General features: G+C 33.0%; 6 protein-coding genes and 1 long non-coding RNA gene across 8 annotated transcripts; 3 read left to right on the forward strand and 4 right to left on the reverse strand.

Annotated features, from left to right (window-relative positions):
* Positions 1-28,255: 28,255 nt before the first annotated feature.
* On the reverse strand, positions 28,256-108,274 carry LOC114341356 (uncharacterized). Its single transcript, XM_050652779.1, has 10 exons — positions 108,085-108,274; positions 107,858-108,028; positions 92,760-92,889; positions 83,591-83,795; positions 73,014-73,197; positions 62,373-62,433; positions 62,154-62,313; positions 61,163-61,439; positions 56,638-60,448; positions 28,256-28,560 (listed from the first exon to the last, which is right to left on the reverse strand). The coding sequence occupies exons 1-10, from the start codon at positions 108,125-108,127 to the stop codon at positions 28,425-28,427; spliced, it is 5,178 nt and encodes a 1,725-aa protein (XP_050508736.1). The 5' UTR covers positions 108,128-108,274; the 3' UTR covers positions 28,256-28,424.
* A 7,521-nt stretch (positions 108,275-115,795) lies between these two features.
* LOC126885956 (uncharacterized) lies at positions 115,796-118,040 on the forward strand. The gene is made up of 3 exons (XR_007698511.1): positions 115,796-115,993; positions 116,552-116,709; positions 117,820-118,040. It is a non-coding gene; the product is annotated as an uncharacterized LOC126885956 (long non-coding RNA).
* A 10,707-nt stretch (positions 118,041-128,747) lies between these two features.
* On the forward strand, positions 128,748-165,760 carry LOC114341355 (eukaryotic translation initiation factor 4B). 2 transcript variants are annotated; one of them, XM_050652780.1, is made up of 10 exons: positions 128,749-128,844; positions 129,041-129,172; positions 147,930-148,102; positions 150,517-150,636; positions 153,714-154,164; positions 159,033-159,203; positions 159,316-159,557; positions 161,403-161,496; positions 162,326-162,431; positions 165,510-165,760. In XM_050652780.1, exons 1-10 carry the CDS (start codon positions 128,835-128,837, stop codon positions 165,607-165,609), a joined length of 1,599 nt encoding a protein of 532 aa, XP_050508737.1. In that variant the 5' UTR covers positions 128,749-128,834; the 3' UTR covers positions 165,610-165,760. The 2 variants fall into 2 exon arrangements, with proteins under 2 accessions (XP_050508738.1, XP_050508737.1); XM_050652781.1 differs by lacking the exon at positions 162,326-162,431 and having other exon boundaries at positions 128,748-128,844.
* Positions 129,200-135,546, forward strand: LOC126885957 (uncharacterized). Its single transcript, XM_050652782.1, has 2 exons — positions 129,200-134,535; positions 134,588-135,546. The coding sequence occupies exons 1-2, from the start codon at positions 134,382-134,384 to the stop codon at positions 134,932-134,934; spliced, it is 501 nt and encodes a 166-aa protein (XP_050508739.1). The 5' UTR covers positions 129,200-134,381; the 3' UTR covers positions 134,935-135,546.
* Positions 165,761-173,829: 8,069 nt separating the features above from the next.
* LOC114341357 (zinc finger protein 501-like) lies at positions 173,830-196,346 on the reverse strand. Its single transcript, XM_050652783.1, has 2 exons — positions 195,927-196,346; positions 173,830-177,557 (listed from the first exon to the last, which is right to left on the reverse strand). The coding sequence occupies exons 1-2, from the start codon at positions 196,165-196,167 to the stop codon at positions 176,317-176,319; spliced, it is 1,482 nt and encodes a 493-aa protein (XP_050508740.1). The 5' UTR covers positions 196,168-196,346; the 3' UTR covers positions 173,830-176,316.
* Positions 196,347-201,440: 5,094 nt separating this feature from the next.
* LOC126885958 (piggyBac transposable element-derived protein 3-like) lies at positions 201,441-209,302 on the reverse strand. Its single transcript, XM_050652784.1, has 2 exons — positions 209,124-209,302; positions 201,441-203,273 (listed from the first exon to the last, which is right to left on the reverse strand). Exons 1-2 carry the CDS (start codon positions 209,155-209,157, stop codon positions 201,541-201,543), a joined length of 1,767 nt encoding a protein of 588 aa, XP_050508741.1. The 5' UTR covers positions 209,158-209,302; the 3' UTR covers positions 201,441-201,540.
* Positions 209,303-209,388: 86 nt separating this feature from the next.
* On the reverse strand, positions 209,389-236,989 carry LOC126885959 (transmembrane protein 138). The gene is made up of 4 exons (XM_050652785.1): positions 236,766-236,989; positions 236,636-236,708; positions 220,480-220,651; positions 209,389-209,669 (listed from the first exon to the last, which is right to left on the reverse strand). Exons 1-4 carry the CDS (start codon positions 236,894-236,896, stop codon positions 209,557-209,559), a joined length of 489 nt encoding a protein of 162 aa, XP_050508742.1. The 5' UTR covers positions 236,897-236,989; the 3' UTR covers positions 209,389-209,556.
* Positions 236,990-248,242: the final 11,253 nt, after the last annotated feature.

Raw genomic sequence — 248,242 nt, forward strand, 5'->3', positions numbered from 1 at the left:
TATATTAGTTACTTTTTCAGTCCACGATATTCTGTGGATTCTCCTGTAGCACCACATCTCAAAGGAGTTTATTTTTTTGATTTCAGACTGTTTTATTGTCCACGCTTCCATGCCGTATAGTAAAGTAGAAAAAACGTAACAACGTAGCATTCTTGTGCGGATCTCTAGATTAAGGTTACGGTTGCAAAGTTGCGAAGTAAGTTCTTCAATTTTATGAACTTGTTACTTGCCATTTCTATTCTAGATCGGATTTCTTTTGTTTGATCTCCATCTTCGGTTAGCCACGTTCCTAAATATTTATATGTTGTTGCTCTTTCGATCGTTGTATTATTGATGATCAGGTTATCTACATTTTGTGGTTTTTTTGAGAATATCATTGATTTCGTTTTCTCGAGATTCATTTGCAGTGCTCCTTTCTTGTATATGGGTACTATAGAGCATTTCAAGTTAAGAATAGAACATTGCGGAGATAGGGCCATGTATTTCTAATGAACGATAAAAGCGCGGTGATGCCACGAAGAAGACAAGCAAGATTCAGGGTTGTATTTGTATTTTCCCTATAGGTAGGGTTACCATAATTTATTAAGGCCAAATCCGGACAGGGGTATTCCAAGGGGTTGTAGAAAATGTAAAATGTGAATTTGACTGGTTTGCTACCTCTACATTGTACATGCAGTGAGCACGTAAAGGTTGGAATAAATTCATTTTCTCGAAAACGGACGATTTTGGAAAAAAATCCCGAAACAGGTCAATTTTTATTTTTAAATTACGACTTTGCCATATATATCATACTAGTGACGTCACCCATTTGGGCGTGATGACGTCATCGATGATTTTTTTAAATAAGAATAGGGGTCGTGTGATAGCTCATTTGAAAGGTAATTCAATTATCTATTTAGTAATATAAACATTAACATAACTGTTTATACAGGGTGTCAAAAAAAAATTTTTTGAATTACATTTATTGACATAAAAAGAAGAATATGTGTAATTTATTTATTTAAAAATACATTTTACTGCTCTCAGAAAATAGAAAAAAATGTTTGTTTGAAAAAAGAAATCATTGCTTTTCGCTTAAATTAAATGCTCAAATTGTCAAGTGGCAGGTGGGTGGCTGCTTTAATATTGAATTTGCAAAAAACAATATTTATTTGTCAAATAAACATTTTTCCCTGTTTTATGATAGCAGTAAAATGTATTTTGAATTAAATAAATTACGCAGATTCTTCTTTTTATGCCAATAAATTTAATTAAAAAAAATGTTTTGGACATCCTGTATAAATAATTATGTTAATGTTTATATTACTGAATAGAGAATTGAATTACCTTTCAAATGAGCTATAAGAAGACCCCTATTCTTATTTTAAAAAAAATCATCGATGGCGTCATCACGCCCAAATGGGTGACGTCACTAGTATGATACATATGCCAAAAAGTCGTAATTTAAAAATAGAAATCAACCTGTTTCGGGATTTTTTTCCAAATATGTCCATTCTCGAGAAAATGAATTTATTCCAACCTTTACGTGCTCTCTGTATATGCGAAATGCATATGGCACAATTAAAACTATGTACAGCTGTCTCGCTACAATCTGCAACTAACATTGAAAATCTCTGCCAGTTTAAAATACATATAAACATGTTTTAATATGACAAGCAGTGCGATCAACTTAACTAGGTGCGGCGCAGAATGAAATTTACCATCGTTGGGCCAAGTGTTTTCCATTTTTTTTAGTAAAGAAAAAATCCGGACATTTCTCATATCCGGACATGTCTTTCAAATCCGGACTGTCCGGACGAAATCCGGACGTATGGTAACCCTACCTATAGGCTTCCCTATAGCGCTTCGCACATAAATACGACTAGAAGTAAACTAAATGCGATTACTTTTTTTTTACTAGAGTGCGCGGGGTATGATAATGAATAAATAAAAATCACAAATCGGTAAAATTATCGGCCGATGGCGCAAATAATAAAGTGGCAACCTTCCATAGAGGTATCAATCCGCGAATGAACAAGCCTGGATTGCTTATAAAGTGAAAGAAGAAGAAGACTAAGAAGAAAAATATAAATTTGATACGTCGCAATTTATTGGGACACCTTATTTATTTCAAAATAATTTTAAAATGTAGCTTTTATCAACTTACAAACTAATAATTTAAAAAAAATTTCAAATTTTTTACTCTTTCGCTGTAATCTTCCGTCCCTTTAGTGGTGATTCAGCCTGTATACAGTATACAAGGAAAAATTTTTATGTAAGTAATTGTTATTATTTACATGAAAATAAAATTAAAGCTTTTTAATCTTTTAGGGCCGGTTGTTCGAACGCTAATCAAAAATGGAATCAACTGATCATTATCAAATATTTAATTACTGTTACCAACTGTCAATGTCTGTTTGTGTTGCTGAAAACATAATTCATTACAATTATGAGATTTATTAATCGATTATGTTAATAATTGTTATTTTAATTAATTAATCAATCAATTATGTTGAATTATCATAATGATAATTAACATAATTGATTGCAATCAACTGATTGACGTACGAATGAGGGGTGTTGTTATTTGATGATTGTTAAGGGGACTTAATTATAATCAACTTCTTGATTAGCGTTCGAACAACCGGTCCTTAGTTACATATTATCTAAAGCTTTCATACACCTGTAATGTTAAACAATAGTAAAATTTAACATTTTTATCAGACCATAATAATTCTTCTTCTCTTCTTCAGGTGCCGTGTCCGTATTCAGACGTTGGCCGTTATCATGTTTATAAGTTCCTGAAACCTCTCTCTATCGGCTGCTGCGCGAAATAATTCGTCTACCGTGGAACCACACCATTGTCTAATATTACGCAACTATGAAGGTTTCTTTCGACCAATCCATCTCTTTCCCTCCACTTTTCCTTGTATTATAAGGCGAAGTAGATGGTATTTAGGCCCTCTAATTATATGGCCGAAGTATTCTGTTTTTCTCCTTTATGAGCAGGCGTTCTGAATTCATCATTTGGAGAACATTTTCATTGGAAGTGTGCGAAACCCACTATTTAGGATTCGTCGATAGCACCACAATTCGAATGCTTCTAATTTATTTAGCATTGTGGTTTTTAACGTCCATGTCTCACAACCATACAATAATATAGACCACACGTAACATTGTAGGACCTTCTTGCGAATCTTCATCGACAGCCTTCGGTTACATAAAACTGGTTTCCAGGTCATAAAAGCCTTACGTGATACTTCAATCCTGGTTATTATCTCTTCATCACAATCGCAATTTACATTTAATCAACTGAAAAGGTATTTAAAATGGTTTACCCGTTCTATCTCCTCTCCATCAAGAGAAAGCACGCCTTGATCTATATTTATCTTTCCAACTGCCATCCACTTTGTCTTTGAAATATTGATTTTTAGGCCTCTCCGATAACTTGCTTCACTAACTAGATTAACTAATGTCTGGAGATCAAATTTTCTGCAAGAATGGCTGTGTCGTCAGCATATCTGATATTGTTGATTACTTCTCCGCCCAGTCTTACTCCCTCTTGTCTGTCGTCCAAAGCATCCTTAAAGATGTCTTCAGAGTACATATTAAAGAGACTGGGTGACAAAACACAACCCTGTCGCACTCCACGTTTGATGGGTAGTTTTTCAGTGCGACTATCTCCAACATGGATGGATGCTACTTGATTGTAATATAAGTATTTTAGCAGTCTTACATATATCGTAGTGGTCAAGTCCTGCTGCCTGTAGGCAATTGAAAAGTATATCATGTACTCGGTCGAATGCCTTCTCGAAGTCGATGAAACAAACATAAACGTTCTTTCGGAATTCACAGCTTTTTTGTAAAAGAACGCGCATACAAAATAGTGCCTCTCTAGTTCCTAGACCATCTCTAAATTCAAATTGCTTATTACCCGTTTTACTTTCACACAGAAGGAATACTCAGTTTTGTATAATTCGTAAAAATATCTTAAGTGCGTGACTCATCAAACTGATAAGTCTAAAATCGCTACATTTGGTGGGCCTGCTTTTCTTTGGTAATGTTATAAACAATGACTCCAACTATGGTGGTACTCCACCCTCAGGAACATCCTAGGTTAGTTGGGGGTAGTTACCCCCTATGATAGGGGTTGATGAAGTAAACACTACTCGCTGTATACGTATCTATTTACCAACTCTAAGTATAACAGTAAAGAGTTGGTGTGCTTACGATATAACCATCTGAACGAATGATAATTGATCGAATTAGAATGAATCACGCTTCTTTAGCTGGATGTATAAGTAAAGTGTAAGGTGTTGTTGTTTTGAATGCGTGACCGTGAATTACAATAATATTGACTAGCTGACCAAGCGTTATTGCCGATTAGTGTACTTGTGTTGAGAAATCTGTGTCACCTACTTAATTGAAAACAAAACGTGTTGTTTGTTTTTCTAGGACATTTAAAAATTAAATGACTATGTGTTGCTCTTATCTTTGGATGCTGATAATCCTGATACACAACCAATCATCTGGTATTTTTCCTTCGTTGTAAAATTTGTTAAAGAAAGTGGTTAAATAGGTAATGTTTTCCTCATTAAAAAGTTTAAGTAGCTCATTAAAAGGGTGCTTTATTGTTTTTGGCTTGTTGTATTGCTTTTCTGACTTCAGAGTTCAGTATACTGGGACCTTTGTCTAACTGGTTGCCACAGGTAGTATGTGGATAATAATTACATATCTATATCTGTCTATTAAAGAAACAAGTATTTATAATGCATTATTTTGTATTTAACTGTACGTATCTGTTTATTAGTGAAATAAAATTAACTACATCTACAGAGTGCTGAATACGGCTCTGATTTGAATGAATCATATATCGACAGTCTAGTAGCAACACACACACACACATATATATATATATATATATATATATATATATATATATATATATATATATATATATATATATATATATATATATATATATATATATGACGAAGCCCGGGCTTCTTATGCCTGGAATTATTGTCAAAACATACACTCGTAGTTCATGGTATCTACCACCAGTTTGCGCTGCGAAAAAAAGTATATACTCTGTAGAAGTTCAGCAGCGTTAGGAAGCCCACATTGAGCTACCGATTATAAGAAGCCCTGAAGTTTGGCAACGTTTTTGCCTATTCCTCAAAGTACTATGTATTAGGTTGTAAACATTTTTATTATTACCTGGCAATGCACATTTTTCGTATTTTTGGGTCGTTCATCGTCATTAATCTTGTGTACTAAGACTCCCGAGAACAGCTTATGGTAATTCTTAGCATTACCTGTACACAGTAAGATACCGACAGAAAAAAGATTTAAAAATTGAATCGCAAAAGAATTATTTATTTTAATTGATACAAATTAATACTTTGTATTACTAATTTACTATTTTAGTTTGTAGTAAGCCACAAAGTTTGCTACCAAATAGGAAATTAATATGACAAATTAAATTATTGTTTTTTTTTTATTTAAAAAAGGTTAATGCCTCGACAACTAATGGCCATTGGCATGGTAGGTACGGTAATTTTTAACAGTTAGGTACCTAGTGTAATGTGTAGTGTGTGTGTGTGTTGAGTAAGTGTCTTGTTACTTTGCAAAGTTGACGTCATTGTCTTTGCAAAGAGACGCTAACTGTATCCGAACGTCTGCGGTCCCTCCGGTGAGTACCGATCCCACAAGGACAGAAACTATTTTCATTTATTAATTTATAATAAATGAAACATTTCTGACCCTGGTGAGATTCGAACTCACAACCATTCGGATTTTTCGATCCAAAGGTAGGCGCTCTTACCACTCAGTCAAGGACGGGGTTAAAGTTATTATTAATAAATATTACTTTATAAAATTAAAAATAGTCATTCTTATGAATTATGCGTATTATTCTGATTCTGATAAGATGAACACTTGTTTGTTGGGTCTGAGCCACACAATTGAGGGTTAGGCCACTGTTTCATTCGTATTTTTAGTATTTGTCAAGGCAACAATACATTATGTAGTGCCATCTTGCCAAATATAGAGCTAGATTGTGTAGACCACTGTTGAACCATATATCCAATTTTTCTGCTTTTATTGATGTATTAATCTAAAAATGCTCAATTTGTGGACTGTGCCACTGTTGCTCTGAGCGCCTCATTTAATACAAATACAAAATATTTAATACAAATGCATATAAATTTTCCCTTCGGAAAAAATCAAACAATATAGATGTAGGGTACGTAGTTTCTGCTGAAATGTTACTCAAATGGAATTCATTTTTTTTTCGTATTCTGAGAAAACTAATAAGTATTTTTGAAAATTTTAAACTCAGAATAAGAGATTACGTTATTAACGAGGGCCGAAAGTCCCTGAGAACTTCTATAATGTTTATTTTAATAAGTTACAGGGCTAAAAAACTAAAAGAAAATTTAGTGTGACTTTTAATTTCAAAATATCTCATTCAAAATAAACTTTTTATTTATTGTAAGAGACTTTCGGCCCTCTAATAATTTAGTCTTTCATTTTGCGTTTAAATTTTTCAAAAATATTTATTGTTTTTTTTTCAGGATTTGAAAAATATGAACACAATGTCCGTGGTAATATTTTCCAAATCTTTGTCAGTAGTAAATAGAATATTGCCAGCATATTGTCAGTCAGACAATGACAATTTTAAATATTTGACCTGGCATCGGGAATATTTTCAGTTGTTGATTAAATAATATTGATAATGTGTTTGATAAATAATTGATTTAAGTCGTGAACTTAATAAAAAGTTATTTATTGTTTATTATTTATGGAAGATTCAAAGCAGAGAATACACCAGGATATATTCAGTGATCCAAGTATTGTGTTGTTACAGATGTTCAAAATTGTAAGCGTTTCATAGTAACAATATATTATTAAAAAATCACTTTATCACTTTTCCTCTTTTCTCGATTGATTATTAGCTTTTGTTGTACAGTAGATAAATTATTACTGAATACATAGGTAGTGAAAAAATTATCAGTAGTAATTGCACAAGAGCTCTGAAATTATCGAATTTTTCCCGAGTGACACTTTGACAGTATTAATTTCACGACCCGAAAGGGAGTGAAATTACGTCAAGTGGCACGAGGGAAACAATTCGATAATAATTTCAGAGATCGAGCTGCAATTTGCTGCGATTATTTCATGAATAAAACTGTTTAAAACCAAAATTTTATTGTAATTTATTTATGTAAGTACAAATTAGTCCAATTAAACACACAGTTGTTATAAATATTTGACGATTGAAAGTCATCACTTTTATAAGTTTTAAAACAGTAATTGTCATTAATGTCACTGAATGTATTTTTTCACAGCAACGAAGGGCATCTGACGTAATATACTTGACGATGGGATATTATCAAAAATGATCAATTTAATTTGTATTTCTGTAGCTTTCTATTGGTCGGAAATATGAAATAATCATATTAATTAACTGAATTAACAATTAAGGCAATTAATTATACTAGTAAAAGTTATCCAAGAACATTCAAAAGCCATCTTTACAGTTAATGATGAAATTGTCAAGTAAAGTTTACATATCCATACCAGTGACAATTTTACTACACGTAATTTGCCGTGTAAAGACAGAAAAAGTAGGGATAGCCTTAAAATATTTGCGAATTATGTACCGATGGCCCTAAGAAATGTTTAATAAACAACATATTAAAAAGTTCTACTCTAGAAGTGGGCACATAATTTTTTATTAAACAAATGAACTGCGAAATTAGATGTTTCTTTAAATAACCCAATATAAAAAGAAATAAAATGTATGGGCATAAGTACGGTGTGGGCTGAATTTTGTTTAAACATTATTTAAAAATGTGTAACTAATAAAATTTTTCTTATAAAGCTCTCAAATTTGCACAACTTACCTTTCAAACATCTTACTAAACAATGTTTCATTCAAAAAAATGCCAAAAATTTAATTCAAATGATATGACGCACAAAATGCAATTTTTGAAAACTTTTATGTAAGTTTTAAGTAAAAAACGTAGTTTACAGAATTACCAGCACTTTAAAACGGTATTACTCAAGTTTGAAAAGATTTTTTACAATTTTATAGGTGATTTTTTAAAGCATTTGATGTATTTTTTAAAATTTACTCAATAATTTTATTTTAGAAATGAAATAAACTATTCCTTTTTGACAAAAATTAAGAAAGATAACAAAAATGTAATACAAAAACCTTAGACCATAAAAACTGATAGACACGCCGTAATGATATTCTCTCGTCTCGAAGAGTGAAGCCAACATAATACGATTCACACAGCTGTGCGTGACGTCAGTTTACGGCAGAAAACGTTAGAGATTAGAAGTGTTTATAGGCGTTGTAAACTTTTTAAAGTGTTCCAATTTAAAAATTTTCCAATACACTAATTTTTTAATTATGGTGTTATCTTGCAGAGCATTTAATTGTACGCAGCGACAAAAAAAGGGGAAAACACCTAAAATCCAGTTTACAGCAGTATAATAAACAAGCGATTTTTCAAAAAATTGAAGAATTTATAAAGTATCTTAATTCACTCAAATATTCCAACAATGGTGAACCACTGCATCTAAGTCAAAAATAAACGGGTTTTATTCGTATGATGCGAATGCGAATTTGGAAAAATTACGTGAAGGATCATATGGATGGAGGTCTGAAGTATCTTTCGGCCTATAAACTTTCTCAGTATCACTTATGTAGAAGTTTTCTTTAGTTCTATTATAGGAGTCATGGAGGTTACAACAACAACCCAACGGCAAAAAAAATTTGAAGATGCATATAAAAGACTCTTAATGCACACAAGTGTTACAGGATCTACCCAGGCTAATTGTATAGAACAGGCACCTTCCACAATTTTAGCAATGAGCACAACAAATACTGTGAAAATGAAAGCTGTTGATCATCAACTCATTGACAACTCTAGAACTGATGAAAATAATAGGGAAATAATAACTAGTAACCATGATTATACTGTAAATAATTTAAGTTTTTCAAAAAGAGTCATCTTATGTTTGTGATGTTGTTGACTATATCGCTGGGTTTGTAGTTAAGAGAGTTAAGAAAACATTACATTATTGTGACATATGTTTGTGTGCAATTGAATGTGATAATTTACAATGTCCATTCATAGGACACAAAAATTATAGCATATCAAAAAAATTTTTAATTCAACCTTCTAAAGACGTCATTCATATTTGCAAAATTGCTGAAAGCGAAATTAGAATTATGTAGGTACAATTGAAAAAATTTAACGATTCTAAATTATTGACAAAATTGATCTTAAACGTGCATGGTTCTGTGTTTAGCGAATACAAAAAACATGTTTGATCATGATTTTGAAACAAACCATTTGTTTAATCGAATAAAGATAATTTGTTCGCATTATTGATACATCAGATTGTACCAGGAAGGTGAAAAACTAAATAATGTAATAAGAGTTAGAAGTAAGTTAACAAAAGCTATTTTGTTTTGTGGTCATTATTTAATAGATTTCCTACATATTTTTTCACCTAACGTGAAACTAACACCCAAAAGAAAATTACTCTCCTTTAAATTTATTTTTACAAAATTATTTTAAGTCAAAAATATTTATTAATTACTTTGCTAAATGATGTTTCTTCCATATTTTTTACAAAATATTAAGTTATACTACAAAACTACTTATATTACAAAAGTTATACTATAATTAATCTAAAATTGGGTAATTTTATTAGTGCTTTGCTAAGAATCCAAGCGAGTTCTTGCCGTATTGTGACGTCACTTTCGCGGAAGGTCTTTGCTTCAACGGTTCGGTACAAGGCGTGTCTATCAGTTTTTATGGTCTAAGACAAAAACCGAAAATTACCAACTAAAAAATTGTTTATAAAAAGTGATCAAAAATGTTTTCTCTAAAACTTACCTAAAATAAATTTAATAATAAGCTTGAACAATAATACATTTTCAACAAAAAAATATTTTTAGCTCTTAAACATTATGTCTGCGTAACTTCGATCCTATTAATAACTTTTTTATTACCAGTTTTACGAAAAAAGTTATTCTTTATAAAATACTCTGCATCGTATATGATCTCAGATGCAACCATCAAATATCAAATTTTATTAATTTTACATACGAGGTTTTACATACGATTTTACATTTTGACATACGAGGTATATAAAAAAATATGAATTTCACTCAAGAGTAAAGTACCTTTAGATTTCACAATATCGAAAATTGTTATTAGAAAAAGTTGTTTGGAATTACAAAATATGTTTGACTGTTCAATTACATTCTTCTAAATGAGATATTGTGAACTATAAAGGTATGGTATGTTTAACAGTAAATGGTCGAGTTCAATTAGTTACCACTATAAACATCCTGGAATAACCGATAATAGTATAAAAGGTCCGGTTTCAGGTAAAATTTAAATATGTTTTCTGGTACAATTTCTTTGCTTTATTATGGGATTACCGTCTAGTCAGTGTTAATTGTCAAAAGACCAACTCTGTCTACCTCGGATGCTTATCGCTTCGGGTGGGTCTTAACAATGGGCCAGGTCAGATAAATTTAATAATATTTACTACCGCACTAATTGAACTCAACCATTTACTGTTGAACAAACCATACTAAACTGTTAAGCAAAAGTCATATTTTTTACATACCTCGTATAAAATTGAAAAAGTTTGATATCTGATGGTTGTTTTTTGGACTTTAGACCAGAATAGAGTATTTTATGAAGAATAACTTTTTTTCGTAAAATTAATAATAAAATAGTTGAAATAATTGAAATAAAATAATGATGATGGGTATCCGTAATTTGAGAAAACATTGATTTTTTTTTTCAATTAGAATGATGTAATTATAATAAAACATAGTTTTTAATTCCAAACAACTTTTTATAATGCCCATATTTTGATATTCTGGAATATAAAGGTACTTTACTCTTTAACAAAATTCGTATTTTTGACATACCTCGTATAAAATTGATAAAACTTGATATCTGATGATTGGGTTTTAGATTTTAGACTATGCAGAGCAATTTATGAAGAATAAACTTTTTTTCGTAAAATTTGTAATAAAAATGTTTCAAATATGGTTCCTTGCTACGCAGACATAGTGTAGAAGAGCTTCTTTATAAGCATTTTCAAATTGTAATGCCATATTCGGATTCAGCATAATCAAAAACAAAATAGAAACAAAATTCAACGATATTTTTAAAATTATTTTAAATTATATAATTTAACATGATTGTTTGGAATTAAGAACTATATTCTGATATGCAATTTCATCCTTCTAATGGAAAAAAAAATTGAAAATTTTTCTAATCAACATTATTTTTAGTTGTTTATTTAAATTATGATACATATAGCTATTTGTATAACAAGGGAGGAAAGTGCTACTTTTCCTCCCGAGAATGAAGTTTACTGCCCGACGCGTAGCGGAGGGCAGTAATCATTCAAGGGAGGAAAAGGCACTTTACTTGGAACTTTCCTAATTCGCTTAGAAAATTTTTGTAATGTGCTAAAACCGTACACCAAATTTCATTAAAATTGACTTACTAGATTTTGAATAATAATTTTGCAATCTAAACTTTTTTAAAAATTTAAAATTTTTTAAAATCTTGCACAACAAAAACTAGTACATACAAAGATTTGTCAATTTTTTTACATATAAAGAAGCACTCCACCTATCTAACGCACTTTACAGAATTGAAATCGGATTGTTTAAGCAGCCTCAGCAATGTTTTAAAGTTATAAACAATTTTTTGGCTTATAAACAAATTAGTCCTGTGGCCAGGAGGGGGTGCTGCGGGCTCCTTTATTTAGATGGACTTACCCAAGATCGTGGAACACGATTTTCTTGGGTAACAGTTGATCCGGATGTCGATAAAATTGTTATAAACAAAGAACTTGAGGAATTACATAACATCGATTTTTCGCAAAATAAAACATTGTTTTATATTTCTTGGGTAAGTCTAAGCAAAAAATGTTCTTACAAGTTTTTTCGTAGGATGCATAGTTTTCGAGATAAACGCAGTGGAACTTTCAATAAATCGAAAAAGTGCAATTTTTGAATGCGAATAACTTTTGATTAAAAAATAAAATGCAATTCTGCTGACAGCACTTGAAAGTTTAAATCAAATTATACCGGTTTTAATTATTTGCATTGCTAAAAATTAATTTTTTATTATTAAACAAAGCTATTTGTTTATAAGCCAAAAAATTGTTTAAAAGTTTAAAACATTGCTGAGGCCTCTTAAATAATCCGATTTTAATTCTGTAAAGTGTATTGGATAGGTAAAGCACCTATTTATATGTAAAAAAATTAGACAACTTCTAAATGGTCTACTTTTTGTTCAGAAAGATTTTAAAAAATTTGAACTGTTTCAAAAACATTTAAATTGCAAATTTATTATGCAAAATCTATTAGGTCGATTTTAATGAAATTTGGTACACGGTTTAAGTATGTTACAAAGAATTTCCTAAGCGAATTACTAAGGTTCTAAGTACCACCAAAGTGGTTAAAAGCATTGAATAACAACAGGCATATTTTGCCCCCTTATTTTGTATTCATTGCTATATTGCAGAAAAGGTAATAAGTTAAGACATTTTTGACCAGTCGGATATCATACAAAATTCAATTATCTTTATTTTATTTCTATACGACTTTGTTCCAAAACGAATCGTTTTAAAGTTATAAGCAAAGAAAGCAGAAAAAAATCGACGTTTTTCGAAATTTTTAAATATTTTATTTTTTTTATTAATGTTCCGGGCATATTTGAGAAGGAGCATAAGTCAATTATTATTAACGAAGTTATCACCTAACTTTATCTGCAAAAATCCGAATGCCACCTTTCACATCCAAAAATAGACGTTTTTTCACAGATCCTTACTGGTCTATAATAAAAGAGATATCATAATTGAAATAACTGAAAATAATGTTGTATATCCATAATTAAAAAAAATTCAACTTTTTTTTAATTAGAAAGATGAAATGGCATATTAGAATATAGTTCTTAATTCCAAACAACTTTTCATTATAACAATTTTCAATATTTTGAATAATAAAGCTACTTTACTCTTGAGTAATTTTCATATTTTTTGACATAATATCTCGTATACGGCTTAAAAAAAAATGAATTGATGGTTCTATTTTTAATTTAGACCATGCACAACTTTTCACGTTGACGAACAGAACGGCTATAATCGTCTAATTTCCATTTATGTAATGTGACACAACGTCTATATACGTTGAATTTTTCCCTATTCTACTTTGCAAAATACATATAGTGTCACAACACTTGCTTATACATTTGACGCAGTGTCCGTCAACGTGTTAATTGGACACACTGTACAAAACAAGTATTGTTATTGTTTAAACAAATAATAAACAATTAGCGGCAAAATCTGTGAGTAGAACTTTTTACTTTAACATGTATATAAACTAACAAAAAAAGTTTTAGAAAAAGATAATCTTGTTTGAATTGCTCCGAAACAATGCATCTTTTCGTTCTATCTTGACTCTTCTAAAATGCTTCGTATAGATTGCTGAATAGAATTGGGCTTCTTATAACAGGCAATATGACGACTTATATACACATATAAGGATCTCGTAGAACAGTCGTATTATTTAAACGTAAATTAAAACATGGCAACATCGTCGGGCTTCGTATAATGCGTAATCCATATACACTGTGAACGCGTTTATACGAGTGGGCTTCGTAAGACTGTAGGAATAAGACAGTGCTACAATCCCCTTACCCCGTAAACCGCGGGTTTCCATTCATCTGCAGGTTGTAGCGGGCTTCTTATCATTTGTGAGCCATATATATATATATATATATATATATATATATATATATATATATATATATATATATATATATATATATATATATATATATTGATGCACGTTAAGTTGTGACTTCCGGTATACAGAAGAGGCTGTCCGACTTCCACCTTTTCTACTAGGAATTATTTTTTAAAAATTGTGTATTTGGTAAAAGGGGGGCTTATAAAATGGGTCTACCTATTGAGGGGAAAGGATTTACCAAAATAAATTTTGTATATATATACGTATATACCGAAGCGTACAGCATACGTTATGGCTTCCATATATAGGGTAGTTCAAGGTGCGTTGTCACTTCCAGCGGTGTTGTCATATTTTGGAAGTCACAACGACTCGTCTGCTGATTTACCTCTTACTTTAAGCGTAATGTGTGATCTTTTGAAACTTTTACTGTGAATACAGTTGTGAATGCAGTTCTATGTTTTAAAGTTGTCTATTTAAATTAAAAGATTGATATTCTTTTGATTAAACAGGTTTACAAAAAAAATACATTTCGGAATATTTGACGAAACCATATGACTAGGGGGTTTTTGGGGTCGCTGGTCACGAATCCGGGGTCCGCTGACCTCTATCACGTCAGGTAATGGTAATCTCAAGGTCAAATCAAGATAAACCGACAGTCGCTCTGAAAAAGTATATTAGGGGGTTTTTGTGGTCGCTGATGACGAATTTGTGTCCGCTGACCTCTATCACGTCTAGCTCAAGGTCATTTCGAGGTCAAATCAAGATAAATGGACACGATCGCTCTGAAAAAGTATATTAGGGGGTTTTTGGGGTCGCTGATCACAAAACTGGGGTCCGTTGAGCTTAACCGCGACAGGTAAAGGTCATTTCAAGGTCAAATCAGTTTTGGGGACTTGTCCTGATTTGGCCTTGAAATGACCATTACCTTACGTGGTAGAGCTCAACGGACCGCAGTTTTTATGATCAGTGACTCCAAAACCCCTATATTTTCAGAGCGATTGTGTCGATTTATGTTGATTTGACCTTGAACTAGACGTGATAGAGGTCAGCGGACTAATGATTCGTCATCAGCGACACCAAAAACGCCCTAATATACTTTCTCAGAGCGACTGTCGATTTATCTTGATTTGACCTTGAAATGACCTTTACCTGGCGTGAAAGAGGTGAGCGGACCCCGGATTCGTGATCAGCCACCCCAAAAACCCCCTTGTAACATGGTTTCGTCAAATAGTCCGAAATTTAGTTTTTTTTTGTAAACCTGTATTATTTATGATATGATTGATATTTATTTTACAAATACTAATATTTTATTATTGCTGCAAAATGGATTTTTTGGAATTAATTAAAAAAGTGTTATTAGTAAGTAATTTATTTATGAAAATTATATCAAAAATTTTAATAAATAAATTTGAACTTATAGGAAATTTTAATATTTATTATTTTTCTTGATTAAATTTTGAATTTTAGATTTTATTACAGGCACCGTCCTTTTAATTTTTGATGTACCAATAATAATGTGTAATAAGAAAATTAAATGGCTAAATACACCAGGTGGGGTTGAGCTGCTAAAAGGCTATCTAGATCCATCTTTTTAGAGCAGATTAGTACCAGTCTGCTATTCGATACTATTGACTGTGCTTCTCCAGTTCTTTCTATCCTCTGTCTTTTTCTGCTAGTCTCTAATTCCTGCCCTATATAAATTTTCCTTTACTTCCTGTAACCATTTATTCTAGTTCCTCCGCGTCTCCTTCTAACTCCGGGTTTCCATTGTAAAATTGAGTTTATAGTTGTTACGCTACCTGCTCTCCATATATGCCCCAACCATCTAACACTGTGCTGAAATCTGAAAATCTGGAATAATATCTACCCGGGTCGAAACATTTTTTTTAATATATGAAAATAGTTATTTATGAAACAGTTCGTGAAGTATGCTTTTTACGAATGCACGTGATGTTTAGAGCACAAGCGACAACGGAGCGAGTGCTATACATCGCTTAAGTTCGCAAAAAGTACTTCACGCACAGTTTCATACAATATTTTATCTACGATAAACAAATAAAAAAACTGTAACTCTTCATCACTGGAATTCATTCCTATTCTACAATTTTTAGAAATTATTTAAACATTCTAATTTCTTTCAAACCACAAAACTGTCAAATTTTTTTTTGTAATTTATTGCTCATTATGTCATCACCATGACAACGCGAAAGTTAAGGATATTTGATTATATGAAAGTGTGTCAAAAACAGTGCGAAAAAGTAAATCCCGTTTAAAATACATTGTTACTTCACGCACACGTTATCCATTAAATAGATCGATGCAGATCGGCCTTATATCGGATCCTCTACTATTAGTCCGTTCGCTGACGGTAAAATATTGCAAAACCCATAAATTTTAAAAAACCGCTTAGATCAGGGGTGGGCAATTACTTTTAAGCGCGGGCCAAAATGAAAGTTTCAAAATGTCTCTAGGGCCGGAGGACTATACCGGATATGTACGCTGTGCCCACGCGAATTTTTTTGGTGTAGTTTATTCCCTGCCCAAGAAATAAATACTATAAGTATTATTTTAAAGCATTTGGACAAAGAAATTTGACTGTTAATAATTAGAAAATGGTAATAATAAATTGTCCTACTTGGGAATACATGCGAAAAACTTGTGCCCAGTAAAATATGTCACGTAATTGAAAAAAAAATGGTCATTATATTAAATCATAAGAAGATCCAGAAAAAGAACCAGATAAAAAATGAAGATATTGAGCAAGTGGACAAAATGAAATACTTACTTAGGAGTCTGGATTACGGAAGATTTAAATTCGAAATCATAAATTCGATCAAGAATAGAGCAATTGAGAGTAGACTTTTTGAAGATGAGGACATTTCTGAGTCACCAAAGACTCAATCTGCAAATCTGATATTAGTTGATAAAATGTTGTATATCCACTCTATTCTTTTTTATGGTGCCGAAGCTTGGATTGTTAATGCTGACTTAATGAGAAAGCCGGAAGCTTTTGAGATGTGGCTTTTTGGGAGAATTTAGAAAATACCATGGACCGATCATATACGAACAAAATGATGTTGCACGAAATGGAAAGAGACAGAGAACTTTTGACCTCCATTAAAAGGGGACAGACAGCATATTTACGGCACATGCTCAGAAATGATATGTACGAGTTGTTCGAAGGAAAAAGGGGTCCTGGTAGACGACAAATATTCTGACTGAAAACATTTGAGACTGGACCGGGTTAAACACACAGACGCTTTTAAGAAAAGCAGAAAATAGAGACGAATTTGCAATGGTGTTTTAGCCAACCTTCATTAGTGGAGTCGGCGTTAGAAGAATAATAATAAATTAATGGTAATTAAATAAATCAGTTATTGAAAGATTTTATTTTCTTATTTATTTATATTTTAACGATACAAATTAATTTATATTGATACATATTTTGTAAATATACCTAATATTAAATAAAATTATAAAAAAAAAGACAAACATTAAACGTTAACATTAATAGAATACTCATTATAAGTATAACTTCTATAATAGTTAATGCGAAACGTGAAATCGCGAATGTTCATGTGATATTATTTCTTCAAAATTGGGATCCAAATCACTTGTAGCAATCCTTAATACCGAGTGTAGATTTTCGTCAGTAATTTGTGATCGATATTTATTTTTCGTGGAAACCATCAACGAAAAAGTTCTTTCACAAATATATGTCGAACCAAATAAAACTAGGTATTTTTGAACAAAGCACCGTAGAAAGCACTCAATTCGTTTGATTGAACATTTTCTTTTAATAAATTATTTGCCTGTAAGTCAATTAATTCTAGCTGAATTTCAACAGGAGCTTCTTGCACATCGAAATTGAAAGGTTGACTAATTAATGACAAAGGTTTTTCAATAGCTTTGAAATCTTGAAATCTTCTTTGGAATTCAGTATGCAGGTCTTGTGTTACTGAACTATATTTAAGAAAATCAGAATTTTTCAATAATTCTCGTCGTGTTTGTAATGATGGGAAGTGGTTTAATATTTTTTTATTAAAGTTCTCAGCAAATAAGTTTAGTTTTATCATAAATGCTTTGACATTTGAGTGCATATTGAAAGCGAACTGGTTTTTCCCTTGTAAATTTACATTAAGTTCATTTAAATATTTTACAATATCTACAGAAAACGACAAATCGTTTAGCCATGCCTTATTTTGCAATTCAGGAAAATCATGTAGTTTTTCTTTTATCGACAAGAAGGATACTATTTCATCAAGCAAATATTGAAATCTGTCCAAAACTTTACCGATGCTAAGCCATCTCACCTCAGTGTAGTAAGGAATTTCGTAAAAGTCACTTTCAATTTCTTTCAAAAATTCAACAAACTGTCGATGATTTAAGGCACGTTCCCGGATAAAATTTACAACTTTTGTCACAACAGTAACGACGTGATTCAATTTTAAAACTTTTCTACATAACACTTCTTGATGAATAATGCAGTGTAAAAATAATATGTCTTGTTCTGGCTGCAACTGTTTTACTTTGTCGCTGATTCGTTTTAGTAAGCCCACATTTTCCCCTGTTAAACTAGGACAGCCATCCGTAGTGATGCTTACTATTTTGTTCCAAGGTAAATTTACTTTAACTAAACACTCTTCAACAGCGTTAAAGAAGTCTTCACCGGTAGTTGTATCTTTCATTGGATGCACACTAAGAAGTTCCTCGCGAATTTCACATTTTTTGTTAATGCCCCGAATAAATATTAATAATTGACTTGTGTCAGTAATATCGCAGGACTCATCCAACGCCAGAGAACAATATGTAAAATCAGCAATTATTGTTTTTAGCTGGTCGAGTAAATTTCCTGAAATATTTTCGATCCGTCGTACTATTGTTCTCCTTGACAGGCTTAAATTTTCAAAAATATGTTTTTTTTTCAGGACAACATATCTCCGACACTTCTACCATGCACTGTTTAACAAATTCTGCTTCAGAAAAAGGTTTACATAACTTAGCAATTTTGTGTGCAATAACATAACTTGCTTGTGTGGTAGATTTCTCGATGTTACTTTGTTTGCTAAAAATATTTTGTTGTTTATTTAAGTTTTTTGCTAAGTTGTCTGCAGCATTTTTAAGTTCTTCTAAAGAAAACGATGCATATTTTGGATGTTTTGATGTAAAATGCCTCTTTAAATTATATTCCTTGAAAACAGCAATGGTTTAATGGCAAACTAAACAAATTGCTTTCTTACCAATGTTCGTAAAATAGTACATTATATACCGCGGGACTGAAGTAGTACATTTAATCCTGAAGGTAAAGTTTATGGCCCGACCGCAGGGAGGGCCATAATTTACCTGAAGGATTAAATGTACTTCAGTCGCAAGGTATATACGATACTTTTCGTACTTCCGGTATGATTTTATTAATTATTTCAATAATTTCAATCAGTTTTTTCTCTCTTCAACTCATTTAATAAACTGTCTTTAAAATAAGTTACCATAGTAACATTGCGTTGTGACAGTTATAATTTAGAAACATTGTCATTACTAGTGTCATTGTAAAGAAACATTGTTATTGATAATTATTGGTATCATGAGTGAAGAAGGTGTATCTGATATTGATAAAAGAGCAGCCGAAGTAGGTGAAGAATTGTTACCACCGAAATCTAGAAAACTATACGAGCAGCAGTACGATGCTTTTAAAAAGTGGTGCCGCTTAAAAAATGTGAGACAACCTACTGAAAATGCGCTGTTAGTCTACTTCGATGATAAATCAAAAGCGGTTTGTGCCTCAACTCTCTGGGCACATTACTCAATGCTGAAATCGGTTATTAACATTAGAGAAGATATTGATATAAGTAAATTTCCAAAATTATTAGCTTTTTTGAAGAGAAGAAATGAGGGATTTAAGCCAAAGAAGTCAAGAATTCTCACGTCTGAGCAGGTAGATCAGTTCTTACGGGAGGCTCCGGATGATAAATATTTAATGCTTAAGGTAAACTCGTCAGTTACCTGCTGCATTAACCCAGGAAAGACTGGTCAATATGACGAACTGTCACAATATTAATTTGAATATTAACGTTAATTACCATTCTAATTAATTATATTTTTCAATAAAATATCCCTTAAATTCGTTTGTTTGTGATTTAATCGTTCCGGGAGTTTCGTCAATATTTAATCCCGGAGGGATTAAATGTGACACTTTAGTACCTGTCACAAGGGAGTGAAGTTGTCACTTTAGGCCCGGAAGTACGAAAAGGTATTTTTCTGTCCATGCTTCATTAAAATTTCTGCACTCCAAATCAACTTTTCTTTTTTTAGATTGTATCATTTTGCAAATGCTTACAAATAAATATTTTAATACAATAAAATAAAAACAATGTTTTCAAATTTTACTTACAAAATGTCCTCCACTTTTTCAATTTATTATATATTTGCAAAATAACACACACTGTATCAAAAGAAATATGAGGAGTAATAGGAAATACGACCAGTGCTAAATCAAAATAAACTTATACGCGTCTTTCGAAGTAGTTGTAAAACTTCGGCAAAAATCGGTAACAATGGATTTTATGCTGAAGTAGGTATTCCAAACAACCATACTTAATTCAGATTTAATAAATAAAGAATCATATTATTGGGACCAAAGTGCTGAGGTATTTAGATCATAAACTGTCAGTGATATGGTTGAAATAGATACCCAAACACCGAGTGCTTGTCTTGAGACCTTGAGAGTTAAATACGATTATTAATACCGAATAAACAATTATGAATCTCCGGGGATTTCCCTATATTTTAAAAGAAATTTAAAGTAAATACATAGTTACAATTAAACAGTTTTTAAAAATATAGTTAGCTAAGGCTGTTCGTAATTATAATACTCTCTATTATTTATATATTTAATAATTTATGTGAACACTATGCAAACTATTACTGTTGATTTCAACAAAATCACATAAAAGGGATTAAAAAGATTAGGTACTTGCGGGGTTTTTCAACGGGCCGGACAAAGTAAGCGAAAGGGCCGGACCCGGCCCGCGGGCCGGCTTTTGCCCACCCCTGTGCTATAGCCTTATTCTTTAACTATATCGCTGTAATAACATTGTTTCTAGACAGGTAAATTATCATTGTATACTGGGCGTACCAATCAAACTGGTTTTTTTTTTCAATTTTCACAACACCCTGTGGAATATTCTAGCCTTTATACAATATTGAAATTAAAACCCAACTATAGCCCCAGGTTTTCTTAACGTTCTGTTTGTTATTCATTCGCTTATGTTGGATAATAAAAAAGTTAGGGACTTTAACAACTAAACATGTTCTTTATCTATACATGGTGTTTCTAAATAAGTGCGACAAACTTTAAGGGGTAATTCTGCATGAAAAAATAATGATCGTTTACTTGATAAAGCTATGTCCGCAAATGCTTGCAAATATAAAATTCTTTTGCCAAACGATCATTATTTTTTCATGCAGAAATTACCCCTTAAAGTTTGTCGCACTTATATTTAGAAACACCTGTATCGATAAAGAACATGGCTAGTTGTTAAAGTCCTTAACTTTTTATTATCCAACGTAAGCGAATGAATAAAAAAACAGAATGTTAATAAAACCTGGAGCTATAGTTAGGCTTTGATTTAAATATTTTATAAAGGCTAGAATATTCCACAGGGTGTTGTGAAAATTGAGAAAAAAAACCCAGTTTGATTGGTACACCCGGTATACAATGAAAATTTACCTGTCTATCAACAATATTATCATAGCTATTTTGTTAAAGAATAAGGCTATAACATATTAAAAAAAATTACTTAAATCGGACAACAGGTTTGGGAGATACGAGACATCAAAAATTACCCATTTTTTTGGGGTGCCCGTTTTTCGTGCCGGTGAGTGTAGATTAAATTAGAAGTTCATTGTAAAAAAGGAAGTAAACAAAAACACGAGAAAAATGAATTTATATAAGTAAATAGGTAAGTAAATATTATAGATTAAAATAAGTACAGAAAATATATAATTATAGAGATATATAATCACTTATTGTACCTTCATTTAAGGCTAACTTTAAAAGTAAAGCAGATCTGCTATTATTCATGTTTAAAAACAAAAGGCACACAAAACACTAAGTACGATTAGGACCGCGAATCTACAACAGATAAATGTCTGGAAACCGTTACACAGGGTTGCCAAAAAACGGAAGTCACACCGAGCGGTGTGGTATACGGAAGACGCTACGCGTTGTGTACATAGCCTGTATAGTAGCACGGGAGCGACACTAGCGCTGGTGATATACCGTCGAACTAAAATCTGATCTTATGAGTATGTTAGATACGATATGACTTCCAGCGAAATTTTTAATATAAGCCTTCCGATACCATCTAGTAGCCAAATTCGTAAAAATATAGGCAAAACGTTGTGACTTCCGAAATCGGAAGTCATAACGGTATATATGAAGTAACAACGTATTACGAGAATCTACTTTGGAAGTCACATGGATACATGTATCAATATATATATATATATATATATATATATATATATATATATATATATATATATATAAGATGGTGGTATTCTTGACTGTAGATTTATATATCAAGTAGTGACTCTTGATATATATCAGCGCTATATATATATATATATATATATATATATATATATATATATATATATATATATATATATAGCGCTGCAGGCCTCAGGGGCCCATGGCTTGAAATTTTTCAACTGTCTTTCTCCACTTTACTCTGTCCAGGGCAGCTGTCTTCCAGTTTACAACGCCTGCTCTTTGTAGATCCTCTTTGGCTGCTTCCAGCCACTTTTTCCGCGGTCGACCCCTCCTTCTTCCCTCACCTCTTAACAATATACTCTTCGCCCATCGGTCCCCTGACATCCTTTCCACATGTCCTAGCCAGCGAAGTCTTCTAGTTTTTACCATATGGCTGATTACTGGCTTCCCAAACAGTTCTTGAACTTCCGCATTCGTCCGTATTCTCCATTCGTTCTCCTCCCACTTTCACACCACCGAAAATCTTTCTCAGCACACTCCGTTCCCATCTTTCCAATGCATTTTCTTCTCTCCTATTCAGAACCCAACATTCAGTACTATACAGTACCGTAGGTTGTATCACCGTACTATATAACCGCAATTTTGCTGCTCTTGAGATAAGACTACTTTTTAAAAGTATGCTCAATGCTCCAACTGCTCGTCTTCCCTTCGCAATTCTTTTTTCAATTTCTGGAACTTCATCTCCTTTCTCTGTTACAGTGACCCCTAGGTATTCAAATTCTTTTACTTTCTCGAAACAATATTCTTTTCCATCGTTATCTATTCTAATTTTCAAAACCTGTTCTTCATTTAGTGTATCTCCCATTTCCATAAATTTTGTTTTGTGTTCGTTAATTTTCAGACCGTACTGCTTAGCTTTTCTTTCAAAAAGGTTAAATACTCTTAGCAGTTCTCTTTTTGTTCTTGTTATCAATACTATGTAGTCTGCATATGCAAGTACCTGAGTTCTTCTATCATGGATCGTACCTTGCGTTCTGATCCCGCTCTCCTTGAATATTGCCTCTAATACACAATTGAAAAGGACAGTTGATAGAGGGTCTCCCTGCTTCAAACCCCTTCGTACTTTAAACTTTTCTGAGAGGCTACCCTCCAGTGCTACTCGATTTTCTGTTCTCTCGAGTGTCATTTTCACCAGTTTGACCAACTTCTCCGGTATCCCAATTAACCGAAGTGCATGATAAAGGCGTTTCCTTACGCCTGTATCATATGCCTGCTTGAAGTCTATAAACAGGAGCTTCATATTTAGCTGTTGTTCGTAGGTACCGCACTGTAACATCTTTAGTACGAAAATCTGATCGATGGTAGATCTTCCTTTCTTAAAACCACCTTGATATTCTCCTACCTGCACACTAATATATCTGTCTAATTTTTCTCTTATAACCTTGGCAAGGACTTTATAAATTACATCAAGCAAAGCGATACCTCTGTAACTTTCACATTGAGATTTATCTCCCTTTTTGAATATCGGGCATATTACAGCCTGACTCCATTGTCTCGGCATTTCTTCCTCATCCCATATCATCTTTAGTAGGCTGCATATTCTCTTTTCTAATATTTTACCTCCATGTTTAATCATTTCTCCTGGAACGTCGTTGATACCCGCACTCTTGTTGTTCTTTATGCTTCTTAAAACTTCCATTATTTCCTCGTCTGTTGGCGGCCCCACTACATCCTCTTGGTTGTAGTTTTCTTGTATCACTTCCATCTGAACCTCGTCATTACCTTCCTGCCTCTCATTTAGCAGTTCCTCAAAATGCTCTCTCCATCTATCCAGTTTTCCTTCCCTGTCGCCTATTAGGTGCCCCTCTTTGCTCCTGTAAAAGTTTTGTCCTCTTGAATACTGTTCTTTACTTCTTTTTGCTTCTTGATAGAAATTTCTAATGTTCTTATTGATATAGTGTTGTTCAATATCTTCAAGCTTTTTACTCATGTGTTCCCGCTTTTTATATCTACACATTCTTTTTGTGTTTCTCCTCTCTTCTTCATATTTCTTTCTATTTTTTCACTAGGCTCATCTATCATTCTTTGTCGTGCCTGATTCCTTTTCTCTAACCTTTTCCTACAGTCATCATCGAACCATTCTTTTTCCTGTTTTCTACTTACTTGTCCCAGGTGCTTACTTGCTGATTCCTTCAAAGATTCCTCAATTTCTGTCCACTCCGTTTCTATATTGTCATGGTACTGCCTACCTCTAAGCTTGTCCGTAATTTCCGCTTCAAAGCTCTTTGCAATGTCCTCGTTGTTCAATTTGGCAACATCGTATTTTTTTCGACTTTCCAATTGACCTCTCGGTTTCGGCATTCTTTCTCTTATTTTTGCTATCAACAATATATGATCGGAATCCATATCAGCTCCTCGATAACTTCGTACATCTGTTATTTGTTTAGCATGTTTAGCTTCAATCAAAATATGGTCAATTTGATTCCTTGTTTGGCCATCTGGCGAAATCCATGTCTATGTATTGCCTTATGATCAAAGTATGTACTCATTATTCTCATATTATTCTCCTGTGCAAAGCCTATCAACATCTTGCCGTTGTCGTTACTTTCCTGGTGCTTACTCCTTCCACCTGTGGTCTTCCTGTACCTGTTCTCATTACCCACTTTAGCATTAAGGTCCCCTATAATTATTTTAACATCATACTTTGGAATTTTATTGTAAACCCGTTCTATAATATCATAGAATTCATCTTTTGTTTCTGAAGGGGCATGCAAATTAAAGCTTTCTAGTCTTACCTCTGATTCTTAGCATACAGCTCCTTTCTGATAAAGCTTCAAAGGCTACCACTGCCTTCTGCAGCCTCTCACTCACCACAAAACCTGTACCCAGCATTCTATCGGCGCCTCCACTATTGAAAAAACTGTAACCGTCCACTGTTATCACCCTTCTGCTTCGTTTCTTGCATTGCTAACACATCCAACTTATACTGCTTCATTACTGTCACTATCTGCTTCAAAGCACCAGCTTCGTATGTACTCCTCATGTTACAAGTTCCTATTCTAAGAATGAGCTCGTTGTTTCTCTGTTTTTTCCCTCTTTCTTTGTCATTCGTGTGTTCTCTCAGATCCTTGTTCATAGCGATTTTTTTGTCATCTTGTCCCCTCCACGCGGCCTCGTCTAGTTTCTTGGTTGGTCCAGCTTTCCGTCTTTTCTGTTCCATCTCCAAGTTTTTCCTTCTATTATGAGCTTCCTGAACCCCAGCTTCACTGCCTTGCCCTCGCTCCTAGCTTCTTGAGCTTTTTTCCATAATTCGCTCTTCATTTCCATCTCTGCTACTGTTAGATCATCATTTATATAAATCCGTTCTTCCTTAAAATCTCTTAGTTTTTTCTTATTTTGCATTACCTTCCTCTTGTCCGCGGTTTCCAAGTGCAGTAAACATTTTTCCTCTCCTAATTTTACAGCTGTTTTAATATTCACTTTTATATTCATGGTCTTCTCAATCAGGTTTTCCATCACCTCTTTTAAGTGTATCTATCTTAACACCGGTTATAACCACGTTGTCTTTTTTGCTTTCTTTCTCTAAATATTCAACTCTACTGGTTAAATTTCGTACATCTCTTTTTGCTTGCCCATTCTCTTTTTTAATTTCGTTTTCTTTCATAATTTTTTTATTTTCTTCCCTCAATGCTCTAATTTCTTCTGCATAAATCCCTTGTTCCCTTTTAATATCCTTCACATCGGATGCTAAATCTTCCAACAATTTCATCACCCTGTCTATTTTTCTGTCAGCTCCCGTCTTTTCTGGTGACCGCTCTACTCTGCGGCTTCTTTTAAATGGGTTACTTTCATCGTCCTTTCCTTCCTCTCTCCTTCTTTTGCCTTCATCCGTTAGTTCATCCGACGACATTTCAGTAACTTTTCACACGCCCCCGGTACACAAAACTTTTAACACGATAGCGTAAAAAGAGCTCGTCGCTTCCTCCGCGTGGAACTCGTTCTCCTATCCACCGTATTAAAAGCAGTTCCTACCGTATTAGTTTTTGCACGTTCTTATCACCTTTTAATGGGTTTTCGAATATTGTTAATGATTGTAAACACTAAAACTAAACAATATGAACTTCGCAATTTCTTTTTGTTTTAAAACAATTAGGCGATTGCCACAATTCCGTAATCACTTTACGCCAACTATTCCGCTCTTCGGTAAAAAGTTCCCGTATTAAATACTCGAAACAGCCCGTATATCCTGGGTAAATATCTCGGAGTAGCAAATACGTCCGTTCTTTAAGAATTCTGCCACTGAACTGCACTGAATGATCGTTTTTAGGCGTGCATAAATGTGTTAGGAGATAATTTTCAACACCTTATGTAATTAAATATTAAAAATATTTTATTAAAAGTAGCTTCTAATTTTTTCAAACATGTTTTTTTGCAAAATGTATTACTGATAAATTATGTTTCGTTCTTTATTTGTTACATTGTTACATTTACATACAAAAGTAGTGTTTAATTGCCTTCACAAAATATTGTATTTTGTGTTTGTGTGTTTTTTTGTAAAATTTATTACTAATTTTCTTTGTCTATTTGTTGCATTTACATAAAAATATTAAGGTGAAACAGTAGCGATCAACAGGTAGCGAAAACGCGTTCCAAGATTGCGGCTGTAATTTTGAATATTTTTTCGAGATATTTGGTACACGTATTCGTAATATAATAAAGAATGGCGGTACAGAGCCCAATTTGAAAAATATATTAATATGTGGAAATTACTCTGCAATTAAATACAATATTAAAAAAACGAGCCTGTACCGCCATTAAGAAGAACAAAAAAATACACTTTCTTCAAATAAACTTTTTTATCCGATGCCTAGATTTTGTGTCATTTTGGAACTACTAATGAAATAAAAAATTTATTTGAAGAAAGTGTATTTTTTTTGTTCTTCTTAATGGCGGTACAGGCTCGTTTTTTTAATATTGTATTTAATTACAAAGTAATTTCCACATATTAATATATTTTTCAAATTGGGCTCTGTACCGCCATTCTTTATTATATTACGAATACGTGTGCCAAATATCTCGAAAAAATATTCAAAATTACAGCCGTAATCTTGGAACGCGTTTTTGCTACCTGTTGATCGCTACTGTTTCCTCTTAATTGTTTCAAAAATGTTGCAAGTAGTGGTTGTGTTTTTGTTTGTAAAATGTATTACTAATAAATTATTTTTATTTCTTTATTTGCTACAGTGTTACATTGATAATCGGTAATCGTCAATTTTCAATTCAGTCATGGCTTACTTAAAATTTAGATAAATTTAAACACCTAAAAAAAGTTGCTCTGAAAAATGAAAATATCTCGAAAACTAATAAATTTGGGCATAGGGAATGTTATATAAAAATTAAAGTACGTTAATGTTACTTTTCAATAATGATATAAAATACAGGGTGTTCCATTTAACATTACTGAGAAAATAATGTACTTGCGTTTTGACTCACCCTGTATTTGATATAAAGAAAATTAGCAATATCAATAATTTTTAAAAATTTTGACAATAAATAAAAAATATGGCATTAATAAACCATTGCTGTTGTGCTTATTTTTATTTATACAGGGAGTTGAACTTATTACGATTTTCATACAAAATTGGTTATAACTTTGTAAATACCCTGTATAACACTACAAACCTTTATATTTTTGTGATGGAGAAGTTAACAGGATTTCGAATATAAAATAAAATATAGGGTGTTCTATTTAAAAAAAACATAAGTTAGGTCTGCCACTGTGTTATCGAACACCCTGTAACATTCTAACTAATTTTGTAATGTGAAGCTCAAAGGTGGCTAAAATTTTTGGTATTAACTTTTATTGCTATCTATTACTATAGCGGAGCTATTGAGCTTTACCCTACTAATCAATCACCCTGTATTAGTAAATAAACCATAAATATTAAAAGGGAAATCACTCTAAATAAAGTATAAATACCTACATGGTATGTTTATTACAAAAACAAACTTAAATTTACACGTAAAAACGAGTATATATAACATAAAACAATTTGTACATTGTAAGATTTATAAAAATAAAAATCACTTGTTTAAATACTGTACAATATAAATATGACCTCCATCCGTTTTTTCTTATGTGTTATGTGTTTTCTTATGTGTTGGGTTGTGAATACTATTTAAAAAAGTGTCTATGTCAACTCTTTTAATTAACGTCTCATGTGGATTTTGTGTCAAGTCTTCATGAAATAACTTCCTCGTCTTTGTATTCCTAAAAAGTCAAAATAGAAGATTAATTAATATACAAACATTTTTTGGATAATACATTTTGCATTTTCTCTGTAAAGCTTTCTGTAGATCACAGTTTTAGATATTCTTTTAGTAATAAATATCACTAATACTCCAGGGAAATGGGGAACAAAAATACCATATTCGGGACTCTGACCCAGCTTGGTTGGGTCAAAATACAAAAATGCCCGTCATAATTCGGAGGCATATTAGTCTGGGCAGATTATCGGAGAATATGCCATTTTTGGGAAAAGTTATTTACCAGCAATGTTATTGCTGAAATCGAATCTGATGATTGTATATATTAATAATATAGGTATGCAAAGTCCGCAGATAGTGTGCTACTTATTTATTATTGCTCTATAACTCCAAAGATTTTAACTTTACACCAAAAACACCCAAATCAAAAACCAACGTAATTAAATTCTGTATAGACATGTTTTCCCGATTTACCTGGATGAAAAGTTTCCTCAGAAAATGCGGGTTTTCCAACAAAATCTTTAATTTTTAACTAAAATTTTAAGTAATTATTTATCAATAATTAAATAACTTGTTGACATAAAAGCCCTTTAGGTATAGATTATATTTCCAAAAGACTATGGAAATTGAACGAACAGTTTAGCAACAATTAAATTGTTAATTAACAATTTACGGTCGCTATAATAACCATAATAATTACGATATAGTCCGTCCGCTATAACTTTTCCCATGCGGTACGATTCATTTTCAATCAAATTCAGTCAAAACAGAAAGTGAAACGTACGCCGATGTGTGTAGTATATAGTATACAGTATACGGTATACAAAATGTATATACACATCGACGTTCGTTTCAATTTATGTTTTGACTTAATTTGATTGAAAATGAATCATACTGCATGTGAAAAGTTATAGCGGACGGACTATACATAAGAATGAGCGTAGGGAATTTCGACACCAGCCCCAAAGGTCGGTTTTTATCTTACAGGAATATTCAACATCAAATAAATATAGTTGCGGCCTAAATAAAGTACCATAATTAATAATTAATTAATGTATTTGTTTATTTTATTAACATAATATACATTTTATTTCTCTAAAGCGGTAATAATATCTGAATATAACACAACTAAATAGTAATTTTTATACATTTTACAGTCAATATACATGTATACAATAATTTATTACCTAGATATTATAAGAATGATACGATACAGGCCCGTGCGCGGGGGGTGGGTTTTGGGGGTTCTAACCCCCCCCATCGAGAATTTTTCCACATAATTTTCCACTAGCAATAGTCCTTATTCTACGAAAGTCAAACCGACTTGATAATAAATATTTTGTTGTCAATTTTTGTTTCGACATTCTCAACTTTCTCGATCTTGTGCACGTTTTTTTTTTAATTTTCCCGCCTTTTTTACCTCCTATTATCAGTGTCATTGTGAATGCAACCATCGATAGTATCGATTATGGAGACCTGTAAGAAGGAGTGGAAACGCAAAGCATCGTTTGTGGGCTAACTGATGTTTAAATTTAGTTAATAAAAATATAATATGTAAATTAACTACAGACCGACAGTCTGACTTTTATAAAATTAATGTTAATTTTTGTGAAATATTTTGTCTCAAAAAATGCTAAGATTTTATTCAAAAGATTTTATTAAAGCTATATCGTATTACGATATAGCTTTAATAAAATCTAACCTACGTATGTATTTTTTGGAATCGTAGTTTATCTATCATTTTCTCCAAAATTGAAAATTTCGCCTTAACGGTAGTATCTACTATTTATTATTTTGACATAAGTGTCCGCTTAAAACTTTTCAATAAGCATAAAAACAAAAGGATGCGTTGAGTAAAAATAAGAATTAAACCTCGAATGGAAGGATTCACAGACCTTCGTGGTCCTTGAAGAAGGGGATGAATACACTTCAGTAAAATATGCATTTGTAGGATGAAAACACTGATTTTAAACACATTTATTGACATACACATACATATATGTTGAGCGTTCAACAGATCTTTTTACACTCTCCTTTTTTACTACGGCACAAATCCACAGGTCGGATTAACGCTGCGCCTTACATAACATACATAAATCAGTAGTGGGAAGTGGCGCGCTTATTTGAATTGCTTACAATTTATACATGCTCCCCACCTTGAAAGGGCAAGCTTTCAAAGAAACAAAAGTATTTTTCTACTAAACATTGAATACAGAATTGATAGAACACCTGAAATTAAATAAAATTTAAAAACACTTAAAAATATAGAACACTTAAATAAATAAAGAAAATATTGTCAATGTTCATTCACTTGTACATCACTTGGAAGGGGACATAAATTAACGACAGTTCTTTTCAATAGTCCCTTGACAGTTCGAACGGTAACCACTCGGACCACACCATCTGGGCCAGGATGCAAAACTTCAACACGTCCCATGGACCAATTCAATGGAGGTAAGCACCGATCTTTGATTAGGACCAGTGTGCCAAGTTTTATGTTAGACTGACTCTGCTTCCACTTTTGTCTTTGTTGCAACTCAGAAACGTACTCTAGACACCAACGTTGCCAGAAGTGCTGCCGAAGTTGCTGAAGTCGTTGAAATGATGATAGTCTATTTTGCGGAAGATGAGTGACATCAATTTCAGGTACGGATTCCATAGATCGTCCAATTAAAAAGTGAGCAGGTGTGATAGGAGCAAGGTCAGAGGGATCAGAAGACATAGGGCTAAGAGGCCGGGAATTAAGTATTCCTTCAACCTGAGCAAGCATTGTAGAGAAGTCCTCATAAGTTAATTTAGATTCTGACATTACTCGTACTAGATGTGACTTCATGGATTTTACTCCAGCCTCCCATAGGCCTCCGAAGTGAGGCGAATGGGCAGGTATAAACTGCCAATTTATATCATTATTTGCACAAATATCAGATATACTGGTTTGATTGGTTTTGAGAAATTTACCTAACTCTTGTAACTTGTTATTAGAACCGACAAAATTTGTACCGTTATCTGACATAATTTGTGAGGGTTTCCCTCGCCTAGCAATAAATCGTTTTAACGTATCTAAGAATGATTGAGCCGTTAAGTCCGTAACAAGCTCCAAATGAATTGCTTTTACAGCTAGACATACAAATAGACAAACATATGCCTTGTAAGAGGATGAGTTTCGTCCTCGCTTAGTTTTAAGGGAAAAAGGGCCCGCATAGTCAACTCCTGTCACAGAAAATGGAAGAGTTGGAGTAACACGTGCCGCCGGAAGGTCTCCCATTATTGGAGATAGTTGAGTAGGCTTCATACGAAAACACCGTACACACTGACGAACTGTTTGCTTTGCAGTATTTTTGCCGTTAATAGGCCAAAAGGTTTCTCTAACCACAGAAAGCAAATGCTGAGGGCCAGCATGAAAAAGTCGAAAATGAATTGACCGAAACACCAAAGTCGTCAGCGGATGACGCGCAGGTAGTAGCATGGGGTGTTTCTTATCGAAATCAAAATGAGAATGACGTAATCTGCCTCCTACTCTTATTACACCCTTTTCATCTAAGAACGGATTAAGGCTGATAAGTTTGCTTTTCGAAGAAATCAATTTTCCTTCCTTCAAAAGAGAAATTTCATCAGAGAAGCTTTCTAATTGAACTAATTTGACCAAACACAGAATGGAGGAGCGTAATCCTCCGAAGTAAGGGAACCAGTCCATCTGAGAGAGTTATCACCAACTCGAGCATTGTGTCTAAATCTCAACCAATAGGCCACCAATCTCGAAAGCTTGGTTAGACTCGAGAATTCCTCAAATGGAAATTTAAAGGGGTTGACTAAAACTAGAGCCTTAGTCAAATTTTTAGTTTCAGGAAGAACTTCAGGAGACTCAAACTGACGAGCAGGCCAACCATCTTCAGAGGCCACCAAGAATGTTGGGCCATGCCACCAGAGATCACAAGAACTAAGTAGAGCAGGATTGATACCCCGAGACACAAGATCAGCTGGGTTGTCAGTTGTACCGATGTGTCTCCAATTTGAAACTTTGGTTTTAGACTGTATTTCAGAAACACGATTAGCCACAAAGGTTTTGAGCAAGTGAGAGGGAGTTTTAATCCAACCCAAGACAATGGTTGAATCTGTCCAGAAAAATCTTTCATGAAACTCAATGTTGAGGGATTGGTTTACCTTATCCACAAGCTGTGATAAAATAAGTGCACCACAGAGTTCCAGACGCGGAACAGAGATTTTCTTTAGAGGTGCTACTCTGGATTTAGCACATAAGAGATTGACTGATGTGTGCCCGTGATTATCGACACTTCTAATATAGATTGAAGCACCATAAGCTGATTCGCTGGCATCAGAGAATCCGTGAATCTCTCGACGAATAGAATTCTTTAGAATCGCATGTCTGGGAATACTCAATTTATTTAAACGACCTAAGTTGTTTCGAAAATGTAACCACTTAGTTTGAATATCGAGAGGAACAGATTGGTCCCAATCCAATTTTTCAAGCCATAATTGCTGCATTAAGATCTTGACAGTAATAACAACTGGACTGAAAAGTCCAAGAGGGTCAAAGATTTGAGCAATTCCAGAGAGGATGGATCGTTTAGACACAGTATTCAGCAAAGATGAACAATCGACTCGGTAAGATAAAAGTTCAGATTTGGGGCACCACTGAAGACCTAACGTCTTTGTATCTTCATTGGAACCTAATGAAAATAACATGTCTGGAGAATTTAAGTTCTGCAGATTTTGAAGAACCTTCGGTTCATTAGAGACCCATTTACGTAATGGAAAGCATCCAGATTCTAGAATGGAGGAAACTTCAAGGCAAATTCGGGATAGACTATCTGCAGATTCCGAACCTGTTAACAGGTCATCGACGTAAAAGTCATGACCAATAACTTTGGAAGCTTCTGGATATTTATCCACGGAATCAAGGGATAGTTGATGAAGACAACGAGTTGATAAGAACGAGGCAGCAGCTGTGCCATATGTAACTGTGTTGAGTTCGTAAGCATAAAGTGGTTGAGAAGGCTCAGCTCGCCATAGAATTTTCTGCAAGGAACGTTGCGATGGGTCTACTAAAACCTGTCGGTACATTTTGGCAATGTCTGCAGTGACAACATAAGAGTGTTGACGAAATCTCAGTAAAATAGATATAAGATCATCTTGAAGTGAAGGTCCTACCATTTGTAGGTCATTGATGGAGACACCTGATGAAGAGGGAAAAGAACCATTGAAAACAACCCTGAGTTTAGTAGTCAGGCTTTCCTCTTTGATGACTCCATGGTGAGGAAGATAAAAATTTGGTTCAGCAGTATCAACTGAAGTACATTGAGACATATGTCCTAAAGACAAATACTCGTCCATGAAGTTAACATATCTTTCTTTGAGGAGAACATTGGCTTGAAGTTTGCGCTCCAGACTATAGAAGCGTCTTGTAGTGGCTTGAATGGAATTTCCAAGTTTAGAAGGAGAATCCTTTAAAGGTAGTGATACAACGAATCTACCTTGCGTTTCTTTGGAAATTGTTTTTGAAATGTGTTTCACAATTTATTTCTTCTTCCGAAAGAAGTTTGGAAGTATGACGCTCTTCAATTTCCCAAAACCGAGTTAAGTCAGGGCTTTCGTTGTGGTATGAAAAGTTACACATAGTTTTCGAAGTACCATAGCGAGATATGGGGCCGGAAATTATCCATCCCAGTTTTGTCTTCTGGAGTATGGGATTGTTCGGGCCTAATTTTATCTGACCAACACATAGCAGATTCCAAAAGTGACTTGCACCGATAAGAATATCAATATCAGATGGGATGCCATAGTTTGGATCCGACAGCTGAATATTGGAAGGAATATGAAAGGATGACGTATCAAGATGGCAACTTGGAATCGTATCACATATGTTGTCAACGACTAAACATGACATAGAAGATTCATAAGAAGAGTGAAGCGACTTGATTTGGATATTGGACTTAAATCGAACATTAGAAGAGACTTGGCCAATACCGACAACAGAGATTTTCGCTTCATTTCTGGGCAGACCTAGTTTGTTTAGAAGCCTGCTTGTCACAAAATTTGATTGACTACCACTGTCGAGCAGAGCTCTGAAAATATGTGTGTTTTCTAGTTCGTCAAGCACTTGGACTCGGACAGTTGACAGCAAAACACCTTCCCGCTGGACGGTGCTTGAAAGAGAATGAGAAGTTGAACTAGTACTTGGTTCAGAACTAGGATTTTCACTTGATTCAAAGTGGAGCAAGGTATGATGCTTTTTGCCACACCTTTTGCACTTACCATACTTACACGAACTATTTTGATGACCACTGTGTAAGCAGTTGAAACAAAGGGAGTGTTTCTTTGCTTCCTCCATGCGAGCTTGTACATTTTTTTGTAAGAAAATACTACACTGTATGATCTTGTGTTCACCTTTACACAAGATGCAAGAAGATGAAGAAGAATTATTGCTAACAAAAGAGCGGCTACTGGATGGTTTAAATTTAGCACCTGATCCCGAATTGGAAGAGCGCCTGTAGGAATCCACAGACTGCTCAACCTTTTCCAACACATCAGCTTTATTTTTGAGAAACTCTAAGAAGTCATCGAAAGATGGATCAGTAGGCTTGGTTTTTTCCCAATCACGCGCTGTTTCCGAATCTATTCTTTCCATTACGATGTAGATCAATAATGCATCCCATGTCTCCACCGGTTGATTGAGTGACTGTAGGATCGAAGATTGCTTGTAATGGTATCAATTAGATGACGGAGTGAAGAAGATGAATTTTCCTTAATGTTTTTTAAACCAAAGATAGATTTTATGTGGTTATGAATAAGTAGCTGCTTATTTGCGAATCGGTCACAGAGAAGTTTCCAAGCGACTGTGAAATTGGAAGAGGAAACTGTAAGTGACGTAATGACCTTTTCAGCATTACCCGAAAGACACGATTTGAGATAATGAAACTTTTGAATGTCTGATATGCTTTCATTTTGAACAATGATTGCTTGAAAAGAATCGTGGAAGGCAAGCCAATTCTCAAATGACCCTGAGAATTTTGGAAGCTGAATGGACGGTAAAGTAACTCCTGATGTTCCTGAAGAACGAGCATTATTCGAGCTATGAGAGGCAGAAGTACTTGGGTTAGTAACCCCAAGGATTTGCTTTCCGGTAGTCATCGCTTTGAAGTATGCGTCTTCGACTTCCTCGCGGTAGTTTAATTCAGCGTCCGGTATTTCGTCTAAACAAGACTCTATCTGACACTGTATATCCTCAAATTCTGAAAGAATACTTTCAGCTCTATCGAGTCTAGCTTGCAATACCATCGGAGCTACCTTAGACTTAGGATCAAGACATGTTTCAATGAATTTGGTGAACACTGTCAGACGCGACTTAATCGAGCCTCTGCTTTTACGTAATTCAGCTAATCTCTCTGTATTAGACATGATAAAGAGCGCACACTAATTGAATAAAATAAATGAAATAATAATAACCAATAATTAAGAACTAATAACCAATTATCAACAATTAATTAATAATAATAATTAATCATCAATAAACAAATAATAATTAATAAATCAAAAATTTATAAATGTAATAGAAAGTTATGAAATAATTCATAGATAAATCACCCTGTATTTTTTATTTTAAAAAGGTCTCCTATGAAACAGAATTGTTATTATGTAAAACTTGGTTCTGACTGAAAAAAGCAGCCGCGAAAGGTTAAAACCACTTACCCAAAACCAATGAAACTTGATATCTACGCTATGAAGGGTCGAGTGTGTTTATTTAGGTAATAAATTTATTATACTTGCATAAGTTGTTAGAATAGGTATTTGAAAGAATACTCACAGGACCGTAAAAATAATAGTTGACCAGTTGAGGTAGCAGACGCTCTGTTTGATGGTGTCTGGCAGTACTTCTGTTGGTTGACTTGGACTGGAATTTGACGATGGCGTTGTTCAATCTAGCTGACCAATTCAGTGGCAGAGTGCTTGATGAAGAATGTCTAGCAACACTTACTTGGTCGACTGGAACCTCGTTGATTGCAGTTGTTTGCCGGTAATTTTGATTAATATTAATTACTAACGCTGGAATTTAGCAACTAATACATACAACTCTGAAGGACCATGAAGAAGGGGGTGAATACACTTCAGTAAAATATGCATTTTTAGGATGAAAACACTGATTTTAAACACATTTATTGACATACACATACATATATGTTGAGCGTTCAACAGATCTTTTTACACTCTCGCACTCTTCTTTTTTACTACGGCATAAATCCACAGGTCGGATTAACGCTGCGCCTTACATAACATACATAAATCCGTAGTGGGAAGTGACGCGCTTATTTGAATTGCTTACAATTTATACAGTCCTCGTAATAGACCTGGATTCTGATTAGACCATATCTGTGGTGGAAATAGGCTATCGGTTATGTAATTTTTCGGTAAATAATCTGCACATATAACAAGTGTTTAAGTTTATATGACATGAAATTATAAACAAAGAATTCTTATATTCTTGTACCAAACCCAAAGATTGAATTTTTTTAAACAACATTTTTTTACATTAGTTTTGATGTAAGTGAAAAGGGCATCGCGAATTTTTACATTGGGTCACATACCCAATACAGCACAATTAATGGCTTTTTACAGTCCACAAATATTTCAGTTGACTCGAATGATGCAAAAATTTTAGACTTAATAAACAAAATAAATGTTTGCATGTCATCGACAATTTGTCCTTTAACAAGGAACGTAACATTTTCCAAGCCATGTATAGTAAATAATTGGAGAAAAAATTCGGTATTGTATGAAAATGTACTATCCATATACAAACAAGACGTCAAACAAGAAATAAAATACAACGGAATAATATTCGTGTAAATTTAGATGCAAGTGATTAATATTGAGAAAACCCAAGTAATTACCCAGCTACCTGATTTACCGCGCGGTGTCGAAATTACCTGTAATAAAATTTGACCCTTCGATTACCCCAGGTATAAACCCAAGTTGGTGTCGAAAGTTCGCCCGCCGATAAGAATAACTATGATTTTTCTATAAAAAGGCACTATACCTATCTAATGTACTATACAGAATTGAAATTGGACTATTTAAACGGCCTCAGGAATATTTTAAAATTTTAAACAATTTTTTGGCTTATAAACAAATAGTATAGCTCGGCAACACTATTAAATTAAATTATGAAAACGATACTGGAAAGAACGCGGCAGAACGCTTCTTTTAAAACAAAAAACGTTTAATTGCGATGAGTGGTTCCTGAGATACAACCGGTCAAATTTGACCGGCATTTGTACGGCGAAGATATAAACAATAGGATGGTAATTTTCAAACCATCACCTTTTTATGTCGGTCCTCTTTCTCCACACAAATGTTCATATCTTTAAAAGACTCATAACATATATTATAATAATAAAAACTATTGGTATTACGAGTGAAAAATACCAAAAATACCAAAATTCCAACCAAAAATTAGGTTGGAGAAAATGGAATCTCAAAGTTCAAAATCGGTATAAGTTAAAAAAATGCATTTTCTCGGCTTCACATGGAGCAATGTTCTTCATTTTTTTTTGTTCCCAAGTAACTCGAGTAGAGCCACCTAACTAACGCATTATTAAATGTCAGAGTTGCTTTTGTTTTGTTATAATAAATTAATTTATTGATACGAAATAAAACTACATATCTTTTCCAGTTGTAGACTTTTTTTTAGAGAAGCTTACCACAAGTGTACTTTTTAATCTTTAAAATACAAAATCTGAAAGCTGTACAATTATTTAAACAATCTTTGTTTAAACAAATTGAAAAGTTTTGTTATAATAAACAAGAATAAAAAACCGCTAAACGCCGTAAAAATGAGTGGTGCATACAATATTCCAGCTACAAAAGATCTGATATGAATATTACGTGGTGCGAAAATGTATTTTCATTTTGATGGAAAATAAAATACTAGTTTTATTTTAAAAGATGTTTCCATAATATTTGCTAAATTTGAAGTAAAACGCGCCACAAAAGAGTAACTTTGGTTTTGAGAGTTTGTATTTTGAAGCTTTGATTTTGGGCGAGAAGTATGGCATCCTACGACTCATAATGCAGGGAAAGATAGATGGCAGAAGAAGCATCGGAAGAAGACGAATTTCATGGTTGAAGAACCTGAGAGAATGGTTTGGATGCAGCTCAAAACAACGATTTAGAGCTACTGCCTCAAAAATTAAAATAGCTACGATGATTGCCAACCTCCGCAGCGGAGGTGGCACCTGTAGAAGAATTCTGAAGCTAAAAATTTTTATTTTCTATCATTTTTTCCATCAAAATGAAAATACATTTTCGCGCTACGTAATATTCATATCAGCTCTTTTGTAGCTGGAATATTGTAATTAACTATGGGAATGTTGTATGCGCCACTCATTTTTACGGCGTTTAGAGATTTTTTATTCTTGTATCAGGAGTTTTTCAAAGTTATTTATATATAAATTAAATGTATGACGTTGAAAAAATGTTTCTCGATTCCACGTTAAGCGTTATAAATGGTCGCCTTTCTAGCATTATCTCTCAAATGATATAGTGTCCATCGAATGTACACTAGACTTTTTTTTTCTATTCAAAATAGATTAAAAAAAAAATATTGGGATGGCCGGTAAATGAACTCCGATTACCCTATTAAATTTAGCCTCGTAGTCACTACAACTACATAAACCATTTCGTCGATAATGGTCAAATGGATTATACTTTAGAGCTTGATAACTTCAAAACGGCTTAACCGATTTTGATCATTAAACATGAGTTTTAAAGGTATTGACAATTAGTATCTGATGCATCCAAAATCAGGTATGATGACTGAAGGTATTACAGGAATTATTGAGCTTGAAAAACAGTTTTTCCCATAGGAAATAGATATCATCACACTTGACGCGTATAGAGTTCTCCTACAAACGCTCAGTTATTGGCGCAATTCGTAGGTTGAAATTTTGAGTAATTGTCGAAAAACCAAAATTTTCAAAGTTTAGTTTTTCATTTTTTCGACTGTACTGAGCCGTGTGTGTGTCGTGTGTGTGTGTGTGTGTGTGTGTGTGTGTGTGTGTGTGTGTGTGTGTGTGTGTGTGTGTGTGTGTGTGTGTGTGTGTGTGTGTGTGTGTGTGTGTGTGTGTGTGTGTGTGTGTGTGTGTGTGTGTGTGTGTGTGTGTGTGTGTGTGTGTGTGTGTGTGTGTGTGTGTGTGTGTGTGTGTGTGTGTGTGTGTGTGTGTGTGTGTGTGTGTGTGTGTGTGTGTGTGTGTGTGTGTGTGTGTGTGTGTGTGTGTGTGTGTGTGTGTGTGTGTGTGTGTGTGTGTGTGTGTGTGTGTGTGTGTGTGTGTGTGTGTGTGTGTGTGTGTGTGTGTGTGTGTGTGTGTGTGTGTGTGTGTGTGTGTGTGTGTGTGTGTGTGTGTGTGTGTGTGTGTGTGTGTGTGTGTGTGTGTGTGTGTGTGTGTGTGTGTGTGTGTGTGTGTGTGTGTGTGTGTGTGTGTGTGTGTGTGTGTGTGTGTGTGTGTGTGTGTGTGTGTGTGTGTGTGTGTGTGTGTGTGTGTGTGTGTGTGTGTGTGTGTGTGTGTGTGTGTGTGTGTGTGTGTGTGTGTGTGTGTGTGTGTGTGTGTGTGTGTGTGTGTGTGTGTGTGTGTGTGTGTGTGTGTGTGTGTGTGTGTGTGTGTGTGTGTGTGTGTGTGTGTGTGTGTGTGTGTGTGTGTGTGTGTGTGTGTGTGTGTGTGTGTGTGTGTGTGTGTGTGTGTGTGTGTGTGTGTGTGTGTGTGTGTGTGTGTGTGTGTGTGTGTGTGTGTGTGTGTGTGTGTGTGTGTGTGTGTGTGTGTGTGTGTGTGTGTGTGTGTGTGTGTGTGTGTGTGTGTGTGTGTGTGTGTGTGTGTGTGTGTGTGTGTGTGTGTGTGTGTGTGTGTGTGTGTGTGTGTGTGTGTGTGTGTGTGTGTGTGTGTGTGTGTGTGTGTGTGTGTGTGTGTGTGTGTGTGTGTGTGTGTGTGTGTGTGTGTGTGTGTGTGTGTGTGTGTGTGTGTGTGTGTGTGTGTGTGTGTGTGTGTGTGTGTGTGTGTGTGTGTGTGTGTGTGTGTGTGTGTGTGTGTGTGTGTGTGTGTGTGTGTGTGTGTGTGTGTGTGTGTGTGTGTGTGTGTGTGTGTGTGTGTGTGTGTGTGTGTGTGTGTGTGTGTGTGTGTGTGTGTGTGTGTGTGTGTGTGTGTGTGTGTGTGTGTGTGTGTGTGTGTGTGTGTGTGTGTGTGTGTGTGTGTGTGTGTGTGTGTGTGTGTGTGTGTGTGTGTGTGTGTGTGTGTGTGTGTGTGTGTGTGTGTGTGTGTGTGTGTGTGTGTGTGTGTGTGTGTGTGTGTGTGTGTGTGTGTGTGTGTGTGTGTGTGTGTGTGTGTGTGTGTGTGTGTGTGTGTGTGTGTGTGTGTGTGTGTGTGTGTGTGTGTGTGTGTGTGTGTGTGTGTGTGTGTGTGTGTGTGTGTGTGTGTGTGTGTGTGTGTGTGTGTGTGTGTGTGTGTGTGTGTGTGTGTGTGTGTGTGTGTGTGTGTGTGTGTGTGTGTGTGTGTGTGTGTGTGTGTGTGTGTGTGTGTGTGTGTGTGTGTGTGTGTGTGTGTGTGTGTGTGTGTGTGTGTGTGTGTGTGTGTGTGTGTGTGTGTGTGTGTGTGTGTGTGTGTGTGTGTGTGTGTGTGTGTGTGTGTGTGTGTGTGTGTGTGTGTGTGTGTGTGTGTGTGTGTGTGTGTGTGTGTGTGTGTGTGTGTGTGTGTGTGTGTGTGTGTGTGTGTGTGTGTGTGTGTGTGTGTGTGTGTGTGTGTGTGTGTGTGTGTGTGTGTGTGTGTGTGTGTGTGTGTGTGTGTGTGTGTGTCTGATCCTAACCGCTCATTTGAAAGCTTAACTCGCCGCTATTGATTTGGTGTATCTAATTTTTTGTACTAGAACTAGAACGACTGGAACTTTTTGTAATTTGATTAAGAAATGTTTAATAAGCACCATATCAAAAAGTTCTACTCCAAAAGTGGGTGCTTCATTTTTTATTAAACAAATGAACTGCGAAATTAGTTGTTTTTTTAAATAACCACGGATATATAAATCTTAGAAAAAAACTGACTTGACCATTGAAAAATTCTGAAAATTTTACACAAAAAACTTTATACAGTCGGTTTGCTAAACTCATGACACAACAATTTTACCAAAATTGGCAAAATTACTAACTATTTAGTAATTATTAATTACATATTTAGTAATTTTTTTGCCAATTTTGCCAAATTGGCAAAATTACTTACCAAAATCACTAGCCAGTTGTGTCTGAGTTTAGCGAACCGACTATATAAAGATTTTTCTAAAATTAATTCTATAGCTTCTATAATTTTTTATTTATAACGCTAAAGTCACCCTTCTCACAAACATTGGCGCACTGTAGGGTGGTGAATCGTAAAACGGGCTATAGGAAACTCAATGTAAAATTCTAATCTGTTGAATTCCTGCTTCCCTAATTATTTTACATCAAAAGTCACGAGAGAATATGTGTAGAGGATTGAAATCTGTTTTAAAATCAAAAGTTAAAATTGTTCTACGATTTGTTCCAGTAGGTAGGTATGTGTGTAAAAGTTAGGCCACACGTTACTATTTAACTTACAGTGCTCACACCATTGACTGAATAAAAAATCTTTATTATTAATACTTTCTCCGCAACTGAGGGTATCTTATCAACAGTATTGTTTTTAAACGATAAATGATAAATTATCATTGCACTGTGTGTGGCCTAATTTTGGGCTGAAAATCTGAAAAAAGTATTAAATTTTTACAAAATTTTGGAATTTGTTTAATTCGTAGAACAATTTTAACAGTTGTTTGCAATACATATTTCAATCCTCTACAAATAGTTTCTAATGTCTTTTGATGTAAAATAATTAGGGAAGCAGGAATTCAGCAGTTTAGAATTTTACATTGAGTTTCCTATGGCCCGTTTTCTGATTCACCACCCGGTATACTAGCGTTCGGCGAAGCGCACGGTTGAGTTCTTTTAATATAATTCTTTAACTAATGGATCAAATGAAATTTTACAAATTGGACATGAAAGAAGAACAATAATTAAGCGATCTTATACTTATAATAAAAAGAAATAAAATGTATGGGCATAAGTACCGTGTGGGCGTAAAGTGAGACTTACATGAATTTTGGTTAAAAATTAGTGTTTAACCCTTAACTTGACAATGTGTATTTTAATACACACCTATTTTAGATTTTTTTTACAAAGTTTAAACCTTCAAATCTGCGTAGATACACCCCTGTTCTTTGTACAGATAACTACACTGTTGCAATTTTTATATTTGGCGGGAATAAATTTGTCAACTATTATAGGTTAGCTCTGTAACGAACGTTTGCCGGGTTCAATTTACCAACTTTTCCCAAGATAAAGGTAGTTTTTGTGGTGACTTGTAAAGTTATTTTAATTCTGTGAATAAAATCGAATAAGGTAAGCATTGTCCTTTAGTAATATGTCAATAGTTTCGTAATTTAGATGTTTGATAAAATGTGAGCTTCGTCTAAAAAACATGTGTATCTAAATCCACATCGCCAATAACACGAACAACAATAAATGTGAATGCCCGTTTTACACCATTTAAGGCCGGCCGTTGTATGAAAGAGAGGTCCCCAAGTCGCAGTGCAACAGAGAGAAAAGATTCTTTCCCGAGAGATGCTGCCTCTATCGGAGAAATAACGCAATAGATATCTAAGCGAAGCGCGGACTCCAGACTTTATAGTCAGCTGATAGTTTAGTTTCAGTACAGAGAGGTATGCAGGTGCGGTCTCGCTAAGATGACTCGAAATCGTTTTATATATGAGGTGCGAACTTTTCATTTTCTAGGAGGTTTAAGGACGGGTTCTCGCTGAAAATTTTACTCGGATAAATACTGTGCTCGTATCTCGTGGTAAAATCTAAACCAAAAGTATTGGAAAAATCTATTTCGCATATTGGTTCATCATAGTTTGTTACCTACTTCTCATGTCCCAATATTATAAAATTATACCAGGGAAGAACAATTATATCACTCAAATTTGTCTAATTGTCTAATTTAGAATGAACATGTAATTAATGTTTAGAACATTTAATGAAAGCTTATAACCAAGGATGGTACTAAAGATGAGCAATTTGGTCCGTCGGTCTGCCTGACCGCGAATATAACTCCTCCGTCACTGTACCAGGTAGAATAGCGAATGAGGTGTCGAATGAAAGCCTATAATCCAAGGATGGTACTAAAGCTGATAAATTTGACCAAGGCTGTCTGTCCATCTGTCCGTCCGACCGCGAATGTAACTACTCCGTCATTATGCCAGGTAGAATGACAAATGAGGTGTCGAATGAATGGTTATAATCCAACGATGGTACTAAAGATAAGCAATTTGGTCCGTCGGTCTGCCTGACCGCGAATATAACTCCTCCGTCACTGTACCAGGTAGAATGACAAATAAGGTTTCGAATGAAAGCTTATAACCGAGGATGGTACTAAAGATGAAAAATTTGAGCAAGGCTGTCGGTTCATTTGTCCGTCCGACCGCGAATGTAACTTCTCCGTCATTATGCCAGGGAAAATGACAAATGAGGTTTCAAATGAACGATTATAATCCAACGATGGTACTAAAGTTGAGCAATTTGGTCCGTCGGTCTGCCTGACCGCGAATATAACTCCTCCGTCACTGTACCAGGTAGAATGACCAATAAGGTGTCGAATGAAAGCTTATAACCAAGGATGGTACTAAAGATGAGAAATTTGACCAAGGCTGCCTGTCCATCTGTCCGTCCGACCGCAAATGTAACTTCTCTCCGTCATCATGCCAGGGAAAATGACAAATGAGGTTTCGAATGAACGATTATAATCTAACGATGGTACTAAAGATGAGCAATTTGGTCCGTCGGTCTGCCTGATCGCGAATATAACTCCTCCGTTACTGTACCAGGTAGAATGACAAATGAGGTGTCGAATGAAAGCTTATAATCCAAGGATGGTACTAAAGATGAGCAATTTGACCAAGGCTGTCTGTCCGTCGGTCCGTCCGACCGCGAATATAACTCTTCCGTCACTATACCAGGTTGAATGACAAATAAGGTGTCGAATGAAAGCTTATAATCCAAGGATGGTACTAAAGGTGAGAAATTTGACCAAGGACTTCCGGTTTTACAAATGGGACCGGAAATACTGTTTTAAAGTCACCGGAATAGTAAAAGTGATATATTATTCGACGAGCCTTCGCAAGGCGAGAACAAATATATACTTCCGGTTTCATGAGTGTCTTTCCGTCTGTCCTCCTACATACAACTCCTCCGTATTAATACAGATATAATGACAAATAATGAGGTTTCGAATAAAAGATTATAACACAAGGATGGTATTAAAGATGAGTAATTTAACATCGGACTTCAGTTTTAGAGTTGCAACCGCAAGTATCTGCTTTAAAGTGACTCAAAGTATGGTATGAATGTAAATGAATATGATCCAAAATTAGTAAAATCGTATATGAATCGACGCAAAGTTACACGAAGAGTTAAAATATCGACTTCCACTTCTACTTTCGATTACTTTGGATGAAAACCTAGGACTTACGAAGTCCAATTACTTGTTAACACATGCTCTTGTGAACATGAACGGAAAGAAATAACACGAGTAGCGTTCATCAGCAAATCATCAACGGCTGATAGCAAAACTCTACGAAACTATATATACGTTATAGTCTAAGATCCGAATATAGGTCGACCTGCACCCATCTGCTTTCCGGATGAGACATTTTTTTATTAAATTTCATACATAGACAAAAACGACTTGCATGGCTTGCCTATCAAATTCGTGTCATAGCTATCCTTAAGGTGGGGTGAGCTTAGAGTTTGAAATAAATATTTCAAGCATATTTTTTTGAATTTTTTTTGAACTTATAATAGAATTCTTAAAATCCCATTGACTGATCGGGTCACAAATGAGGAGGTCCTTACAGAATAATGGGGAAAAACCGAGACCATCAAATCTCAAAAGTTGGAATACTTTGGACACATTATGCGAAATGAATCCAGATATGCCCTCCTACAAGCCTTCCTGCAAGGAAAAATATTTGGAAAGCGAGGTCCAGGAAGAAGAAGAACATCCTGGTTAAAGAACCTCAGAACCTGGTTCAACTCAACATATGTGAAGCTTTCCTGCATTGCTGCAGATAAAATAAAGATTGCCATGCCATGGAGATCGCCAACATTCGTCACGGACAGGCACAGCAAGAAGAAGAGGATAGAATTATTTTATTTTTAAATTAAATAAGCATATTCACTATAATCGTTGATTGATATATTGGACGGCCTCTAATATCTCAATCAACGCTATAATTCAATGAATTAAAAAAAAATAAGGAAAAATATTAAAAAATAAGCCAACGCTCAGTGAATCATGTGAAACGAAAAGATCAAAAATATTTTATTAGCTTTATGAGTATTATGAGTTTATCGAGCATAAATCTGTCGAGTTTTTTCAGTTATAACGATTTTTGACTTTTTGGTATTACTCAGAAGTCAAAACAACCAAATTTTTGCTCACGAATGGGTGAAAATCAACATATTTATTGTAATAAAAAATAAGCATAAACAAAAAAAATTGTATGTGCAATTTGTATGCACGTTAAAAATTCGGTTAAAATTCACATTCTTATTCCAGTCAAAACACAATAATTAACAAGTCGCTGATGTGGCATTTCGATCATCGGCCGAGAAACACATTAAATTTTTATTACTGGTGTTGATAACGTGAACGGTATCAAATATCACATCCTGGGCAGCTGTATTGATTTTAAATAATAAAAAATGTGGCAGAGTCTCGAAGAGTTATAACGCCATTGATGATGATGATGACCAAATACTTTTGAAATTACAAAAATGAATAGGTTTTTTTGTATTACAATCAAGATTATCGTTTTCAGGACAAGCAATTATCATCACAAATAGGATGTTTTGAACAGGGTTATTCAAAGCAGAGTGCTGCATGCACGATTTTTGAAAGAACTCACAATTGGAATTCGATATTTGGTAATCGAAATTACAATTCATGCTTAAATTTAATTGCTAATCACTATTTTCGTACCAAAAACCGGTTTAATGGCGATTGCTATAATAGCCCTATCTATACCTATAACCCATCTGCACACTAATGGAACGCAGATTCAGATAGAGCGCGTTAAACAGTCTTGTTACCTGGAAACTATTATAAATAATGAGCAGTAGAGCAAAAAAGTTGAAAATGGTGGAGGTATTTAGCATCAACGGTTCTCCTTTAAAATCAATATGACGGCTAACCCTTCAGCGGAATTCAGTCGCAATTTTAAATTTACACCACTATTGACCTCCCCTAAAGGTTAGAATTATAAAATTTGGGGCAGCTCGGAAACAAGATTTAATTCAATAATTATGCTCCCCCACCCCTTTTTAATATATTCCCGCTAACTCGGAAAATATCAACCGCACGAAAAAAATTGTCAAAAAGAAATAATTGTAGGAAATCATATTTGAAACAATTTTAAATATTCGTAAAAAAAATGAAAGAGATCAAAATTCAAAATTATGTAAAAGTTAATTCTATCTACTAAGTTCTATTTTTGTATTATAGGTACCTACATTTTTGTCGTAAAACTCATAATTAACGAGACAATTCAATAGTTATACTCTAACTCTAACCTCTAACTGTCACTATTTCCCCCCATAACTTGGAAAATATCGACATCATAAAATAGTTATTTTCCTAACTAGTGCGGAAAGTGATAATTTCACGCACGAGACTGCCGTTGACCCGAACGACGCGATAGCGGAGTTCGGGCAGGCATTCGAGTGCGAGGAACACACTATCCGCACGAGTTAGGAATAATATTTATTCTAGGGCCGTACGTTTGGAAAAAGCCACAAAAAATAGAGTTATATCAATTTTTATTTAGAAGTGAAAATACACAAATCAATTATTTGACAAGGTTGTCAAAAACAAACTTTCAATATTAGTTTATTTCATGTATTATAATATATTATAATGCAATATTACAAGGTATTTTACTTTCCCGCACGTCGTGCGTGAAAGTGCAACTTTCGGAAACGAAATGCGTGCGTGAATCTTTAGTACCATGGTTGGATTATAACCGTTCACTGTACACTCGTCACCTCATCTGTCATTCTGCCTGGCATAATGACGGAGTAGTTACATTCGCGGTCGGACGGACCGATGGACAGACAGCCTTGGTCTAATTTATCATCTTTAGTACCATCCTTGGATTATAAGCTTTCATTTGACATCTCATTTGTCATTCTACCTGGTACAGTGACGGAGGAGTTATATTCGCGGTCAGGCACACCGACGGATCAAATTTCTCATCTTTAGTACCATCGTTGGATTATAACCATTCATTCGACACCTCATTTGTCATTCTACCTGGCATATTGACGGAGTAGTTACATTCGCGGTCGGACGGACCGATGGACAGACAGCCTTGGTCAAATTTCTCAACCTTAGTACCATCCTTGGTTATAAGCTTTCATTCGACACCTTATTTGTCATTCGACCTGGTACAGTGACGGAAGACTTATATTCGCGGTCAGGCAGACCAACGGACCAAATTGCTCATCTTTAGTACCATCGTTGGAATATAACCGTTCATTCGACACCCCATTTGTCAATCTACCTGGCATAATGACGGAGTAGTTACATTCGCGGTCGGACGGACCGATGGACAGACAGCCTTGGTCTAATTTCTCATCTTTAGTACCATCTTTGGATTATAAGCTTTCATTCGACACCTCACTTGTCATTCTACCTGGTACAGTGACGGGGGAGTTATATCCGCGGTCAAGCAGACCGACGGACCAATTTGCTCATCTTTAGTACCATTGTTGAATTATAATCGTTCATTCGACACCCCATTTGTCATTAATCCTGGCATAATGACGGAGTCGTTACATTCGCGGTCGGACGTACAGATGAACAGACAGCCTTGGTCAAATTTCTCATCTTTAGTACCATCCTTGGTTATAAGCTTTCACTGGACACCTTATTGGTCATTCTACCTGGTACAGTGACGGAGGAGTTATATTTGCGGTCAGGCAGACAGACGGACCAAATTCGTTGGAATATAACCGTTCATTCGACACCCCATTTGTCAATCTACCTGGCATAATGACGGAGTAGTTACATTCGCGGTCGGACGGACCGATGGACAGACAGCCTTGGTCTAATTTCTCATCTTTAGTACCATCTTTGGATTATAAGCTTGCATTCGACACCTCATTTGTCATTCTACCTGGTACAGTGACGGGGGAGTTATATTCGCGGTCAAGCAGACAGACGGACCAAATTGCTCATCTTTAGTACCATCGTTGGGTTATAACCGTTCATTCGACACCCCATTTGTCAATCTACCTGGCATATTGACGGAGTAGTTACATTCGCGGTCGGACGGACCGATGGACAGACAGCCTTGGTCAAATTTCTCAACCTTAGTACCATCCTTGGTTATAAGCGTTCATTCGACACCTTATTTGTCATTCTACCTGGTACAGTGACGGAAGACTTATATTCGCGGTCAGGCAGACCGACGGACCAAATTGCTCATCTTTAGTACCATCGTTGGAATATAACCGTTCATTCGACACCCCATTTGTCAATCTACCTGGCATAATGACGGAGTAGTTACATTCGCGGTCGGACGGACCGATGGACAGACATCCTTGGTCTAATTTCTCATCTTTAGTACCATCCTTGGATTATAAGCTTTCATTCGACACCTCATTTGTCATTCTACCTGGTACAGTGATGGAGGAGTTATATTCGTGGTCAAGCAGACCGACGGACCAAATGGCTCATCTTTAGTACCATTGTTGGATTATAACCGTTCATTCGACCCCTCATGTGTCATTCTACCTGGCATAATGACGGAGTAGTTATATGCGCGGTCGGACGTACCGACGGACAGACAGTCTAAATTTCTCATCTTTAGTACCATCCTTGGATTATAAGCATTCATTTGACAACTTTATTCGGCAAAAATATTTCTTGGGGATTTTTTGTCCGGGATTTTTTGCGGGGATATTTTGTCAAAAAAAATTGTGGGGATTATCTGTCAGGGATTTTTTGTGGGGATTATTTGTCCGGGGATTATTTGTGGGGATTATTTGTGAGGATTATTTGTGGGGATTTTTTGTCCGGGGATAATTTGTGGGGATTTTTTGTCCGGGATTATTTATCCGGGGATTATTTGTCCGGACCCCTAATAAACTCATATTTGTCAAGTACCGAAATTTCCTAAGGAAAGTTTCAAACGGGCCATTACGCTCCTGAATTTTTGATGTTTATTTAATTTTTTTCGTAGCGCCATCTTATACATAATTGCTACATTAACAGAGCTTAGATTCTTACAGATTCCTATACTTTTTGTGTATTATATGTACAAGATTTACGTTTCACATGCCAATTTCTATTAATTCCAGAAATTTATTTTAAAAGTACACCACGCAAAAAGTACTTTATTAATTCACATTTTTTTAACGTTACATCCTTCCGTTACATATAGGCTAGTGCTAAACGGACTTTTATCATGAAATTCATTTAAATACTTGAGTAATTTAGATATAAACGCTCTTATATTTACTGAGAAAAAAGCAAAACTTTCACATTTTTTTATAAACAATACACAACAGGTAGGGTAGCAAAAATATGGCTGTAATTAGCGAGATATATTGTTAGTAGGTTAAGCATTTTTCGGTATACATATATGCTCTAGATTATGAGTGGTGTACTTTATAAAGGTGATGGGATCGCCTATACTTGTAACATTACCAATGGCCGGCCTTATAAGAACGATGACGAATAGTAACAGGTGTCCAGGGTAGTACTCGCTGAATTGTTAACTGTATAAAATTAATATATTTTGTGATTTTTTTCAAATGTATTCAAATAAGTTTTAGTAATGGGCGCTGGGTATTAGTTTCAAGTTCGTCTTTGTTTCAGACGTCCAACAGAACAAAGAGAATATTACAATTAGCAACTTAACAAATAAATGATGAGGAGGATTGTGAGTATAAGATATTAGTTCCCAATAGAAATATTGACTCCGATATTGAAAGTGATAATGAAGAGTATATGTTACCGTCCGCCCCTTTAACATATCCTGTAATATAGGGTGTTGATGAAGATGAATTAGAAATTGCATCTAAGTTTACTATTTTATCGAATGTATCGAATGTAGAAAATGCAGAAGGTGCTAAAAACAATGAGCTAGATGAGCATATTGGGTATGTTGTAGATGAAACCTTAGCAGATGAGCTTGATGATACACCTCTCAATTTAAAGAAGAAGAAACAACAACAAAAAGTTCAAAAGAAAAATAAATCCAAGAAAGAAAAAATATACAACTGGACAGAGGAACCTTTTGGCTACCCGTTAGATATTGATGAAGATAATTTTCAAGTTCCAGACGAGATTTTATCTCCAATTGATTACTTTAAAATGTTCTTTGATGATGCGTTATTGGAAATATGATAACATATCAAAGTAACCTTTATTCCGAACAACGTTCTGGTACCTCAATCAATATGAACAAAAACGAATTGACGGACTTTTTGGCAATTGAGTTATCAATGGGAATTGTAAAGATGCCAGCTTACACAGACTATTGGAGTGTTCAATTTAGATATGACAAAATAGCTGACATAATGCCACTGAAAAAATATCAAGAAATACGTCGTTATCTACATTTCGTCGATAATAATTCTATTAGTGACTACCGCTATTATAAAATTAGACCTGTGATGGATCATGTACGACGCAATTTTCTGAAAATTCAAGAAAGACGAATGTCCATCGACGAAAGTATTGTAGTTCCCTACAATAATCCGGTCAACTTAGACATCAAAATGCTTGGCAAATAACAAAAATTGCCGGAGAGCCAAATTTTGGTGGAGAGCTAGGGTATACCATAACAAATAAAGTTTTAAAAGTCCCCATCGATCCCATGTGTGCGTCAAAAGTTATTCGGGGTCAAAGGTCAAAATTTGAGATTTTTTGGATTTTTTTCGAAAACGGTAAGTTTTATCAAAAAAAAAACTTCAAACCAAAGTTGTAGCTCTTACCATTCTCTACAAAAATTGTCCTTACAATTTTTTTCCTAAGAGTTACCATTCCTGAGATATCGCGATTTTAAAAGTTACTTTATACATTATATGCACATACATATGTGGCCCTTAAGACAAGTATAAATGTCTATTTGTGTCTCTTTTATATAGTATATTATACTATTCTGAAAATATTTCTTCAAAAGGTAATCAGTCCAAACTGAATTTCCTCTATCCACGTGGCCTTGAAAAACATTTGGCTATACCATTGTTTAAAAAAGAACAGATTGTCTATTATAGGCAATGGCTACAGTATTGTCCGTAGGTCTGGTTCATAATATTATCTGTTTCTTTTAGTGCTAAAGATTCAGTTCAAGTGAATATAAGTACTTATTGCAAGCGTCTACCATTTAATACCGTTACCGTTATTTGTACAATTTTATAGTTTTAAAAATGTCTCAGTTTTGCTTTATTTGCAATAAACTTTTACATATTGAATATTGAAGTGAAACAAGCTAAAAATGACGCAGATGTCCTTATAATTGAGGGGTGTAAAATCAAAGTCGGCAATCTCCCATTTCCATAATTTTGGGAAACCGCGAAAAACTGTAGAAATTAGCAAAATTAAATTAACGCAATAAAACTGATAAGAATCATGTAAAATTTGGTTTGTGATCGGATGTCCAGAAGGAGGAGCTTAAGAAATTATTTATTTTCCTTTTTTTAAATATTTTTGTTTGGAGATTGCCGCTTTTGTTTGCAACGCTAGTAGATTGACTGATATGAAAATGATCTATAAGGATATTACCAGTTTTTAAACTAATTAAACATCATTGTGCCGGTTACTTACTGAAGAAACATATATTTTGATATTCAACAATAATGTAAAAGCAATTTAAATGCATATCACGTAAACCAAAATATCCGGAAGTTCGGGTATATATTCACAGGTTTCGACAGAGTTCACGACATTCACAGTTGATCACGTGCAGGCGCAACGTGGTTCTTATTGGCCCGCAGCGGAGATTGCCGTGTTTGGTACGCACTCAGCTGTGGATATTGTCGCTTTTGATCCTAACATGAATTTTTCACTGCGATTTGTATACAGTTAAGACCGCTTTTGGTTTTTACAAATAGTTTTATCTAGCAGATAATAAAAAAACGCAACAAATGGCGTCCCTAACTCAAAACATGAAAAAGTGGAGATTGCCGCCTTTGATTTTACACCCCTCAATTGAGACAGCAATTGAAAAATTTAAGGCAACAAACACAACAATTGTAGTTGGTGAAGATGTTGATTTGTTGGTACTGATTACTGCAAGGACTCCAGTAGATAAAGTTATTTATTTTCTGAAACCTGGATGGGCTCAACAGCGAACAGAGATATATTCTTCGAATAGTTTATCGGCTTATCCCAAATGCCAAAATACATTTTATTTTTACATGCGATAACCGGCTGCGACACTACGTCCGCAATGTACAGAAGGGGCAAAACGTCAGTACTTAAATTATTCGAAAAAAAAAAAAAAAGAATTGACTGACTGCTGTAAAGTTTTTACAGAACTTGATTCTACACCGCAAACAATAATTACGGAAGAAATTCGCTTTATTCTTGCGGTTTATGGAGCTCCAAAAAAATTATTTGTCTTGATAAATACCGATACTTAACTTTTGTAAAAAATACGCGAAACAAGAAACAAGTACAACTATCATGTCTTCCTCCAACATCAGCATCTGCTTTTCAGCATTTGTATCGAGTATATTATAAAGTTCAAACATGGCTAGGCAATGAACTGAATCCAGAAGACTGGGGTTGGAAATTAATAGATAATACTCTGGAACCGATTAAAACCTTACTCCCACCTGCTCCAGAAAAACTCCTTAACACGATTTTTTGCAATTGCAAAAAAGGTTGTAGTGCCAAATGTGGATGTAAAAAAGTCGGGTTGCTGTGTTCTCTAGTGTGTACCAACTGCCAAGGTCAGTCTTGCTCAAATGTCCAGTTTAGTACAACAGAGGAAGACTCCTGTGATTTTAATGAAGAGACCAATGACTCAGTCACATTTGAACAATTTTTGAACATCCAGCAAGAGGAAGAGGAAGAAGATGAAATCGAAGAAGACTTGACTGTTGAAGTAGACTTTCAAGAATATGAATCTGATTAAAATATCTAAAGAAATCAAAACAATAGTTAACCTAATAATCAATGGCAATATCAATAATCAATATCAATATGTAATAAGGTAATATCTAGAACTTGACCGGTATTGTTTCCTTAAATTATCCTAAAATTGTCAAAACAGTTAGTGGAGTAGGCCTACAGGGGAAACCACGGTAAAAAAAAACGCGCCGAGTACACTACCTCACAGGTGGTGTGGAAACGTGTGCATATCATGTATAATGTGACTCTTTGAATCGCGATATCTCAGGAATGGCAACTCTTAGGAAAACAATAGTGAGAACTATTTTTGTAGAGAATTTTAAGATCTACAACTTTGGTTTAAGGTTTTTTTTTTTTTGATAAAACTTACCGTTTTCGAAAAAAATCCAAAAAATCTCAAATTTTGACCTTTGACCCCGAATAACTTTTGACGCACACAAGGGATCGATGGGGACTTTTTAAACTTTATTTGTTATGGTATACCCTAGCTCTCCACCAAAATTTGGCTCTCCGGCAATTTTTGTTATTTGAAATGTCTATATAGACCGGGTTACAAAGGAAAGAAAGCTGGTTCTAGGCGCCAATATATCAAAAATAAGCCTAAGAAATGGGGCTTCAAATTGTTTCTGCGTTGCGGAATCTCCGGAATGGTCTACGATTTCATACCTTATGGCGGCGATGATACATTTCGGGATAACGCATTTGATGAACAAGAAGATACTTTTGGAATGAGTGAGCAAGTAGTTATAGCTCTTAGTAAAACTATTTCAAAACCGATATGTAGTATTTTGTACTTTGATAACTTTTTTTGTTCTCCTGATCTTGTATCCTATTTACGCGATGTTAAAGGAATACTTTCACTTGGCACTTTACGCATAAATAGAGTGAGGAATTGTCCCACTAAGGATGAAAAGGAACTTCGAACTGAAGGTAGAGGTTCTTATTTTCAAATGGTCGATAATGACCAGAGGGTGGCAATTGTTCAGTGGTTCGACAATAAAGTAGTACGACTCTGCAGTTCATATGTGGATGCATATCCGTTATCTTCCATTAAAAGGTTTGTTAAAACAAAATCAAACACAAAAAAAGACATAACGTGCCCAAAAATAGTTAAAAAGTATAATCGGCCTATGGGTGGAGTGGATCTCGCCGGTATGTTTGTATCCCTATATAGAACGTCACTGAAAACCCACAGATGGTATATATCAATATTTTCACAAATCTTGGATATTTGTGTAAATAACGCTTGGATTCTATATAAAAGACAAATGCTACTGCTAAACCCGGAGAAAAGAACAAAAACTTTAAAACAATTTCGTTATTCCATAATGGACAGCTTGCTCCGTAAAAATAAAAAACGTGGAAGACCTTCAAATGAGGACATCGCTGTTCCAAAAAAAAAAAGAATAAAAACCATGTTTAAACCCCGGCCAGAAGGTGATATAAGATTTGATAATTTCGAACACCTTCCACAATTTTCCACAAAGGGCCGATGCCGCAATTGTGTAAATACCCAAACACATATAAAATGTACGAAATGTGACGTACGTCTTTGTTTTGTGTCAAAACGAAATTGTTTTTACGATTTTCATATGAGCAAGTAATCATTGTAATATTTTTGTTAGTAAAATAAATCAGTACAGCCCTGGGTGTTCTCTCATTTTTCCACCTAATATTGATTTAAAACACAAGTACTCAAATTGGTAATGTGTATTGTAATACATACATATTGTTTTATGGTTTCTTGGTGTTGTGCATTCAGATACACACGTACAAATCAAAGTCAAAATTTGTTAAAAAAAAGTTTATTGCTGAAAATGTATTAATTGACGACCCACTTCAATAAATAATGTCAGAAATAATTTTTATTTTGCGTATTTCTTATTTTGCCAAGTTAAGGGTTAAACAATTAATAAACATCATACAGAACAAGTAAAAACTTCGTTTGTATAATGGTATAAAAAGTTTATTGAAAAACTATTAAAAAGTCATCCAAAAGGTTTCGCAAAACGTTTTCAATCTAGATCAGATCATCTTCAGTGCCTAGAACGAAGTATTTCCACGTTAGAATGAATACAAAAGGTTAAAATTATGACTAGTTAAAGATAAAATGTGGAATATACTTACGTTCTGCTTAGTACATGAAACTAGCAACCTTGTAGAATAGGTGACATCTACAAGGTTGCTAGTTTCATGTACTAAGCAGAACGTAAGTATATTCCACATTTTATCTTTAACTAGTCATAATTTTAACCTTTTGTATTCATTCTAACGTGGAAATACTTCGTTCTAATAATGTTAATAACATCATTTTTTTTTAATGTAAATCATACTTCTCGATGTCACTTATTCTACAAGGTTGCTAGTTTCATGTACTAAGCAGAACGTAAGTATATTCCACATTTTATCTTTAACTAGTCATAATTTTAACCTTTTGTATTCATTCTAACGTGGAAATACTTCGTTCTAGGCACTGAGGATGATCTGATCTAGATTGAAAACGTTTTGCAAATCCTTTTGGATGACTTTTTAATAGTTTTTCAATAAACTTTTTATACCATTATACAAACTAAGTTTTTACTTGTTCTGTATGATTTTTAATTATGGTATACAGCCAGCTACTGGGACTTTCCCATTGATTTTGAATTAATAAACAATTAGCGGCTAAATCTGTGAGTAGAACTTGTTAGCTTAACATGTATATCAACTATCAACTAACAAAAAAAGTTTTTGAAAAATATAAGCTTGTTTGTATTTTTCCGAAACAATGCTTTCGTTCTCTATTGACTCCCCTATTTAAATAATACACCTACCTTTCAGAACTTGTGGTTGCATCATCATCCTTTCCTGTAGCAGCAAAATTCATAAGATCGTCATTAACACTTGTATCACACGTCGAGTCTTTTCTGTTTGAGATATTTCCAGAAGTTCCAGCTTTATCTTCCACTTTAGACTTAATTTTAATATCAATATTGTCAAGGTTTATTTTAACTTTCAAGTCCTCATCACTTTTGCTTTTTGCCACTCTTGGTATATTTAATTTTTGTTGTACTAATCTCTTTGCGTGTTTTGCCTTATTCACTAATTTATCTTCTGCTTTCCTTTTGGTTTTCTTTTCAACGACTTCACTAGTTTCCTCAGACTGGGTTTCTGTTTCTGGGTTTGTTTTAAGTGATTGCTTATCTGGTTGATTTTTCTCTGTTGTTTTTCTACCTTCTGTGGCATTAGCAACGTTGTCAGTTCCCTTTTCTTTGGAATTTTGTTTTACGTGTTTACTATCTAGTTCCGGGGCATCCTTGGATCTCTTTTCGACTCTCATTTTCTTTTCATTGACTACGTCAACTGATTGCTTTTCTTCTGTGGATTTAGTTATTTTTTCGTCTTTAAGGTTTGAGCTCTTCACAACTTTAACAATTTCTTTGGTTTCTACACTACAGCGTCTCTTTGAAATGACTTCTTTCACTATTTCATCGGGATCGTCAAAATATCTTTTTCGTTTTTTTGTATCTTCTTGTATTTTGAGTGAATCCTTATCGGAATTAGATGCATGTATAGATTTTTCTTTAGCTGGTTTGTTTTTACTCATTTTGAGATATTCGTTGATTTCGTTGATTTCATCTACAACATTTTTTTGTGTACTAGATTTTGCGTCAGCTGGATGTGTATGTGGCTTTTCCAGATTCGTAGCTTTCGTTTTACTGCTATCTATTTCATCACTTTTCTTCTGAACAATTTTCTTTGGTGTGTCATCATTCCTTTCAATGGATATCACTTCTCGGTTGGATCCAGATCCTTGTTTTGTGACTTTCTCTGTGATTTTTTTACTATCTACAACTTTAGTTTTACTATCCACATCAGTTTCTTTCGTTTCTGTTGAATTCCTTTTATTCAATTCCTTTTTATTTGTCAGTTCTTTAACCACCTTTTTCTTTGGTTTTGAGGATTTCTCTGTTAGTACGGTTTCACAAACTGTCATAGGATCTATTGTCAGAATTTGTGAATTTTCGTTAATGTTTGTATTTTTATTGACTGTATTTTTTGGCAATACTTTTACGTCAATCATTTGTTCTTTGTTTGCAGGGTTATTCGATTCTGATTTAAGTCCGCTGTCTATGTCACGTTTAGTAGTATTTGTCGATACTGTTTTAGGGTCCATCTCAAATAATGTACACAGCTCAGTTTGTTTTAGATGGACATTAACCTCAGCTCCTATAGATTCCAAATAGAGCCGTCCTATATACTCGACTTTGTGCTCATTCTGTGACATAACTTGATTACTCTTTGGTTTATAGTCTTCGTCATGGACCATGTGTATTACACTAAAACTTTCTGATTTTTTCACATCAAATGAATCTCTATCCACAGTGTCTAAATGAGCTGCACTGGTATTCACAAACTCTTTGTCTTCCCCATCAACATTTTTCTTTATGGGGCTCTTGTTTTTCATTAGATGAATCCCTCGTTCTTTCAACCCTTTGATCAAATTTTGCGCTTCGACATCTGATGCTGTGTTATCAGCCTTATCGATATTTAAATTTTTGTTTTCCTTCGGAATCTCCTTTTCATCATCGCTTGAGGATAGCTGTAAATTAAAGTCCGAGTCATCGCTGGTGATTAAATCACTCAAAACTGTCCGGAGCTCCTTCATTTTTTTTCTTTTTCTAGGAGATTCATTTTTGCGTTGCGTCTTGGACGTATAATCTATTGGTTTTATTTTAAATTTACTCGTTGGTGGTTTTTTGGTTTTTAAAGGTTCAACCTTCGGTTTTAAAGAATCTGCTACTCGCTGACGTTTCCTCGCCAAATCTTCCAAAACTGACGTCTGCGATGTTGTCATTCCTTTCATGGCAGTACCTGGTTTTAACTCATGTAATACAGTTTTGACCTCCTCAACCTTTGTTGCTGTTTCTAAATCTTGACCAGTGTTAGCAATTTTCTTTCCTTTGGAAACAGTCTTCTTCTCCTTCTTCACTGGCGTTTTAGCAGTTTTTTTCCTGACAGGTGTTTTCTTCGGAGATATTGATTTGTCCACTGAAGCTCTACTTCTTAAGGAATATCTCTTTGTAGGACTTACCGTACTAACAGCCTTTTTGAATATAACGGTATCATCACAGTCAGAATCAGACACAGAAGTTTTTTCGGCATCATCTTCGGTACGAGTACTATTTGTAGATGAGTCTGAGTCGAAATTCTTTTTCATTAAACTAAGATTTTTCTTACCTATTACGTTTTTATTAAACATTTGTAAATGGTCGAGAGGTTTAGCAGTTTCTTGCGTAGATGCTTTTTCCATCTCCCTTAAATGAGCTTCTAGATTTTTATTTTGTTCATTATCAGAAGGTTGGTAATACGAACTGCCTGTGGAATAATCGGTAGGTCTGTTTGAATAAGGCGAACATAAATCCATTGACGGAGTGAAAGGAGGCATGCCAGGTGTTATAGGTAAAGGCGTTGGTATTGATCCAATATCAAGTCCCTTCATGTCAAGATTAGCTTCCAGCATTTTAGTAAAAGGAGTACTAGTACTACTCATAACACTGAAATTGATATCTAAAGGAGTTGATATACCTGGAGTTGTTGGCAAAGATACTTTTACAGGTGTCTCTAACATAGGCATTATATTTCTGTTAGCTTTAATCGGCCAAGAAGTAGTCGGTTTGTTATTTTCTGGTGTAACATATTTTGTAACATCCGTTTTATTAGGTTCCAATATATTTTTAGTCGTATTATTAAGTTTGGAAGGCGATAAAATTGTTTTAACTTGAGTATTCAAAATATTTTGATTTTCTATTGTCTCTAATTCATTTTCATTATTTTCTTCGAGTATTTCAGTTTCACCGGTTTTTTTTACCGGTGTTTTAATAGCTTGTTCTAACTGTAAGGCTTCTTCTTCTGTTGTCGAATTAAGTTTTGCCTTTTTTACTACCTTTTTCCCCTTTCTACGTCCACGTCTTACCGGAGTTTTATCTAGTTTTTCGGGTACTGTAGCCCTCAAGGCAGAATCCCAAGTTTGAGTGTCAGTTTTTGATTTTGTTGGTTTAAGATTATCTTTGAGGGTCTGTTTCTTCTGGGCTGTTTCTGTTGTGGGACAAAGATCTTTAGCCGCCTGACCCTTCTCAGACGTTTCTGTTGTTTTGAAAAGATCTTTGGTGGCCTGAGTCTTTTGGCTTGGCACAGATTTCGAGGGAGAACTTGGCCTTTGTTTGTTTGTTACAGGGGGCGAAGAAAAATCTAAATTACGTACATGAGATGCACTTTTTGGTGTTGACTTTTTTAGAGGTTCCCTAGGTACCGGAGTATTTATTTTTTCGGGGGAATTGGTTACTTCGCCTACATCCTGGGCACTGTTCTCAACATTATTGCTACCAGGGTCTACATTAGATTTATGAGTGTGCTCCACATTTTCTTTTGGAATTGTATCTGCCTTTTTGCTGGACTTTCTAGAAGTTATGGGATACATGACTCGTTTTAAACCAGGTCTCTCCGTAGGGTTACTAATCGTAGGCATGTTTGTGGGGGGATCTGTTTGGCATATTCCAGGGTCAGCAGGATTATAATTTTTGAAATAATCTTGAATGCCTGTTGGATCCCGTTGTGGTAATAAAACTTTAACTTTTTTTCTACCTAAAAATTAAAGTAGAAATATATAAATTACAGTTTAGAAATTGAATAGAAATATCAATAACAATGTAATAATTATTATTCCAGTCTCTGATTCCTATACAGCAGAGGTGGGAAAAAAGCCAGCCCTCGGGCCGGATGCGACCCTTTTGCTTACTTCCGGCAAGCAATTTTTTTAAGAGTGTAAGCTCAAAATTTCAGGACAATGCCAAATATTTTAAGAAAAATTAAACTCTGAATGAAAGATTATATTGTTACCGAGGGCCGAAAGTCCCTGAAAACTTCTATAATGTTTATTTTAATAAGTTACAGGGATGAAAAATAAACAGAAAATTTAGTGTGACTTTTAATTTCAAAACAAGTAATTGGACAAGTCCTAAGCTTTCACCCAAAGAAGTCATCGTTGACCGAAGATGGTTGATTGGGTCATCAGGTAGAGTTTCACCATGTTCCCAGAGGTTTAATCCCTGAACATCGGCGTTTAGCCATTTTAAATTTATTTTAACATAATGTAGATCTATTTATAATCACAACCATTGTTTGGTTCTGGGGCTATATTGCAAGTATTCAAATTCACTGATGATGGACCGATAGGTTTGAAAACGTTCTGATGAACTCATTTTATTGAATCCATTGGGATTCTAAAAATTTTTAGTAAATATACCTTTTACATAGAAGTGGTTTTTACTTCATGTTCCAGTTTATATAAATACTTACCTTGTTCTTTTTTAGGTGATTTGTTGTCTATTATAATTGGCATTGACATGATGTCCGGTTCCGTCAAAACTGGTGGTGTTATTACGGGTGGTGTTATTACGGGTGGTATGGTGGTATTACTCAGTATCCTGATCGTTGGTGTAATTGTAGGTAAAATGTAGGCACCCGAGAGAGTATTTATATACATGGGATTGGTCATACAGGATGCTACCGAAGCCGCACTTGTCTGATTTGTTATAAGGTAACCGTCTACGGGATTGTTGAATGTAACGATCGGCTGGAAAAAAAATTAATATTAGATTGTTAAGAAAAATGTAAAATAATCATTTTTAATTAAGCCAGAAAATAAAGCTGAAAAATGGCAAAACCTCGCAATTTTTGAAGTTATACTTCTTTAGGCACGAGGGTGAATTTTTACATTCCCTGGCGCATGCGCACACCGAGAATATGTTGTTAGTTGCTAAATCATCCAGTTTATGCATGTATCAGCGCAACTAGGTTTGAAAATAATATATTAGTGTTTTTAGTAAATATATTTATTATAATTTTTGTGTCTTTGGATTTGTCTTCCTTGGGAATAAGATAATAAGTATTTTAAACATTTTTATATTTAAAAAAAAAATCAATGGGAAAATCCCAATAGTTGGCTGTATACCATAGTTATGAACTGCTAAGACTGATAATACAGGGAAAATAAGAGGCGGAAGGAGTATAGGAAGAAGGAGAGTGTCATGGAAACAGAAGAATTTAAGGGACTGGTTTTAATGCAGTTCTATAGAACTGTTCAGAGCAGCAGTAGATAGAGTAAAGATAGTGATGATGATTTCCAACCTCCGATTACGAGACGGCACAAGAAGAAGTGAAAAGTTAAAGCAACATAAAGTACAACGCCGCTCGAATTATCTCGAGTGTGCACAGTTTGGCCAGTTTAGCGCGCTCGACTGTGTACGTTAAGGGGTCAAAATTAAATAAGTATACAATACATCTTTACCATTTGTGGGTTATCATTCATTTGTGGTATATTCATTTGTGAGTTATCTGGTATTTGAGTGGGAGGATTGTTGGGTTCCGAGATTGGTTGTTCATCTGCAATCCGTTCTTCTACTTCTTTTGCATTTGCGTTAGTGTCAGTTGCGTCTTTCTTTTTGGTGCTGTAATACAAAAAAATATTTGCAATTTTAGCGCTTTATGTATATAAAAAAATAATTACCTGATTCCAGAACTGGTTGGTTCAGAAACTTTACTGTTATGGCCTGCATTATTAGTTGTGTCTGGAAATTTTAAACTATGTGTTAATAAACTACAGTTTCGAAGCAGTGGCGGCTCGTATCACTTTAAGTAGGTAGTACCAGAATTCGGGCAGCTGCCTAAATTTTTAGTGACGGGTTCACGACATTGTCAAAAAAGGTATAAAATAGAAATTTCAAAAAATAGGTACGGATACTTTTACATTATGTAGGTATATACCATTGCTGGGGTGTCAAGAAATTTAAACATTTAAAATGCATTCAGTGATTGATTTGACATCATGTCCGTCCAACAAGTAAAATCTCCAAAATCTCTCAACTTATCGCCCTTTACACAAATATCGGAAAACTATAACTAACTGAAATTCACCAGCGACGCGACGTCTGTCGTTTCATCGGCAACAATTACTGCAACACAAAGATAATTTTCAATTTCTTTCCTTATTTCCTCGTGATAAACATCTAAGATGCACTGAAGGAGTTCATGCTGTAAAAGATTTGGAACTTTGAATATGAACCTAAGTCATTGTCTAATTCGGCTAACATTGAAAAGTTCCATAAAGATGCCTCTATTTTCTGAATCTTCCTTTTCGTCCTGATTTCTCAAAACTAACTCGAAAGCTCCACAAAATCATGTAGATATAATTTTTAATTTGATTCAAAACATATCGATTCTTTATCCACTTCTTGTTCATTGTGTTTAATTAGACTATCACGATAAGCTGAATTTAACTCGGGTTTTATTAAAAATGAAAAAATTTTAAATTACTTAAAAATATAATAGTTTATATTAAAAAGTTTAATCATTAAAAATGTAATAATTATAAATACAAAAACGAGCGAGCGAGCGCGTAAAAAAACTCGACTATGATGAGCATGAGCATAGTAAAAAATATTATATCTTCCTTGTCGAGCCAGGCACGAATAGTCACATTAAACGTGTATTAAAAGTGCAATATAGCTCTATCTCTGTCACTTACATTTAATACCCGTAAAATCTTTCTCTTTTCAGCTGAGTCATCTAAACTTTTGGCACGGGCACAATGCGATCATCTCGTCCGCTGTGAGTGGCGAGGGTTGTACTACACTGCACAGTTGCCAGATTTTATATAATTTATAAAGAGAAAAGAAATATGCACAAAAAATTAACGGGCATTAAAACGGTTTAAAGATAAAAGAAATATGTTTCTGCATAAAAATGAGGTAGTGCCACGGCTCCATGGCACTACCTCACCGGCCGCCACTGTTTCGAAGTTGTTGGTACAAGGGCCGGTATTTCAACAGCTACTTAAGCTTTTGCTTAGCTAAGCCTGTGTCAAAATGTAAGGAGAAGCTTAAGCTGGGTGCCGTATGCCCATCATTTACTTAACTAAACTGGTCCTCAACTGTAAAGTTAATTGATTTGGTACCTCTGAATATGTCAAAATGCTCGAACTGGCTGCTCTGAGGTAAAAACCGTTGACATTTCCTGAAAAAGGGGTAGTTCCCTAGGTTGGCTGTATAATATATAGTTAAAAAACTCTAACATGAAGTAAAAACCACTTTTATGTAATTGGTATATTTATTAAAATTTTTAAAAAATCCTAATGGATTGAATAAAATGTGTCTAATTCAGAACGTTTTCGGACCTATCAGTAAATCATCAGTGAATCTAAAATAGAATAAGTAATCCCACTATTAAAATTGAGAAGATGGTTGAAATTTTGAAAGTTAAAAAATGTGGTTATGATTATTTACTCAAATATTTGCTAAATAGTAAATAGCCCCAGAACCAAACAATGGTTGAAATTATAATTCAATCTACATTATGTTAAGGTAATATTGAACAGGCTAAACGCCGATGTTAAAAGACATAACCTCCGGGAACATGGTGAAACTCTATCAAGAAACTTAATCAACCATCTTAAGCCAACGCTGACTACCAAGTGTCAAAGGTTTGTAAGGAACTGTTTGGAGTGACATTGACATTAGAGGTTAAGGTAGTCGATTTTCAAAGGTTTTAACAAAAGGTCATGATCCAAAACCTACCTCAAGGTAGCCTGTTCAATATTACCTCAACATAATGTAGATTGAATTATAATTTCAACCATTTTTTGGTTCTGGGGCTATTTAAAGTCCTTTTACCCTATGACGGCCGGTATGTAATTAAGATATGATCAGTGGGCCTCAAACAGTGGGGCGTTAATATTTAATTCCTATCGCTTGAAAAGTAAAAATATTTAATTTCCTGTATTTTATGTTCAGTAATAATATTGGATTTTACTGTATCAAGGCAAATAAAATGATTATAATATGTATATACAGGGCGTGCTAAAAGAAGTGGGACGAAATATTTCGATTACTCGAAATTATTTGTCGACATCAAATGTTCATGAAGATCTCTGTAAATCTCTATTTTGCGTAGAGTGAAAATTATACGAATTGCTTTGCATGCAGTAAAGTTGGAAAATACTTGCCAAGTTGCTGGTATGTCCAAATTTGAATAAAATACATCCAAGACTTTAGTTTCTGCAGACACTGTATTAAATATAACCTTGAAACAAATTGGCACTAAATCACTTCCGAGTTTTCAACAAAACAAAAGGTTTAAACACGTGTAGTCCAGTAATTAATACCGAAGCTATTGAGACGGGAGATGGTTCTTGATAACTGGTCCTCATAAGACAACTAACTCTCACTTATGGCTCCACGTGCCACACCCCGGGCAACTGCATTGGTCTGCAGGCTAAACTAAGTGAGGGTAGCCAGATATGGCGATAATTTAACCGAGTGATTGCCGGTATAAGCAATCTCCCACTTACCGACCAACGGCTTCGGGCGGATGAGTTAGTAAGTGGTAGGGCACTCTTTTGTCCTGGGGTTGAGAAATCGGCCTCGAAGGCGGATGAACAAAAAAAACGGTCAACGGCATAAGGATGTAGAAGGCAAGGGGAAACCACTACATTAAAGATCATATACGGATATCCCTAGTACAATTGTCATGGCTGTACAAAAAAGTAACTCTGTTACTGATCATGGATATCGGAGACCAAGATCCGGCAGGGGAGGCAAATCACAGATAGACCACAGGGCCTCTCAGGTCGATATCAAACGAAATCCCTGTGAAATACCCATCAGTAACACATCGTCCAAAAAGAAGACTAAAATCGACAAAAAGTGCATGAAGGTAGGCACGTGGAATGTTAAGTCAATATACCAAGCAGGTAAAGTCCATAATGTCATTCAGGAAATGGAAAGACTTAACATAAAAATATTAGGATTAAGTGAGACCAGATGGCCCAATTCAGGTGACATATTAGTAGGCCAAACAAAGATATACTACTCTGGTAATGACAATGACCCAAATCACTGGAACGGAGTAGCGATATTAGTTGATAAAACCACCCAGAAATTTGTAACTGGCTTCTTACCCATCTCGGATAGAGTTATGATGGTAACACTCAAAACAGCCCAGTCTAGAGTCAATATAATTCAAGTATATGCTCCCACAGCAGATAAATCGGATGAAGAGCTCGAACAGTTTTATAACGAATTACAACAAGCTTTAGAAGTAACCAAGTCTAGAGACGTTACAATAGTAATGGGAGATCTAAATGCAAAAATCGGTAGAGGAAGTCAAGGTGATTTTATTGGAAACTTTGGACTGGGCACTCGTAACGAGAGAGGAGAAAGATTGGCTCAATTCTGCCAAGAGACCGATTTTATTGTCACGAATACTTATTATGATCTGCCGACCAGGAGACTCTATACATGGAAATCACCAGCAGACAACCAACATAACGTCATCAGAAACCAAATTGACTACCTTCTCATCTGCAAACGATACCGAAATTCCATAAAATCAGTAAAATCATACCCTGGAGCTGATGTGAGATCAGATCACAACCCAGTTGTAGGAAGGTTTAGAATTAATCTAAAGAAGCCTGTGGTTAAAACTAAAGTAGAGACGATACAAGTATCTCGTTTGAGAGATCCATCAACAAAAGAGCAAGTCACACTAAAAATTAAGGAAGAGCTCACCAAAATAGAAATTATTCCTACTGAAGATGCGAACAGGAAATGGCACATGTTAAAAGATGCTCTTATCCGCACATGTGAGACAACACTTACACCTAAACTAATTAAGAATAAAAATGAATGGATGACCGAGGAGATTCTAGATCTCATGGAAGCAAGGCGATCTTATAAAACCAAAGACAAAAACATGTATAATATTATACACACAGAAATAAGGAGAAAGATCAGAGAGGCAAAGGAAAGATGGTATAGTGACAGATGCGCAGAGATTGAACAGTTGGTAGAGAAACATGATAACTTAAACCTTCATAAGAAAATTAGTGAAATAACAGGCACTAATATTAAGAAAAAATCAAACATACTGCTGGATAAAAACGGAAAAATAATTATAGACGTCGGTGAAAGGCTTAAAAGATGGCAGGAATATATTCAAGAGCTATTTAAAGACGAACGGACTGAAATAGTACTAGAGCAGGAAAAGTTCGACAACGGCCCAGACATAACAGAAGATGAGGTACTAGAGGCGATAAAGCGAACAAAGAACAACAAGGCAACAGGTCCTGACCAAATACCTGTAGACATAATACGGTTAATAGAGGACCAGCAAATTGGAATATTGGTCGACTTATTTAATACAATATACAGTACAGGAATCATTCCCAGAGATTGGCTGCTGTCAACGTTCATAACACTGCCAAAAAAACCAAATGCAAAAGAATGCCAAGACCACCGGATAATAAGTTTAATGAGTCATACACTCAAAATATTTTTAAAAATTATACACCGGAGAATACATAACAAACTTGAGCAGGACATAAGCGACACGCAATTTGGATTTAGAAATGCAATGGGAACGAGGGAAGCCCTGTTCGCTGTAAATGTACTTGTGCAAAGGTGCATGGATGTTAATCAGCCAGTATATATGTGTTTCTTGGATTACAACAAAGCCTTCGATAAGGTCAGACATAACCGCCTTATCGAATTACTTGAAAAGAAAAACTTAGATATGAGGGACATCAGGATCATTAGTGCTATCTATTATAATCAGATCGCTGTAGTAAAAGAGAACAACGCCTTTTCAAATGAAATACGTATTGAGAGGGGCGTCAGACAGGGCTGTGTCCTGTCTCCTACTTTGTTCAATTTGTATTCAGAGGAAATAATCCAGGAAGCACTAGAAGACCTAACCACGGGAATAAAAGTAAATGGGCGACCAATCAATAATATACGGTTTGCCGACGACACTATTTTATTAGCCGAATGTCTTGAGGATTTACAACAAATGGTTGACAGAGTGGTAGAAGTCAGCCAAGAAAACGGACTGTCCCTAAACACAAAAAAGACACAATTTATGGTAATCACAAAAGTTCAACAGCGCCAAGAAAGCATAACAATACATGGAGAACAAATTAAAAAGGTTGAAAAATATAAATATTTGGGTACAATAATTAATGAAACTAATGAGTACACAGAAGAGATTAAAGCAAGAATAGGACAGGCAAGAAATGCTTTCAACAAACTAAAAAAAGTACTCTGTAGCAGGGACATTACAATTTCTTTAAAGATAAGACTTCTGAGATGCTACGTGTTCTCCGTATTATTCTATGGGTTGGAGGCTTGGACATTAAAGAAGGATGTTTCGGACAGATTAGAAGCCTTCGAGTTATGGGCCTACAGAAGAATATTAAGAATAAGTTGGGTGGATAGAGTCACGAATATCGAGGTGTTGAGAAGAATGGGGAAAGATAAAGAGATTTTAAATACAAATAAAGTCAGAAAACTGCAATATCTGGGACATGTTATGAGGGGCGAGCGTTATAACTTGTTACAATTGATAATGCAAGGAAGAATACAGGGTAGAAGGAGTCGCGGAAGAAGACGCATCTCCTGGTTAAACAATTTGAGAGCTTGGTTTAATTGCACTTCTGCTGATCTCTTTAGAGCAGCGGTATCGAAAGTGCGAATTGCCGTGATGGTTGCCAACCTTCTTAGAGGAGATGGCACATGAAGAAGAAGAAGTCCAGTAATTAGACCGAAGGTACTTTATCGTTTAACTAAAACACACCGCTTTGCAAGTCCGAATTGAATTCCCGAAACACTTCTTTTTAGCAAACGATTTGTCCTATTCACTGTCTGATATTTCACTATCAGAGTCGTCACTAACTGAATTGTCTATCCGAATAATTAGAGGCCGGACCTCGTCTATAACTCGCTCGGTTTGAAAAGACTTAACGATTATGTCTTCCGTATGTCTAATACAATTTTGCCATTGTACTGCTTTTATTTGTTCTAGCGATTCTTTCCATAAACTAAGAACGCTAGCGTCATCTGTTGTTTTGGACGCATGTTTATCATAAAAATTTTTGGCTATACCCCAAACTAACTCAATTGCATTATAGTGGCAATGGTAGGGCGGAAGTCGAAGAACTTCATGGCCATATTTAAGAGCCATTTGGTCAGTAACAAATTTCTTTTGAACTTTGTGCTCTCCACACCTTTGAAGTAAATCAACTTTTAAAAATATGTCACTGTGATAAATTTATTTACTTCATCCTCACTCATGTTATTAATTCTTCGGAATGTCCTATCTGAGATACCGCAAGAATCGCATGTGCGTTTCTGAACTGCCATAACAGATGTCAATGGACCCATATTATTTTTTTCCAAATTGAAATAACTTACGACTTTCAGAACTAAACGCCGTTCTTCTGGAGACAACACTCTACGTTTCTCCAAATTATTCATTTTACTTTGAAGTACCGCTTCACTACACTACTATAAAAAATAGGTATGTACTTATATACAACTACTACACCCTAAAAAGGACGAGGGTTGTACAACAGACGAAACAATCGAATAAAAATTATTTAACAGCCAATGCTATAATAACAGGCATAAACACTGCATTTATTGTGATTGCAAAAACCATTGGCATGTTTTAAATAATATTTTTGCTAATTATGTATTAAACAACACCAATACAACCCACGACCATCCATTAATTTTTAACGATACACAGAAGTGTAATTTGATGACAAGTTTGAATTTGATCTACTTTGTTGATAACAGTGTCGTTAACAGAAAGATATTTTTAAATAGCATGAATCATTTTTCAATGATTGTGTGTCTTTAAGAAATACATACACACTAAACAAATTTTTAAAGTGTGAATAAAGAAGATTGCATTTATTATGACACATGGTATATACTCCTTATTTTTCAAATAATATGTTCTTGTAAAGTCATAACTTTGATTATTGGGTAAACCTACTGCCTCAGAAGAAATTAAAAAAAAATAACATGTAATAAATTCACTGTTTAAATAAATATTCGGTACTCGTACTATTGCAAAAAAATATTAAAACCAATAAACGATAACTTGTTGAGGAGTGCTGATTGAAACAACAGACCAGTAAAATGTTATTCATAAAGGTAGTGTAAAACATATCGCCGCTTATCTGCTCCGCTAGTAACAAACTTATCAGCATTTAATGGCAAAGCGGTCTTGTTAGCTGAAAAAAACTTTAGCAAATATTTGAGTGAACATTTTTTAACTTTCAAAATTTCAACCATCTTTTCAATTTTAATAGTGGGATTACTTATTCTATTTTAGATTCACTGATGATGGACTGATTGGTCCGAAAACGTTCTGAATTGGACACATTTTATTCAATCCATTGGGATTTTTTAAAATTTTTAATAAATATACCTATTACATAGAAGTGGTTTTTACTTCATGTTTTTTATATTGTCTATATTTTCTCTGGTCATTTGTGGTCTCTGGTCAGCCATTGTGTTCTGTGCCAGTTTTAATTTTAGTTTTCGTGCTCGCGTATCAGTGTATGTGCGCATCTCACCGGTAAACAAGGTAATGTGTGTGTGTCGTGATGCTTTGGTCACTGGACCTTACATCTCTCTGCCATTGTAAAGACAAACAATTTTACTTATTGTTTTCATTGTAAAACAGATTGTAAAAAAACTTGGATGTTAATAAAAAAAAAAAAAAAATTCTCTGGTTATGTTTTATTGTTATTTTGCATAAGGAATAGAAGATCCGTCTTGGTAATTTTGTTTATTGGATATATTCCTTAAAATGTCAAATTGGAATGTAAGTTTACTTTTGTAAAATAAATATACCAAGCATTGTACAATAGAAATAAATAATTTTCATGTGCGTACACCTTCCAAATGGAGTAAAATTTTTATTTTAATAATCGTTAATAATCCAATAATAATGTTATTACGCAAAAGTTGGTTTTCAAATTGACTCTCGAATTATTAATCTAAAGAAATTACCTGAAAAACAGAAAACAAATTTTAAGCAAATGCGTAAACCAACTCCCGCGCGAGCTTAAAACTATTTGGTTTAAGCCTATGCTTAAGCCTCAACTTATTGAAGTGTAGCCTATTGAAGATTACGCATCTAAGCTTAACCTCAGGCTTAAAGTAAGCTTTGGCTTAAGTGCGGTTGGAAATACCGGCCCTAAATATACCAAGCATTGTAGAAATAAATAATTTTCAGGTGCCTACACCTTCCAAAAGGAGTAAGAATTTTAATATTATATACTAAGGATATCCACAGTTTTTACTGTATTCCTTCACCTTCACTCAACCGTTCTCTCCAGCTCCTTCTGTCTTGCCAGTTCCCTTCCTGTAGATTTCTTCTCTCCATTGTTTCGTCTTCTTCATCTCTGAAGGATCTTCGGGGTCTGCCTCTCTTCCTTTTTCCTATCGGGCTCCACTCTGTTAATCGGTTTATCCACCGACTTTGGTCTGCTCTTCTGACATGTCCGTACCAGGTTAATCTCTTTTGTTCGATGTAGTCTATTATGTCTGCGTTCCCTCCCATTCTTCTCTTAATCTCTATGTTATTTATTCTATCTCTCCTTGTTACTCTGCAGCTTCTCCTTAGGAATTCCATCTCGGTTGCTCTTATTTTATTTTTGGTTTTCTTATTAATTCATTGTCCAATTTTCACACCCATAAGTGAGGATACGTCTTGTCATGGTATTATATATTCTTCTTTTTGTTTTTATGCTGATGTTCTTATCCCACAGTATCGGGTCCAATTTTCGTATGCAGCCTCTTGTTTATCCTAGTCTATTTTTTATATCTTCCTCAGTTGTTCCTTTGTTTGATATTATAAAACCTAAATACTTGTACTTATCTGTTCCTCTGATTTGTTTACCTTCGTCTATTTCCAGTTGTTTTATTTCTGCATTCTCCGCTGTTAGGTATTCAGTTTTCTTTAGGTTTATTTCCATCCCATTCTTTGTATATTCCTGTTCCAGTTTCCTCATCATAAAACTGAGGTCATCTTCGTCTTGTGCGATCACTATTTGGTCGTCAGCAAAACTTGGGTATATACAAATTCATTCCTTACTGGTATACCCATTCCTTCGCACTTTATTTTCCATGGTTTCAGGGTCTTTTCCAGGAATATTTTGAACAGGGTAGGAGATGTGGAGAAGCCCTGTAGTAGTCCCTTTGTGGACTACTGTGTTATTTTTGTAGAGTGCTTTTACTGCTTTTATTAATCATTGCTTCCCATATAGCTTGGACATAGGTATCGAGTCATACGCCTTCTTAAGATCTACAATTGCCAGATGGACGGATCTATTTTTGGCCATTCGTTTTTCTATTAGTTGTTCGACCGTGTAAATGTGATTTAATAAAAATAAATATTGGATTGTTATAAGTTAAAACTAAAATTATCTTGAAAGGTAGTTTTAGAGTGTGTATTTATCATTTACAATAGGAATTAGGACATTACAATAGCTATTTTTTACCAAACCAAAATCATCAAAATTCGCAAAATTTAACTAAAAATTCCAACCATATTCCAACTTTCAACCCTTTTGCGGCACTTCTAAAAATATTTTGTTTGGAAAAATATTTTATTTGTGGCTTAACAATGGCTATAGGCCGCTTTCTATCACTATTACACATCGAAATTATAAAAACATTTTTTTCATTCCACCCTACTAAATTATGTTAAATAATCCTTTCTAACTACTACCAGAGGCGTACGACAGGGGAAATTGACTGGTTGACCCTTCCCAAATTCTACACCACTGACGGAATAGCTATTTTAGTGTAACTTTTAGATTTTCCAATACTTTTTATGTAAATACTATACTCTTCATCCGTAATGATAAAATCATCAGTTTTCGAGATATTTGAAGTTATAAATGAAGCGACACAATACATTAATCAAAATAACTGTGCCGTTTCATATTTAACTTCAAATATCTCGAAAACCAATGACTTTATCGTTACCAATCGAGAGTATACTATTTACATAGAAAGTATTGGAGAATCGAAAAATTGCCTTAAAATAGTAATTCACCCAGTGGCGTAGAATTTGGGAAGCGTCAATCATTCACTATTCCCTGTCGTACGCCTCTGGTAGCTAGAAACGTTTATTTATCACAATTTAATAGGGTGTTTAGTAGCCACACTTTCTGTCAAGTATGATAAGGATACGTCAAATAGTTTTAAAGTACTGGGTAAAAACAGTTTTAAGTGATTTGGGTAAAATCTTAATATTTTGAGTTCAACCTGTATATCTGATTGAAAATATATACCTAGTATCTCTCGCAAAAGCTCGTCAAAGAGGGGATCTGCTTCAGCAACTTCAACTGCTGATTTGACAGTCTGGTTCAGTTCATCAGCTTCAGTTGTTTTCTTTTGTTTTTCCACTACTTTATTAATTGTCTGTGCTATTTTCTCTTGGAACACAGTATTGTCCATTAGATTTTGTGCCAGCGTCTGTAAAAAATAGACAAAAGACCAATAAATAAAAATAAACCACTACAATAGAAATATGAAATAGTTGTTGAGGACGTCATCCTTAGTTTGCCGAGACGGCGCCTTAGGTGACAGACGATAGGATTCCAATGCTGTGTAATGGCGCCCTTTCAAGGGAAGCGTCCACAGGTCCGCATCGGACGCATCGTACGCATCGGATTAATTTTTCATACTGCGTCCACTGTATCGGTAGCGATCGGATTACCGATGCCACTACCTGCTAGGGTAGAAAAATTACTAAGGTAGACTTTAAAATTGGTTGTTTATTTAATTTAATAATTAATTTAAGCATATTAACTATATTTATTAGTATGGTAAAATATATTTTAATGTATCTCTTTAGTAATAAGAAATCCGCAAAAACGTAAAATATATAGTTCTTTTTTAAATATCTACAAAACGAAACATACTAGGTACATACAACCTGATATCAAAAGAAAGCCTGTAATATTTACTACAAAATGCAATACTAATATACCATTAAAAAAAAATGAAAAAAAAAATTGTATTTGCAAATAGTGATCACATTGTATATTATGAACTATTTTAAATGGGAAATAAGCTACAATTTTATTTCACAATTATTTCCCATTTAAAATAGTTCATTATAAAAATGCCACAAGGAAATAGCTTCAGAACAACATTGTGTATTATATTGATATACCTATGGGAGCTTTTAAGTATTACGTAACGCGATTTTTGAAGATTTTTAACCCCCCCCCCCCTACGTAACGCACTCTTATGGGAGTTTAACTATTGCGTAACGCAATTTTTGAAGATTTTTGACCCCCCCACCAACCTGCGTTACGTAATACTTGAACGGTCCCTATGTTGTCAAAGATTTTCTTTAAAAATCTCACTATATCCCTATGTCAAATTATTTAAAAATGACACTATACTGGTAAAACTCTCATATGTCATTTTAAATATTTCGAAAATTATTAACTTTAGAGCTATAAAACCTTACATAAACTCTACATGTTTTTAAAAAATACATTCAAAAATGATTTGTAAACCTTCCTTATCGGCATAAAAATTACAGCTGATACACAAATTCTCTCGGTAGACCGCATAGTAGCACACAATTTCCAACTAATTATACATTTTGATATAAAGGAATACACAAAGCTGTTACAATTTGATTTAAATGGAAAATGTAACTACATCAGTAAAAGTTTCTTTAAAGATTAATTAAAGTTGCCTTTCTGAAATCGGTAAAATACTTTCTGTGTTTTTAAACTATGATAGGGGAGCAAAGTATGCTAAATGTGCAGTCACTCGAGCGCTTTGGAAACCTATTGGGTTGTGAAGAGTAGGTCCTAAAACCAAAAAAAGTTAAGTAACATTTTCCATTTTAGCGGGCGCTTGTCATTTTTTAATTTAATTTTCCATTTCCAACAATCGTTTTTTCCGATTATAACGCCATCTATGGCATAATTCGAAAAAATGTTTCGAATAAAAGTTACATATTTTTTCGTAAGGAATCCAAATCTGCAATAAAAAATGGGGGCTCCTATTTAGGATTTTAAAGTTACCCCCCACCCCACATCCGTGGGGGGTCGTGTTTGGTGCCATTCGATAGATTTTTAAAAAATATTAAATAAGTGCATTTTACAGTTTTTCGATATGATGTTCATTTCGCGAAATATCGCGTGATTCGTATTTAAAATATTAAATTTACCCCCACCCCTCTCCGTGGGAAGTTGTGTTTGGTATCATTCGGTAGATTTTTAAGAAATATTGAGCACTGACAATTTCGAGTTTTTTTAAGGATAGATTTTCTTTTTCGGGCCCCCCTAACGAACTCCCCTGTGTTAAGATCCAATATATGGTAGAGGTACATATGCTGGGTACCAAGTTTCTCCCCATATGATAATCTGACGCGCTCGAGTAACTGCTAAAATCCCTGCTTGGGCTCCCCTACCACTATGTATGTACTTGTAACACACTTTGCTTGCTTTTTCATCTTTTTTGAGTGACAATGAAATGTCTTGCATCAATTTTACACTTCTCTCAGGAACATCATTAACAAGTCTAATATTTTTTAAAAAGTTCATTGCATTTAAGATAGAAAAATGTGTTGTTTTTTTTTAACGAGAATAATTTTCATAGTTGGATACTCAAGATATCTTAAAAAATACCAATAATGAAAAATGAGTACCTAATATTTATGAAATTTTAATCCCCATAACCATAATCAACTTATCATGGACTGTAATATTTTAACCTGAATATACCTATTGTATAATATATAAAATAAAAGATAAAACTGAGTTTACTTGTTTCATTACGAAGAAGACGATCGTCAAATACAAATTAGCCGTAGATTAGCTCCCACTGGGCCAAGCGAAATTCCGAACAGAGTGCCTGCGGTGCGTCCACTGATCGGCATTTCGAATGATTCATCGGAACGCATCGCAAAAGTTGCCTCTCGAAGCAACCCTTCGGCATTACCGATGATGCGATCCGTACGATGCGGATCAGTGGACGCAGTTACATAAGTTTTTGTACAAGGCAAACTAAAATCCGTTGCGTACGATGCGGGTCTGTGGACGCTTGCCTTAACCAGGGATTGGTCGCGCTGTTAGAAAAAATTTAACATTTTATCCTTTTCCGTGATAAGTTGATGAAAAATTTGGCAACATAGTTTTTTACTCGTAAGTTCCTCGAGTGGTAATGTGCACGTTCAATGGTACCGGACAGCATAACTAAATATGAGTGGAATTGACTCATGTTAGAAAAAAACTAACGACGCGACTGGAATCGTAGGTCAAAATTTTCAAGTATAATTTTCTAGTTAAGAGTCTTTTTGTACTCAGATACTATACATATCTAAACGATCTCTGATATCTATACATATCTAAATGCGCTAATGTCACTGTCATTGAAAATGATAAATGTCAAAATGCATAGTAAACGAGGTATCAAAGACATGCCGTATTAAATTGAAGAGTCTAAGATGCAGAATTCACCATTAAAATGGTAAATAGTTATTTAAGAAAGTTCTTTCTGGTACATCCTTAATCTGCGACTTTTACAATTTATAAGACCACAGACGACGAATATAGAAAAAAAAAGGATTCCTTGCAATCACATTCCGTTTTCATTCGTCTCGGAAAAGGACAGAAGAGGAACTTTCTAGTACTCAAATCTGAGTAAAGATAGAAAAGTAAAAGATGTTTTTACTTGTTTTTGATTCAGAGGGATGCACAATCGCTGGACAGCTGTTTCCACCATTTCAGGCTTTTTCAACAGCGCTAGCGTGCACGAGGAGTGCACTTTTACTTTTCTATCTTTACTCAGATTTGAGTACTAGGAAGTTCCTCTTCTGCCCTTTTCCGAGACGAATGAAAATGGAATATGATTGCAAGGAATCCTTTTCGTTTTCTATATTCGTCGTCTGCGGTCTTATAAATTGTAAAAGTCGCAGATTAAGGATGTACCAGAAAGAACTTTCAACACGAAAAGTCTCAGATTTAAATAACGATTTACCATTTTAATGGTGAATTCTGCATGTGAGACTCTTCAATTTGTTGAGAGATGTCGCTGGATCGCGTCCCAATGGGAATTTGAATGAACTTTCAAATTCCCCTTAAATTGATGGTTGAGCTGTTTTTCGATTCAGAGGAGTGCACGCTAGCGCTGTTGATAAAGCCTGAAATGGTGGAAACAGCTGTCCATCGATTGTGCATCCCTCTGAATCAAAAACAAGCAAAACCATCTTTTACATGCCGTATTGTTTATCCTTGTTCAACTTATTGTGGTTTCTATGGACAAGCGGCATAATTTTGCGATACTAGTTTTTCTGAGTAAAAAGGGACCGAACGAAGTATAAAAAGTGATTCGTATATAATTTCATATATGGGAAAAGATAGAGTGGAAGAACTATACTCCATCTAATTTACTTACCGTTGCACGTCATCCGCGTCATAGCCCGAGACGTCACATGATACCAACACGAAATATTTAGGCGGTAGGTGTGTTCTTTTTTAGAATCACTTTTCCGAGTACACTGGCGTTACAGCCACTAGGCATATTTTATTATATACGCGTAGAAATAATATTTAAATATTTCTATTAATGTTAACTTGACGAAATACACAATAATATGTTTCATTTAATTTGTATAAATGGATTATAAAGCATTTTTATGAAGCACATTTGTTCGGAATACACTGTAACTATAATCGAACGAAGGTGATATTTTGGCATAAATTGGTAACATTTATTTGACAGTTGCGGTGATGACACTTCATATTTGTTTATATTCCTTACTATAAGTATTTGTTTCATTATATTTACTGTTTCTACTATGTACTTTAACGTAAGATTATAACTTAATTCTTGTTTTCTATTTCTAAAGTTTTTATTAATTTATTAAATATTAATTTGTTTTGCTGTATAATCCACTTCCGCAAAAATTGTGTGATGTATTTGATTTAAAATGAATTCAAGAATTTTTTGTAATTGGGCAACAATGTCAACTTAGATCTCTAACGTAAATAATGACGTGCAATGGTAAGTAAATTAGACGGACTGTAGGTATATAATTTAACGCGTGACCGATCATGTGGCAGAAAAAAACGCGACTGTTCCCGTTTTAACACAGAAAATATCGTCGGCAAAAAAAAATTGCAAAGAAGTTCAGAGAAATCAGGAAAAAAATATCCTGTTGGTGACACAACCCACTCCAGGCCGAAACCAAATCTTTTGAGTAGTGTGGACATCTATATTAATCACCTATATGTTTCCTGCAGCCGATTTTAAAGATATACATAGTTATAAACAAATGAAGATCAAAAAACGGTAAATTTTCGCTTTTTTCGTCTACAACCAAAAAGTTAAGTATTTTAAACAAATTTGAGAGTGAGAAACTCATAAATCGTATAAAAAACTTCATTATGCCGTTCGCTGAATATGTCTATTCTTACTTGTTGCTTAGAAAATTGCAAAATAAATCATAAATTTTGAGTTTTTATAAATATTCATAATTTATGTAAAAATTAACTTGAACGTTCTTATTACAAGGAATGCTGAGACTTCTGGTGCTTAAATCATACCTTAAATTTCAAAGAAATTGGTCAGTTTAAAAGGTATTTAATTTGTTTATCCCAAATTAATTTTTTTTGCAACGCTAAAGTCAGAAAATGATGAAACTACATTAATACTTTGGATAGTTTATGAAAGAAGAAGATTTATACTATTAATTTAATTAAAAAAAATGACAAAAAATAATTCTAAATACTGCAAAATTATTTTGCAACACGTGAATTAAAAAAAGGGGGCTAACTTCGTCCCTAATTGTCGTAGAACAATTGTTTTTCTTTATAAATGTTTCAGTCTTTCCAAATATGAAAAAATAATTTTTCTACGGGTAACGGTTAAAAAGTTATTCTAATTGTTTATAAGTAGGCAAAAAATCGACATGTTTTTGCAAAATAATTTTACACTGTTTAAAATTACTTTTTGTCATTTTTTTTTAATTAAGTCAATAGTATAAATAAATGTTCTTCTTCCATAAACTGTCAGAAGTCTTACTGTAACCTCATAATTTTCTGACTTATAGTGTTGCAAAAAACATGAATTTGGGATAAACAAATTAAATGACTTTTAACCTATTTGACCAATTGCTTTGAAATTTAAAATATAATTTAAGCACCAGAAGTCTCAGCAATTCGTGTAATAAGAAGGTTCTAAGTTAATTTTTATCTAAGTTATGAATATTTATAAAAACTCAAAATTTATAATTTATTTTGCAATTTTCTAAGCAACCAATAAGGGCAGACATATTCAGCGAACGCCATATTGAAATATTTTAGACGATTTATGAGTTTCTTACTCGTAAGTTTGTTTAAAATGCTTAACTTTTTGGTTATAGACGAAAAAAGCGAAAATTTACCGTTTTTGATCTTCATTTGTTTATAACTATGTATATCATCAAAATCGGCTACAGGAAACATAAAGGTTATTAATATAGATGTCTATACTACTGAAAAAATTTGGTTTCGGCCTGGAGGGAGATGTGTCACGAGAAAAATCTTATTTCTCTGGACTAATTGCCACATTAAGTCCTTAACGTTTTGCCAAAGAGTTTAAAATTGCTGAGATGTTGAACAAAAACAATTCCTATATGCCCAATTTCCACAAGGTCTTACGCTCACGCCTTTACCGCATATGTACGACCTCAAACGTCGATTTTATCAAAAAAAATGAGAGATTGAACAAAATTGTATGAAGCAATTCGTTCCATTTTTCTTTTATGTATATTCATGTCGTAAAGTTAATAACAAACGAAATAATTAAATAATTATGCTTCCCTCCTCCTTCTATTTCCCTCTTAACTCGGAAAATATAGACCGCACGAAAAAATTTACAAGAAAAAAAAAAGAAAGTGTAGAAGATCGCATTTGCAACAATTTCGGTTCTTATCATTTTTGTTGAAAAGTTTTGAAAAACGGTTCTAGCAAAAGCGTAACTAACGGTGTCGTAGCTGCATTGAAGAAGGTGGTCTGCAGTTAGAACACAAATAGTAGCTTTAAAACCATGATTATTTTGTATATAAATGATCAGTAGTAATTACACGAAAGCTCTAAAATTATCGATTTGTATCCCGAGTGACACTTTGACAGTTTTAATTTATGTCAAAGTGGCACGAGGGCAACAAGTCGATAATAATTTTAGAGATCGAGTGTAATTCGCTGAGATTATTTCATGAATAAAACTGTCTTTTTAAATCAATTTAACCAATATTTTATTGATATCTTCGCCTGACTATTTGCTAAACCTGTTCATGGTGTTCTCTTTGACAAGTTCTATTTATTGCCTTTGCCATTAATGTCACTGAATGTTCATTTTTGCGTAGCAATAAAGGGCATCTAACGTAATACTTGACGACGCACGGGAAATTATCAAAAAAATTATTGCTGTAATTTTTATTTTTGTAGCTTTATATTGGTCGGAATATCTATGAATGAAATAATCAGCAGTATGTAATTACACGATAGCTCTAAATTTATCGATTTGTATCCCGAGTGACACTGAAAGAATTCCACGACCCGAAGGGGAGTGAAAATATGTCGAAGGGGAGTGAAAAAATGAAGTGTCACGAGGGCAAAACAAATCGATAATTCGAGCTCGAGAGTAATTCGGTAAGATTAAAACTCTCTTCTTAAATCATTTTAACTAATATTTTATTGATATCTTCGCCTGAATAATTATTGATATCTAAGCCTGTTTCTTGCTGTTCTCTGTGACAAGTTGTAAAACATTAATTATCATTAATGTCACCGAATGTATTTTTGCGTAGCAACGAAGGGCTTTTGATGTAAAATACTTGAAAATGGGAAATTATCAAAAACTATCAGTAGTAATTGCACAAGAGCTATAAAATTATTGAATTTTTCCCCGAGTGACACTTTGACAGTTTTAATTTCACGAGCCGAAGGCAAGTGAAATTATGTCAAAGTGTAACGAGGGCAAAAAATCTATATTAATTTTAGAGATCGAGTGCAATTTGTTGAGATTATTTCATGAATAAAACTGTTCAAAACCAAAATTTTATTGTAATGTATTTATGTAAGTACAAATTAGTACAATTAAACAAACAGTTGTTATAAATATTAATTTGACGGTTGAAAGTCATCACTTTTATAATTTCTAAAACATAATTGTCATTAATGTCACTGAATGTATTTTTTCGTAGCAACGAAGGGCATCTGACGTAATATACTTGACGACGGGAAATTATCAAAAATTATCCATTTTATTTAGATTGCTGTAGCTTTCTATTGGTCAGAATCTCCTATGAATGAAATAATCAGTAGTAATTGCACAAGAGCTCTAAAATTCTATATTAATTTTAGAGATCGAGTGCAATTTGTTGCGGTTATTTCATGAATAAAACTGTAAACACCAAAATTTTACGGTAATTTATTTATGTAAGTACAAATTAGTACAATTAAACACACAGTTGTTATAAATATTAATTTGACGGTTGAAAGTCATCACTTTTATAATTTTTAAAACATTAATTGTCATTAATGTCACTGAATGTATTTTTTCGTAGCAACGAAGGGCATCTGACGTAATATACTTGACGACGGGAAATTATCAAAAATTATCGATTTAATTTAGATTTATGTAGCTTTCTATTGGTCAGAATCTCCTATGAATGAAATAATCGCTGTAATTTTTATTCTTGCAGGTTTCTATTGGTCAGAATCTCTATGAATGAAATAATAAGCAATAAACTAGTTTTCTGTATAGTTTTGTTTTATTCTTCTTGTTTGGTATGCAAATTGATTAACTGACTTATGCCCACCCATTAACAGGGTGATTGATTAGTGGGGTAAAGCTCCGTAGATCCGTTATAGTAATAGATAGTAATAAAAGTAAATAAAGAAAATTGTAGCCAATTTTGAGCTTCGCATTTCAAAATTAATTAGAATGTTACAGGGTGTTCGATAACATAGTGGCAGACCAAACTTGTTTTTTTAAATGGAACACCCTGTATTTTATTTCATATTCGAAATCTTCTTAACTTCTCCATTACAAAAATATAAAGCTTTGTTATGTTATACATGGTATTTACAAAGTTATAACCAATTTTATATGAAAATCGTAACAAGTTCAACTCATTGTATAAATAAAAATAAACACAAAAGCAATGGATTATTGATGCCATATTTTTTTATTTATTGCCAAAATTTTCATAACTGCTATATTGCTAATTTTCTTTATATTGAATAGAGGGAGAGACAAACGCAAGTACATTATTTTCTCAGTAATTTTAAATGGAACACCCTATATTTTATATCACTATCGAAAAGTACCATTACCGTACTTTAATTTCTATATAACATTCCCTATGTCTAAATTTATTAGTTTTCGAGATATTTTCATTTTTCAGAGCAAATTATTAATTACGGGTCGAAATCTTTCCAAATTTTAAGTAAGCCATGACTTAATTGTCTTAAACTGACAATTTACGATTACTGATTATCAATCTGGTAATAAATGTAACAATGTAGTAAATAAAGAAAGAAATATAATTTATTAGTATTAAATTTAACAAAAAAAAAAAAAAACACAACCGCTACCACAACATACAACATTTTTGAAACAATTAAAAACTACTTTTGTATGTAAGTGTAACAAATAAAGAAAGAAAAATAATTTATTAGTTATAAATTTCACAAAAAAAAACAAACACAAAATACAACATTTTGTGAAAACAATTAAAAACTACTTTTGTATGTAAATGTAACAATGTAACAAATAAATTATCAGTAAAAAATTTTCCAAAAAAAAACATGAACACAAAATACAACATTTTTGAAAAAATTAAAAGCTACTTTTAATAAAATATTTGAAATATTTTATTACATAAGTTGTTCAAAATGACCTCCTAACACATTCAATATCAATAAACCATTGCTGTTGTGCTTATTTTTATTTATACAGGTAGTTGAACCTGTTATGATTTTCATATAAAATTGGTTATAACTTTGTAAATACCCTCTATAACATACCAAACAAACAGATGCGGACTAGGTCTTAACATAAAGACTAAATTTATGACAATTAGTAAAAAACCAATATTAAACGCTCAACTTACAGTCAACCAACAGAATATCGAAAGAATTGAGCAATATACATATCTGGGTACGAATTTAAATAGCCAATGGGACCACTCAACAGAAATTAAACAGCGAATAATAAAAGCGAAAGCAGCATACGTTAGAATGAGACCCATTTTCAACAGTCGAGACATATCATTAAAAACAAAATACTGTCTGTTGAAATGCTACATATTCACAGTTCTGCTCTACGGAATGGAATCGTGGACACTAACTGTTGCATCTATGAATCGGCTCGAAGCTTTCGAAATGTGGTGTTATAGGCGCATCTTAAGTATCTCCTGGGTTGACCGGGAAGAAGACGCATTTCCTGGCTTCAAAATTTACGAAAGTGGTATAACACCACTACCACTGAACTGTTCCGCGCTGCGGTAAACAAAGTCAAGATAGTCATGATGATCGCCAACATCCGGAACGGATAGGCACTTTAAGAAGAAGAAGAACATACCAAACCTTCATATTTTTGTAATGGAGAAGTTAAGATTTCGAATATAAAATAAAATACACGGTGTTCCATTTAAAAAATCATAAGTTTGGTCTGCCACTATATTAACGAACAACCTGTAACATCCTAATTAATTTTGAAATGGGAAGCTTAAAGTTGTCTACAACTTTTGTTATTAACTTTTATTGCTATCTATTACTATAGCGGATGTACGGAGCTTATCACAATAATCAATCGCCCTGCATAAAAGTAGAAAAAACCTTTTACTTACTGCCGTATCAATTATATCAACACCTCTTTTGCCATTTGGTGAATCTTCTGAGGAACTTCTACTTCTTCCATTTAGAACTTTTTTCCTTCTAGGTGATTCTACAAAAGTATGATCATGATCGCTATTTCCAGGGAGAGTATCCACTGGAGTAGTTTCTACATCAATGTGGGCCGGACTCATATAATCTATTTGGGAACCATAGTAGCTAAAAAATAATAGAACTTTGACAAAAAATTAATGAACAAAAAATTAGTAAACTTAAAAAATAGAGAGAATTATTATTTTGCGCCTATTTTTTACACAGTGACAACGCTTAAAAGTGGCATGCTTGTGTTTATTCCCAATACATGAGTTTTATAGATGTTATGAATATATATAAATCAGGGACTAGAGGCCTGTTTCATTGATTTTGAGAAGGCATTGGACAGAGTGCATCATGATTGTCTTAAAGACATTTTGTTAAATAAAAACATAGACAATAAAGACATTAGAATTATATGTATGTAACCTCTATTGACATCTAACAGCGAAAGTGAAAGTTGAAAATAAATTGACTGAGGATATCCAGATTCGCCGTGGTGTGCGCCAAGGATATATTTTATCACCATTATTGTCTAATTTATACAGTAAAGCCATCTTAGAATTAGCGTTAGCCAAAGTCAGTGAGGGCCTAATAATAAAAGGTGGACCACTTAACAATAATAATATATGCTGACGATACCATCCTTCTGGCAGGAACACTAGAACTCTAACACCTTGCTCAACAAATACACTGCAACGATTATGGACTAAGAATAAATTTGAAGAAAACCGAGTTTTTGGTATGTTTTTGGTACAAAAACCGAGTTTTTGGTACAAAAGCACAAATATCTTCATACAAATACCTTGGAGCATAATTATATCACAGAAGATACTGATCAAACAACAGAAATAAAATGCCGCATTGAAATTGCATGGTCAATTTTTAACAGAATGTTGGTTCGATTAGTATTGTTGGTGTTTATTTAAAATCACAATGAATCATATTTCTGAAAATTAAAAGTACATACAGTAGAGTGGTGGGAAAAGTACAAATGGGAGGTAGCAGATCACTAGAATTTAGGATGAATAAGGGGATAAAACAGGGAGATAGCCTAAGCCCACTCCTATTCGTCATAATTATGGATAAATTATTTAAACATGTAAAAATAAGGGCAAATCAGTTAAAAACAATAATAGGCTACACACACATAACACCAGTTATGATAGAAGGATTATATAGCATAGCAGACAACCCGAGAAAGATGCAACGACTAATTTCATGTATGGACTGAGGAAATAGAGAAAATGAAATTAGAAATAAACATCAGCAAATGCAAGACGATGAAAATAGGTCAGCGGGAGCAGGAGATTAAAGGCGAAACACGAGTGTTCTGTAGAGGACAAGAATTGGAGAGGGTGACAGCCTACGAGTTAGGACAAGAATTGGAGAGGGTGACAGCCTACGAGTTGTAACGATTAGTTATTACCATCGTTACTAAAATATTTATTCCAATAGGAACTAGGTATGCAACCAACTTTACAGACAATTGTATTGAAAGTGGCCATTACAAAGAATATAAAATTTTAGTTGAAATGTTTGAATAGAATATAAGTTTACGTGAGAAGGAGTTGTTTTGTTCTTGGTTGTTAAGTGTTTTGGGAAAGAAGAGTCTTTGTTTTCCAATACCTTTTTTTGAAGAGTAATGGGTATGTATTAAAGAAATTATGTTTTTCCTTAAATAAAAAAAATAACCCTGTTATTCATTCTCAATATCTTAATATATTATCTTTAAATGAATTGTTATTCTTCAATCATCAGATTTGCAATATTTCAATACCATCGCACTTATTTTTCTACAGAGAAAAGAATTCTTTCTAACTATATACTTCCAGTTCAAAATCAGTTTGGAATCAATGACCATTCTCATTCTCTCCTTTATATAACTCCTTAAAGTAATCTTGATTACCAGATTCATATTTACTTGTTCAAATACTTCCTTATATTCCTTTAAAAAGGCTCTTTCCAGTCAAGGATAATCAAGGTCAATGACATTTCAAGCAAGTACATCAAACTTCATTTTTTTCTTAGATTTTTTCTCTGTCAAGTTCTGATAAGGTGGTACACCTTTTTGCAGAGGCCCTGTTTCTTTTGTGGTCAAGGCAATCAGCTGATCAAGTTTTTGTTTTTAGCCACTGGTGGAGATCAAGATTAAGTCAATCTTTTTTTTGGATATGGAATAGACGATCATTTTGGGTTCTTTTGCCATTGGATGGATTTTATTTTTTTGTTTTTTTGGAGATAGACAGTTTTCCCGGTGCTAGGAAGTACCTCCTTGTCGCACCACATCGTCGTACCTTCTGGTTGGTGAGAAGTACTCCCCCTAAGGTAGAGGAAACCCGGAAGATACCTTACTTGGCTCTCCCGCACCAACTTAACCGGAGTTTAGAGAAGCCACAGGCCTACTTTTTGTAGAAACGACAGGTTTTATTATTAAAATTTACATTTTCAATTCTTTTACATAACATATTTCAACTTTAACATTTTTAATAACATATATAATCTTTATAATCATATAAATTCATTTTTCTAAAATCAATTAACGTTATCATAATCAATATTTTTCTTTTCAACAACTTTTATATGTCATTTTCATTATTGTATTTGTATTTTATTTTATTTAAAATAGTCCGGAGACCATAACCTGTCTGGTAAGATACTGTGCACACTATCTCGGTTATTATCACAATCTATCAGTATTGTCCGGTGTGTCATTCCGATCAGATGTGGGATTGTCAACCAATATTGTAATCCTCCTTAATAATAAGTTTTTGTACACACATATTTAGATCCATTAACTGTCTTGGTATAATAAATTCAATACATTTCCTTTTTATACTGTAATATCTGTGTAATAGACAGGAGCGTACTAGCCTAGTACGTCCGGTGGTTAGCTAGTTTGTATAAAATTGTATATAGGGGTTATAGGTTTTTTTTCATTAAATTTGTTGGTTGTACATACTTATATGTTTTATTATCCTACCATTTTAATAGTATTGGTTAGGTACAGCAATATAGGTCACGTGGAGAAGAATATATTCAATTCTTCCCTGGCGCCCTTATACATTCTCAGTAATATCTTCTCGGTCAGTAGTTCCTTTTCATTTCTTTCCTTATTTTAATTTAGTTTCTAACACTCCAGTACTTCATTAGGTACCGTCTTATTTCGGGCGTGCAAATACGGCCTGATCCTCCCCTGAGCCCTACTGTTTAGTCTCTTCAATTTCCAGCTAGCCTAGTTTGAGGAAACTTCCATAACTAAGTAACTACCCTTTAAAGCTATATCTATTCCGCCACATCACAGCCTCGTTTTTGTTACAGAGTACCTGGGCACGATAATATAAAATGACGGAAAGCTAGACCTAGAAATTGCAAATAGGACAAAGAAAGCTAAGAAAATATATTATGCGATTAATAATATGATACTGGGAAAAAGGGACATCAGCCAGGAAACAACAATACATGTATATAATACAATCACAGTACCAACTCTTCTATATGCAAGGGAGACATGGGTCACAAATAAAAGACATGAAAGTGCAGACAGTGCCATAAATGCAGCAGAAATGAAGCAGCTGAGAAAAATAGCTGGAAAGACGAAGATGGACAGGGAAAGGAACGAAAACATCAGAAACGTGTTAAGCCAGGAACCAATAGAGAAAAAAAATTGAAAGAAGAAAACTGAATTGGTTTGGACATATAACTAGGATGAACGAGAACAGACTAGTAAAGAAGGTGTCAGATGCCAAAAGACAGGGGAAAAGAAGAAGGGGCAGACCTAGAAAGGGGTGGATGGAACAAATCGAAGAAATCGAGACAAAGAGAGGGAAAACAGTGCAACAGATGAAGGAAATGGCAGGAGACCGGAAGGCGTGGAAGAAATGGGTAAAAGATGGATAGGCGATACCAAAGTCCGACGCTCTTATAGGGCATAAGGACAACAAGAAGAAGAAGAAATTAGGACTTTTTGACATATATATATATAATACTAGTGACGTCATATGTCATCCATCTGGGCGTGATGACGTAATCGATGATTTTTTAAAAGAGAGTAGGGGTTGTGTGATAGCTCATTTGAAAGGTAATTTAATTCTCTATTCAGCAATATAAAATATATTTGAATTAAATCAATTAAGACAAAAAGAAGAATGTATGTAATTTATTTAATGCAAAATACATTTTACTGCTGTCAGAAAACAGAAAAAAATGTTAATTTGGAAAATAAACATTGTTTTTCCCTTAAATTAAATGTTTAAACTGCTAAGAGATAAGTGGGTGCCAGCTTTAATATTGAATTAAAGCGAAAAACAATATTTATTTATCAAATAAACATTTTTTCCTGTTTTCAGACAACAGTAAAATGTATTTCGAATTAAATAAATTACATACATTCTTCTTTTTGTCTCAATAATTAATTTAATTAAAAAAAATTTTTGGCCACCCTGTATAAATAATTATCTTATTGTTTATATTACATCACTGAAGATAATTAAATATCCTTTCAAATGAACTGTCACACAACCCCTACTCTTATTAAAAAAAATCATCGGTTACGTCATCAAGCCCAGATGGCTGACGTCACTAGTATTACATATATGCTAAAAAGTCCTAATTTAAAAATAAAAATCGACCTATCTGAGGATTTCTCTTCAAAGCCCATCCTCGAGATAATGAATTTATGCAAACTCAAACGTCCTCACTGTATAAAAAATGTTTTGTTTTAATATTGTTAATAAATACATTAGTTTTAGGACTACATATCCTATAAATGTAGTCTATTTAGACCTTATAGTAAAAAAATTCTAGTATAATAGTATATTATTCAACGAGCATGTAATGATGGCTATTACTCACGATGATGAAGTTTGCGACACGAGCCGTAGGCGAGTGTCGTAATTCATCCGAGTGAGTAATAGCCATTACATGCAAGTAGAATACTATACTTTTTCTACGACCTTTTTTATTTTAATTAGTAAAACAGCATAATTATCAACTACTCGAGATTAAAATTATAATTTATAAAAATAAATTTTGGTTACCAATAGTACACGGCTGAATAATTGGTTGCTTACTATTAATTAGCAATGCTGTCTTAATTATGTGTTGTAAAAGACACAACAAGAAATAGTCAATTCAAATTATTTTCATTTCCGAAAAATTATAAGTATTTTGCACCTACTGTCATTGTAATAATTAGGAAATGGCTATTACCTTTGCGTGGACGTATTTTTAAAAAGTTATAATGCACATTTATATTTAACTATATATAATATAATAATGTAACTATCTATAATATGTTATAATATATTTAGAATATATTAACACAAGATAACTTTATAAAATAGACACAATAAAGTTTTAAATTCCAATAAACACACCAAATACGCTAATGTCACTGTCACTGTCAGTAAAAATGGTAAACGTCAAAATTCATAATACACACACCGGCAAAATTAGCCGAACACTTTAAAAATGGGACATGTTTGATGTCTAGAATTTCCTAAACCTGTTGTCCGATTTGAGTGATTTTTTTAGTATGTTATAGCCTTATTATTTAAGAATATCCGTGTAATAATATTGTTACTAGACAGGTAAATGCCATTTTATACCGGGTGTAACAATCATACTGTGTTTTCTTCTTACAGTTCCGAACACCCTGTGGAATATTCTAATTTCTAGCATATATAAAATATTGATTTCTTAATATTTTCTTTTTTTATTCATTTGCTTATGTTGGAAAGTGAAAAAGTTATGGGCTTTAACAACTAGCCAAGTTTTTCATCAACAAATCCCCATAGTAGGGGAGGAAAGTATGCTAAATTTTCAGTTACTTGAGCGTTATGGGAACCTATTGGATTGTGAAGAGTGGGTGCTAAAACCAAAAAAAGTTAAGATAAGTTTTCCATAAAGTGTGGGACTCTCCATTTTTAAATTTGATTTTCCATTTCCACCAATCGTTTTTTCTGATTATAGCGCCATTTATCCATAATTGGAAAAAATGTTGCGAATAAAAGTTGCTTATTTTTACGTCAAGAATCCAAATCTACAATAAAAATTGGGGGTACTATTTAAGATTTTAAAGTAACACCCCACCCCACCTCCGTGGGGGGTCGTGTTTGGTGCCATTTGATAGATTTTTGAAAAATGTTGAATACATGTATTTTGCAGTTTTACGATCTGATGTTCATTTTGCGAAATATCGTATTTAAAATTTACCCCCCACCCCTCTCCTTGGGGTGACCTGTTTAGTACTATTCGATAGATTTTTGAAAAATATTGAACACATATTTTTTAGTTTTTCAATCTGACGTTTATTTCGCGAAATATTCGCTTTTTTTGTGAAACTTTGTGACTCACCCATTTTCTTACGCCCCGCTCAAATCATCAGATGTTTTAAATATACACTATTTTGCATGTACTTAACTTACCTTATCTTAATCTGATGATTTAGAGTTTTTTTTTCGGTCTCCCCTTAATGAATTCCCCGGTGTTAAGAACCAATATATGGTATAGATACATTTACAGGGTACAAGGTTTCTCCCCATGTGATAATCTGACGCGCTCGAGTAACTGCAAAAATACCCGCTTGGGCTCCCCTACCATCATTATCTGCTTAGTTTAATAAACAAGCCTAAAGTAATTCAATAGATGTATTAAATAAATAAATTACTAAGCGATGTCACAATGACGACCTCCCGTGGATTTTATCTGAACTAGCTTCGAGGGGGGTTTTAATGTCGAACGCTGAGCGCACATACATTTTAATCAAGTATGTAATATTCAGTATTTATTTTGGCATGTTTTTTTTACAAATTTTATATACAACATCGACGAAAAATGAACATCAGATCGAAAAACGGCAAAATACACGTATTCACACCAAACACGAGACCCCACGGAGGTGGGGGTGGGGGATTTAATTTAAAATCTTAAATAGGAGCCCCAATTTTTATTGCAGATTTAGATTCTTTACGTAAAAATAAACAACTTTTATTCGACACATTTTTTCGAATTATGGATAGATCGCGCTATAATCGAAAAAAAGAACGATTGTTTCAAATAGAAAATTAAATTTAAAAATGAAAAGTCCCCCACTATATGGAAAACTTAACTTAACCTTTTTCTGGTTTTAGCACATACTCTTCACATATTTAGCATACTTTCCTCCCCTACTATGAGAATTTATCGATGAAAAACATGGATAGTTGTTAACGCACATAACTTTTTTACTATCCCACATAATTAAATGAATCGAAAAGCAAAATGTTAAGAAAGCCTAACTCTACAATCGAGTTTTAATTTTAATATTTTACATATGCTAGAATATTCCACAGGGTGTTCCAAACTTAAAAAAAAAAACACAGTATGATTGGTACACCCGGTATAAAATGATATTTCCCTCTCTAGCAACAATATTATCAAAACGATATTCTTAAATATTAAGGCTATAACATACTAAAAGAATCACTAAAATCGGACCACTGGTTTAAAAAATTCGAGACATCAAACATGACCCATTTTTAAGGTGTTCGGGTATGTGTAGTAAACAAGGTATAATATAAAAGGAAAAAACATACTAACGCAATGTTACAGTTAAAAATCCTTTAAAAATTTTTTGAAGTTAATTATTGAAATACATTACAATACCTAATTATTGTGTTAAATAAACAAGTTTAAGTAATTTTATTTGCAGTTTATATAAAGGCGACAGTTTATATAGACTAAAGTCGACTTTACATTAAGGCGGCGCCAGATATGCGGTATTTGGCAAATACTGAACAAGTGCTTGCTAAATATCAAATATTTGAGTGCTCATGAAAGTGTTCGTTAAACGGCAAGCACCTTGCACCACATATTCGAGATTTTTCGTGTATCGAGCCACTGTGGGAACAACAAATATATTCTAAACGAACAAAAAAAGGTACAGAATGGATAGTGATACAGAGCTTCTTATAAATTCAGCTGCTTTTGTCATTATGTCTGATGGAAGTTTATTATTAAATAGCAGAAAAAAGCAATTTGCATTCCATATTATGGGTTCATTTTCATATGCATCCAATAATTGTAAAATACTTTCATTGGTCCACTCCATATTTACTATTTTCAATATTTTCTACACTCTGTGACAATAACTAAACTACTTTAATAAACGTTATTAACTTTAACCTAACCTAAAAAACTTGCTTGTGCTTGCAAGAATATGTGGATGACATTAAAAATATTCAAACGGCGAATATTTGTTTACTTCGAAGTGTTGAAAAGACCGACAACGTACGGGAGCACGACAAATATTCGACACGCACTAAAATTCATCAATGCCAAATAGCAAGCAACTCCTCCACACTAATAGGCAAATAGCAAGCATTTGTTCGGTATTTGCCAAATACCGTATATCTGGCGCCGTCGTTAAGTCGACTTTACATTACATGATTTATCATGTGATTTGTCATATGATTTGGTCATGGAGTGAAATTTACATGTTTACACTGTGTGATTTGTCATATGATTTTGTCATAAGCAATTGTCATGCGACTTGTCACAGCTCATAGCTAGAAATTTACATGTTTACACTGTGTGATTTGCTGAGTTGTCATATGATTTTGTCATAAGCAAATGTCATGCGGCGCGTCATAGCTCTTCATAGGAGAATAGGACGGTACCTTTACATGATTTATCATGTGATTTGTCATATGATTTGGTCATGGAGTGAAATTTACATGTTTACACTGTGTGATTTGTCATATGATTTTGCATTGTTTATACGGCTCGTTTTGTCATAAGCATTGTCATGCGGCTCGTCATGGGAAAAATCATATGACAAATCACATGATAAATCATGTAGTGTAAAGTCGACTTAATATCAAAAGTGACATTCGCCAGTTGAACCTAACTTCAGCCTGTGAGTAATGAATTATTACTCACGGGTAAAGTAATGGGTGTTATTATCTATTCAAAAATAGCGAATAATAAGTATATTATTAAACGGTCGTAGAAAAAAACTTTAACTTCACTTTTCTCAATAACTTGCAAATTAATGTCACATAGACCCTTCATGCATTTGTGTCTTCAATTAATAACAATAAATTTTACCTGATGCTAGGTGTTGAAGCCCTACTCGAAGGAACTTTGGTGGTCAATAGGTACAGGAGTTGTTCCGAAAGTTTGAGCGATTTTGATCTATGTTCATTGTAATAGTTGGTGTTTTCCAATCTTCCTTGAACTAAAAATATGCGATATAAGTATTTTTAAATCTGTACCTCGAAGGTAAACTACATACATTATTTGACATGGTGTTGTTTTGAATAAGTTCGTTTAATCCACTTATTTTATTAGTTAAATTATTACAAATTGGAAATTGGTTATACTCTTATGGTAGGGGAGCCCAAGCGGGGATTTTTGCAGTAACTCGAGCGCGTCAGATTATCATATGGGAGGAACCCTGGTACCCTGTAGATGTACCCAGGCCCGGCCCCACGGGTGGGCGAACTGGGCGGCTGCCCGGGGCGGCAAATTCAGGGGGCGGCAAATTTTAGAGGACAGCCAATTTTTGAAATTGAAGAAATAATAACTTATGTTTTTAATATTATAAAAAATCAATATTATTAACAAGTATTAAGTAAGTGAAACAATACCAATTGCAAGGTTCGGAATTGCAATTCGACGGAAAATCGACAACACCGCCTTCTTCTTCATCGCATAAGAATAGTAGGATCAGAACTAAACTAAAGTCACTGAAATTCACTTAAAATTAACTTTACTGAAAATGGATATAATAATTAGAAACACATGGCTGAAGCTTTGTCCAGCTACGCTAAGTCTCCAGCTCATCTACAGTCACAGCGATAGTGGGTAGAACTAGCAATTGGACTAGAATCGGGCAAAATCGTAGATGAAGAAACACAAAAAGTTCTAAATTCAGAAACTGGTCATTGGAAAAATGTAATACAACGACTTATATCAATAATACAGTTCTTAGCACATCAGTGTCATCCAATGAGGGGCGATTCTGATAAACATTTTCATCAAAACAATGGTAATTTTTTTAAGCTTTTTGAGCTCTTTAAAAATTTTGATTCTGTGTTACAAGAGCACATTAGGAGAATAACAACTAATGGGAGTAACAAGCAGCGTCACTACTTGGGAAAACGTATTCAAAACGAAATTATTCAGCTCCTCCATGACCAAATCAAAAATAAAATTTTAAACTTTTTGAAATCAGCAAAGTATTATAGCATAATTTTAGATTGTATATCTGATATTGCTGGGGTGGAACAGATGACTATTGTTGTACATTTTGTCGATTTAGGTTCTTGTTCACAAAGTGTTAAAATTGAAGAACATTTTCTTGGATTTGTGCCTGTAGTGGAAACCACTTTCTTGGAAGTTACAGAGTCCCAGAATGAACTTGGAATACCTTTGGAAGACATGAGAGGACAACGGTATGATAATGGGGCAAGCATGGAAGAGAAGAACTTGGGAGTTCAAAACAGAATTTTGAAAATTAATCCTAGAGCATTTTTTGTCCCATGTTCTAGCCATTCACTTAACTTAGTCGTGAACGATGCTGCTAAAGCCTCACAGTTTGCAGTTTCTTTCTTTTCCTTAGGCTACGGCTCCACGGGCTGGAAATTGACGCTAGCAGTAGCCGCAAAACGAACTTAAGGTTCCGCAGAACGGAATAGGAATAGCCGAACTGTACCGACTACAGGACTTGTGCGTAGTCGGTTCAGTTCGGCTATTCCTATTCCGTTCTGTGGAACCTTAAGTTCGTTTTGTGGCTACTGCTAGCGTCAATTTCCAGCCCGTGGAGCCGTAGCCTTAGTGACAAAATTTACAACTTTTTCTCAGCATCTATTCATCCTTGGACTATGCTGAAAGATCATATTTCTAGCCTAACATTGAAACTTTTGTCCGAAACTATATATGGGAAAGTAGAATAATTAATGCAATTACTCCCATTATATACCAAATTGAAGAAATTTACGATGCTCTTGTAGAAATCACTGTGAATAAAAACAACGATAAAATGGTTGCTCATGAGGCAAGCTGTTATGATGGTTGCTTTGTTAATATGGCATGACATTTTACTTCACATCAACGTAGTCGCATATGCAGAGTATTGATATGGGGGCGTATCAAGCTATCAGTTTATTAGAAAAATCGGAAATCCATTTTAAGTCTCTCGGAAGTTATTTAAAATTCCAGGGCTATTTGACAGACGCAAAAGGGCTCATCAAAGTTAGAAATTGAGAATCCGAAAAGGAGGCTGAAGATGAAAGTATGGACCTAGATCCAGAGACACGATATAAAGTTGACTTCTATTTAAAAATTATAGACACAACCGTTAATGCATTAAGTGGTAGATTTCAGCAAATTAAGAGCCATGGTGAAATTTTTGAGTTTTTGGGTATACCAAGGGGGAGGGGCGGCGGTCGCCGATCTTGCCCAGGGCGGCAAAATCCCTAGGGCCGGGCCTGTGATGTACCTCTACCATATATTGGCTCTAAACACAGGGGAGTTCGTTAAGAGGGGCCGAAGAAAAAAATCTATCCTTAGAAAAACTCAAAATCGTCAGATTAAGATAAGGTAAGTTAAGTACATTCAAAACAGTGTATATTTCATAAATCTGACGATTTGGGCGGGGCGTAAGGAAATTATTGAGTCACAAAATTTCACAAGAAAAAAGCGAATATTTCGTGCAATGAACGATAGATCTAAAAACTAAAAAATATGTGCTCAATATTTGTCAAAAATCTATCGAATGATACCAAACACGACCCCCCACGGAGGTGGGGTGGGGGGTAAATTTAAAATTTTAAATACGAATCCCGCGATATTTCGCGAAATGAACATCAGAATCGAAAAACTGAAAAATACACTTATTCAATATGTTTGAAAAATCTATCGAATGACACCAAACACGAACCCTCACGGATGTGGGGTGGGGGTTTCCTTTAAAATTTTAAATAGGAGCCCCCATTTTTTATTACAGATTCGGATTCCTTACGTAAAAATAAGTAACTTTTATTTGAAACATTTTTTCGAATTATGGATAGATGGCGCTATAGTCGGAAAAAAGATTGTTGGAAATGGAAAATTAAATTAAACTGGAAAGTCCCCACTAAAATGGAAAATTGTACTTAAGTTTTTTTAGTTTTAGAACCTACCCAATAGGTCCCCAAAGCGCTCGAGTGACTGCACATTTAGCATACTTTCCTCCCCTACTATAATATAGTCCAGGTAATGAAGCTTAAAATAGGACAAAACCTCGCAATTTTTACAGAATGGATCGATTTACATGAAAATTTGGAATTAAGTTCACCTTACCCTCTACTTCAAACTCTATATTGTGGTGACGGGCGCTTGTTATTTTTTAAGGGTAAAATTTTGGCATTAGGATTTTTGACTATATTAGATAATCTTTTTATCGTTTTTTAGTATATTTTGATAGTATCAGTTTTCATTTGGCATACTCAGAATTGCCCTATCTTTATTATTTTCTGTCTTATGTTATTGCAAAATAAAGGTCTCTGGGATAAACAATTAGAATAACTCTTAAACTAATTAATGGATCGGTCTCAAATTTTGAGGGTTTGTTAAGTACCCCAATACCCAACTTTGGGTGAAACACTAAAGTTCTAAGGTAGTTTTAGTAAAAGTTATTAACAAATAACGATTTTCACTTATTTTGCAGTTTGCGTAGCAACAAATTAACTTTCTACTTTCAAAAATCGGCATTTTGAAGGTTTTTTAATGTTCTAAAAAATTAAATTTTGTAATTTTATGTCAACTACATACAGCAGAACCGCGCAAATCCGAACCCCGCTAATCTGAATGTTCAGCAAATCCGAACCAACGGAAGGTGAAAAAAATTAAAAAATTCAAAACAAAAACTTTAAAACATGTTTATTATACAGGGTGATTGATTAGTAGGGTAAAGCTCAATAGCTCCGCTATAGTAATAGATAGCAATAAAAGTTAATAAAAAATTTAGCCACCTTTGAGCTTCACATTACAAAATTAGTTAGAATGTTACAGGGTGTTCGATAACACAGTGGCAGACCAAACTTATGTTTTTTTTAAATGGAACACCCTATATTTTATTTTAAATTCGAAATCCTGTTAACTTCTCCATCACAAAAATATAAAGGTTTGTTATGTTATACAGGGTATTTACAAAGTTATAACCAATTTTATATGAAAATCGTAACAAGTTCAACTCTCTGTATAAATAAAAATAAGCAAAACAACAATGGTTTATTAATGCCATATTTTTTAACGTATTGTCAAAATTTTCAAGAATGGTCGATATTGCTAATTTTCTTTATATCAAATACAGGGTGAGTCAAAACGCAAGTACATTTTCTCAGTAATTTTAAATGGAACACCCTGTATTTTATATCACTATTGAAAAGTACCATTACCGTACTTTAATTTTTAGATAACATTCCCTATGTCTAAATTTATTAGTTTTCGAGATATTTTCATTTTTCAATGGACCAGTAGCGTGGCCACCCAAATCACCAGAATTTAATAAACTGGACTGATTTTTTTCGGGTTGCGTTAATAATGAAGTTTATAAAATACCTCCAACAACAAGGGATGAGATGAAAAATAGAATACAAAGTGTATTTCGATGTGTTAATTTACAAATGCTCCGTAGAGTCAGTAGCTCATTCAATGATCGTTTTTAGGCGTACATAAATGTGTTAGGAGATAATTTTGAACACCTTATGTAATTAAATATTCAAAATATTTTATTAAAAGTAGCTTCTAATTTTTTCAAACATGTTTTTTTGCAAAATGTATTACTGATAAATTATATTTCATTCTTTATTTGTTACATTGTTACATTTACACACAAAAGTACTGTTTAATTGTCTTCACAAAATATTGTATTTTGTGTTTGTGTGTTTTTTTGTAAAATTTATTACTAATTTTCTTTGTTTATTTGTTGCATTTACATAAAAAGATAGTTTTTAATTGTTTCAAAAATGTTGCATGTAGTGGTTGTGTTTTTGTTTGTAAAATGTATTACTAATAAATTATTTTTATTTCTTTATTTGCTACAGTGTTACATTAATTACCGGATTGATAATCGGTAATCTTCAATTGCCAATTCAGTCATGGCTTACTTAAAATTTAGATAAATTTAAACACCTAAAATAATTTGGTCTGAAAAATGAAAATATCTCGAAAACTAATAAATTTGGGCATAGGGAATGTTATATAAAAATTAAAGTATGTTAATGTTACTTTTCAATAATGATATAAAATACAGGGTGTTCCATTTAACATTACTGAGAAAATAATGTACTTGCGTTTTGACTCACCCTGAATTTGATATAAAGAAAATTAGCAATATCAATAAATCTTAAAAATTTTGACAATAAATAAAAAAATATGGCATTAATAAACCATTGCTGTTGTGCTTATTTTTATTTATACAGGGAGTTGAACTTGTTACGATTTTCATACAAAATTGGTTATAACTTTGTAAATACCCTGTATAACATTACAAACCTTTATATTTTTGTGATGGAGAAGTTAACAGGATTTCGAATATAAAATAAAATAGAGGGTGTTCCATTTAAAAAAAAACATAAGTTAGGTCTGCCACTGTGTTATCGAACACCCTGTAACATTCTAACTAATTTTGTAATGTGAAGCCCAAAGGTGGCTAACATTTTTGTTATTAACTTTTATTGCTATCTATTACTATAGCGGAGCTATTGAGCTTTACCCTACTAATCAATCACCCTGTAAAGAGTAAAACCATGAAATGGAAGAATGTAGGATTAATAGGGATTTGACATTTAAAATTTCTTAAAAATGATTACATACTTTATACGTAGTACCTACTTATAGGCAGTGCTGTTTTTGTGACGGTACGCGCCGGTATGCTGTACCGGTACCTCTTCAAACAAAAAATAAAAAGACAACAAAACTATACACAAATTCCTGAATTTTTTCCTTGCTCCCAAATAGCTTTAAAACGCCCTTATTGAGGCTAAATTTAAAAAGTTTTTCCAGTGGTGGAGCCCCCTTATGAACACTCCCCAGACCCCCCGGAATATTGAGTACCGGAACCTATATTGTTACAAGGTGTACTGAGTTGATGCAGGGATGTCGAACCATTTACGCATAAACATTACATCGACCGTTAACGCAGCAGGGTTCTGCTCCACATAATGTAGAGCCACATCGAGAGTTTTAATGACATCTGCGTGTGACACTCGATCTGGCAGAGAAATTGCTTCCTCGCTTTCTTCATCTTCATTAGGGTTGCCTTGAGGTTGAACCAAGTCTACAATATCTTCATCCACAAATTCTTGGTGCCAATTGTTGTTAGCTTCAATTCATTCTGTAATTGCACTTTCTTCTTCAGTTTCACATCCTGGAAGTTATTGTATGACTTCTAGGAAGTCATCTTGTAATGGAGCTTTGAAAAATGGAGCTTCTTTAAACTGTAAATCTGGCCACAACTTCTTCCATGATTTTCTAATTAAAGTCTCAGAGCAGTTGTCCCAGGCCTAAGCCACCCAATAAATCACATCTTTTACAGTGATATTTTTCAGGTTATCAGTAATGGAACTTTCCTCACCTTCTAATACAGTCCGTATTTTTTCCTATAGTAAAATTTTTTAAAATACAGAACCCCATGGTCAATTGGCTGCAATAATGGGTCACATTTGGTGGTAGAAAAACAGTCTTTAATTTCATCATATATAAGTTTCTTTACTTCAGGGTGTGAGGTGGGGATTGTCTAAGAAATGCACTGGAAATGCAGAAATAATGCACTGGTAAGACCTCACTTGGAGTATGCCTCTATTATATGGGCACCACAAGCCGAATTCAATGTTCCAATTAGGCAATCCATCGACCTGTCAAAGATAAACCAGGTGATCTTTGGTTGGCACACAAAACTGTTCTTAACCTAAACTCAATGTAATTATTGATTTTTCTTATTTGTTTTTTGTCGTGATTTTGAGGTAGTATAGTATTTAAAGACATTCATTAGATTAATTATTTTATAAACTTTACGTTTTTGGTGATTTTGAGTGCTGACAACATGCCTGTCACTTGTATAATAGTGAACTGTGCAAGTCCAACTGATCAGAATAATGTTAATTTTAATTTGTTTTTTGTTGTGATTTTGAACTTAATATAGTATTTAAAGACATTCATTAGATTAATTATTTTATAAACTTTACGTTTTTGGTGATTTTGAGTGCTGACAACATGTCTCTGACTTGTATAGTAGTGAACTGTGGAAGTCCAACTGATCAGAATAATGTTAATTTTAATTTGTTTTTTGTCGTGATTTTGAGCTTAATATAGTATTTAAAGACATTCATTAGAGTTATTATTTTATAAACTTTTCGTTTTTGGTGATTTTAAGTGCTGAAAACATGCCTGTAACTTGTATAGTAGTGAACTGTGGAAGTCGAGCTGATCGGATAATGTTAATTTTTTTCGTGTTCCCTCTATAGGGCTTTTCATTCACATTCATTGTTTTGAGCTTCTGTCATATGTCGTACAATCCGTGTATAGTAATATTATACACGGATTATACAACATCTAACAGAAGCTCGAAACAAATGACAATCGATGAAAAGCCCTATTAGAAACTCATTTATGTTTCCTCGCCTAACTAAATTATCAAAAAACAGGACGCACTCATGCTAGGAATTACAGTTTTTATTAATATTATTACAATTATTTATATGTGACACTAACGTAACTAGTGACATTAATTTTTAGGCCAATGTGACAAACTTTATTAATACTAAATTTTAACATTTATCCCCTATTTTGTTAAAACAATATTATTTTGTTTTTCATTCTATTCAAAATAAATGCAGTTTTGACAGGGAATTTGTTTTGTTATTTATTTATTCCATATAGACCTGGATCCCGTGTACCAAAAAAAAGTTGATTAATAGCAAGCTGAAAATTTATTAATAGCTTAACGGTGTCTAGTCGGACAGACATTGATGTACGTGAACACTGGAACAGGGGAAGTTTTAATTGTGGAACAGGTTCAAAATTTGGAACGTCGAACTACGAAAATGTTTATGTAATTTGTCAGATAAAACTTCCAATTGATTTGCTACCAATTCATTAAACTCTCATGCAAAAACCAGACTGGTGAAAAAATCACCAACTGGGCATTTTAATGAGTAGAACACGAAGACCATGTCAAACTACAGGAATCATATTGGTTAGTAATAGCAGTCTGATTTTTGCATGAGAATTTAATGAAAGGATAACAGATCAATTGGATGTTCTGTCTGACAAAATATATGGGATGTTTTTGTAATCTGATGTTCCAAATCTGAGTTTCCAAACTGTTTCACAATTAAAACTACCCCTGTTCCAGTGTCACAATACATCAAAGTTTGTCCAACTGGACACCGTTAAGCATTAACAAATTTTCAGCTTGCTATTAATCAATTTTTTTGGTACACGGGATCCAGACCTAATAGGTTTGTTCGTAGTATGACACAAACGATTAGCAACTGCTGCCAACCATCAGATGCATGAGCAGTTAACAGTTAGCATTGTGCAGTTAATAGTTAGCATTCATAGACTACGAATGCGCATGTGTCTGATGGTTGGCAAGAGTTGCTGATCATTCTACGAACAAACCTATCAGTAAGCACAATTTGTGATATCCATGGGTAGTTACTAACAGAAAGAGGCAGGATTCGATTTTTAAAACATTTATTTTAGAGTCAAAACATAGTCATACCTTAAACGATAAATGTATATTATCATTACAAGTTGATACTAATTACAAAAATAAATACACATTTAAAAGACCAATTTTTATTAGTAGAATTGTTTATTATTTTAGTATTAGTTTTAGGATAAGATACGAAAAAATGACTAATAAAATAAAAAATAGTAAAATTGGCGAATGGATTTAGTGTCCGCAGTCATATAAACCCAAACAAACAACAACAAAAGACCAATACATAATTACTCATGATGAAGAAGTACATTATAATTAAACATGAATAACCATTTTCATATCGCTGCAACACAATGCCAAAGCCATCTTATATTTCAGTTCGTTTAGTGAGCGCAACAAGCACTCTGACCGAACAGTTTCAAAACTCATTAGTTTTTCATCAGAGAATGCATATGTTGCTATCTCCAAACCATGTAGCTGTAACATATGTACATGCATTGGGTTCTTCTTCGTCTGTCTTGCCCTGGGCATACTCCGCTAAAAATAGGATTGCTGCAATATGGCTGCAGACTTCACTATTACCGGCCATACGCATACAATGTGCATTTGCTATGTCATCAGAACTGGCTATCACCCCACCCAAGCATTTAGTTGTTTAGCATTAGATTTTTGGAAATGCTTCACCTAAAAAAAATATTTTATTTTTTTGGAAATTCTTCAACTACAAAAATTTATTTTTATTAGAGTATTTGCGTTCTTTACAATGATTGAGAATATTTTATTTAAAATCAGACATTCATATAATATAATTTTAGAACAATCATGACAGTAATTCAAATAGATGGCAGTAATAAATCATTTTCAGAGAATTATGGAGTTCGCAGTTTACAGATTAGGACGACGATATGTCTGGTTTCATACAGATATATAAATGTAAATAAATCTAATATTTAGAACCAATTTATCCAAAAGACACTAATACTGTTATCCATATATTTCTTAATGGTGAATAAATAAAATAAAGGCATACCTTTCCAACAATAATATGGAAATCAGGAAATCATTAACAATTTTTACTCCATTCAAAACAAATCCAGCTGTAAAATATTTATGTGCCTGAAGGCTTTTGTATGCTTTCATCTGCTGCTTAGAGTAGCAACTGTGAGACCACCAGATATGTATAAATATCTATAATAGTAACTTGATGGACTGCACTTTACTGTAAAATCCAATTCTGACTGAATTGCGTATGGATCTAAATCCCCAATTATTTTCAGCTTCAATAAATATCTAAAACAATAAAAGAAATAATGTTATTGCTTGCAAAATTCATCATTATTGATAAATATCGGGGCAAAATGAACAGTAAATAAAAATTGTTTCGCCTACCTTTCTCGCAACATCTGGAGTTTCCAATAATAATTTCCTTAAATAATCAGTTTGCATTGTGGTAAAGTTTATAAAGTTCACAAAAACAGGAAACGAAATCCAAATGAATCCAAAATAGACAAAATACGATGATAAACAATGAAAAATCATTGAAAAATAGATACAAACATAACCTCTTTGTTAGTTTGTGTGCCAACCAGAGGTCACGTGATTTGGATTGCCTAATCCAGTTAAGTGTATGTGGGATATCATCAATGAACACAGAAACAAGTCTAAAAGCAAGTTAGAAACAAAAATTACACCTAATGAATTTAATGACTTCTTCACTAATGTCGCCTGTAACTTGCAAACCCAGATTCAACCCTCCTTTTTCAATCCCTTGGATTTTGATGTCACCATGTTTGGGGAAGAATTTTTCTTCCAAGATGTTTCTCTCATTGAAATCAGAGACATTTTAACAAATATGGTGAACAAGAAAAGTAGAGACTACTTTGGATTCTCGGTTAACATAATAAAAGGTGTGAAACATCTCATTGCTGGTCCATTAACAACACTTATAAATCACTGCTTTAAGGAAAGCATCTTTCCTGATCTGCTCAAAAAAGCAGTGGTGGTACCGATCTATAAGAAGGGTGACAATGATGACCCATCCAATTATAGGCCAATATCACTCCTTCCTATAATATCAAAGGTATTTGAAAAATGTATGGCAGCAATGATTATTAAGTACTTTGAATCCAAAAATTTATTCACAAATTTGGTTTGGTTTGGTTTTAGGAGGGGTCTAAATACGACAAAAGCCATCATGGACTTAGTGATAAGATTCAAGAGGCTTTTGAGCAGAGCTGCTAGGTGTTGGCTACATTTTGTGACCTGAGCAAAGCTTTTGATTGTGTTTCACATGAACTGCTTCTCAGGAAATTGGAGAGATATGGGTTTGGAGATAGTAGCATTGCAATGATCTCCAGCTATCTCTCCGATAGAAAGCAGAGTGTGCAGGTGGGTAGAGTGAGGTCGGCAGAGAGAGCTATAAATATCGGATTACCTCAAGGCTCAATATTGGGACCACTTTTGTTTCTAATTTATATTAATGATCTTCCACAGATAGACCTTACCAGTTCATTTACTCTTTTTGCTGATGATACTACTATTGAACATTGTGCCCTTTCAGTAATATCGGTTGTTTCATCAACAATGCATGCAAAAAATGTGGAGTTATTTATGGCATTCTCGATAAAAATATGAATTTCGTCTTTCACTAGATCGATTAGTTCGTTTTGTATTGTTTTTGAGATACCTCTGAAATATATTTTTTTCTGCCAGTGATCATTTAGTTCTGGAGTTGATTTTAATATTAATTCCCAAATCGCTTTAAAATTTCCAGGATTTAGGGAATCATCGGATTCGTCGTGGCCACGGAAAGCCAGTTCCTGTTTCGCTAAAGTACAAGTTAAAGAAACTAATTTTTTAATGATTTCTCTGTTCATTTTAACTTCTGCGTTGTATCTAATTTTTGTGTGTGTGTGTGTGTGTGTGTGTGTGTGTGTGTGTGTGTGTGTGTGTGTGTGTGTGTGTGTGTGTGTGTGAAAATGGCTTGGATGCGAGTCCGTTAGCCACAGATTTTTATTTTATTTTTACCTCAATTTATTAGTTTTGTTATATTTTTGTATCTAATTTTTGTGATTTTTGATTTTTCATCTAGCAAATCATGAACAGAAAACGCCCTCTTCTGTACATCCTTAAAGGACAGGAAATTACTTAAATGTTCCTTGCAACTGGAATGTTTTTTTAATGAGGCAGACATATTTTTTAAATCAAAGTATCCTTCACAATTCCATACACACTTCTTATTAGAAAATAACAAACACGGCCAACAATATAGTCTGTTTTTCGTAATACTTCCAGACAACCACTTATAGACATCGTACCAAGAACAATTAAAAGTATGCACCTTTTTCCCATCTTTTTGGTCAATACGCAATTTTGGAGTAGGCCTTTCATTCATAATAATTTTTTTTCTATCAACTTCAGTTCTTCTAGATAATGGTGATTCCAAAAGTGAAACAACAATGTCCAAACACTCACTATCAACACTACTATTACTGCAACTTGGTAAAGCATCAGAAAAACTCATTTTTATGTATCAGTTCGTTATCAGATCTATCTCACTATCCCAAGAAAAATTTTAAAAAATCAACCTCGATCGGCCAAACAACTAGTGCAACTAATACGCTAATAGTAATTAGTAACAAGAGATAACAGTGAAAATTGAACCAATGCTCTGTGACAGTGTTGCCATAGGTAAATAAGTTGCATACAATCAGGCAATATAGAAATCATGCAAATGTGATTTTTTTTTCGAATTTTACGAATTTTTTTTAAATTCATTTGCGCATCCGTGCACTTTTTTGCAATTGTGTTGTTTGTTTAAAAATATATTACAATTATAGATTATGTTACATATTTTTTTATCATAACTTAAAAGAAAATTTATATTACAATTCGATAATTACGTTACAAGTGGCAACGATGGTCAGCGAAGGCCCGATCGTCTGGTGCCTAAACAGCAAGCATACCACGACAATATAAATCGTTGTCCGGCAAGCTGCTTTAACTTAAAACGCTTTTTGTACAGAGATCTTATGTGAGCGGGGTCGGCCAGCTCTGAACGGGCCTATGAATGATATTTAAAATGCCTGGATACGATTCAATGCTTTCTGTGATAATATATAACATAGTTGTTTTAACGGAAGCTAATGTATTGAGTGATTTAGTACATTTAAAAGATATTTACATGCATTAACATAATTTTTGAATATATGTTTTTCAATTTTAAAGCTCTTAAAATTATTAGGTAGGCCCGGTCTATCCTGCCTACCCCCAAAAGCCGCCACTGCTAGCAAACTAATAATACAGGGCGAATCAAACATTTGCACCAAATTACCTACCATTTGATGCACCAAATTACCTACAGGAATACATAAAAAATATTAAAAATGAATATCGGACAGCAATAAAAGCAGCAAAGAAAGCTACCAATGACCAACTAATTTCAAACTCTCATAACCCGATTAAAACAATGTGGAATATCATTAATGAGTATAGAGGCATCACAAAAACTGAAACTAATTCTAATATAACACCTGATCAATTTAATCATTATTTTTTAAACATTGCCTCCGAGCTGCATAGCCGTACTCCTGCACCCCACAATGACCCACTCAACTATGCACCACCTTATGCTGAACAGATGTTTGAATTCCAACCAGTCTCTTTTAATGAGGTAAGAGATATTGTGAACTCTCTCAAAAATAAAAAAAGTAAGGACCCATTTAATTTACTGTCAGCTTAATCAAAGGGATAAAAAATCTAATATGTCCTCTGACCAAGCTCATAAACTGATGTATAGCTGAGGGGGTTTTTCCTGAAGTTTTAAAAACTGCGGTGGTCATTCCGGTTTTTAAAAAGGGAGAGACAGATCAAATGTCTAATTACAGACCTATCTCTCTGTTACCTATATTCTCGAAGATATTTGAAAAATGTCTTGCTGGAAAAATAGCAAGTTTCTTTGAGTCTAACAGGCTCTTCGTTGAATCTCAATTTGGCTTCAGAAAGGGTTTGAAGACTATTCAGGGTATTTTGAATCTTGTAACATACATCCAAGATGCTTTTGAACAAGGTAACTATGTGTCTTCCAACTTTTGCGACCTAAGTAAAGCCTTCGATTGTGTGTCCCACAAAATTCTTACTGCTAAATTGAGTAAAAATATAACTTCTCAATCTCCAGTATATCATTGATAAAAAATTATTTGACGGACCGCTACCAGAGGGTGAGATTTGCAGGTGTTGAATCGGAGAGAGAATGCTTGCGCATAGAAGTTCCTCAGGGCTCTGTGTTGGGTCCCTTATTATTCTTGATATACATCAATGATTTACCACTTTCATGTCAAACTGCGCATTTCACTCTCTTTGCAGATGACACAACAATCTCATCCTGCAGTAAGGATTTGGTAACAGCAGTGGGGAGTTCGTGGGGTTCAGTGTCGGAGGCAGAACAATGGTTCCATTCTAATAGGCTGTTTCTCAATTCAACCAAAACACATTCCTTACTTTTTTCAACTAGAAATATTCCTGATGTACTGGACAATGCATCCTGTGCTAAATTTCTTGGTGTTCTGCTGGACCCTGGTCTGATATTGGATGCTCATACCACCTCTTTAGTGGCAAAGCTATCATCAAATACATTTTTGCTTCGTGGACTTTCATCCTGTGTTTCCGCTTCCATACTAAAGCAGGCATATTTTTCTTTGTGTCACTCACATATCTCCTATGCTATTCTCGCATGGGGCCATAGTGCAGGAGCGAAGGGCCATTCGCATTGTCGCAGACTTGCCATATAGAGCCGATTGCAGACAAGTTTTTATAGATTGGAAAATATTAACATTACCTTGCCAGTATATATATGATAATCTTATATATGTAAAATGCAATATGCATAAATTCCAGACTCATGAACAGATTCATAATATTAACACACACTTTAGAGGGAACCTTGCCCCAAAGTTTCGTAGGCTGGAGAGGTGCAGAGATGGCCCATCATGTCTGGCTATACATTTCTTTAATAAATTACCCCTAATAATTCGAGAACTGCCCTTAGATACATACAAAATAAAAATCAAAGAACTTCTTTTGGTGGGTGCTTACTATTCTCAGGAGGAATATCTCGGGGCTACCCTGTTGTGATAGTCCTACAGCTCTCTTAAATGTTCTGTGTGCTCTTGTGTTTTATGCTAATATTCTAACTTTGTGAAGTATTTAGACTAGGTGATAAAATTTTATAGATTTTACTTATTAAGTGTTAGCTTGCCAATGTATTTCAATGATGCATTTTAACAGACTTTGACTTATGTAAATACTTTGTATATTGACATCAATAAACTGAAATGAATTTACAAACTTACTTTACTTTACTTATTTATAGGCTAACTTTCGGATAATCCGAACAGGCTGTTGCCCCAATTAGTTCGGATTTGCGTGGTTTTACTGTAATAATAACTAGCAAACTAATAATACAGGGCGAATCAAAAATTTACAAACTTACTTAGTTGAGATATTTCAGAATGTTCAGTTACCATTTCCTGCAGGGTTAGTCCCAGAAATCTGGTAGGAATATATCTTCTTCCTCCTGTTTTCTCCTGTAAGTTTCTTAAAGCTGATGATGTTTTCAGGAACTCTTTGTATGCTGTTTTGCATTTTTGGACCTTTAGATATCCTTAAATTAAAAAAAATCTTAGTTTATATTAAACAAAGTTCCCGCCAAAAATTTACCTAATACTAATTGAGCCGTGTTGACTTCCACTAAAGACTCCATTGCAGCTTATGTGAAGATTAATTGCTTCGTTTCTATAATATAAGTAATAAAGTAATTTATAGATAAAACCATGAATATTTTACAAAATTTTAACAAAAAACAACTAAACTATATTTTACACATAAATATGTCAAATCAAAAACGCCGCAAAACTGACAATGACAAATGAAAAGGTGTTGACAAGAGTGACAAGACTATCGATTAGAATCGAATGTTTGCAATACTTTGTACAATCGATAGCTTACCGAGAAATTCTCTATGCGTTGTTTTTAAACCACGAGGAATAAAACAGATCCACATCCAAGAAAGTTCAAGTAATGAAGCTTAAAGACCGCTTTACAGCTTGCAAGAAAACTTGCTGCAACTTCTTGCATGCAAGACTTTCATGCAAGTCTATTGCATGGTCTTTTACAGCTTGCAACCCGGCTTGCATGCAATTTGAAAGTTTTACCATATCTCCCAAGAACCGACACAAACGGATTATCTATGAACTAAATTTTTATGCGCATGTGCCAGATCGGCCATTTCTCAATTTGTATGAATAGCAAATAATTTTGGTGACATTTGTCTTGTACAGGATCGGCGTTTGTTGCCACAGTTGTTTGTTTGGCTTGGCTTGGCGTTAGTATTTTGTTTTTGTATCAGTTTGTAGCTCATAATCTTTTGTATAGACTTATTTTCTATATATATTTTCTTATATAGCCTACAACTATTAATTGTTATTTTCCAATATTTATACAATTTAATTCTTTTTGAGATATCTTGATTATGTGAATTAATTATTTTAAGCTTTTTCATGAACTATAAACTATCGTATAAAAAATTAATTTTGTATTTATTGGGATTTCACAAAGAATTTGAATCTAAAATATCATACAAATTCTCTAACCTTTCTTTGACCTCTACTGTACCAAATGCATCTGCAGGAAGAGCACAAAGTCATATTTTATATGTGTTCATTCCACAAGCCACGTGCTGTGTTTAAAAAGTTGAGAATCCAATACTCACAAAAACTTCCATACAGTACTTTTATCAGCAAACCTAAATTAAATTTAATAAACTATGTTTCATTAAATTGTTTCTGTAGTTTGTATAAAACAATAACTTAGGTCAAATATATAAAACAATTTATGACTGACTACTTGAAATTCAGGATTTTCAGGAGTAACATTATATAATTTAGCTAATTCAAAAAGTTTGATCCAATATCACTTGAAATTGTTTCAACATTCAAGTTAATGCTTGATAATTGACAATACACTCTTCATAATAGGTTTACATTCTCTTGATTATACTTGCGTTCCAACAAAAAAAGCTAAAGGCTGCTTTCATATGGAATATAAGCTTCTGACCATAATGATCAAAATGTTTCCATATATACACTATACACTCACCGGCAGAGAAAACGGGCACCCCAAAAATGGGTCATTTTTAATGTCTTGTATTTCCTAAACCTGATGTCCGATTTAAGTAATTTTTTTAATATGTTATAGTTTATTCTTTATCAATATCGCTGTAATAATATTGTTGCTAGACAGGTACATTGTCATTGTATACAGGGTGTACGAATCAAACTGTGTTTTTTTCTCAAGCTTTGGAACACCCTGTGGAATGTTCTAGCTTTTATAAAATACTGAAATTATAACCAAACTATAGCCTCAGGTTTTCTTAACATTCTGTTTTTTTATTCATTCGCTTATGTTGGATAATAAAAAAGTTAAGCACTTTAACAACTACCCCTGTTTTTCGTTAATACAGGGTGTTTTTAAATAAGTACGGCAAACTTTAAGGGGTAATTCTGCATGATAAAATAATGACAGTTTGCTTTATAAACGTATGCCCGCAAATGTTTCGTTTCCGAGATAGGGGGTGTTGAAAATGTTATTACAAACTGACGATTTATTTATTTCTCTAAAACGGTTTGTGATATGCAAATGAAATTTGGTAGATTTTAAGAGATAGTTATTGCGCATTTTTTGGCATACAATTAAGAATTTTAGATTTACCATTGGCGTGCATACGGGTATAAATATTTTAGATATATCCCGTATGCACGCCAATAGTGAATATAAAATTCTCAATTGTATGCCAAAAAATGCGCAATAACTAGCTCTTAAAATCTACCAAATTTAATTTGCATATCACAAACCGTTTTAGAGCAATAAATAAATCGTCAGCTTGTAAGAACAATTTCAACACCCCCTATCTCAGAAACGAAGTATGTGCGGGCATAAGTTTATAAAGCAAACTTTCATTATTTTATCATGCAGAATTACCCCTTAAAGTTTGCCGTACTTATTGAAAAACACCCTGTATTGACGAAAAACAGGGCTAGTTGTTAAAGTGCCTAACTTTTTTATTATCCAACATAAGCGAATGAATAAAAAAACAGAATGTTAAGAAAATCTGTGGCTATAGTTGGGTTTTAATTTTAGTATTTTATAAAGGCTAGAACATTCCACAGGGTGTTCCAAAGTTTGAGAAAAAAACACAGTTTGATTCGTACACCCTGTATACAATGACAATGTACCTGTCTAGCAACAATATTATTACAGCGATATTGATAAAGAATAAGGCTATAACATATTAAAAAAATTACTTAAATCGGACATCAAGTTTAGGAAATACAAGACATTAAAAATGACCCATTTTTTGGGGTGCCCGTTTTCTCTGCCGGTGAGTGTATATTAATTAATAATTAAAAAAATTACCTTTCCTCTTTTCTCGATTGCTTATTAGCTTTTATTGTATACTATATATATTTTTTCAGGTAATACATCTTTATATTTATAGAAATAAAATAGTACAATACTTATTGGTTTTTTATTTGTTTACCCCGATATTCGACTTTAAAGAATGTACTGGCTGGTTTTGGCTGGAATGTACGGAATGTTTTGGCTGGTTTCTAAGACAATAAAAATTGAAAATATTGACATTCGATTTTAACATACAGTTTCTTGTTGTTGATCACGAACATTTGTCATCCAAAAAGAATTGGATTCCGTGACGGTTACAACGGCTGTTATTTTTCGATTATTTTACGAAATAACGAATATAATGAATTAGGAATTACCTCGACAAACAAGTAATTGGTCCTACGTTTTCACCCAAAGTAATCGAAAGTAGAACTGGAAGTCGATATTGGAACTCTTCGTGTAACTTTGCGTCGATTGATCTACGATTTTACTAATTTTGTCATCTTATTTTACATTCATATCATATTTTGAGTGACTTTAAAGCAGTACCTACGGTTGTAACTCTAAAACCGAAGTCCGATGTCAAATTTCTCATCTTTAATACCATCCATGGGTTATAAGCTTTCATTCGACACCTCATTTGTCATTCTATCTGTATTAGTAACTGAGGAGTTGTATTCGCGGTCGGACGGACAGACAGTCATGAAACCAGAAGTATATATTTGTTCTCGTCTTGCGAATGCGCGTCGAATAATATATCACTTGTGCTATTGCGGTGACTTTAAAAGAGTACTTCCGGTCGCATTTCTAAAACCGGAAGTCCTAGGTCAAATTTCCCACCTTTAGTACCATCCATGTATTATGAGCTTTCATTCGACACCTCATTTGTGATTTTACCTGGTATAGTGACGGAGGAGTTACATTTCCGGTCGGACGGACAGACAGTCTAGGTCAAATGTCTCACCTTGAGTACCATCCATGATTATAAGCGTTCATTTGACACCTCATTTGTCATTCTACCTGGTATAGTGACTGAAGGAGTTATATTCGCGGTCGGACGGACATACCGCCTATTAGGTCACACCAAGTCGTTCAAATTTTTACCAACTTCTTCACACTTTTTCAAAATTGGTGAAAACAACAAATTATATTTTGTATCGTTGTATCAATATAAGCCAAAAATAATAATTAGTGAATGTCACGCCACTATAATATATTTTATTATTGGTCTTTCAATGCTAAAATCAGGATAAAAAAGGTATTTTATCCATGGTTTTAATCAATATAATTCTCACCATTACTTTGTGTTGTATTTGCAACCTTTTGTAAATCAAAAATAATTCCAACATATTAAGAATGTCAACAAAAGCCGGCCCTGCATGCAACCTTTCTCTCAGTGCAACTAAAATTTTATTGATACACGCCAGAAATGTGCGAGACTTTTTTCAGTGTACTCGCGTGTACACTTGCCAACTCGATACTAAAATTAAGTACATGCTATACTACATTCGCTCTCGCGAGATTTTTTTTGAGACATTCGGAATAGGAAACGTACAACACAAAAATTCCTACCTCACACTATTAACTGCTAAAATCAACTCAAATCAACTTAATCTTTCATTAAAAAAAGAAGAATTATTAGAAATAGTGGGAGTGTCTACTAATCTCATAAAATTTTGTGAAGTTTATTTCTACAAAATATTTTTATTTTGTACAATAAATAATTTTCTCATTTGCTATCAATACATTATAATGGTTTAAATAAATAAATATTGATTGGCGTAAAGTTTATGTTATTTTTATGTCTGTTTACTATTAATAATATTGGATATGAGCAGGTGCGTTGGTTTTGTAGTAATTTCCAGTCACTTCTGACAACTGAATTTTTCAAAAAAGAAATTACTAACGTCAGTGTCAAAAAAAATCTCGCGAGAGCGAATGTAGTATAACAACAAAAGAATCGCCGTCCGTGTCGGTTCTTGTGAGAGATATGTATTCTTTGGTTTTACCCTTAACCTAACTTATAAACTTTTGTTTTTTTTTAATTACTTTATTGCCGTTTATTTAACTTGGTAAATTTCGAAATGCCAAGACCATCAGAAATAACCAAATATAAAAGGAAAAAGGCGGTAGCAGCAACTTTAAGTATTATTATTGCTGCAGCCAGCCTTTTAGTCACTAATTTAGAACGCCGAGATCGGAGATGTGAATAAGATCTTAGTTGAACAAGAAGAGGGGTAATAATGTATCTCCAACAGAAGAATTTATCCAAGTAGATGATGAAAATTACTCTAATTTTCTAGGAATGAATGTACATTTTAATAAACCCTTGGGAAAAATTGAACAATTACAAAGAAATCTATATTTCGAAATACTATTTCTGCGAAACACAAATTAATTATTATCCTAAGGTACTTAGCTAGAGGAGAGAGAGCTTCCGTAGCTTAATATACAATTTACAATAAATTATAGAATCTCAGAAAGTGCCATTTCATTATTCATTCATTTCCATCGTTGATATATTTCACAAACAGAAAACAGCTGATCGGCATGTATTGTGAATCCGTGTCGTCAATGACATTTGATATTGTGGAAAAATCAAATTCCCCTAGACTTGCATGAAAACTTGCAGAAAAAATGGCACCAAACCGATTATCGCGCAATTGCAAGAAGTTGCATGCAATAATCAACTGACGACATACTGCGCATGCCTTTAGGCAACTTTCTTGCGTCTTGCAGGTAGAATTGCAAGCTGTAAAGCACCCTCTAGACTTGCATGAAAACTTGCAGAAAAAATGGCACCAAACCGATTATCGCGCAATTGCAAGAAGTTGCATGCAATAATCAACTGACGACATACTGCGCATGCCTTTAGGCAACTTTCTTGCGTCTTGCAGGTAGAATTGCAAGCTGTAAAGCACCCTTAATAAAATAGGACGAAACCTCGCAATTTTTACAGAATAGATCGATTTGCTTGAAAATTTGAGAATAAGTAGTAGTCCAAGTATCAAAATCTATATGATGCCGAAAGACGCTTTTACCATGGGGGCAACAATTAGTCGGAGAGATAGAAGCGGATTTTGTGCGTGATAAGTAATATGGAAAAACTATACGGGGATATGTTGAATTAGTTGTGTACATGACTTTCACCAACGGCCGGAAACCAGAGTGGGGGCCGAGGGTAGTTATAAGGGGTCAAAGTCGCAGTTTTTGTTCTTTTTTTTGTGCCGCTCATGATCGAGATAGTGCACCAAAATTTGGGAATAAGTAGGTCATGACGTAACTAAGTAAAATCTCTAGGGGTAGAACGCTGCGTGGCCGACAAAGGGGTTTGGGTAGGGGTGAATACAAAAAATATAAGGGGTTTTTTGCGACGTTCGTGATTGAGAGAGTGCACCAAAATTTGGGAATAAGTATACCATGACATAACTAAGTAAAATCCTCAGAGCCGGAAACCCGAGGTGGGGACGAGGGTAGTTATAAGGGGTCAAAGTCGCCGATTTTATTATTTTTTTGTGACGCTCATGTTCGAGATAGTGCACCAAAATTTGGGAATAAATATAGGTCATGAGGTAACTAAGTATAATCTCCAGGGGTGGAACGCTGCGTGGCCGATCAAGGTTGGGGATGAGTTGGGGACTATCTCAATCATGAACGTCGCAAAGAGCCCCTTATATTTTTTATTTTCACCCCTACCCCCACCCCTATGTTGGCCACGCAGCGTTGCACCCTAGAGATTTTACTTAGGTACGTCATGACCTACTTATTCCCAAATTTTGGTGCACTATCTCGATCATGAGCTTCACAAAAAAAATAATAAAAACCGCGACTTTGACCCCTTATAACTACCCTCGGCCCCCACTCTGGTTTCCGGCCGTTGGTGAAAGTCGTGTACACAACTAATTCAACATATCCACGTATAGTTTTTCCATATTACTTATCACGCACAAAATCCGCTCCCAGCTCTTAGACTAAATAGTTCCAGCTGAGAACCAGATCCACGTTAGCTCTAATCATCAATGCAGAAATTTTTTATTATATTTTGACCGCAAAGGTAGGTAACAACATTCATTCTAAGGAAAACATGTTCTATACATTTTTTTGATAAAATTAACAGTTTTTGATTTATTGGCTATCGAAAGTGTTATATCGAAAAAAAAAACAATGTTTTTAATCACTTTTCTGCTAATAACTCCAAAAGTTTTCGTTTTATCAAAACAACTTTACTTAACAAAAATGTAGCTTTTGAAAAATAAACAAAACCGATTTTATTCATTTTCTGTAAGACCAATAGTAATCGAGCTATACTTTATTATATGTTAGCTCTTCTTCGTCAAATGCTAAATATTGTAGTTTCAAAGTCAAAAGACGGGGAAACTATAAATTTTTCGAGGATAACATTGTTCAAACTAATTTAAAGTATTTAAAAATATCTATCTCCAGAAATAAAAAAGTCTCTAGCTAAAAAATTAAGTAACTTATAATGAAAAGAATGTCAGTCCCTATTTTTTTCAGCGAAAAAGTTATCGCAAGCAACCCCCTAATCACCACCCTAATTAAAATTAGTCTTTTACCTTATTTGGTCTTCTTTACTTACGTCCCTAACAACACACAACATTCCAGGAATGTACTACCAAAGTTCTATCAATATTTGAATGTCCTGGACATTTAGGGAACATTCGGTGAACATCTGATTAAATTATTCCTGGAATGTTACCATAAGACATTCTGTGAACATACTACCAATGTTCCTATATTTTAAGTTGCCAAATAATAAATACGTGTAACAGATATAACATTACTTACAACAGAAACTTGTGCAAAAACGAAGAGAGGCATTTATAATTATTATTCTTTTGCGTACATTTTCAAATTCACGGCGCATGTATTTGTGCATGGTGCTTAGAGAGGACATCACGTGACTAAAAACGACCAATGACCTCACTTCGGACTTCGGCGCTTCGGCCATCTTGGCAATTGGCATGCATCTTGGCCTTGGCCACCTTGCCTTGCGTGATCGTTGTTTGTTTTTATTTGTGCTTTTTAAGAATTTTTTTTAATTCGGATACTTTTATAATAACTTTAATAGTATTATTAACATAGTGCATAAAATCAGTTGGAGTAGCAGAAGCAATGTAGATAAAAAATCTGCAGGAATAACGTTTCAAAGGTTAGTATGCAAATATGTAAACAAAGGCATGCCCCTATTTCAGAAAATATCCATTTATTATTTTAATAATTGCGAATAAGCCACAAACTTGCTTATTCCTAACTAAAATAGTAAATAGAGATAATAACAAACGGATTATTTGTAAAATTAAAATAATTCTTTTTGCGTTTTTGCTAATGTATGCGTTTATAAACAGGATGGTAGACCACACGCTATAATAGTACCAACTAATGAATACACAGTATGAATAGTATAGTCGGTTCGCTAAACTTAGTCTCAGACACAACTGGCTAGTGATTTTAGTAAATAATTTTGCCCATTTGGTAAAATTGGCAAAAAAATAATAACTAAATAGTTAGTAATTTTGGCAAAATTGGCCAAAAACAAAAATATTACCTACTAAAATCACTAGCCAGTTATGTCTAGGGAAACGACTATACTAATAAACAATTTCTAAGCTGTTTTTTATAATATTTTGTGAGTTCATTAATCATATTTTTTATTTAAAACTAAAATTTGTTAATAATGCTCAGTAATGCATATATTTTGTATTTTTAGCTTTCCAGAAGATCCTGCGAAGAAGGCATGAAGTATTGATCAGATTTGTTAATAGAGCAGTATGTTCAAAACATTTTTTAGAAAAAGATGTTGACAGAACTTCACTTTCAACTGTTCGTTTGAGAGACTGTGCTGTTCCAATAGCTTATATCACACAGGTAATAGCTTAACCCAATTAATAATACAATTACAATATACAGTTGGAAAAATTAAAGAATAGGGCTTTTCATTTACAGTCATTTGTTTCGAGCTTCTGTCATATGTCGTATAATCTGTGTTGTATTAATAGGGCTTTTCATCGATTGTCATTTGTTTCGAGCTTCTGTCATGTGTCACATATATTAATATATCTACGTCATACGTCTTTGGTTTGTATCATTGGTTATATCAATAACGTATGACGTTGATATATTAATATTATGTGACACATGACAGAAGCTCGAAACAAATGACTGTGAATAAAAAGCCCTATAACCATGAACGATCACATCAATCACTTATTTTGTATTTGCTGTCTTTTTCTATAAATCACAAACGTTTGTTATAGAAAAGATAGCAAATACAAAATAAGTGATTGATGTGATCGTTCATGGGTATAGGGCTTTTCACTCACAGTCATTTCTTTCGAGCTTTTGTCATGTGTCACATAATATTAATATATCTACGATATACGTTATTGGTATATACAATAATACAAACCAAAGACATATGACGTAAATATATTAATATTATGTGACACATGACAGAAGTTCGAAACAAATGACAATAGATGAAAAGCCCTATTCTTTCATTTTTCCAACTGTAGATACCGTTGCTCTTCATTATCTACATCAGAGATCTAAGTTGACATTGTTCCCCAATTACAAAAAATTTTTGAATTCATTTTAAATCCAATATATCACATAATTATTGCGAAGTAGATTATACAACAAAACAGATTAATATTGAATGTAAATAAATAAAAACATCAGAAATAGAAAACAAGAATGAAGTATTCTTGTAATTATTGTAACTATTTTAATGGGGAAATAAGCCACAATTTACTTGAAAAAATAACTTTATTATGGTTTATACTTCCACATCGGACGTCGTTGTCAAAATACAAAATGTTTTATTATTTTCTTTATTAAATATTATTTATTATTTAATTTATTATTTATTTTATTATTATTATTATTTATGCATATTATTACCTGTAAATATTTCTTCTGATTGTTAATTGTATTATAAAGGATAGAAAAATTACCATTTATTTTATTTTCTTTTAGAATCAGCTGAGAGAAGTGGTCTACAAAAAACCAGGAAGGAAATGGAATATGTGGCTATGAAAGGCAAAAGAAAGGTTTACAAAGCAAATGTGACACATTTTTTTATAGGAATATCAGTAAATTACATTAAAAAAATGTATGAAAAGATTTTTTGCAATAAAAATGTTTATATTTATCAAGGATGTATTATTTGGTATGGCCACATATCGTCAGTGATGTGACAATATCTCCTATCTGTTTTTTCATGAGATTTGTAAGATAGACTAAAAACTTGTTTGGGCCATCTCCTGTTTTCATATATTTTTTGACTTGTTTTGCAGTAAATTTAACTATCTATTTACTACAAAACAAGTCAGAACTTACGTATGAAAACAGGAGGTGACCTTAAAAAATGTTTTTCGTCTCCTGCAAATCTCATGAAAAAAGATATAGGAGGTATTGTCACATCACTGACGATATATTTCAGAGAATGTCTAAAAAATATACTGTGAATGTTCAAAGAACGTTCGTAGACATTCATGGAATGTTCCAACAAGACATTTAGTCTAAAAAATATACTGTGAATGTCCAAAGAACATTCATGGAATGTCCCAACAAGACATTCAGTCTAAAAAATATACTGTGAATGTCCAAAGAACATTCGTATACATTCATGGAATGTTCCAACAAGACATTCAGTCTAAAACATATACTGTGAATGTCCAAAGAACATTCGTAGACATTCATGGAATGTTCCAACAGAACATTCTAAGAATATTTAAAATGCTGACACAGCACTTTCCTGGGACATTCGTGTGCATTTGGGGACATTCCAGGAATGTTTTCAATGTCCTGTGAGTACCTTCTAGGAACATTCCTGGAATGTTTTGTGTTATTAGGGGTATTATTAATAGGTTTTAGAAGTTTGACCGGCTTAGAATAATTGGTTTTTAAAAACGCTGTGTCTAGGTACACGCTAACGTGTACGCAAATAAAAAGTTACGTACACGCGAATTAAACTTCATCAAGCCAGTGACGTCATTATTTAGCGTGCGCAGTGACTGTATATTTTGGTACACGCTCTTTTGATATGTTTAGTGTTTGTTTGATAGAAAAATATTTGTTATTAAGGAAAGGGAAGCAGAACGATTCAGAGGTTTTAAACTTAATTGTAATAAATCAATGTATTGTTACGCGGTTGACTCTACTATTTTATTTATTTATATTTTTAGGCACTAATTTTAATTTAAATAAAGGAAGACTTATATTATTTTATTTACATCGCTTATTTATTTAATAGTTACAAATAACACTAACTAACACATCTAATTTATTTACAAACTCAAATTTATGATTTAATTAACTAAACATAATAATTCCGATAACTAATAAATACATTTCAATACATACGATTCGAATACATTAAATTACGTGACGCGCTTCGATCCATGAATGACTGGCCTGTGCTCGAATCTCGGTTCTATATATACTTCGGCAGCGCTCGCCCCGAACGCCGTGGAAAAGGAATGGCTGTTTCGCGCGTTCTCCAGCAACGACTAGAATGTTCAGTCAGGATAGGCCAATCTATCAGCAGACTGTTATAAATAGTGTCACAGTATTGTTGTAGAATTGTTTTTTAAGAAATTCAAAAAAAATTAAATTTATATCAAAACCCATAAGATCATAGTTTTTCATCACCCTGTATATGACCAAAATTGTATAGAATTTAATTTTGCTATTAAACAAGTGTTTCGGAAAAATGAAAACGATTAGTGATAATGATTCGACGAAATGGACGGCACATTAACAAACAATTCGGTGATTAGAAAGTGGACAGAGCGTTGACGGGAACAATGACGTTTTTAAGATCTTTCCGGGAAGGTTTTTAATTTGGTAAACAAATTGTATTAGTTTATGTAAAAGTAGAAAGTAGAAAAGAACTAATTATGATATTTCTTGAAATTTGACAAATTGGAAAAGTTATGTGGAAGAATATTTGGTTTCTCAAGAAATAAATGGTTTGAGAGAGGTTGTTGTTGATTGGATGGAACATTTTGGGAGTAGGGATAATGAATGTTGGAGTCTGGGTGGGAGAGAGAAATAAGGCACTGTGTAATGAACATCGATAGAAGTCAGTGTAGAGAGATGAACATCAGTGTAGAGAGGTGTGATCAGCCTTTGCGAGCAGAATCAAGTTGAAACCAAATTGTCGACCGGTTGAAGAGTTAATTTTCCTGGTCCGAGGGAGATTCCTTTGTTTTGTCTAGAACGAGAATCTGATTATTATCCGTTTGTGCACAAGATATCGAGCAAGGAAAACTGAGTAATAGAATTCGAGCAAGTCCTGTGTGTTTTTCTTGGAAGCAGTTTTGACGAGAGGGACTTTTTCGCAACATCCAGAGAGTACGTGTTGGGAGAATCAAGGACGGCGCAATCCAGAAAACGAGGGAGTGAAGAAACAAAAGGTTAGTCAAATCATTTGTCGGAATGGAGAAAATTTATTTATATCAAAACCATATTTGTTTATTTGTTTATTGAACAATTTTTTTTAACGCAGTTAGTCATTTCAAATTTGAGAAATCAATTCAAAAGAAGAAAAGTAAAATTCATTCAATTTAGTATGAGTAAATAAGAAATTAATTAAATAAATATTTTTGTCAAAACGAGGAGATATCAGAGTTAGAGTTTAATTTATTAAGTTAGAGATTTTTGCAACAAAGTTAAATTTTAATAATTTTTGAATCATATGTACACGGCTTATTTGATAAAAACAATAGATTACATTTATATGATTTTGAGTGTTTTCAATTTCCCTATTTCTACCGTGGAAGAAGTAAGCAACTAGAAATACTAGAAGCCACAGATCACAGGTATTGTGTCAAATACAAAATTAGCCCTGAAAATAAAATTGAGTGGAAAATTTAATTTGAACTTAGTTGTGTTTTTACATAGGCAGTAAATAAAATAATTGAATAATCAATTAAATTCAGAATTTGCTAATCAATCTAAATAAATAGAAAAAGTAGAGCATAACAGTACCTATATATAAAAGTATATACAGTCGGAAAAATGAAAAGAATACCCATTAACTATCATATCAATCACATATTATTCAGATTATTAATAATTTATCTCTCTCGTTTGTTATTTATGAAAAAGAAAGAATGTGTGTACTTCGTACTCACGTAAGAAGTTGTACTTCTATTATATGATTTCTTAAAAATAAATATATTTTAAACAGTTTGTTTTAATTTTTTTAAACACCAAACTAATTTTGTGCTTACCGCTTTAAAAAAAGTATAGGATTGCTCGGGACTAGAACTAAAGACCTCACGATCTCTGGCCGAATGCTATACCAAATACGCAACGAAGACTGTGTCTGTATCGGTTCGGACGGAGCTAATGACAATTCACGGTAACAAACAGACAATATAATAAATATACAATAAAATGTTTTAATAATACTCATCTTACTCCTGAGGAAGACAAATCCAAAGACACAAAAATTATAATAAAAATATATTTACTAAAAACACTAATATATTCTTTTCACACCTTTTCTTGCACTGATTTATTTATACATAACTTGAAAGATTCAGCAACTAAACGCCATACTGTCTGTGTGCGCATGCGCGCAGTATTATGAAATTTTACTTTCAATCGCGCCTAAAGAAGTATAACTTCAAAAAACCACAAAATACAAAATATGTGATTGATGTGATCGTTCATTGGGTAGGTATTCTTTCATTTTTCCGACTGTATTCAGGTTAGCAAAATAAATATGTATTTAGTTTACATGACATGTACAGAATATTGTTAAAATAATTTTTATACGTAAGTTAATTATTGCCATTATCAACGGAAATAAGCCATAATTTAACTAAAAAAAGATTTTATTAACGTTTCGACGTCCAAATCGGATGTCGTTGTCAAAATACAAAAATTAGTCAGATTAAATAAATTATTACAAGAAATTTTTTACTAAGCAACAACAATTTTGTTTAATTTATTATTATTTTGTATTTTGACAACGACATCCGATTTGGACGTCGAAACGTTAATAAAATCATTTTTTAGTTAAATTGTGGCTTATTTCCCATTTAGAATAGTTGATTACAAAAATGCCACAAGGAAATAGCTTCAGAACAAGTTAATTATCATTGTGAAAGCTTTAATTAGGTCTTCCTTTTATTTTAATTTTGGGCGGTAATACTATTTCACTTATACCTAACTAAAAAAATATATTCATTTATAGTCTCTTTTTTTTTCATACTATTTTAAAATGTTAAACTAAGAGAACTTAATAATTGTCCACACTCCATAGTAAATTAAACAAACACTAAACAAATAAAAAATAAGAAATCTCTTTACTAATTTGGTTACTGACTTTAGTTCTCGAGCACATACATTTGTGTAATGTAGTTTGCCTAACCACCTACACTTACGTGAATACATTTTTAACTATTAACATCTAGTTTACTGAATTTTAAATGATAATTTTCACAATGGAGTGTGTTGTTACATCATTTCTAATTCTAACTCTAATAAACTGTACACCATAGCATTGACCCGGACCGTACCGCTAAAAATAGAAAACCGAACCGAAACCGATATTTTTTAGTGGACCAGAACCGAAACTGAATCCTTATTTGATGTTAAATATAATTTTTGGAACCGAACCGTAAGGCCTCTTTCATACTTTACGACTTCGGTCGTCACGACAAACGGTCGTACGACCATTTGTCGTGCTCATCGGACTTTCACACTTTACGACAGTATTCATCTTATTGTCGTAGAGAGCACAGGGCGTAGAATGAATCGGGCAAAAATTTATTATTTATACATAATATATTATTTATACGTTGAAAAAGTTCTTTGAACATCTGCAGATGTGATTGGTGCAGGGCCGCTTCTAGGGTTTTGAGCGCCCCGGGCAAAACAGAATTTGGCGCCCCTTCATACTAATATACAAATTTACTGCAAATATAAAAAGTAGTAAAAAAGGCAAAAAATTTAAATTTCATTATAAAACTATATTGTTTATAAATAATAACTATTGTACTATTTCTTGAATAAATATATTTTTACATATATTTTATATATATAACTGATGCAACATATGGCATGGCATAACGAGCGCATTTGAAGTTTAAACGACGAAGGAGCGAAACAAAAGATAAAGATAAATGCATATTGTCAACAAACAGAAAAAAAATGTGTATAAACGTTGTACAATACCAAAAAAGATGTTGATTGTGCGCACTGCATGCGCACAATCTGCATCTCCAATGAGAGAGTGGCATCCACATGGTATAAAAAAAAGCACGAGGATATTCCTTGCAAACACGAGCTTGTACACCTTTATTTTTCCCTTCATGTTAGAGCCGTTGTCATATCCTTGGCATCTACAATCATCTAAATTCAATTGAAAATCATTGATTAATTGCTTTATTATACAGGGTGTCCCGAAAAGAATGGTCATAAATTATACCACACATTCTGGGGTCAAAAATAGTTCGATTGAACCTAACTTACCTTAGTACAAACGTGCTCACAAAAAAAGTTACAGCCCTTTGAAGTTACAAAATGAAAATCGATTTTTTTCAATATATCGAAAACTATTAGAGATTTTTTATTGAAAATGGACATGTATAATTCTTATGTCAGGAACATCTTAAAACAAAATTATAGTGAAATTTGTCCACCCCATAAAAAATGTATGGGGATTTTGTTCCCTTAAACCCCCCCAAACTTTTGTGTACGTTCCAGTTAATTCATTATTGTGGTACCATTAGTTAAACACACCGTTTTTAAAACTTTTTTGCCTCTTAGTATTTTTTCGATAAGCCAGTTTTTATTGAGATACGGCTTCTTTTTCAATATATTTACGTAAAAATTTTATGGGGGTTTTGTTCCTTTAAACCCCCCTAATGTTTGTGTACGTTCCAATTAAACTATTATTGTGGTACCATTAGTTAAACACAGTGTTTTTAAAACTTTTATCTCTGTCTTTTGTTCATAAGTCACCTTTTATCGAGATGTAGCTTCTTTTTCAAAATATGTATACCTAAAAATGTAAATTATAAATAAATTTTCAGATTATTAACAGGTCTCTATAACCGTACTTAACCATATACAAATATGTGGTGGATTCGACAAATATTCAAAATATCTCGATAAACACTGGCTTATCGAAAAAGTACTAAGAGGCAAAAAAGTTTTAAAAATAATGTGTTTAACTAATGGTGCCACAATAATAATTTAATTGGAACGTACACAAAAGTTTGGGGGGGGGGTTTAAGGGAACAAAACCCCCATAAAATTTGTATGGGGTGCACAAATTTTACTTATTTTTTTTTAAGATGTTGCTGCCGTATAAATATGCCACATGTCAATTTTCAATAAAAAAATCTCTGAGAGTTTTCGATATATGAAAAAAAAAATCGATTTTCATTATGTAACATTATAACTTTTTTTGTGTGCACTATTGTATATAGGTAAGTGAGGTTCAATCAACCTATTTTTGACCCCAGAATCTGTGGTATAATTTATGACCAATCTTTTCGGGACACCCTGTATAATGAGTAGGCCTGTGACTCGATACCTAGAACCAAGGCTCTGGGAAGCAATGGAAGATAGACGTCGAAGTATCTCTTCGAAAATTGAACTTCTATAACAAGAAGTATCCTGACTTATGGATGTGAAAATTGTATAATAAATAAGAAAACCAAAAACACAATAAGAGTAATAGAGATGGAATTCCTAAGGCGAAGCTGCAGAGTAACAAAAAGAGATATAATTAATAACAAAGAGATTAAGAAAATAATGGGGATGAAATCAGATATAATAGACTAGATATAATAGAAGCAATTAACCTGGTATTGGCACTGAGAAGAGCAAACAAAAAACGTTGGATAAACAGAATAACAGAGCTGAGCCCGATGGGAAGACGAAAGAGACGCAGACCCCGAAGATCTTTCTGAGATGAAGTGGACGAAGCAATGGAAAGAAGAAATCTGCGGGAAGGGGACTGGCAAAACAGAAAGAACTGGAGAAAACGGTTGAGTGAAGGAATACACTGAAAACTGTGGAAATCCTTAGAAAGGATGCAGGGTGTTTCTAAATAAGTGCGACAAACTTTAATGAGTAATTCTACATGAAAAAATAATGATAGTTTGTTCTATAAACGCATTTCCGAGAAACGAGGTGTTGAAATCTTTCTAACAAACTGACGATTTATTTATTGCTCTAAAATTATTGCGCATTCTTTGATATAAAATCAAGCATTTTATATCCATCATTGGCGCGCATATGGGTAATGGTCTAAATTAAAAAAAAATAGTACGCCACTGAGATATTTCAAAAAAAATCATTTTAGAATTCCTCGTTCAATTTGTGACACAAAATCTACCCTTTTCCGTCCAAAAAATCTACGCCGTTTTTGTGCAAAAATAAAACATCTTAACGATTACAAAGTACTCGAAATAGGTTTCTGTACATTCATGTGAAGAAGAACTTATCATTCCTAATCGTCAATAGTCATAGTTTGGTAAAAAAAATTAAAACAATAAATAAATCACTTTACAACGAAAGAATAGGTAATAATGTATTTACTAAGACCGATAAGAATAAAAAATTTAAAAAATCACTTCAAATGTTCAAAATTTTCGTCGTTTACCTCACGACAATGTGCGATTGAATATTATGATTTCCTACCATAAAATTAATCATTCATTTATTTTTTTTAATACGTAGATAGCAACTTACCTAAATCTATATAACATAAAAAGAATAAAAATTCATTAATTCCACAATCAATATCTTACCAAACTTTTTCTATTTCACAAAGCACGCGCGCCATTGTTAATGCAAATTTACGGAAAGACTAAATATTATTTAACCAATGTATAACATTAACGCCAGTATAGTATCGCTGACTATTCTTAAGTTTGTTGATAATTTAAAATTTGATCTTCCTCTACATATTATATTGTTGACATATGTTATACGTGACAAATGGCCTTTAAAAAAAATGAACAAACTTTTTAGATTGTAAAATAATTTGTCTGCAGTCTGCATTAATTTTGTATGAGTGATACAAGCCATAACAATTCTTAGGTTGCATTATTTTTAATAGTGGGCTTTGGTTTTAATCTATTAATCTTTATTTTGAGTTATGAATTCTGACTATAGATAGAAATAGTTTCTTTTAAATTAAATAATATTAGACTTATTCAATCATATTAGGAAAAAATGTTCAAAGTTAATATATTATTTTATTTTTATATCGGCGTCCCTCAAAATTTGGCGCCCCTCACAATTTGGCGCCCCGGGCGAGCGCCCGGCTCGCCCGCCCCTTTATCCGGCGCTGGATTGGTGCGTATTTGAATTTAGACAAATGTGCCGGTCATATTTTACAACAATATAATAAATTTGAACTTTCTGCAGACAAATATTAGTTTACTACATGGCAGGTATACCGATGGGTTTTCCCGCTTCTCTCCTAAGCCTAAGGGATTAAAATTCTTATGATTTATTGAATTATTAGAGTTTTATTATAGCTCTGTATACTTCATAGAATTTTGCTTAAGACAGCAAGTAACATGAAATTTCACTAAATATGTCAGATTAATTTTTCAACTTCCTGTGGAACTGTCATTTCTGTCTTGTCATCGTTCAGAGGTTTCTATCCATTTCATTGTCACTTGCTGCTACACTTCCACCATGTGAACAAGTCGAATCACAGCTCAGATGTTACCTGGGGCATATTAGCAAATATTTTAAACATCCACGCTTAAGTCAGCATTTTCAATCGATGTTTCCTTAACGGATTACTTTTACAGGGCTTTGACCCTAATATTTTTGTAAATTATATATTGGTGGTTAGCATGTAAACTTCACATGAGTATAACCTACTAACTTTTCTTAATCGTAGTCAAAATTTCAAAATCTTTGCATCATTTTACCAGGTTATATTCATTTTAGGTAAGCACTGATGATGACTGGTAAACCAGTCGAAAACTAGTTCTGTTATTGTGATGTAGCTCTTTTTAGGGATTTTAAATATACCTTTTATAAAGGATTTTACTATTTTTTGTATTACATGGTATACAGCCAACTACAGGAAAACTTTTTCCTTGTGGATTTTTTACTAATCAATATTGAAGTGTAAACACAACGCGATTAGACAAATTCTAACATCAAGTTGACACTCGCGGTATTTTTACCACAACATACCACAGTATACAACAGCATACACGCGGCTCGCCAGTTAGCGTGTATGCAAAAACGCTGTGTCTAGGTACACGCTAACGTGTACGCAAATAAAAAAAGTTAGGTACACGCTTAAACGTCATTAAGTCAGTGACGTAATTATTTAGCGTGTACTATGACTGGGCTTTTTGGTACGCGCTAATTTGAGCCGCGTGTATGCTGTGGGTAAGTATCGCGAGTCTAAGAGTGTGGTTAGAATTTGTCTAATCGCGTTTATGTTTACACTTTAATATTGATTTATAAAGAGTTTCCTTATTTTTTACTTGTTTAGTGTTTTTTAATTAACTATGGAGTGTGGACAATTATTTAGTTCTTTTAATGAGTTTAACAACATTCTAAAACAGTATGAAAAAGATAAAAGACAAAAATGCGTGATTAACGGTAGCAGAAGTAATAAGATAAAATATACGGGGCGATTGATTAGTGTGATAAAACTCAGTAGATCCGCTAGAGTAATAGATAGCAATAAAAGTTAGTAACAAAAATTTTAGCAAACTTTAAGCTTCATATTACAAAATTACTAAAATTAGTTAGAATGTTACAGGGCTCGATAATATAGTGACAGACCAAACTTATGTTTTTTAAATGGAACACCCTATATTTTATTTTATGTTCGAAATCTTCTTAACTTTCATATCCATATCACCAAAATATAAAGGTTTATTATGTTATACAGCAGGGTATTTACAAAGTTATAACCAATTTTCTATTAAAATCGTAACAAGTTCAACTCTCTGTATAAATAAAAATAAACACCACAGGAAAAATAAACACCAATATAAACTGGTATAATTAACTTACGTATAAAAATTATTTTAGCAGTATTTTTTATATATCATGTTAACTAATATTTATTTTAATTTTAATATTTATATTAAAAATGTCCACCTCGAAAATAACTAATATATTTATTGAGAGTTGTTGAAAATGGATTAAACTTAAGAATCTTATGCTTAATAAACACAGCATCTTCTAAAATATTAATATAAACAATTTACAAACCTTACAACAAAATTACAATGTACATCAAAATTAACATACCAGTATTTCAGATTTGTCGATTTTCTCCATATTCTTTCTTTCAGCCTCCTCATTGGCGGATAATTATGTAGATTATGTAATAATTATATATCGATAATTATATGGATTATCTTCCTACCAACGAGAAATTATATAGAAACCTTTAGTAACAAGTTTTGCCAAGGGTGTACTTTTTATGCCCATCCATATTTAACTCAAGATGCTGCTTTTATTTTCAAAAATATTGGTAGAACCAAATTAACATTCGATAATGGGCTGTCTTTTTAACAATAAATAATTAAAAAAAAAATTAAACACGTAATAAATATGTTACAAGGGAATACGCATTAGGTGGACATTTTTTACCCACCCTTGGGCGTTTAAGGGTTAATAAAAATATTTTCTATCAAACAAACAACAAACACTAAACATATCAAAATACCGTGTACCAAAATATAAAGTCATTGGGCACGCTAAATAATGACGTCACTGGCTTGATGAATTTTAATTCGCGTGTACCTAACTTTTTTATTTGCGTTAGCGTGTACCTAGACAGCGTTTAATGTATGATCTGCCTTTTTGTTACACCCTGTATACAAGAGTATATGTGGATAAATAGGCAACAATGTTTAAGTGTTCAGAAATTTTGAATTTGCTATTGGTACGACTGATGTCACCGGAATTTCCTTTAAACACGTCACGAACATTGACGTCACTGTCTGCCATTTCTTTTTCGTTGAAACATGGCATCAGGTTAGTTGCTTTTGTATCATTTTAAAAGTAAATCAAAGACGAGAATGTAATCATTCTCAAACAGTCATAACAAATATGCTTTTGGTCAGTCTATTAATTAATTACAAATATATTTTTTACGATATTACTTCTATAAAATCGAACCTCACTTTGCCCTCGTGTTGATGGCATTTTTTAATAGATTTGCTTTTTACAGGAAAAAAAGGGAAGAAAACCAAAGGGAAGACGTTCGCTCTTACCGATTTCTTACAGGAAACTACCGGCTCCATTCCTGTTCAACCTATTCGCAAATCAAATATCAATTGGGCCGACGAGGTAGAAGATTATGGTAAGATAATAATTTTTACCATATTGTCTTGAAGCTTATTTAACCTTGATTTAAATGAGGGACATTTGCTGTTACAATTATTTATCTTAAATTTTTGCATTCTTTTATTCAAAAGCAGGTTTATTTCCTATTAACTTTAGCTGCAGTAATGTTTGTAATTTAATGATAAACACTGATTAACTTCAGTTTAGTTCACACTGTAGTATTTTAAAGACTAATACTCTATTTTTAATACATTTTCTGGTTATTTTAATCAGTTTTAAAATTTTTGCTCTATGCTAAATTACAGGATTTTTTTTATAAAAATAGTGTAAATCCTTTTACAACTACAACAATATTTGGTTTTCATTGACTACTTATTTTTACAGATAACTTGGGAATAAGGTGAATACTGAATACAGTGAATAATATATTTATTTTCATTTATAATTTAAATTTATTCTGACAATGATTTTTATCTGCTGTACACTTTGTTAAAAGTAGAGGTAAATTTAAATTATTTGGCATTTTAATCGATAAATATTTGTTAAATATCCAGTATAAGACTAATTGAATGAGTCGTTTGAGAAACTCAACATGTCCAAAAAAATCAATTTTCATGTTTTTGCATTGTTACTAACCTTATAGACTTGCATGTCAAGAAAAACCTGACCCTGTTAACATTCTAAATGAACCTTGAGTGTTGAGAAATTTTTCTGAATCAAGGAAAACCCGGCAACCTCAAGAAGTTTTTTTGTTTTTCCACAACTTTGCTTTTGTAGAAACATCAGATTCTCAAACAACTGATCAATTATTATTAGTATTTTGTATTTCAATTGCAGTTCTAGTTAATCCTTTCTAAATAATTAAATTGGAAAACAAGTAAATATCAGGAACAATACCATAAAACAATTTATTTTACATCTTTCCATAAAAGTGTGTCCCATCTAAAAGATTATGTTGCCTTACAGTTTTTAATTCTCTGTAATCTTTTTAGCAAATATGTTCTTTGATTCTTCAAAAATTCTTATCTAGCTTTTCTTTATTTCAATACTAATGTATTTGCCAAGGTTCTGAGACGTTTTCTTGTAACATGTCTAACTTAATATTGTCTTTATATAGGATTAGTCAGAGTTGATTGTAAGGACGCTCGGTTTCATAATCAGTTAAAGTGGACTTTCAATTTTAAGTTGGTACCTTTATCAATGCAATTAATATGGGCAAATGTCAACTTTAAAGTGAACTTTAGTTAATGTTCACTTTAAGTTGATTATGAAACTGGGCGTTACAGTTTTATCTATACTGGCATCATGTTGAAGCTTGGAAATATTAACACTTTCATTCCAGGCTAACAGGGTTGGCAAAAACCAGGGTTTTTTTCGAAAAAACCAAAAAACCAGGCTTTTTGGTTTAAACCAGGTTTATGTGGTTTAAACCAGGTTTTTTTGATACAAAGTATTATAAGTCTAAAAACTTTAAAAATGAATAAATTATTTCATAAAATTAACTAATAAACAATGAAAAAAAAAGGAATAAGACAACTTTTACTTTTATTTGCACACACAAAAAATTAATATAACAAAAAAAACATCAAACGTTATAATATTCAAAATAACTAAGTTCGAAAGTAAAAAAATAGAAATTATTTATCTTAATTTTCTTCCTTTGCGGCAGCTGTAGTAAAAACTTCAAATAAAAACACCAGTCTGGAGGATCAGTAAAAAAAATAAAAATAAAAAAACCCGATTTAAACCAACTGGTTTTTTTTTTCAAGAAAAAAACCAGTTGGTTTAAACCAAGGTTTTAAGCATGTTGGTTTAAACCTGCCAACCCTGCGGGCTAATATCAGATATTTGTCTCATGTGCCACTTTTATACTCTCTCCTATGGCACTACAGCCCAAGTCAGGCCCTGGCCTTACCTAGCATCCGTCTCCAAGTATCTCTGTTCCTGGCTGCTCACTTCCAGTTATTCACCTTCAATATCTCTTTAGCATCGGTTCTCACTTTGTCTATCCACTTCTTTCTTTGTCTTCCTACTGGCCGACGTTCTGCTGGTGATAGTTCTGATAAGTGTTCTACTAGGTGTTCTGCAGTTGTCCATTCTTATAAGGTGACCTGCCCAGCGCAATCTTTGTATTTTTGCATAATTTGCTATAGAGGGTTCTTTGTAATACTGGTATAACTAGTCTTGCCTGCCAAGGTAAAACAGTATATGTGAAAAAAGTCGATTTTTGAATTTTCCGCCGAAACTGGGTTATTTTCCTGCTCTTTCTTATGCAATTTTTAGTTTATTTCTATCTTATTTAGTTTTCAAAATGTAACAGTGGTAAAACAGTATATGAGTACGTGTACTTGCGTCTCTGCTATGGCAAAACAGTATATTCGACAAACTCTACAAAGGCAGAATAGTATACATCGTCATACACTGCTTATCCCTGGTATTATGTTATTTATTTATTATTTATTGACGGACTGAAGTCCATTAGTACATGATACAATTAAAATGTCACACAAATTATAAAAACAATTCAAAATAAGATCTAGTACTAGTAGGTACAAAGTTGGTAAATACATAATAAACAACAACAAAAAAATAAAATTACTTGCTCTCATTTAACAATTGAAAGCTAGTCCTATAATATAAAGTAAAAAATCTAAATATCTAAAACATTTTGCAATTGACAAATACAACTTATCTTAGAACAAAGACAATAATAGTAATTGACAAACCAGTCTTGAAATTAGAACATTAAGTTAAATATAAATGTAATTGTGTGGAAAACGCAGTAAAGTCGTTCATAAAGAAATCAATATGCAGAGATGATGTGTTTGCTAATTTAATAGTTTTACAGAGATAGGAACTTAAACCATAGTTTGTACGGTTAATGACTTCGTGGAAGGTGGTCACAGAACAGGTGGTTCTTGAAGGTACTCGTAGACCCAATTTTATTTAAGAGTGAGATACAGAATTTATGACCATGAATTAAGTTATATAAGAAGCAAAGATCTTTATGTTGACGACGACTCTGTAATGAGTCAAGTCGAATAATTTGCAGTAAAGACTCATAACTTTGACCAGTGAGATGCATCTTATAAGCATAATAACGTAAGAATTTATGCTGAACTTGCTCGATTTTATTAATGTGACAATTATATTGAGGTGACCAAACACATGATGCATAATCTAAATGTGGTCTAACCAAAGAAATAAAGGTCGTTTTAAAAAACGACCAGTCATAAAGTCATAGCTACATCTTTTAACAAAGCCAAGCATCTTTAATGACTTAGAAACCATGCTATTAATGTGTAGGTTGAAATTCAAGTTAGTGTCAAGAATAACACCCAGATCTATAACTGAGTCAACTAATTGAACATAGTGTTCCGTATATAGTAAGAATTATTCTCAAAGTTTCTTAGTCTAGTAAAAGTTATAGCATGGCATTTGTTTGCATTTAAGTCCATACCATTAAGTGAGCACCATTACACAAGACCATTAAGATCTGATTGCAAATTGTAGCGATCAAAATAAGAGGTAATTATGGGAAATAATTTAAGGTCATCAGCAAATAGAAGAAATTGAACAAAATTGAAACTTTTATTTATGTCATTTATAAATAAATTAAAAAGGATAGGTCCTAAGTGGGAGCCTTGAGGTACCCCCGATTTAACTATAATTTCATTAGAGAAATAATTCTTAATATGAACTATCTGCCTTCTATCTAATAGATAATTTCGAATCCAGCTAAGCAGAGGATCAGAGAAACCTAACTGTTCGATCTTATGTAACAATAACGTATGGTTGACCCTATCGAATGCCTTGGAAAAATCTGTATAAATCGTATCTACCTGTTGTTTGCTTTCCAATGCTTCATTTAAGAAGGAGATATAATTTAACAAGTTCATTTCAGTTGATCTTCCCATAACAAAACTATATCTATTTATATCTATTTTTTGAAACTCTACTGGTAACTGGTAAAACAGGATATATGTAGTATATGCTGTTATACGGTAACATATTTCATAAAAACGGTGCCCCAATTCCAATGGTAAAATAGTATAAACATTTCATATACTCTTACCATAGTATGACCAATGGGAATTTTTATCTCCCCGGCGTATAAAGTCTTTTATATACTCTGGGTATACTGTATACTGGAAAAATGGTAAAACAGTATATGTCATTTTACAAGCACATTTGAAAAAACTATACCTATTTGCTGTTGTAATAATTATTATAATAACATACTTTTTTTATATTCCAAATTTCACTTGTCTTACTTTATAAAAGACAAAATGGCACAATAAAAGAACAAAAAGTCATTTATCTCAAAACTCATTTTTTTCACATATACTATTTTACCTTTGCAGGCAAGTAGTGGTTGAACCTTATTCTCCATATACCATTGTCGCAAATGGGTCCCAATATCCTTTTAATATCTTTCTTTCAAAAGTATTAATAAGGTTTATAATCTTTTCAGTCGTGATCCATGTTTCTACACCATATGTTGCTATTGGCTGTCATGTTTCTACGCCATATGTTGCTATTGGCTGTATGAGGGTTTTGTACATTTTAAACTTTACTTCCCTTTGGATGTCTTAGGATCCAAACACCTGCGACAGAGAGAAGTATGCATTGTTAGCAATCATTATCCGTTTCCGTATTTCCTCTTCATCACTGCCATTCTCAGTTATCTGTACACCCGGGTATGTGAGCTGTTCTACTACTTCTATGTTTGCGTTGTCTATTGTTAAATTCTGCAAGTTTCTTTGGTTCCTTGCTGCCACTTTTATACAGTCATTGGAAAATTGTTGAAATGTAAACACCATAGCCATGTCAGTGGCACCGGATTGATAACACAATACAGTTGAGTCTAGGGTTCTTTATCCGGGCGTCATCACTTAACCCTTTCGCTGCGTAAAGCGCACATGCGCGCCCTCCTATTTCTTTGTAAAATGCGTATGGCGCACATGAGCAGCCTATGTATATGGTGATTTCCATATACATTTAAAATTGACTCAGTTTCAGGAGATCAAGGAAACTTTGTCCGCATTTTATTAAAGGTCACTTCTATTCATAGGTGGCGTCGCGGCTCGGTGAATCATGTGGTTAGGTTTGCAGAGCTATTCATAGGTGGCGTCGCAGATCAGTTACTCACATAGTTAGGTTTTCAAAGGTGTTGTCGTTTCAAACGGTTTAGTGTGATTATAAGTTTAATTATTTGTATAATAATGGCTGATTTAAATAAAGCTGGACCTTCAGGCGTAAAAAGACGTAAGACCGTGAAAGTGAGAAATGAAAAAAATCTGAGTGTTGAGGAATTGATGCAGTTTTTATATAATTCAGACTCAGATGAAGATTATGAAGACTCTGATGTAGATAACTGTAAGTAAATAAATGTAATAATAAACTTGTGGTCTGAAATTAATATTTTTAGTTGAAATTGAAAATGTTTCGGAAGACTCTTCTGGAAGTGATACTGAGGATGATGTACTACAGAACGAGTTAAATAATACTGTTGCAGATAATCCTGACGTACAGATTACAGACAATGAATGGACCGAAACAACTAGCGGTATGAAACAAATTCCATTTACAAAAAGAAGTGGATTGTTAGTCGATAGTCCTGGTGATAGTGCGTACGAATGGTTTAGGCTGTTGTTTGACGATGAACTTTTAAATATGATTGTCTTACAAACTAACAGTTATGCAGTTGAAGTTCTTTCTACCAGCAAAGGATGTGACCGTTCAAGGATTTCCCTATGGAAGGAATTAACAATATAACTAGAATGTTACGTCTAGCAAATCAAAATACCGAGAGGCTTAATTTTAGTTCCACACCCAACCAATTTATACGCAACTTACAACAAATTAATATTGCCTCTTAATTGTTTTGTTATGTCCACCTTTACCAGTCTGTTTCTAATTTGTTTTGTATGTAATTTATATTATTTATGTTAACCCTATTTTAACTATTATATTTTATGTGTTATAGTTCGAGAAATTTATATTGTGAAACAGCTTTAAGGTCGGCAAAATTTGGTATTCTTTGTCAAAGATGTTTTAAGAGGCGGTTCGTTTGATGACATCTGTTTTTCACACCCACATAATCGGTCCCCTCAGACATTTACAAGTTTTACAAAACTTTTAGTTCAGTAGTATGTCTTACTGGAGTATAGGTGTGTGATTTAAAGCTCGATAATGGAGTGTAAAATGTTGTTTAATTTAAGATTAATTTATTAATTAATAATTAATTTTAGTACATACGATATGTCCTGCTTTAACGGTATATCTAAGTAAAAATAAATATTTTTAATTACATATTTAATCACCAGAAAAAACAACCAGCCTCCGAACTATATTAAAGGGGAACTGGCAGGACTTACAAATCTGACCCATTTCACTGTATTGGTTACTTAAACTATATATATATATATATATATATATATATATATATATATATATATATATATATATATATATGACTTATATTTAGTATACTAAATTGTTCCAAAATTTGTAAACAATTGTAACTTTATTGGGCTTGTCCCGTGGAAATAAAAAAACAAAACAAAACAATATCGGAATTGCTAATATTTATTGGATTAACCTTCCATACAGGAACAATCCAATTGCCTAGCATACAAGACTACTGGAAGAAAAATAGATTATTTTCGACTTGTTTTTCTTCATACATGAGTAGAGACCGCTATTTGCTTATAATGCGATGCCTTCATTTTGCCGAAAATGTAAAAGAAAATGAACCAGTTCCAGTAGATCGACTATATAAGGTAAGACCCTTGCTAGATCATTTTAATAACAAAATGAAGACGGTATACTATCCAGGAAAGTATTTATCTCTAGACGAATCTGTGATCTTGTGGAAAGGAAAACTGGTATTCAAGCAATATCTCCCTAAGAAACGACATAAGTATGGAGTAAAGCTTTATATGCTGACAGAAGCCGATTCAACAATTTTGGATATCCATATATATGCTGGTGCAGGTGATGCAACTGCTGGTAAGTCTCATACAGAAAGAGTGGTGCTACACCTAATGCGTAATTTTTTCGACCATGGACATTCGCTTCATATGGACAACTATTACAATAGTTATAACTTGGCCAAATTACTACTGGATAAAAATAGTTTTTGTACAGGCACTCTGAGAAAAGATAGGAAAGGCTGTCCAAAAAACGTCGTAGACGCAAAGTTAAAAAAAGGCCAGACCAAAAGTATGTACCTCAACAACGTAATGGTTGGAAAATGGCGAGACAAAAGAGATATCATTTACATTTCAACTGAATATAAAAATGAGATGGTAACCGTAAGAAATAGACGAGGGAATGAGAAAATTAAACCACTGCCAATCATTCAATATAATAAATATATGGGCGGAGTAGATCTTCAACACCAAATGTCTTCTTATTATCCGCCGACACGCAAAACTTTACGTTGGTACAAAAAAATTGGCATACATCTGTTTCAGCTATATTTGCAAAATGCTCATAGATTGTATAATAAGTACCACGGAAATAACAAAATGTCATATTATAAGTTTCGATTGTCAATACTTGAAAAGTTATTACCAGAAAAATGTCAAGGAACAGCAGTTGTAACGGCAGAAGTAGCAGTTACTTCGGGTGTAAACCACACACCTTCAAAAATTGAGTTACATAATGAACGTGGTAAAACTCTTAGAAAAAAATGTCGGACATGCAATAAAAATAAGATACGTAAGGATACTATTTATCATTGTCAAGAATGTCCCGATAAACCTGGCCTCTGCTTAGGCAAATGTTTCAGAGAATATCATGTATCAATATAGAAAGACATTAGGAAAAAATTAATATTTTGTATACTTTTATTTTACATTATATGTTATTTGTTTATTTTACATCCTGTTTGAATGAATAAAATTTTAGTTTAGATCAAAAAAGTCGATTTAATTTACTAAATACAAAAATTTGTATCAAGCGCACAAGTGCGTCCTCCGCATTTTTAAAAGAAATTCCTTGAAACTGCGTACAGCGCACATGTGCGTCTTGCAAAAATTCAGAAGAAAAATTATAATAATCCGTTTTAACATATGTACAAAAAACAATTGTTGAAAAAATATCGCATTTAGTGTTAAAAAACTACTGCCGCACTGGTCAGCGATATGTATTTATTTGACGCAGCGAAAGGGTTAAAGCATACGAAATAAATCGCAAATTCACTAAACGCAACAGCAAGTGGCAAAAAATGACTACTGCTCTTATCACGGGTTATATTGTAAAATTTGACGTTATCAAATAAATAGAATGTCAAAAAATGTAAGTTTTGCTTTAAAATTTTGGTGCAGAATTACAGCTACATTAATAGAATAAATTCTTTTAATATCATTAGTGATTAATAAATAAATAAACAATTTATTATAAAAAATTCAATAACATAATTGTCTTTTTGTCATTTTATTCACTTTGGCGGAAACTTAAACACAATAATTATTCCATAACTGTGTGAATGAGGTTAGCTGTGTATGTTGTAAAAATTAATTGCAAAATAAAATACACTTACCGTAAAATTTCATATTGCAATATAAAATTGTGAAAACAACTGTTTGTGTTTTATAAAAAACTTCAAAATGCAAAATTCGACAAAAAAACAGCAAAAAATTTAACAAAAAAGTAAACAAACCAGAAACGTCACAAATTGTACTTTAAATCTGAAAACATCTCCAAACGTCTTTTTTGTACCTATCTCTTTTCAATGTACTGAGTCTAGAGCGTTCATAAAAATAACATGTGTTTTTACTTAATAACAGGCGGTAGCTGGTTTGTCTTTAGTTTCATGCATAGAAGAGAATGATGCTAGATAAAAAGTACCTATGTGTTATATCTCGCCAGGTATTAATCACACACAGGTAAAGAATCGTGGACTCAACTGCATTTAATTTATTTGCCTCCACAAAACAGCATACCTTTGTTTGTTTTTATCATTTTGTATTTAACAATGCTGTGAAAAACGTATTTTCTGTATACATTAGATAATTATTTTATTTGTATTTTCTATCAACATATTTCATTTGTATTGGATCTTGTTGAAATAACAATTTACAACATTTTCTTTTGATAAACATAAATGTAAACTTCTGGATTCTATGAACATTCTCATGATGATTCACAATAGATTACACAAATATTTGCTATGTATACATATACAAACATAGCTGTCCAGTTAGTCATAAAAGATTAAAAGAACATAAATGTTTCCCTAAAACCCATGTTCATGACTCAAATGTGATTCAGTTGTAGATGTTATTCTGATATTAAAATAGATATGTAGGTTCTTTGGTAGTTTTAATTAGATGTTTTAGAGAAACTTAACATAATTAATGTAGAATTGTAAATATTTTATCTTAATTTTTAAGATACCCTGTATATAATATTTCTTTAATTATTAGTATTTACAAACACGAAACGAGCGGAGGCTCTTATGGACAGATGTGTGGGCGTATCTAGTCGAGGGGTAGTTTAGTGAGCAGATTGTGTTTATTTTTAAGACATAAAAATAACAAAGTAGAGCCCTTTGACCCAATTTTTATTACTAATAGGTTAGTTCCCACGAAAACGAATTAAACCATGAATAGAGGAAGATTGGTGGTAAGAGAATTTTGGTTGTGTGGGAATGGATGGATACAGTTAGTCGATTTTGAGTTTCTGAGGAAAGACTTTGTGTTTGGCAATAATCGAAAGGAGTACTTATATATTGACAAGCCGCTCATATATTAATAGATAAACGCGATTATTTCAAAGAGTTTCTTTTGTGAGAACTCATAAAATTTTAGTCGCAATTACACAAACACTTTTACATTTCGTCAATTTAATAGTATGTATCAATAATTAGTTATCTATTTTATTAATTAAAACTGTTAAACATCACACGGACTTTTATTACGATTGTCTTTAACGAATCCCTACATTAATATCTGAATATTTAGGGTATGGATGTGCCCAATCATTGTAAAATAATTGGAGCCTCCTACTTTTGGTTATATTATACCAGATGTTGACTAAAGGTTACTTTTATTTTAAATATAATGCCCAGTATATTATAGATTTCAATAAAACAGTTATTGAGATAACTCCTAATAAAATATGCTATCTTATAAACTAGAAGTCAAACAATTAGGAATGCATGTCATAGATTTAATGACATCATAACCTACCGGTACAAACTTGACGGCAAACAGATTCAACAGATTTTTCCTCATATATTAGTTTTTTTGCTACCGTCAAGTTTGGCAGGATTTGGTGCTATTGCCAAATAAAAAACTTATGAAACATGTGAAACAAAGATAACTATCTGTAATATAAGTGTCGAAGTCATGTCCTATAAAAGGTTATGTAAAAGTTTTGTCTCTTTATTTTTTTTTTCTTCTTTTATGGCCTTTGGGAGCTGTGCCCATCTAGACACCAACATTTCTTAAAATAACGCCTAACTAAACCTATCATACAACAAATCTATTACGAACCTAATCAACCAATCAGTGATAGGGAAGGGAAAGTGTTAAAAAATAAACTGTTGTTAAAATAAAATCTAAATCAATGAAAGATAATTTGAAAACAATAATTTGACATAATATTTAACCTCCAATATTATGACCAGGGTTGCAAAAAACATGTTTTTTTAATTTTAAACAAAACACATGTTTTATTTTGTTTTAAACGTTTTTTTTTTGTTTTTAAATTGTATGTTTTAAACAAACAAAGCTTGTTTAAAACACATGTTTTTTTGTTTTAAACCTTTTTTTTTTGTTTAAACATTTTTTTTTGTTTTTAAATTTAATATTTTAAGCAAATAAAACTTAGAAGCAAACATTGTTTAAATCATATTTTCTTAAGCATAACCTTAATTGAAGGTGTTTTATCTATTATTCTACTAAATAATTGTAAAACCATTGGCATGGTGGCATTCTAAGAAAAATATAAATACTACAGCATTGAAACTTCTCAACAGCTTCACAGAGCTATTGCATCGTCAGCCAACATAGAAAGACTCTTCTCATCATATGGTTTACCATTCCAAACTATGTAATCAGCTAGGCCCACTAGGCAATGTTAAAGCTTCTAAGTTGGTTTCAATTTTTAAAGAACTTAATTCCATCAGTGATGACGTGACTGATCAGATTGATGATTTAGATTACAATATTATTATGAGACTGAAACAGTTTTAAGAAATTGATTAACTCTTGTATGCAAAATGTTTTAAGTTTTCCAATTTTTTTTCTGTGTTCCGATTATTAATTAATAAATAATATGTATATTAAAACGTTTATATAAGGTATTTGAGCTGGTATATGGTAAGCTGGAAGCTCACACTTGGGTGTGAGATACCCATCGTGACACTTAACTGCATGTACAGTCAGAAAAATGAAAGAATACCCATGAACGAACATATAAAACACGCTGTATTTTCTTGTCACCGTGTCACAAAGAAAATTGCCCAGCGTAAGTACATGTAATAATAATTATTACATGTACTTGCGCTGGCCAATTTTTTGTATGACACGGTGACAGGAAAATACAGAGTGTTTTATATGTTCGTTCATGGGTATTCTTTCATTATTCCTACTGTAGCTTGCGCAGCTGCATTTCAATCGTAATGCTGTTTTATGTAAATTCAGTCTCTAGTCTGACAAGGACGGGTGTGTAGTTGCGGTCTCATTTGAGCAATATTTCCAATCACGAAAATTTATTGAATACAGGCTAGGGTATGTAGCACCCATGTATGAGGTTTGCGATCAAGTGTGCGTTCAAGTTAATGACCTAACAACACAACATCCCACAAATTTAGTAAAGCAAACTAGGTGTTATTTCTGCAAAGGCAGATGGAAAAAGCGTGTATGCTCGGCTTGCTATAAAGCATAACGCATGGATCATAGAGCCACACTGTCTTATGAATGTAGTCACTAAAATGAGTGAAACTGAAATACCTGGCTAAGAATGAATATGAGTTCTATAATCAAAAGGTTATATTTTAATTAGAAAGACCATTTTGTTGTTACATTGAATTAAAATATTTTGAATTACATTTCCGGTTTTTTAGAAAATGCTTGTTAATTATTTTTAGGTATTTTTAATATTTTTTTCGTTTGTGTTACGATAATTAAGAGAGAGAAAATAAAATGATTGATTTAATTATTCTTATGTATTCAATAGTAATTACAGACTCTCTGGAAATCATAAGATATTTACTTTTTTTTTATTTCTTCACAAAAAATCATTGGGTATCTGATACCCATGTGTGCGGTTTATTTAAAAAAAAATAGGTGTGATCTTCCAGGGTTAATAAAGAAAATGAAAAAAAAACACTTGTTTAATTTAAGTGTTTTAAACTGTTTTAAACAAAAACCGTTTTAAACATAAACACATGTTTAAAACAGTTGATTAAAACGAAACAACCCTGATTATGACACGTCAGTTACCATTTATAATCTAACCAAATATAATGACGTCATATAAACTCGTCACTAATTCTAACCAATGAAATGATAGCTGTAATAGGAGTGGCATGTCAAAAAAATGAAATATTTCCCTATATAGTTTTACAAATTTAGAACATGGCAATAAGGGGAAAATTACGTACATTTCTTATTGTTTGAGTTTCCCTTTACCTATTGTTTAACTAGATATGATTTTATTTTTAAACAGGGTTGAATATGACATTCTGTATCATTCTTTTTCATTTGCCATCATAACCCTGGATTGATCTTTGCCTGTCTTGATCTGAAGCTATGCACTTTCGTTGAGGCCTCTCTTGTGCCCTTCTCCATTGTTTTATATTCATAATTTCCATGTCATTCAACTATCCTGTTTTTAGGTCTTTTTTTGACTTCCTATCTGTTTCCATTGCAATATTTTCTTCGTTGATGTTTATTTATCTTGTCTCCTGAGATGTCCCAGCCATGACATTCTATTCATTGGTTTAATTAATATGGCTCTGAAACTATTTGTTTGTGGCATTTATATAATTTACTATTCTAATTGGGAAATAAGCCACAATTTAACCTGAAAAATGATTTTATGGACGTTTCGACTTCCACCTCAGGCAATCTTTATCAAAATAAAAAATATTAATAAATTAAACAAAAACGTTGCTAAGCAAAAAAATATTTATAAGAATTTAATTTAATCTGACTCATTCATATCAGCAATTCAGACATATTATACATTGTAAAGTAAATTTTAAAACGATATTGCCAATATTTATGAGTTGCATTCCTGGGACGACTTTATTGAAAGATAGTTCATTTGATTACATGAAATCCACTTTAACTCAAAAATATCTCACAAAAAAAATCTTAGCATGTGATCTGTCTTTAACACATTGCGTGCCACGTCTCTCATTTTTAATATACACATTCGACTGACTTTCATTGCTGTGGCCCCGAGAGTATTATCCCGATTAAGGCGTGGCACACAATGTGTTAAAAAGTCAACCACATACAATGGTGACAGTAAAATTCACATGTTAGTGATTCCATAGTAAATCACTAGAAAAAACCATATAAAAACCTCATGATACTATCCCGACTTTGTAAGTATTTGGTCGTACATTCAGTTTACTCTCAAAACTAACACAAAATTCTGATTTTATATGTATGCTATTATAAATAATATTAATAATACATAGATGTATAAATAATACTAAAACATAAATTATGTACTATCCTCAATATGATATTGGCTTACAAATCGTGGTAAGTTGATTAGTTATGTAATTGATAGGTTTTAGTCAACTTCTGTTATAACAGGAAGTGGTAGTAGGCCCTTAATAGTAGGTAATAGGCCTCATAATAAATTTTTAGATATTAACCCCTTAATGTACACATTAATTTTGAAGTCAGTCAAAAACCGATCAAATTTTTTAGATGGAAAATGGTGTATAATTAAATTGCAAAAGAATATTTTTGGTGCTTCAGATGTACTAACACTTTGTAAAACAAAATACTGAAAATTCAACAAAATTCAATTCATAAAAATTGTCAACAATGGTCTGCGATAACGGCGGACTGCAAGTTATTAGATAAATAAATATATCATTTTACAATGTCCTACAATTCTACAATAACACTGGCTGGTCAATAAAAAAGGTATTTATGTACCTACCGTTATTTAGTACACTATGCTTCTAATAAAAACAGATTTTTAAGAGTTCTATAAAATTCAATGCATCAATAACACTAGTCAACAAATAAACAAAAAAAAGTTGTGACTGATGTTAAAATGGCTGTATCGGGGAGTTTAAAGCGTCCTGAATGCGAATTCAAACACCAAAATGTTGCACCACAAATATATTTTGAGTTATCTTCTTAAAGTGCCGCGCATTTCTGCGTAGGCGTCCACCGTACATTGTCTGGTCAGGTGAAATGTTAAATTTGGAGTTATAGAATACATCAAATATTGTTGTTTATTATAAAAATTCTTATATACTATATACACATAAGCTCAGAACTAAAAACAATAACTATAGTAAGTCTTTTGTACGCAATTTTGTGGATATCCCAATTTTCCCATAACACTATTAGGATTAACACAAACACACATTTTATCCTGCATAGTAAAAAACGAGGATAGCTCCTGGTTACGGTTCCTAAATATTATAAGTTGTACTGGCTAGAAAATTCCTTTAAAAAAATCCATTATTGTAATCTAGAACCTTAAGCATGTCCTTTGGACAAGTGAAGGTCTCGAACTAAATCATGTTCGGCTTGTTGGATGCAATAAGGTGCTTTTTCGTCGCTTTCGGGAAAAGAAGCATCATTATTTTCTGATACATCAAGTTCACTTCTATCACCATACATTTCCAAATCTTTCTCCCAATTTGCTGAGGTCCTGGAACTGGTAAATCTTCTCCATGGAAAACTGATTTTATCGCAGAAGTAATATCTGGATATTCAATTTTATGCTTGCTCTTCCTTGAAAACCCAGACACTTTTGTCATGTCATGCATGATTAACAGTCGTTAAAATGGTTTAGAACTACAGTGGAACCCCGATAAGTCGGCCCCCGATAACCCGGAAGTCCGGCTAACCCGGACCGATTTTCATCAGATAAACATTTTGATTTTCAATATTTTGTATTTTTCAATTTAATTGTGGCTTATTTCCAATCAAAATAGTTAATTATCAGACAAACCTTTCAACAATAAAAATGTATGTAAGTAATATAATATTTGAGAGATAATGTGTACTTATGTGTGTAATTTGAACTATACGATATTAAAAATGACTCAGCACACGCCGCAGAAACAACAGCCACCTGTCTGTAGTATCTATTCCTTTTTATTTCAAACTGTCAGCATTGTTTAGGAAAGACTATTTAAAAAATTCTTTTATAAACAATGGTCTTTAGTATTGTGTGTCTTGTATTGTTCGCTTCCATTTGCTTACGTTTGGGTTTGGTGTTTTTTTTTTAGTGATTTTAATGAGTAGGTAACTGTGCATATTTATAAATATATTTCATGTTATTTCAATTCTAACGGAGTTTATCTGTAAGTATACCGTATTTTATTAATTTTTACCATATTCTCCGGCTATCTCGGATTTTCGATAACCCGGATCGGTCGCGGTCCCGATTAATCCGAGTTATCGAGGTTCCACTGTATATAAGTTTAAATGGGTAGGTTTACTGATTAAGGACTACTTTGGTTTATTCTTTATTTAAATGTTAATGTGTTATTCGTAAACATTAGATATCCTAGTGTTGCCAAATTATGCACAGTTTTTAGGAAAAACGTTAATTTGATAAGATCACACCCCAATATATTACAAATGACTTTTAAATTTTTTTTTTTTTTGATAAATCATAACTCAAAAATCTTACGGGTTAGGAACTTTTTACCATTATAATCATATTCAGAGAGCAATAATTAACAAAAAACAGCATTTTGCATTCGAGTCTCAAATTGGTTGTAAACTAGTGTAATTGTCAATGGTTCCTACTGCATATATTACTTCCTAATATGCTTTTATATAGTGTTGGGAACTATCGAATAATTCGATAGTAACTGAAGTATTCGAATTATTCGATGGTTGAAAAATCATTCATTACTTTTTTTTAATATGCATGCGTCTATTTTACATTCGAATGTTTTTAGTAGAATGAATAGTTTTTAATGGACAAATGTTTTATTCGAATGTTTTAAGTGAATAGTTTTAGTAATAGTAATGGACGAATGCTTTTAGTCGAATGTTTTAAGTGAATAGTTTTAGTAATGGATGGACGACGAATGTTTTTAGTCAAATGTTTTAAGTGAATAGTTTTAGTAATGGACGAATGTTTTTAGTCGAATGTTTTATGTGAATAGTTTTAGTAATGGACGCATGGTTTCAGTCGAATATTATTTTAAGTAGCATGAATCCTTTTAGTAAACTCAGATGAATGTATTTTATTAGTTGAAATGAAAACCTGTTACAGAGGTAGATGAAAAAAGGAATAAAAAAAATAACAGGAATTAAATTTAATTTAATATTGGTTTAATCAAGTTTATATAAAGTAGAAAATAAATAAATTTGTTGTTTTTGGTAAAATATTTAAAATGCCTTTATAGGTACCTATTAAATAATCTAAAAAAAACTTATTTCTATGCTTATAATTTGGAAATTTACATCTAGTCTAATAAAAGAATTGAATACTTGGTTATATGCCCAATCTAAAAAATAAATAAAGCTTGACTTTCATAAGTTTTTTTGGTCTTTAAGTGTTGTATTTTTTATAGTCTTGTATGTTAAGAAATATACTTGATCCTATTTAAATTTCTACTTGAAAGTTTATTTCTGTGGTTATTTATTATTTTTCTGTATTTGTATTAAATGATAGAAATTGGTAGATGCATTTGTCATTTTTTGCCTTAAAATATTAAATGATGTATTTTATTGATTATACACGATAATAATATTGTTGTTAATTAATAAATATTTTGGCAAGTAATGAAAATCAAGTATAAATACAGTTATATAAGATACAAGATACATTGTAATAGTGCCGTTATAATCCCTAACGCATCACGCATAATAATATTGATCAACACAGTAGAAAACTGTAATTCAACATGGTGGCTGTGCATGAGCTTGTCACATGATAAATGATAAAAGGTCCTGTAGAGGGACATACTAAATCATTAAATTAGTAATGATTAAATAAATTGATTGACATCATTAATTGGAATAAAAAAAATTATATGCCTAACCTCTCTATCTCCATTGTTGATCAAAATCTTAGAATATAAAATTTATTTTTTATTTTATATTGTTAGATCAAAATAGTAGGAAACTACTGTTTCAAAATAGTGGCTGTGCATGCGCTCAGTTAAATTAGTAACGAATAGATTTATTCGAATGAATTCATTCGATAGTTAAATTCATTCATTTAGTAATTATTCGATAGTTCAAATCATTCGATAGTTCCCAACAGTACTTTTATACAAATACCAGCTTTGCAACTGCTTGAAAAATTGAAAGATTAAAATTTAATGGTCACTCATGTCAGAGTCGAGCGTGTACATTAAGGGGTTAACCCTCCAGCAGACATGCAATATAAACATTGTATTTCCATATGGGTGGTGCTCAAAAAGTCTTCCCAAAGAATCGCCCTGATTTGAGTACAGTAATATCACCAACTTACATGATATGTGGGACTGAGTGATAAAATCTTTGTTTTTTTCTTCTGTCCCGTCCATGGTGATATATTTGGTTTTTTCTTCATTTAGCGAGTGCGCAGACTGCAGACTTTTTAGTCGGCCGATAGTTTAGTCGGCTTCTTAATCATTATAGAGAGGTATGCAGATGCGCACACTACACCGATTCACCGATGCATATCTCTATACTGATTAAGAAGCCGACTAAAAAGTCTGCAGTCTGCGCACTCACTTAGCTCTAATCAATCTTGTTTGCCTCTTCTATAATGTTCTTAGCCATTCTTCTTAATTCGGTAGCAGTTCTTGCTAAGCTCGTCAGATCATCAGCAAATATCATGGTCACCTGTGGTCATTTTTCATGATTCCAACTTCATGCTGCAGTTTATGACTACAGTTTCTACACTTAAGTTGAATAATGTCGTGGATAAAGGATCTCCTTGTCTAATTGATGAAATACATAATTTAAAATTATGTATTATAAAGACAAACAAATTTCAGTTATGAAGTTTTATTTATAATGAGTACACAAATATTTTTTTGAAACCTCTAAGAAAACTTAAAAAAACTGATAAAATGTTAAATTATTATTGATTACTGCATGAGTTAACATAATGGGAAATATTGCTTCTTTTAAATAAATTTGTTTTAATATTTCTGTATGTACAATGATGACATGCTCATTAAAAAACAAAAATCTTTTTGGTCTGCATCAATCCTACACTTGGCGCATACATACAGTGTACCAGTTACTCTAATTGTGCTACGGGAAGGTCTGAGACAGGCAGCTAACCTCTAGCAGGGGTCTTGTGGTGACACAAGGCAAGAGGACCAGAAATATGTTGATGAAGAGTAAAGTCCATGATTGTGTTGTATACACATAGATGACACTCGGAGTCAATTGAAATCTCTTGTTGCCAGCGTTTTAAGTACAATTTGTGGGCTGGAAACCTTCGGTTTCAGAACTCAATTCAGACTAATCTGATGCTGACCATATTTTTTTTGTTTTGAGCCATTACTGAGTTTACAATATTATTATGACTTATTATTTTCTGGTTGAGAAAACATAATAATTTTTTCTTTTTTTACATTTGCTTTTAAGATGATACAAGAAAGGCTGTCAATGTAGTGTTACCCACGGCTCCAAAAGCTTCAAGAGATTATGATGATATTAGCAATACGGTTCCTATGGAACCACCATTTTGGGCTTATCTTTCGAATTTGCCTTACGACGTGGATGAAGATGAACTTTCAGCATTTTTTAATAACATGAGGGTAAGAAATTAATATTTTTATAAGAGAAGTATTTTAATTAACTTTTCAACATCCTTTGTACTGGTGCAAAAACATTTTACATGCCATCAGAAACAATAATTTTACCCCAGGTCATTATTGTATTATAGTATATGGATGCTATGAGATGTAAAGTGGCACACAAATTTAAAAAAATGTGTTTAAGTTATCCCTTTTTGTAAAAAATTGTAATATTTTTCATATTATAATTAACTCTTAAAAAATATATCAGAATTCTATATTGTTTTGCAAAAAATTACAATATAACCTTTAATATTAACAGTGTAATTCACGTTTGAAAACTGTTTCTCATCACACTTGCTTCCTTTTTTGAGATACAAAGTGTTTGAGTGTTGAAATTTTTTCTACAAACTGACTATTTATTGCTCTGAAATCATTTGAGATATGCAAATGGCATTTGGTGGGATATATTATGTTAAAAGTTGGTGTGTGTGAAGTTGTTCTGCTCTCTGGTGTAAAACGGTTGTTTTTGTGAGGAAATAGAAACGAAATTTTCACAAAATGTGTATTAAGTTACAAACTATACATTACATGCCATCGAATAAAACATATTCAATAACCTCAATATTTTTATTGAAATATGTAATATAAAAATACAATATTCTGTAAATTTTGTCCCATTTGCAATGTTTTTGATTTTTATACAATAAAAGTAACATTGAAATACCTAAAATAATTGTGATATCAGTGAGTTTTTGAATTTTGTTGACACAATAAATGTATCTTTCAAAATCCATGGAAAAACTTTTCAAATGAATTAAATAATCAAATAGGAAATCTAGATATTGCTTTTTTTTACATACAGCCACAATTGTTATATTCTAGTTTACAATGATGATAAATATGCTCATTAAAAACAAAAATCTTGGTCTGCGGCAATCCTACACTTGGCGCATACATACAGTGTACCAGTTACTCTAATTGTGCTACGGGAAGGTCTGAGACAGGCAGCTAACCTCTAGCCGGGGTCTTGTGGTGACACAAGGCAAGAGGACCAGAAATATGTTGATGAAGAGTAAAGTCCTTGATTGTGTTGTATACACATAGATGACACTCCTAGTCAATTGAAATCTCTTGTTGCCAGCATTTTAAGTACAATTTGTGGGCTGAAAACCTGTGTTTTCAGAACTCAATTCAGACTAATCTGACGCTGACCATATTTTTTTGTTTGAGCTATTCCTGAGTTTACTAGTTTGCATAGTTAAAAATACATTGTTGTATTTTGTTGTTGTTTTACATTTGCTTTATATTAAGGTGTGAAAAAATATTTTAAAGTATCTAATCATTCTCTTACTCTTTATTGGTATGTGGGGTTAACTTCCCTAACTATTACATTTCACCCACTTTGGACATTAAAAGAAATGGTGAAAACCTTGAACTATCCATATCTGTCTACCTGTCTGTGAATAAAACTCCTCCATTATTACTATCCAGCAAACAAAAAATGAAATTGGTCATCCAAAATCACGTTTCCTAACTGTTCCTAAGTAAACAGAATCACGTGTCGATCATGAATTCTTAGAAATTGTGAATTCAATTATTTACGATGCGTAAGAGAATAAGTTTCCTTGCTGGTGACTTTCCTGAAAACTTTTCGTATTTATACTCTCCCTGCTAATACTAGCTTCTTTCATTTTTATTGAATTAAACAAAAGGCATCTGTATACAACACACAATGTACTTAAGGGGTAGTCCATTAACCCGAGAGCAGTCTCGCTCACTTCTGTAAGTAGTCGCACGTAGAGAAAAAAATCTCACAATATAGATTTAAATACGAATTTAAATCAAATTTCTATTTTATAATATTTTTATTTACTTGTTATGTTAAAAATATCTATTTCTAACAATTTTAAAGCTAATTAGTTCTCACCAAAGCCATAAATTCCACAAAAAAAATTAACTAGAAAATAAAAAAAATATTTCTACGCATTACTACGATCTTCCTCTAGGCACTTACGATTGAAAAGCAATGTTGAAAAAATTTTCATCAAGTTATTACGGAAAAGGATAAAATGTGAGATTTTTTGTCACGGCGCAACTGCTCCCGGGTTAATCACGTGATGCTCGAAAAGGGGGGAGAGGTCTATAAAAAATCACGAAATGTCACAAGACATGTGATATAAGGGGTCTTAAACCTCACATTGTCTCATCAAGGTGGTACTTGAGCACATCTATGACTCATTTCATTTTTTTACTTGCTGGAGTAGATAAGATAGAATGACAGATGAGGTGTTGAATGAGAGTTTATACTGCAAAGATGGTATTAATTCTTCTACTTATAAGCCCAATTAAATTGGTTAGTTGTTCAATACCCAATAATTATTGTTTGTTGTATCACTTATAACATTTATCTTTAAATGATTTTTTACTTTCAGATAGCCAATATGAGAATTCCAAAAGATGACAGAGGAGGAGAATCAAAATCGAAAGGTTATGGATATATTGAATTTGAAGACAGAGACAGTTTATTGGAAGCACTTTTCCTTCGTGACACCGTAAGTTGAAATAAATAGACATTGATACTAGATACAATAACTACTGTTTTTATTGTGTTTGCTAAAAATTAAATGATTTATTTAAAAATATTTGTTACAATAATATTGATGAAGGCAGTTTAATAGATAATCATGTCAGAATTGAAACTAAGGTAATCGAAATATGCAATTTTATTATATTAATCATACATTTAAGTTGTGTATTAATTTACACATTTAACAAATTGACGATCATTAATTATGTATGCCATAAGTCCAGATCTGCGATGTAGATGTCCAAAATAATTTTCATTATTTTGATAAGTTTATATAGTTAATTCATTATTATGATGATTCATAAGGTTTTTTAATAATCAAGTTCTTTAAACCAGATCAATGTTGATCTGCCCATATCATTAGATGTAACCATTGACTAAAGAAAACTTAATTGTTATCCATAACTTTGACCTTATTCTGTTTTAACACTGTAATGGTGCACTCATAATAATATTATACTGTTACTATTAACTACACAGAACAGAGGCTGGGCAATTTAAAAGTGTACCGAAATACAAAGATAAGAATCTATAAAACCTTAATTCGGCCAATAGCATGCTATGACAGTGAAACATGGGTCCTGAAAGAAATATCCAAAAACAAACAACTCATTCGAAAGAAAAGTACTGAGGAGAATGCTAGGACCTGTGAAGGAAAACTGAATTTTCAGAATTCGATACAATGAGCTTTATCAACTTTATAAGGAAACACCCCTGTCAGACTTCTAATACAATGGGCCGGACATGTGATAATATTGGGAGAAGATAGGCTAAGAAAAAGAGCACTGCATGCTAGAATGCAGGGAAAGAGACCGGTTGGAAAGCCAAGAAAACGCTGAGAAGACACAGTAAGCAGTGACTTACAAGCACTTTTAGGAGTGTCGGTATATGGAGAAGAGCAGCCACAGTCAAACAAGGATGGAGGCAAAAAATAAAAGAGATCAAGGCTCAATTTGGGTTGTAGTGCCGTAGAAGAAGAAATCAGGCTGGGGGTAAAGGTAAGGGTAGTCTCTGTCGGTAAAGTGTTAAAATAAATGATTTTGATTACCAATTATCAACAAAATGTACTAATATCATCATCATTCAACCCGGATCTATCCACTGCTGGATATAGGTCTCCCTCAGTCTTCTCCATGCATTTCTGTCCTGTGCTGTCTGCATCCAGTTTCTGTCAATCCATTTGATGTCATCAGACCATCTGGTTGGTGGACGACCTCTACTTCGATATGCTTCTTGTCTTGGTCTCCAGTGTATTATTCGCTGTGTCCATCTGTTATCCGATATTCTAGCTATGTGTCCAGCCCAGTTCCACTTTAGCGTCATAATTCTTTCTATGGCTTCCGTCACTCCTGTTCTCCGTCTTATCTCCCTGTTTGTAATTCGATCCCGACGAGAAATGCCTAACATTGAGCGTTCCATGGCTCTTTGGGAACACAAATTTTATTTCTTACTTTCTTGGTTATTATTAAAGTTTCTGCACCATAGGTAAGTACTGGCAACACACACTGAACAAAGACTTCTTCTTTTGAGACACATAGCGATGGCTTAGTGTGAAAACCTCATATCTCATTTTTTTTCGAAAATGACATTTTGGTGGTTTTAGTTTGAAAACCTTGTATCTCACGATTTACAACTGTTAGAAAAAATCCAAATACATTAGACTATTTTCTACAGCCGAAAAAAGAAACCACATATATCAATTCTGTGCTCTGTGTGTAAAGCGATTTAAGTCCAAAAATGGCCGAAATTAGCCAATGCACTATCTGTATGTTAGAATTTGATATCTACATGTGTGTATAATTTGTCAAGTCCAATTCCATTTCTAAACTGAGATATTCATTTTTCACAAATGAAAAACAATCTGCAAAGCGTGTTAAGTCCTGAACTTAGATGCATGATTATTTAAGAAACAGGAAGACTCAGTGTATTAAGTCTCACAATTTTGGGACTTGTACACTAATGAGTTATTAAGTTAACTCTCTGCGCCACGCGACGTTGGCAAACTTTAAACACGTTTATCTAAAAACGATGTTTTAGGACTTCACTCTCTTTACGCACAGAGCACAGAATTGTTCTCTTGATTTAGTGTGAATCCCACGTATATTCCTAACCAAGAATTTTGTACTTAATTTGGAGTATTTTTTTGGGAGATTCGACTTGGAGAAATGTTTTTTGTGAATAGTAAAAGGTAGTCCTGCATACAGAAACATTTTATGAACCTTAAATCAATAGATTTGTACTGTATCAACCTAGTATTTGGAGGTGTGCAATAAGCTATGAAAAATGAAAACCTCGTAAATAATAATAAACACAACCTCATTTAAGATGAAAAACACGTATATCAAGATATACGAGGTTATCATAGTTACTTGGGCAAAGGTTCTATATACTGCAAGGATATTTACGTGTTTTTCATAGTTAATATTTGTATTTCCAATTTAATAGCAACACTTAACACTTTTAGCTCTAGGCCAATATCAGATATTTGCCTCAATGTGGTCGAATTAAAAATATGTAACGGTAATTTTTGTTTTTAGGTTATATTATGCAGAAAATTAGTTTTTTGCCTCTCCTGTAAAATTGTAATTTAATGAGATACGAGGTTTTCACACTAAGCCATCGATAGGTAGTTCTGACTTAAGGACATCAGCTTTACGAATGCCACCCAAGTGAGTCCTATGCCGCGGCTTAGTTCGCACGTTTGATTATCTCTTCCTATGAGCATCTCATGCCCTAAGTACTTCTAAAAGGTGGTTTCTTCAATAGGCATGCCATTTACTGAAATATTTTCGCTTAACACAAGATTTGTCATGATTTGCGTTTTTGTATGGTTGATTTTTAATCCAACTTGTAAGCAGGCTAGGTATAGTTTCTCCAGTTGCGATACTGCATCATCGATGCTGTCAGCGAATCTCAAATGACTAAGTATTTCTCCGTTGATATTAATTCCTTTGTCACTCAGGTTTGCGTTCTTAAACATATGCTCATATAGCACATAGAGTATTAATATAATATGAAGGTAATTTGTATTAAACTTTGCAGACATTAAAATCTAGAAGAATGAGGATAGAAGTAGCATCAAATATGGATAATGATAGGCGAAGAGGTAGAATGGACATGAATCGTGACAGGCAACCAGATCGCAGCGATTCTTTTGGTGATTGGCGGTCTGGACCAAGGGCATCTTCTGACAGTATGGATAACCGCCGAACCGGTTTTAATAGGGATCGAGACGGCGGTGGAGGTGGCGGAGGATTTACCAGAGAAGGAATGCGTGATAGAGATGACAAAAGTTTTACTCGTGAAGGAATGAGAGATCGTGACTATGGTAGAGATAGGGACAATCGAGATTTTGGACGTGACAGAGATAGTAACAGAGACTTCAATAGAGATAGGGATAGTAATAGGGATAGAAAAGATATTGATGATCGGCCCGGTGGATGGAGAGATGGAGATAGACAAAATAAAGATGGGGACCGCGACAGAGATAGGGGTAAGTTAACTATGTAATGTACTAAAATTATGTTAAGAAAACTAATAGTAATATTTTGAGTTAAATTTTTGGGCGAAGAGTTGGGCTCACAATTTGATTTACATCTACAAGAATAACTAAATCAAGAATATTCTGATTATTAGTTAATCAATATTATACTATGTTTATTGATCAGACTACACTCAGATGCAAAAAAATTTGACCCGTAACATATTTCCCATTTATTGTGAGTTTTAAAACTAAAGTTGGATTTATAGTTTGACGTAGTGTAGGCGTAGACGCAACAGAGACGCACTGGAAAAGATCAACACCGAATTTTGTGTACTCGTGTTTATAAATGAATGCAACTGCCTGACGGAACGTAAGAGAAACGTAACGGAACGGAAGAGTTCACCAACTTTCATCTTTTACAGTGTGTTTCTTACATCTGGCCAATTAAAAGGAAGAATTTTGTTCTGTCACCCAAAGTGGACACGCCCTCATCAATTTTGTAAAGTTAAAGTTGTTTATCAACATATTCGAATTTTGGTATTTACTTATTAATACAATGGTGTTAAGTTATTAATTTAATAAAAATATATCATAGTCATTTCAATATTTCAGATAAATATGTTGTTTATTAGCCTAATCCACACATATTATACGATAGGTAAATCCAATAAACATTTTAAAGACCAGGAAATGAAACAAAATAGTTGGAAATCCCACGGCATGCGACACCAATCAGCATACCTTCGTTTATTTTCTAATCCATGTAACACACAAAACAGATAAATATTATAATAAATAATAGTATACGTATAAATAAATAAACACAAAGTTTGTTTACAAAAAATAAAGGATGAAAATTTGGGAATAGGCAGTTGAAATTGTCTATTATACAGGGTGTGCCGAAAAGATTGGTCATAATTTATACCACACATTCTGGGGTCAAAAATAGTTCGATTGAACCTAACTTACCTTAGTACAAATGTGATCATAAAAAAAGTTGCAGCCCTTTGAAATTACAAAATGAAAATTGATTTTTTTCAAAATATCGAAAACTATTAGAGATTTTTTATTGAAAATGGACATGTATCATTCTTATGGCAGGAACATTTTAAAACAAAATTATAGTGAAATTTGTCCACCCCATAAAAATTTGATAGGGGTTTTGTTCCTTTAAACCCCCCAAACTTTTGGGTATGTTCCAATTAATTCATTATTGTGGTACCATTAGTTAAACCCAACGTTTTTAAAACTTTTTTGCCACTTAGTATTTTTTCGATAAGCCAGTTTTTATCGAGATGCGGCTTCTTTTGTAATATATTTACATAAAAATTTTATTGGGGTTTTGTTCCTTTAAACCCCCCAAATGTGTGTGTACGTTCCAATTAAACTATTATTGTGGTACCATTAGTAAAACACATTGTTTTTAAAACTTTTTTGCCTCAGTCTTTTTTTGATAAATCACCTTTTATCGAGATGTGGCTTCTTTTTCAAAATACATCTAAAAATGTAAATTATAAACACATTTTCAGATTATTAACAGGTGTCTATAATCGTACTTAACCATATACAAATATGTGTTGGATTCGAAAAATATTCAAAATATCTTGATAAACACTGGCTTATCGAAAAAGTACTAAGAGGGAAAAAAGTTTTAAAAACATTGTGTTCAACTAATAAAACAATAATTTAATTGGAACGTACACAAAAGTTTGGGGGGGTTTAAGAGAACAAAACCCCCATAAAATTTTTATGGGGTGAACAAATTTTATTTGAATTTTTTTATAAGATGTTGCTGCTATAAGAATGCCACATGTCCATTTTCAATAAAAAATCTCTAGTTTTCGATGTATGAAAAAAATCGATTTTAATTTTATAACTTCAAAGGGCTGTAACTTTTTTTGTGTGCACTATTGTATATAGGTAAGTGAGGTTCAATCAACCTATTTTTGACCCCAGAATCTGTGGTATAATTTATGACCAATCTTTTCGGGACACCCTGTATAAGAAAAAGTTTACAATTCTACATCCCCTCCATTTTACAAAAATTGGAAAATACGGGGTGAAATTTTTTTTCTCAGGGATGAAAAAACACGTTCAAAATAAGTCCGGAACTGGATAAAATGACTAATTCTAAGTAACTTTTGTTATATAGAGTTTTTTTATTAAGTCAATACTTTTCGACACTAGGTTCGCTTTCAAGATGCAGTAGAAATAAACAAACCAAGACACGTTAAATGCTACTAGGAGCACTCCCGAATCATAATTTACAATGTATAAACTTTGGAAATCATGATTTGGGATTTACAATGTATATACATTGTAAATTATGATTCGGTTGTGCTCCTAGTGGCATTTAACGTGTCTTGGTTTGTTTTCTACTGCATCTTGAAAGCGAACCTAGTGGAGTTATTTCCGAGTGAATGTGTTCATTTTTAACAAAAAAAAAAAAATATTTTTGGACGGTTTTTCGGAGATAACTCAAACAGTAAGTATTTTAGCGACAAAAATATTCTTAGTATAAATATAGCTTATAAAAAATTGAAAAAAAATGGTGTATGCGTGAGGTCTGCAGACCCAGTAGAAGCAGAGTTGCAGCTAATGAAATGTAGGTTCTTCTTCGTCAAATTCCAAATCGAATATTTCAATGTGAAATAATCAAAAAACGGAGTATTTTTCGGGGAAAATTCATTACAACTTTTTTAAAGTGTTTAAAAAAGGTTTATTTTTGTTTTTTTAAAAAAACTTCAATGTTAAAAGTAAGTGAGTTACGCTTAAAATATTGTTGGTCCCTTTTATTTTATAAAGTCACCCCTTAATTAGCTTCTCAAATAAAAATCGTTACCGCTTTACAAGTTAGTTTACAAGTGCTGTTTTGAAAAAAATTGGGTTTAAAATAAAACATTGTTATTAATTTTGAAAAAAATCGGAATTGTTTATGGAATTAACTTAAAAACAATTAGGATTACCAAAAATCTCAAAGAGTAATAAAATGTACGTTTTGCTTTTCTGAATATTTTTAATTTTTTGTTTTCTTGTTAGACAAAAATTGGTTATGCTATGGCTGTTCAAAATTTGCCTAAACTCGTGATTAGTTACTCGTTCAAGCCATTTTAACTACAGCTTTTTCAAAACAAAGCACTTTGAACCGATGAAACTTACAGATCATATAAATAATACATAGACAAAGTAACTTGTGAAGTGGTAATGTTAAAATTTATATGTGATGCTAATAAGGGGGTGATTTTAGCGATATTTTTACCAAAAAATAAAACGAGACCAACAATATTTTGAGCGTAACTCACTTACTTTAAATGTTAAGTTTTTTTAAAAAACAAAAATAAACCTTTTCTTAAATAACACTTTAAAAAAGTTTAAATAAATTTTCCCTGAAAAGTGCTCCATTTTTTGGGTTATTTCAGATTGAAATATTCGATTTGGAATTTGATGAAGAAGAACCTACTTTTCATTAGCTACAACTCTGCTTCTACTGGGTCTACAGCCCTCAAGCATACACCATTTTTTCAGTCTTTTATAAGCTATATTTTTTTCGCTGAAATACTTACTTTTTGATTTATCTCCGAAAAGCCGTCCAAAAACATGTTTTTTTTCTGTTAAAAATGAACATACAGTAGAACCCCGCAAATCCGAACTAATTGGGGGGACAGCCTGTTCGGATTCCGAAAAGTTCGGATTATCCGAAAGTCAGCCTAATTAATAATCGAAGCTTTCGTTTTCGTTGATTTTGAGTCGCAAAACGTTCTCGCAAGAGTGTGGACAATATTTTTGGACTCAAGTTAACTTCAAGAGAACTGAAGTAAGTTTATACTTAACCTTTATAAGCACTACATATAAAGTACCTACGTATTCATTTTTAAGAAATTTTAAATGTCAAGGAACTATTAATCCTAAATTGTTCAATTTACTGGATTTATTCTGTATAATAAACATGTTTTTAAGGATTTTTTCTTGAATATTTGATTTTTTTTTTCACTTGCTGTTGGTTCGGATTTGCCGAATGTTCGGATTTGTGGGGTTCTACTGTATTCACTTGCAAATAACTCGAAAAGTATTGACTTAGGGAAAGAACTTTATAGAACATAAGTTGCTTAGAATTAGTCATTTTATCCAATTCCGGACTTATTTTGAATGTATGTATATTTGTCACCTTCGAGAGGGGTGTAGAATTGTACACTTTTTCTTATATAATAATAGACAATTTCAACTACATATTCCCAAATTTTCATCCTTCCTTTATTTTTTTTTGGGGTCAGATTGTTGTTTGATCGGGCTAAATCTATAGGTGGCACCTCCAAAAAGTGTCTTCTCTATGAAATAGGTGTGGAGCGAATTTGCACCTGAGTGTAGATTGAGTCATCATCATCTTTGGCTTTTACAAAACTCTTGTGAGTCTTTGGTGCGTTTACTATTGTCTTCCATTGGTTCCGATCCTGTGCTACTATTTCCCATGGTCTCACTTCCATCTTCTCTGACTGCATTTTTCCATTCCACATTTTTCTAGGACATCCTGCCGGTCTTCTACCATCTGGTCTTTCCTAAAACACATTGCTAATCAGTCTGTCGTCATCACTCCATACCAGGTGTCCTGTCCATCTTAGTCTATTGGCTCTTATGTATCTCACGATGTTTCCCTGTCCAAAGAGTCTCTAATTCATTGATGTATCTGTTCCTCCATTCATTTCTCATTGCCCCTGCAAGGACCATATATAACTCTCAGGGTTGTAGAGCGTAGATTGAGTGGAGGGGTAAAAACAATGAACAAATGCGAAAGAAAATTGATAGTGTTGTTTTCTTGTAAAAGATGAATTAGGTATATGAAGTTTTGAAGTCCAGATATTGTATGTTATGGTTATTTGCAGGTTTCAACCGTGATAGAGGCAATTTCCGTGACTCTGACAGAGGCAACCGATACGACGATGATCGAAGAGGTGGAGGCTTTGGTGGAAGAAGGTTTGATGACAGAAGGGATGATAAAGACAGAGATAGACGGGATGGATTTTCAAGAAGAGATGACCGGGATACAGAGTCGTGTAAGTATTCATATATTCATATCCTTTCCCCCTTTTGAAAGATAATTAGTAGGGCAATTTGCAAAAGATACCATTTGTGTTATGATAGTTTAACCTATATTTTATATTATAGCGGAACCACGTGAAAGGCCAAAATTAATGTTAGCACCAAGGACAAAACCAGTAGAAGTTGTACCTGTAAATACTACAGAATCAGTGCCTTCAGCTTCTATATTCGGTAGTGCGAAACCTGTAGATACAGCGCAGCGAGAAAGAGAAATAGAAGAGAAAATTGCCAGAGAGGCTGATAAACCAAGAGAAAGTAGCAAAGATAGAGATGAGAATAGAAAGCATGAAAATAGTGAACGAAAAAATGTAAGTAAAAAATAATACAACTTTTATGTACTTTGTAGACAATGTCGTTTATTATCAAAACATTTTTTGAATCACAATTTTTTATGATTCCCAACTATCCCCTTTTTCTTAATTTGTTCCTATAGAGCATTTCACGTTAAGAACAGAACATTGTGGAGATAGCCCAATGTATTTCTTATGGACGATAGAAGCGTGCGATGCCACGCCGTACTGATTAGAATGAATCGTATATCAGCAGTCCAGTAGCCACCCTGTGCCAAAGAGGTTTGGCAACACTGATCTCCATAAGCATAACATTATATTCTTAACGTGAAACAAAGTATTATACTAGTTGGTCTATGGAGAATATGTGTATCCTCCTTAGTGATATCTTCTAACAAATGAGCCCATCAGAATCAAAACCTCCTAAAAATCCTAAATTTTTTCGTTTTCCCTTTATACACACTTTCAAAGTTCAAGTCTATTAATCTACATGCATAAGTTTTCGGCTCAAATCAGTCATTTTATGACATTTATTGATGCCACTTTGATGAGAATCAAAACGGCAGCTGGTGTATGTTTTCAAAAAACTGAGAGTGTAAAAACTTTATTAAAATTCAGCTAAGTACTTCCAGCATATCAAAATGCCAGCATCAGAGCTATCGTGTCATAGGTATAAATATCTCAAATGAAGAGATCGTTGAACAACACATTACAAAATTTACAGGGCCAAAAAAAAAATCTTTACGTTGCCAAATAAGTCACCAAATTTTAAGACGGTTTGCATGCGTTCTGTCTGCGCTTGGAGGGTTGGGGTGGGGGGATAGCGTACTTGCGATGACAATTGTATGTAGTTTACGGACCGCTTAGCTTATTTAGGATATTCTGCGCGTTTGCACTGTAAACAGTTGGCTTTGTGCGCTTAGTCAGCGTTAAACTTCGTTTCATTTAAATTGAACTGACAAATATGGGTCGAAATAAACTCACAAAAGAGGAGAAGGTTCGTGCTTTAACATTACTGGAGAAAGGGGACTCTGTACTTACCATAGCATGTGGTATTGGTGCTTCAAGAGAGGCTATTTATCAACAGTCTCCTTTCTCCAGTAATGTTAAAGCATGAACCTTCTCCTCTTGTGAGTTTCTTTCGACCAATATTTGTCAGTTCAATTTAGAATTTGACGATCTCAAACTTTACGCGGTAAATGAGACATAGTTTAACACTGACTACCCGCACAAAGCCAACTGTTTACAGTGCAAACGCGCAGAATACCCTAAATAAGCCAAGCGGTCCGTAAACTACAGATAATTGCCGTTGCAAGTACGCTATCCCCCTCCCCTACACTCCACTCCAAGCGCAGACAGAACGCATGCAAATTGTCTTCAAATTTGGTGATTTATTTGACAATGTAAAGATTTTTTTTGCCGGCACTGTAAAATTGACCCAGGGCTTAGCCTCTGGTCATGGGTAAAAACCCCTTAAAATATATAATTATCACATCAATGTGATAATATCAGTTTTTTAAAACATACCCCAGTTGCCGTTTTGATTTATATAGAAGTGTGTACAAGTCATACAGTTTTTTTCTATTCTATACTTTGATAAGAAATGCGGAATACTTTTTGGGAAATTTACATTTTTAATGTGTTTTTGGTCTCTTGAAAAATTTCATAAAATAGGATCTAGCAGGTTTTGATTCTTATAGGCCTCAAATGTTCTGGTTAGTCAGTTCCTTTCATTTTTCATTATCAAGTTTGCCCAACATTCTCTTCACATTTCAAACTCCCTTATACACTGTGTGAAAATTGAATAACTATCTCATTAGCAAATTTATAAATACTACTCAAATTATTGATAACTAATTTTAGGTAGATAGGATTGAAAGAAGTAGGCCACCACCACGCAGAATAGATGATAGCCCACAAAGAGATAAGGACCACAGAGATGGACCTAAAAAGAACTGTAAGTATTATACAGCAAACCCTAATTAGACATATCATCATTCTCTTTGCATAGTCAGTGCGAGTTCAGTCTCCTAATTATATTTCTACATAATTTTCTATTTGTCATATCAATACCAATCCTCTTTACTAACATGTCCTTCCTAAACGTCTCCCTCCCTCCCCTCCAGGTCTTTTGTCAAACTCTTTCCTATGTTTAACAAACTGTATTCAGTAATTGTCTCGATGTTGAATATGACAAAACATTTTTAATCTTCGCTCTTTCAGTTTGGCACGAATTGGTGCCCCAGCTAGACTTTCCATAATACACTTGATTCTTAACTTTATTTTTTTTTGTCACTCCACTTATCCATCTAAGCATTCTGATTTCCATTACATCCATTGGTTGTTCCTCCTTTTTAACTGCCCAACATTCAGTTCCGTATATTCTCTGCTTTAGATTTTGCTACAGCTACTTACGCTTCATTTTTGGTGATCAAATAATTTTGAACATCTGTGTCTGATCTATTTATTTTCTTGCCACCGTTTATATAATTTTTATTTTTTATTGAAGTTTGACCACTACCAAGGTCTCTTTATTCTCAAATTAGAGGTATGTTCTGTTGAACTACATTTTTTTATATAAAACAAAATTTTAATTTTGAGAGGTATTACGTAATTGGAGAATGTGAGATGAGAGAATTAGTAATGAGTGTAAAAAATTGCGAAAAATGTTTAAAGCAAAATTATAAATGTAGCAAAAAACAAATAAAAACGCACATTTTCGGTCATTCACACATATATACAAGTCTGAAACACAATTCTTTAAATGCATCTAATTGATGTTTTAGATGATGACAGAAAATTACCTCCTAAAAATGATCACAAATCGCCAGACAGACTTGATAATAGGCACAAACACGATAAGTCTGAAAAGCCCAAGCGAGAGGAGAAAAGGTAAGCAACAAATATACTTATTGCTTGTTTTAAAATTTCGCTATTTCATCATTTCTACAAAATAAGTCTTGAACAAACTGGTGTGTGTATTTAAATCTAAATCGGTACACTTTTATCCGCAAGAAAATCATTAACAATCGTAATCGAAGCAGAAACTCCATAATTTCCTTACTCAAAGCAATCGAAGAGTGGAAAAGAATTCAAAAAAGAAAATGTGGTCAAGGTAGTTCTTGGAAAATTCGTGAAGCATTACTATTTAATTATAATATTTAATACTTACTATTAATTAAAATCGGCTTCTGACATATGCAGAAAACAGGTTGTTGGTTGGAAAATATGAGACCTTACCTGTAATATAGCGATGTCTTATTATTGGTTCAAAAAGCTATTACGAAGGGTAGTAAGAACACAAAATAAAGTACAACAACTAGGAGATAAACAGAAAAACATACATACAAAATAGATCCAACACTAGTTGATCAAAAGAAAACTAAACTACTAACTACCAGTACTCACTAGTTAAACGAGTCTTGTCTAAAATATTGTCTATGCGCACTATTGTCTATTAACAAATCACTGACATCAAGATCCTGGCTGTGGAAGTGCGCCAACGTTACAGTTGGCTGGATGGAAGCGCAATAGAGAGGTTGCGTCTAAGGGTCGATTTCTCATATAGTCCTTTTCATGACCATTTTTCAGTGCGTAACAGTTTTTTCCATTTCTCTCTAACGCATTAAATTGTATGTGACAGAAAAAAGGCACGTCAGTGATTACAGACATTTATAACATTTCTTCTAGTTATTCTAGTTGTCGATAGATGGCGCCATAATCAAAAAAGAATTCTTTATTAAATAAAATAATATCAATATAATCTGTATAATTTATAAGACTATACAAATCAAAGAAAATACCATTTTATAAATGCAATAGACACAATTGATTTGTTTTTACTCCAAATTGAAAATAAAATGTGACAACTGTCAGATTTAACGAAAATGTCATGTTAGAATAAATGTCATAAATGTGTATTATCACGGACTTACCTTTTTTTCTATAATTTGTGACGCACTGAAAAATGGTCATGAAAAGGAGAATACCTGCGGTAATCTGGTTCAGTTCATGCATTTCTCATTTCATGTTCATGTCAGTGCACATTCTACAGCTTTCGAGAAATTCCAATAGATGGCAAAAGATAAAAACTGTCGCCATTTTGAACTACCTTTTTTATGCTGTTTTTGAATAAAGTTAAATTTAAGTATTATAAATAAATGTTATAAAAACAAAAATAATGTTATCTTTTATCGTTAGGCTTAATATAATAAAATAGGTTATATTTATATTATGACAGCGTTTCGTGTTAATACAACGCATGAAATCATCTGAACTGGGTTCAGAAATCTTTGAACGGCCGAATTACAACGTTCAAGCATCGTTCAAGTTTAAACTGCCATCGGTTGAATGTGAATTGAGAAAGACGATTTTGACTTTAAACTGACGTTCACTAAAAGTTCAGGTTAAACTGGAGTCGAACTCGAAATGAGAAATTGGCCCCTTATTTCATACTGTTAGCTGACGTAAACTCCTTTAACGGAATTTTCGAGAATGAGAGAGCTGTTGCGTTACACTGTTGAGAGGAGTAAAAATTCCTTGACGGGATTTTTTAGGGTCGCAACAGGGAGTTGCGTGACTATTCTTGACAGCCTTTTTGAGATATGACTTCGTCTACGGCTTGGCTCATACACTCATACTCCCATCCTTGACGGATCTGGTAAGACGCAACAGAGGTGTTGCCTCTGTTCGTCCGAGTTTACACTGAGGGTAAAAAGATGCCTGGTACTTGGAGGGAGTCTCATGGAGACACATGTCTTTTTAGGCACACATTATATTACTAAACATTTGTCCTTTGTCCATATTTAATTTACATTGTTGAGAATGTCTGAAATGGAATTAAACTTTTACGAAATTAAAAATATAAACTAAAAAGGGATAGTTCCTGGGTTGGCTGTATACCATATAGTTAAATAAACTCATAACATTGAAGTAAAACAACTTCCAAGTAATAGGTATAATTTAATAAAATCTTAAAAAACCCCAATGGATTGTATAAAAAATGTTCAGAACAAACGTTTTCAGACCTACCAGTCCATCATCAGTGAACTCGTATACTTGCTAACTAGCCCCAGAACCAAACAATGGTTGTAATTATAATTCAATCTACATAAATCTCAGATACAAAAAATAATGTGTGTGTATGTTGTACGCACGTAAGAAGTTCTATTATATGATTTCAACGAAATAAATGTATTTTAAACAGTTTATTTTTTATTTTATTTTAGTATTAAACTAATTTTAATACTTACCACTTTCCAAAAATTTTTAACAATACCAAAAATAAAAAAAACAATAGCAATGTCCACATTTGAACCCGGGACCTCTCGATCTGCAGTCGAATGATCTACCAATGACCCACAGTAATACCCACCAATCTCATAATGACAAATCACGGTAACAAATAGATGATGTGAAGTATAAATATAAAAACGTTTTAATAATACCTATTCTCTTACTCCCGAGGAAGACAAATCCAAAGACACAAAAATTATAATAAATATATTTACTAAAAACACTAATATATTCTTTCCACGCCTTTTTTGCACTGACCCATACATAACTTGAAAGATTTAGCAACGAACTCAATACCGTCTGTGTGCGCATGCGCGCAGGATAATAAAAATTCACTCCCATCGCGCCTAAAGAAGTATAACTTCAAAAACTATATGATGAAGTAATGTCAGATGAAGATTGTGATTTTTCAGATGATTATGTTGCTTCTGATGGAAGTTATTCCAGTGAATGTGACATGGTGCAAAGAAAAATTATTCAATGCTGTAATACATAATATTGCACCTTGTCTCTTCCCCGGCTCACGCGGTCTGATGTAAAATTTAGCTGTCGGACATCCGTAAGCTCACTCGGTCCGGCAAGATCACAATACCGTTATTATTTAAATATTAAATTTATTCAAACATTCAACTTTAATAATTTTGTAAGTTTTTTTAAATGTCGTTTTTTTTTCAGAGACAGGTACGAGAAGGATATGCCAAAATTGACTGAGCCAGAACCCCCGAACTTCGCAGCCAACAATAAGTTCGCTTTTCTGCCGACAGATTCCGATTAGCAATACGTGATTATTAAATGGTGTAAATATTTTGAATAAACTGTGTTTAATAAAATATGAACTTTTTAAAACGAATGTGAAGCGGTTTTACATATTTATTGTTTTAGTCATAGAATATATTTTTTGTTAAATACAAAAAAACCAGTTTGTATGTGTATTTTTTTGTTGAAAATTTTATTGTAATTTGTGTTGATGAATTACATATTTATTTCCACTGTTATAATTTTTTACTATATGAAGAAAAAATAAAATCAAAGACAAACAAGAAGAAATTCAATAAGTCGCCCAACAGCATAAAAGATAGCGATGGAAACCTTATCTCAGAACCATCAAGGATCTTAGAAACATGGAAAATAGAAAAATTATTTGCATCGGACAGGACTGATGATCACCTATATGGAGAAGGAATCATTAAATCGCTGATCGAAGATGCTATTGCAGTACCAAAAAACAATAAGGCAGCAGGTCCGGACAATACACCCTTTGAAATATTAAACATCCTATGTAAATCAGACAAACAATTCCTTCATAACCCAGTTGTACTATTTATATAGCGGTAAAATCCCGGAGAACTGGCTGCAGTGTACATTTGAGGTCTATAGAATCAAAACCTGCTAAATCCATGTGTTGAAATTTTGTCAGGAGGCTAAAAGAACATTAAAAATGTAAATTTTCCAAAAAGTATCCGGCATTTCTTAATCAAAGTGGCATCAATGAATGTCATAAAATGGCACACTAATTTGTCATTTTCTGCATGCCCCTTACATCTTCAGAAAGGACATCGCACACATCTTATGGAAAATATAATGTCACTCAAATTCAATAAAATTTATACGAATAGATTCGTTTTAAATTAACGGTCAATTTTTATCATTGCGGTCAACTCTTAATTATGATTAATTACGGCGCAAATTGCAATTAAAGTTTTTGGAGTTCATTTTTTTCATTAACACATTTTTGGAGTTCATAAACGTGTCAGTTATAATCACTATTGCTCTGGGTGCTATTCAAAACAGCTTAAACCCCGCTGGGCCTAAGCGGATTAGTGAAACTATTATAATAAGATGCTTAATAGCCCGAGAAGATTTATGAAGTTACCGACAATCTGGGTATTTTAAAATATTTTTTCTGTCTCTAACTTATGTACCTACCCATTTGATTTCAGATTGATTTATATCAATTTCTGCTCTTATTATTGAAAATTAAGAGTTGGCGCAAAGATAAGAATTGACCGTTAATTTGAAACGAATCTATTCATATAAATTTTATTGAATTTTTAGTGACATTATATTTTCCATAAGATGTGTGCGATGTCCTTTGTACTTTAGTTTGGATTTATCAGAACGAAAAATTGTAGATATTTAGCAGGTTTTGACTCTGATGGGCGCATTTATTACAATCCGGAAGAAAGCAAATGCCCAGCTCAATTATTTATAACAATTAATAGATACTCTGCGGAAGACGGGTACTGACGACAAGGATATTCGGATCGTGGCAAACCTATGCTGGGGTCAAACAGCAAGAGCAAAAATTTGACAACGAACTTACTGAAAGTGTGGAAATCAAAAGAGGCGTCCGGCATGGGTGTATCTTATTCCCATTCCTATTCAATATTCCGAGGAAATATTTAAAAAAATGTAAGTGAGGGTATAAAAATAAACGAGTTAACGAACAATCTAAGATATGCCGATGACTCGGTGATCCTTGCCAGTAGCATAGATGAATTACAACAGGTAATGGAAAGGGTTAATTCAGTTAGTGATGAATACGGCCTGAGCCTTAACTTCAAGAAGACAAAATGGATGCTGAAAAGCAAAAGGCAACAACCAGCTGGACGGTTACGGATAAACAACATACTCATTGACCATGTAGAATGTTATGTTTACCTTGGCACCAACGTAAATGGGAACAGGGCACAGAAATTAAGGCGAGAATATAACGAGCTAGAGCAGCATTTAACAATTAGTGCGGCCGATATGTGAAACAATTGCACATTTAATGATACAAGCATATAATTTGGACCACATATACTACACATATAAAGGTTCAAATTTAGATATGAGGCCATCTCAGATTTTACCTTTTACAAAAATGGCGGCTATACATGTGTGTTTAATAGTACCATAACTTTTGAACGAGAAGTCCGATTTCAACCAAATTTGGTATATACGTTCTTTTTTTGATTTACAAGATGGATGTGGTGAACCAGAAGAATTGGTTTACCAGAAGTTGTGTTTTTACTGGTTGATTATGTAAAAATATGTTTTTTTTTTCAATTTTTTCCCTCTGTATATATTAATTTTTCAAAAAGGTAATACCGCAATTGAAAAGAGCGTAAAAATATTTTGTAGAAAATATATTGAACATTTAAGTTATGTTAATTACCATTTAATAAATGCATAACGTATCTTCACATGTACTTGTGTGTGGCAGATTCGTGCAAATATAAGAATTATTGTGCATTTAATAGTAGAAGCATATAATTTGCTCCACATATACTACACAGATCAAGGTTATAATTTAGATATAAGGCCATCTCATATTTTACCTGTTACAAAAATGGCGGGCATTCAAAATGACGACTATACATATGTGACTAATAGCACGATAACTTGAACGAAAAGTCCCATTTCAACAAAATTTGGTACACAGGTTCTTCTTTTGATGTGTAAGACCAAAGTCTTGAACTGGAAGAATCGATTTACCAGAAGTTGTGTTTTTCCTGATTTTTATGTAAAAACATGTTGTCATTATACCTATACGAAATTGTTTGGAGTCAATACAAACAAGCAAGCTCCTCCCAATTTTGTGACGTCAGACTTAGGCTGTCTGAAATTAAAACGTTTTTTAAACGTAATTTGAACGTCATCAATCTTACATCTTACGTATTTAAAATCGCCTACAAAAGACGTCTATATGACGTAATGTTCAAACACGTGTTATATTCAACCAAAAACTGACGTTTCCTCAACGTTATATGACGTCACTTCGTTGCCTGGGATCTGTGTAAATAACTGTTGATTCTGAGCAGTTTTCTAATAAATTTCTTAAAATATTAAAGCTGATTGCAGTATTTACATGGTACATTGGTTTAATTACCGTAATAGTTTACAAAAAGCATAAAAATCTTCCAAGTTTGAGATATTATATGCAGTGGCGTAGCGTGAGTGTCTGCTGCCCGGGGCGGACGGCAATTTTGCCGCCCTCTTATTTAGGTATTTTAATTTAATGTATACTATACATTACAGGGATTGTAATTAATTATGCAGGGAAAGATTCAAGGAAGGCGCAGCATAGGTAGGAGAAAAATGTCCTGGCTGAGAATGGTTTGTATGCAGCTCAACTGAACTCTTTCGGGCTGTAGTGTCAAAAGTGAGAATAGCAATGATGATTGCCAACCTTCGTCGCGGAAATGGCACGTAAAGAAGAAAGAATACATTACATACATTAATTGTAGAGAACTTTTCGGTGAGAACAGTCATCATTATTTTGCATTATACAGGTTAGATTTTGAATAAAAAAGTTTATCTAATGGTAGGGAAGCCCAAGCGGGGATTTTTGCAGTTACTCGAGCGCGTCAGATTATCATATGGGGAGAAACCTGGTACCCTGCAGATGTACCTCTACCATATATTGGCTCTTAACACAGGGAAGTTCGTTAAGGGGGCCCGAAAAAAAAATTATCCTTAAAAATACTCGAAATTGTCAGATTAAGATAAGGTAAGTTAAGTACATGCAAAAGAGTGTATACTTCAAAAATCTGACGATTTGAGCGGGACGTAAGTAGATGGGTGAGTCGAAAATTTCTCAAAAAAGCGAATATTTCGCGAAATGAACATCAGATCGAAAAACTAAAAAATCCGTCTGCAATATTTTTCAAAAATGTATCGAATGGTACTAAACATGACCCCCCACGGAGAGGAGTGGGGAGTAAATTTAAAATTTTAAATACAAACTCCGCGATATTTCGCAAAATGAACATCAGATCGAAAAACTGCAAAATACACTTTCAAAAATGTTTTTGAAAAATCTATCGAATGGTACCAAACACGACCCCCCAGGGAGGTGGGGTGGGGGTTTTAGGACCTAATAATCACAACCCAATAGGTCTCCATAACGCTTGAGTGACTGCAAATTTAGCATACTTTGCTCCCTTACCATAAGTTTTACAATCACGTTTATTAATTCTCTGTCAATATTATCTGCAAAGCATTATTTACTTTCTGAGTGCACAATCTTATGTCAAGTCCCCTTGTTTGTAAATATTTTTGTGCATCATTCACTTCATGTAGCACCGGTTGCCACAGGCCCAAAAAACAAAGAAAGCACAAAATGACTGCATTGAAACTAGTAAAGCACCTGCATCTCTGTCCTAGTGTTTAAGCTTTCACCTGCCTCTGTCAGTTTTTCCAAAGTGACGAGAATGTCTTTGTAATCATGCCATGTCACATTTACGGCATCGCCTCTTGCACTCCACCGCGTGTCTTGAACACTTTTTAAGAAGCTTTTGCCTGTAGCTGCTATCAGAACTTCCGCTTCCGAACGATGTGTCGATGAGAAACAAAAAGAATAGCAACGTTCTAAAGTGCCGAAAAAATTACTGAATCCACCTCAACTGAGCCAGCGTGTAAACAAACTAGGTTTAACGAATGATTTGAGCAAGGTACGAATTTAGCTTTAGGGTTTATTTCTTGAATTCTTTGCTGAACTCCTGAATACTTTCCAGCCATAACAGCAGCATTATCATATGCTTGGCTTCTACAATTGCTTATATCTAGGCCATCAGCTTGAGTCGTGTTCAAAATCATCTTTGAAATTGCTTCAGCAGTTTTATTTTTAGTTTCACTGAAATCTATGAAAGATTCCATTACTTTTACTTCCTAATTTTCAATTACTACGTATCTTAATACTTGACTCGTTTGATCTTTATGAGAAAGATCTGAAATGCTATCGAATACATATAACTGAATTGAATAATAGTTAGCCTTTTTTATTTGTCCGATGATATGTTGGCGAACATTATTTCCCAAAATGGCAATAAATTCGTATTGTATGTGTGGTGACTATAAGTGATTGAAATTTTGTGAGACATTTTAGGTCTTACTAGTCTTACTCAAATGTCCCATTATGTCCGCAAGGAAAGCTAAATCCCATAACCAGTCTTCATTTTTCAACAGAGAGCACTCGTTTGGCAATTCCTCATTCTCCTCCAAAAATTGCAAAACACACTCTTTCAAATTCCAAAATCTTGCCAGTGCATTCCCTTTGGACAACCATCGAACACTGCAATAAAGGAGTAATTCACCTGCCTCCTCCGTTTCTTCCTGAAAAAGTTCTCGGAATCGTCGATTACTAGCTCGAGCATGTATTTTATTGATACACCGCGATACAGGCTCAATCACCGAGGATAGATCGAGGTCCTTGGCACATAACGCTTCTTGGTGGATTATACAATGGAATTTGAAAACATTTCTTCCTAAAAAGTTTTCAAGTAGCGTTGCAAATCCTTTGATTCGACCAACCATGGAAGGCGCTCCATCTGTACAAACCGACTCCAATTTCGACCACTCCACTTTGCTACCTTCAATAACATTTTTCACTTGATCCAAGACATCCTGTTCTGTTGTGGAAACCAGTTGGCGCAAATCTAATAGCTCCTCCACAACATCGAAACTATCTGTCACGAAGCGTACAAATATGCTCAACTGCGCATTACCTGTGATGTCACAGCTTTCATCCAAAGCCAGTGAAAAATATTTGCAGTCTCGTAGTCCGCCGATAATTTGTGTTTCAACATCCTGGCCCATATCATCAATTCGGCGCATGACGGTGTTTCTGGACAAAGCGATTTGGTCCACCATATGTTTTATGTTGGAATCACCGACATTTTGAGCGAATATTAGTAAACTATTTTTAATTACCTCTTCTCCGTCGGAATATGGCTTTTTCTTGCGTGCTAATAACAGCGAGAGTTCATATGAAGTCTTCACCATTGTTTCCATTTCATTACTTCTTTTTTGGAACAAAGATTGTTGCCCGGCTAAATATTTTTTTTTCTTGGCGATGAATTCGGTTCGTAGGCGTGATCGGACAGGATAATTGTTGGTGAAATCGCCATGAACTTGCTTATAATGGCGCTCCAGATTAATTTTTTTTGGCACTGCCACACAAATTCCACATATCCATTCCACTCAGTTTTAAATTCACGAATCGCGATATCGTCCTCATATGTACGTTTTGAAGTTGATGGCTTACTCGTGGTCATTTCGAAAACAATTGTTTTAAAAGGAAATAAACTGTAAAAACACTATCTCACAAGACAAACAGACTTGAAGAGTCTCGCACAAAAGTTGAGAATCAACTGAGTAGAGAATAATGTGAACGTGTCTAGCGCGAGGCAGTGGCGTACAATAAAAGAGTGGAGTAGAATAAAAGACGAATTTTTAATTTTTTACTAAGTTAATTTTTTTTTATTTTTTTTTTAATTTTTCCAAAAAGTTCTCGCGTGCCACTTCTAAGACACCGCCGTGCCACACCGTGGCACGCGTGCCGTGGTTTGGCCACCCCTGTACTAGATGTTCACGAAGTAATATGACACCATCTATCTATCGCCCGTCGGCAAATTCAAACAAAAATATAACTCCAGACCATATTTTACCACCTTTAGTCCAGACAAATTAATATATGTATTTAATATATTTTTACCACCAAAAATGAGATGTTTTAATCAAATATTGCTTCAAATATAATCTGCAGAATAATTTTGAATCACGTTCCGCTAATGAACTTGCTTTTTTGTCCTTAAAAGTAGAAAAAAGTTTCAATTCTATTACTTAATATTTCATCTAAATATAATCGTCTAACAAGTTTAACTGTACTAATGCCCAATTATACATTTTCAAGTGTTAAACTGATTGATTTATAATGAGTAACCGGGTTGTAAAAATACCGGCGTGTGCCTTATCACAAAGGGACATCGGTTTACTCGAATTTCATAACAATACAAATGTTATCTGTTTGAATTTGCCGACGGGCGAAATATCTATGGACCCGACATTACGGGATCGTATTTTGCAATTAAATCAACCAATTTTAAAAAGTTTCCTCTATTGGTACTGGTGTCGTTTTCTATATGTCCACGTAAAGCAAAATTTTGTTTGGCAAGAAATCTTATAATATCAAACATTCTGGATCAGAATTTCCTGCCAGTTCTCTATTTCTTTTACCACTATGTCTTGCCCTTTTTTATCGAATTATCGCGCTAAAACTTTTTGTTTATTATAAGGGACCTTTGGTCCTCGGTAATATTGTAGTCTTTCATTCTGCGTTTAAATTTTTTAAAAATATTAATTAGTTTTCTCAGGAATCGAAAAAAAAAAATTAATGGATTTAAATATAATTCGACCGAAAGTTTGCGCCTACGCTCTCAAAAAGGAATTAGCTGCTTTACATTTTTGTAATCAATATTTGAAAAGCTTTTAAATGATACGCCACATGATGCACTTTCCTACTTACAAAAATCAAAGTTGTGTCTGCCACTTGAAGAGGGATCGCGTAAAGTTCGAAACATTTTGCGTTCGAGCGTTTTGCTTATGTGCTAAAAATAAATAATATACATTATATGTACATTTTATCTACGTAACCTGGAACCACATGTTTTATTATCAATTTTATAGCAGTTATGTCAAAAATTATAAATCCCGCTTTACAGTATTTCACAATATCAAAAACTGTTATTATGAAAAGTTGTTTGGAATTAAAAATCTGAAACCGACACCCATTTTTTTTATTATTTTTTCATTAAGTAATCATAAAACAAAGGTATTATTCATAAAAATTTCTGCATGGTCTGAAACCTAAGATGCAACTATCAAATATCAAATTTTATCAATTTATACCTATATATTATAATGAACCCATTAAAATTGACAAACTGAATTCTATTTTAACATATTTTATAATTATACGAAGTTTATAATATTTGTAGCCTTGTAGGGTTTAGTCAAGAAAAGTAATTGTCACAAAAAATATACCTAAGCATACCTCAAGAAAAATTAACAATGCATACATTTGATTTTAAATAAAAATTAATATTTTTTTGTAATATTTATTGTTAAATAATATTATTTATAACCGTAATACATAAATATTTATGTTACCTATCATTGCATTAAATTGTATACTAATAATAATAATAATAATAATAATAAAAATGTCAAATTTGTCAAAAAAATATTTATTTTAAATGGTTTAAACAAAATACTGGCTTAAATAAACAAATCACAAATTAGCTGATCGTATTTTTATAATCTAGATACCGAGGCACCCCAAATTAACAAAAAGAACATCAATTTTCGTTGATTAGAACCGGAGTTATTGCGACTTTTGTAAATGTGTAGTTCTGAATTCATTATTCGACAGTAAAATCAAACACTCGCTTTGCTTTTGAACCTTGCATTTTTGGCGCATCATGGACGGCTCACTTTCAGAACAATCGTCTTGATTTTTTTTTGTTTATACTGAAACTTCTATTCTTTTAAATGTTACTTTTTAAGTTTCCTAATGTTTATAAACAAAGCCACGGTGAATTTTTGAAAAAAAAAATGGTTAACTCGGGCCTTAAGGGCATTATTTTTTTTTTGTTTTAATTTGTATAAAAATTCCAACATGTCAAATAAAAAATATTAACTTCTACATGCCAATGCGTCTAAGTTATTCTAATTGTTTATAAGCTTAAAATCATACCACTTTTTCAAAAATATTTTACAATGTTTAGCATACATTTTTTAACCATTAAATGATTCATTTTAATAAAATTATCTTTTTCTTTGATTTGGTGCCTTTAGAATTTATGTAAACCTAACAGTTGACGCATAATGACGTTGTAGATAAAAGCTTTTTGGGAATAACAAATGCAATTTTGCAATAACTATTAAGTGAACCTTCTTGAAATTTTAATCACAAAATGCTTGTAACATTGTTCCTACTCTGACGCAAAATTAAAGTTTTTTGTTTATTTTCAGAAACGTTATTAATCATTTTTAAATAATCGACTTTTGGAGCTATTTTCCCAATAACTAAGCAACAAATTAACAAAAATAACTTTGCAAACTCTCATTTTAAAGAATTTTCTATGCTTCTTCAGAAAAATTATGTCACTATTTCAAATAATTTACCGGTCTCCACCTTTTGTATTTAAAATCAAATAGCGATTTTTAATTGTTTATATATTGTTTATAAGTTAAAAAGTACGGTAAATCTTTTGCATAATTTTTATATTGGATATTGTTGTAACTAAATTTACCGAAAGCAGTTCTTAGTAATTGTGACATCCGTATCAACGGATGTCACGAAAGAGACCATTTAATTGCTAATTTCTCTGGTCTATTAGGATGCAAAGAATTTAGGTGAATTTCAGCAAAAACAATATACAGTACAACCTCCGTTAACCGAAATAATTGGGAGGAAGACCGTTTCGGATAACAAGAATTTCGGTTAAAAACAGTGGCGGCTCGTGATTTTTACAACAGGGGAGGCTATACCTAACTCTAAAATATCTAGACAAATTTTGCACTAGCAAAAAAATGCGCCAAAAAATGTAATGTAAGGCCCCATTTTTTGACCATTTTTTATTTACATTTTTTCATAATATCATCATAATTCATAATATAATATATCATTTTAAAAATAAAGTAACTGTAACTGTCTAACTGTAAAAGTTTAATACCAAAGTTTGAGTCGTTTATTTGTTAACAATTTCATTTTGCAGTCTATACAGGTTGAAGGTTCACATTTTTTAAGATACTCAACTGAATTTTTTTAATTCTAAACGCGGCCTCCTGCGAATCCAAAAACATGATAAATTACCGATATTTTGCTTTGCGTTAAAAATATCGGAAAAAGTTATTTGAACGAGTTGTTCCAATACCAAATACCCCAAATACCTAAATAAGTTGTACCCCAAATACCAAATTTCATAACAAAATTCGCACTTTTAGTTTTTTCATTATTTTTAGTCAGGACCCTAAGATTCGTTGTCCCGAGATGCACGCAACGGCAACGGAGCCGAGAAGCTAGTTAGCCTCCGTTGGTAAATCTCCAGGCAGCGTGTGATGGCACCGTAGATGCCACTGTTAGGAGACCGTGTCTCCTTAAACGCCTGCTGCGCTGCGCGGAGCATTAGCAACGGAGGCTGGCCGGCCTCTCGGCTCCGTTCATGCATCTCGGGATAACCCAGGGTCCTGCCTACAATAATAATAAAAAAACTGAGACCCAATCATGCGTTCTCATGCTAATGCTTCGTGCGTATGGATATTTAGTGATAATATGGAATTTCCACGTTGTATAATAGTGAGAGTGCTTGTTGTTTTTCGCGATTCAAGATAAACAAAACAGTGTAGCGTGTGTAAAAAATTTATGGGCAGGCTAAGCCTCCTTGCCTCCTCTGACGAGCCGCCACTGGTTAAAAATAACATTGTTTTTTGTATTCTTCTTGTATCAAATTACATAGTAATCTTGGTCAATGTGTTGTATATTTAATTGCGTTCTTTAGTTGTATAAAAGCAATGTTGACAAATTAATATCGAATTGGTTTCATTTTGCGATAAAAATTTACTTTTTATTGACGAAAATTTTTATTTCGGTTCTTGTAAATATAGAAAATTCTCACCGAGAATATTGTCTTGAGAATATTCTTTTCTTACATCACTAGCACTTATAACGTTTTTCTCCGGCGTGCACTCTCAAATGTCTTTTCAAACTACTTCCATGACTGAACAGCTTAAAACAAATTTCGCACTTGTACGGTTTTTCTCCCGTGTGAGTTTTTTTATGTTCTTTCACAATATCTAACCGAGAAAACCGTTTAAAACAAATTTGGCACTTATAAGGTTTTTCTCCAGTGTGCACTCTCAAATGTGTTTTCAAAGTAATTGCTTGAGTAAACTGCTTAAAACAAATTTCACACTTGTAAGCTTTTTCTCCAGTGTGCACTCTCAAATGTTTTTTCAAATTATTTGCTATACTAAATTGCTTAAAACAAATTTTACATTTATGAGGCTTTTCTCCAGTGTGAACTTTAATGTGTTCAGTTAAACACATTTTGCGAGCAAACTGCTTAAAACAAATTTCGCACTTGTACGGTTTTTCTCCCGTGTGAGTATTTTTATGTTCTTTCACAATATCTAACCGAGAAAACCGTTTAAAACAAATTTGGCACTTATAAGGTTTTTCTCCAGTGTGCACTCTCAAATGTGTTTTCAAAGTACTTGCTTGAGTAAACTGCTTAAAACAAATTTCACACTTGTAAGCTTTTTCTCCAGTGTGCACTCTCAAATGTTTTTTCAAATTATTTGCTATACTAAATTGCTTAAAACAAATTTCACATTTATGAGGCTTTTCTCCAGTGTGAACTTTAATGTGTTCAGTTAAACAAAATTTGCGAGCAAACTGCTTAAAACAAATTTCACACTTGTAACATTTTTCTCCAGTGTGCACTCTAAAATGTACCCTCAAATTACTTGCTGTAGCAAACTGCTTAAAACAAATTTCACACTTATGAGGTTTTTCTCCAGTGTGCACGCTCAAATGTGTTTTCAAAGTACTTGCTTGAGTAAACTGCTTAAAACAAATTTTACACTTGTAAGCTTTTTCTCTAGTGTGCACTCTCAAATGTTTTTCCAAATTATTTGCTATACTAAATTGCTTAAAACAAATTTCACATTTATGAGGCTTTTCTCCAGTGTGAACTTTCATGTGTTCAGTTAAACAAAATTTTCGAGCAAACTGCTTAAAACAAATTTCGCACTTGAAAGGTCTTTTTTCCGTAACAACTTTTATATTTTTAGTTAATGTTTCTCCTTCAGCGTGTGGATTCATATGATTTTCTTCTGGAGATGAATTTTCAGTTATTGTGTCTATAAGTTCCACCTTGTTCTTTTGGAGATTATCTAAAAAACAAAGTGAGTTTAATATTATCATGAGTACAAGGGAAAATGAATGTAAAATAAAAAGATGTAATAATCTAATTAAAGGCTAATAAAATGCAAGGCAACAGCAGGAGAGACAAACAGAAACAAACAACACAACAACTGGACATACAAAAAAAAATGAGAACAAGATATCATGAACTATGAAACTATGAACTATCAAACAAAAATATTACGAATTTTACAATTTATAATTCACGTCCCATCTGCTCAGCGCGGTAAAGTTCCAACGAGAATGGTTCCCTTCGTACTCCAATCAGAGTAAACATGTAAATCAAAAATGAATAACCATTTTCAATTGATTCGACTAGAATATCGTGCGGCTGTATTTTCGTTTTGCAACGAAATTAAAAATGGCTATTCATTTTTCAAAACAAAAGTATTTAATGCAACAAGAAAGATCATAGCAGAGCTGTGGTACTGATTACCAACAGTACTTAAAAATGTACTTAAGTACTTTACTCTAAGTACTCCAAAAACGTGTACTGGTATCTACTTGAACTTTTAAGTATTCCGACAAATACTTGTAATTACTATCTACTTAAATTTGTTTTAAGTATATTTTTACTTGCAATTTAAAAAATAAAATCTACTTAAGTACTCGAAATGTGTTTAAACCCTTCACAATAAGTTCTTAAATATTACGGATGCTATAGATGCATATCTAATCTTCAAAGTTTAGTAGTGTAATTAAGAATAATAGAATTTTTATTGTAGAATAAATGTCATTCTATTACACACTATTTTAAAAAACATTGTTGTTTCGTCCTTTAGAACTCGTCAGCCAGGTTTCCCGTATCCTACAAATAAATATTATTATAATAAAATATTCCCATTACTTTGAGTATCTTTATTCATTTTTCTTTTGACAAATTTATTCTATTTTATTTATATGTTCCTGTATTAAACATCCAGCTCTCAATTTCATACAACAGTACTGTAGATATCTAATATTTAAGTGTTCTAATCCTTAATTTCAATGAAATGTTCCTAATATATGAGTTTCTTCACTTATATACAGGTACTTAGAACAAATGTGTCAGTACTTGTACTTGAACTCGATAATTAAGTACAAAATATTTTAAATGTAGGTACTTAAGTACACAAATCGGTTACTTAATAATCCACAAGGAAGAATTTCCTGTAGCTGGCTGTATACCATTAATTACAAGTAGAATTAAAAACATTTTTGTCTTGGTAAAAGGTATATTAGTTTAAAAAGCCCCTATAGGGCTACAAACATAGAAACAAAACGTTTTCGCTCTGTAACAAGAGCATCATCAGTGTTACAAGAACATGGTGAGCCAACCAAAAAATACAAAGGTCAAAGCCTTTCAAAAACAGACGAAAGTCTCATATTAATGTAAAAATAGCAAAATCCAAAGGATGGATATAATTCCTAAGGATACGGCCCTAGGGCAACATATGACTCCCACACGTGTTAAGTGGGTCAAAAGGTAACAATTAGGTGATTATGTTACAAGAGGTGACAGGCAACTAAGGATAGGCTCCTTCAACGGATCCTTCAAAGGTTCTGGAGGGACGCCGGTGTTCAACATTCGTCCATGGAGAGTTTGAAGTAGTTCCAATGTCTCTTTCCAGCGTTTTGCACTTGCAGTAAGTTCAATGTGTCGCTAAGCTTTCGATAGCTAAGTGGAGAACTTTTAATGAACCGTAAGATGCTGTAATTCTGGCCTGTTGAATTGTTTATGTAAATAAAACACTTTTATTTTGCTATGACTGTAATGAAGTTGAAAAAGGGCAAGAAATAGAATTTTACATGTGAACAATTGAGTTACAACTATCCGTGAAAGACGCCACCACACATAATTTTACACTTTATGTACCGGCTTTTTGCTAATTGCCGCGTGAAGAATACTCTTCGAACAAGCGTAATGAAAAAGTGCGTTCTTAAGAAGTGTTGATAGTTGACTGACTGTTGCACCCCGCTGTTGCATCCCGTTTGGGGGTGCTTTGGGTAAAAAGAAGGCGGAGAGTAACATTCTTGGAAGATTTCTTCAGGCACTGCGTAATAAAATTACTTATGACTTTTTCAGAGGCGTCGTGGTATGAATATTATTTATGAAATAGAATTTATTTGGGTGGAGAATACAGTTCTCCAACAGGTTCAATAGCTACAAAATAATAGTATTATTACAAAATAATACTATTACTTTGTATTTTGACAACAACACCCGACTTGGGCGTCGAAACGTTAATAAAATCATTTCTTTGGTAAAATTGTGGCTTATTTCCCATTGAAAATAGTTGATTAGAAAACAAAAGTTTTCAGTGTTTTATTATTAGATATCATTTATATCTTTGAAAACGGTGTTTAGATATAGAGATCACTTTTCAAATATTCCTATGATGTCACTTTTCCAATATTCGTAACTAAGCATAGTATCAGTAGTTACCGCCAAATTGCTTAGTCTTAGTATATAACGTATGCTTGTAGATACCCCTAAATATATAGCCTAAAATATAATATTTGTAAAGTAGATACGACCAATTCACTTTATTATTAGATAGAATAAGGTATAATTATTGACTAGACATTAATATCTCATTTTTGGAAAAAAGTGTAGATACCCCCTTTTCGCTTAGTAGGGCAGTATAATAATCAAGGTGGTACGTTTATTTCTGTCAGTTCAACGTAATGAGTTTTTGAATTGAGAGAGAATTCGATAATCTATGATGCACTGAAACCAGGTTTGGTATGGACTATAACAATCCATTCAATATTATATATGAACCCCAAAAAACCAATATTATTGTGACATAAACACAATCATGCACACAAAGATTTCACAATAACCATGGGTATATTCGGACGACCTCAGTAGCTGAGTAAGCGGTAGTTGGAGGGAGACAACTCCGTTGGAAGTCAGCCGCTGTGAGATTTACCAAGCGTATTAGCTTATTACAGCTGGATACAACCATGATGATACAACCACTAAGCCTCTTTGTGCTGACAGTCAGTCCGAATGCACCCCATGATTAGTGTGTGACCAACTAGCCCGAAAAATCCGGGACATGGCGCGAATTACGAAGTCGTGTCCCGGACAAGGCTTCCGGGCCATCCGAATTTTCAACGTTTTGGTAAAATTATATTTTAAAATTTTGAATACGTTATTTTTCTAAGAATTCACATTAAATTGAATTGGTGGGACAAAAAAAGTGGACAATTTCTAGAGTGTAATACTAATACCACATCCAGAACCCATTCATTTTATATCGTGGTATTATAGTTCTACGAAAACTAAAACGGTGGACTTTTTTTCGTTTATGTATTTTAATTGTCGTCTTCTAAAAAAAATGGCCCGATTTTCAGATATTTTTTTCAGCCTTGTCCCGGATTCGAATGAATTGGAGTTGGTCACACTACCCATGATTCACATATTTCCAAATTTGTTATGGTTGAAAGAGGCGGCAGAGATTTTATCTATAAATCTAATTTCATGCAATATTTTAAGGAAATACAGATAGGGCAGCACTGTAAATGAAATTTTGTACATTTGTCACAAATTATGTGGTTCATACTTCTTTTGTTAAGAAAATATCATTTAACTAAGTAGTTAATTTAATATGTAATTGTCTCTTACACACCCTAACATTGAATTTAGGATCAAACTTATATTTGCTGGTAAAAAAAGGTATTCCTTATACAGGGTCTCCAGAAACTCTTCCGACAAACGAAGACTGGAGATTCTTCAGATAATTTTAAGACAATTTAACCCAATTCACCTAGTACGAAAATGCTTCCTAAGGGAGCTAGAGCTCTTTGAAGATGGAGTCTTGGAATTAGTTTTTCCTAAATATATCCAGAAAGCTTCTATTTAGAAAAGTGAAAACTACTACACTTATGTAACTTCCAGAGATAAATCAATTAAACCAATTACGAATTTCTAGTACCGGTCATAGGCGCCTGTTTTTGGGTAGGGCAACTGGTATTTTATCGCATAACTTTTTTGTCTTTAACTTCTACTCATTTTGACACTGGATTATTATGAGGTATTCTAGTGCTAAAAGGTACTCTTGCTTTAAGTCGATGGGATTCACCATTTACTAGAAAAATCGATTTAAAAGTTTTTCTTTTGTTGAATTTGAAAAAAAAAATTTCAAAAAAAACTATTTAGAAAAACGAAAACTGGTACGTTTATTTATCTTCCAAAGATAAATCGATTTCTTCAGTTGCAAAATTCTAGTACGGTCATATGAGTCTGCTTTGGGTAGGTCAACGGTTATTTTATCACATAACTTCTTTGTCTTTAATTTTTAAGCATTTTTGACACTTGATGATTAAATTATGGGGTATTTTAGTATTAAAAGTTACTCTTGCTTTAAGTCGGTAAAATACACCATTTTTTTAAATGATCAAATTCAATAAATGAAAAATTTTTAAGGTGGTATGACACAATGTTAAAATTATATAATTTTTATGTACCGTTACCGTCACTATTTCAAAACCAATTTTCAACTTCTGGGTATGTACATGAACTGTAAACTTTCTAGTTTAATAGTATCTAGTTAAAATTTCCAAAGAAAGCAGTAATTTTTTTATAACTGTACTTAAAGGAACCCATGCCATAACTTACTTGGTATCCTGCCCTAAAAATTGGATTTTTGTAATAATTTTTGAACGTCGGTACAAAATAACTACCATAAATGATTAACTATGCAATAAGCTTTATTTTAAGCAAACGTTCATTATTCATATTGCCATAATGTTTAAATTAACTGTACCTAAAGATAAAAATTATACTTAAAAGCTGCAATCTAGGGATTTTGTTGATATAACCGTAACAAGTTGGCATTGTTCTAGTGATAAATTAGTTCAACTATCACTTAATAGATGAGAAACTGAGTTCACGTGTCATTTAGTAGATGGCAGCAGTGATGTATTAAATGGCGACAGATGGAAATACTAATAACGTGGTTTTGTTTAGAAAAGTGGCCCCTCCCCCTGCCAGTAAACATTTTGGACTTTGTTTGAGTTTCAATCATGATTGTAACTCCTCTGTGGCTGTGGTAAGAACGCCTACCTTTGGACCTAAAGGTCGTGAGTTCAAATCTCACCTTGGTGGAGAATTTTTAATTTATTAAAAATTAACAAATGAAAATAGTTTCTCTCCTTGTGGGATCGGTACTCACCGGAGGGACCGCAGACGTTCGGATACAATTAGCGTTTCTTTGCAAGCGTTCCAGATTATGAAGCCAGATATTCTTCTTCTCACTGGTCCGCTCTTCCCAGTACCTTGTCCTGAAGAATGAGTAGCGGCAATCTCTGTTCATTCCTCATAACATGGCCAAGATATTCTACTTTGCGCTCTTTGATAATAATGTGTGTTAATAATCTCGCATTTCTTGCCCATTGCCCATTCTACGTAAGACCTCAACATTAGTCACACGACCCATCCATGAAATTCTTAAAATGTGACTGTAATACCACATCTCGAATGCCATTAGTTTTCTTAAAGAAGCTTCGAAAAGAGTCCAGGCTTCTACTCCGTATAATAATCTAGATCTAGAAAATACATAGGATCTGATAATAGAAATTTTGTTACCAAGTGGTCAATGTTCTGAAACGAGACTTCATCATTATGAACGCTGATCTCGCTTTTCCTATGCGTTGTTTTATTTCACTAGAGTGGTCCCATTGACTGTTTATGTAGGTACCAAGGTATGTGTAGCTGTCCAATCTGTCAATTGGTTGTTGGTTAACCAAAAGCCGTGTATGTAATATATTTCGCTCCTACTGACTACCATTACTTTCTTTTTTCGTATTGGAATTAAGTCCATGTTCACCACTTATATCTTATATGCGCGACATTATTCTTTGCAAATCAGCTAGGCGCTAGGCTATCTGCAAAAACTACTGCGTCGTCGGCATATCTAATGTTGTTTAGATCTATCATCTAATCCAGTTTCCTCCAAGATGGTTATGAGTATGAGCTTATCATGTTGTACTCTATCAAATGCCTTTTTGTAGTCGATAAAACAAATATATAGGTACGTAACCGTTGACATATCTGCACCTCTGCATAAGCTCTTGGACAGTCAACAGAGCCTCTCGGGTGCCTAAGGGCAAGGCATTGCAGAATCCAATCTTTGTCCATGATACTTGTTCTTCGCATTTTTTATATATTCTGCTGTGTATCACTTTTAAAAATGTTTTAAGTAAGTGGCTCATTAGGCTAATTATTATTCTGCCTAGCATGTTGAAATGAGAAATGAAATGAAAATGTGAAATTTTCTGAGGAAAAAACTTCCCCTGTTGAAAAAACATTCAATATGAAAAAAGTTATTGTAGTGACGCTGTTTTTTAATTGACTTACGTATTTTACATTTATTAAAAATACTAATTTTATACTCGATCTTCATTCTGAGAATTAGCATAATTCTTTTTTGGTCATTTAGATAGGCACTTACTTGTATTTCAAATAATTGCATATTTCTTTAGTTTGAAATAAATCTTTTTGAGCAGGTAAAGAATTACGAATTGCCGCCTGTAAATACAATATTAAATAATAAACTATTTCCAAATGAATGAACGTTTAGTGTCTATTAAGGCAAGCGTCCACAGACCCGCATCGTACGCATCGGACGCATCGTACGCAACGGATTTTAGTTTGCCTTGTACAGAAACTTATGTAACCGCGTCCACTGATCCGCATCGTACGGATCGCATTATCGATTGTCAAACTAAAATCCGTTGCGTACGATGCGGGTCTGTGGACGCTTGACTTTAATGAGAATTTACCCTAGGCAGGTAAAGAGAGGATTAAAAACTGTCATCTGTAAATACAAAGTACGATTGAGAGCGAGCTATGCCGATCTTAAATTACAATACATGACATCAATGCTGTGTCGTTCAGAGAACTAAATTTAATAATAAAATATATGTACGTGCTGTGTATGACCGGTTGGTGTTTTGAACGCACTTTTGGATTCCATCTTTTAAGCGACTCCAATATAGTACTAGAATACCTCACAATTTAATAATCCAGTGTCAAAATTGCTTAGAAGTCAAAGACAAAAAAGTTATGCAATAAAATATCAGTTGCCCTACCCAAAATGGGCACCTATGACCGGTAATAGAAGTTCGTAATTGATTGAATCGATTTATCTCTAAAAGATAAATAAGCATACCAGTTTCCGTTTTTCTAAATAAAAACGTTCTAGAGATATTTAAGAAAAACTAATTCCAAGACGACATCTTCAAGAGGTCTAGCGTCCTCAGGAAGCATTTTTAGACTAGGTGAATTGGGTTAAATTGTCTTAAAATTATCTGAAGAATCTCCAGTCTTCGTTTGTCGGGAGAGTTTCTGGACACCCTGTATAGGTACCTACTACTTCTAAATACAGAGTGAGTTTTATATATGGAAACACTCAATTATCTCGAAAACGGCTTGCACGATTTTTATAGATTTTGGTAGGTAGGGGTTTTCTAATGCGTTCGATATTATAGTGCTAATTACATTGTTGTCAGATCTTCTGTTTTTCTGAAAATCTAATGAACTTTCTTATTTCAAATAGAACACCCTATATATTTTTTACGTTTTGAAGTCCTTGAGAAATGCTGATTATTTTTTGTGTTATATTCCCTATACCTAAATGCCATAATTTAGGAGTTATTGCTACATTTATTAAAAAAAAAAAATTCTAAAAATTTAAACAAATTATAAAAATTAAATTTCTCGGCCCAGGTGAATATTATTTTAGGTTCTTTGGATTATTCGGAACAAAAAAGGCCTTTTGTAATTTTTCTCTAAAATTAATCGTTTTCGAGTAATCAACAATTTAAAACTGAAAAAAATCGAATAATCACGATTTTTAAGGTTCTAAAACAAAAGTAAGAAATATAATTTTTTAAATTATAAAGTACCTAAATTCAAGCCCAGCTCTTCTTCTGATAGCATGCTATAAGATTTTTGTGTCTTTTTATTCTAAAACATTGATTTTTAATTTTTAATGAAGTGCATATGAGAGGACGGGCGATCGGGCTGCATTAACATTTAAAATTACAATGTTTTAAAATGAAACAATCTTAAATTACTTATTGGTATCTGATAAAATAAGGCTTGAGGTAGAATTTGGGTACTTCGCAGTTTCAAAAATAAAATTGTTTATTTGTGTTCTTGAACCTTGAAAATCGTCATTATTCGATTTTTTTCAGTTTTAAATTGTTTATAACTCGGAAATGATTAATTTTAGAGAAAAATTATAAAAAATCTTTTTTGTTCCCCATGATCCAAACAACCTAAAATAGTGTTTACCCGGGTCAAAAAAATTGATTTTTATACTTAATTTGTTAAAAATTTTTTTTTAAATAAATGTAGCAATAACTCCGAAATTATGATATTTAGGTATAGGAAATATAACATGAAAAATTATCAGTATTTCTTAGGGACTTCAAAACACAAAAAATATACAGGGTGTTCCATTTGAAATAAAAAAGTTTATTAGATTTCCAGAAAAACGGAAAATATGACAACCATGTAATTAGCACTATAATATCGGCCGCATTAGAAAACCCATACCTACCAAAATCTATAAAAATCGTGTAAGCCGTTTTTGAGATAATTGAGTGTTTCCATACATAAAACTCACTCTGTATGTGCATAAGTCCTTCTATTAACCAAAAAAAATATGACTACATAAGCATTTCTAGCACCAATTTTAAAAGAGCTTTTGGGGAGGTAGGTATGCTTTTTCACATGAGGACCTTTCAATGCATCACAGTTTTTCGATTTCTTTCTAACGCATTAAATTGTATGTGACAGAAAAAAAAACGTACGGCGGTGATTACATTTCGTCGGTGACATTTATAACATTTATTCTAGTTGTCAATAGATGGCGCCATAATCGAAAATAAAATAATTTGCGAATTATATAATATATCTACGAATATAATCTGGACAATTTATAAGACTATACAAATCAAAGAAAATACCATTTTATAAATGCAATAAACACAATTGATTTGTTTTTTTGCCAAATAAAATTTTTTGCAAATAAAATCAGCAGAATTGGGTCTCATAACATATGTTGATTTTTTGACAGATGCTCTTGAGAGGGGTTTACAAGTTGACTCTGTGTATATTGACTTTTCCAAAGCTTTCGACAAAGTTAATCATGAGCTCTTGATTCATAAACTTTATTTATACGGAGTAGATGGCCTTATATTGAAGTGGCTCAAGAGCTATCTTACGCAAAGATTGCAAATTGTCAGGGTTAATCATCATTATTCTCATACTATCTCTGTTACCTCAGGTGTACCACAAGGATCACACTTGGGACCTTTGTTGTTTAATATATTTATCAATGATCTAGTACCCTGTTTCCAAGTAAGTTACACTTTGTTATTCGCTGATGATTTACAATGTTTTAAAATAATCACATGTGAGGCTGATTCACTTAGGGCCGGTTGTTCGAACGCTAATCAACAATGATCATTATTAAATATTTAATTACTGTCACCAAAACTGTCAATGTCAACTTTGTTTGGGTTGCTGAAAACATAATTAATTACAATTATGAGATTTATTATTAATTATGTTAATAATTATTGTTATATTAATTGATTATAGTCTCAGAATTGTAATTAATTATATTTTAACAATTGACATTGACAGTAATTAATTATTTGATAATGATCATTGTTGATTAGCGTTCGAACAACCGGCCCTTAGTCTACAAGGTGATATTGATCGCCTATCTAACTGGTGTATGCAAAATGGTATGTGTTTGAATGCATCCAAATGCCATATTCTTCGTTTCCACCGAACTCATCATCCAATCATCTTTGAATATAGTATAAATAATCTGACCTTACATTCTGCCTCTGAAACTAGGGATCTAGGTGTGATCCTTGACTCCGCCCTTAGCTATAAATCACACATTTCCAGTACAATACAGAAGTCTATGAAGATGCTTGGCCTTATAAAAAGAACCACCAGAGACTTTACAAACATCTCAGCTATTAAATCCCTTTATTTCTCCCTGGTTAGATCTCATTTCGATTACTGTTCCACAATTTGGTCCCCCTATTACTTTACTCATAAACTGAAACTTGAGGCTGTCCAACACAATTTTCTGAGATATACTGCCACTAAGATGCATGTATACTATAGTATTTTTACTACAAAAACGTTATTACGTAGGTCAAAATTTTTGACGTAAGAGAACTGTCAAAACATTAGAATGTGACTTTTCATTATTGCCGTGTTTATAATAAACATAGCAATAATGAAAAATCACATTCTAATGTTTTGACAGTTCTCTTACGTCAAAAATTTTGACCTACGTAATAATGTTTTTGTAGTAAAAATACTATACGACTATTCTGTATTAGAGCGCGCATACTGAACTTACCTCCTCTTGAGGTACGCAGAAAACAAAGAGACTTAATAATTTTATTTAAAATTATCAACGGGCTGTGTAACTGCCCCGAGCTTCTCTCCAAAATATCTCTATTTGTCCCCAGTCGTTCGACTAGGCAGGTGCAAACCTTTTATGTCTCTTTTCATAGATTCAATTATTCTTACAACACATTTATTCCTAGAACTCTTCGATTAGCTAACTCATTAAATAACCTCGAAATTTTTAATATATCAGTTTCCCGCTTTAAAAACCATATTTCTTCCCTAACTTTTTAACTTTTTAATATTTTCGGCCAGAGCTTTTGTATTGTGATTAGTGTTACATGACCCGTATGTATTAGATAACTCAAAACCGTTATATCTTGGTACATTTCTGAATTGGTTTAGGTGATATCTTTTGTTTGTAATTGTACTGACCTAATGTTATCTTATTCTTTTTTTTTTCTTTTTTGTAACTGTACTACTCATAGAATTATTTTTTCTCAAACCACTTTGTTATGTTATATTATGATAATTTATGTTATATGATTGGTTAACATTAATGTTATATAATTGTATAATTATGTTATATAATTTAGAACACTGTAACATTTATATCTGAATAGGGCTTGCCCATGAATAAATAAATAAAATGTGACAACTGTCAGATTTACCTAAAATGTCATGTCACTAAAATGTATATTATCACGGACTTACCTTTTTTTCTATCATTTGTGACGCACTGAAAAATGCTCGTGAAAAGAAGCATATTTCTTGAGTTTTTGAAAATACTATTTTGAAGGTTAGATAGACTTAAGTATCTTCAATTGAATGGGTCCGCCAAATAACATTGTAAGCGGCAAATTGTTTGTGTTTGAGAAGTCAAAGAAAAAGTTTGAAAATTGTGATAATGGTGAATTATTACATTTTAAGGGTGAGTAATACAGATTGCAATTTGTATTTACAAACTGTATTACTAACCTTTAAAATGTATAAGTTTGTCATTGTTATAATTTTAAAACTTTTTATTCTATTTCTTAACCCGATATTGGTCGCTAGGTAGGTTGTTACAGTATTTCTAACGATCATCTTTCAGTACGTCACAGTTTTTCGATTTCTTTCTAACACATTAAATTGTATGTGACAGAAAAAAAGGCATGTCGGTGATTACATTTCGTCAGTGACATTTTTATAACATTTCTTCTAGTTATTCTAGTTGTCGATAGATGGCGCCATAATAAAAAATAATTTTTTTAATTAGATAATAATATTACAAATATAATCTGTACCTATAATTTATAAGACTATACAAGTCAAAGAAAATACCATTTTATAAATGCAAGAAACACATTTGATTTGTTTTTATTCCAAATTGAAAATAAAATGTGACAACTGTCAGATTTAACTAAAATGTCATGTTAGAATAAATGTCATAAATGTGTATTATCACGGACTTACCCTTTTTCCTATCATTTGTTACGCACTGAAAAATGATCATGAAAAGGACAATACGCGAGTGGTCGAGCATGAGATTTTCTCTCACATATCTAACTTTTGCCTTTCTTTACAAAATTTTACAAAAAAGATGAGGTTTCATCAACGATAAAGCCATTTGCTTTAAAAAGACACGACAATTTTCTGTTTTATTATTATTATCTTTAATATAAAATGAAAATGTGACTATTGATGCCGCCAATATTTAACATTGAAAAATATATGGTAAGTGACCATCTACAACTAACCCGTGAAACACAATCTAGGATTTTCATATATCATCGAACACATCCACGGCGTCTTTTATTACATCATAAAAGGATATTAATTTACGTTTTAAGGGAAAAAATAAAATTAATTTTTATACACAGTTGGTGACGCTGGTGGTCACTTGATGAGAGAATCTCTCACATAAAGCGCACTGAGAAAAGGAGTTTAGTTCGAACCTTCGATGTGTAAACATCGCTCCGCTTTGTTGAAGTAAATGTTAATCAATAAGTAATAATACTAATTACATAGTTAGTGAAATAAAGTGAATCAGCATTCTTATCAATTTAAACATTTCAAGTAAGTGACTAGAATTAATTAGCAAAATATAAAAAGTAACAAAAAGAAGAAAACAAAAAGTCAGCTTGAATCATTCTGAATTTCTAATATTAATTATGCCTACTACAAATAATTGCCATGCGTGTCAAAAATTAATACCACCGAAGGAAGCAAACGACTCCAGTACCGTAGATTGTTCAGTATGTCTAGCGCATTGGCACGGAGTCTGTGCTCGTCCCCAACCTACGGATCTCGAACCAAATACGCTACGAGCTTGGATATGTGAAAATTGTCTTAACACAAAATTGACAAGCGCACATGAGGATGTTGAATCCATTAGATTTAACGCTATTATGGCTCAGCTTAACACAATTCAAGCTACCTTTACAACAAAAATTGAAGAATTATCTGCGCTGGTCACAGCCCAAAATGCAGAAATTATTGCCTGCAACAAAAATATAACTGCACTACAATCAGAAAACCAACAACTTAATAGAAGAGTTGAAGTCCTAGAAAAAAAGTTTCTGGACCATGAAGAAATGCACATAGAGGTAATGGAAAGGATTAAACGACAACAGAATGCCATCGTTATGGGACTCGCTGAAACACCTAATGATTTTGAAGAAGCCAAGAACCTAATTAATCATATATTACCCTCTAAAAATGTTCCCATTGTTTCAACCTCTCGATTAGGAAAAATCAGAACAGATGGAAAACCTCGACCCCTTAAAATTGTTGTCGATTCTCGTGAAGCTACAATCGATATCATGAAACGGAAAACAAATATTTCAAAAACAATCGATCCCACCGTATACTTAAAATCAGATTTGACTCCAAATCAATCTAAACACTTGACAGAGCTAAGACAACAACTTCAGCAACGTAGCAATGACGGCGAAAAAAACTTAACAATAAAATACGTCAAAAACATACCCAAGATTGTTGAGTTGTCCACTTCAAAAAGATATCTGATGGAAGAAGATGGTTCACCACGCTCTTCATCTGAAATAAAAATCTCCAAAGCAGACACTAGAAATAATATATAGCAACCATTAATTTTGTTGTTTTGGAACTGTCAAGGGTTCACTAATCTAAAAGACTTTGTCGAAGAAAATAAAGATTTTTCTATTTTATGTGTATGTGAAACGTGGTTATCAGATAAAATTCAAATTATTCCTGCTTTTTTAAAAAATTATAATATTCTAAGCTCACCTGCTGTAAAGGAAAAGTCGACCGGCAGAGCCAGTGGCGGTATCTGTATACTCTATAAAAATTCATTTAAACTAAAGCTATTAGATGCCTCCCCTTGGTGGATAATCTGCGAGTTGACTCTTTCTCTCCATGAAAAAATTATACTATGCTCAGTGTATTTTAAACCCTCATTAGATCTTTCACACGTGTTGGATATTTTTCAAACATGTTTATTAGATATTATAGATAATCTTCAAAACACGCCTGTAGTTATAGGGGGCGACTTTAACTGTAGTGTAGCTGAACTTAATTTAGTACCAGCTGAGATTTTAGAGGATACAAATGTCTTTGACCAGAGAACATCTAATGATAAAGTACTTAACACTAGAGGGCGTAATATTATCGATTTTATGTCAGAAAACTCTTTTTGTTTATTAAACGGTCGTACAATTTCAGACTCACCGGCTCAGTTCACGTATGTTAGTTCTATAGGTAAAAGTGTAATTGACTTTGCTTGGATATCCAACTCATCGCTATCACTTGTTCAGGACTTTTATGTTTTAAATGAATATAGCTCATCTGATCACTTTGCCATAGCTCTTTCTTTAAACTTAAATATATTTGACGGAAATAACTGTACTAATGGTTCCTCCAGTAATACTTCACACTCTATATATAAATGGAATGAAGAAGTAACATTAACCTACAAGATATTAATGGCAAACTCTCCCCGAATTCAATATAATTCTCAGTTGCACAATTCATACAATAATCTATATACTGCAATAACAGAAACAGCCGCAAAGTTAAATATGATCAAAAAAACAGGATCATTTCATACCAAAATCTTCTCATCCCCTTGGTTCGATTATGAATGTCTTTGTTTAAAAAAGCAGGTTAAATATGAATTAAAAATATGTAAAGTAAATAATTTCTCAGAAAGCACGAAACTAAAATATGTACAGATAAAAAAAGAATACAAGACAACACTAAAATCCAAAAAACAAATCTATTTTAATAACATAATAACTGATTTAAGTAACAGCCGAAACCCTAAAACTTTTTGGTCAACCTTAAAAAAATTTCGTAGTTATTCGCCTTCATCAAATTTACCCATGAATGTATGGCAAACTTTTTTCAGAGATATATACCCTCCTAAAATAATTTCGTTTATTACATATTACGATGTTAGACATCAATTTCTGGACAAATCCATAACACCTGATGAGATTTATTTAGTTTTAAACAATTGCAAAAACAATAAAAGTCCAGGAAATGATAAAATATCCTATCAGTTTTATAAATATTTACCAAATAATTGGATATTGTACATGACTTGTTTGTTCAATAACATATTTAATACAGCTACAATACCTAGAACTTGGACTGAAGTAATATTAAAAATGATACACAAAAAGGGGCCTATCGACAATCCTTCTAACTACAGAGGAATTGCTCTAATGTCTTGCTTAGAAAAAATATTCACACAAGTATTACTCAACAGACTTAATGGGTGGACAGATAACAACAACATTATTCCTGAAATTCAATCTGGATTTCGAAAACATTGAAGCTGCATTGACAATGTATTTGTTCTTAACTCGATCATACAGTCACGATTAAGGTTAAAAAAACGCAAAGTATTCGTTGCATTTGTGGACTACAAGAGGGCTTTCGATTCTGTTAGCCACAACTTGTTATGGCAAAAACTGTACAATATAGGGGTTAGTGGTCGCATAATTTTACTTTTAAGAAATATATACAATGAAGCATCAATGCAAGTAGCTGCCTCAGATGGATTCACCTCTCAACTTGATATAAGTGCCGGAGTTCTACAGGGTGAATCATTAAGCCCGATTCTATTCTCATTATTTCTCGCAGACATAGAAACATTTTTTCTCGATAGCGAGGTTACTGGCATAAACATCGGAAATAAACGAGACATTGTATTATTACTTTATGCTGACGATTTAGTCATCGTAGCAGAGTCTGAAGTGGAATTAGGTAAGAGTCTAAGAGCATTGGAAAGATATAGTGACCAAAATTATCTTGAAGTTAACACTAGCAAAACCAAAATAGTTGTTTTTTCTAGAGGAGGCGGTATCCCAAAAGCCTGTACTTTTAGTTATAAGAACAAACTTATAGATATTGTCTCTAAATTTACATATTTGGGCATTACTTTTTCGTCTTCTTCGCTTTTTAGAGAAATGGCATATGATACCGTTTAAAAGGCCAAGCATGCCATCGGAGCAACAATACCGCTCATGACAAAAACCAAGATGGATAGTTGGACATCCCGAATACATCTGCTAAATTCCTTAATTCTTAGCATAGTAACTAACTGCATTGCCATTTGGGGGTTACGATACGCCGACATACTAGAACGGGTGCAATTAACATTTTTAAAACGTATCCTTTTGGTTCCTATCAATACGCCAGATTTTGCTGCTCGACTTGAAACAAGTACAGCTAAATTTTCGCTTGTGATATTTAAACACATGCTAAACTGGCTCATTAAACTTTATGAGATGGAAGAAAATCGACTACCTAAAATGTGCTTTCTACGTCAACTGGAAATCACAAGGATAGAGAATAAATATAATTGGGCATCGCAAGTTAAAAATCTGTTAGAATTTGCAAACTGTCAAAGATCATGGAGAGATATCAATGTAGCATTCCTAAAAGCAAACAAAAATGATTTAATAGACACATTTAAACAAAAGGTAAACCAAAATGATTTGCATCAACTGAATGACTCATCATTTCTCACTTTTTATAGGGCTTTAGACCTGAGCGATCAACCACAACAGTATCTTCATATTCGAATGCCTCTACAATTCACCAGAACAATAGCACAACTTAGACTGTCGAATGAGTTTTGTATTCGGTTCACTTTTCAAGGAATAACATATAAGATTGATCCAAAGCAGTTATGTACAATATGCAACAAACGTGAGCTGGAAACTCTGCGTCACCTTCTGTTCGAATGTCCTATTTACACAGCAATGAGACCACAGAATATTACCAATCTGTTAAATCCAGAACATTTAGCAAACACCCTGAATAATATTACACCCTCTACCGCGAAAACAATTTCAAATCATATATGGAATATTATGAAGCTACGAGCTTTCGTGATTAACGAATAAAAAAAAAAATTAATAACGCAAGCTCTAATTTCTCAATGTATTATTAGCGTACCTTAAAAGACTATTAGTAGCACTTACAAAAAAAGTATCCGAATAACTCACAAGTTTGTTTCTTTTCTATTTATTTATTTATTTTAAAATTTATAATGTAAGTAATATTGCAGTTACGTGTTCCCTTAATCTCATTATATATTTATCTTGTTCTTCCTAGATATGTAATTATGTATAAATATGTATGTGTATGCGGGTAGGTGGGTATAGGTGTGTATGTTTATATAATATGTAATATAGGTATGTCTATATATTTATAAGGTTGTATTCTAGAACTTACTTGCATTTTTATACTTTTTTAATGCTATTTATATCTAAGTTATTTATATACATGTAGCGAACTAAATTTCTTGTTATGAAACTGTAAAGTTTTTATAAACAATAAAATTCTATCTATCTATCTATCTATGTGACAGAAAAAAAGGCATGTCGGTGATTACATTTCGTCAGTGACATTTTTATAACATTTCTTCTAGTTATTCTAGTTGTCGATAGATGGCGCCATAATAAAAAAATAATTTTTTTAATTAGATAATAATATTACAAATTGTATAATTTATAAGACTATACAAGTCAAAGAAAATACCATTTTATAAATGCAAGAAACACATTTGATTTGTTTTTATTCCAAATTGAAAATAAAATGTGACAACTGTCAGATTTAACTAAAATGTCATGTTAGAATAAATGTCATAAATGTGTATTATCACGGACTTACCCTTTTTCCTATCATTTGTTACGCACTGAAAAATGATCATGAAAAGGACAATACGCGAGTGGTCGAGCATGAGATTTTCTCTCACATATCTAACTTTTGCCTTTCTTTACAAAATTTTACAAAAAAGATGAGGTTTCATCAACGATAAAGCCATTTGCTTTAAAAAGACACGACAATTTTCTGTTTTATTATTATTATCTTTAATATAAAATGAAAATGTGACTATTGATGCCGCCAATATTTAACATTGAAAAATATATGGTAAGTGACCATCTACAACTAACCTGTGAAACACAATCTAGGATTTTCATATATCATCGAACACATCCACGGCGTCTTTTATTACATCATAAAAGGATATTAATTTACGTTTTAAGGGGAAAAATAAAATTAATTTTTATACACAGTTGGTGACGCTGGTGGTCACTTGATGAGATAATCTCTCACATGAAGCGCACTGACTCAACAATATTATGGTGATACTAAATAAACTGAGTCACTATCTGAGCGGACGAGTCTATTAGATTGTCGAGGGAGGATAGTTAGGAAACTAGAAGGAACTACCGCGCGTATAATTTCCCAGAAAAAAAGTTGTGCGCAATTTTCTGAAACCGTGAGAGAAAATCTCATATAGCGACCACTCGCGGGTTAAAAACGAGTGATGTGGCGCTTACAACGTTATTCGGCGGACCCATTAAATTGAAACCAATAAGTATCTTTTTTAAAGACACTAAAGTCAAAAATTTCAAAAGTGACTTAGGCACTTCTTGTACCAAGGCACAGCAATAAGAGAGGACTGAAATATTTTGTTACTAACCTTTTCCAGTTCTTTGGTTTTCTTCAAATGGGTTAAGTTTATTTGCATGTTGTTCTATTTCAGTATTTATGGAAAATTTCTTTAAGTCCAAGGGATCATAATACGGGTCATCATGAGTACTTTGCCTATTGGATTCCTCCTTGATTTCACATTTAACGCCATCCAGATGAACATATTCCAAGTGATTATACTCTATTTCTACTTTACACGTTTCCTCGCTAATTTCTTGTTTTACTTCCATTTGATTGCACTTACAATGTATTTGAACTCAAAAAGTGAAAAAATTACGCTTACACTTACAAAAAAAAAAACAAAATATTGGGTTCTTGGATTATCATGTTGTCAAATAAAAATAAAAACAGATAACCTCTAAGTTTCACATAAACTTCTTCTTTTTTTCAATGGCCTCTTGCGGAAGCAGTCATCCAGTCGCACAAATTTAAATACATGTATGGAAACATACAGTAGGAAAAATGAAAGAATACCCATGGACGAACATATAAAACACGCTGTATTTTCCTGTCACCGTGTCACACAAAAAATTGGCCAACGCAAGTACATGTAATAATTATTGTTACATGTACTTGCACTGGACAATTTTCTTTGTGACACGGTGACAGGAAAATACAGCGTGTTTTATATGTTCGTTCATGGGTATTCTTTCATTTTTCCGACTGTAAAGTTATTTATAGGTAATGGAAACACTCAATTATCTCGAAAACGAAGTATACTAAGCGTTTCAAAAATGTGAGGATGTAAATTATATTTTAAGATGTTATTATGTATAATTCTATATGCTGCCAAATTATGCGGTATTCGCCGTGTGCAAGTACTTGGAGGGGATACGCTGTGTCTAGGTAATACACGCTAACGTGTACGCAAATAAAAAAGTTAGGTACACGCGAATTAAACTTCATCAAGCAAGTGACGTTATTATTTAGCGTGCACAGTGACTGTATATTTTGGTACACGCTATTTTGATGTGTTTAGTGTTTGTTTGATAGAAAAATATTTGTTATTAGGGGAAGGGAAGCAGAACTATTCAGATGTTCAAACTTAATTATTGTAATATTAAATCAATGTGTATATAAAAGTATGTATTCAGGTAGGCAAAATAAATAATTAGTTGACATGACATGTACAAAACACTGTTAAAATAATTCTTATACATAAGTTAATTATACCAATTTATAAACCAATGCTGTTTTATTTTTCTTTATACAGGGAGTTGAACTTGTTACGATTTTCATAGAAAATTGGTTATAACTTTGTGAATACCCTGTATAACATAATAAACCTTTATATTTTTGTGATGGAGAAGTTAAGAAGATTTCGAACATAAAATAAAATATAGTGTGTTCCATTTAAAAAACATAAGTTTGGTCTGCCACTATATGTTATCGAACGCCCTGTAACATTCTAACTAATTTTATAATATGAAGCTCAAAGTTTGCTACAATTTTTGTTACTAACTTTTATTGCTATCTATTACTGCAGCGGATCTAATGAGCTTTATCACACTAATCAATTGTCCTGTATATTTTATCTTATTACTTCTGCTACTTCTGAATTTTTGTCCCTTATCTTTTTCATACTGTTTTAGAATGTTGTTAAACTCATTAAAAGAACTAAATAATTGTCCACACTTCATAGTTAATTTAAAAACTCTTTACAAATCAATATTAAAGTGTAAACATAACGTGATTAGACAAATTCTAACCACACTCTGACACTCGCGATTCGCGATACTTACACAGATACTTAATACCATACATACATATTTAGCATACACGCGGCTCAAATTAGCGTGTACCAAAAAACCGTACACGCTAAATAATGACGTAATTGACTTGATGACGTTTAAGCGTGTACCTAACTTTTTTATTTGCGTACACGTTAGCGTGTACCTAGACACAGCGGAGGGGATATGAGAAACGATCGTGCGCGAATAGCGGAGAAATCTTGCAACTTTCTTAAATAATTCATTGGGTGCGTTCGGACGACCACAGCGGCTGGATAGCTGAGCCAGCAGTAGCTGTCAGACGTCACCGCTGGAAGCCAGCCGCTGAGAGATTTACTAAGCTTTCCCTATCACGGCTGGATGCAACCACTCAGCCGATTTCTGCTGCCAGCCAGCCGCTATGGTCATCCGAACGCACCCATTGTGAATTGAAATTGTCAAATTGACGTATATTTCATATCCACTGCTGTCAATGAAGAAGAAAAATTATATGTTGCTGCACAATATTGATATCACAAACCATACATACTCATAGACGTTTCACCGCCATGTTAATCTTTCGGATCGAATTAACGCCATCTCTTGATTGGAATGGGAACTAAATTGACAAATTTTAGTTACGTGAGAAGTTCAAATTATAAATTTTGCGGGATTTTTGATGAAATTTCGCAGGAAATTAAAACAACAGAAAGACAATTCAATGTTTTATTCAATGTTTTACTGAAAACTTCAAATATTCCAATTTGTTTTCAAAATGCTATAAACACTACTGCCATGTGTCACGTGAAAGCACTGATGTGTAATATTGAGTTGAATGAAAATTTTTGAAATAATCTTGTAGGATGATTGTTTAGATAAATACCTTATAATCTTTCACAAACTTCCAAAAATATATAGGCCCGAAATGTTGATGACACACTTGTATATTGGAATAAACTTTTTCAGGATCTATTATATTGTTTTTTTAAATGTGGAGATACACAACACGGGATGATCAATGTAAACTAAAAATTCTACTCACAAAAACGGAGAGGAGGTTAATACAATTGATTAAAATTGTGATTAAATCTAATTAAAAACGTAACACCACTATAATAAAATATTTAAGCCACAAACTGCAAAATAAAAAGTAAATAACAAATTAATTTAATTGTCAACTGTCAGTTGTTAAATATGACAAGAGAATTGACTGACAGCGACATCTCTGGATTGGAATGGTAACTAATTTGCTGTCTTGACCACAAACCATACATACTCATAGACGTTTCACGACCATGCTAATCTTTCGGATCGAATTAACGCCATCTCTTGATTGGAATGGGAACTAAATTGACAAATTTTAGTTATGTGGGGATTTCAAATTATAAATTTCGCGGGATTTTTGATGAAATTTCGCAGGAAATTAAAACAACAGAAAGACAATTCAATGTTTTATTCAATGTTTTACTGAAAACTTCAAATGTTCCAATTTATTTTCAAAATGCTATAAACACTACTGCCATGTGTCACGTGGAAGCACTGATGTGTAATATTGCGTTGAATGAAAATTTTTGAAAGAATCTTGTAGGATGATTGTTTAGATAAATACCTTATAATCTTTTACAAACTTCCAAAAATATATAGGCCCGAAATGTTGATGACACACTTGTCTATTGGAATAAACTGTTTCAGGATCTATTATATTGTTTTTTAAATGTGAAGAAACACAACACGGGATGATCAATGTAAACTAAAAATTCTACTCACAAAAACGGAGAGGAGGTTAATACAATTGATTAAACTTGTGATTAAATCTAATTAAAAACGTAACACCACTATAATAAAATATTTAAGCCACAAACTGTAAAATAAAAAGTAAATAACAAATTAATTTAATTGTCAACTGTCAGTTGTTAAATATGACAAGAGAATTGACTGACAGCGACATCTCTGGATTGGAATGGTAACTAATTTGCTGTCTTGACCTTGACAATTTACGTGAAACGTCTATGAGTATGTATGGTTTGTGGTCTTGACCTTGACAATTTACGTGAAACGTCTATAAGTATGTATGGTTTGTGATTGATATGATATGCATATTATACAGCGTGTCTACTTAAGTTGGAAACATATGGGAAACTTTTTTATTATTAATTTTACGAAAAAAAAGGTATTCTTTATAAAAAATTCTACATGTCCCAAAACGTAAGATTCAATCATCAGATATCAAATTTGCTCAATATTATACGAGGTGTGTCAAAAAATATGAATTTCGGTCGAGGGTGAAGTACCTTTATTTCTCTCAATATCGAAAATTCTTATGATAAAAAGTTGTTTGGAATTAGAAACTAAGATTAAATATGCAATTCCATGCTTCTAATTGAAAAAACAATTTTTAATCATTTTAAAAATTTTTTCTCAAATTTATGGAAACACAACATCGTTTTTAATTATTACAAATATGATACCTCTTTTATTATTCATTTTACGGAAAAAACTTATTCTTCATAAAAATCTCTGCATGGTCTAAAATCTAAGACACAACCATGATATATCCACTTTTATTAATTTTATACGAGTTGTGTCAAAAAATATGAAATTCGCTCAATATTTGTACCTTTATATTTCACAATATTTCAATTAGAAGGATGTAATTGCATATTGAAACATAGTTTTTAATTCTAAACAACTTTTTTTAATAACCATTTTCAATATTGTGAAAAATAAAGGTACTTTACTCTTGAGTGAAATTCATATTTTTTGACATACCTCGTATAAAATTAATAAAATGTGATATCTGATGGTTGCATCTTCAGTCTTAGGACATACAGAGCTTTTTATAAAGAATACATGTTTTTCGTAAAAGTAATAATAAAAAAGAGTTATCGTATGTGTAATAAATTAAAACGAAGTTAAGTATTAATAAATTTGAGAAAAATTTGGAAAATATTTTTTTTACAATTTGAAGAGTGTAATTGCATATTTGATCTTAGTTTTTATTTCCAAACAACTTTTCATAATAAGAATTTTCGATATTGAGAGAAATAAAGGTACTTTACTCTTGAACGAAGTTCATATTTTTTGACATACCTCGTATAATATTGACAAAATTTGATATCTGATGATTGAAGCTTAGGTTTTATAGAGCATGCAGAACTTTTTATAAGGAATAACTTTTCTTCGTAAAATGAATAACAAAAAAGTTTCCCATATGTTTCCAACTTAAGTAGACACGCTGTATAAAAGTAAATTTAATTAATTGTATTTTGCTTGTAGTTAGTAGTGCATTTTATTAATTAATTTTATTTACTACATACAATTGTTTACCTATTAATAATATAACCTTAATATTACTTTTTCTTCTTATAATTTTTTTGGGCTATTGGCCTTGACAATTATCCAGTAACCAGGACCAATATGATTGGCCAATATAATTAAAAGTGCGAAAAATGTTGCCGAGCTGTGAAACCAGGTGTCGCTTTTCCGAAATTGCACGGTTCCAATATTAATCCTGTGTACGCGATACATTGAATATCAAATATCGATATATTTTCAGAATTGAAAATTGAAAGTTATATTGAAAGTTGAATATCGATATAAAAATATCGATAAAATTTTAAAATAAATCGATACATTTATAATGTATCGATACATCGTTGCCATCCCTAATCACGTTCGTGCGCTCTCGGCTTATGTTCTATCAACGCACGATCGTGAGTGTATGAAAAAATTCACTTTTATTAAACGTAAAACACTATTAGGATCAAATAAAAATTATTTTATAATGTTTTAACATTTATTACATACAACCTTAAATAAAACAAAAACTAGGAGTAAATTTCAAGCAATTATACCTGAACATATTAGGTACCTACAGACATTTCAAAAAAATAATTATTTTTTATGGTAGTCTCTAAAACAGGACTTGTTGCGTGACAAACACAAATAAACGTTGCACTTTTCACATCTAATTTTAGACCTACTAGAGCAATTTTCAAATCTGCATGTTCTAGGAGCTGGAATTTCATCAAAAATGGGAAAATGTTCATAACAATCATACCTCATTGAGTCACTTGGATTATTGGCTGGTCGATACCTTTTTTGGTTTACAACTGGATCAATATCCATAGATTCAGTATCTTCACTTGTTGATGAAGGATTTTTGGTTTTGGTTCCAATGAGACCATCGGCTACTTCTAATCTGAACTCGAGCAAATCTTGTATTCTCTTTTTTGGAATATGTGCATTGATGGCTTCAGTTATATAAAGGCGCCAAGCATTGACTACACAAAGGTCTATAAAGTGCAGTATTACTTTGAGGGTCCATTTTTTTGTCTTCATGAATGTGCGATAATATTCCATACCTTGGTCTAGAACGTCCACACCTCCCATGTTGGTATTGTAGTTGTGAATAAGCTTTGGCATGGAAACTTGAATATAAGGTTTAGAAGTTTTATCCCAGCGATTCACATTCACTTTATTGTCAGCTGATGTACAATTCGATACCATTACCACAGATTTATTGTCTTTCCATTTAACAACAACTAAGTCTCCACACATAAATTGCTGTGATTCGCCTCGTTTCATACAACGATCTTCTTTAAAAGGTATCTTTCTCCGTTCTGGAAGTCTGTTCATCATCAAAGTAGCTGTTCCATGAAGTTTCATTTGAGATAGACGTTCAATGAGGGGTATTGATGAAAAATATCTATCAAAATAGACACAGCTTCCTGGAGGAATTGACTTTGATAGGTGTAGAATCACAGCTGCGGAAACTCCAAGTGATTTGTCAGGGAAGGGAGTTCTTGCACCTTGATATACCTCAAAGTCTATCATTAGACCGTCGCTTGTTGTAGCCACAAACACTTTTAGGCCTTGAGGTCGCGGTTTGTTTTTAACTACTTGTCTTAAACCATTTGGACATCTTTCACAGAAAGGAATAATCTGTTCGTCAATGGAATAATTACCTGGACGTCTTTCTAATCTATCACATGCTCGTTTAACTGCAGTTATGATGGGCTGTACCTTCCAAAGTACATTCGTATTACCTTCAGGTGCTATGTCCTCATCAACTATATGCAAGGCTGTACGCAATGTCTTGAAGCGGTCTCGTGACATTTGGCTTGATACCATGTGAAGTTGTATCCCCTGACGCCAATACATGTGAAGTCTAGGATAAGGGACGCATCCCATAATCAAGTGTATACCTATTAACTTCTTTATTTCTTCACTGTTTGTGTTCAGCATGCGACCTGTCTTGCGCATAAAATAATTATTTGTACAATTTGCAGCCAAATCAAAGAAACCATCATTTAAATAATCGGAAAAGTACTCCATAGCATTTCTGATTGGTTTAGGTGTACTTTTTGGATATTCATGATTTTTTTGCTGGAACGTCGTGTCTTTCCATTGCCTCCTTTCTTTAGAAGAGCTCGTCGAAGAAACAGGTTCTTCATCCAATACAGGTTTTTCATCTAATACCGTTTCTTCAATCTCCTGGTCATCGCTGTCATTTTCAAATGTTTGAATCTCAAAAGCATCATCATTTTCGTCATGCAAATCTTCTATTTCAGACTCGTTGCCATCATTTAATAATTCTAGAGCCAAATCGTGGGTAAGAGGCACACCTGTAATTAGAAAAAAATATTTGTATCAAGAAAGTAGAAAACTCAAAGAGGTACCACAAAAATGTATATTATAAAAATGTCATACAAGGACGCGTTTCGGCTCTTACCGAGCCATCATCAGCTGGATCAAAGCTCCTGTATTTCAAGCTGATGATGGCTCGGTAAGAGCCGAAACGCGTCCTTGTATGACATTTTTATAATATACATTTTTGTGGTACCTCTTTGAGTTTTCTACTTTCTTACCTCGAGACCACATTTGAGAATGGATACTTCTCTTCATGATATTTGTATCATTTAAATAGAGAAAAATTAATAAAAAATCAAACCAGTAAACACGGCCGCGTTTAGGTCAATTGACGCCCTAGGCAATTCTCCAGTTCAAACCCCCATAACCCATCAAACATGTACCATTTTTGAAAAAAAAAAAAATGCAGAAATTTTTATTTAAATAAGAATACATTAAAAATCGATTTAAATAACGATGTTTATATACCTACAATAGAAAAAATTGTCATTCCAGTTCGATCACATCAAAGACTTCTTTTCAAAAAAAGACTTCAAAAAAAATTTTTTTCTTGACAAAATCGACAAATTGTTAACACGTTCTTGCGTCATACTTGATGGAAAATTATTTTTTATTCTTGACATTTTCGAAAATGACCTTTCAGCGGACACGTTTGCAACTGGGAAGCACAAATAAATGTGCAAAGCAATGCCAAAATTATGGAAAATATCTTTAAATTCACTTAGTGCAGTCACTGAAGGTTTTCACCTCCGATTTCGTTGAACCTCCATCGATTTTCATGAAAATTGGTGAGTAGTTAGAGGATACCTCAAGGAACAAAGGTGACATGATGCCAACTTGCGCTTTTACCGTGGCGGTGAAAATTACCACTTTACGTGGGGGCGAAAAAAATAATAGCGTAAATCGATAGAGAGAAAAATTCTAAGCAAAATTTTTTATATACAGTTATTAATATAAATCAATACTTTTTGAGTTATTAAAGATCAAATATTTTATTTTTTCGTAAAAAATGCATGTTTTAAAGCGGTATAACTCGAAAACTGTAAGCTTTTACAAAAAAGTTATTCTTACCAAAATTGAAGATAATAAAAAGATTAATACTAATGTTAATTCAAAGTGAGTTATGGGTAATTGAATGTATATTTTTTCTACGAGCACTCAAATCTAAGTATCCAAGATTAAATAACGGGAAAACGATCTTCTTCTTTTTCTTTTTCTACGGCACTACAGCCCAAATTGGGCCTTGGACTCCTTTATTTTTTGCCTCCACCCTTGCTTGTCTGTGGCTGCTCTTCTCCATACACGGACTCCTAAAAGGGCTTGTGCGTCGCTGTTTACTGTGTCTTCCCAGCGCTTTCGTGGCTTCCCAACCGGTCTCTTTCCTTGCATTCTAGCATTCAGTGCTCGTTTTGGTAGCCTATCCTCTCCCATTCTTATCACATGTCCGGCCCATTGCAAACTTTGTATTCTAATGAAGTCTGACAGGGGCGTTTCCTTATAAAGTTGATAAAGCTCGTTGTTGTATCGACTTCTGAAGATTCCGTTTTCCCTCACAGGTCCTAGTATTCTCCTAAGTACTTTTCTTTCGAATGTGTCGAGTTTGTTTTTGGATGTTTCTTTCAGGACCCAGGCTTCACTGCCATAGCATGTTATTGGTCGAATTAAGGTTTTATAGATTCTCATCTTTGTATTTCGGTGGACACTTTTAGACCGAAATATATAGGAGAGGGCAAAATAAGCTCTGTTTGCCTGCGTTATTCTCTTCCGTATTTCTCCATCTTCTGATCCGTCGGCATATATTTCTACTCCCGATCCCGGGAAAACGATGCATTTTATAAAATATACCTGCTAAGCACTTGTCAAAGTACTTCGGAGTATCTGTCAAATGAGCTCCAGTAAAAGTTAATAGCATCACAATTAAGCAAGTTATCATGAAAATAAGAGAACCCTTTAGAACTTTTTAGGAAAAAGTGAAAAATAAAATATACGCCATTTACACAAAAATCAAATTTTTGTAATACTTAGAAGAATTTCTTTATATTAGCATAAGTAATGATTTCTAATGATAGAATGCATATTTTTGAAAAAAATATGTAATTTAAAAAATCAGAATTTTTAAAATTATCGTAATTTTCATTTTCTTTTGATAATATATAACTCCAAAAATACTCAATATACGTAGAAAGTGATATATGATGACCAAATTATAGTTTTTTTTTGTATCAAATATTTTAACTTTTTACTATTTCTGTAGGGTAAAATATAAGCGAGATAGAAACGTTTAAAGCTTAAATTTTGCTGCGAGAACCATGTAACCGGGGCCATTTAACCTTGTATTTAAAAAAAGTAAGGGGTCTAAAATATTAAATTCAACGTGGTTTAATAGCCATTATAATTAACTTTCAAATGGATTTTAGGCAAACCTGTTGTCGTAACAATTAACGGAGTTATTAAAAAAACAATAAATTTTTTGAAAAATTTTTAAAGGAAAAATTTTGAAAAATATTTGGTGCGTAAATTTTAATGCTATCAACTTGTTCGGGGGCTCATTTGATAGATATTTCTAAGTACTGGGACAAAAAATGTTTAATAAGGTTATGTTATAAAATGCATCATTTTCCCGTTATTTAAGCTTGAATACTTAGATTTGGGTACTCGCCGAAAAAAATATACATTCAGTTACCTACCTGTAACTCACTTTTAGTTAACATTAAAAGGTTTTTCCTGTAAGGAGTTTATTTCGTTTTCTATTAGCTTTAATTTTGGTAATAATAACTTTTTTGTATAATCTTATAGTTTTTGAGTTATTTATGAAAAATCGGTAAAAAACATGTATTTTTCTCACGAAAAATTAAAATCTTTGGTCTTTAATAGGTACCTCAAAAAGTATTAATTTATTTTAATAACTTTATGTAACAAATTATGCTTAGAATTTGTCTCTCTATCGAATTCTGGGGATATTTCTAATAAAATAATTTTCACCTCCGAGAAGAGGTGGCATCCATACCCAGGGTAAAAGCGCAAGGTGACACCATATCACCTTTGTTCCTTGAGATATCCTCTAACCATTCACCGATTTTCATGCAACTCGATGGAGGTTCAACGAAATATATCAACTCATATCCACTCATATCAACTCATATCAACTCATATCCACCTTCAGTGACTGCACTAACTCTTCTTTAAATATTAAGATATGTCAATTGGTGATTTTATTGTGGTATCCAAATGACCCTTTAAGTGAATGCATTCATGTATGAATGATGATGTTATCTTGGTCGTCTTTATTTTGTATCAGATTTTCAGCTTCTTTAATAATTTCTTCATTGCTTAATTTTGGCAAATTTGTTAATAACACGAAAACGTTGATAAATATGTAAGTCGATAAGATTCCAGACGTCTATTCAGGTCTCTTATCAGAGTGTCGATTATAACCAGAGATGGGCATCGACACGTCGACTTTAATTGTCGACACAGACGTGTCGACAATGTCGAGAACGTGTCAACAATGTCGACAATGTCGACAATGTCAGCAACGTGTCCATAATGGAAAAAAGTGAGGTTATGTTATGAAATTATTCAGTTGTAAACTTTGAATGTGATCTGATCTGATCAGAATCAAAATGAGTGGCAGAAAACTGAATAAAAACTATGATATATTATCATTCAAAGTATTAAAGATAGAAGGAAAGCACGCGGCTAAATGTTGTGTATGTGGAAATGTGATAAAAAATACAGCTGCAGCAAGATTGCAAAGTCACAGGTAAGAAGAAATATCAACGATGAATTTGTGGATGAGATTCAACAGAACATAGAAATTTATGAACCCATTTGTAATCTGATCAATGTTTGTCAGAAATCTGACACATCTGTAGCAGATGCCGTTCATCTGTGGCTCAATTTGAATCTGCCAGATAACCTTAAAGAAAAATTGAAACACAGACAACAAATGGCGTTAAACGTGTACGCATTAACTGCGTACTATCTGCATCCGAAATATGAAAATTCCAAGCTTACGTCAGAGCACACTGGTATAATAACTCAGTTCTTACTCAGAAAGTTGTGCAATCAGGGCATAGAAGAATGGGACAAATTTAACACTAAATCGGGTAAGTCTTTCAGACAAAATTATCGCTCTTTTGATTTTTAATATATTAGGTTTACAATTTCAGGAATATTCTCAACACTTTGGGAAAAAGGAGTTGAAAAGCCTCTAGTATTTTGGCGAGTGGTCAAAGTGGAATGCCCAATTCTTGCTAAAATGGCTCTCAGACTTCTAAAAATGCCAGCCTCCTCAGCTCAAATCGAGAGACTCTTTTCAAATTGGGGACACATTCACAGTCTGATAAGAAATAGATTAACGTTCACTAATTCCAAGAAATTGGTACATATTTATGTTTCATTAAAGGGAGAGTATCCTGATAAAAATAGTTATGACCTGGACGAGGAAGAAATTGTAGATATGGACGGGGAAAGTACAACTATTTGATGTATTATTGGTTAAATGTTTTCTTTGGTTAAAAATTAGCAAAACCGCAAAATGTTGTAATGTTTTTATTATGCAGTCTCTGCCAAAGCACGAAGAGATTCAACACTGTTTCAGTAATTATTATACTATAATTATTATAATAAAGAGTTAGTAAAATTTAAAAAAAAGTAAACGAAATGTTAGGAAACAAGGTAAGGTTTCAATGTACTGAGATATGTTTGATTGTGGTTTTGAATCTTACCTCGTTTACTGACGTTTAGGTTTACGTTTCTTTTTAATTTTTTTAAACCTTTCTGTAAATGTTACGAGTTTACGAGTAACGACAGAAAATTAAAAATCTATGAAAATTTGTTTTGCTGGTTTTTTCTGGTTTTGCATCTATATGGTAATATTTTAGATTCATTACATTGCATTACTCTATCATGAGGTTTGCACATAATAAATTGTCTCTATATGAATCTATTTAAAATTCATTTACACTTGAAAAACCTGCAATCAAACAATTATGGAATATCCTATGAATTTGACAATCGCAAGTTAATAGTGAGGTTAAAAGTTTCAAATGTTTGAGATTATTTGGTCTCTTTGCAACTTGTTGAAACATTAATGCATACTTTTTCAATAAGTCAGCGCAGCCAGATTAACCTAAAATTTCAAATTAGTGCGCACGGAACGTCATTCTGATCGTTTGCTAATTGTCGACATACTCGACATTGTCGACATTGGCAACAACTTTAAATCACTCGACATCGACATGATTGTCGACATGTCGACAATCGAATTGTCGACATGACATTATCGACACCGCCCATCCCTGATTATAACATAGAATGTGTGGATTTTCATCTCATCACTAGCTGAAAAGTTTAGTTCATCATCGGCCCCCTCGTCAAATTGAATTTCTCTTTCTTATTTCTTTATATGTTTTATTTGGGCACAATTTTTTGGCTTCCTTGCGGTAAAGTAATTTGAAAGAGCTTCATACTCTTTAATGACAGAACCTAGATCCATAATGTTAATATACAAATATTTTTTGTACAGTATTTTTGCCGCCCTCTCATAATGTGCCGCCCTAGGCAACTGCCTATATTGCCTAATGGATAAAGTGGCCCTGCCAGTAAATATTTAGTATTTTTAATTTCCTGCTATTGAAAATTGAATTTGTGACGACAACTCACTATCGTGATATTCAAATATTACGGGACAAGATCTCTACAAACAAACCAATAATATTTCTTAAATCTTGTTTATTATCTCGAAGTTGAAACTTTATCTATACTACAAACCCATTACCATAAAATAAATACTTATAAAAAACAAAATATCTTTTACTTACGTTTGCCGGTTTTGTTATCAAAGTACACAGCCATCTTCTAGGGTATTCTATTGCAAACTAAACGGGAATTCGTTAAATAATTTCAGTTATGCTGATAGTGCATGATAGACACAACATATTGATATCATCTTTCCCAGTAAAAATATGTTTATTTTGATATTGATAGCCACATAAACATGAGCTCACGATCGTGTCAGCCGGTCACGAAAGGAATATAACTCCAAATATAGGTAGGGCGCTTGATATATTTTTTGGTGAGATATATTTATTTCATAAATCAAATGAACATATTTTAAAGATTAACAATTTGAATTCTACATTAAATCTATATTTTAATTTATCACATAAGAAAAATTACAGATCTATATTAAGTACTATAAGCTTAGCATAGACGTACATATTTTGAAATTATGCTGGAAGATAAAAATATTTATTAGTTATGTACCGAATTAATACTTTTTTCTTCTAGATCCATGTCTTCATAAAATCGGGGGTCACTTATTCTTAAGGCAGCCCTCTTGTAGTAGTAATAATATATGGCCGACACTGAAAATATTCAAAATAATTATCTTAAAAAATTATTTAATTTATTTAATGTTGGTGATACCAACTGAAGCGTACAAGGAAAAAAAGGAGGTATAGTCTATTTGCTAATCTGAGACACAACTGTCTATTAATTTCAGTAATTTTTTTGCGAAGTTGGTTACATTTTGACATAGTAGACGGGGTTTGAAATTACTAATTAGGTACTATACAACCAAACACACGTGCTCATAGCCAATATTAACAGACATAATCATAAATCTTATGCCAATCAATAATTAAAACGTTTTTATATACTTGGCATGGTCTTTGTCACTAGGTATATCCGCAAATTTTGTAATCCATTTTAAAAATAGTTCTAGACTACCTAGGCACCTGAAATTTTCAGAATAGCTCAGAACTAGTTAACAATGCAATATGTAACTGCTATTATACAGGGTGATTGATTAGTGGGGTAAAACTCTGTAGATCCTTTATAGTAATGGATAGAGATAAAAGTTAATAACAAAAATTGTAGCCAACTTTGAACTTCACATTACAAAATTAGTTAGAATGTTACAGGGTGTTCGATAATATAGTGGCAGACCAAACTTATGTTTTTTTAAATGGAACACCCTGGATTTTATTTTATATTCGAAATCTTCTTAACTTCTCTATTACAAAAATATAAAGGGTTGGTATGTTATACAGGGTATTTACAAAGTTATAACCAATTTTATATAAATATCGTAACAAGTTCAACTATTTTCTCAATAATTTTAAATAGAACACTCTATATTTTATATCACTATCGAGAAGTACCATTACCATACTTTAATTTTTATATAACATTCCCTATGTCTAAATTTATTAGTTTTCGAGATATTTTCATTTTTCAGAGTAAAATTATTAATTACGGGTCTAAATCTTTCCAAATTTTAAGCCATGACTGAATTGTCTAAAAGTGACAATTTACGATTACTGATTATCAATGATGGCTACAGTTTTTGTTATTAACTTTTATTGATATCTATTACTATAACGGATCTACGGAGCTTTACCCCACTAACCAATCACCCTGTATGGATAAATCGATTTTTATTTAAATTTCAAACTATTTTAAAAGTATGACTAATGCAATGATATTTTAAAGTACGTTAATAAATCGATATCTACAAATTGATGGTGGCTCAGTGGCATTAGACTGCAGATCGAGAGGTCCCGAGCTCGAACCCGGCTGTTGCGTATCTTTTTTAATTGTTTTAATAAATAATTAAAAGTTGATATACTTAGGACCGGTTGTTCGAACGCTAATCAAAATTGGAATCAACTGATTATTATCAAATATTTAACACCAACTGTCAATGTCAACATTGTTTGGGTTGCTGAAAATATAATTGATTACAATTATGAGATTTACTAATCAATTATGTTAATAATTGTTATGTTAATTAATAATTAATTAATCAATCAATAATTGATTACAATCAACTGATTGAAATACGAATGACGGGTGTTGATATTTGATGGTTGTTAAGGCGACTTAATTATAATCAACTTCTTGATTAGCGTTTGAACAACCTGCCCTTAAAATTCAAATTTTATAAGTTAATTATTATACAGAGTGGGCCAAATAAAAGTGTCCACCTCGATATTTGGCAGGATTTATTAGATTTTAAGAAAATGACAAAATAGGTCGACTTTTGATCTAAGGGGGAAACATTTTAACGGTACATACATCTGTCATTTGTCAACCTCCTCCCTTCCACACCCCCACCCCTTATTTTTAAATAGGGAATAGGGGTCGTGTGCTAGCTCATTTGAAAGGTTATTCAATTCTCTATTCAGTAATATTAATATTGGCATAATTATTTGTACAGGGTGTCCAAGAACAATTATTTTAAATTAAATTAATTGACACAAAAAGAAGAATGTATGTAATTTATTTAACTCAAAATACATTCTACTGCTGACAGAAAACAGATAAAAAATGTTTATTTGATAAATAAATATTGTTTGTTGCTTAAATTCAATATTCAACCTACCAAGAGGCAGTTGGGTGACAGCTTGAAGATTGAAATTAAAAAAGCAATGTTTATTTATCAAAAAACATTTATTTCTGTTTTGTGACAGCAGTATAATGTATTTTGAATTAAATACATTACATACATTCTTCTTTTTGTGTCAATTAATTTAATTTAAAAAAAATTTCTTGGGCACCCTGTATAAAAAATTATGTTAATGTTTGTATTACTGAATAGAGAATTGAATAACCTTTCAAATAAGCTAGCACACAATCCCTATTCCCTATTTAAAAATAAGAGGTGGGGGATGTGGAAGGGAGGGGGTTGACAAATGACAGATGTGTGTACCGTAAAAATGTGTCCCCCTTAGATCAAAAATCGACCTGTTTCGTCATTTTCTTAAAATCTAATAAATACTGCCAAATATCGATGTGGACACTTTTATTTGGCCCACTCTGTATAAAAATATCGGGTGGACACTTTTATTTGGCCCACTCTGTATATAAATATAATATACCATTTTAAAATTTTAAACAACCGTAGTATTATAAAAAGTACTTTTTTTATATTAGTGTAATTTTTGGAATCATAATTACATATAAGCCCAGTCGCATACCAAATAAACATGAAACGTAAATTACGTTTCATGGAAATATAACAGTGCTAAACAAATAAACGCCCGCCCATTTATGAAACTCTCCGAAAATAAAAATGTGTCATGAGCATGAATCACACTCGTTTCATTGGTAGGCGGACTTTGAGATTTGTTTAGCAGTGTTTTAGGTTCATGAAACATGTTTTTCGTTTCATGTTTCATGTTTTTCGTTTCATTTTTCTTTGGTGTGCGGCTGAGCTAACAGTTAATACACCTACTAAAATTTCTTATTTTATAAATTAATTATTTATTCGAAACATGTTGTGTCCTATATACAGTGCGGTGGAATAAGTGTAACTCCCCCCTGTTAACTTGTTTATTTTAAGAATATAAGCAAAACGCTCGGACAGCTCGATTTTTAAAGTAATCATAGTATATTATAGCATCAATGTTTCGAACTTTCCTTGATCCCTCTTCAGGTGACAGGCACAACTTGATTTTTTCAAATGGGAAAGTAATACATGTGACACCTCATTTAAAAGCTTTTGAAATACTGATTACAAAAATGTATAATACTTTAATCCTTTTTAAGACCGTAGGCGCAAAATTTCTTTCGAAATATTTTTAAACGCATTTATCTTTTTCGAATCCTGAGAAAACAAATAACTATTTTTGAAACATTTAAACGCAGAATGAAATATTACAGTATTATTGAGGGTCTAAAGTCCCTGAGAACTTCTATAATGATTATTTTAGTAAGTCACAGGGGTGAAAAATAGAGAAAATTTAGTCTGATTTTTAATTTCAAATATATCATTCAAAAGAAACTTTTTGTTTATTCTAAGGGACTTTCAGCTCTCGGTAATAATGTAATATTTCATTCTGCGTTTAAATTTTTCAAAAATATTTATTACTTTTCTCAGGATTCGAAGAAAATGAATGCGTTTAAAAATAATTAAAAAGGATTAAATTATTATACATTTTTGTAATCAGTACTTCAAAAGTTTTTAAATGAGGTGTCACATAATGTACTTTCCCATTTAAAAAAATCAAAGTTATGCCTGTTACCTGAAGAGGGATCGCGTAAAGTTCGAAACGTTGATGCTATAATATACTATGGTTAGTTTAAAAATCGACCTGTCCGAGCTTTTTTCTTATATTCTTAAAATAAACAAGTTATCAGGGGGGGGGGCACTATATTACCACTTATTCCACCGCACTGTATAACAAAACCGTGGTATTATAAAAAGTACTTTTTTATTATAGTGTAATTTTTGTAATTTTAAGCATTTTATATTATCAAATTATTTTATATTCTCTACTCTACATAAACAATGGAAACGTTTTATTATAAAAAAGTTTTTTTTATTAAAGTGTAATTATTATTTATTTATGGTAGGGAAGCAAAGTATGCTAAATGTGCAGTCACTCGAGCGCTTTGGAGACGTATTAGGTTGTGAAGAGTAGGTCCTAAAACCAAAAAAAGTTAAGTAACATTTTCCATTTTAGTGGGCGCTTGCCATTTTTTAATTTAATTTTTCATTTCCAACAATCGTTTTTTCCGATTATAACGCCATCTATGCATAATTCGAAAAAATGTTTCGAATAAAAGTTACTTATTTTTTTGTAAGAAATCCAAATCTGTAATAAAAAATGGGGGCTCCTATTTAAGATTTTAAAGTAACCCCCACCCCACCACCGTGCGGGGTCGTGTTTTGTGCGATTCGATAGATTTTTCAAATATATTGAATAAGTGTATTTTACAGTTTTTCGATCTGATGTTTATTTCGCGAAATATCGCGGGATTCGTATTTAAAATATTAAATTTACCCCCCACCCCTCTCCGTGGGAAGTCGTGTTTGGTATCACTCGATAGATTTTTAAAAAATATTGAGCACATATGTTTTAGTTTTTCGATCTGTCATTCATTTCGCGAAATATTCGCTTTTTTCTTGTGAAACTTTGGGACTCACCCATTTCCTTACGCCCGGCTCAAATCGTCAGATTTTTGAAATATACACTCTTTTGCATGTACTTAACTTACCTTATCTTAATCTGACAATTTCGAGTTTTTTAGGGATAGATTTTTTTTTCGGGCCCCCCTTAACGAACTCCCCTGTGTTAAGAGGCAATATATGGTAGAGGTACATCTACAGGGTACCAAGTTTCTCCCCATATGATAATCTGACGCGCTCGAGTAACTGCAAAAATCCCCGCTTGGGCTCCCCTACCATTACATCTGAATATAATGTACCTATTATTGATAAACAAATCCACAAGGAAAAGAAACAATTTTTCTGTAGCTGGCTGTATACCGTCAATCACCAATATTTAATGAAAAAATGTATAACAATTTATAAAAATCCCTTTAAGGGCTACATCACAAAACGTTTATGATGATATTTAAAAATATCATCATCAGTGTTTAGAACCTAAAAGTGAGTATAACCGTCTTAATGAATACAAAGTTTTACTGGAAACTGTTTAACTAAAATTGAAAATTGGAGTATTTTGAATATTTTTTGATTTCTTTTGGGAAAAATCAAGTAAAACGGTAAAGATATCAAGTATCGAGTTCAGAACTCCAAAATTTTTTATGGAGTATTGAGTCCAAGATTTTTCCAAAAGTTCTGAAAAGAAATAATAACGTATGTTGTACTTTTGAAAAGGTAGTTGAACGATTTTTAAAATAAGGTACCTACCACTCAACCCCTTTCCATTAAAGATTTTGGGGATTCTGTCCGCCCAGCTAGAGAATTGATATAATTTAGTTGAAGACCTAGGTGGAAGAAGGGGGAATGTAACGTTTTCTAAAAGTTTGAGTTTCTTAATGAATAAAGGTGGTATGTAACTTCACTATCATATGACACTTTACTTACCGCTAAATAGCTTAATAAGAGATATTCTAGTGCAGGGGTCACCAATTATATTTCGTGAGGGTCCGTTTCGAAAACCTATGACACTTCCGGGGTCCGGAGTTAACACTACCTGTCTGGTTGTTTCAATTCGGTAAACAAATCAGAAGGGTGCAATGCGAATAGTCTAAGAGCTAGTGAACCCTCCAACAAGGCTAAAAACCATGACCTGGCAGGCATCAGCGGTGCACGTGTATCTACCAGGTGAATCGAAAATTGCAAATTTAGGGGGCAAAATAAACTTTCTCCTGTAAGGTTTAAATTTAAGTATGTGTTTGAGTAAGTCATTTACAAGAAATGTGTACAATGACAGGCGATTCTGAAGAGCATAAGACCTTGCCAGGCGAGGGGAAAGATTAGGGTTTTTTCCTAAACTTATTCTTTTTGCATCGAACAAATTTTTTAAGGTTTTTTGAATCATACCAAACAGAAAAGGTCTTTAGTGATTTTTCTGTTAAGTTAATAGTTTTTGTTATACAGGGTGTTAGTAAATAAGTATGAAAAATTTTAAAGGCTAATTCTACATGAAAAATTAATACCAGTTTGCTCTATAAACATATGTCCGCAAATGCTTAGTTTCGGAGATACGGGGTGTTGAAATTTTTATTTCAAACTGCCAATTTATTTATTGCTCTAAGACCAGTTGAGCTATGAAAATAAAATTTGGTGAGTTTTAGGAGGTAGTTATTATGAATTTTTTGACATACAATTTAGAATTTTGTATTCATCATTGGCGCGCCTACGGGCAATGGTCTGAATTTTTTTAAAGAAAAAAATAGTACGCCACTGAGATATTTCGAATTAAAAATTATTTTTAAATTCCACGTCTAATTTATGATAAAAAACTTTTCCTGCCTTTTTTTCATATGATGCGCCGTTTTTATGCAGAAAAATAAAACATCTTGGCTCATATTTTTCATTTCTTAATACATCATCAAGAACTATCCAATATAATAATACCAAACTAGAACAATAACAGAAAATATTACTAATACCATTTCAACTAGGTGCAAAGCTGCAAGAAATGTTTAAAATGATCTCCTTTACAGGTAACAGAAGAATTTTATATTCATCATTGTCGCGCGTACGGGTAATGGTCTGAATTTTTTGAAGAAAAAAATAGTACGCCACTGAGATATGTCAAACTAAAAATCATTTTTGAATTCCACGTTCAATTGACGACAAAAAATCTTTCTTGCCTTTTTTTCATATGCGGCGCCATTTTTATGCAAAAAAAAATGAAACATCTTAACGGTTACAAAGTATTTGAACTAAGTTTCTATGCATATGGAAATTACCTCAAATACTTTGCAAACGATAAGATGTTTAATTTTTTTGCATAAAAATGGCGCCGCATATGACAAAAAGGCAAGAAAGATTTTTTGTCGCCAATTCAACGTGGAATTCAAAAATGATTTTTAGTTTGACATATCTCAGTGGAGTACTATTTTTTTCTTCAAAAAGTTCAGACCATTACCCGTACGCGCGCCAATGATGAATATAAAATTCTTCTGTTACCTGTAAAGGAGATCATTTTAAACATTTCTTGCAGCTTTGCACCTAGTTGAAATGGTATTAGTAATATTTTCTGTTATTGTTCTAGTTTAGTATTATTATATTGGATAGTTCTTGATGACGTATTAAGAAATGAAAAATATGCGCCAAGATGTTTTATTTTTCTGCATAAAAACGGTGCATCATATGAAAAAAAGGCAAGAAAGCTTTTTTATCATAAATTAGACGTGGAATTTAAAAATAATTTCTAATTCGAAATATCTCAGTGGCGTACTATTTTTTTCTTTAAAATAATTCAGACCATTGCCCGTAGACGCGCCAATGATGAATACAAAATTCTTAATTGTATGTCAAAAAATTCGTAATAACTACCTCCTAAAACTCACCAAATTATTTATGCAGGGTGTACAAAAAAATTTTTTGTACACCCTGCATAAATAATTATATTAATGGTTATATTACTGAATAGATAATTAAATAGCCTTTCAAATGAGCTACCACACAACCCCTACTCTCATTTAGAAAAATCATCGATTACGTCATCACGCTCAGATGGATGACGTCACTATTATTATATATATGCCAAAAAGTCCTAAGTTAAAAATAAAAATCGGCCTGTCTGAGGATTTTTCTTGAAATTTGCCCATTCTCGAGATAATGAATTTATGCCAACTCAAACGTCCTCACTTATACTACAGTGTCGCGCTCGCTTGATTAGCAATTAAAAAACAAAGGGGTTTCCGATATTGTATTGCAAAAAACTCTTTGGGGTTTCATCAATCAATATTTAAAGAATATCTACCTACCTTGGCAACTTTGAAATTTTTAGATAAATGTCCGATTTAGGGTTAAAAATGGCCAATTTCGCAATTTTCAAAATTTTCAATCGCTTATATAACAAGAACTATTAACTTAAGAGAAAAATCACTAAAGACCTTTTCTGTTTGTAATGATTCAAAACACCTAAAAAAATTTGTTCGATGCAAAAAGAATAATTTTAGGAAAAACCCCTAATCTTTCCCCTCGCCTGGCAAGGTCTTATGCTCTTCAGAATCGCCTGTCATTGTACACATTTCTTCTAAATGACTTACTCAAACACATACTTAAATTTAAACCTTACAGGAGAAAGTTTATTTTACCCCCTAAATTTGCACTTTTCGATTCACCTGGTAGATACACGTGCACCGCTGATGCCTGCCAGGTCATGGTTTTTAGCCTTGGTGTGCTATGAATTATCACTAGACAAATTTCTAGCCTTACAGGACGACCGTTAGTAAATTTTTAGGCAGAAATTTTTTTTAACAGTTTTTTAATAAATCCAAAACATCACCTTTTTTTGCTCCCGAAAATATGTTTTTAACATTTTTGGATCATCTTAAACAAAAAAGATTTTCTGTCATTTTTCTCAAAACTTGATAGATTTTAAGTTCTAAGCGATTTATAAACTGAAAAATGCGAATATAAGCATTTTCGAAGCTTGAAAATTCATGTGTACATTATTATTTTTGAGATTGTCAAGTGCCTAAATTAAAGTTACAAACATTCCATTTCAAGATTCTGATAAGTTATCGGGGTTTATTTCAATTTCGACCGTTTGTTTTTATTGGCGTATTTAATTAGTACATTGGCAATAATTAACTGAATAAATAATTAAGAAAAAATATGTTAATAATAATTTATAAAATTTTAATATATGTGAATTATTTGTTGGGCATTTTTTGCATAAGTACGTATAATATGTATAATAAGTGCGACAGAGACGCACCATAAATTGCGATGTGCGGCGACTTAAAGGTCGAGTGGACTCGCATAATTAACAATTAAAAAACAACGGTCTATATTGAAGTAGATAAGTCCCGATTACTCGTTAGAATCTTGAAATTGGATTTATGAACTTCAATTTAGGCACTTGGCAACCTGAAAACTAATAATTTACATGAGTTCAAACCTCGAAAATGCGTAGGTATTTTCACATTTTGCAGATTTTAAATCGCTTATGACTCAAAAACCATCAATTTTAAAAAAGTTGACAAGAGACTTTTTTTTAAATACAATTTTCGGGGCTAAAAGGTAATTTTGAATTTGTATAAAAAGATTGTTTTGCCCGGCATCCCGGGCCCCTTCTGATTTGTTTAAGGGGACATTTTTGAACAGGAATCCACAAAAAAACCGAATCAGAAAATTTGTGATTCTTTACAAAATTAAATTATCAGTGAGAACAATGACATTTTTTATTATGTACAACCTGTCTGAAGTTTGCAGTGAGTTTGGTGCAACTGATTCTCATTGGGGAGTTGAGATATTCATCTGTTAGCTGAGATCTGTAACGATTGTTAATAAAGTTCATTCTTTTTAAAGCGGCTTCGCACACACAAGTTAAGACAAACATAATATACAATTTTATGGCCAAACATTTTCAAAATTGCCAAACGCTATATTCTGAATTTAATGACGGTCCGCACAAAAGTAGCTCACGGTCCGGATGCGGACGGCGGTCCACTAATTGGTGACCCCTGTTCTAGTGGATGAAGGAGGTATGTAACATGTAAAATACAATTCTTGAATGGAAGAAGGAGGTATGAAACATTTTACGTCTTTTTCAGGTTTAAATTGTTTATAACTCGAAAACTATTAACTTTAGAGAAAAATTACAAAATACCTTTTTTGTTTCCAATGATCAAAAGAACCTAAGATAATGTACCCGAGTTCAAAAAAATTGATTTTTTTAATTTGTTTAAAAATTTTGTTTTTAATAAATGTAGCTAAATAACTACGAAATTATGGCATATAGATATAGGGAATATAACACGAAAAATAATCAGCATTTATTAAGGACTTCAAAATGCGCAAAAATATACAGGGTGTTCCATTTGAAATAAGAAAATTCATTAGATTTACAGAAAAACGGAAGTTCTGACAACAATGTAATTGTCACTATTATATCGGCCGCATTAGAAAACCCTTTGTCACCAAAATCTATAAAAAGTCGTACAAGCTGTTTCTGAGATAATTGAGGCCCATACATAAAACTCACTGTGTGTAATATACTCCATTTAATAATACAAGGCAAGGTAGACGGAAGAAGAAAGGCAAGGTCGAAGAAGAAAGGCCAGGTCGAAGAAGAAAAGCCAGGTCGAAGAAAACGTCATGGCTGAGACACCTGTGAGAATGGTTTAACAGATCCTCTGCATCCCTTTACCGAGCTGCCATTAACAAAATTACCAGAGCCAATTTGATAGCCAACGCTCAATAATCGAGCACAGCACATGAAGAAGAAGATAATTTTGTGTTCAATTACATAAATTTTTGTAAAACTGATTATAGAGTATTATTTCATGCCACATACCCCCTTCATCCATTCAGATAAAGGATAGTTATACAAACTAAAATTAATAGAAGAAGGCGGTATGTACAGTTTTTATTTATTTTTAGAAAAAATACTAAAAATAAAAACAAATTATCAACATTATATGTAAAGAAATGCTTATAGCAATATAAATAAAACCAAATAACACAAACAATATTTTCATGATAAAAGTAGAGGAATAAAAACTTTAACTGCCCATATCTCAAAAGGTAGGCTTTGTAACATACCTCCTTCTTCCACATAGGTCTTCAGTTGATAACTGGTCTACAAAATGTCCCCCTCACAAATAAATTTGAGGTGGTTTTACATATTTTTAGATTTTCTATAAGGAACAAATTATAGAGGGTAGCACCATTTCAAATTGACACACTGTAGGAGTAAATATCATAAAACCAATTATATTGAATGTAATACTTACTAAATCTTTGACCCATGAAAATGAGAAGGAATATGCTATTCCAAGATTGTCTTGCGTTACTCCACCGCTGTATCAGTAACCAGACATTAACAACAGTAGTGAGTATGAAATATATCATGCAAACTAGTAAAGTAGCACGAAATCTTTCATAGAGTAAATATACGAGTCCAGTCTGAAATTAATAATAATGGAAAATAAATTATTTCTCAAAAATTATCTAAAAATTCTAAAATCTACATTATATAATTGAATCGGTGAGTTCGAAAACATAGACTATCGGCATGCATAGAAAAGTTTTAGGTCTCTTACTTTGCAATGTGTTTTTAATGGTAATTTTTCAGAAACTAAAATGGACTACCAATGACGGATCAAAATGAAGGATGGACTTTGTATGGTTTTTGAACTCAACCCTATACAGGGTGAGTCATGAGGAACTGTACATACTCCTACCTCGTATAGAGGCTCCTATGGGGAAAAACAAATGACCATTAAAAAGTGTCTGCTCTTATTGTTTAATAATATACAGGTCGAGATTCGCATTTTGACAGAAATTTGTATTCGTCATAATTTTTGAACGGTCAGATCGATGTGTCTCTTATTTTGGTCAATCGTTACACTATTACCACCCAATCAACTGATTAAGTCAAACTAGAAAAAAATCAGGTCCGGCTTTAAAAAATTAGTTTGTTTGGGTCCTAGAAAAAATTTCACCCTGTATACGCTTTTTGAAAACTCTAATATGAATTTTACAAATTAGACAAATAGGCAATTAAAATGGCATATTTATTTTTTCCCCACACGATTACTTAATTTTTTATAAAAAAATCAAATTTGACTACGAATTAAAAGTTTGGTAAAGTGAACCATAGATTAAAAAAAATAACTTTTATTACAAAAATTAATTTTTTTAAACAAATATTTAGTTTATGTTACCACCCAATTAACTGATTTATTTAAACTAGAAAAAAATCAGGTCCGGCTTTAAAAATTAGTTTGTTTGGGTCTTAGAAAAAATTTTACCCTGTATACGCTTTTTGAAAACTCTAATATGAATTTTAAAAATTAGACAAATAGGCAATTAAAATGGCATATTTATTTTTTCCCCACACGATTACTTAATTTTTTATAAAAAAATCAAATTTGACTACGAATTAAAAGTTTGGTAAAGTGAACCATAGATTTAAAAAAAATAACTTTTATTACAAAAATTAATTTTTTTAAACAAATATTTAGTTTATGTTACCACCCAATTAACTGATTTATTTAAACTAGAAAAAATCAGGTCCGGCTTTAAAAAATTAGTTTGTTTGGGTCTTAGAAAAAATTTCACCCTGTATACGCTTTTTGAAAGCTCTAATATGAATTTTACAAATTAGACAATTAGGCAACTAAAATGGCATATATATTTTTTCCCCACACGATTACTTAATTTTTTATAAAAAAATCAAATTTGACTATGAATAATTTAAAAGTTTGGTAAAGTGAACCATAGATTTAAAGAAATTAACTTTTATTAAAAAAATTAATTTTTTTGAACAAATATTTAATTTATGTTACCACTCAATCAACCGATTTATTCAAACTAGAAAAAAAATCAGACCCGTATTTAAAAAATTAGTTCGTTTTGGTCTTAGAAATATAAATTTGAAAACTGTAATATGAATTTTGCAAATTAGACAAATAGGCAATTATTAAAATGGTATATTTATTTTTTCCCCTCACGGTTACTTAATTTTTTATTAAAAAATCAAATTTGTCAAAATCGGAATTTTAACCTAAAAATGAAAAAAAAAAATGAAATTACGGTAACTCGCTACAACTCTATTCCTTTTTAATAGTCTTTTTTTCTGAAATTTTTACAGCACATATCTCTTACCATTGTGAAGACTATGAAAATTGTTGTAGACTTTCAGTCTTCTTTTCGTAAAAGTTATAAGTTTTTAAAAATAAAAGGTGCAGATTCGTGATTGCAAAGTTAAATCGCAAAAATTAAGTGAAAAAATTTAAAATTTATCTATTTGATCACATCTATGTTAAATAATAGAGTCCAAAGAGAAGTGTATGGGTAGTTCTAGATCTAGACGTTTATAGAAAAAAAAATGGCGAAACTTTTAATTTTAAGAAAAACGTTGTTTAATTTTTTTTATTTTTATGGTAAAATTGCGATTTTGACCAATTTGATTTTTTAATAAAAAATTAAGTAATCGTGTGGGGAAAAAATAAATATTCCATTTTAATTGCCTATTTTTCTAATTTGTAACATTCATATTAGAGTTTTCAAAAAGCATATACAGGGTGAAATTTTTTCTAAGACCCAAACGAACTAATTTTTTAAAGCCGGACCTGATTTTTTTCTAGTTTGAATAAATCAGTTGATTGGGTGGTAACATAAATTAAATATTTGTTTAAAAAAATTAATTTTTGTAATAAAAGTTAATTTTTTTAAATCTATGGTTCTCTTTACCAAACTTAATTCATAGTCAAATTTGATATTTTTATAAAAAAGTAAGTAATCGTGTGGGGACAAAAATAAATATGTCATTTTAATTGCTTATTTGTCTAATTTGTAAAATTCATATTAGAGTTTTCAAAAAGCATATACAGGGTGAAATTTTTTCTAAGATCAAAACGAACTAATTTTTTAAAGCCGGACCTGATTTTTTTTTAGTTTGACTAAATCAGTTGATTAGGTGGTAATGGTGTAACGATTGACCAAAATAAGAGACACATCGATGTGACCGTTCAAAAATTATGACGAATACAAGTTTCTGTCAAAATGCGAAACTCGCCGTGTATATTATTAAACAATGGGAGCAGATACTTTTTAATGGTCATTTGTTATTCCCCGTAGGGGCCTCTATACGAGGTAGGAGTATGTACAGTTCCTCATGACTCAACCTGTATACGAAAAGAAATAGGTAAGGGTCATTCCATTTCAAATCACTCAATTTTGGAGCAAAAAAAAATTTGGGCCTCCGATTTGTCTGAAAATTGGTATATAGCTTCTGCGGGACGTAAAAATAACATATTTAAGGTCAAAAAATCTTCTCCTTTTTTTCTCAAAATGTTATTTTATGCGATTTTACAGTGATTTGGTGTTTATTTATACAAATTTGCATTTTCTATCGTAAAGTATCAATGTAAAACATAATATTTTAATAGAAGGGACTCAAAAATGTCATTATATGGCATTATAACAAGTTACTTTGATTCAAAACAAGCTTTTGATCAAATTTTATAGTGTAGAATACGTTAATAGTATATTAAGTATGGAGAACGGTAAGGGTTTTATACCGATCGAAGACAATTGTTTGGAGGAGAAGCGGAGCGACGACTCCAATTATTGTCTGAGATCGGTTACCCTTAACGTTCGACATGCTTATAACGTTTTTTGCACGATTGATACCATTATAAATTATAAAATTAAACATTTTCGTCATATTGACTAGTTTCATTCATTTTATCAAGATAGATACTTTGGTTGTTAGGTAGTAACTAGGGTGCATAATAACAATGGAGAATTGAGTTTTTATTTAGTTGTCAATAATTTTAAGTAAAATTTTGATTATTATAAATTAAAATATGAGCGAAAGTGAATTTGAAGAAATTGAACGGGCTTGGGAATGTTGATGTCCTCGGATTAAAACGTCATGGAGGTTGGCGTTCATCGAGAGTGGCAGAAAGCTATGTAGAAGATTCTCTTCAAAATAAAATAGATTTTGCCGAAAAAATATTGTGCAATACTAGTAATACTACTAATGTATGCAATTCTGCAGGAGTTTCTGTTAGAAGTGAAACCACAGCCCAAACAAGTGGGATTTCATTAAATAATTTAACAAATTGTACCATAAGTTTCAATATTAATAAATAATTCGTTAGTTTTCTTTATTCTTTCAAAAAATAAATTAAAATTAAGAGATTTTTTAACTCGACGGTAAGTGAATTACTTACCGTCGAGTTGGAGTACTTACCGTCGAATTGGATTACTTACCGTCAAGTTGCTAGTAAATGCACCTACTGACGTAAAATCTGTCACGGTAAACAGTCAAAAATGATCAATCGTGCAAAAAATACCGTTTTTTACATTTTTCTCCATTCCCAAAATACATCATAATCGATTTGGCTGAAAATTTGCCCACAGATAGACAAAACATAGGACTTTAAGTGGTGAGAAGGATTTGAATTATATTACAATACCAAAAAAGTTACATGCAATATTATAGTCAAAAATATAGGCGTCTACTGTAAGTACAATTAACTCGAAAATATCGACCTCACGCCAAAAATTGTTAAAAAGAAATTGTAATAATTGTAAATACGATTTATTTGGAACAATTTCAGTTCCTACCATTTTTGTCGAAAAGTTAAAAATGGCGGAGATATTGAGCAAAACAGGTTCTCCTTTAAAATCAAGATGGCGGCTAACGTAACGGAGGAATTCATTCGTGATTTTAAATTTAGGCTACTATTGACTCCCCTAAAGATCAGAAAAATAAAATTTTGGGCAGCTCGGCATTCAAGGTCAAATGCTATCCCGACTGGACTAATATATACTTTTCAGACTGATATTACTGCATGTAACTTTTTTGGTATTGTAATATAATTCAAATCCTTCTCACCACTTAAAGTTCTATCTTTTGGCTATCTGTGGGAAAATTTTCAGCCAAATCGATGATGATGTATTTTGGGAATGGAGGAAAATGTAAAAAACGGTATTTTAACGTTTTTTACACTATAAAATTTGATCAAACACTTGATTTGATTCAAAATAACTTGTTATAATGCCATATAATGACATTTTTGAGTCCTTTCTATTAAAATATTATGTTTTTCATTGATACTTTACGACAGAAAATGCAAATTTGTTTAAATAAACACCAAATCACTGTAAAATCGCATAAAATAACATTTTGAGAAAAAAAGAAGAAGAAGATTTTTTGACCTTAAATATCTTACTTTTACGTCCCGCAGAAGCTATATACCAATTTTCAGACAAGTCGGAGATCCAAAATTTTTTGCCTGAGTGATTTGACATGGAATGTACCGTAAACATTTCTTGATTTATTTAACATTTATTCAATACATACAATATTAAAACTGTTACCTCAATCTAATCACTCATTATTTTCAGAATTTGTGGTTTTCCATGATGTGATGTGGTAATAGAATTCCAATGCTTCACCTTGGTATAAGTCATTACCTTCTTGATGTCCAGGAATTTTTTTCATTAATTGGAACGGGTTCTTTATACGCCTTACTAGTGGGCAAAGGTGGACTATTCTTATGTTCTTTTAGCAATTTAAAAGAATGGGAGTTAAACCAACTGTATACTCTCACGTTTTAACATATCCCGGCTTTGAACTGGCATACACGAACTCCCTATAGTTTGACACAGCAAATTAATGTTTCTTTGTTGGAACTAGTACCTCGAGAGCTACACGTTTTTTTATAGTAATCAGGCCACCAGTTCTTAAAATCAGTAATATCAGTGTATCGGATTTGCTTTACAGTAAATGGTTGCTTTGTTCTGGAAGTCCTTATTACGTCCTCGTATTCTTCTGGAGTATAAATTCGATCATGTTTTCTGAAATTCCGTTTTGCACAACGCACAACCAAAATCCCGGTCACAAGGTAAGAACGAATGGCCTCTTATTGGAAAATAATGATATACCTACACTGCGCGGTGCAAAAAAATCGATCCACTAAAAATTTGGTCATTTTTGATGTTTCAAATTCCCCAAACCTGTTGTCCGATTTAAGCGATTTTTTACCACGTTTTAGCCTTATTCATTGACAATATCGCTGTAATAATATTGTTGCTAGACAGTCAAACTGTCATTGTATACCGGGTGTACGAATCAAACTGTGCTTTTTTCTCAAAATTCGCATTACCCTGTAGATTATTCTATCATTTATCAAATACTGAAATTAAAACCCAACTATAGCCTCAGGTTTTCTTCACATTTTGTCTTTCGATTCATTCGCTTATGTTGGATAATAAAAAAGTTAGGTACTTTAACAACTGGCCATGTTCGTCATCAGTACAGGGTGTTTTCTAAATAAGTGTGACAAACTTTAAGGGATAATTTTACATGACAAAATAATGACAATTTGCTTTATAATCATATGTCCGCAAACGCTTCATTTCTGAGATACGGGATGTTCAATTTTTTTTACAAACTGACAATTTATTTATAGCTTTAAAACCAGTTAAGATATGCAAATAAAATTTGGTGGGTTTTAAGACGTAGTTATTGCACATTTTTTAACATACAATTAAAAATTGTATATTTACCATTGGCGTGCGTACGGGTAATAATATCAGTCATAATACCTGTTTGCGCGCCAAGGGTGAATATTAAATTCTTAATTGTATGTCAAAGATGTACAATAACTACGTCTTAAAACCCACCAACTCTGACACTCTGAACGACAACTCTGAAGAAATCAAGATCAGAATAGAAAAAGCTAGAGCTACTTTTACCAAAATGAAAACAGTTTTATGCGGAAGAGAGCTAAGTTAAATCTTAAAATTCGCCTCATGAGATGTTACGTGCTGTCAGTTCTTTTCTATGGAATGGAAGCTTGGACACTGAAAAAGATCGATACAAGGAAAATAGAAGCATTCGAGATGTGGATGTACCGCAGGATACTGAGAATATCGTGGACAGAGAGAGTAACAAACATGGAAGTGTTGCGAAGGATGCAGAAAGAAAAAAGAACTTGCACATACTATTAAAAAGCGCAAACTGCAATACTTGGGACATATAATGAGGGGACAAAAGTACCAGCTACTACAATTAATTGTTCAGGGAAAAATAGTAGGTAAAAGATCCATTGGCAGAAGGAAACATTCATGGTTGAAGAATTTAAGAGATTGGTACAAGTGCAGCAGCTGCCAATTATTTAGATCTACGGTATCAAAAATACGCATAGCCTTGATGATAGCCAAACTTCGGAACGAGGACGGCACCTGAAGAAGAAGAAGAAAACCCACCAAATTTGATTTGCATATCTCAACTGGTTTTAAAGCAATAAATAGATCGTCAGTTTGTAAAAAAAATTGAACATCCCGTATCTCGGAAACGAAGCGTTTGTGGACATATGATTATATATAAAGCAAATTGTCTTTATTTTCTCATGTAAAATTATGCCTTAAAGTTTGTCGCACTTATTTAGAAACACCCTGTACTGATGATGAATATGGCCAGTTGTTAAAGTATCTAACTTTTTTATTATCCAACATAAGCGAATGAATCGAAAGACAAAATGTTAAGGAAATCTGAGGCTATAGATGGGTTTTAATTTCAGTATTCTATAAATGCTAGAATAATCCACAGGGTGATGCGAACTTTGAGAAAAAAACACAGTTTGATTCGTACACCCGGTATACAATGACAGTTTGACTGTCTAGCAAAAATATTATTAAAGCGATATTGTCAATGAATAATGCTACAACTTGGTAAAAAATCACTTAAATCGGACAACAGGTTTAGGAAATTCGAAACATCAAAAATTACCAAATTTTTAGTGGATCGATTTTTTTTGCACCGCAGTGTATTATATGGACCACTATTTTATTGTTGAAGTGAAAACCCGTACAAGTCTCGGACATGTACGGTTTTTCTCCTCACGCACGACTACAATCAGCTGTGCTACGTTAACGGCTAAGTTTGTAGTACGGTTTTTAGGCCCAATCGAGAAAGGGACACATTTTAAACAAAATGAGAATTTTACTTTAAAATGTAAAATTCTGGACTTGTACGGGTTTCGAACTCACCGATTCAATTATTATAATATGTAATTATATATTACAATTCTAAATTATTTCTAAAAATGTATCTAAAACATTCATAATTTTATATTATATTTTACTTCATATTATTTGACGAATTTAAAGTATACTCGTAAACAAAAATATCGAATATTTTGAAATTGATCTGATATAAATCTGATATGGGCGTTATATGATAGCTAATATAATTTTTAAATTAAATCTCATCTTTTTGGTAAAAAAATCGTGAAAATTACCCCCTAGTATCCCAAATGAAATTAATAGTTACTGTTTCACAAGTTAGTCATGTATTGTTTATATGATCTGCAAGTTTCATCGGTTCAAAGTGCTTATTTTTGAAAAAAATTGGTTTTAGAGTACATTTTTTGTAATTTTGAAAAAAATGCCACTTTTTCAAAACAACTTAAAAGTTATTAATGATAAACAAAAATCTCAAACAGTACAAACATATAGGTTTTGCTTTGCTGAATAATTTGGACATTTTGCTATCCTGTAAGACAAAAATTGGTTAAGATATGGCTATTGCATACACTCGTGATTAGTGATTCGTTCAAGCCATTTCCACTACAGCCCTTTCAAAAATAAGCACTTTGAACCGATGAAACTTACAGATAATATAAAAAATATATAAGTAAAGTAACTTGTGAAGCGGTACTAACGAATAATTTCATTTGGGATGATAATTAGGGGGTGATTTTCACAATTTTTTTTACCAGAAAACAGGGACTAACTTTATTTTAAGCGTAACTTGCTTATTTTTGTTGCTAGAAACTTTTTTAAAAAACAAAAATAAAGTTTTTTAAAGAGTTGTGATTTTAAAAAAGTGATGAACTTTCCCGAAAAGTTCTTTATTTTGTGGTTATTTTACGTTTAAATGTTCGATTTGGAATTTGACTAATAAGAATATACTTTTCATTAGCTGCAACTCTGCTTCTACTGGGTCTACAGACTTCATAGCTACGAGTAAAATATAATAATATTTTTGACAAAATACTTACGTTTTTGAGTTATTTGCGAAAAATCGTCTAAAAACGTGTTTTTTTTTAATAATGAACATATTCACTCGCAAATAACTCGAAAAGTATTGACTTGATGAAAAAATTCTATAGAACAAAAGTTACTTAGAATTAGTCAGCTTATCCATTCCCAGACTTTATTTTGCAAGTAGGTACATATTACCTATGTTTTTTCACCTTCGAGAATGGATGATACTCACCTCCAGGCAAAAGTACTAGACATGGACCCCGCGTACCAAAAAAAAGTTGATTAATAGCAAGCTAAAAATTTGTCAATAGCTTAACGGTGTCTAGTCGGACAAACTTTGATGTACGGGAATACTGGAACAGGGAAGTTTTAATTGTGGAACAGTTTAAAATTTTGGAACGTTAGATTACGAAAACGTCCCATGTATGTTGTCGGACTGAACATCCAATTGATTTGTTACCCTTTCATTAAACTTTCATGCAAAAATCAGACTGCTATTACTAACCAACATAATTCCTGTCATTTGACATGTTCTTCGTGTTCCACTCATTAAAATGCCCAGTTGGTGATAAACACCAGTCTGATTTTTGCATGAGAGTTTAATGAAATGGTAACAAATCAATTGGAAGTTTTGTCCGACAAAATATATGGAACGTTTTTGTAGTCTGACGTTCCAAATTTTTAGCCTGTTCCACAATTAAAACTTCCTCTGTTCCAGTGTTCCCATACATCAAAATTTGTCCGACTAGACACCATTAAGCTATTAACAAATTTTCAGCTTGCTAATAATCAACTTTTTTTGGTACGCGGGATCCAGGTGTATACACATCGGCACAATATCACTTTTTTTCTATGACATGTTAGCTATGTGTATCATCAGTGTTACAAGAACATGGTGAGCCACCCAAAAATACTAAGATTAAAACCTTTTAAAAATATACTAAATGTCTTATAAAAGTACGTATATACATAATTAAATCCAAAGTATGGATATAATTCCTATGGATATGGCCTTAGGGCAGTGTATGACTCCCACACGTAGAGTTGCACAAGTTTGACTTGAATGTTTGAATTTGACTTGAGTTTGACTTAATTTCAAGTCAAGCTCAAGTCAATCCTTCTGACAAATAATTCAAGTCAAGTCAAACTGGTCAATCGTACAGGTTTGAAAATTCAAACTGTTTGTCAAACTAGTTTGAAAGAGTATGAAAAATAATTTATTTCGTAGATATACTTTTTTAACAATCCACGAGGAAAATAAAATTCCTGTAGCTGGCTGTATACCATAAATCACAAAAATACAGGATCCTTCGTAAAAGGTATATTTAAAAGACCCTAATAAGGGTTGCATCACAAAACAAAACGTTTTCGGTTTAACAAGTAATCCATCATCAGTGTTAACCCAATAACATGCATGCGTGAGCCACCAAAAAGTTATGGGTAAAAACCCTTTAAAAGGTATAAGATCTTATATTATACTACATATTATGTTTAAAATAGTTAGATGTTGCAAATATTCCTGGATATTACCAGGGCAACACACGACTCTAACCCACGTGGATGTGATATAAAAGGGATGAACCTCACATATTGAAAATTGAGTGTCAACTATATCTTTTAAAGGGTTTTTACCCATAACTTTTTGGTAGCTCACGCATGCATGTTATTGGCTTAACACTGATGATGGATTACTTGTTAATCCGAAAACGTTTTGTTTTGTGATGTAACCATTATTAGGGTCTTTTAAATATACCTTTTACAAAGGATCCTGTATTTTATTTTTTTAAATTTTTTTATATACTTTTTTATTGAGATAGACATGTCAGTTGCCAATTAAGATAAGAAATTTAATAATACATTGAGTGCCATATAAATCATCCTTTAGTTCCAATAATTTTAGTATTTGTTTCCCTCTACTCATTTTTAAAAATCATGTACAATAGAACACTGACACTTTCACAGTAAACTATTTTTTTAGCACGCACAACAAAATTAAATAAAAAAATACTAAATGAACAGTTATAATTTTCTGGTTTTATAACCGATAACAATAAACATCGGCACCGTCTTCAACGACAGAACGAAAGTCATAAAAAAAGGTTCAGGAAAATTAAAAAGGAAGAAAACAAAGAACCTCAAAAATATGTTTCCGTACCAACCCCTTTTTAAGGATGTTAATTCCTTGAAATTTTATGGTCAAATTTGGATTATCTACATTTTTTCAATACAAATGCCCCAGAATCTCAACATTTGGTGTGTACTAAAAGTATGAGTCAAGCTGCGTAAGTGAAAGCAGAAGGTACTAACAGTAGAAGTTGACCTGTACCTTACAAAGCAGACTTTTGAAATTAAAAGTTGTACTGTTGAAATAAAATCAATATTTATACATGAAAAACAGGCTATTGATTTATACTCTTAGTACAGAAATGATTAATAAACATTCAAAATTCAAAATATAGAAGAATCCCGAAAGTTCCATTTTATGACTTATACTATACTATATATATTCTTAGTACAAAGCACGTTAGACATAAAAAAAGATTTTATAAAGATTATTATTGTATTTTTCAATAACATTTTCACTTTAAAAAAATTCCATCATTTTTTGTCAAAATTAATGTGTACATTAATGTGGACAAAACTGTTATTCTGGCCAAACGCTTAGTTTAGCATAAACAGACCAAAGTCGGCGCTTAGTCTACAATTGCGAAACTGTTATGAATGGCAGTTATGGATATATGGCAGTTATGAATGGCAGTTAAGAATGGCAGTTATGAATATAGTCTTGTTATGAAAAACTAAAAACCCTTAATAGACAGAATGTCGATTGGTTTATTTTTGTTTTTCTTAGTAACCGTTAACGTGACAATAACAGGGATTTTTCCAAGATAGTTTTAGCTACGTGTCACAAGAATCCGCTGTTATCTCGATTTTAAAGAAATGGCGCTTGGTCGAGTTATGCATAACGCTGTTCTTTAGAATTAGTTTACTGTTTGTGATTTTATAACGCTGTTCTTTATTTTTACATAATTGAAGTATGTATGCACTTTGCAATTTTCATTGTTTTGAAATTACCTGCCGCAACATCAAATAAATCAGTATATTTATTTTTCTTAATTAATACTGCTTCGACTAGAGATTGTTTCTCTTAATTTTTGCAGTGGGAATACCTTCAATATCAGACTCAATTTGTTCTGGTACTTTATCTGAACCGAAAAATATCCACATTCAGATATTATCTCCCAAAGCCACACACTTCAAAACGAACGTAATAAACAAGCCAAACATGGACGTCTAAATATGAACTACAAACTAGTTTGCGGAGTAGCAGAATACAGATTCAGACCTATCCAAATAAATCACAACAAAATCCGTACGCTCTCAATTAGAATTGGAAATAAACACATTGCCAATATGACATTCAAACTTCAAACTGTTTGAAGAAGTTTGATTTCAAGTCAAATCTAAAGATATCGAAATCAAGTCAAGTCAAACTTTTTAACAAAAAAAGTTTGATTTTCAAGTCAAGTTAAGTTTGTTGAATAAAATCAAACTAGTTTGACTTGATGCATCTCTACCCACACGTAATACATGCGTTGCTAGTTAATAATTAATTTTGTATATTTTTGAATTAATTATTAACTAGCAAGCCACGTATTACATGTGGGAGTCATACATTGCCCTAAGGCCATATCCATAGGAATTATAGTATCCATCCTTTGGATTTAATTATGTATATAGGTACTTTTATAAGACTATTTTATAAGTCAATTTTTAAAAGGTGGTATGTATACAGGGTGTTTCATTAATAATTGTCTATATAGCAACTGGAGAAACCTTAGCAAAAAATACGAAAATTTAACCTAAAACGCTTACATATAATGTGGTTCTTTACTGAGTTACAGGGTGTTTTATCTAAAAATTTAAAAACTATTTTTACTCAGCATTTTAAAACTATTTGACGTATCCTTTTTATACTTAGCAGAAAGTGCGACTACTATACACTCTACTAAATTATGATAAACAAACGTTTATAGCTACTACCAGAGACGTACGACAGGGGATAGTGAATGGTTGACCCTTCTCAAATTCTACGCCACTGGACGAATTACTATTTTAGTTCCATTTTTGGATTCTCCAATACTTTCTACGTACATAATATACTCTTCATTTGAAGTTAAATATGAAACGGCACATTTATTTTGATATTAATTTACGATATTATTCATATGATTAAAATTTAAAAAAATTTTGTACCAGTACTTTAAAACTATTTGGCGTATCCTTATTATACTTGGCAGAAAGTGTAGAAACTGTACACCCTACTAAATTAAGATAAACACACGTTTCTAGCTACTACCAGAGGCGTACGACAGGGGATACTGGCTGGTTGACCCTTCCCAAATTCTACGCCCCTGACGAAATTGCTATTTTAGTGTAATTTTTTGATTTTCCAATATTTTTTATGTAAATAATATACTCTTCATTCGTAACGATAAGATTATTCGTTTTCGAGATATTTGAAATTAAAAATGAAGCGACACAATACATTAATCAAAATAACCGTGTCGTTTCATTTTTAACTTCAAATATCTCGAAAATTAATGACTTTATCGTTACGAATGAAGGGTATATTATTTTCATAGAAAGTATTGGAGAATGCAAAAATTGAACTAAAATAGCAATTACGCCAGTGGCGTAGAATTTGGAAAGGGTCAACCATTCACTTTCCCCCGTTGTACGCCTCTGGTTATAGCCAGAAACGTTTGTTTAACATAATTTAGTAGTTTGTACAGTACCTATACTTCCTGCCAAGTATGAAACGGATACGTTGAATAGTTTTAAAATTCTGAGCAAAAATAATTTTTAAATTTTTAGATAAAACACCCTGTAACTCAGTAAGGAACCACATTTTATTTAAGTGTTTTAGGTTAAATCTTCGTATTTTGTGCTAAGGTTTCTCCAGTTACTATATGGACAATTATTAATGAAACACCCTGTATATAAATACCTTATATTTTTGGGTGGCTCACCATCAGTGGCGGCTTGTCCTATGAGGCAGGTGAGGCCGGGCCTCACCAGTATATCAATCGACTATTTACGTTATTTTGTTGTTTTATAATCAGTTTTGTAAATATAATTGAGCTTTTTGAAATTTCCTAAATAACTTTATTTTTATGAAAAAAATTAAAATCGGTACTGCCCTGACTCTTTATCTTCTTATATATCCGTCTTCCACGTGCCATTCCAACTTTCTCAAATCATTACAGTTGAAGCTAGCCTCACACCAACTGCAACAGTATAGGACAACGCCAACAGTAAAACCGGCAAAATTTGAAAAATGTGCCACCGATTCTAGGAGCAAAATTCATCCATCCTTGAGGCTGGCCTCAGGCTCCGCGGAACGGAATAGGAATAGCCGAACGGCCTCAGTCTCCGCGGAATGGAATGGGAATAGCTGAACTGAACCGACTAGTATTACAAGCACAAGTCGATTGCAGATCATAGCTTTCTATGTACACGCGGTATATATGTATTTATGATATGTATTTAAAACAGTGTTCATTTTAAATAATTGTTCATCATCACCTAACATATTGTTCTGAAGCTATTTTTTCTTTGTGGCATTTATGTAATTTATTATTCTAAAAGAGAAATAAGATTATACAATTTAACTTAAAAAATGATTTTATTAACGTCTCCACTTCCACATCGGACGTTTACATACAAAAGTAGTTTTTAAGTGTTTCAAAAATGTTGTATTTTGTGTTTGTGTTTTATTTTGTAAAATATATTATAACTACATAATAAATTATTTTTCTTTATTTATTTGTTACATTTACATAAAAAGTAGTTTTTTTAAGTGTTTCAAGAATGTTGTATGCTGTGGTTGTGTTTTTTTTGTAAAAATTTTTTGAATATATTTATTCAAATCAGAGTGCGCAAAAGATTTAACCGAATAATATTGCAACATGATTCCCACAGCCTTAGCTCATTCCCCATATCTTCCACGATTTTTGAAAAACGCACTCTTTTGTCATGTAAAATTTGAAGTTTTCAATATGGAATTGGAATTCAAAAAACTCTACGCACTGAGGCTGAAAGCATTTGAGTCGATTGCATTCACTGGAAAAGTTTTAGAGAACTAATTGACAGCAAATATTTCTTGACGATTTTTTGTCCGGAATTCTTTGTAGATATTTTGAATAAAAATTGTTTGTAGATTATTTGTCCGGGATTTTTTGTGGGGATTTTTGTCCGTGGATTATTGTTCGGGGATTTTGGTGGGGATTTTTTTCCGGGGATTATTTGTCCGGGGATTATTTGTCTGGGGATTTCTTGTCCAGAGATAATTTGTGAGGATTTTTTGTGCGGGATTATTGATCCTAGATTCGTCCTAGCGTTATGACGTCACAAAATCGACCTTCTGGCCATTAAAGAGAAAATGACCATAATAATAAAATTCCTCAGGTGTAGTGTGCCTCACCACCTTATACTATTACGAGCCGCCCCTGCTCACCATGTTCTTGTAACACTGATGTATGCTCTTGTTACAGAGCGATAACGTTTTGCTTTTATATTTGTGTAGCCCTTTTAGGGGCTTTTAAATTAATATACCTTTTACCAAGACGAATTTTTCATTAAATTTACTTAAAAATAAAATAATTCTACCATACTTTAAGCCCCCCTTAAGGATAGCTATGACACGATTTTGATAGGCAACCCATGCTAGAAATATTTGTCTATGTATGAAATTTAATAAAAATAATGTTTCATCCGGAAAGCAGTTCGGTGCAGGTCGACCTATATAAATATATTCTTGCAAGCACAAGCAAGTTTTTTAGGTTAGGTTAAAGTTTATAACGTTTATTAAAGTAGTTTAGTTATTTTCACAGAGTGTAGAAAATATTGAAAATAGTATATATGGAGTGGACCAATGAAAGTATTTTACCATTTTTGGATGCATATGAATCCATAATATGGAATGCAAATTGCTTTTTTTTCTGCTATTTAATAATAAACTTCCACCAGAGATAATGACAAAGCAGCTGAATTTATAAGAAGCTCTATATCACTACCCATTCTGTACCTTTTTTTGTTCGTTTAGAGTATATTTGTTGTTCCCACAGTGGCTCGATACACGAAAAATCTCGAATATGTGGTGCAAGGTGCTTGCCGTTTAATGAACACTTTCATGAGCACTCAAATATTTGATAATTAGCTAGCACTTGTTCAGTATTTGCCAAATACCGCATGTCTGGCGCCGCCTTAAGGTAAGTTAGCTTAATTCGACCTATTTTAACCTCAGGAATCTAAAGTTAAGCTATGGCCCATTATTTACCAAACACCCTGTATTTAGGTACATAAATTACTTACCTGGAAGACATACGTCGAGAAAAACGTTAACAACAAAATTGATAATGCTAATATAAGACAGGCATCTTGAGCTCTAAAACAATGATTATTAGGAAAAATATCTAATAATGTAAAAACTGTTGGAACTTACATAAACATAACTAGCATTTTAGCATTACTACCCCTGTTAAACATCGAAAATATGTTTATGCACCAATCAAAGAGTATTAGAATTGTTTGAATGGTTAAAATAACCGTATATCTCGTAGTGTTTAGCTTCATGTTTTGTATTCTCGTAATATTGCTAGTATTTACTTGAAAGTCACACCATTTTTGTTTTACCTACCCATTGTATTTCAAATTTAAATATCGATTTTTCCAATGTTGACATGCGTCGTCGTAACATGTCAACCAGAACCAATGTTTTACAATAAAGGTTGCCTACTTAATGGCGCAATACATAAAAATAATTCTGGAATAAGTAATTTTTAATATTAACATTGTCTTATATTATGATAAGAATATTTTAACATGATTTAAACAAACATTTCAGTTAATATTGATATCTTTTACAATTAATATTGATAATTATTTAAGATATTTTGATTTTTGATAATTTTTTAGTTTTTGTAGATCATCTCTTTTGTTTTAATAGTAGGGGAGGAAAGTATGCTAAATTTGCAATTACTCGAGTGTTATGGGGACCAATTGGGTTGTGAAGAGTAGGTTCTAAAATCAAAAAAAGTTAAGTTAAGTTTTCCATAAAGTGGGGAACTTTCCATTTTTTAATTTAATTTTCCATTTCCAACAATCGTTTTTTCCGATTATAGCGCCATCTATCCATAACTAGAAAAAATGTCTCGAGTAAAAGTTGCTTATTTTTACGTAAAAAATCCAAATCTGCAATAAAAATTGGGGGCTCCTATTTAAGATTTTAAAGTAACCCCCCACCCCACCACCGTGCGGGGTCGTGTTTGGTGCGATTCGATAGATTTTTCAAATATATTGAATAAGTGTATTTTCAGCTTTTAGATCTGATGTTCATTTCGGGAAATACCGCAGGATTCGTATTTAAAATATTAAATTTACCCCCACCCTTCTCCGTGGGAAGTCGTGTTTGGTATAATTCGATAGATTTTTGAAAAATATTGATGCCTCGAATAAAAAGAATCCAAATCTACAATAAAAATTGGGGACCCACTTTTTAAGATTTTAAAGTAACCCCCCACCCCACCTGCGTGCGGGGTCGTGCTTAGTGAAATTCGATAGATTTTTCAAAAATATTGAATACGTGTATTTTGCAGTTTTTCGAGCTGATGTTCATTTCGCGAAATATCGCGGGGTTCGTATTTAAAATTTTAAATTTACCCCCACCCCTCTCCGTGGGAGGTCGTGTTTGGTATCATTCGATAGCGCTCAAATCGTCATATTTTTGAAATATATGTACACTCTTTTGCATGTACCTAGGTACTTAACTTATCTTATCTTAATGTGACGATTTCGAGTTTTTCTAAGGATAGTTTTTTTTTCGGACCCCCTTAACGAACTCCCCTGTATTAAGAGCCAATGTATGGTAGATGTACATTTACAGGGTACAAGGTTTCTCTCCATGTGATTATCGGACGCGCTCGAGTAACTGCAAAAATCTCCGCTTGGGATACTTACAATAATCTGTTAATGTTTAACGAAAACATACTGAATCACAATAAAACTCAGAATTATAAGTAATCAAAACGACTATTCGTTTCTAATAGAAATTCATTGGAGACTAAAATTATGGTCTTTACAAAAATATCTCATAATTTTTTGTAATGTTTATATATGCCGGTTCCTGTTATTTGTCTTCCTTCTTCTTCTTGACTGGCTTTACAACCGTAGGTGATGAGTCTTCGCTGCATCCACTATACTCGTCATTTACGATTTTGCGCTTCCATGTCCCATTGTTTTACCCCAATCCTAGATAAATCGACTTCAACACTATCCTTCCATCTTTTTCTTGGATGGTCAACTTCTATAATAGTCTCTCAAAAAATACCGTCTTTGGCACTCTGTCTTCCTTTGATCTTACCACATGACCTACGACCTACCCATCTTATCCAGTTAGCTTTCATATGTGGTACATTCCATGCCAAATCACTCAGGCAAAAAATTTTGGATCTCCGATTTTTCTGAAACTTGGTGTATACTTTCTGCGGGACTTAAAAATAAGATATTTAAGGTCAAAGAGTCTTCTTCTTCTTTTTTTCTCAAAATTTTATTTTATGCGATTTTACAGTGCAACGTATTTTACAGTACAATTGGTGTTTATTTAAACAAATTTGCATTTTCTATCGTAAAGTATCAATGGAAAAAAATATTTTAATAGAAGGAACTCAAAAATGTCATTATATGGCAGGGGTGGCCAAAATGTAGCTCGCGAGCCACATGTGCTCTTTGAAGGATTATTTGTGGCTCTCAATAAATAATGACCTGAATTACTTTTAATTCTTGTGTTTTAAAATGTCTTAAATTACTGACAACAAATAAATAACTAAGTGTAACATAAGGACTTAGACAAGTAGACCCGTTAACCGTTGCTATTCAATTTGGCCTTAGAATATGTAATAAGTAAAATATCATCTAAGCTGACAGGGAGATTTGCAAATCGATGATCAAAACTATTGTTGGACTTTGCTGATGATCTACATAATAATATGTGCAGTCGCTCATTCTACAAGAGACGTGAGAGAGGTGTTTTCACCTCTCGAGGAAGAAACAGATAGTCTGGGCCTTCGGATAAATGAGGGGAATACGAAATACATGCTAGTAACCAGAAATTCAAGAACAAATTTGAGGTGGAACATAAATATTAATCTGCTGGTAAAAGGTAAAGGGCTGGTAATCACAGATGACATAAAATGAGGCTCAGCAAGGATAGCTGCGTGGAATAGAGCATTATTAAGATCTAAGCTGTTAAAAGGACAATCTAAATTAAGTGGAAAATAAATAAGCTGCTGGTATTTTAAAGCAAAGTTGTCATAATAAATTTGGCCCTCAAAGAGATGAATTTGCAGAAGAGTGGAGAAAAACTGAAGTGGTGACTGTATATATTGGCTAAGATAAGATGGACAGGTCATCTAGTAAGATAAGAGGAAAACAGAGTATTAAAGATAGGGTTTTTTGAGAGACGGTAGAAGATCAGTAGGCCGTCCCAGAAAAAGATGGAAGGATGATGAAGAATCGAAGTATTCTGAATTATTAGTAAATGCTGCTTGTAGAATTATTTGCATATTTGAAAAAAATGATGTAAACCATGTTAATTCACTTTAAAATTCGTGAAATCCAAACAGTGAGAGAAGAATTTAATACCTTTTTTACACCTTTTAAATAATTGTTTTGTTGCGGCTCGTGAAAAATTTCAAATTTTGAAAAATGGCTCGGACGTTTTTTACATTTTCCTCCATTCCCAAAATACATCATAATCGATTTGGCTTAAAACTTGCCTACAGATAGCCAAAACATAAGACTTTAAGTGGTTAAAAGGATTTGAATTATATTACAATACAAAAAAAGTTACATGCCACAATATCAGAATCAAAATTATATTAGTCCAGTCGGGATAGCATATTTGACCTTGCATGCCGAACTGCCCAAAATTTTATTTTCCTAATCTTTAGGGGGGTCAATAGTAGCCTAAATTTAAAATCGAGAATGAATTCCTCCGTTTCCTTAGCCGCCATCTTGATTTTAAAGGAGAATTTTTTGCTCAATATCTCCGCAATTTTTAACTTTTCGAAAAAAATGGTGGGAACTGAAATTGTTCCAAATAAATCGTATTTACGATTATTACAATTTCTTTTTAACAATTTTTGTCGTGAGGTCGATATTTTCCGAGTTAATTGTACTTGCAGGAGACACCTATGTTATTGCATGTAACTTTTTTAGTATTGTAATATAATTCAAATCCTTTTAACCACTTAAAGTCTTATGTTTTGGCTATCTGTGGGCTTTGGAAATGGAGGAAAATGCAAAAAACGGTATTTTAACCTTTTCTACACTACAAAATTTGATCAAAAACTTGTTTTGAATCAAAATAGCTTGTTATAATGCCATATAATAACATTTTTGAATCTCTTCTATTAAAAATTTATTTTGTCCATTGATACTTTACGGTAGAAAATGCAAATTTGTTTAAATAAACACCAAATCACTGTAAAATCGCATAAAATAACATTTTAAGGAAAAAAGAAGAAGAAGACTTTTTGACCTTAAATATCTTATTTTTATGTCCCACAGAAGCTATACACCAAGTTTCAGAAAAATCGGAGATCCAAAAGTTTTTTTGATCCAAAATTGAGTGATTTGAAATGGAATCACCCATGTCTTATATGTCTAAAGATGTTTTCAGTACCATACAGAATCCCCAATTCAGCATTACGGTTAAAACATGACCTGCCCATCTAACCAATTTAGCTTTTATATGTCTGACGATGTTTTCAGTAAGTACCATACAGACTCACCAATTCAGCATTACGACGCCTTCTCAATTCTCCTGTCAATTCATCTTTTTGAGAGCCAAATATCATTCTGAGAACCTTCCTTTTAAATAATAGCAGCTTATTTATTTCCCACTGATGTAGAGTCCATGTTTATTTGTCTTCCGCTCTTTGTAATATATTTTTACCTGACATTGTTCTAGATTATGTTCATTAATATAGTTGTTTTTGAAGTGCAGTCAGTACAGTCTTCGCAATTGAAAAATAATATCCACTAGCTTCTGCAATTGTATCAAAGTACTGTTGAAGAATAGGTTGATTCTAAACTTGCTGAGAGAGGAAGTTCTGGTCAAAACACCTAAGAAGTGTCCACAAAGGGAGTGCTTTCCTTCCTCATACGGTCTATGAAGGAATCCCAAGTATATGAGGATGATTTTGTAATTATGATAAGAGGAAAATACGGAAATGTTCTATCTAGCATACTACAATCAACAATAAATATTCTTACTAGGTGATCAGACAGGAAAAACGTCTGTCGATTCTAGCAAGATACAGTAGACCACCTCTATAACGAGAACTGAAATGGCGGACTAATTACCTCGTTATAAGCGGATCTCGTTATATCAGACAACAATAATATATTGTGCATACCACCACTACCGAAATTTTTTGATGCCTCTTACATAGTTTATTAGGTGTCAATGGTCGACTTCAACAATGAGACTTGTGGCCATCGTAAATTATAACATTCAATAAATTGAATATCGGTCGATAAATAAATAGACAGGAAGAAGTTTATTACATGAGGCGGAATTTATTACAGCACTGACCTCGGTAAGCACACAGATAGTGGGCATGGAAACATATTTTTCGATTTCATTTTTTCTCGTTATAACCAAATATGCCTCGTTATAGGGGTGTTATAGTTCAATAGGAATGTCATAGGACATTTAGTGTACCTCGTTATAAGCGAAACCTCGTAATACCCGTGTTCGTTATAGAGAGAGTCTACTGTAGTAGTAGTCAGTTTCACAAAAAGGCGGAATCTAGATAAGTAAGACCTGGATGCACGCTCTGTATGGAAAAACTATCTAAGGGGCGAGTAAGGTTAAATATCTAGGAGTAATACTAGATATAAGGCTTAGGTACATGGAAAGCTCATCTGGAAAGATTATCTAACAAAGCGAAGCTGCCACGTTTATTATTGCCTTCCATCTTTGTCGGTCCTGTGCCACTTTATCCCACTGTCTCACTTCCATTTTCTCCAGATCTTCTCTGACTGCATCTTTCCACCTTTATCTAGGTTTCTAGGTCATCCTACAGACCTTCTCCCATCTGGTCTTTCCCAAAATACATTGTTGATAAAGCGCTTGTCGTTACTGCGTATCACATGCCCTGCCCATCTTAGTCTATTGGCCATAATATATCTGACTACATTATATTATATATGATATATGATATATGATTAAAGAAAAATTCCTTATGACTACTGAACAATATGGGAAAGACCATACCTTCATATATACTGATGCCTCAAAAAACAAAGAAAGGGTAGGTTTTGGGATATGTATCCCGAGTATTTAATATAATTTCTCCTCAGGACTTCCTGGAACTCTAAGAATAAGCAAAGCAGAGGGTATAGCAATACATCAAGCGGTGGAAATCGCAACTACAAAACATCTAAAGAAAGCTATAATATTTTCTGATTCGCTCAATGCAATAACCAATATGTTGAAATCATTATTTATGCTAATATAAAGAAATTATTGTAATGATTACTATAAATTTTAATTTTTGTGGAAATGGCGTACGTTTTATTTTTCACTTTTTCCTAAAAAAATCGAAAGGGTTCTCTTATTTTGATCATAACTTGCTTAATACTCACCGGAGGGACCGCAGACGTTCGGAAACAATTCTTTGCAAAGACAATGACGTCGACTTTGCAAAGTAACAAGACACTTACTCAACACACACACTACACATTACTCCCCTGACTTAGTGATAAGTTATACAATTACGTGGCTAAAGGTTCTAGTTCTAAACCAAAGCCAAAATCAGAGAAAAAAAACTTGCTTAATTCTAATGCTATTAACTTCTTCCAAATCTCAATTGATAGGTAATCCGAAGTGCTTTGACAACTTTTTAACAGGTTAATTTTATAAAATGCATCGTTTTTCCGCTATTTAAGCTTGAATACTTAGATTTGACTAATACTCACTTTGACTTAACATTAGTTTAGTTCTTTAAGTGAGGAGTGTATTAAATTTTTTATTATCTTCAATTTTGGTAATAATAACTTTTTTGTAAAAGCTTATAGTTTTTGAGTTATACGTGAAAAACAGCTTTAAAGCATGCATTTTTTTACGAAAAGATAAAATCTTTGATCCTCAATAACTCAAAAAGCATTGATTTATATTAATAACTTTATATAACAAATTTCACCTTTATTGCTTGAGGTATCCTCTAACTACTCAGCAATTTTCATGAAAATCGATGGAGGTTCAACGAAATCGGAGGTGAAAATCTTCAGTGACTCCACTAAACACCGCTCTCTATATACAATATTCTAAGTTCCTTAACGGAAGAATCAGTCAATGTGATTATGCATTTCTTGCAATTAACCAAATAAGCTTATAAACTGTAATGCATTTTCTAGCAATTAACAAAATAAGCTTACAAATTGCAAGGCTCAACTGTTTATATGTATTCGTGTTATATGTTGCTATTTGTCATTTCATTTATGTTTTAATTTTTAATCATACTTAACCTGACCCAATTAATCTCATTAAATTATAATCATCACACCTCATCAAAAGCTTCCTTACAAGAACATAGTCAGCGATTTTGGTATGGCTTAGAGCCAGACTACGTCAAGATCGCCTATAAAGCGTGCTGATAATCGCCTTGCAGCGAAACCAAAAACAAAAAGAAGAAGAAGATATATCTGACTAGTTTTTTCTTTCCGAAGAGAGAATCTAACTCGTTATTGTATCTGCACCTCCATTCGTTTGTCACGTTGTCTCTACAAGGGCCATATCATACATACTTCTCTTTTTGTTAGCGTCCGTGTTTCGCATCCATACGCACCTGCTGGTTATATTATGGCCTTATATATCTGGATTTTTGTACCTCATCAGAATAGTTTTGACTTCATTAGATGTTGTAAAGAAAGTTTTGTTTCCCGCCATTATTGGCGTTTAAACTTCTCGTTCTATTTTGTTGTCATTGGTGATTGTTGTTTCCAGATATATAAACACTTTAATTAACCACTTCGAAGTTATGATCGTTTATAGTCATATTTTGCTCTATCTATTTGTCATCGTTCTTGTTTTGAAATGATCATGTGTTTTGATTTGTCTTCGTTTATTTTTAGACCGATGTTTAATGCAGCTTCTTCAAAGTTCATGAAAATATCCTTAAATTCTAATGTTGATTATGCTATTTCATCTACTTCATCGGCAAAGACGAGTACTATTTTTACTCTCCTGGCAACTATATCTAACTGGTTGGATTTTTGGATAAATTTTTCGCCATATTGACATTGACATATTCTAAGGCCAGGGTAAACAACAATGGGGACACCGGATCTCCCTGTCTCAGCCCAGAATTTACGCAGAAAGCATTTGATATTGTTGTTTCCCCTATTATAACTTTTGTAGAGGAGACACATTTGCATTGCGTTACCGCAGCTAGTTTCTTGGGTACGCCCAGCTCAGCCATTGCCTTCAATAGGTTTTAGTCTAAGGTCCCTCCGACTAACGGTCGTCCTGTAAGGCTAGAAATTTTTCTAGTGATAATTCATAGCATACCAAGGCTAAAAACCATGACCTGGCAGGCCTCAGCGGTGCACGTGTATCTACCAGGTGAATCGAAAAGTGCAAATTTAGAGGGTAAAATAAACTTTCTCCTGTAAGGTTTAAATTTAAGTATGTGTTTGAGTAAGTCATTTAGAAGAAATGTGTACAATGACAGGCGATTCTGAAGAGCATAAGACCTTGCCAGGCGAGGGGAAAGATTAGGGGTTTTTCCTAAAATTATTTTTTTTGCATTGAACAAATTTTTTTTAAGTTTTTTGAATCATTCCAAACAGAAAAGGTCTTTAGTGATTTTTATCTTAAGTTAATAGTTTTTGTTATATAAGCGATTGAAAATTTTGAAAATTGCGAAATCGACAATTTTTCACCCTAAATCGGACATTTATCTAAAAATTTCAAAGTTGCCAAGGTAGGTAGATATTCTTTAAACATTGATTGATGAAATCCCAAAGAGTTTTTTGCAATACAATATCGGAAACCCCTTTGTTTTTTAATTGCTAATCAAGCGGGCGCGACACTGTAGTATAAGTGAGGACGTTTGAGTTGGCATAAATTCATTATCTCGAGAATGGGCAAATTTCAAGAGCAATCCTCAGACAGATCGATTTTTATTTTTAAATTAGGACTTTTTGGCATATATATAATACTAGTGACGTCATCCATCTGAGCGTGATGACGTAATCGATGATTTTTTTAAATGAGAGTAGGGGTTGTGTGATAGCTCATTTGAAAGGTTATTTAATTATCTATTCACTAATATAAACATTAACATAATTATTTATACAGGGTGTACAAAAAATTTTTTTTATTAAATTAACTTTGATTAAATTTGACAAATGGAAGAAAATTTTTTTTGTACACCCTGTATAAATAATTATGTCAATGTTTATATTACTGAATAGAGAATTAAATAACCTTTCAAATGAGCTATCACACAACCCCTACTCTTATTTAAAAAAATCATCGATTACGTCATCACGCCCAGATGGATGACGTCACTAGTATTATATATATACCAAAAAGTCCTAATTCAAAAATAAAAATCGACCTGGCTGAGGATTTCTCTAGAAATTTGCCCATTCTCGAGATAATGAATTCATGCAAACTCAAACGGCCTCACTTACACTACAGTGCGGCGCTCGCTTGATAAGCAATTAAAAAAACAAAGGGGTTTTCGATATTTTATTGCAAAAAACTCTTCGGAATTTCATCAATCAATGTTTAAAGAATATCTACGTACCTTGGCAACATTGAAATTTTTAGATAAATGTCCGATTTAAGGTTAAAAATGGTCGATTTCGCGATTTTCAAAATTTTCAATCGCTTATATAACAAGAACTATTAACTTAAGAGAAAAATCACTAAAGACCTTTTCTGTTTGGTATGATTCAAAAAACCTAAAAAAATTTGTTCGATGCAAAAAGAATAATTTTAGGAAAAAACCCTAATCTTTCCCCTCGCCTGGCAAGGTCTTATGCTCTTCAGGGCCTAGATTCCGTGCACTGTAGATATCTACATGTCGCTTTCTATCGGTATTTGAATATCAAAATATATGAATTTTTAGCTTTAATTGAATTATTTTCTAGTTTTGCTCTAGTTTATCAATTAGAGTATAACCTAGCAAAACTAGAAAATAATTCAATTAAAGCTAAAAATTCAAATATTTTGATATTCAAATATCCATAGAAAGCGACATGTAGATATCTACAGTGCACGGAATCTAGGACCAGAATCGCCTGTCATTATACACATTTCTTCTAAATGACTTACTCAAACACATACTTAATCCATTAGCGCCGTGCGTTGCTTTAAAGCAACGGCAGACATGCCTGTATTTGGGAGGAGCTTGAAGTCATAAGACAGTCACAAAAGAGGTGTGACCTTGCAAATTCCATCAACCATAATCAGGGCCGTCTTAACATACACGGCGCCGGGGTGCAAGACTCATCTTTGCGCCCCCTTTTGTCAGAAGATTTTAGGTATAGGTTGTAGGAACGCTAAAATTAAAACTAAATATGTTTGCTTTCTTAATGCGCTAGTTTTTTTTGTAAACATTGTATTTTTTAAGTTTTCTTCGGAGTTTCTCCAACTCAATATATTTTTCAAGAAACAAAAAATATGTTCCCTCGACATTTCAAATCGTTCACTTAATTTTGTAATGGTAATGTCCAGTAACTATTAATAGAAATTCATTTTAAAATATTATTTTGGGTCTAAAAGTGGCTCGTCAACAACCTCAGTAATTGAAATGTCTTTTTCGGGGATGTGGACGAACAGTACACAAAATTAAGTTTTGCAATATAGTTCTTTAGCAATTGATACTAAGTCAATTAATATTTGCTCAAACACAATGTCAGTGAGGTTGTTGGCTAAATATTTACTAACTTGATCAAGCATCTTAACAGTTTCCGAAATAATAATATCGCTCATTTGCAAAGTTTTGCTGAAAATATTGTTCCATGTCGCGACATAGCAGATAAACTTTAAGTTGTTTAATTTTGTCATCAATGAGCTTGCGATGTTTCTTGTGCCATTGTCGTACTTGTTATCAAAAATTAAGTATAAATACATCGTAAATTTTCCCCATATTAAAACGAAATATTTTTAATGAGTCAATTCTACTCTCCCATCGCGTATTTGAAAGCGGTTTTAATGTAATAGTGGGTATCTCATTCATCATGGCATTCCATTGTAATATTGATCCGAAAAAAACATAAATTTCTTGAACAATTAAAAAAATTGTTATTTCCAATGAGCATTTAGCAGCATCATTTAGCACTTATTTACCGCTCTAACCTGCACAAGGAACATAAAACGCTCGAGGATTCATGTCAAAAAAATTTTTTTTCACCTCATACACTAAGCATCAAAATTAACGCACCACCTTAAAAATGGGACACATTTGATGTCTCGTATTTCCTAAACCTGTTGTCCGATTTTAGTGATTTTTTTAATATGTTATAGCTCTATTCTTCAAGAATATCCCTGTAATAATATTGTCGCTAAGTAGATAAGTTTCATTGTATACCGGGTGTAACAATGATAGTGTGTTTTGTCCTCAAAGTTTGGAACACACTGTGGAGTATTCTAGCGTATATAAAATATTGAAATTAAAACTCTACTGTAGCCTCAGGCTTTCTTAACATTTTGCTTTTTTTATGCTTAAAGTTAGGTACTTTAACAACTAGCAACGTTCTAAATTATACAGGATGTTTCTAAATAACTGCAACAAACTTAAAGGGGTAATTTTGCATGAAAAATAATGACAGTTTGCTTTATAAACTTATGTTTGCAAATGCTTCGTTTCCGAGATACGGGATGTTGAATTTTTTCTTACA

This window comes from Diabrotica virgifera, chromosome 6 (genome assembly GCF_917563875.1).
Source record: "Diabrotica virgifera virgifera chromosome 6, PGI_DIABVI_V3a".
In the NCBI taxonomy this organism is placed as follows: Eukaryota; Metazoa; Arthropoda; class Insecta; order Coleoptera; family Chrysomelidae; genus Diabrotica; species Diabrotica virgifera.

Bases quoted from the DNA above. Each gene is read 5' to 3' on its own strand.
- LOC126885959 (XM_050652785.1), bottom strand. From the start codon at position 236,896: ATGAAGCTAAACACTACGAGATATACGGTTATTTTAACCATTCAAACA. The intron at 236,709-236,765 runs GTAAGTTCCAAC...TCATTGTTTTAG, and splicing joins AAAATGCTAGTTATGTTTAT to AGCTCAAGATGCCTGTCTTA. The intron at 209,670-220,479 runs GTAAGTATTACA...GAATATTTTCAG, and splicing joins TTTCATGGGTCAAAGATTTA to TGTCGGCCATATATTATTAC.
- LOC126885958 (XM_050652784.1), bottom strand. From the start codon at position 209,157: ATGGCTGTGTACTTTGATAACAAAACCGGCAAAC. The intron at 203,274-209,123 runs GTAAGTAAAAGA...TTCTAATTACAG, and splicing joins TGATAACAAAACCGGCAAAC to GTGTGCCTCTTACCCACGAT.
- LOC114341357 (XM_050652783.1), bottom strand. From the start codon at position 196,167: ATGGAAGTAAAACAAGAAATTAGCGAGGAAACGTGTAAAGTAGAAATA. The intron at 177,558-195,926 runs GTTAGTAACAAA...TTTGTTTTTTAG, and splicing joins AAACCAAAGAACTGGAAAAG to ATAATCTCCAAAAGAACAAG.
- LOC114341356 (XM_050652779.1), bottom strand. From the start codon at position 108,127: ATGGAGTCTTTAGTGGAAGTCAACACGGCTCAATTAGTATTAG. The intron at 108,029-108,084 runs GTAAATTTTTGG...TTTTAATTTAAG, and splicing joins CACGGCTCAATTAGTATTAG to GATATCTAAAGGTCCAAAAA. The intron at 92,890-107,857 runs GTAAGTTTGTAA...GCATATTTTTAG, and splicing joins TTCTGAAATATCTCAACTAA to TTCAAGGAAGATTGGAAAAC.
- LOC114341355 (XM_050652780.1), top strand. The intron at 159,558-161,402 runs GTAAGTAAAAAA...AACTAATTTTAG, and splicing joins AAAATAGTGAACGAAAAAAT to GTAGATAGGATTGAAAGAAG. The intron at 162,432-165,509 runs GTAAGCAACAAA...TTTTTTTTTCAG, and splicing joins CCCAAGCGAGAGGAGAAAAG to AGACAGGTACGAGAAGGATA.
- LOC126885957 (XM_050652782.1), top strand. From the start codon at position 134,382: ATGGCTGATTTAAATAAAGCTGGACCTTCAGGCGTAAAAAGACGTAAG. The intron at 134,536-134,587 runs GTAAGTAAATAA...TAATATTTTTAG, and splicing joins AGACTCTGATGTAGATAACT to TTGAAATTGAAAATGTTTCG.